This window comes from Schistocerca piceifrons, chromosome 7, assembly GCF_021461385.2.
Source record: "Schistocerca piceifrons isolate TAMUIC-IGC-003096 chromosome 7, iqSchPice1.1, whole genome shotgun sequence".
In the NCBI taxonomy this organism is placed as follows: domain Eukaryota; kingdom Metazoa; phylum Arthropoda; class Insecta; order Orthoptera; family Acrididae; genus Schistocerca; species Schistocerca piceifrons.
The window spans coordinates 252,097,165-252,385,522 of record NC_060144.1 but is presented as its reverse complement, the minus strand read 5'-3'; the positions used below and the strand labels follow the sequence as shown (position 1 = coordinate 252,385,522).

At 41.2% G+C, this 288,358-nt stretch overlaps 1 pseudogene; it reads left to right on the top strand.

Annotated features, from left to right (window-relative positions):
- Positions 1-70,255: 70,255 nt before the first annotated feature.
- On the top strand, positions 70,256-70,373 carry LOC124709204 (annotated as a pseudogene).
- Positions 70,374-288,358: the final 217,985 nt, after the last annotated feature.

The window sequence follows — 288,358 nt, the reverse complement described above, 5'->3', positions numbered from 1 at the left end:
AAATATTAGTTTTGTGCTTGGAATAACCTAGAGGGTAAGAATTTCCAGATTTCCTCCGGTTCAGATAAAGTGTAGTTAATGTTTATGGGGAACGAATACCATGAAGGATTACACTACTATGTTTTAAATCATAAGACACTGAATTTTTCTGCAGTAATCATGGAAATAGATTTTATTCGTGCGCTGTTGCTTATCCATTCTATGGAAGACTTTGGTCATATATCAAGCACATTCTGTGCTTCCGGTCCTATTGGATGAATTTCAGAACGAAATTTTCATTCTACAGTGGAGTATGAGATGATATGAAACTTCGTGTCAGATTAAAACTCGGGAGTTCGAGTCTCGGTCCGGCACACAGTTTTAATCTGCATGAAGCTTCGGATGAATTTCAAATTATACCCTGTGAGCACATACTCAAACGTTGACATGAACAAACAGTTCATATAGTGTGAATGTCAGATGCTATTCATGATTAGGTACTCAAAATATTAGCTCAGAAACGTTGTTGATTATGAAAGGTTTAACACAAAGAAAATACAGGACTTCAGATATTTTAATATACCACTAAATGTGCCATTTTGTTGACAATCTGGCTCATTAGAGAGCTGTCTACCGAAATCGTGGCAAATACTGCGAGCGAATCAACACATCTGCTCAGCGCGTGGACCGAGTTGCTAACATATTCCAAACATAGAATAGGAATATCTCCGTAATACATAGCACGCAACGCGTGCGGCCAATATCAAGCCGAAATACTCACGTAACTTACAAACAACGGCGTTACTTTACATTTTGAGCTAAGACTAAAATTTTAATACTGCTATTACCTGCCCCGTTTTTAAACATTTTTTATTTGTAACGTAAATTGTGAGAACTGTTGCTGCCAAGGACACAGATCAAAATAAAGCGAAAGAGATAAAGATAAACTTCATACGTAAGTATCGCATAGATATAATTCCAGTTATGATATGAGAAAATGGTACTGTATGTGCTGATTACTATCGAGGCACAGCGTAATAATGAGTTAATATCACAGAGATGATTTGTGTGGCTTAATGTCCATATATCTATGAGAAAAGTACTGAACAAATTCGGTAGTGGGTGAGTGCGCTGCCAGACAATGTGTTGAATGCGTGCAGATTACGAGCAATTGGCAGATCAATGGAGTATCAAATGCTGTTAAACAATACATCATAAGTTGTTGGGATTTCTGCTTTATGCAGTCACTTTTGTAGATTAATTTTGTTTCAGCTCCCTGTGAAAAGTAGAACATATAAAAATGAACTATAGAAATAAAACATTATGCGTAATGCTGGGAAATCCACTATTTACAAAAACATCATATAAGTAATAATTTGAAATACCCCATCCACTTCAGTCTGACCGTTCCATCTTTTCTAAATGTGTCGCACACTGAACAAACTTCTTGTTTCGAATAAGCATCAACATCATGCAGATCTTCGTTGTCATAAATTGGTCAAGTTCGTCTCTGATCCAGTCGAAAATTCAAGTTTTCTCTTACAAATTTTACTATGTTTTCTCTTTGCTGGAAGTTCTTTGTCGTTCTTAGTTTCTTTTGGTTCCCAATCTTTGCATTTTCTTTTACTTTCTGTTTCTCTTTCTCAATTTCCAAAACCGCTTAGCATAAGGTTACCATCAAAATTGTGGAATGTTTATTTTCTTTGTTTGTGTTTCTACATGTGTTGCTATTTTTGCAGCTGTATAGCTATATTTAAAATACACATTCTAAAACAAAAAAGGGAAGGACCCAAAAGATATTGGCCAATATCAATGTGCCTTCTTAAACGTGTACACCACCGTAGAATTGTAAATACTTAGAATAATTGTAATTCTGTCACAGGCAGAACGACCGTCAGATTTCGTTAGTGTTTTTCGTGTTTGGTGTCGTTACCAGACTTCGCAGGGTGTTCAACGATCATGAACAATCTCAGATGCTGAGCGATCACTGTGAAGGACACGGAGATACCGTCTACTCGTGTGAAACATCGTTATGAGAACGTACCATAATTTGAAATGGGCCTCATTGTTGGTTGGGCGGCTAGTCGAATCATGTACACTACTGGCCATTAAAATTGCTACACCAAGAAGAAACGCAGATGATAAACGGATATTCATTGGACAAATATATTATACCAGAACTGACATATGATTACATTTTCACGCAATGTAGGTGCATAGATAACGAGAAACCAGTACCCAGAACAACCAACTCTGGCGATAATAACGGCCTTGATACGCCTGGGCATTGAGTCAAACACAGGTTGGATGGCGTGTACAGGTACAGCTGCCCATGCAGCTTCAACACGATACCACAGTTCATCAAGAGTAGTGACTGGCGTATTGTGGCGAGCCAGTTGCTCGGCCACCATTGATCAGACGTTTTCAATTGGTTAGGGATCTGGAGAAGGTGCTGGCCAAGGCAGCAGTCGAACATTTTCTGTATCCAGAAAGTCCCGTCCAGGAACTGCAACATGCGGTCGTGCATTATCCCGCTGAAATGTAGGGTTTCGCAGGAATCGAACGAAGGGTAGAGCCACGGGTCGTAACACATCTGAAATGTAACGGCCACTGTTCAAAGTGCCGTCAATGCGAACAAGAGCTGACCGAGACGTGTAACCAATGGCACCCCATACCATCACGCCGGGTGATACGCCAGTATGGCGATGACGAATATACGCTTCCAATGTGCGTTCACCGCGATGTCGCCAAACACGGATGCGACCATCATGAAGCTGTAAACAGAACCTGGATTCATCCACTCGTGCAGCAGGTTCGTCGTTGAGTACACCATCACAGGCGCTTTTGTACGTGATGCAGCGTCAAGGGTAACTGCAGCCATGGTCTCCGAGCTGATAGTCCATACTGCTGCAAACGTCGTCCAACTGTTCGTACAGATGGTTGTTGTCTTGCAAACGTCCCCATCTGTTGAGTCAGGGATCGAGACGTGGCTGTAAGATCCGTTATAGCCATGAGGATAAGATGCCTGTCATCTCGACTGCTAGTGATACGAAGCCGTTGGGATCCAGCGTGGCGTTCCGTATTACCCTCCTGAACCCAACCGATTCCATATTCTACTAACAGTCACTGGATCTCGACCAACGCGAACAGCAATGTCGCGATACGATAAACCGCAATCGCGATAGTCTACAATCCGACGTTTATCAAAGTCGGAAACGTGATGGTACGCATTTCTCCTCCTTACACGAGGAATCACAACAACGTTTCACCAGGCAACACCGGTCATCTGCTGTTTGTGTATGAGAAATCGGTTGGAAACTTCCCTCATGTCAGCACGTTGTAGGTGTCACCACCGGCTTCAACCTTGTGTGAATGCTCTGAAAAGCTACTCATTTGCATATCACACCATCTTCTTCCTGTCGGTTACATTTCGCGTCTGTAGCACGTCACCTTCGTGGTGTATCGATTTTAATGGTCAGTAGTGTAATATCCAGACTTGTGTCGCATTCGGATCTGACAGTCACGCAATGGACTGCATGGGTACATAAGGGCAGACATACTCGTCGTCAACGTTCTGACCGGCCAGACCTCACGGCATGGCTGGTAGTGACTGAGGGCACACTGATGACGCAACGGTATGTCGCTGACATCCTGCGCCCTCATGTGTTACCTCACACACCACAGTACAGTGGTGCCAGTATGCAGTAGAACAATGCTCGTCTGTGGTCATCACGTGTCTCCATGAATTGTGCGTGTCATATTGAAGTACTCCCATGGCCAACATTGTCCAACATTTGTCCCTGACATAACACGTATGGCACCAGCTTTGACATCAATTCTGTCCCAGCACCAGCAGCCACGATATCAAGGACCAGTTACGACAGTTGTGAGCTAGCTTGCCTCAGGAGAAGAGACAAGAGCTTTATGACACCTGGCCACACCGAATCAACCAATGCATGCATCCAAACTAGAGAAGGTGCAAAGTCATACTGATAACGGGGCTCTGTGAATCAATATGTGAACACTAAGGAGTTACATTAAGGGCCCAGCTATTGATCATCAAATTGTTATAATGTGCGATAGTAGGCCATATAAGCTACAAAAATATGTATCAAATGCACTTTATCAAAAACCTCAAACGTAGAAACACATGTCTAGTTTTTCCTATTTTACATAAATGTAAGATTAAATTACACAGTATATGGCTTTTTCATCATAAAGAGTGACTTGTATCAACAACTACTGCAGTGAAGCATCACTGAGCAGCTTACTGACCTAGAAAATTACAGGACATTCCACGCCAAATCCCCCCTCACAACCTCTCCTACACTAACAGGAAGTAGGAAGATATATAAGAAAACTTTCTCGGTTATCAAAGTACGTTATTTCGAATCAAATTCTTTAACTTTTGACAATATGGGTATGTGTGCGTAACTACATCTGGAACCTGAAATGCCTACTTCTTTAACAAATCTTGTGGTTGAAGCTCCTTTTTTGTCCATGTTTGCTGTCAAGTATATATTTATGAATTATGCCTGTGCCTTGGGGATACACAATTTTAGTCTTTAAAAACCATACACGTTTCACTGTAATTTCTATATCTTCAGTGGGTTCCTTCTGTTTTCTTGATTTTATATGATGATGTTTGTGGTAAAAGAGTAGGATTTACGTTATTGGTAGTATCTTGTTGAGTTTATATTTTCTTGTAGTTTCCACGTGGTGATACCTGTTTGCAAACAGGGCTTTTTACTGTGTCAGTGTTTAGGAGACATTCGGAAGGTGCAATTTGCATTGTGATCTGAGATTATCGAAACAAAGGAAGACAAACTGGAACTAAAAATGACCCCTCAGTTACACAAGCATCAGTATGAGATATTAGGAAAATAAATTGGACATAGGGACGATGGATAACTTCCCCTAAACATCTATGATTGTCAAACAAGAAAATTATTTTTACACAAGGATGAACGCTGTTCCCATAACTAAATATTATTTCTCACAGTTTTACGTGTTTGAAGTGCAGGTATGGAATCATTCTGTCGATCCAAATGCATAATAATCTTTCTCGTGGGTTGTGGTAATTTAATGTTTACAGAGGACCTCCTTCTATCCTAATATGCTCCACTACATTGTTAGTAAATCTCTCCGCTTCTACTTCAGATTATATAGGTTGGTTAATAACTTTCATTAGATGCTATGATAGTTCGGAGTTAGCACTTTTTTATTAGCTATGTATACTTACTTCCTGAATGCTATAGCATTAGACTTTTCGGTTTCCAAGGTACTTTCAGCTTGTTGATGAAACATCGCTTCCTAATGTGGTTGGTTTGAAAATCGAGTTATGATTGATTACAGCAGCTGCTGCAGAAGATGTTCACACAGACAAGCATATTATTGGTTCGTGTGCAGTTTCTTCATTAATTATATTAGTTACTAGCATCAACTACTTCTGCTTATATGTTCAGTGAATTTTTGTAGTGAAATTTTCTTTCTTGAAACTTCCCAGCAGATTAAAACTACGTGCTAGACTGGGACATTGCCAAGTTCAGGTCCTTATCTGGTACACAGTTTTAATATGTTAGGAAGATTCCAATTAGTGCACACTCTGCTGCAAGATAAAATTTCATTCTCCTGTGTCTTGTTAATCCACTGCTGTTTATCCATGAGTAGCACTGTGTTTCCTTTATTTGCTTTTGTAATGTCTGTGTTGTGTTTATCTATCTTCTTTTTGAGTTTTGTCTCTGTTACGGAGCCTATTGTTTTGTTTCTCGGTGTTTTCTTTCACTTGTGGTATTATGTTGCCGTTTTAATTGCTTACTAGCTGTCTTATTAGGCTAAAGTTTGTCTCACGTTTTCTGTTTTACTGCATGGGAATGCTTTCTGATTCAAGTATTTGGTTTTCAAAGCATTTTTTCATACCTTGTGAACTGAAATTGTGCTTCAGACCTACTCTGAGCAGTTTCATTTCACTTGTATGTAATTTCTATCTGTTAATGGTAAACACCACTGACACCATCTCACATATAAAAGAAATACAAGTACTTGAATAAGGTCTGAAATACAATGTCAATAAACGAAAACTACGTTTTAAACCTCACAGCTCAGTCAGGAAGCATTATGATGAAAGGAAATAGCAACGAAACAACTGAGGTAAAAAGACTGGTCCACCAACACAGCAAGCAGGGGACAGAAGATTATCAGTGGTAGGGTGACCCTGGCGGAAACTGCCCTGGCATGTAGTCAGTAGGCCACATCACTCCAGTATGCAACACATCCGCCGACTGACCAAACATTCTAGCAGCTTACAAAGAACGTTGATGAGGCTGATGAGCCGGCAGCTATCCACATCAGGCAGGTTTTTACCGGATTTGAGCACAGGAATGATGGTGCTCTCCCGCCACTGCGTAGGAAAGACGCCATCGCACCAGATCCAGTTGACGATGACGAGGAGATGTCACTTGTAGTCGGACGAGAGATGTTTAACCATCTGACCATGGATCTGATATGGCCCAGGAGTGTGTCGCGGTAATCTGCAAGGGCGCTGCGGAGCTCCCACTCTGTATATGAGGCGTTATAGGGTTCACTGTGGTGTGCAGAGGTCCTTCCCCTCCAATCGCCGTTTGAGGGTGCGAAAGGTAATTCTCCGATGCAGAGGCTTGAGCATAGTTCTCAGCAAAGTGCCCGGCAATCGCGTTTGCGGCGGTAGATAACACGCCATTCATGTTAACGCCAGGGACACCTGTTGGGGATTGGTACCCAAAAACACGTCTGATTTTCGTCCAGACTTCGGAAGGTGACGTATGGCACCCAATGGTCGAGACGTACCTCTCCCAACACTCCTGTTTCCCCCTTTCTATAAGTTGGCGAACGCGGGCACAGAACCCATTAAAAACTATTAGGTGTTCCAGAGAAGGGTGCCACTTATGTCACTGTAGAGCCCGCCTACACTCTTTAATGGCCTCAGTAATTTCCGGTAATCATCAAGGTACTGTATTTCACCAGGGGCACCCTAAAGAACAAGGGATCGCATTTTCCGCCGCAGAGACGATCGTTCTAGTGACCCACTCAACCATCACATCGATGGTACCGTGTGGGGGAGATTCAGTGGCGACAGCAGAAGTGAAAGCTTCCCAGTCCGCCTTGTTTAAAGCCCATCTAAGTAGACGCCCAGGGGAATGGCGCCAGCGGAACGACAGGAAGGTAGGAAAGTAGTCGCTACCACACAAGTCATCATGAGCTCTCCAGTGAACAGATGGGAGAAGTCCTGGGCTGCAGGGGGATAAATCAATGGCCGAGTAAGTACCATGATCCACACTGAAATGTGTGGGAGCCCCAGTATTTAAGAGGCAGAGATCGAATTGAGACAGTAAATTTTCGACATCTCTACCATGGCCAGTAAGCACGGTGCCACCCCACAATGCGTTATGAGCGTTAAAATCTTCCACAAGTAGGAAAGATTTAGGGAGTTGATAAATCAGTGCAGCCAATACATTCAGGGATACTGCACCATCTGGAGTAATATATGCACTGCAGGCAGTTATTTCATGCGTCGTCCTTATCCTGACAGCCACAGCTTCACAACATGCTGAGATCAGGACATAAACGCAAACTCCACCCGGCACTCTATTATAGTCGCTACGGTTCTTGTAATAACCCCTATAGCCGCGAATGGTAGGGATCTGCATTGCCAGGAACCAATTTTCTTGGAGTGCAATGCAGAAAGCAGGTGTAAAGCTTAACAATTGACGTAGCTCAGCGAGGCGGTGGAGAAAACCGCAGAAGTTCCACTGGAGGATGACGTGATCGTGAGGCTGTGAAGGCATGAAGCCTCAAGGAGGCAGTTTACGCCTCAGGGTCACCTGCTGCCACCGACTTAGTACCTGAGTAGTCTATAATCATTGTGTCTGAGGGTCCGGCGAGATCTAGGTCCTCAGCGGATGTTAGAATCTCTACCTCATCCACAGACGTAGAGCTTATGGGTTGCGGTGGTGTGGGTGCCACCGCAAATTCCTTGTTCTTGTGGGTCTTCTTTTTGGATTTCTCTAGCTACCCCTTGGTTTTCTCTGGCGGGGAGGGCTATAATGATTCAATCCCTGGGACTCAGGAGGATCATGAAGCTATATGACCTGCTGCTTTTGGGCACTTTAGTCATTGGCAGGCGTCACCTTTCCCACTAGTAGAAACCTGGGAAGGGAAGGACCCAAGAGAACCCTATTCCTAGCGAGAGGAGCCGAAGGAGACTTACGCTTTTCCAGCTGAGAAGTTAGGACTGATGTCCCAAATTGTTATGGGGGTAGTGGTACGGAAGCAACAGAGAGGGAAGTGCCCCCCGCCATCAAGGGGGCAGGTGCAGTCTTACAGCTCTGAGAGCCGACTCGAATTGGCGGAACTGATGGGGCTATAACTGTTCTCGTAGCGGCGGTGGCGTAAGAAGATGTCATAGCCTCAGTGTAGGTCAGTCGGTCCAGCGTCTTGTATTCCATTATTTTCCGTCCTTTCTGGAGAATCCTGCAGTCCAGTGAGCATGGGGAATGGTGCTGCAGGTGACACAGCTGGGAGGCGGGGAACATGAAGTATTGCCGTCTGATGGACGTCCACAGTAGTGATACATGACGCTGGAAGTACAGCAAGAAGACATATGCCTGAAATTCCAGAACTTAAAGCACCGAATCGGGGGAGGAATGCCGGCCGCTGTGGCCGAGCGGTTATAGGCGCTTCAGTCCGGAACCGCGCTGCTGCAAGGGTCGCAGGTTACCTTGGGCATGGATGTGTGTGATGCCCTTAGATTAGTTACGTTTAATTAGTTCTAAGTCTAGGGGACTGATGACCTCAGGTTTTAAGTCCCATAGTGCTTAGAGCCATTTGAACCCTTTTTTTGGGGGAGGAATATATGGCTTGACAACACAGCGGTATGCCATTACCTTGACCTTCTCGGGTAATGTATCACCCTCGAATGCCAAGATCAAGGCACTGGTGGCTACTTGATCATCCTTTGGACCCCTATGTATGCGCCAGATGAAATGAACACCTCGTCGCTCTAAGTTGGCGCGCAGCTTGTCATCAGACTGCAAAAGAAGATCCCTGTGAATTATAATACGATGGACTATATTTAAGCTCTTATGGGGCATGAGGGAAACACAAACATCCCCCAGCTTGTCACAGGCGAATAATGCCTGTGACTCGGTAGAGGATGCCGTTCTTATCGAGACTGATCCAGATTGCATTTTGGACAATCCCTCTACCTCCCAAAACTTGCCCTCTAAAGGCTCCACCAAAAACTAAGGCATCATCGACATGAAGGATGGCCCATGAGCTATCGTACATAAGAGGTTTGGGGTGAATAAGATTCACTGCCATCCTTAGCCTGGCGTTCGTCCCATGGCGTGACCAACGAAGGGAACACTTTGGGGTCATACTTCTTAGCATTGTAGTTAGACCTCAACCGCTTAGACACTGCTGGCGTTGGGCCACCAGCAAGAGATGATGTATATGCTTCATTGCGGGTCATCCACCTGATGCCACCCACTCCGACCAGGGTCCTCCACACAGGCGCCACACAGCCACTGCAAAGGCCACCTGACAGAATGGCCATTGGCAGGACTCCCGATGCCAAAGGGTGACGGGCATCTACTCCTTGTTATATGTGTGTAGTTAATGGCGCAGGCATCAGCAGAACGATCCCTGTGTAGTCTGGGGGCTGCAACTAACAGGGTACATGGCGGCTCCACCACTAAGAACTGGCTACCAAGCTGGATATGAGGTGCAAGGAAGTCCATGGTCATCGTCGGCACAGAAAACGACACTGCATAGTGGATGGAGGAAAATGCACCCAGTAAGGTGTCCTCACCCAAGAGATGGAGAAAGAGCCGAACTGCAAAGCCACGATGATAAAGGATTCTGAAGTTTTCAGTGCACGATGGACACGATGCGCCCTTCCCCACTTTGCTCGCTCTTCGGGAAAATTTGGAAAAATGGAGGTCAGACCCTACGGGGAACTATCACATAAAGGTTAAACGTGTGAGACTCCTTTTAGTCACCTCTTAGGACAGGCAGGAATACCTCGGGCCTATTCTAACCACGGGACCCGCAGGGAAAGGGGATCTACAGTTTAACGCGAAATCGGAACAAAGTGTTGTTTCTGGTGTCCCCTCACAAAGCGAAGACTAAATTAAAAGGAAAATGAATAATCCGTGGTCCGATCTGGATTCGGTCCCGCGGCCTCTCGGTTTTTAGGAACATGATTGTAAAGCTTGACCACTAGGCTCAACCTGAACTTACGAGGATATCGTTCATCTTAGGTTTACATATGTGAGTTTACGAGTTGATAATTACGTGACACATATGGCCGTTCCTTTTGATTGCATTTACTTACAAGCTTCAGTTATTTACACCACCAGTAGACTGTAAGCCAACGGCCTTGCCACAGCGGTCACACCAGTTTCCACTAAATCACCGAAATTAAGTCCGCCGCTGGTACTGAGTGGTCAGCTCGACGGAATGTCATACCTAACGGCCCGGATTCCATTCCCGGCTTGGTCAGACATTTTCTCCGCTCAGGGACTGGGTGTTGTGTAATCCTTATCATCATCCTTTCATCCCCATCGACACGCAAGGCGCCGAAGTGGCGTCAACTCGAAAGACCTTCACCAGGCGAATGGTCTACCCGACGGGAGGCCCTAGCTACATGGCATTTCCATACCGAAATTAAGCGCTGTAGGGCTTGGCTAGCACTTGTATGGGTGACCTTCCGGTCCGCCGAGCGCTGCTGGCATGCGGGGTACACTCAGACACTGAGGAAAATTGAGGTGGTATTAGAATGAGAAGTAGCGGCTCCGATCACGAGCTGACCTCACGTCCCTCCATATCCGCATCCAGTGGCGCCTGTGGGCTGCGTATAACACGGCGGTCGGTCGGTACCGTTGGACCTCCCGAGACCTTTTCGAACGGAGTTTAGTGTTAATAGTCTGTAAACCTTAGTATTTGACATATATTTCAATCTGGTACTTCTACCCGTTCCTGAGAGAGAGGAGTCTTAACAGACAGTAAGACAGACAACAAATGGCAAAAATATATTTGCTTATGTGAGGTAATTACAGAGTGGCGGTGTTGGGGATTTTTTCTTTACTTGCAATGCGAAACCTTGCCTCTTATTAAATATCGTGATTCTAGGTCAGCGTGAAGTACCCTATAGGTTTTTCATGTGAGAATGCGAATACCGAAATATGTGACTTAAATGGCGCTATCTTTTGTTTATATTGACTTAGAAGCTTAAATTCTTCACACCACCCACAGACCTTACAACTTAGTACGCGACATTCATTTCATCTCGGTACCTCTACCAGTACCTGAAAAAGGGTCTTAATTGTCGGATAGACAGGCCTTCTATAACTGTTTCGTTTATATTGACTGAGGTATGGAAGGAGGACTCATTAGTGCACCTCGTGAATTTGTCACTACCACATATAAATGCACAAAATATAAAACCCACTGATGGCCCATGCGCATAATCATCTCGCTTATTAATCCTTCTTTTATTACGTGCTAATTTTAGGGTTACAGGTAGCGGGTGAGCAGAAGTCAATCAGTTACGTAAAATCAATGTATCTTCCTCACGTTTCAGTTTGGACGAGGGGACTCAATAGATTCATAATGAAACGATCTGTGCTGTTAACATGATTCAAATGAGCTATCACTGACTTCGAGAGCTGGTCGCTGGTGCCAGAATCTACCAGTTGTGTAAAGTTAATGTAACATCCCCAAAATTCAGTTTAGACAGACTTGCCAGGCTCATTAAATTCAGATAGAAAATAAGGTCAGTGCTATTATCATGTTTAAAAATTATTCGCATTAACTTAGAGAGCACGTGGTTGTGGGTGTCAGAAATCCATCAGTCCCTCAAAGAAAATTCCGATCGAATTTAGATGATACTAATAAATTAATTTGTAAATCCTATATACGAGGAAGGTAGAATTTTTCCACAAATAATGCCGTTGACTTCCCATCACGGATCCAGTCAAGGTCTCAGCGTCTGAGGTTCACTGTTCAGAACAAAGCATGCTACACAATGCACCTAAAATTCGGGCTATGTTAACACAAAAAAGGCTAATTATCTGTTCTATTCAGTATCTGAACTAAGCGAAATATATTGAGACGGCTTTCCTGAATACTTTGTTCGCGATCTAAGAGCAGAGCAAACGAATCTCATCCATTACTTACCGACCCAGGTCAGGCAGTGAGTGTCGGGTGGTGAAAAGCTTCGTCTTCAGCACAGAAGAAAGGCTGGCAGCTGGAGCAGAAACGAAAAAATTCCTACTGCCAATACCTGCACCATGCACCACGTCAAAGCATACATTTTCTGTCTCTGAGCTATGTCTCTGGCTCCTCCCAAGTAGTCGAAAAGTTAAGTTAATACTACAGCTCAGTGAGACTAGGATACTCTCAGACTACGGAGGAGCTTGCTTCAAAACATTCACTACATCACAGTTACACAGCCACACATAGGCATAGGTGGGCAACGAAGTGGAAACGAAATGCATCAAAGGTAAATACATAAAGAGACACACGTGCATTCTTCCTGACTAGAGGCTGGACGAATGAAGCTATCACAAAAGCAAATAGGGAGAAATTCTCATCTTTCAGTACCGATAACAGAAAAAATGAAAACTATAAAAGAAAATTCTTTGAGATGCAATTCACTTCCACACGGATTCCAGCTAAGAAGCAACCAAGCTGCTAGAGAAAGTAACAGAGCCACTTCCAGTTCTATAGTGAATTCAATTTACAAAGCGTAAGAATGCCAGTGCGATTCCAAGTGTTGGGGACCACAACAAACATGCTAGTGAACGATGTAGAACAGGCCACATTTAATAAAACAGGCACAACTTATTGTGCTGGATTAGATAAGGGTCGTCTCAAAAATAAATGATGTATTTGGAGTTACTATAATTAAAATTTATTTTTCTTTGAAAGAATCAACATAACAAATCATGCTGTTCGGTATATGTTGAAGTATAAACGTGAAACACAACATCGGGCATTGCCCCCCGCCCCCTCCATCCACTATCCTACACATGATCGCTCGATCCATGAAATTAGTCGTCACCTGGTCACACATTTCCCCATAAACTTTGTCGAGGATTTATCGAATTTCTTGTTTGAGTTCCAACAGATTACAAGGATTGTTCTGGTAAATACGTGACTTAGTATATCCAGCAGAGAAAGTCACAAGTTGTTACGTCACAAGATCGAGGTGGGAAAGTTTGGTCTTTACTTAAAGAGATTACTCTATGCCGAAACTTTTCACGCAACTGGGTGATTGTGCCTCTTGAAGTGTGGCAAGTCGCACAATCTTGTTGGTACTACAAATTCTCGATGTTCCTTTGATCCAAACAGAATCAAAGGAAAACAGCGAGCATCGTACGATAAAGAAACCCATTCACTGTACCAGCCCTTCCTTGTTCATCTTCAAACAAGTGGTTGAATGATTCAAATGGCTTTAAGCACTATGATACTTAATATTTGAGGTCATCAGCCCCCTAGACTTAGCACTACTTAAACCTAACTAAAGGACATCACATACATCTATGCCCGGGGCAGGATTCGAACCTGAGACCGTAACAGCTGCGTGGTTCCGGACTGAAGCGCCTAGAGCCGCTCGACCACAGCGGCCAGCTTCAAACAAGAAAGGAACGGTTAATCCTCCTCTCTCAATCGCACACCAAATCACAATCGATAAGGATGCATGTCATTTTCGTGAATTACTCTCGAGGTCTCTGATCCCCACACTCGGCAATATGCTTGTTCACAAATACATTAAAGTGGAAGCGAGCTTCATCTGAGAAAATGGTGGACATTGTTAAACCATGGCTCTCTCTTCCTTTTCCAGGATCTATAGCAAAAAATTGTCGCCTCTTTCATAATCCTCTGTTTTAAATTCCTGCGTTAACTGATCTCTGTATTTGTATAAGTGCAAATCTTTTGTTAAGATTCTACGCCTTGTTGATGCACACGTGCACGTTTCTTGAACACTGTTGCGGCATTATTTCCTTGACTCACGGTAACGGAATCACGCACAGCGGAAACATTTACCTCAGTCTGGCCACTTCTAGAGCATCCAGGGCTTTTGACCTACAACAGTGGGTTTATTTGGTACACTGTTGTGTCCAAGAACAGTACACAGTTTCCGAACAATAGTTTCCGCAGAGCTTTCGCCATTCACGTTTGCACAACCGAAACTCATAATTCCATGCTGTATCTTTTCATGTCGATACTTCACAAGCACAGACCTGGAAAACAGAAACACAGTATCAGAGCATAACTTCAATTATCACTGACAATGAAATGTACGAAAACAATGTTGCCAAAAAAATACATAAAAATAACGGGCTTCTCAAATTCGTCTTTCGTCTTAAGACACCCTTTATATGGGCAACACCATGTGTCCGACCGACAGACACAGACACCAATCAGTAAAATCGACAGACATAAATTCTTTTCACGATAAGCTAAATTCTGCAATAGAGAAAGATCAAAACAGACATTAGCGAAAAGATTCAAGAGAATGGGCACACATTCGGCATATAACAAAAGCCAGACAGACATCAAATCACATGAGCCCTCACAGCACTGAAGACACGTGCTCCACAGACTAAACCCAGTACCACACGACATAGATAACCGCCAAACCGAAATGAATACCATAGTGCAGTTATCCACAAAAAAATGGTTACAAATAAACCTCAATAATAAAGCTGAACAATAACATCAAGAAAGAGAAGAGACCAAACACCAGCTGTCACCAATAAAAGGATGGACTCCCACACAATCAAACATACAAGACACAGGAACAAGACAAATTGAGAAAAGAGCCAAAGATGGTACACAAGACACACAGTAACAAAGAAATACAAACACAGAGTATCTAATATATTCAGAAAATAAGGTATAAAATTAGCTCACCAACCCTACAGTTCAGTTCAAAAGTATTTCCCAAACATCATAAATGAGGAATATTCCAAATAATAAGTAATACACAATATAGGGTATACGTGATAATTGTTGAAAGCGTACCACACTGCTGTAGAGGTACTCGAGACGAAAACTTCTATATGGGACACTTGTAGTTCAAGTCGGGAAACTCCACGATATCGCCTACAAAACCAACTTAAGCACTCTGCGCGAGACTTTCAATATTCACTTGCTTCCTTTGCGCAAGCTATTGGTGTTAGAGGAAATGAATAGCACCTTTTTTGTAGGTCTCTTTTTTACTGTCGTAATGGGCTATTATACCTCTGGCTTAGTAGTCTATTTAGTTAACATTATTTATTTGAACTTTCTCGTGAGATTATTGAAAGAAAAAAGACTTTCGCAAACGTTATGAACAAACCAATTACCTTTAGATTTCGATTTCAACTTAACCCCTACAAGACCAGTAGTTTCGTAATAAGAAGGCCAGAAAAACAAAACGATTTAATTGTTCACTTTATGCTGCTAAAATTCACAGAACTATGAGGGAAAATTTACACAAAGTCAATTTTAAAATTTCTGTGTACAAAAGTAACTATGTGGTGTCACAATAGGCCAAATTATGTATTCCAAGAATGGTAGAATATGGAAAATAATTCTTGTAGTAGCAAAATTTTGTACAATGGTAGGTGCGAGTGTCATGAACAACATACTAAAATTGCTTAGCAATTGAAGATGAGTGTGGAGGTGGAGGTGAACCTGAAGGGCACTTTTGTTCGTTTTCTTGAATATCTTAGAAGTTGTGGGCTCTAGCGAAAATGCACCCGGTACAAAATTAAACAAAATTAAATATCCTATAAAAAAAGGTCGTACTCATTATTTCTCCATCACTAACAGTCTGCCTGCAGGGAGCGATGGAATGCTGAAAATCTTGCGCACTGTCCATTCGTTGTAGTTTAGATGGTAGTTTCCTGACTTGATTGACCATGAGTGTCCTATATCAAATAGTTCGTTCCGACTCCCTCTACACCACTGGGGTACGTCGTAAGCAATTATCGAATAAAACTTGTATCTATTAAAGAAGGAAAACATCGGGCACTTGATGGATAGAGCATGTAAGAACGTGAAAGTACAGGCGAACTATTCAGCTATCAACACTATCATAAAATTACCACCACAGACACATTTGTGGAAATCATAAGGATAAACAACTACAAAAACGTCTTCTCACCTAACAAGAAAACTGCCACATTCAGAAAACTACAACGGAACAGTAGCAACTAAAAAATGTTCAGACCAATGAGCCAGACTACCTCAGTATATTATTAAAGACAGACCTACGACCACAGATCCACAAATCTTGCCCCACTCTCTATGATCCCTACACCTACCCAGTTCCCATTCAGTAATAGCATTTCCTCCCAGTTGCTTTCTCTATTACCACAGCCGCCCCCCCCCCCCCCCCTCTCTCCCGCAAACCTTGAACCACTATGTTGTGCCCCTACTTCACTCACATACGCTCACATCCAACACATACTAATTTCACAAATTTACACTCCCTCACACACACATCAAAACACATACTGTACATATGAGCATGCATAGACGAATACAAGAAGAAAAGTGCTCACAGTTTGGCAGCATCCATAACCTACACAGAAAACAACTGAATAGATGGTTCAAATGGCTTTGAGCACTAGGGACTTAACTTCTGAGGTCATCAGTCCCCTAGAACTTAGAACATACTGAATTCCAACATTACCGATGGAGGGCGCCTAAGATTTCTAAGTCATTTTCAGTCAGGTGTCCGGATACTTTTGATCACATAGTGTATAAAATGCCTCGTATGAATATGACGTTTACAATTATACATTTATCGTACGTACCTTTGAAACGTAACTGGTCCTTCCTTCGCAGAGTTCTCCTTACATCCGCAACAACGACGGTTCTGGACCATAGCCATTACTAAATGGTAGATGGACAAGGAGATGGGCCGGCTGCAGGGAGAGAGTGTGTCCTGTGGCCGGCGAGTAAGGAGCTTTGATGGCGGACTTGTTGAGTAGGTGTGACTCATGATAGAAGATGACTTTTGAAATGATTTCGTTTTCGAAATACACTGATGAGCCGAAACATTATGACAACTGTTGAATGCCTCCTGGTGGTGTTGCGGGCAGCTGACGCAGTAAGGAAATAATGTAAGCGAAAGCGAGACGAATGAGAAGTCATCATAGCGAAGATACGGGCTGCAAATTCGGAAATCCACTGATATAAGCGGTTTTGGCGATGGGCACATTGTTATGGCACTGCGGGTGGAAACGAGAATATTTGAAACGGCGAAGCTCTTCGACTGTTGACGTACTACTGTGATGAACCTACGGAAAATTGTTGAAGGATGGCGAAATAACAAGTAGGCCGTATGGTATTGGACGACTTCGTCTCATCACAAAACGTGTAGATCGGAGGTTCCCCCACTGTGTAATTCAGGATAGGCAGCGATTTGTGGCAGATCTGACGTCAGAGTACAATGCTGGTGCAGGCACAAGTGTTTCGGACCACATCATTCAAAAACCATTGTTGAACATGGAGCTCCACATCACACGACCCCTTCCTGTTCTTATGTTGACCCAACTACATCGTCATTTGTGATTGCAGTGGGCACAGCATAACTCAGTTTTCAACATGGATCAATAGAAATGTGTCGCCTGTCGAATGAATTGCATTTCTTGTTACACCAGGCCGACTGTTGGGCCCTTAGATGCCGTCAGCTAGACGAATGGCGGAAGGAAACATTCACCGCGCCACAGATGGAGCCGGTGAGAACAGAATTATGTTACGGGGTACACTGAGTTGGGCTTCCATCGGATCTGTGGTGGTAATCGAACTACGTGAACATCATTGCGGATCACCTGCATCGCTTCATGTGATGACATCTTCCCTAAGGCGAAGACACCTTCCAGCAGGATAACTGTCTCTGTTGCAAGTTCAGAATCATGCTACAGTGGTTTGAGGGACGTTATAGTGAACTCACACTTATGTCTTGGCCAGAAGGTGTGCATGATCCGCACCCATTGCATCACATATCAGACGCCATGTATGTGCCCGTAAACCACCAACCCATAACTTGCCGGAATTGCTTGATCTGTGCGAAAACGTCTGGTGCCACATACTTCTGCAATCCTGTTCAGGACTTGTAGAATTCATGCCAAGCAGAATTTCTGTTGTACAGTGTTTGAAAAGTGGAACAACACGCTATTAAACAGATAAAAAATGTAAATGTCGTGTGACTGGGGCCTCCCGTCGGGTAGACCGTTCGCCGGGTGGAACCCTCTCGATTTGACGCCACTTCGGCGACTTGCGCTTCGATGGGGATGAAATGATAATGATTATGGCAGCAAAACATCCAGTCCCTGAACTGGGAAAAATCTACGACCCAGCTGGGAAAAAAACCTGTGCCTTGAAGAATGACAGTCTGTTGTGCAGACCATTCGGCTACCGGAGGCGGACATTGAGCCGGTGGTCATAATGTTTTGGTTCATCGTTGTAGATAACATGGACATAGTTCTTACTTGCTGCAAGGACTAGCTTCGTAATTGTTGAAATAAATATTTCATTTTGTTCAATAGTATCTACGTTTTATATCCAAGGCAAATTATCGATCATGTATTAATTGCTGTTGTTCACCCTCCTCTTTTACTTTGTTATAAGGAAAGTAAACAGTAAATTTGTGACAAATAATGTTTGTCTAAATCACTTCTCATTTGTATAACAATGCTATGGAAAGATCAGAGTTTCATGTTAATGCGATTCACTTCTATGTTATTAACAGGATACCAATACCACACTAGTTTAAATTAACCATTTCATTCATTTGCAAATATTTCACTAAATTTATGCTAACGGTTTGAATGCAGATCGAAATATTGCTGCATTGTCACACCTTGCACAACTGGGTGAACAATTAGCTGCATTATTGGAAGGATAACAGAGTTATCATTTAACAAAACAGCCTAAAGCAAATAATAAGGCAATTCGACGTGCAGTGATTCACTTCAGGATCATGCAGCGAATAATTTCATTTTGTTACCATTGAACAAGCTACAGCAGAGCTGATTTATCCGTTGTAGGTAAGAAACAAATATAGGCCTAAACGAACTTTGTGATACGGCTATAGGAAATGGATTCACTTGGAGAAATTTTATATAATTTTGTACATGCATTTTCTAACAGGGGTCAGCTTCTACACGTGGCAATTAGCTAGTGTGTTGTGATTGTTTGATAAGGAATCCGTTCTGCCTGTTATCGATAGCTATTATTTGTATTAAATTTAATTTACAGATAGCCAGATTCAGTTTAGAATACCTGTTGTCACAAATACCGGAAATAATTTAAAGTTCGTATTCAAAAGGACGGCAGTTAAGGCTGTTCACCATCAGAATAAATGAGAGCCTTGCTTTCACATTTCTAGCAATACATTGAAAGATTCTGTTTTTATAGAAACATAAAAGTTCATATTATTGCTAAAGTGCACAGACTCTACAGCAGTGGTAATAAGAAACACCCTTAAATAATAGGTTTTGTCACACAAATTTTCCAAGTTTCTGTGTACAACTATCATCTGTCGATCTTCCTGCTTGGGATACTATCTCACTGGTAGCTTCTGGTTCGGATGTTAGACGAAGATCTCTGGTCTGCAACTACATCTACGGCCAAAGGCCATTTATGCACTTTGATGTTTTACCTCTATTTCGTGTATTATTAATAACATAAGTGTTTTCGTGCTACTTAGCATTGTAAGTGAGAACGATTATCTTTTGTAACAGTATAGTATAAAAATAGTTTAGCTTATTTGACGTTTTCGACAAAGTGCAGTTTTTGAAGTTTTTTTTCCTCTGAACATTGCATTTGACCTATACTGTTACACAGTCAGGTAGTATGTTATGTTGGATGCTAAATTGAATGTTCATTCCTGTATTACCGACATACTATACAATTTACATCCACTTTTCTTGGAAGTTTATGTACTGACATAAAGTTACGGCTAGCGTATTTTGTACTTCCATTTATTTTAAGACCAGTTGCGGAGTTAACAGTCGTTTAAGCAATTATTTCTATATAGTAATTATCACTGATAGCGTGCGGTATTTGTGGTCCCCATTCATTGTTTTCTAGCTAGGGTGTCAGTTACCACTGATATTGACCTTCATGTTACTGGCTCTTGGATTAAGCGCCTTCTGCAGGAGGTACAGGTAATGTTACTGGAAAGACCAGAGCTTCAGATTGAAAGATAAGATGAAACTTTTAAAAGGCAGGAAGAGAGTAACAAAACACCTAAAGATGAATTTTGGAGGCAGGAACCCAGTGTGTTGAGAAAAGTAACTACCAGAAGTACTCTACAGGATAGTTAGTCTGATGCTGAAGTAAAACAGGTCTTACTTGAACAGATCATTATCAGTTACACAAGAGAAGTTGCTAGTAAAGGAATGATTAAGCAAAGTAATCTAAATAAAGGAGAGAGTGATAAAGGATAGGAAAATAAGTTTATTATCAGCAGAAAGAGTATATTGTTGTTAAAGAGATTAAAGACTGTAATGAGCAGAATAGGGAATAGGTAGATGAGGACTGTAATAGGTCTGATGTGCGTATTACGAAACAGGAGGTAATGAGTGGTGTCATGATATAGGACACAAACAACTTTACAACCACAATGAAGCGAAGTTTATTTTTCTTCCACACACAGTCGAACTATGGTTGAGAACATAGCACAAACATAGAAACAAACCAGGTACTGATACAAGCAGCCGCGCGGGATTAGTCAGGGGCTGTGCGGCTGGTCCCGACGGAGGTTCGAGTCCTCCCTCGGGCATAGGTGTGTGTGTTTTTATCCTTAGGATAATTTAGGTTAAGTAGTGTGTAAGCTTAGGGACTGATGACCTTAGCAGTTAAGTCCCATAAAATTTCACACACATTTGAACAGTTTTTTTGTACAAGCAGCTCCTGAAAATAAGTGTGAACAAAATAAGAGAGCGAGTGCCTGCTGCACTGAACTTAAAAGGGAGTGCTCTGGTAGACGACGCCGTGGATGCCGTGCCGCGAGTACAGGTCATCGCCCCCAACACACGCGGCCCCTGTCGTCCGCCTCGGCCGGTGCCGTTATCGGAATATTTGAAGTGTAATGCGCCAGCGGTCTGGGGCCGCGGCGAATAACCGAGCAGCGCGTACGGAGCTACAGCACTCCTTCGTTTTTGGGGAAATGGCGCTCTGCCGACGCTGGCTCAGGGGCAGCAGTTCAAACATCCATGGCCTCTGCAGCGGTCAACACGGCGATGACGATAGTAGCAGAAAGAGAGATTCATGGCCAGAAAGGCCCGGCCGTGGGCACGTTCAGTAGCCGCTCCCTCGCGAAGGACTATAAGAAGGGACCAGCAAGGGTGCTGGTTGCATTTTGACGTCCATTCCTTCACGTGGTATAGCTGCCGACGGGCTAGGCGCCATCCCAGCCAGCGGTGAAATCGCATGTGGCAGGAAAGCATCGCAAGAAGGCTCAGCATTGGTGGAGGACCAGGTCCTGGAGGAGAGACAGTAGGTGGTGACATTCACAAGAAGGATGGGCTGGTCTGCCCCTGCACCAGGGACACACCATGAGGCCGGAACAGGCACTGAGGAGGAAGTAGAGGTGGCGGCATCAGACCCTCAGACCTTGCAGTGGTGCGAGGGTCAGCTGGTCTTGCTTATGAGTCATCATTCTATCATTAGTGCTCACGATACGGAGGAAGAGCCCTCAGAAGCTGTGAACCAAGCTGGAACCCTCTTCGGTCGGTGGTCGAAACCCGAAACCAGACTGTGGAGCCACAAGCGAACTGAGACGAAGGCCACACCAGCGATTGTTGGTGGGCTGGCACAAGTAGATACAGGAGGGTGTATCTCGGCTATACTCCGATCACCCACCAGCATAAGCCTTTAAAGACTCAAGAAGGCTGTCAATGTGTCGTCCATGGAAGAGTCTGAAAAGTGCTTATCATCTGAAACTTGAACGTGCGGGTGAGACGTTCCGTCTCGCCGTTAGATTGGGTTTGAAAAGAAGGAGCAGTCACGTAGCGAACGCCTTGACAGGTGCATAAATCGTGGAAAGTCTGAGACACACGCTGCGGAGCGTTGTGTGTCACAAGCATATGAGGCAATCTTTCGATAGAAAGAAATGGATAGGGCATGAATCGTAGCTGCAGCTGATGCCGAAGGAACGCGGATAAGGTATGGAAATACAGAGAAAACTTTAACAACCAACAGCCAGTAATAATTTAGGAAGTGTTCCACAAACTCAGTATGGACGCGTTCCTACACACACAGTGGTGTACACGACACTGCTATCGGTTGCGTAGAAAGCCGCAGCGTGATGCCCTATATCACCGTCGATGCTGGCCAAAACACATGCCTGTGTTCCAGTTACGCGAGACACCGCCCCCCCCCCCCCCACCCCCCGACTCCAAATGTCTCTGATGTCGGAGCTGAACCACACCCCATTGTAGAGCAGCTGGGATCACAAACCTGGGCAACAGCCCATCTGTAGCTAAGACAACAGCATCATGAAATACCGAAATGTAGTGACAGAGGGCAAAAGACCAGAAGCCCTATCCAGAGACCTGTACTGTCAACCACATTGGAGATTTGTACAGCCTGAAGCATAATTGGATCGGAGGCAAGTGCAGCGGCAACCAAGGAGCCTGTAATAGGAAACTATTCCACTGCACGTTGTACCTCAACATCTAAGTGAAAGAAAGGAACGCATCCTGGTCAAAAGTAAGATGTGGCCCCTACAGAAGCCAGAACAGTGCATCGGCGTCGGCATGTTGCGTGGTAGGCCAAAAATGTATTTCATAGTTGTAGCGAGACAGAAACAAGGCCAACGCTACAGGCGATGTACTGCTTTATGGCGCAAAGAAGCATAAGGGTTAAACAAAGCAACCAGTGGAATGTAGTCAGTAATGAGGTGGTGTATAGAACCATACAGCATCACTTTTTTAGGGCGTAGATGATAGAAAGAGCTTCCTTTTGAACTCTGGAACAGTGCTGCATAGCGGAGTTGAGCGTTTTTGACGGATTAGCTATGGCAACTTCGAAACCATCCTCATATTAATGTGCAAGAATGGCCCTGAGTCCATATTGAGAAGCATCCATAGCCAAGACCAGGTGGTGGCCAAGATGTGAAGTAGCCAAACAAGGAGCAGTATGTAATATAGAGCGCCAGTTGGTATCCACTGAAAAAGAACGTTCCTGAGGTGCAGCTTGTGGAAGGAACGGCACAGCATCCGGAATGTTCCGAGTCTGAACCTCGCCACTGCCTAAATTTGAAACAAAATCATCAGTTGTCGGCCGAAGACTCCCAACATAAGCAGTCATCCTCAAACTGCCAACTGTGTTCTCAGAGAGGACATATTTGTGCATTGAGGTTCAGGGCACTCTCTTGCCTTGGGGTGGGAAACTGCCCCTAAAAGGTGGAACAGCAGCAGTAATCAAAGGCATGAGTATGCAGAAAGCAATGGAAGCCACTGCATTACAGACACATAGGTTCTATCCATAGGACGTGTGGCCTCCCGTCGACTAGACCGTTCGCCGGGTGCAAGTCTTTCGATTTGAAGCCACTTCGGCGACTTGCACGTCGATGGGGATGAAATGATGATGATTAGGACAACACAGCACCCAGTCCCTGAGCGGAGAAAATCTCCCACCCAGCTGGGAATCGAACCTGGGTCCGTAGGATAGACATTCTGTCGCGCTGACTACTCAGCTACCAGGGACAGATTATTATGTACTAACGAAAAGAGATTGAGCGCTTAAACGGCGAAAACGAAACACTACTCAGTAACAATAAAATTCAGTATACAGTAAGCCGTATTTTTCGGATGGGCAAAACTTCCGCTGTTCATATGCGCCATGCCGAAGTGATCATTTGGCAGGACTGCCTTCGCGCTCCCCGCCTCAACCCTCCCGTAGAAACTGTGCCACAACCTCAACGCTGTGCGACCTGGCGCAGGCGCGTGACGCGACCCAATTTGCGCGGTCCCATTTGAACCTGTGAAGTTCCAAAAATGGGCGCTGCGCTTCGCCGCACCATACGCACTATACACGTCTCAATTTGCGCCTAGTCTTAGGTAGTGGTGGTGATAGTGGTGGTGGCAGTGGTGGTGAGGCACAGTTGTTAACAAAGTAACTGACCAGCTTCGCTTCATACGTGGTATACAAATGAGCTGTAGTATGTTTACGAACAAAGTATTTTACTAAGTATTTCTAGACTTTTGCGTGTGCCATCCGTATCAAACTGAACGAATAAGGAACATGTATCGTATACAAAGAAAAATAGCATGAATGGTATGCAACATTGGTTCAATCGCAAGAGAGTGTAATTCAGGCCGAGTCCATTTTGCTTCATTAGTGACTATAAAAATAATATTAGGTAAAATTTCTGGCAAAACTGGAGAAACAGTTTCAAAACTCGATCTGCCACTAAGAATCGACGTAAGAAACAGAAACAGTAATACAACATTACAATTAAGACGCCATTACACTAAGTAGTAATATCTTAACACATCGATCAGACGTTGTACAAGCGGATCCAGGAAGAAAAAATTAAGCACCATCACTCAAACAATCATATAAGTACATATATTCACTAACTGCATTCACATACCCATTCGTACTCATTGATAACTATTACATGAAGACAATGAATGCAATTTGACTTTTATGCTAGTACTTAATGATTTACTCAGTGCACTGTAGTACGAATAAGTTTTTGTTTTTAAACAAACACCTGTAAATTCAATAACCGTGCTGACATTAGTGTTCATTAACCAAATTTCAACATTTTTCGAATTTTAACCATGAATAAGATAACAATCACAGGAAAGTACACCACAGGCATTATGGTTATGAATCGAGACATAATAAGAAAATCGCATTTATTCGAAGCATTTAATACGCATATAGTCTTTCAGACAAGCTTTGATTAGAGCCGGTCGGTGTAGCCGAGCGGTTCTAGGCGCTACGGTCTGGAACCGCTCGCCCGCTACGGTCGCAGGTTCTAATCTTGCCTCGGGCATGGAAGTGTGTGATGTCCTTAGGTTAGTTAGGTTTAAGTAGTTCTATGTTCTAGGGGACTGACGACCTAAGCAGTTAAGTCCCATAGTGCTCAGAGCCATTTCCTTTATTAGATTTACACAAGTAGTCAGGTTATTATTTTCAACAAAATCCTGGGCACCCTACTGACCAGAATACAAGGCACACTTTTGCCAAAATGTTTGGCAAAGGTAAGTTATGGTACAGCTTATCTGCAAGACCCTATATACACTGATAATGTTTATTATTATAGAACTTCAACTGTAGTGATCGTTACTTAGCGCGAAATCGAGCAACAATACCACGGGTGCTTGATATCGTCGTAAACAAGTCATTTAAAGGCTATCTGCGACTGTGCTAGTCTGGTTCGTAAGGAGACGATCAGGTACTCAGTTATTTGACAAGATTAAAAGGTCAACAGCGAGACTCATGTGAAAGTGGAGTTTCTTCATACTGTAAATTGTCTACAAATTCTGTCACCTAAGGGTTCTAAAAGCACTGCGTGTCCAATGTACAGGATCATTGTGGATACACGCCCACAGCCCTGGATCGTAGCGAGGACAACGTACTTCAGGAGTATGACACTAAAATTCTGACAGCGATGAAACGTATATCAATAGTAAAGTGAACAGTGATATTAATGAAGACCGTGTGTACAAGCCTCATAATTCTGTACAATTTATATACAGTACAACTTAGGGAATGTGATTAAAACAGTACGTATTGCGAAAAGTTTTGCAAACAGGTAATGTGACATAAGTTTCCTCCATTGGTTCTCTCTCTCTTCACCCTTTCAAAATTAAAGTAGCGTTTCATACTCAGGTGCGGCTCGTATTCGGGCTGATCCAGTAATAGCCACAAAACAGACACGTTACCGCATGCGATAATGCAGCTGCAGCTGGTATCCCTTGTTATCTTTCATGAACAAAACCGCACTTCCAGGTTACTCCATCATTATTCGTTTCCTGGAAAAATTTAGTATTCCATCAGTATTTAATATCTTTATTTTACTGAAATATTTTGTTGTGCCATTATGCAATGAATATATATATATATATATATATATATATATATATATATATATATATATATATATATATATATATATATTATTGATTTTACTGTCTTTTGCAGAATATTTTTTACCTCAACACTCATTCAATGTTTGAACTGTTTTTATGCTTTTAGATGTAAATCTATTGGGAACCTTAAAGTGCAGGATTGTAAAAGTTAACGTAGAATATTTGTCATCTCCTAAAACGAAAAATGTGTGATTTTCATGTTATTGATATGAGTTATTTGATAGGACTCGTTGTGGGTGTAGTTATTTGTTGATAATTTCGTAATTAAAATGTACACATAACGAAATTTGATGTGAAAGGTGATATACATCATTGTCTTTGGTTTCAATGGATAAAAATCCCGAAGTTACACCAAATGATAGTGCAGAGTGTTGTATATTCAGAGCATCTCCTCTAACCAGCTCAGTAATAGAAATTTAATATATTTTCTTATCCCATTGTTAAACGATGGCATTCAATTTTTATGTACTGCAGTCTTTTTCTGAAATTACAGAAATTACGCTAGCAAATAAGTTTCTTTTTCAGAAGTGAAAACATGTTCCAAGTTATAATATGGTCATGCACCGAGGAATAAATAGTATATTGATATTTACAAGCACCAAAACGGAGAAACTCTTGTCAGTCTTGTATTTAACAGTTCGTCTGTTACATTATTATTCTGTTACCCTCCGACCTAATCAGGAAATGAAAGTAAACTGAAAAGTGTTATCAAATCAAAAACATTTTGAAACAGAAGCTACTGGAAACTAACACAAATATTCGTTTTCAGTCCAGTTAAATTTGTTAAGACATTAAAGAAATTCAATCCATTTGAAAGTATCAAATGTTCTATGGTAAAACATTTTTTTCTGTTTCAAAGTACAAGACGGCGCACAAGCGTCGACGTATAGATTAAGTGCCAATATGTTGTTTAATAGTTCCTAAGAATATAGCATTTTACTATCGACAAAATTCTGTTCCTGAAGAAATAGTAATATATTACAAATAGCTTTAATATATACTTAGGTAACAAAAGTCGTGGGGTTGCGATATGGACACATGCAGATGGCGGTAATATCGCATACTCGTGGTACTAAAGGGCAGTGCATTGGAGGAGCTGTCATTTGTACTCAGGTGATTCATACGAAAAGGTGTCCGACATGATTATGGCCACAAGGCGGGAATTACAAGACTTTCAATGGGGGAAGTAGTTGGGGCTCCACTCAGGGGACATTTCATTTCGGAAATCGTTAGGAAATTCAACATTGCGCGATCCATAGCGTTAGGAGTGTGCCAAGAATACAAATTTTCAGGCGTTACCTCCCACCATAGACAACACGATATCCGACGGCCGTCACTTAACCACCGAGAGCAGCGGTGTTTGCATATAGTTGTCAGTGCTAACAGACAAGTAACACTGCGTGAAATAACTTCAGAGATTAAGACGAACGTTTCCGTTAGGACGAAATGCGGCGTTATTGGGCTCTGTCATCAGACGACCGACAAGAGTGCCTTTGATAAAAGTATGACATTGCCTGCAGCACCTATCCTGACGTCGTGACCACATCGGTTAGACTCTACAGTATAGGCCTGGAAAACGTCGGCATGGTCAGATGAGTCCCGATATCAGTTGGAAAGGGATGATGGTAGAGTTCGAGTGTGGCACAGACACCGCGAAGCCATGGACTCAAGTTGTCAACAAGACACTGTACAAAATGGTTGTGGCTCCATAACGGTTACGGCTGTGTTTACATTTAAAGGACTGGACCCTCTAGTCCAACCAAATCAATCATTGACCAATTTTTCATTCGTGACTTCATGTTCCTAATCAACGACGGAATTTTCATGGATGACAGTCTGCCATGTCAGCGGTCCAGAATTGTTCGAAATTGGTTTGTGGAGCGCTCTGGAGAATTTGGGCTAATGATTTGGCCACCCAAATCGCCCGTTACGAGACGTAATCGAAAGGTTAGTTCGTGCACGAAAGCCATCACCGGCAACACTTTCGTAATTATGAGCGGCTATTGAGGCAGCATGACTCAATATTTCTGTGGGGGACTTTCAACGACTTGTTCGGTCCATGCAACGTCGAGCTGCTGCACTATCCCAAGCAAAAGGAAGTTCACTACGATATTAGGAGGTATCCCATGACTTTTGTTACCTCCGTGTAGTATATAGGCCTCCAACGTGTAGAGTGCAAAATAATTACATACGCTGCACTAAATGCAGTCTCACCTCTAACAGCAACAAAAAGTGTAGCAAATGGCGAAAACGGATTATGGCTGTCTCTATTGCGTATTTTCCTACCTTTCATTCTAAAATCGGTCACTAGATTAAAGTACCGACCAAAATGCAACATATGTTCCTAGGTACAACTATGCTCATGTACAATACTGCCCCCTAATCTGTCTCTATGTAGAACGTTGTCCTCTACTCTGTCTCGATATATGTTCTCTCAAAACATTCTTCGCTCTTTTCTGTTTTCTTTGTTTTGCCCGAAAACATGTTTGCTTACGTATGCCATTTTTAAAACATTAATATTGACCCTTGTATCGAAATGATCTCACTGGTTTGTTCTTTTCTTAAAATGGAGTTCTTTATAACGATGTTAATAAATGATGTCGAATGCCTTAATTATTTTAGTTATTTTCATTTTTATAAATTCATCAAATCATATACTATACAGAAAAATTTTATATGATTATATAATGAACCCTAATTATTGAATTACGTGCTTTTAATTCGAACATGGCTCTAAACTGCTATTTTTGGACGTTAGCTGTCACAAAATTTCGCTTAACGGGATCTGTACCACAGATTCGACTTAGGCGTTTGTAGAACCTAGATACAATCCGGTATTAGAGGAGCCAGCATATTGCTCCGCTGTCACTGCGACGGCTGTGTCCACGTTAACCTGCTCTCTAAAATTTATTGATATTGGATATTGTTATGTTTCAAGAGGTACGTAAAATAAGTGAATGCTACTTTATCCACACACTACAACAAAAATTTTAAGTAAGCATCCAATTGCCACTCACAGTGACCAACATCGACACACTATTTATAAGAATAAAGGAAGTTACACACATTACATTTCACAAACAATGGCAAGAAAATGAGTAGCCTAGGGAGACAGGTAATATTCATTTACCCCACCCCCGCCACCTCTCAGTTCACTTCGCCCTAATACATTCTAAATGAGCAACTGGATCTAGCTAACAAACAATTTCTACATAATTTCCTTGAGCTGTTCACACAAAGCAAACCAACAGCCACCCCGAAAAGTTAGAAATCTTAACAATAATTGCTTCACGGCAACAGAAAACATCTGCTTTGCTTAACAACCTAACAGTTACTAGAGAAGGCAAGGAATACACCATAGACAACACACTAAATTAACACTCAGAGCAGCCTAATAAAAAATATTTTTAGTTACTAACATTTAAAAAAGTTATGTATGTATTTATATTTAAATAACTTGTTTAGGATCTTGTATTGCTCTAAACTGAATGATATAATGTGTCTACGAATACAGAATGTTTCTTTGAAGATATTACAAACTCCAGAGACAATGGAAAAGGGTAAATGTATCAATTTCAGCTAAGGGTCTCTGGTCTGGGAACGACCAATCTGAAAGCAATAAGTGAAAATCTTTCTGATACCTCTGACAGTGGAATATATATAACGGTTCTGTTGATGCTAATTTTGTACGGTAGGCAACTTTTAGAGGTGGTATTATGGAGCAAAACAAGAAAAAAATGTCTAATAAACATGGCCTCGAAAATAAATACCGTAAGAGCTATAGGCACTTGTTCACCTTCGATACTGTGAAACAAATCTTTTATAATGCTATTCTAATGCAGGCTCTTTGGTTTCCATACTCTTGGAGGAGGTAATGATAATCAAAAGATGTCAAATTAGTTTGAGCTCAAAAATACATAAAATACATACTTGAAGAGCTAAATTTGATGGCTTCATAGTGCTTTGTTAAAATTTCCAGTGCAGTTTGTTGAAAGAAAAAAAATCCTGAAAACAGTGTGTCCTATAATCATTCAATAATGACTTCATTCTTGGGATGTAAGCTTTTTTCTGTTAAAACGTATTACAAGCCCCACATATTTTCCTTCCTCAATAGGACATCACTGATGTATTTGCTTAATGAATGCTAATTCCATTGTAAACAAAAACATCGAATGAAAAGCGCATGTGTCAAGCTCAAACGGACATGAATAATAGCATAAGTGTTTGTGTAGTACCAGAAGAGTTTATTTAGAGTATGTCTGCTATTTACACTGCAAAAGTTTATACAGGATACTGAAAAACTGAGGACCATAACAAGCAAACATTCGTGCACTACAACAGATGTAATTTATACAACTGTTTCACTTTATACCTAATGCAGGCACGTTAACATGTATTCTCTATGGCAAAAACTTATGACTTGGCGCTAAATACTCAAATATCCGCTGACCAAGACGGCAGTGTTATCGGAAAAGTAAACCACCTGAAGATGGGAATGATGGCCTGAAACAGTTTATGACATTGAAACAATGCATTTTAAAATTATTTGTAGCTGGTTGATCTTTACACAAAACAATAACTGCATGCTTTTAAGATATCTATAATACTGCGAAGTCACACGTAAGTCCATGCGGCGATAAAGTACTCTGGAGTTGCGGGATTCGAAGGGCTTTCCAACCGTTGCCACTTTCGGATGTCCGCGCAGCAGGTGTGGTGGCTGCGGTGTCATAAACTTCTAAATGAGACATATTTGAGAACCACCACAGGTGCGACCGTGCAGGTGGCGGCGACACGGTGCGAAAAATAAACGAGCATCGCGGTGCCTGCGAGCACTTCTATTTTGTACCCTCTGCCTGCGACGTCACACCTCCTACCCTCTGTTATTAGCGCACACAGGAATACCTGCCTGGCTGCACCTGCAGATTCCGCGTTCACACCACGGCGTCTCTCTTTTGCGGCTCGTCGCTGCGCGCGGCGAAGTGGACTTTCATTTGCGCCCGTTTTTCATTTCTGTCTGCGCGTGCACGTGCAGGAACGCGGAAACCGGCAGATAAAAGCTTGATTCATTTCGGACGGCCGAACTACGCGGTTCCAGGCGTTCTGTGCCATTTGCGAAGTGAAACAGACGCTGTATCAGTAATTTTTCTCCCCTGCCGCTACCTCCCTCTCCCCCCCTCCCCCCCGTTTTACTCTCTCTCTCTCTCTCTCTCTCTCTCTCTCTCTCTCTCTCCATCGCCGGTAGCAAATGGCTAATATACGGCAGTTTTATAGTTTTTGGCTCATTTTTATACGTCTGTGGAGCATTCGGTAGCGTTTATTTGCAATAAATTGTCGTTACCTCTGGTGTAAAATGCCCCGCGTACTGCTTTGCCGCCGCGCCCCCACGGCGGCGCTAAACGATTTATCGGACAGATAAAGTATAAATTCTGATTGTTGCGGCCGTGCCCAGGAGCAAGTTACCCGTCATTTGTTCCGTTCTGTTTCCCTTTCGGTTTCATATTGGCTGGTCATTTCTTTGTGGTGCATTATAAGGTTATTTACGCTTAAGTTACGGACGGAATAGTGTTCTCAACCGCAGTATTTCTCTTGGAATTCTGTTTCTGGTTTTCGCGTGGTTTTACTCACTTCAGTCCTCGATATATGTGGCTCTGTCTTCCATACTCTTGTTTTATTCAGATATAGACTGAGTCGAATCTGTGAAGATTGAACCATTCGGAATAGAAGTCACTAAAACAACTAACATTGAGACTAAATAGTCAAGTTTCCTACAAGCATTATCTATTATTCTCATTGTCTAGAGATGATATGTGATTCCATTTTAATTTCTCCTTCAGCTTAAATTGGGTTTTGTGCCGTTCATTTTGCTGATACGTCAGCCCTGGCTTAGTATTGTCGTCTTCTGGTTATTCATCATTTTTAATTATTGAGGTTGTAAAACATATAAAGGGCTGTTCAACTGGCCCTACCGATCTCGTCTTATGCAACCCGCAGTTTTATAGCTAGGCGTCAAAAACTACGTGCGAGATTTTCATATTCTCTTGCTCGTTACCCGCAAGCCATTAGTCCTACAGAAAAATGAACTCGTCCTTTGGTAGGGAATTTAATGCAGTTAATTAGAGGAATATGGTTTCGCTAGAGGCCGTAGTTTTCGACTTATTGAACGAAATGTACAAAAGTGACCTTCAAACGCAACCCCACTCCCACATTCAGCCCCTACCGGTCAAGGTTTCTAGAATGTTGTTTGCGGCACTCGCTCCTACCACTGTACAAAAATTTGCCATTGCGCAAGTTATTTCGCAAATTCGTCCATTTTTCGTCTTCACTGACTGGCCACCGCCACAGTCGAGCACTTACAAACTGTAAATTTCACGTCTGTGTGACTATTGTCTAATAATTTTGTGAATTTTAACAGAATGAAGTAAAAACTTACGTTATATATCCGTCAGACCTTCTGACTACGAACTTCAGTACTTGTAAGTGTTTAGTTTGGATAGAATTGTGAACATAATTGATGTTTCAAGGAGTACTAATTATTAAGTTATTTTAGACTGACACTCTAATGTTACATTTTAACTGCCTTCTTAAGTTATCTTAGATAATCATTCGATAAATAAGTTCACTGTAGTTCTATCAATTACAGTTGGTATAACTCTATGATCTGCTCCAGACATTTCTGATCATTGACCAAAAAATAATCCAGGACGTTAGAGTAACGTTTACATAAGTTGCTTTCTTTCATTATCCTCACAGGCATATCTAAATTATTAATATTAATGGAATAGTCGACTATGTCGGTGGAGTAATAGGCCAATCAGTACTGAACAAAGTATGTCGAATATCGAGCCATATCAGTAGGGTAAAAAGCAGATCGAATATCGGGAAACGTTCGTGTAGATGGAAATTTTTGTGCAGTAGTAAGAGGGTATCCCATGAACAACGTGTTAGAATATTTTTTCTGTTAGCCTAATAGTTTGAGCGTAGCGCGCGAGAGAATATAAGAACGTCGCTCGCGGTCTATGAAAGCCCACAGTAACATTGCGGCCTACGTAAAACGAAAACGGTAAGGGCATCTAAGTCACCCTGTATATATGCCTGTGAGGTTGCATGACTACAAAATTTACGTTTTGCATAATAACTTTGAAAACATTAAAGGGATACTAAAGTGGTTTTCAGGTCAATGTTTTTACTGGTATGTTTTAAGTTTGTGACCACTTCTTTCAATGCACTTGAGAATTACCAAAGAATTACTCGGGAACTGCTATTGAGCAGATTGCCCTAAAACTTAGAAGTCTTTACTCACATTAATGTAAGTAGAATGAGCTGAATTTTATTATCTATGTGAACGATTAACTAATCGCTACCCCAGTACTGGGCCATATCTTGCGCGAGCTGCTGCTTGGAGGATGGGGAAGTCTGGACTCTGTGCTCAAGGCTAATTTGCCTTTCGGGAGCAGGCTGTCATAATCTATTCCTCGTAATACTTTTTCCCCTTGGCTGTGAAGGTAGCAATCAATCCTATCTGCCGGCCGGCGTGGCCGAGTGGTTCTAGGCGCTACAGTCTGGAACCGCCCGACCACTACGGTCGCAGGTCCGAATCCTACCTCGGGCGTGGGTGTGTGTGATGTCCTTAGGTTAGTTAGATTTAAGTAGTTCTAAATTCTAAGGGACTGATGACCTCAGATGTTAAGTCCCATAGTGCTCAGAACCATTTTTTTGAAACCTATGTACAAATACTTGGTGAGTCCTGAGCTGTTGTAACAATGTTACATCAAAATACACAACACATAAATAAATAATTTAGGATTTAGTCCGGTATCCTGTGTGTTGAGACATTTTCATTGGACTCAAGGCTATAGATGTAGCTGTATCTGATGCTGTAAAAAATTTACGAGATCGTAAGCGGATATCCAAATATGGTTCAAATGGCTCTGGGCACTATGGGACTTAACATCTGAGGTAATCAGTCCCCTAGAACTTAGAACTGCTTAAACCTAACTAACCTAAGGACATCACACACATCCATGCCCGACATCTGAGGTCATCAGTCCCCTAGAACTTAGAACTGCTTAAACCTAATTAACCTAAGGACATCACACACATCCATGCCCGAGGCAGCATTCGAATCAGTAGCGGTCGCGCGGTTCCAGACTAAAGCGCCTAGAACCGCTCGGCCACTCCGACCGGCAAGCGGATATCATTCGCGTAAACAGTCAGTTTACTGGGAGTGAATAAATGAGCAACGAGCAACAGCACAGAGAAAAAGGCAAGAAACGGTTAATAATGGCATAGAAAGGGCTCCAGAATATGTGTCAGGATGTACTACTTCACAAAAATCTCAGTATTTTAATAAGAGTTAATATTTAAAGATATTTTCAAAATCTCGGAACCCTTTTTCTCGGTATAACTAATCATGTTTCTCGTACATCACTTACAATCCTGAAAAATGTTTAAAATAATCTATCAATGAATTGAAATAATATTACGAAAACATACCATATAGTTTGGTTTGATGGTTACCCTATTTTGTATATTTTAGTAATAATATTTGGCGTCTGGCGAAAAACCATGACTCATCTGATACTAGCACTTTTGATGTAATGCCACTCAAGATATTTGAAAAAATACAGTAACTAATCATGGAACCAGGCTTGACAGCCATTAGTGTATTGGACACGATTCACTAGTGATCGCAAGAAACGAACACAAGAATAACGCTGAAACCAGAGGTGCGCCACGATTACGGTCTCACCTAAGACTGTGAAAGCTTATGCACTGTGCCCATGTCGTTGGCAAAATAATGAAAAATTATTTACCATTGGTAAAAGAAATTTTAAGTAAATTACGCTGTGGAAGCGATTGTGGAAGCGGATGGCGGTTTTGTCAAACGTGCAGGATTAATTTCGTTTACAGAACTGAATACAGAAAACCGTCAGATATCGCTCCTTCAGCTGGATTATGCTCCCGGTTGAATATTCATGCCTTCATGTCTTCTTCAGGCTTGGTTCAAACCTATTGTCACGATAGCTGAGGAGCTGACCGTTGGAGAATTTTCACTCATTGATGCTGACACATTTCTGCTGACATACGCTGCTCCAGCCTCTGCATCACCTGCAGCTCGTGAAAAACAAGGCTCAACAAGACAGTGGAAATGGTCCACGATAAATTCTGACAGCGGACATGAACAATAAATTCTGCCCCGAGGTACTGACGAAATTCGCCACACGACCATACAGAACCTCAATAGGTTCGAATAGCCATATATTGCGACATCTGCTGCGCGGAGGCCACAGCAGCCAGAGTAATTCTTGAGTTGGGCGTTGCACCAATGGTGGCATAGTGTTCTGCATTGCCGTGTTCTACTGTCGGTGGTGAACTATATCACTACATGAACACTACACGCTGTAGCGTAACTCAGAGTTTCTGTAACCGGCTACATGACGGAACCGTTGCCTTTGCCATAACTATGCAGCTAGAGCGAGTATGTACAGGATGATCAGGAAGAGTCTGTAAAGCTTGCAACTGTGTTGTGGGGTAGGTTCTGCTCAGAAATAATTATTGAGAAAATAATTCGTTACGTTGAGCCATTTCCGAGTTAATTTGTATTGATGTTTGCCAACCAGGCCGTTGCGCCAGAAAATTCAAGTGGCGCGCCAGATACTGAATTCTTATAATTAAATTTCAGCTACTCACAGAGGTCCAGTTTGTGCTATAATCTGTATTTATTATTTACTTCTTCATAATAATAAATGTGAGCTATCATTATCGTATAACTGCGAAACTTGGTAAATACTATAGTGCATTAATGAGGACCCGATTGACGGTGGAAAAAAGTAGTTTCAGTATTGGCCACCAGGTACAAATTTGGCTCTGTGAATGCGAAAAATATGTATGAAAATGTTTCAATATGTAATGTGTTATGTATGTGACGTGGACGAAAAGGTCGTATTATTGATTTTATTATTAACCGTTGTTCACACAATTTGTTCTGTGTGAACATCGGAGACATCGACGAGATACTGTATATCGTCAGATTTGCACTTGGTGGCCAAAATTAGAACTAATTTTGTTCCGGTGTAAATCGTTTCCGCATTAACGCATTACTAAGTTTCGCTGCCATCCGAAAATTCCACTGGATCTCCGTCAGTAGGTACGCTTTAATTATAACCAACCTGTAGAGTTAGGGTGAGTTGTTCTCATAGCGTAGATGATAGTGCACGATACTGTTCAGCCTTTGACTCGGGTTCAGTCGTTATTACAACGCCATATCCAATTTTTGTCTTACTCTCTTGTTCGATTTTAGGAAACCAAACGAAGTATGCGTTTGGCGACATCCTCTGGCAGGCCACTTGATTACGCGCCTGCAGTGGTCCGATTGGCTAACTTCAATGCTAATTAAATCGGAAACAGGGCAACGTATTGAATTTCTCAGCCCAGTCTACCCTGAAACACCCTTACAAGCCTTTCAGACTGTTTCTGACCACCGCCATTAGCAGCATTCCGTCGATGCCAATCATTTGACAGACGCAGTAACCACGCTAACCTTTGCTCAATGGTTAGGCCTAGTAGCTATAGCCGCATCAAACAGCGTCATAAACTATACGAAGCCGCCGCTCTAAGAGCCTTAAGGTAGCTCTTTTGATCCTGAGCTCCGAAATGGATCTGCCAAAGCGAGGTCATTTATTGGGAGCCATCGCCTGACATTCCACCAGTCCTGGAGGGTCCTGGGTTCGACTTGAGGCATGTGCAAGTTCGTGCGATCTGCCTTTGACGGCACGTAGTGTACGCCGACTCCGCTGTCTAACCACACTTGTTCCAGAGCCGAGTCCCGTCGAGGTCACCAGTTATGGAACCGTCACGTCAAGCTGTTACAACAGAATTTCGCTGCCCCAGTGTACTCACTCTGTCAGCTACCGATGGCCGGTTCGAGGGCCACGGTCATTTATCCCCTGTGTCGATGAGCTCCTGTATGGAAGTATCGATTAAACACGAATGTAGTTCTTCATTAAGTTTCGGGGGAATTCCTGAAGATTCACGAATGTAGTTGTTGAGTAAGCGTTCTCGCCGCGAATACTGGAGATCAACTCACACAGCTCTCTACACGTGCCATTTCGGGAAGAGCACTGTAACAATGGTGTGAGCACAGCGGCCATAGCACCATGCGACCACTACACCTCACCTGACTCTAGAGGAACTTCGAACACAAACATAGGTGGAAATATAACGAGCCAACAAAAAATGTTTTAGAGAAGACATTTTGGGCAAGCTACTGAGTTTGTAGCCAGTTGCAACAGGGAAGCAGCCAACGCGTACAGGGATAGTATAAAAATATGCAAACCCCCAAAACACAACATATTCCTGTTCCTAATACGCTTTAGGAAACCTGTTGACATCCAAAGTAGGTTTCTGTAGTCTCGGAATGGATAAATACAGGTCCTGTATGGTTCTCAAGAGAATCTCATACCATTCTTCCTGCAAAACTGCGAAAAAGTTCAGGTAACGATGATGGAGGTCGATAGCGATTAAGCACACTTCTCCTCAAAGTAGACCACAATACTGAGATCCGGGGGACTGTGGTTGCCAAGGAGATGCGACAACTCACCCTTGTGGTCACAAAACCAGTGCTGGACAATCTCTGTCTACAGAGGCCCTAAAGTCTTGGAACGCAGCATCAACATTGGGGAACAAACATTGTACCATGGAATGGACCTGACCAACAAGAGTGATCACATTATCCTTGGCAGTATGGCGACCTTCCTGAATAAATATGAGACCTGTGGAATACCACGACATGGCTGCCCAAAACATCACCGAACCCCTACCATGATTTTCTCTTGAGACCTAATCTCGGCCAGAAGTAGGAAACAGTGTGAAATATGACTCAACCGACTAAATGACTTTCTTCCATTGCTCTATAGTGCACGTTTTATAGCTTCGGCACCAAGTTTTCATGTTGCTGGCATTTGCATCACTGGGGAGAAGCTTTGGGTTTCCAGCACGCCCTGACACTCCCATTTCATGGGTTCCATGCGTGACATCCACTTCGTAGTGACTTTTGCAGCAGTTGGTTTCTTACTTTTCCTCGCAGTCCTCTTCAGATACTGTCCGTCACGATCACTCAACAGAAATATCGTCCGCTGTGTGACTTAGCTGATGATGTTTTTCTGCCTTTGCGGTATAACTCTTCGACATGGTCCTACTTGAAACACCAAATGCTATGAGTATTAACGTCATTTTGATTTGTGTATGTTGTCGATGTGCACGTTAAAGAGAGAGCAAGTTACTCTGCTGTTAAACATTCTTTGGTTTTGTCGTGGCACAGTCTTTACCTCTGTGCAGTCTGATACATTCTTAGTTGTGTGGTAGGTGATGGATATTCTGTAGAGATTTGTTGGCTTGTAATTGTGTGTGTTAGATGAAGAAAGATTTACTTTAAAGGACAGCAACGATGAAAATGACATATATATACAAGGGCTATCCACAAAGTACATTACGTTTTGGAATTAAAAATAAATAAAGTATTGGAATTATTTTTTATTATATACAGATGAAAGCCACACTTAAATACTACCTTTCTACATAGTTGCCATTTAAATTAAGGCACTTATAGTCGCGATGGACGAGCTTGGAAATTCCTTCGTCGTAAAATTCGGCCGCCTGCGCCTTCAACCTCTTCTTGAAGCTGTGAGTCGTCATCAAAACGCTGCATAGCCAACCACTTCTTCATTGCTGGGAATAAGTGGAAGTCGCTCGGTGCCAGGTCGGGACTGTACGGCGGATGAGGAAACAACTCCCACTTAAAAGATTCGAGAACATCACGAGTGGCATTTGCCGTGTGGACCCGGGCGTTGTCGTGAATCAGCAAGATCTTTGAGCCCAACTTTCACCTGGGCTTGTTTTGTATTGCTCTTCTGAAGTTGTGCAGAGTCTGGAAATACCTATGAGAGTTTATTGTAGTGCCTCTTTCCAGGAAATCCACAAAAATCACACCTTTTCTGTCCCAAAAGACAGTCGCCACGTGGTTGAAGGCGCAGGAGGCCGAATTTTGCGACGAAGGAATTTCCAAGCTCGTCCATCGCTACGATAAGTGCCTTAATTTAAATGGCAACTTTGTAGAAAAGTAGTATTTAAGAGTGGCTTTCATCTGTATATAATAAAAAAAATTTCCAATACTTTATTTAGTTTTAATTCCAAAACGACTTTGTGGATAGGCCTCATATATATATATATATATATATTTTAAGAGAATAAGTATGAGATAAGATTGCAGCACTGCGCACCTAATTTGTAGAAATGATTATTGTCAGCTAGTTTACTTCGTTCACTTGTTCAGAGCTGAGAGAAGGACCACCACACTTCCATCAATCTTGCACTAAGATATTAACTGATTAAGTTATTTGGTTTTTACAGAAATTCCCTGTTAACACTCAACCCTTTTCAAATCGTTGTTCACATTGTTAAGCATAGTATTGTGCAAATCAAAGTTATGTGTGAAGTTCACACGAAGTTTTACTCTGGCTTTTTGAATACATACATCAATTTAAAATTATTAACTTGAAATACCATTTCATAGGAATATTTACTCTGCCCATCCCACTGTTTATCATTACGCGTTACCACATTTCCCCATGTAGTAAGCAGCAGTTTGAATATACACTGCTGGCCATTAAAATTGCTACACCAAGAAAAAATGCAGATGATAAACGGGTATTCATTGGACAAATATATTATACTAGGACTGACTTCTGATTACATTTTTACGCAATTTGGGTGCATAGATCCTGAGAAATCAGTACCCAGAAAAACCAACTCTGGCCGTTGTTACGGCCTTGATATGCCTGGGCATTGAGTCAAACAGAGCTTGCAGCTGCAACACGATACCACAGTTCATCAAGAGTAGTGACTGGCGTATAGTGACGAGCCAGTTGCTCGGCCACCATTGACCAGACGTTTTCAGTTGGTGAGAGACATGGAGAATTTGCTGGCCAGGGCAGTAGTCTAACATTTTCTCTATCCAGAAAGGCCCGTACAGGACCTGCAACATGCGGTCGTGCATTATCCTGCTGAAATGTAGGGTTTCGCAGGGATCGAATGAAGGGTAGAGCCACGGGTCGTAATACATCTGAAATGTAACGTCCACTGTTCAAAGTGCCGTCAATGCGAACAAGAGGTGACCGAGAAGTGTAACCAATAGCACCCCATACCTACACGCCGGGTGATACGCCAGTATGGCGAAGACGAATACAAGCTTCCAATGTGCGTTCACCGCGATGTCGCCAAACACGGATGCGACCATCATGATGCTGTAAACAGAACCTGGATTCATCCGTAAAAACGACATTTTGCCATTCGTGCACCCAGGTTCGTCGTTGAGTACACCATCGCAGGCGCTCCTGTCTGTGATGCAGCGCCAAGGGTAACCGCAGCCATGGTCTCTGAGCTGATAGTCCATGCTGCTGCAAACGTCGTCGAACTGTTCGTGTAGATGGTTGCTGTCTTGCAAACGTCCAAATCAGTTGACTCAGGGATCGAGAAGTGGCTGCTCGATCCATTACAGCCATGTGGATAAGATGCCTGTCATCTCGACTGCTAATGATACGAGGCCGTTGGGATACAGCACGACGTTCCGTATTACTCTCCCGAACCCACCGATTCCATATTCTGCTAATAGTCATTGGATCTCGACCAACGCGAGCGGGAATGTCGCGATACGATAAACCGCAACCGCGATAGCCTACAATCCGACCTTTATCAAATTCGGAAACGTGATGGTACGCATTTCTCCTCCTTACACGAGGCAAAACAACAACGATTCACCAGGCAACGCCGGTCAACTGCTGTTTGTGTATGAGAAATCCTTTGAAAACTTTCCTCATGTCTGCACGTTGTAGGTGTCGCCACCGGCGCCAACCTTGTGTGAATGCTCTGAAAAGCTAATCGTTTGCATATCACAGCATCTTCTTCCTGTCGGTTAAATTTCGCGCCTGTAGCACGTCATCTTCGTGGTGTAGCAATTTTAATGGCCAGTAGTGTAGTTTGGGAGTTTTATTTAGAAATAGAAATCTAACGTAGCTGCTGCCCGCGCGATGTTTTGCTGTTGTGCTTCCGAGAAATCTGCAACGATGTTGTTGACTAGCTCCATTACGCAGGTGCTGTTCATGGTCAAATACAACAGCGCAACCTCCACCCTTGCCTAGCTCCGCAGTTATGTTCAAGCATGCATTTCCCGGTGTTTCCATATTTTTGACCATCACAAACAGCACCCACAAAACACAGTATACTGCGCGACCCATTTCATAATCAAATTCACCTTTCTGCCGATGTTACATAAAGAAGACGGTCCTGACTGCATCGTCGCTCTCCAAAAAATGTGGTGATTACATCCTTTCACTATAGCTTATACTGTCGCTGCATGACCCGCCAGCAGTCCTAATACCTGTTTAGAGAGTAATAGAGGTTTCGGCCTGTTTTCCCACGACTTGTGGTGGAACGTGTTTCCGTTGACACTAAACAGCTTCCCCTGAAAATATTTCCCTCTAATATCTCCCATATGGAACCATATTAATGAATGTGCGCACCCAGCTACTCGTATCCTGTGAATAATCCATAGCAACTGACTCCTTCATGGAGCGACAGTAGCAGAATTTTTTGATGGTGACCATGGAATTGCAGACATGGTAGGCCCACTATTCTCTCTCCTAGTGCGCTGTGGCTATTTTGCAGAAGAGTGTCCCACACCATGACAAAAATTACCAGCCATCTGGTAATGCATTGCTCTATGCCAAGTGAAGAGACTGCTCATATTCCATATCTTTATTGCAGATATAATACGTTGGTGAGGAGCGACCCTGGGACTATTATTAGGAAGGATAACTACTTCATTCTACAGTAACTTAACCCTTAACTCTTTAAATATGGCGAACGTAGTGCGTCTGCTACAGGAGTGTTCCGAGGTAAGCAATGATTAAAACATAAACTACCTTCTAATGCCAATCATTAATGGGAAATTATGAGGGGTGTTCAATAAGTAATGCAACACACTTTTCTAGGCTAATTTCGGTTGAAAGAAATGGTGAATATGTTTTGGGTCATCGTGCAACATTCAAACTTCATCCCCTACAGTTTCATGAATTTCCTATAGGTGGCAGCGCTATAGGTAGTCTTTAAAATAGTGTCAGTAACAGAGGAGCGTTTCAACTGGAGAAATGTTATTGAGTTTCTCTTGGCGGAAAACCAGAGCATCGCAGATATTAACAAGCGCTTGCAGAATGTGTATGGTGAACTGGCAGAGACAAAAGCACGGTGAGCTGTTGGTATAGGCGCCTATCATCATTGCAACAAAGTCGCGTAACGGTGAACTGGCTGTGAACAAAAGCACGGTGAGCCGTTGGCAAAGGCGTCTGTCATCATTGCAACAAAGTCGCGTCAATTTGTCCAATAACTCGCATACCGGCTGGCCATACACAGCTGCGACTCCTGCGATTTTGGAGAGTGCAGATTCTATCATTCGAGGTTACCGATGGATCCAATCAAAATTCCTCCCTGCTCAACTAGACGTCTCTGTTGGCAGTGCTGACATACTCGGCCACCAGTTGGGATTCTCAAAGGTGTTTGCCCACTGGGTTCCTTGCCGCGTAACAGAAAACCATAGAGAGCAACGAAGAACCACATGTGCCGAAATGCTTGCTCGTTACAAGTCAGATAGTGAAAATTTTTTGTCGAACATCGTCACAGCGGATGCAACATGGCTTCATCGCGTCGAACAGAAAACAAAGCAGCAATTCACAGAGTGGTGACACCACCTCTCCACCGGAGAAAAAGTTCAAAGCCACACCCTCAGCCGGCAATGTCATGGCGACGGTCTCCTGGGACTCTGAAGGGGTTCTTCCGTTTGATGTTGTCCCTCATGGTACCACGATTAACTCTGGTGCGTATTGTGCTAGCATCAAGAAATTAAAGAAACGACTTATCAGTTTCTTCGCCACAAAAATTCAAACGAACTTCTCCTTCTCCACAACAAAGCAAGGCCTCGCACAGGTCTGCGCACAAAACTTCACCGGACTGTTCTTTTTCATCCATCCTATAGCTCGGATTTCGCTGCAGTCATGGACTGTGTGGCTGGTCCCGGCGAAGGTTAGAGTCCTCCCTCGGGCAAGGATTTGTGTGTTTGTCCTTAGGATAATTTAGGTTAAGTAGTGTGCAAGCTTAGGGACTGATGATTGCTTCAAATGGATCTGAGCACTATGGGACGTAACATCTGTGGTCATCAGTCCCCTAGAACTTAGAACTACTTGAACCTAAATAACCTAAGGACATCACACACATCCATGCCCGAGGCAGGATTCAAACCTGCGACCGTAGCGGTCACGCGGTTCCAGACTGAAGCGCCTAGAACCGCACGGCCACACCGGCCGGCAGGGACTGATGACCTTAGCAGTTAAGTCCCATAAGATTTCATACACATTTGAACATTTTTTTCGGATTTCGCACCTTGCGACTTCTATCTGTTTGGCCCAGTGAAGGATGCACTCTGCAAGAAGCAACGCGTGGATAATGGGGAGTTTATTGATACAGCAAGACGTTCATCAGACGTCAATCAGGTATAGTGGTAACGTGCAGGCATACAGGTGCTCCCAGTAATGCACCGTATAGCCGTCGCATTGAACGGAGATAATGTTGAAAAACAGTGTTTCGCAGCCAAAAGAGTGGAGAATAATATGGTGTACTGGAATCTTGAATTAAATCAACATGCTTTCAAAAAAGAAGTGTTGCGTTATTTATTGAACGCCGCTCTGAAAATGAATTTTATCACAAAATGCATGCCGGCCGGTGTGGCCGAGCGGTTCTAGGCGCTTCAGTCTGGAACCGTGCGACCGTACGGTCACAGGTTCGAATCCTGCCTCGGGCATGAATGTGTGTGATGTCCTTAGGTTAGTTAGGTTTAAGTAGTTCTAAGTTCTATGGGACTGATGACCTCAGATGTTAAGTCCCATAGTGCTCAGAGCCATTTTAACCATTTTGTACAAAATGCGTTATCCGCAGTTTAACTAGTGAAGGTTCTAGTTTCAGGATTATTTATTTACTAGCGATAAGCCCAGTCTTCATACGGGTAGCTCTAAGTATTTACAGCTACATGCTGATCTGGTGTAGCGGTAACAGTTTATTTATAGAAACCTTCCTCTTGAATCAGTCTGTCTGTCAATGAGAACGAAATAAAAATTCCTACAGTACTTCGTGACGTGAGCCTTCACATACAGGCAGAAAAAAGCGAAAGGTTGCTTTAATCGTTACAGCACGGAAGCTCTGTAACAAATATGATTGAAGCGGACATGCGAAGGATCGCGGTTTCTGGCGTGGGTGATGGGAGGGGGGTGGCGGGGGTGGCGCTTGGTGAACAGTACCCGTTTGAGATATGAGCGTGGAATGAAGAGGTTTTTGTTAAGCCCGGACCAGAGACCATTTTATAGCTATTCGGACGTCTGTCATACCGTACCTATATTACAGTACAGTAAGCAAGGTTTGAACGACGAACCACAGCTGGCGCCAAGCGAAACTGTGAGAATCTATTAATTTCTGTTGCAAAATCCCTTAATTTGTCTGAGATCAATGCTCAGATAATGGTACAATTTGTGCGTGCACCGTTCTGGTTTTACACGGCAAAACACGCAAAAAACTCATTTTTCTGGGAGGTTTTTGAAACGCGCCACTTCTGTACCTTAAATTTGTACGAATCGGTTCAAACTTCGTAGCAATGTAGATCAGCGTATGAAATTGAAACCTACTTTTTCATCCAGTACTCTCTATCCGCTTTCGAGATACGAAGTCCTGAATTCAAACTAAATGTAATACCTAAAATTCCTTCTTACGTGACGTGAATGCATGGAAACTGTTTAAAGTAAATCAAATAAATAAAAAATGCAATTTCCCTATAAAATTTAAAACGCACTTTCAAGAATCTATCTTGTTTCAGATTTTACGGGAAACAAACACTTTTTTGTGAGCTTTTTACGTGCACCACTTCTATATTTCAAACTTCTGCTAATTGGTACAGACTTTATAAAAAGATAGACAAATGAAATTGATTAGTGATGGTTATGTTGTTTTTTGAAAGCTTCATCCGTTGCCAAGATATAAGCAACATGGTTCGGAATGCAATAAACAACCGGCCAGTGTGGCCGAGCGGTTCTAGGCGCTACAGTCTGGAACCGCGCGACAGCTACTGTCGCAGGTTCGAATCCTGCCTCGGGCATGGACGTGTGTGCTGTCCTCAGGTTAGTTAGGTTTAAGTAGTTCTAAGTTGTAGGGGACTGATGACCTCAGAAGTTAAATCCCATAGTGCTCAGAGCCATTTGAACCATTTTGCTATAAACAAATCTATATCGTACCAGTCGTCTTCCGAGTCAACAAAAATTTACAGCAGTTGCCAAGCTATGGGCTTCTTTTCGACTTATCCGGCAGTTTCAATATATTTAAGTCAAAACATCTTAAGATATTCGTAATTTTTACTAGTCACTTCAACTTTACCAGTGAACAGAAGTCTCTTAGCTGCAAGGTGTTGGCACATCTACATCTTGCGATTTACAGGCTAAAGTCCATTAACCTCTCCCCAAAATCCAGAAGATCCACCAGTCTTAGTAATGATTCGCAAATCATAGTAAACAATATATAATATCATGTTGGTGAAAAGAGTACATGTAATGACTACAAAACATTTTGTATGGGAATAAAATTTCTGTTGGAGGAATTGTACCCAGGGGGCCGTTGATTTCAGTTGGTGTGTTGACTTTTTCCCCCCGAGAGGACCATTTCTCCCCCAAACCCAACCCATGTAATGTGTATGGCGAGCGGTGTAAGAACATATAGAGACAAAATTTGCGTACGTCTAAAGAGAGCGCAGCATCTATAATAGGAAGTATCCGAGAGTGGGTGTGCATCCACAATACGAAGTATCTGAGACAGGGGATCTGTGCATGCTAAACTTCAGAGATACGTTTTGTCATAATGGAAGACATGTCAAATGCCATGTCTGATGACATGACGGCATGTATCATGTTATACGATATGACATCATGTATCGTGTTACTTTGCTTGACAAGGAGCATTATGTTATATGACAGTGTTACTAACACTAACAAGCAAAATGTGGGAATATGTCAATACGTTTTGATTTAAATGTCTCTGAAGTTGTCATAAGACGAAAAGACAGTTCCCTTCTTTTACACACCTAACTCTACCCAGGATATATTCACCTTTTTTGTCGTATTGTAGAAGCATCTTTCATTCTGGTTTATGCACATACTAGTCCAGCGTTGCCTGGGTATATATTTATTCCAGTTCTATTAGTAAATCTCGTCCTTGCCCCCCTCTCAGTCCACCTCCTCTGGCCCCCCTCCATCCACTCCTTTTGCCCCTGTTTATGTCCACTGCCACCACGCTCCACACTCTGTCTTTTTCCTCCTGCCCTCTTTCTGCCAATCTGCTATCGCACTGCTCTCTGTTCACCTCCTCGTCGCCCATGTCTGAGATCATCTCCTCCTTCCCCTTCTCTGTCTCCCCCCCCCTCCCAGTCCTTCTCCACGTTATCACCCCCACTCCAGAAGTAGGCTGGTGGTTGTCGCCATCACAGTGTTTCTTTCCAGGCAGTAAGTAGTATGAGGACCAAGTTTGGTACTTCACACATATCTGCACACTTATTTCACCTATATTTCTAGCAAATTTCGCCCTGCAGTTCGTTTTCAATCAGCTCATTGCTTTTGACGTAATATCTCCTGAACTATGTATAGTACAATGATACAATTTTGCAGATACACTGAGCGTCATATGTGGATACTGTCTGCGAAATCACGCATGATGTGGCACTTTTTCACGCATTTCAGAGTTTATGACGTAATATGTCCTAAGCCTTGTGTCGTATAGCGATATAATTTTTCTGGTACATTCAGTGGTGTGTGACAATACTGTCTTTAAAGAGTGTCGTGAATACAGCTACTAGGCAAGAACTAAAAATTTAAAACGTCATAACTGATGCGGCAGTTTTGCTGCATGAGTGGCGGAAGCGTAGTAACTGGCAAACCTTTTTCCTTTCATTATTTTGTGGGTTGTCGGAGATGAAAAGTTTCGTAAAGGTTTCAAATTTTGTGTAAAGTTTCGAGTCTTTGCAAACAGTAAGTGATATGTGTACGACGTTTGGGTGGAACCGGTCCAGTCGTTTAGGAGGAGATGGGGAACGTATAAATATATATACGTACATCCGTTCAAGCTTCGCTGAGGCGGCTGTTTACTGCATTTCGCTCCAGATACAGCCTCCTCTTCTGCTGACTGGCTCGTAACTCACATCATTTTCACGAGATGTCACTCCAGTCGTCAAGTACACATGGAGCTAATAACATACATCTCAGTCTCATAAATTATATATACAAACATTCCTTGTGAAGAGTTCCTACTAGTAAAAACAGTATCAAAATCGCTACAATTGTTCCTGAGATTAGCCATAATATACAGGCAGAACAACATGACGAGGGTATTTAATTTAGAATGGATGGATTTTTCAAACTCAGTTTTACACCTTTGAGATTTATATTTCAAAATACGCACCATATATTCATCCAGGAAACTTTGCACGTAAAAAGTATGAATAGAGAGCTTATTTCATCACTATATTTCTCTTATTATCTGTCATTTATAGTCTTACGCAGTTTACAATGCATCATTAATATATAAGTTTCACGCACTTTACAACGCGTCATTAATATATAAATTTGTATTTCAAGATTTTAGTTTCTTCTCTTCTAAAATACCATAGTCAAGAAGGTAAAGCTGCTTTCACTAAGAAGTACTCGTTTCTTTTCTAAAGACGTTGCTGTGAAAAGGGAACGACAGCCTACTCCGCAGCTTTCATAGAGCTCTTATCAGGATTCATTTTATATGAGCCGTTGCTAAAATTCCTCCTTCACTGGAAGAGGCGGACATGAAACTTTACGGCCGTGGACACAGAAGGGAGGAAGGGTCTTATTAGCGGTTCGCGCCATGCCATTATGGACACGCCATCACATCGTGGGAGGGCAGGTATTCCAGCTATGCGTGAGTGCCATACACAGGTCGAATATAGCGCCTTAAAGCGGATTTTTCTCAATCGTAAAGCAGTATGTCGAGGGTCAACACTGAGAATGCAAAACCGCTTAAGCTCTGCGCCAAAGAATACACTGTAAGTAGCAGAGACACTGAATCCAGTACTGGGTTAGGTACACAGCAAGAGTTAGCAAGTGCTATGGGCACAGCGCATCAGGGGACACCACGCCTTGTTGTACTAAAATCTGTCTAGTTAGATGTGAATGGTATTCTGCCTACCGTCCAGCGGAAAAACGGTGGTATCGAAATAATGAGTAGTAATAATTTTAGCTTATTTCTAAAAGTCAGCATTGGCTACATCATACACTATGTGTCGAAAGTTGACAGTACCTCAAAAAGTACAGGGAAAACCCGAGCTAATCATACTAACGCGATCGGCTAGAATGGGGATCGTATTTACTACCAATAAAAAAGTAATTAATGGATGCTGCATTTATTTTTGTAAGTCTATATTGCAGTTATTCATTCCTCCTATTAAATATTTACTTTTCTTACAGAATTTCTGATACGAGCCGTCTATAGCGAAGGCTGCTGCCTTGTTGGTGGACTGCTGTTGTATAACATGTTCTAGTTTCGCGCTCCCTGCGGTCCTTTCGTGCTGTTGTTTCTTTGGCGATCGCTGTGGACTGACAGGTTACAATAATACTGCATAACAACACTCTAAGATATTAAGGGAGTGACATACGGTTTCATCTAGTGATTGCGAAATCTGTCGACAGAAAAAGAGAAGCAATCAAGAAAAAAGCAAGCTTATTTGTTTTGATAACTTAAGCTGCCAACCTAAAAAAAGATGGGTATATAACAATAAAGGCATCAATTATCGGTGTTTGACCTGTAAATAAAATGCTATTTGTATAATTCACTGAGGTGCAGTAAAGTCATGGGATAGTAATATGCACATATACAGACGGCTGTAGCACCGCGTACACAACGTGTAAAAGGCGAAGCTGTCGTTTGTACTTATATGAGTCATGCGAAAAAATTTCCGACGTGATTATGGCCGCACCACGGGAATTAACAGATTTTGATCACCGAATGGTAGTTGGAGCTACACGCATGGGACATTCCATTTCAGTAATCGTTAGGGAACTCAATATTCCGAGATCCAAAGTGTCAAGGGTGTGCCGCGAATACCAGGTATCAGTCACTACCTCTCACCACGGAAAACGTAATGGCCGGCCGCCTTTACTTAACGGATTAGAACACCAGCGTTTGTGCAAAATTGTCGGAGCTAAAACGATATTTATCTTATAGGCTAGCCTCATGCATTACGGCAACACAAGCGAGAGACACTCGAACGCCGGTCCTACAACCGTGATCTCGCCCAGTGAGATTATCACGACTTTTGTCCCGTAAAAAAGGCCTTAAAGGGTCGGCGATTCCTGTCGTGCGGGGATGTGTACCAGGCAGTAACGGACTTCTTTACACAGTAGGACTCGGTGTTCTACGAAACAGGTATGTTCAACCTGGTGCCTCGATGGGATGGTTTCCTCGGTGCTTGCGGTGATTTTGTCTGATTGGCATGCCGATTACGGACTATACAGCTGTGGTGTCGCAAGGCTTAGGCCTGTCCCACCCCTCGTTAAGTCGACCAAGATGTGTACGAATAATTGTAAGAACAGTTATTATTATTATGTTCTTTAAGTTTGTTTTTGGGTTTTCAGAAATACTGTGGGAAGAAAGTTTATTTATGTTGCAGATAACGTGGAAGACGTTGCCCAACGATCACCACGAAAGTTCGACGTAGCGGAAAGTGGGCAGGGAATAAAACGAATGCTGCAAACTACCGCGAGCCATGGAAGAGCATGGGCCGCGAGGGCGTCGAGCTTCCTAGGTCTTTGTTGGACAACGTCGAAGGAAAAGATATTCTGTTTTCTCATTGTAAACAGATCGATCGAGTCTTGAAAGGTTCATGTAAAACGTATAGGCGGGTGACACATTAGGTGGGACGCGATGCCTGTAATACTTCCACAGTTATTAAACGGCAAAACCAATAGTTCCTCATTTATATAGATAAAAAGTAGTAAAGCTATAGGAAAGGAAGAGTTACGGCGTCAGAACGAAAAGTGATACATAGCTCAGCAACGAAGAAGGACGTAAACAGCGGGCGTTACGTGGTGAAAACAAATCAACTGATAAAATAGTAAGTCTGTAATTAAGCATAAAGCCACGTAACACGGCCAGCCTTTGAGCAGAAACTTTTTGATCGCATCTTATACGTAATATTATATATATTCGTGAATATAAGTGTGTATAGTACTTGTAGATACATAGATCTTCACTGGGTGTGTAAGTGAAAGTCATTGATTTATGTATATGAAGAAGTGTTGTTTCTATGTAGTCTTGATTACATTTCGATTAGAGTATGCGTGTAGCTTCGAGAATTTATTAGAAAGACAGAGTAAAATAACCTTGGGCTTAAAGGGAAGCATAAAGGACACCCAAGTGAAACTATAGGAATACATAGGTAATTACGGCACCATAATAATACGATACCATAATAAGACTATGAATTAAGAGTGAGCCGAGTGTGAAGCCACACTTGTATGTAAGCTGAAGATCTGCTTCCAGTTAAGGAGAGATTTTTGTGTAGATTATAAGCTTTTCAGTAGAATATTGAATGAAAAATTCATTAATGTTAATTACTTTGTTGCAACCATTATACTGAAGCTTTACTTGAGGTTCAAAGAAAGGTAAAGTTAGTGGTTGAATAATAAATAAACACACCTTTCGTGTACAAGCATTATTCTCATGAAGGACTTTGAAAAGTGGAAGTTGGCAGTTCCTACGAGGAGAGACGTTTACACATACACAAGCAGTGGTAACATTTCTGTGATACCATAATACCACTATAGGATAGACGTGGATTGTGCGATATAGTGTTTCGTTTTTCTCCGAACTTGTTACGTTAAACTAGTGTACTTGTCCGAGTTCGCCTCTGTTCTTACGTTTTCCGTTTGTAGTATTAATGTACAAGCCACTTGGAAGTGGAATGAACTTGATGCAAGTAGCCTTCTCATGAACAACAAGGAGCAAGGTTGCTAGAAGGATTTTCAGATTTTAATGTTATCCAAGAGGTCCATATAAGCTGAAAGTGTAAATCAACTGAAAGTATTTGGTAAAACAGTAACACTTTAGTAAACTGACATGAGACGGACGAAGGAAAGAAGCAATTCAAATGGCTCTGAGCACTATGGGACTCAACATCGGAGGTCATCAGTCTCCTAGAACTTAGAACTACTTAAACCTAACTAACCTAAGGACATCACACACATCCATGCGCGAGGCAGGATTCGAACCTGCGACCTTAGCGGTCGCGCGGTTCCAGGCTGAAGCGCCTAGAACCGCTCGGCCACACCAGCCGGCTTAAAGAAGCAATTGTAGTGTGCCAACGAGGCAATGAGTGAGTTGCAATTACTCTTTTACAGCATCATTAGACTGAACGAAGTAACTGCGACTTTATAATCTTGTGCATAGAGGCATCCCCTGGCAGGAACACAAAAATCCTGTGTCGGTCAAGGGAAAACAGATTGTCTTCTTGACGCGAGAGCGGCTGCCAGCGGAGTAAGACTTGAGCTGCGGTGGAGCCAGCGACATCACTGTCTCGCAGGCAGCGTTGTTGGCGATGTGGAATGCAAATCAGCTGATGAAATTTACGTTTACTGCAGAATATTAAGGACTGTCCTATGGCTGCAAAGACGCTCGAGAGTGCTTGCGGGCTAACTAAAACGAAAACAACTTGAAATGTGTGCTATATGGAGACACAAGAGAAAGGAGAATGGAAAACAGTTAAAGGAGAAACGTTCCTTATGGACCATTAATCTTTAATATCAACGTTTTCTGAACAAATGGCTCTGAGCACTATGGGACTCAACTGCTGAGGTCATTAGTCCCCTAGAACTTAGAGCTAGTTAAACCTAACTAACCTAAGGACATCACAAACATCCATGCCCGAGGCAGGATTCGAACCTGCGACCGTAGCGGTCTTGCGGTTCCAGACTGCACCGCCTTTAACCGCACGGCCACTTCGGCCGGCTTTTCTGAACATTAGGCTTGAATTTTTACTTTCAATGAAAGCAAGGAGAAATACCTCTATCTCCAGTACATATAGTGTCGAAGAAATGCTGCGACAAACTTCGAAGGGCTGCAGGGGGTGTCTTGAGAAACAAATCCGGGATAGGAACCCGTGTCCGGAAATGTCATCCAACGTCGCTGCAGACCGTCGAAGTAACATGCACCGGCGCCTGCCCCTAGACCACCTGTTCGGCAGCAAACGTGAGTTTATACGCTGACGGACGTGCAATGTTGTTCGTTATTTAGTGATCGCAAGTGAGGGGAACGATCGCCAGTAGAGAACACGGAGCTAGCTGCTGCTTAGAGAGGCCTTGTCTCCTCTGACTTCCACGGTGGAGGACGATTTCGGACACTGGTTTCCATCTGCAGTTATTGTTCCCGTGGAATCCTCTAAAATCTCCAATGTATGTCGGTATACAGGAGAAAAATACACTGCAGATGAAAGCCCGTGTCCGAAACCGTCATCTACCAAGACAACAGAGCATTGCATTCATGGAAGAGAAGGCGTTTCTATGCAGCAATCGTGGCAATCAGTCGCGATCACTTAACAACAAACATTGCGAGACGTACCGCCTGTGATCCGTCAGCATACAAGTCACGTTTTGTGCTGAAGGGGTTGTCTACTGGCAGGCGCAGGCGGCTATAACTTCGACGCTCTGTAGCTATGTCGAATGACGTTTGTGGACTGGGGTTCCTATTCTCGATTTATTCCCCCCGACACGCTCTGCAACACCTCACAGTCTGTCGCAACATTTCTGGGATAGCCTGTATAGTGATGGCCGCAGGAGCCTATAACTTCGACGCTCTCTAGCGACGTCGGATGACGTTTCTGGATAGGGGTTCCTATCCTGGATTTATCCCCCCTGACGCGCTCGGCAACACCTCGCAGTTTTGCAATTCTTACATACGGAGGTTTCAAATATTATTCCTTATTGATTCCATTTCGTTAGATTGTTTCATGTTCATGGCAATCTCACACATGTCGGCGAGACAAGCAGTCACTCTACTTCGCTGGACCATTATGATCATCCTACTCCAGACATTCTTGGCTAAACCAAGCACCACTAACTCCTCCATTCGATATCCTCAACCATCTGTTACTCAAGACTCCTGATAGTTCGTTTGTCTATTGAACCGATAATTCCGTAATAATTTATGATCTCAAAAATCTGATGCGTAATAATTTATGATCTCAAAAATCTGATGCAGTCATGAAACTGCTGATGTTATATCAAGCCTGTAAAAAAAGTCAACTACATACTCTATAACATAATAATGAAAATATCTTCTCCATTCAGTGGACTATTGTACTTTTCAAATGTACAGAAACTGTTGTAAGCAATGTGTAAGGATCTCAAAATATCTCTGCTAATCCCTGAAATTATCTGGAAAAAACTTCAGTTCATACAAGCTGAAGAAACTCATGACGTTTTGCAACCAAACTATGTACTACAAAGCAAATGATTCATGAGTCTGCAGGTCTTTTTCGTGTTTCTGCCAGGTATTCCACGAAACTGTGCCTGAATGGGGAGGCACATGTAAGTAATATATTTTATCCCCTATTAAAAACAACCAGCTACGTTTATAGCCAAAAAACAATACTGAGTGATGTATCAACTATAATTAAAATCAACAAGCAAAATTCAATATTCACGAACAATAAGTATATGGATAAATTACATACAGTAGGAAGGCCCGCCAATAGCAGCTGGCAGTCAGTAAGATCAATTCCCTTTTCAAGCGGCTACCAGAGAGTTACAGCTATACGGCGAGAATCTCTGTCTCGCAAGCTGCTCTGTTGCCGTACTCTACGGCTATGCAGTCTCATTCACAGAACAACTGAATTATTCATACCAGTGTCGATGTCATTTTCTTGTCGCAATAGAGCTGTGAATGTGTATCTGTAAATGTGTTATTGCCATTTACAAATAAATAGGTCAGATGACGTAATACAGTGAAGTGCTCCGCTAGTAGACGGTAGGAGAGGGAGGAGAGCGGCGAATTATTTACTGCACTTATAATGGACGGCAGAAGTGTACGGTGTCGCCAAAAGAACTGTGCAAAGAATTGTAAATGAAATTATCAGAGCTGTAGAAACGTCAGGGAAAGTTGGTTTTTGTGTCGCCTGGAAGGCATCGAAATCGCTGTAAAAGAAATGGATTATTTTGACAAGATGTCTTACACTGACGCGTGTTTGAAATTATGTAAATGGTGAATATCCGACGTCGCAAAAGTTTCTCACAAATATGCATGAGAAAAGTGGCTTCACAGGTAGCGCTTCAGCAGTTTTAAATGTAATGAAAGAAAGATTGTAATGGAAAGAGGTGACATAGCTGCAGCACAGTTCACGTTCCTTATAAAGATGCACGCTATAAGACAAGAACATAGTTCAGCAGTGTATTATCTTGATGAAACACGGGTGAATCAGAACAATTCCAGGAAATGCTACTGGAAAATGAGTGATTGTACTGCCGGTTTTAGAGTTCCCTTACGAGAAGGTTATAGCATAGTTATTCTGCAATCTGTCTCTTCCTTTAGTTTTGTTCCTGAGAGCAAACTTGTCTTTAGGTGTATGAGAAACAGCAATAACTACCGTGCGAAATGAAGGCTGTCACTCTCAAGAACTGGTTCGCTGAATAGTTCTTGCCATACTTTGGTCCGAAGTCCGTCATTCTAATGGTCAACGTCAGTAATCATTCAGCAGTAAGAGAGAAAACACTAAACGCAAACACCAAGAAAGTGGATGTTGTGCTCTCGCTTAAAACTAAAATTATTCTGCACAGTATAAACCAGAGTCGTGGCTCGTTTATTTATGCGCGTCACTCTAACAATCGCACAAACTTGACTTTCTTGCACTTCAATGTGGTCACACAATTTTGTGTTTGCCATCATAATAGTATAACTGGTTCGGATTAATTTGGCTACAAGTTAAGGGCTCGTAGGCCGAAAAGAACACAACGTGCCAGATAGGCGATGCTGAATCGCTTGTGTATGAAACGGTAGACATCATCTCCCCTTCAGCGTGGACAGACCGTGTGCACCACCCTTCATATGGGGTAAAAATGGATACTTGCGCCTACTATCAAAAATGTACAGGCAAATGATTCGGACACATTCTCAGATAGTAGTCGATGGCATCAAGATGGAGGCCTTTGGAACAAAGTGATGTAATATTTATTTTGATTTTAAAACTCATGGATCGAAAGTATGTTTTATTTGCCAACATATCAATTGCATAAATTATCGATGAGAACTCCCTAGCTTTTATTGACTGGGAATTGTTATATTCACTTGTTGTGAATTACTGAACTATAATTTTCAACCCCTTGCCCAAGGAGGAGCAACTGTCAAGTCTTAGATAGCTGTGTATTTTAAGCTTTTCTCAGGATGCAGACCCGCAATCAAGATTATTTTATTTTGGTGTGTGTGAGGGGGAAGGGGGGATCGGACAATATATCCTTAATTTCAAATTCTAACTTGTATGCTAATTTATAAAGCGTTACAGCGGAAATGCATCATAATGCGCACATATATTTCAATAGACATACTATTACTCCTTACTACATGGAAAGCCTCCGAGGAAACCCTCCGAGGAGCAACTTCACCATACGTTTCAAATACCTCATGAGCTCATAAGTGAATAGTGAGGCTCCCATGAACAGATAACAGTGCTAGGGCACGTATTCTGTTATTTCCAATGGTGATTAGCAAATAGTGCTTCAGCCTTCTTAATGTTGAGAATGTTGTCTCAGGTGTTGCCGTTGATACTAGAATACTAACCAAAACTTTTAGAATACGTTTTATATTATGGAAAAAGTCTTCATTGCAACGACCTGTTTAGCAAGAGTAATAGAAGGCGGATTTCAGACTACCTAACAGCTCAAAACGAAAATTTCTGTTCCAACACTGACAATGTTGAGTGTTTATGGAAAAAGTTCAAGGCAATCGTGAAATGCGTTTTATACAGGTACGAGCCGAGTAAAACTGTGAGGCACGGGAAAAACCCACCGTGGTACAACAACAAAGTTAGGAAACTACTGCGAAAGCAAAGAGAGCTTCACTCCAAGTTTAAACGCAGCCAAAACCTCTCAGACAAACAGAAGCTAAACGATGTCAATGTTAGCGTAAGGAGGGCTATGCGTGAAGCGTTCAGTGAATTCGAAAGTAAAATTCTATGTACCGACTTGACAGAAAATCCTAGGAAGTTCTGGTCTTACGTTAAATCAGTAAGTGGCTCGAAACAGCATATCCAGACACTCCGGGATGATGATGGCATTGAAACAGGGGATGACACGCGTAAAGCTGAAATACTAAACACCTATTTCCAAAGCTGTTTCACAGAGGAAGACCACACTGCAATTCCTTCTCTAAATCCTCGCACAAACGAAAAAATGGCTGACATCGAAATAAGTGTCCAAGGAATAGAAAAGCAACTGGAATCACTCAACAGAGGAAAGTCCACTGGACCTGACGGGATACCAATTCGATTCTACACAGAATACGCGAAAGAACTTGCCCCCCTTCTAACAGCCGTGTACCGCAAGTATCTAGAGGAACGGAAGGTTCCAAATGATTGGAAAAGAGCACAGGTAGTCCCAGTCTTCAAGAATGGTCGTCGAGCAGATGCGCAAAACTATAGACCTATATCTCTGACGTCGATCTGTTGTAGAATTTTAGAACATGTTTTTTGCTCGAGTATCATGTCGTTTTTGGAAACACAGAATCTACTATGTAGGAATCAACATGGATTCCGGAAACAGCGATCGTGTGAGACCCAACTCGCTTAATTTGTTCATGAGACCCAGAAAATATTAGATACAGGCTCCTAGGTAGATGCTATTTTTCTTGACTCCCGGGAGGCGTGCACTGTCGCCTGATAAACAAAGTAAGAGCCTACGGAATATCAGACCAGCTGTGTGGCTGGATTGAAGAGTTTTTAGCAAACAGAACACAGCATGTTGTTATCAATGGAGAGACGTCTACAGACAAAGTAACCTCTGGCGTGCCACAGGGGAGTGTTATGGGACCATTGCTTTTCACAATATATATAAATGACCTAGTAGATAGTGTCGGAAGTTCCATGCGGCTTTTCGCGGATGATGCTGTAGTATACAGAGAAGTTGCAGCATTAGAAAATTGTAGCGAAATGCAGGAAGATCTGCAGCGGATAGGCACTTGGTGCAGGGAGTGGCAACTGACCCTTAACATAGACAAATGTAATGTATTGCGAATACATAGAAAGAAGGATCCTTTATTGTATGATTATATGATAGCGGAACAAACACTGGTAGCAGTTACTTCTGTAAAATATCTGGGAGTATGCGTGCGGAACGATTTGAAGTGGAATGATCATCTAAAATTAATTGTTGGTAAGGCGGGTACCAGGTTGAGATTCATTGGGAGAGTCCTTAGAAAATGTAGTCCATCAACAAAGGAGGTGGCTTACAAAACACTCGTTCGACCTATACTTGAGTATTGCTCATCAGTGTGCGATCCGTACCAGATCGGGTTGACGGAGGAGATAGAGAAGATCCAAAGAGCTGCGCGTTTCGTCACAGGGTTATTTGGTAACCGTGATAGCGTTACGGAGATGTTTAACAAACTCAAGTGGCAGACTCTGCAAGAGAGGCGCTCTGCATCGCGGTGTAGCTTGCTCTCCAGGTTTCGAGAGGGTGCGTTTCTGGATGAGGTATCGAATATATTGCTTCCCCCTACTTATACCTCCCGAGGAGATCACGAATGTAAAATTAGAGAGATTAGAGCGCGCACGGAGGCTTTCCGACAGTCGTTCTTCCCGCGAACCATACGCGACTGGAACAGGAAAGGGAGGTAATGACAGTGGCACGTAAAGTGCGCTCCGCCACACACCGTTGGGTGGCTTGCGGAGTATAAAAGTAGATGTAGATGTAGACCTAAAGCAGTGAAAGCACAATCAGAGCGGTTAGCTTTTGGTATTTTATTCGATTTGCATTTTCACAGTTGCATTTCTAACTTAACGCTCTTCCATCAGTATGAAATGTGCGGAAAATTGGGGTCTAGTGAAGCAGGGGATACAACCCGTCGGCTTTGACCAATGACGTCATACATTACTCATAGATAGTAATGTCTTCACGTGGAGCCATAGATAGTAAAACAGTTCTGTGTTCAGGATAAGAACTATAATTGTACATTAAAATAATTGAATGTGATTTTAAAAGAGGTCGCTTCGTATTGCTGAAAATATTCTTCGTATGCATTTATTAAATTAATTGGTTGTTTCTAATTCATTCGGTACTTAATAACATCCTTAATTGTATTGAGGTAATCTGGACTATTAGTTTCTTATTTTAGAACAATTTTTAGTATATTTCCGTTCGTAGATATGGATTTATCTGTTCCGATGAACCTTGATGATTTACTAGAGGCTATGGGGGAAGACATGTTGGCCACGATTTGTTTTGCAAATGTATGGTGTCATTGCTGAGTATGTTCGATGTCATGAGTGCGGCGAAGATATGAGCCTCACAAGCGTATCTCGTCGCCGTGCGTGATTTTTGTTGATGTCTTTCTAGGTGAGTACTGTTCTTTTAGGAAGTTCCCGTCTAGTAAGTTCACTTTCTCATTTTATTCTTTTACTGCATTTGGCTATTTTGACGTATTTCATTGTTGTATTACACCAATACGCATATTTTCATGTTGTCCAGTACGTAATAGGAATTTCGCAGCTGTCGTTCTTCTTTCGTTTCCCAGCACTAGTATCAGCACGATTTTTTCGGATCTGTACTAGCAATATTGAAGGCGAAACTGGCGACACAACTGAAATTTGTATCCCGTCTTTCAGTTGACCTTTACACTGACACTACGTATTCGGAAAGAAAGACATATGTCACATTTATGAGTTTTTCCAACATATGTCAACTGGAGAGCAGGATAGAAATGTTGTGTAAGCTATATAGCTCACGTACAGAATGGGATACTATTAGCATCGAAGGCGGAAAAAAAACTGTACCCCATAGTGAAGTATGGGATGCAAATTGTATGTGTCGTCTTAATGCCTCTTCGAGTGGTTCAACTGAGGTACAGGTTGCAAATGTAACGTGCGCCCATCTGCGCGTTTTCGTTAGCAGTGAACAAATGTAGAGGTCAACGGAAGTATGGGATACAAATATTATGTACGTAGCTTGTTCTGCCATCGGTAGTACTAATATTAGTGAAGCAGGGGATACGCAGTTCAGCTGAACAACAGGACACTAAAGCTAGTGAAAACGAAGAAATCGACGTACGCCTAAATTGTATCCTGTACTGCACTTAAGCAATACAGTTCGAATGAGGTTCGAGATACAACTCATATATACGTGACGTGATGTAATCTATGCTACCAATATTTTCCATCCTATTTTTCCCTTTCATTTTCCAGAGAAATAACACGATACAAACACGCGATATCCTTAACGTGAAAATACTACTGGCCTTTATATATATCAACTATATTTTTCGTCTCTCGTATTCCTTTGTTTCTGAACATTCTTGTCAGCTCTTTCATCTGTGCAATAAATGCTCTCTGGCCAATTCTGACGTAACTGGTCAAAGCCTGCTTCACTAGACCCGACATTTGTAGCAATGGTTTATGTGTCAGCAACGCGTTCCTTGGTGCATTGTTTTGGCAAAACTGAAGTTAGTGTAGAAATCAATGACTTACCATTTAAAAATCTCTCACTAATCTCCACTGTTATGTTGTTTACTAACGGAATGTATAAATTTCTTCTGAAACTGCCCTATGAAGAAGTGGCACCACATTGTAACTTGTTCTTTGTTGTGAAGTGATGGAGTGATACGAGGGAGTAGTAGCTCGATTCTCGTTTTTTCTGCTACCACCTTTGTGTCAGAAAATAGTCCTTTGAATTTGCAGTCCGCATTTTCACGTGTGTCACACAAGACGCCACTAACATATTGTAAGTGTTCAGTTGCCAGTGAGAGATCACAGTCGACTTCTTGAAGTGCTAGGCTTATAGGCAAAGTTTATTAAAAAATTTAATCAAAGACGCCAACGGTCTTGGCTTAATGGTAGCACCGCTTCACTAACACCGCCTTACCTCAGATCACCGAAGTCAAGCGCTGTCGGACTTGGCTAGCTCTTGAACTAGGTGACCGTCCAGGTCTGCCGAGCGCTGATGACAAGCGGACTGCACTCGGCCCCTGTGAGGCAATTCCTGAGCCACCTGACTGAGCGGTAGCGGCTCCGGTCACGAAAACTGGCAACGTCCGGTAGAGCGGTGAGCGTACCACATGCCAATCCTTATCCGCATCCAGTGACCCCTCTAAGCTAGGATGGCACGGCGGCCCATCAGTACTGTTGGGCCTTACGAGACCTGTTCGGACGGGTATTAAATTAGTCTTTCATTTCTTTAAGAACAAAAAGTGAGACCATGAATTCATTCATCGCTTACGCACAGATAATCCGGCTTGCCTCGGCCAATGTATCCAAATTTTGGCTCTTTTTCTGTGCTTCTAGAGTACACAGGATTTGATTGTAACCATTTTTAAATCATATTAGTGAATCGTCTCTTTCAACCAATCTGATTTCACACACGGGCAAAAGAATGTCCGTTCTGATGTGTCATCACAAAACTCCGTAAATTTTTCTTTTTGAATATTTGTACGATGTAAAAAACCCGTAAAGATATTCACTATACCTAGGCAATTGCGAACTGGCTCAACAGAGCAAGCGTGAAACAGAGGCGGATTAAGACTGTGAGCACTGCAGTGTAAAGATTTAGCTTGAGGGGACTTTCCGAAATTCAACGGTTGTGCCCCTCGAAGATAACCACTCATTGCGGACGCCACGTCATAGCTCTGGCCACACAAATATGACATACCTAGTTTCATATCATTCAAGCTTGTCCACGATTACAATCGCTAACCCTCGACCTGTTAGGTCACGGACTGGGATAAAATCTGAGAAGTCTTTCCAATTACAATAGTTGTTAGATGATCTTTCAAAATAGTGTAGACACAGTTACATTTGCTGTGTCCCTGATATATCGCAGATTTCGTCTACCAAAATATTACTGATTATTATTTCTTGATATAAATATATAGAAACGGATATTATTTCATTCTGGGTGTTCGGACTTTTGTAAAGTGATATTTCATTGTAAAAATACAGCAACCAGCCACTTTTTAATGCGATTTATTTATGCCAATATGCATTTCGGGTTTGCACCCATCTTCAGCTGGCAAATTACATGGATCTTCAGTTACTACAGTAGTACAATCTCGACAGCAGTTTGGATGCTGCCGCAGGCCTGTGCAAAAGTAACGATTCTAATCATTTACTTCAATTTCGCGAGTTTAAAGTTATGCACTATCAGTTGTTCATTTTACTTACATTCTCCTCTCCTTGTTTTTTCTTGGCTTTTCTTCTTTCTTGCAACAGCACAAACACGTTTTACCACGTATTTTACACAGGCGCACTGCGTTATCCGCCATGTTGTCGACTGACAGTTTTTGTTTACATACAAACGGTTTATCTATGGACAGAGTTATATTTTTCGAAAGTGTTGAGGTTATAAGATAAGCTACTGTTTTCTAAACATTGACTTGGGTGACAGAAGTATTCTAAGTACAATGTATACAATCTTTTTTCCTTTTTTTTTTTTGTAGTATTGAAGATAATAAACTAACATAACACATTTATATAACGCAGTAATTCATACATTTGCAATATAACAAAGATAGAATTAAGATTTTTATGTTTTATACTATTATAAGCATTTGGTTAGGTTTATATTAGATTATGCTATTTCTTGATTGTGCTTAGTGAGTGGTTTGATAAGTAGAGTGTGGAAGTTTTTAAGAAATATTCGGTTTGGTAGCTCTGTTTGGTCGTTAAGTATGTCAGAAGGGGATGCATGTTTATGTGAATAAATTTCGATTTCTTCTAGGAGGTTCATTCTTTTTCCTTTGTTGGCTAGGTGGAGAACTTGTAGATTATGGGATATGTCTGTTACTTGATGTTCTTCTTCTGCTACATGTTGGGCGAATGTGGATTTATTTAAGTTTCTTAAACGAAGAGCATCCATGTGTTCTCGAAACCGTATGCTGAAGTTTCTCCCTGTTTGGCCTATGTATGTTTTTGGACATGAGTTGCAGTTAAGTTTGTATATTCCTGATTGATTGTACGGTTTGGTATTATTTTTAATGTTATGGATAGCTTTGTCCTTTATTTTGTTATTTGTATAGTAGCTGATTTTGATATCTGTTCCTCGGAACAGCTTTGCTATTTTATATGACAGCTTTCCTACAAATGGCAAGCTTACATATTTTTCTTTTGGCTGCGTTGTGGCATTCTTTAATGTTGTTTTGTTATTGTATTTGTTTATGTGGGGATTTATCTTAGAGTTTAGTTCATCTATTAATTTTGGATTGTAACCATTATTGTAAGCAATTGCTTTGATGGTGTTTAGTTCTTCTATTTGATCAGCTGCTTCTAGTGGTATTTTGTGCATTCTGTTTAGCATTGCTCTGTATGAAGCCGTCTTATGTTTATTCAGGTGGCAGGATGATTTATTAATTGTGTTATCTGTGTATGTTGGTTTCCTGTATACTTGAAATTTGTGTTTGTTGTTGGAGCTACTTATGCAGAGATCCAGAAAATTTAAACCTGCTTCTGTCTGGTGTTCTACAGTGAAGATGATGTTCTGATGCATTTTATTCATTTCTTTTGCAAGGTTATCAATTTCTTCTGCTGTGCCATCAAACAGGATTATTATATCATCAACATACCTTTTGTAATAAATTATCTTGTTTACTATCTGGGGGTTTTCTTTAAAAAATTTACATTCTAAGTTATTGATGAAAATATCTGCAAGCAAACTGGCAAGGCAGCTACCCATAGCCAGGCCCTCTTTCTGCTGGTACATTTTGTTATTAAAAGAAAAATAGTTGTGTGATAGTACTAGTGTTAATAGATCAATGAATTCATATATTTCTGGTAATGCCAAATTTTTATGTTTAAGTAAATTGTTTTTAATTATTTCTATTGTTTCTTTGACCGGTATGTTTGTGTAGAGGTTTGTGATGTCAAGTGATGCAAACCTAGCAGTATCAGGAATCTGAATTTCCTTTACACAATTAATAAGTTCATAACTGTTCTTTACTGAGTATGTCTCTTCAAATTTGGATGTGTTGCTAAGGATCTCATTCAGTTTCTTGCTGATTTTATAAGTTGGGCTGCTCCGAGAATTAACAATTGGGCGTATGGGACAGTTAACTTTATGGGTCTTGGGTTGTGCTCGTAGACGTGGTGCATAAGGGTTCATAACAGTGCATTCATGTATATCTTTTGCATTTAAGAGGAAATCACTTTTTTTCATCATATAAACATGCATCCCCTTCTGACATACTTAACGACCAAACAGAGCTACCAAACCGAATATTTCTTAAAAACTTCCACACTCTACTTATCAAACCACTCACTAAGCACAATCAAGAAATAGCATAATCTAATATAAACCTAACCAAATGCTTATAATAGTATAAAACATAAAAATCTTAATTCTATCTTTGTTATATTGCAAATGTATGAATTACTGCGTTATATAAATGTGTTATGTTAGTTTATTATCTTCAATACTACAAAAAAAAAGAAAAAGGAAAAAAGATTGTATACATTGTACTTAGAATACTTCTGTCACCCAAGTCAATGTTTAGAAAACAGTAGCTTATCTTATAACCTCAACACTTTCGAAAAATATAACTCTGTCCATAGATAAACCGTTTGTATGTAAACAAAAACTGTCAGTCGACATCATGGCGGATAACGCAGCGCGCCTGTGTAAAATACGTGGTAAAACGTGTTTGTGCTGTTGCAAGAAAGAAGAAAAGCCAAGAAAAAACAAGGAGAGGAGAATGTAAGTAAAATGAACAACTGATAGTGCGTAACTTTAAACTCGCGAAATTGAAGTAAATGATTAGAATCGTTACTTTTGCACAGGCCTGCTGCAGCATCCAAACTGCTGTCGAGATTGTACTACTGTAGTAACTGAAGATCCATGTAATTTGCCAGCTGAAGATGGGTGCAAACCCGAAATGCATATTGGCATAAATAAATCGCATTAAAAAGTGGCTGGTTGCTGTATTTTTACAATGAAATATCATTATCCACGGCCACGGAGCTCAACAGTCCAAATATAATGGACAAATTGTTTTTGTAAAGTGCATTTAATGGAACAGTTTCTACGTGCTTCCTAAGAGCTCCGAATCCACATTTCACACGCATTCCTAGTACCGCTCTGAAGCTGTCCTCATTGCAATCTGGTTTAGATCCTGATCATTTGTTCCATGAAGTGATATTTTCTGTCTTCCCAATAGAAGAACGGTTTCTGCCATGCACACCAATCTTCGCCTGGTGCCTTGTATTTTTATTTTAAGAGCGACGTTAATCTGAAGCATAACACATTCCTGTTTTCCACATTGTGAGTGAAGTAGGCAACAAAATTATCAGCTACCAAGGTATTAATTTTGTGGTAATGATTTTCATCGGGTTTCTAAACACTTCATGTGCATCTTTCCAATTTTTAAGTGCCTCGCATACAAGCGGACGAAGGTTTTGGTGGCTACCTTTTCAGCCTGTTCTTCGCCGAACACGATACAATACTTGCACAGGGCCCAGCCCCCCATTTAGTTTTAATACGTACAGCAACTAAGCTTATATTTTTAACCTTTGACACTGGGAAAGCAGCTTTCTTTTAGGTTCCGTGATATAAAAAGCAGAATCCTTAGGTTCACTAAAAAGCTTCACTGTCAGTTCATGGTAAACAGGTCTGTGAGCTATGCAAGCAGCAACATCGAACTAATTACAGATCAAATCAAGAGAGGTAGACGTATCTGGGACTTCACAGATTCTTCATTCCCCTGGACTTTGTAGCTTCTCTGCAGTCAAAACAGAAGTGGTAGCTTTCATACAATTAGCTGTTGATGTGATTGATTCATAAGTATTTTCTAGATGCGTATGCAAGGAAGTTCTGTAATGAGCTGTGTCCTCATATCTTTTTACAGCTTCGCTTTGCAAACACTTGCAACACCACGTCCAACTCAGTAGGCAGCCAACTGACTGTTGTCTACAAAACGGAGACAAAACATTCAGATTGGTCAGCAACAGTGAAGAACAACACGACAAAAGTGTTCGATTCCACGGAATAGGTTGGTGTTACCAACATAAACAACTATCGCTTAAGCAATGATCTTCATTAAGTTAAAAGATATTAAGCTTTCATACCAATGCATTTCCAAAATCATGCCGGCATGTCGGGATTACACTTACGTAATTTCACTTGTGGGAATAATAAACGACAAAAGTATAGAGAAAGTAATCGTCTTAATCGTCAGTTCATTCATACAGAACAGGCTATACCTGCACTATAAAAGTTTACTCGGATTCATAACTACGGAAGTCCGCTTAGATAATTTCACAGTGTGAAGGCAGAATCCTATTATTGTCTAAAGTAACACTTCCCAACAGTGAAAATGCTGCGGTCTCACAAATAACTTATTCTTATGTATTTCTGTTTCTACCTGTTGAATTAAAAAATAATCATAAAACAAATGGATTAACTCTTGCTTTGGAGATACAAGGATATGTTATTTTTCCCGATCCACATTTTTAGTTTGGGGGTGATCGTGTTTTTGGAGTTGTCACATCTGTTAACTGACAAAACACAACGTTCTCCATCTGCTTGTAGGTTACCAACGTTACTTCTGTTGCTGCACCTGTGAGTTTCATATTGTTTGTGCAGCAATTAGTGCCGAATTTATGGACTTTGAATGCTTTTGAAGTGTACATGTTGTTAAACGGAAACGCCACAAAAATGTGAAGATCCAGAGAAAATTATTATTACATTTTTGCTGAAATAACATTTTGGTGACTGAAATGTAATCTGATACAACTTGTGTAGACTGTTTGTTAGCGTTTTTTTGGTGTGAAGATAGGGGCCCATGATAAGTGAGGGAGTTCGATGTATCTTGCAACTCCAGTTTAATTATATGAGAATGCATGAAAATTTTTTAAAAAAGCAATCTACCGATTTTGCTGTGCCTTTGATTTGGTGGGTGCCTACAAACAATACAGATAAGTGCTTGTTCTGTTTAACTTAACATGTGAAGGCGGGATTATCAATGATGAAGAGAGGAACAGTGCAGTAGTGCAATCTTCCCGCTGCTATTGGATCTATTCCACGATCAAATACTTTAGTAGCAGTCGCTATTCCACCTCAAAATTATGAGCTTCAATTAGAATATCAAGACTGTATGGAAGAAGAAGAACACAACAAGCCTCCCACATACCATGTGTCTGATTTTGACGAAAAAGGTGATTACAACACAGATATCGTCAAGCAGAACTGAGTTATCTCATTGGAGACCTTGATTTGTCGAGGAAGAATGCAGAATTTCTAGGGCCAAGACGGCAATAACGGAATCTTCTCGAAAATGAAGTCAGGGTCTCAACTACAGTCCGGTGAACATTAATAAAACTGAAAAATTGCAGCAACGGGTTCCTGACTGGAAATGGTGGAAAAAAGGTGTTATGAAGATGTGCCCAGAAATGCATCGATCTATCAACTTTACCTGTCTCACTGCCTCTTTCCTCTTCGGCCATCCTTCCTATGACACCATTCATAATATCAATTCCCGTACCTTCACCCTACCGCAGGTGTGCCCCAGGGCTCCATCCTTTCTCCTCTCCTATATATCCAGTACACTGCTGATATGCCCAAACCACCTCCACCAATCGATCTCCTTCAATATGTTGATAACACTGGCTTCCTTGCCCTCTATCCTACAATTCAACGGTCCCAGTGCTCCCTACAAACCCCCTTAAACCTGTTTACCACTTGGTGCAACCAGTGGCTCCTTCAAATCAATCCTTCCAAAACCCAGGCAATCATTATAGCAGGTGCCACCACCTCATTCCAACAAAATAATTTCCACCTCACAATCTATGGCTGCCCTATCAAACCTACCCCTACCTTGAAATACCTTGGCCTCATCCCTGACCATCACTTCACCGAGACTCCCCATCTCCTTACCATCCAATGCAAAACCCACAGTAGACTCTGTCTCTTGATGATGATGATGATGATGATGATGATTGGTTTGTGGGGCTCTCAACTGAGCAGTTATTAGCGCCCGTACAAATCCTCGACCTTTGGTCAGTCCAATTTTGCCACTTTCATGAATGATGATGAAATGAGGAGGACAACACAAACACCCAGTCATCTCGAGGCAGGGGAAAAATCCCTGACTCCGCCGGTAGTGGAACCCGGGACCCCGTGCTTGGGAAGTGAGAACGTGACCGCGAGACCACGAGCTGTGGACTCTGCCTCTTGAGACTCCTGTCTGGCCAGACATGGGGATTGAACACTTCCACCATCCTTCATACCTACAAATCCTTGATCCATTCCATTCTTTGTTATGCCAGTGTTCCATGGATCTCTGCCACTCCTAAATTCCATATAGCCCTCCAAATCCTCGAACACCATGTGCTCTGCCTCGCTTTCCGCATTCGTCTACTGTCCCCCATGAGGATCCTCTATGACCTCGTCCTCTTCCCGTATCTCCTCCTTTTCCTTGAACACATCCATATCCTGTACACCAGCTACCGCCTCAGTTCCCCTCACCCCCTGGTGTCTCCATTTCTCCTCACTCCCTGCCTGCTTCTGCAATTTTACTGGTGTGGTTCCCTCCCCCCCCCCCTCTCCATCTCCACATCCTCCACCTCATCTTCCTTCAAACTCTGACCCTCCTCGTCCCCTCTCCTCCTCCCTTGGGTCCCCTATCCTTCCCCATCCCATGCTGTTTACTCTCTCCTCCCCTTTTCTTCTTACTTTTCCTTTCCCAGTCCTTGTGCTCCAGCCCCATCTCCTGGCCCTTGATGTGCTTCTGACTCCACCCCTTCACCCCTTCCTGCTCCCTCTCCTCCATCAATCCCCCATCTCGCATTCCTCTCTCCCTCCTCTCTGACCTCCCCTCCCTTGGCAGGACATTCAAATCTTATTGAAGTTACTTTGTCATGTTTTGGTGCTCGCCGTGTATGTAAAATCAATGCAGTGTGTGTTCTGTGTCGTCGTTCCATACTGTGAACAGCGTTTTTAAATGTGCTATTCGTGCCGCCAGTGTCTCCATCGAGTTCCATTTTAACTGAACGTGGCTTTTATGTAAATGTCCTCGTCCAGCTACCCCTTATTTATATATTTTAACTCCAGGAGATGGCGAGGGAGAGCAAGGACTGGGAAAGGAGAAGTAAGAAGTACAGGAGGAGGAGGGAGTAAACAGCAGAGGGGTAGGGAAGGATAGAAAACCTAAGGGAGGAAAGAGGGCAAGAGGAAGGTCAGAGTTGGAAGGAAGAAGAGGTGGATGATGTGGAGATGGAGAGTAAAGGCGCGGCAGCAGGCAGGGAGTGGAGAAAAACGGAGACACCAATTTAGTATTGGAGGGCAGCATGTAGGGTAAAGATCGAAGAGGGAGACTAAGAGATGAATACACTAAGCAGATTCAGAAGGATGTAGGTTGCAATATTTAGTTGGAGATGAAGAATCGTGCACAAGATAGAGTATCATGGAGGGCTGCATCAAACCAGTCTCTGGACTCAAGACCACAACAACAACAACTCCAATTGATTGCCCCTTTCTCAAGTGTTCATTTCCTCTTTTATCCGCATATTTATGTATACAATGTTCCATGTCATATTTTATGTAATCTCTTCGCTGAAGAGAGGCGAATTGTGCTACTGTCAGCTAACCCCTGCCCCATAAAGAAAAAAATGCATGGTAGGTGGTGCTGACGCGGCAACGAATGACAGTCCCTCTGAACACGTTCTGTGTGTTCCTCGTGTGTTGTGGAGGCTGTGTGAGTGGCGCAGCGTACTGCAAGCATCAGAATGAGCCGGTGTTCATGTCGGTAACAGGACGAGATGGTGTTGGTGTACGGCCAGGCACATGAAAATGGTCGAGAGACAGCACTGCTACACCGAAACCAGTACCCTCACACACACCAATCACGTTACACAACATTTCACCCCCTTTTTGGGCGCTTGTGTGATCATGGTTCCTTTCAGACAGACGAATCTACAAAGGAGGTAGCGGACTGTGCCTACATCAGATTTGGTGGACCGGGTTCTACAGGATATTGCGACAAACCCCAGTACAAGCTCCAGGGAAGTGGCCTGTCAACCTGGTGTAAGCCAAAGCACGATTATGTGTATCCCGCATGAGACACACTGCTATCCCTATCACCTGCAACACGCAAGGAACACACAATACGTGTTCAGAGAAACTGTCATTCGTCAGCGCCATCTACCGTGGCAACGACGATGCATTTCCGGACCCATGTTCATACGACTTTTTTCTTCCATTTCCAGTCAGGAATCCGTCCCTGCAGTTTTTCGGTTTTATTAATTTTCACTCTATATATATCTAGCTTCACGTTCCCTGCGACATTAGTGGCTAGATGAAGTATCTAAATATGGATCATCGTGCAGCCGACGGAAAGCTGTGACAGACTTCAGCAAGGTTATTTTGAAATCTATTTTGCTACAAAACCGTCAGTGTGAGTGTCTTTGTGCACTGGAACTCACTCACGAGAGGCAAACACAAAAGACAACGATCTCTTAAACCCACCATATGATTCTCTTTAGGCCCAGCCACCTGGCAGATACTCATCATCATTTCAGAATTCTTAGAATATAGCTGTCATTAAACAATGTGAAACGGACTTTTAATGTTGTGGACATCTGCAGTTAAATCGTATTGTCTTATCTTAACCTGGTATATCACAGAAGCTAGAGCTAATATAAATTTTCTTTGCCATATTCGTTTTACTAGAACCAAAACTAGTGACTCATGAAGTGAACAAAACGGTTTTTATTCTTGGGGAGTGTAATTAATGCCAACGGCCTTACCGCAGTGGAAACACCGGTTTCCGACAGATCACCGAAGTTAATCGCTGTCTGGCTGGGCTAGCAATTGGATGGGTGACCATCTGGTCTGCCGAGCGCTGTTGGCAAGAGGGGTGCATTCAGCCCTTGTGAGACATGGAGATACGACAAGCAAAATTCGTTCATGATTACTTTTTTGGGGGGGGGGGGCAATTGACGTCATTCATCTCTCTACCCCCCCCTCCCTCCCTCTAGCTGTGATCCGGCCGGCATGTAACGACGCCAAAACTCGCGAGACTGTAGCAAGTTAAACTCATTAGAAACTCCGATATTTCGACAGGTCGGTTCCAATATCTAGGCACGAACTAGAAAAGTCTTGAAATGACAGGGAGGGTTACCTGTTGAGGTATCGACTGGTGTTAAATTTGGTAAGACACAAAGAAATGAACGACATTTAGCTGCAACGTGACACTGATGTACACTCTTTGACATAAAACTTGACCGGCGGCCGGCCGCTTCAGAGGCTAAGTCCGCGCCGATCGCGACATGGGACAATAAAACTGGCCAACTCGCTAATTCTCTAAGTCCGGTCATCTGCACAATCTGGCAACACTGCAGACTGCGGCACTTCCTGGAGGAAAACTTGTCCCATGATGGAGAAACTATAGGCTGATTGCACCTGTGGTCTAGCGGTAGCGTGCGTTGTTTCTGTTCATAATGTCAGTGGATGGAGAGCAGCTGGCATAAAATATTTTTATAGCCTCTTCTGCCTGAATACTGAACACGTGAATGTAATAGTAGCGCAGATTCAATCTATTTCGCTTTCTGACACACCGATATCAAAATTTTGTCCAGTAACCATTTTGCGGCAGATTTCCTGCAGACTGTCCTCCTCTGGACGCCGTAATCGGCAAAGCTCCGGGATCCATTTGCTGGCTACTGGCAGCGACCGTGGCGACAGCAGCGGCGCTGCACTCCCCCGTTCTTTATCGAAAGCGCCTGCTACCGCTCATCGCTTTTGATGATTTAAAACGCTTTATTATTAAATGTTGCTCCACAGAAAATTTCTACGATTTCCATTCACGCTCAAAAGCAACGGAGACAGACGCCCTGATTAGTAGGCGGGTATTATATTACATTAATCGGCAAGAGCTGAGTATGGCCCGAAATTAATTTTATAGACTGGGACGAAATTAAATCACCTCACTACATTCGATGAATTTATAAATGCTTCATACCTCGTTTCTTTTCCTTTCAAACTCAATTATTTGTGCAACTTTTGGTCAATGTTTGGATGTTTTCGTCAAGCCAGAGTGAGCGTCTGTGGTGTAAAGTGTATTACAGATCTTGTTTCATTTCTTATGGTAAGTCTATGCGATAAACTGTGTGAATACCTTGCAATGCATGCTCTGTAGCAGTGCAGGAACACTGCACATTTGGAGTTCCATGTATGGGTTCATGAAGTATTTATTGTTGATCGGAAGTGATAGTTAAGGTCATCAGATTTAAACCAGAAAAATTTGTCGTTTTGAAGGTTTCAGAGAACGGAAAGGAATTGCTAACGCCGGTGTTAGAAAACGTCTACAGTTAAATGCTATTGCAAAAATTTAGAAGAAGGGAACTATATTAATGAAAATGTGCGCTTCGTAAACAACCTTCTGACATGTTAGACCTATATGACGAACAAAGCTCAAATTTATATCGTTGAAAGTCGGTTTGAATCTTTTCAGGACCTATTTTACAGTGAAGCACCTTGGAATTTGCAAAGCAGAAGTCCATGATATTAACTTAATTTACTAAGTCGAAATCGGACGAAGGTTCATGTTTAAAGGCATTCTTCAGATTTCGCATAAGAAATTTTTACTAGCAGTTTGCAACTCCATTAATTAAAATGGAAAGTAAAAGGTTGTAGTCAGCGGCTTCTACCGTGATTCGAACTGCTATGTCTTATAGTACAAGCACTGCAAAGCACAAGGGAACCTCTGAACTAACGACACACTGGCGGCCAGAGGCGGACTATAGTCACTGCGATGTTGCCTGAGCCTCAAAACGCAACCTTAAACACACAGAGGAGGTGGAGATTACTGTTTTAACGTCCCGTCGACAACGATGTCATTAGAGACGGAGCACAAGCTCGGATTAGGGAAGGATGGGGAAGGAAATCGGCCTTCCTAAGGAACCATCCCGGCATTTGCCTGAAGCGATTTAGGGAAATCATTGAAAACCTAAATCAGGATGGCCGGGTGCGGGATTGCACCATCGTCCTCCCGAATGCACACACAAACAGGTGTTACTTATGTGAAGAACGCCGTTCTTGGAGTCCAGAAATTAAATATACTTTCTAATTGTGTCATCTTGCAGTGGATTATATCGTACGAGTCTTCGATGTGGGAAACGAATGTCAAGTGAATTTAGCGAGGTAACGCCGACCTACACCCGGAAGTAAATGCACTATCAGAGTGTTGACAAATACTTGCTACGATGCTGCCATTTCTCGGCTCTCTGACGAGGCAGCTCTTCAGCGAAATGCTTGCCGTGATTCTCCGATACGGTTCTTCAGAGTGGAGACGCGCGCGCACGTTTGGTTTTTATGCGGCGTTCTCCCCTGATGGTTTCTGACGTCGCCTTGTGGGCTATGGATACATATGAGACACTCAATTATCATTAATCCAGAATGATACAAGTTTCAGCTTCCGGCGTGGAAGAAGGCTGTTGACGCCGACATTATATCATTTCAACGTAGGGAAAGCAAAACGGATCATTCACTGTTTCTCATTCAACATAAAGCATGTGAGATAAATTTCCGTAACGTTCATAATCATCTAAAAATACAAACGAAGTAAAAATACACCGGAAGCTTATTCGAATTGAATATAATGTAAGATACCACACGCTTTGCACCTCGATGTCGAATTTGTCCACTTGCAATCTTTTGCAGCATACACATAGAATGTCATGATTACCACGGGAATGAAGAAATATGTTGGTGAGGATGGAAGCAAGAAAGGACGCAGTCAACAAATATACCATTCCTCATGGCATACATTTCATTTGACACGTAAGAAGAGGTAAAGCGGGAATTTACTTTCGTTAACACGAAAGACATGCCGCACATATTGATAACGAGGAAGTCTGCGTCTTCATACGTTTCCTTAGCAAATATCAACTTTAAATTGCATAAAGCAAACATTTTTAAAAGACACGAATTCCTACCCAGCATCTATTGTCCCTGTTAACGAACGACGAGAGATGTTAAATATTGCTTCTTCACAAGTAACTTACTTGAAATGCCGTGAGGTAAAGCTGTGTGTTGGACACGGATTCGAACCCGGAACCTAATCGGATTGCTATCGAAGCACAGTCAAATGTGACATATCGGAATTTTGCGGCAGTAGCTAGATGTTTTAACTGAAATGACGAGACGAAACATTAATTTTTTCCTTCCCAGGACTCCAACCCGGCACCTATCACTGTTATATTCTAGAGAAAACGAACGTTAAATATGGGTTTGTTGCACCAGCAGTGACATGTGAGCATGTTTGAACTGAAATAATATGACGAAGAGTTCAGCGCTCACTGGGAATAGAGCCCCACACATATCGTTGTTGACTACACACAAAGAGAAGTCAGCTACCGAATTTTTCTCCACCAGCTGCTCAGAATAGCATCTTGAACTTACAGTCATCTCGCAAATAGTTCTGTGTCTCACTGGGAGTTAAAAACGTCAGATATCGTTAGTGTTGACAGCGAATGAAAATACATTACAAATCAAAATTATTATCCACCAGCAGATAGGTGTTCTCATGATAGAGCTTGATAATACATAATTAAATCTTTAGTGCCGGGCCAGTATTCGATCCCATTCACGCGTAATATGTGAAGGTGTTGAGGAATCAGCAGTTTTGGACAAACAACAAATTGTAGCCGAGCTGTATTGCCACGAAGGGATCAAATTCCGCGTTAAGGGCGGTCTGAGTTGCATTCCCAGTTCAGAACCAATTTTATCGACATACAGAAGCTCAAATAAAAGATGGAATAAGTGTCCTGTGAGCATACATAGCGTTTGTGTCGTCACTTGAAATAAATAACTAGTATAAGAAAGGTTACTGGTGATAGAGTTTCTACATGTCGCCACTCCAGACTTTATTGTGGTTCAACCTACCGTCTACTTGGTAAAGAAGGAATATCATCTTTAATGTGAATTTTCAGACCACGCAGCCATTATATCTCCTTCACTTGGTGTAGCCAGGAGAGAATGGAATCTGTCTCTCCCTATCTAAAATCATTGACAGAAGTGGGAATCGAACCCAGACCATAGGTATAACAACCTACCATCCGTCCAACAGACCACGAAATCCCCTTCTCTGCGAGTCATTTTTCTATCGTAACGCAGTTGCGCCACACTGGATGAGAATTCTGACACACAGGCTCCCTGTAGTAATTTGCAGCATGTTCAGTAAATTCATTTACCTGGTTAACCGAATCACCATGAACTACCTGCCTCGGCTACCCAGTGCATACATTCGACTATTTTGTAATCACAGAAATAAAATCACGTAACTGCCACCTACACACAACTGCCAACAGTGTAGGATGCAGAAGTTTAAATAGGAAGTGTTCCTTTCCACTTGAGCTATTCTATTGCGCTATTTGTTACTAGAAAACGTCACTCAGTCCAAAAGAAAAGCTGTAACTGTTTGTCTCTCAGAAGTCAAGACCTGGCCATATGCATAATCTCACAGTACTGTGGAATCAAAAAGTTCTGGAGGAATAGTTGCCGAGCTCTGGAGCTGTTGTAGCTACGTGTCAGCTTGTAGCATAGATAAGATGTCGCGAGTTCGAATACATTCAGTGCCACATTTAATAAAACGCAATTCTGCTCTCTGCTGAAGTTATCAATCTAATGGAACTTTGAACTTAATTCCCTTCACTTCTCAACCCAAAGTAGTCGCATGTGGAAAAAGGACTAACTACTGTGACATTTTGTTCTGTTCAGGTTTAATAGACAGCAGGCAGCAGATGCATCTCGAAGATGTGTAGGGAGAGCGCATCGTGCCATAATATGTCAGAAAAGTATTTTCTACATTAGCTGTCGTGTGGTAGTGATATTTTATTCTTCTTCAAACTTTGACAGCTTTAACTCAGAACAAGTTTTCTACATGCATGTAATCAATAAACTGCATGTGCATTGTCAGACTGTCATAGGTAACATCAGAGAATTCGCATATATCGTTGATGATTAATTTCTCTCTCATGTTTACTATTGTTTTAACAACACTAAAGGAAACCTTACGAAAATTGTGCACTGTATTATAAGAAATGAAATAAAACTAACCATGATAACCTTACGACGAAAGTATCTGTACACAAGCATGCCTCTATCGACACGAATTAGTAAAATACTACTCACTTAGATTTTGATTGGGTCTGTGTTTAATTGGTATGCTGTGTCATACTCAAGAGGTATGCAAATGTGGCATTTCATAAATATAGTTACGTATTCCTAGAAACCCAAAATTCGCTTGTCAGCAGCGGAAAGAGGCGTTACCTGTTGTGCAGCATTGTAAGTTTTTCAACATTGCACTATGAGCTGAAAGCGTTTTCTTGCGATTTCCTTATTGATGTTTGATCTGACTGCTTGTAGCTCTTTCACAGAAGGGATAAAAACGTTACAGTCAGTGAGACTGGAACTGCGAACCGTAACAGACGCTGTTTCACAGGTCAGCACGTTACCACAGAGCTGGCGAGGAGGTATGGGTCTCAGCTCCTATTTCGAGGGCAATAGTAACTAGAACTCGTAAACCGCTATTTAAAGGCCGAGATTAGTTGCGATTTCCACCTGCAACGACTTTCCTGGGCTGAAAACCGTAAATTTTCAATCTTTTGTTACCCTTCAAGCGATAATAACTCAGATTATTCAATGGAAATGACAGGTAAAATCAAGTGAACTTTGAGGCTTAATTCCGTGCACACCAGGAAGTAACTCGTCGATCACAGAGTTGCCAAACATACGTTGCCTTGTTGCCAAATCTCAGTTACACTACCAGCAGGAAGAAGACGAACCGATGTGATCCTACAGCGGTCTGGGAAGTGACCATAGCTGGTGTCTCCCAAGTCGCGGCTGCTACGGCCTGGAATACGTAATGCGTCTGATTCGCTTTCTGTAACTAGGTTTAGGGCCTGGAGCGTAGTTACTAATAATACTCAGAACTGACTGCAAACTGAGCATCATAAATCAGTAACTCTCATTGTTGTTTTTATATTTCTTTCGTAAGTGTACTCAAAACTAAGAAAGTCATTCACAGGCGTTTTCGTGCCTCGCCGATAGTCGAGCACAACAAACAAATAATAAAAAAAATGAATGTGTGTGTGTGTGTGTTTGTGTGTGTGTGTGTGTGTGTGTGTGTGTGTGTGTGTGGGAGAGAGAGAGAGAGAGAGAGAGAGAGAGAGAGAGAGAGAGAGAGAGGGAGGGAGGGAAATAAAAAGCAATGAGAGAGAGTGTAAAAAATTGTTGTAAAGAAATTGAATCATGGTATTTAAAGAACTTTTTCATTAAAATGACACGTTCCACATCATTACGAAATGTCGTATTCATGATCTATTGAACAAGAGGTAATCTAATGTAATCTAATCTAACCTAATCACATCATATTGATGATTAGCCATGAAGAGTCATGAATTACCGAAAGTTTTGCCAATACCAGTAACCAAATCTAAACTTGAAAATAAAAGACGACAATTTTTGTAATAAACCGTGACTCCTATCAAGACCCTTTCGTCCCTGTTATCTAATCACGAAAGATGTCTGGTATACCTCCATTCTGAAGTAACAAAGTGTGCATGCATTTAAAGATGAAGTGCATGATGTGAAGTTCTGTGACGGAGATACGAACCCAACACGTAATCCGATTGTTAACTAAGAAAAATCAAATGTTACGTATCGGCTTTTCTTACGAGCCGCTAGGTGTCTGAATCTAAAATAAGGATACAAACTTTTGTGCCTAAGCGACAATCGAACTGCACACCTATCGTGCATCCACGAATATAGCGTAAGTATCAGTTGCTTACTCATGAACAGTAAGATGTGTGCGTGTTTGACCAGAAATAACGACACCTGTTGCGATTGTTGGCAACACATGAACAGACATTGAAATTGCGCGTTAATTTTCACTAGCAGGTCGGTGTGCACTTGATAAAGCTAGAAATGAAATTATGAATATTTTTGTACTGGATCAGGTTTCAGACCCACATACTTACCTTTGGAGACCTAGAGAAGATTGCAGTCTTGGGAAAAGGAACGAAATGACTGAACTATACTGTTCCGAGAGATTCAGATCCTCGAAAGAGGAGATACGAATTCGAATCACAGTCCAGCACCAAATTTTTAAACGTCTCTAGTTCAATCAAGTACAAGTAAAATAAGAGCCCTGTCCCTTTAAATGGCTATCGGTTCATTAAATAAAATAAAATTTGCTAATGTAAGTAAGCTTACTGGCGACTGTATTTCTGTTTACCATGATTTCCGCTGTGTCATTTCCCAACGTAAACCGGCTCTGCCCAGTCGGTAATGAAGGAACGTGATGTTTAATGCGGATTCTGGATTATAACGTCTTTCTCTTGAGGTTACCAGAGGTAAAATAAATATGTTTGTGCCTCTTAAAAGTAAATGCCTGAACCCACTCATTGCACCTGTGATAGCTCGTTCCACCAGACCATTGTGGTCACATTACCCAGCCCCAGGAGTGTGCTGTAACGGATGATGTGCTTAGCTTACAAAATTAGTCACGGTGGAAAAAATGCGAGTCTATTAAATGGTCAAGTAGAAGCAAGCCTCTGACACAGAGATTATGCTATTCTCATGTCAGCAGGATGTAAAGACTCTTCTAGGCATCATAGGCAGGATGTGAAGCCATTTTGATTTTTCACAAATTCAGCAAATTTCTTAGTTCGCGAAAATCCACTGTGAAGTGTGAAGTTGCCGGATAATTCGATTATTACTGTTGTTATTAATATCATTTTAATTATACCGCTGCTGGAACTCAAGTGCTTGAACATCATTTAATGCCTTTTGGTCACTATAGAAGTAGTTTCCCATGAACAGTTTCTTTCCCTGTCTACGGAATCCTTTTCATGTTAATATCAAACACCAGCAATTAGTCGTAGGTTACATTGAAACTAAAGTAATTGACGAAGACGTTACGTGGTAACAAAATCGCACTGCCTTTCTTCATTTACTTTCGCCTAGAAATGGCTATCGAGTACTGACAAACCAAAAGGCAAGTGATCTTACTGCCTTCCGATATACGTTGCTGTTAGTTCTTCCACATGATGTGGTCGACATGACCTGTTTCAAGTAGTGTATGACAGACAGTGTTTTAGAAAATCTATTGTTTCCCTTTGCAATAAACAGAAGTATTTTCATTCTAAGCTGTCCAAGTACAAAATTTTCGCAATATTAGTTCAAATTTAATATTCGCTTCTATAATGTAGGAAAGTATTTCGCAGTCGCAAACTCGCATCCGAAACGTTGACCTTACACTTAGTCGCTGACCATAAAGTCTAGCTCAGAGTGACACCAGTTTAAATAATCTAATGTAGCGAAGACTGTTTGCCAGTGCTCTTTCTCACCGGAAAATACGCAATTCACTCATTTGGCTCCATAACTACACTGTAACAGTAATTTCTGTGTGAAATTTGTCAGTAAGCTTTCGCCTTCCAACCGGCAAAATACGGAAGAGTACGGCCGGTAAACAATTCACAAACCACGATTTAGTGCCGATAAGACGATTTCTTTAAACATTGTCGAAGCTGAGGGAATTTAGTTTCTGCTTAAATTGTCTTAAGCAGCAACGTTCACAGATATCTCAAATAGGAAAAAGCTGAATATCCAGGTACGAAAGTTGTAAAACAAACTTCCCACAGTTTGTGTCAGGTTGATCTTTTCGTCTGATAACACTGCTTAAGTATTCTGTCTAAGAGGTATCACAAGTAGTATCCCTGTAGCTGTGGGAACCATTGGTTGAAAACGAGTTTAACACCAATGGGGTACAGGGCTGCTAAATTTTCAAAATTATTATCAACCTAAGTCTGAGTCCATCCACAAACTGAGGCGTATTTATAATATTGAAGCTAGACTGTGTATCCTTGTCTTTCTTGAGTGGTCATTGGAAGGCGTTTACACAGACGTATACAATACTATGAATACTTCGAACGGTATGGTTAACGTTGCTCTCTTAAAAAATACATTTTGTTTTAAATTCTTCTGGGTCTTAAGCGTACAATATGTGTTGTAGATACAGTCTCAGACCAAAAAATTGACCGCCGAGTCGTTCACGTAAGGTGGACAATACAGTCATGCTCCTCTCAGAATTCTATGTCTGGCAATATGCTCGATCTGGCAACATGTAGACTGCGGCACTTCCCAGAGGAAGTCTTGACTCCAGTCTTAGTACATTACTCTTGACTACGACCGTAGTCGTGAGGTAAAACGCGAGACCAGCTAATATGATATTGTAGATTCGCTTGTATTACACTCATAGCTTCAGCACCGAGAGGAAAGGGACGATAAAAATTTTGTCGATATGTGCTTTCGGTCGCCAGACGTCATATTAGCTGGTCTCGCGTTTTACCTCAAGACTACGGTCGTGTTCCAGCAGCGGTATGAATAAAATGATATTAATAATAACAGTAATAATCGAATTATCCGGCAACTTCACACTTCACAGTGGATTTTCTAGAACTACGAAATTTGCTGAATTTGTGAAAAATCAAAATGGCTTCACATCCAGCCTATGATGCCTAGAAGAGTCTTTACATCCTGCTGACATGAGAATAGCATAATCTCTGCGTCAGAAGCTTGCTTCTACTTGACCATTTAATAGACTCGCATTTTTTCCACCGTGACTAATTTTGTAAGCTAAGCACATCATCCGTTACAGCACACTCCTGGGGCTGGGTAATGTGACCACAATGGTCTGGTGGAACGAGCTATCACAGGTGCAATGAGTGGGTTCAGGCATTTACTTTTAAGAGGCACAAACATATTTATTTTACCTCTGGTAACCTCAAGAGAAAGACGTTATAATCCAGAATCCGCATTAAACATCACGTTCCTTCATTACCGACTGGGCAGAGCCGGTTTACGTTGGGAAATGACACAGCGGAAATCATGGTAAACAGAAATACAGTCGCCAGTAAGCTTACTTACATTAGCAAATTTTATTTTATTTAATGAACCGATAGCCATTTAAAGGGACAGGGCTCTTATTTTACTTGTACTTGATTGAACTAGAGACGTTTAAAAATTTGGTGCTGGACTGTGATTCGAATTCGTATCTCCTCTTTCGAGGATCTGAATCTCTCGGAACAGTATAGTTCAGTCATTTCGTTCCTTTTCCCAAGACTGCAATCTCCTCTAGGTCTCCAAAGGTAAGTATGTGGGTCTGAAACCTGATCCAGTACAAAAATATTCATAATTTCATTTCTAGCTTTATCAAGTGCACACCGACCTGCTAGTGAAAATTAACGCGCAATTTCAATGTCTGTTCATGTGTTGCCAACAATCGCAACAGGTGTCGTTATTTCTGGTCAAACACGCACACATCTTACTGTTCATGAGTAAGCAACTGATACTTACGCTATATTCGTGGATGCACGATAGGTGTGCAGTTCGATTGTCGCTTAGGCACAAAAGTTTGTATCCTTATTTTAGATTCAGACACCTAGCGGTTCGTAAGAAAAGCCGATACGTAACATTTGATTTTTCTTAGTTAACAATCGGATTACGTGTTGGGTTCGTATCTCCGTCACAGAACTTCACATCATGCACTTCATCTTTAAATGCATGCACACTTTGTTACTTCAGAATGGAGGTATATCAGACATCTTTCGTGGCTAGATAACAGGGACGAAAGGGTCTTGATAGGAGTCACGGTTTATTACAAAAATTGTCGTCTTTTATTTTCAAGTTTAGATTTGGTTACTGGTATTGGCAAAACTTTCGGTAATTCATGACTCTTCATGGCCAATCATCAATATGATGTGATTAGATTAGATTAGATTACATTAGATTACCTCTTGTTCAATAGATCATGAATACGACATTTCGTAATGATGTGGAACGTGTCATTTTAATGAAAAATTTCTTTAAATAGAATGATTTTTATTTCCCCCCCCCCCCCCCCTCTCTCTCTCTCTCTCTCTCTCACACACACACACACACACACACACACACACACACACACACACACAATCTTTTTTTTTTTATTTGTTTGTTGTGCTCGACTATCGGCGAGGCACGAAAACGCCTGTGAATGACTTTCTTAGTTTTGAGTACACTTACGAAAGAAATATAAAAACAACAATGAGAGTTACTGATTTATGATGCTCAGTTTGCAGTCAGTTCTGAGTATTATTAGTAACTACGCTCCAGGCCCTAAACCTAGTTACAGAAAGCGAATCAGACGCATTACGTATTCCAGGCCGTAGCAGCCGCGACTTGGAGACACCAGCTATGGTCACTTCCCAGACCGCTGTAGGATCACATCGGTTCGTCTTCTTCCTGCTGGTACTGTAACTGAGATTTAGCAACAAGGCAACGTATGTTTGGCAGCTCTGTGATCGACGAGTTACTTCCTGGTGTGTACGGAATTAAGCCTCAAAGTTCGCTTGATTTTACCTGTCATTTCCATTGAATAATCTGAGTTATTATCGCTTGAAGGGTAACAAAAGATTGAAAATTTACGGTTTTCAGCCCAGGAAAATCGTTGAAGGTGGAAATCGCAACTGATCTCGACCTTTAAATAGCGGTTTACGAGTTCTAGTTACTATTGCCCTCGAAATAGGAAGCTGAGACCCATACCTCCTCGCCAGCTCTGTGGTAACGTGCTGACCTGTGAAACAGCGTCTGTTACGGTTCGCAGTTCCAGTCTCACTGACTGTAACGTTTTTATCCCTTCTGTGAAAGAGCTACAAGCAGTCAGATCAAACATCAATAAGGAAATCGCAAGAAAACGCTTTCAGCTCATAGTGCAATGTTGAAAAACTTACAATGCTGCACAACAGGTAACGCCTCTTTCCGCTGCTGACAAGCGAATTTTGGGTTTCTAGGAATACGTAACTATATTTATGAAATGCCACATTTGCATACCTCTTGAGTATGACACAGCATACCAATTAAACACAGACCCAATCAAAATCTAAGTGAGTAGTATTTTACTAATTCGTGTCGATAGAGGCATGCTTGTGTACAGATACTTTCGTCGTAAGGTTATCATGGTTAGTTTTATTTCATTTCTTATAATACAGTGCACAATTTTCGTAAGGTTTCCTTTAGTGTTGTTAAAACAATAGTAAACATGAGAGAGAAATTAATCATCAACGATATATGCGAATTCTCTGATGTTACCTATGACAGTCTGACAATGCACATGCAGTTTATTGATTACATGCATGTAGAAAACTTGTTCTGAGTTAAAGCTGTCAAAGTTTGAAGAAGAATAAAATATCACTACCACACGACAGCTAATGTAGAAAATACTTTTCTGACATATTATGGCACGATGCGCTCTCCCTACACATCTTCGAGATGCATCTGCTGCCTGCTGTCTATTAAACCTGAACAGAACAAAATGTCACAGTAGTTAGTCCTTTTTCCACATGCGACTACTTTGGGTTGAGAAGTGAAGGGAATTAAGTTCAAAGTTCCATTAGATTGATAACTTCAGCAGAGAGCAGAATTGCGTTTTATTAAATGTGGCACTGAATGTATTCGAACTCGCGACATCTTATCTATGCTACAAGCTGACACGTAGCTACAACAGCTCCAGAGCTCGGCAACTATTCCTCCAGAACTTTTTGATTCCACAGTACTGTGAGATTATGCATATGGCCAGGTCTTGACTTCTGAGAGACAAACAGTTACAGCTTTTCTTTTGGACTGAGCGACGTTTTCTAGTAACAAATAGCGCAATAGAATAGCTCAAGTGGAAAGGAACACTTCCTATTTAAACTTCTGCATCCTACACTGTTGGCAGTTGTGTGTAGGTGGCAGTTACGTGATTTTATTTCTGTGATTACAAAATAGTCGAATGTATGCACTGGGTAGCCGAGGCAGGTAGTTCATGGTGATTCGGTTAACCAGGTAAATGAATTTACTGAACATGCTGCAAATTACTACAGGGAGCCTGTGTGTCAGAATTCTCATCCAGTGTGGCGCAACTGCGTTACGATAGAAAAATGACTCGCAGAGAAGGGGATTTCGTGGTCTGTTGGACGGATGGTAGGTTGTTATACCTATGGTCTGGGTTCGATTCCCACTTCTGTCAATGATTTTAGATAGGGAGAGACAGATTCCATTCTCTCCTGGCTACACCAAGTGAAGGAGATATAATGGCTGCGTGGTCTGAAAATTCACATTAAAGATGATATTCCTTCTTTACCAAGTAGACGGTAGGTTGAACCACAATAAAGTCTGGAGTGGCGACATGTAGAAACTCTATCACCAGTAACCTTCCTTATACTAGTTATTTATTTCAAGTGACGACACAAACGCTATGTATGGTCACAGGACACTTATTCCATCTTTTATTTGAGCTTCTGTATGTCGATAAAATTGGTTCTGAACTGGGAATGCAACTCAGACCGCCCTTAACGCGGAATTTGATCCCTTCGTGGCAATACAGCTCGGCTACAATTTGTTGTTTGTCCAAAACTGCAGATTCCTCAACACCTTCACATATTACGTGTGAATGGGATCGAATACTGGCCCGGCACTAAAGATTTAATTATGTATTATCAAGCTCTATCATGAGAACACCTATCTGCTGGTGGATAATAATTTTGATTTGTAATGTATTTTCATTCGCTGTCAACACTAACGATATCTGACGTTTTTAACTCCCAGTGAGACACAGAACTATTTGCGAGATGACTGTAAGTTCAAGATGCTATTCTGAGCAGCTGGTGGAGAAAAATTCGGTAGCTGACTTCTCTTTGTGTGTAGTCAACAACGATATGTGTGGGGCTCTATTCCCAGTGAGCGCTGAACTCTTCGTCATATTATTTCAATTCAAACATGCTCACATGTCACTGCTGGTGCAACAAACCTATATTTAACGTTCGTTTTCTCTAGAATATAACAGCGATAGGTGCCGGGTTGGAGTCCTGGGAAGGAAAAAATTAATGTTTCGTCTCGTCATTTCAGTTAAAACATCTAGCTACTGCCGCAAAATTCCGATATGTCACATTTGACTGTGCTTCGATAGCAATCCGATTAGGTTCCGGGTTCGAATCCGTGTCCAACACACAGCTTTACCTCACGGCATTTCAAGTAAGTTACTTGTGAAGAAGCAATATTTAACATGTCTCGTCATTCGTTAACAGGGACAATAGATGCTGGGTAGAAATTCGTGTCTGTTAAAAATGTTTGCGTTATGCAATTTAAAGTTGATATTTGCTAACTGATACTGTCTAAAATCGAGGTATATCACTCTCTGTATGCCTAATCAGGAATGACTGTTAGTGTCCGTCAGTCACGAAATCTTTGCTTAGTCTGCATGAGCTGGGTTTGAATCCAAATGCAGAACAAGACGGTTCGTCGTGTCATTTAATGTTAATACATATTCTCAACTAGCTGCTTGTGAATAACTTAAATTTTTAATGTCATTTTGTGTTAAATAGTTCAAATGGTTCAAATGGCTCTGAGCACTATGGGACTTAACTTCTAAGGTCATCAGTCCCCTAGAACTTAGAACTACTTAAACCTAACTAACCTAAGGACATCACACAACACCCAGCCATCACGAGGCAGAGAAAATCCCTGACCCCGCCGGGAATCGAACCCGGGAACCCGGGCGCGGGTAGCGAGAACGCTACCGCACGACCACGAGCTGCGGGCACATCAATAATAACCTCGTGTATTGCTTCAGTGACTGTTACCGTCTTGTTTGACACCGAGATGATGAGGAATACTACTGTCGCAAATCCTGAGGGGTTTTCGAAACACATACGATACGGAGGGCTAAGAATAGTCTCTCAGTTTTGACCTTTAGAATAGTAGTTGCCGCGCGGTGTGGCCGCGCGGTCGAGTGCGACGTGTCACAGATTTCACGGCCGCTTCTGCCGGAGGTTCGGGTCCTCCCCCGGGCATGAATGTGTGTGTTGTCCTTCGAATAAGTTAAAGTTAGTGTAAGTAGTTTCTACGTCTAGGGACTGTTGACCCTAGCAGTTTGGTCCTTTAGTCATTAGAACTTAAAAAAGAGCACTAGCGGAAGGAATTGATAAGATCAAGCTTCTGCAGAACAACTGGAACTAATGAAAAAAAAAGCAGCTATGGTTACACAATTTGAGCACTTTACTGCAGCAGTGCCTTGTTCGCACAGTAGTAAATACTGCCCTTACCATAATCGTAGCTGACGTATACAGCTCCCAACGTGAAACATGAAGAGTACGACCACCTTTCGCATGAAGCGACCATTTTGAACTGAAATACGTTTCCTAACTCAAAACCACTCCTTCTGTGATAATTATTGACAATATTTGATCGAGATGACAAGAAAATATTAAATGGATGTAGCAGATACAATGTAGCCCCACAACCGCAAATCATTCTCATACTAACACAGTTGCCAACAAAGGTGTACGACGTTGTGAGTCCTTGACTACGTTAGTGGCAAGAAGATTCCGTTTCCTTAGCAGGAATTCTTCACGAACGGATGCGGATGCATTGCAGTCCGAATGACAGGTATGGCGGTATGCCTACATGTCTAAAAAGAGCAGAAAACCTAATTGTTAACCCTTTGAGTAATATTCCCACGTCTGTGACTCGTATCATGGTTAAAGCCCATGTATTACCACTGTTCGTGCTTACCTACATCATCAAATAACAGCAGAAACGGAGAGAAATACTTTCGGAGTATACGCCTTGATATTTGAATTCATTTTTGGATGTAGCAGATTTTATTTTTCAATAAAGCTATTGTTTCTATTTCCAGACAACATTTCATATCCTTCTTACTTCTGCGCAGCAGTTATTTTGCTGCCCACATGGGAAACCACGCCTACGACTACCACCGTCTCATTTCCTGACCTAATACATTCTGCATAGCCTTACGTAATTTTACTGCTGCTCATTACCCTTTTATTAAAGGCTATACATCAAGGAAAGAGAAATAACATCTACATGCAATGTTTACCGTGATGCAATCAAAAAATTGTGCTTATAAAAGTGCTCAGAACCGCTGAACGAGCCTTTCAATTTGCAGCACACTCCAGACCGAGTGAAACAAAATAATATTAAGAGGAGCAAGTTGACCATAGCGAGCGTCCGGAGGGTTTGATGTAGTGCCGTGAAGTTGGACCAGTTTCAATCGAATTTAGTTCCTGATAGAACAAAATGTGATCTTGATACAAAAGCATCAGTGTACTCATATGGGAGCTCCTTCCGACGTGTAATTGATAGAATACCTGGTCACGTTAGGTAACGTTTCGCTTGCGACCATCACTGATTTTAATTTCAGCCCATTCCTTGATGACGCACATTTTTTCATTGTTTCCGGCCTCAGATAATTCCTAAAGCGTTATATCGTGTGTTAGTCACACCGTAAGTTAGACACCCATAAAGCTCTGGCTTGCTTTAGAGCATCAAATTGAGCAGCGATTCGAAAATACAAAAGACCACTTCTGAAGAAGGGCCTGCTGGCAGCAGCACTGTGGGCAGTATCAATGCCCATGTTTTACGTCACAAGATACAGAAGTGATTTATATACATTTCGAAAAATTCATTTACTGAATGCTTTCGAGTCTGGTAGCGTATGGGAAGGGTGTTTTTGTCATGATGAAAAGTCGCGTAACGCAGATTTCACTAGTTTCGTTGGATTTGAGAATGGGAGTCAGTTTCTGGGTAGTCGAGTGATGTGATCATGGTCAAGACCGACTGCTATTTTCACACCACGGTGGCTGCAGCAGCGTTCCTGTTTCGTCAACACAAACACCACGTGTCTGGGCCCACTGCTCATGACGTCACATGCTGCGAGTGGCAGTGTCAAGAGGGCGCAGTGTTTTTTCAACATGTTACTCAAGTAATAAGTCAAATAGATTACATGGATATTATAAGTGGGACAGAAACCTTAATTTATCTTTCATTGCTTATTTGTGGGCTGACTTAAATGAACAACAGCATCGTTTAATATTTTGCCTAATGATTGTCAAGAATCACTGTTAAGAAAGAAACGACAAAGCATTTTAACGAAGTTTATATTTTTGTGTGTCAGATAACTGAAAAAAGATATTCTTTTATTTTGTCAGTCGTTGTTTCTCCACTGAATTGTAAATGGTTCTCTCTATAAAACGCATGGTAACGTCACAAGGGCGACAGTCGCAATGCAGTCGCAGTGGAATCGAGAGAGTAGGGTGCGCGTGGTTGCACTGATTGAGCATGGCAACTACTCGGCATCAGAAGCTGGAGAAAAGTGTGGAGTACCGGCAAGAACAGCTAGACGCTGGTGGAAAGACTACCAGGAAAGGGGCTATATAGGGCGGAAAAGAGGAAGTGGCCGGCGCCGTGTGTCTACTGCAGCAGATGATCATCGTGTTTTGGAGAATATACGTGCTAATCCATTCCTCAGTTGCCGTGGCCTGAAAGAGCTATCTCAGTTTCCCGGCAGCGGAAAGACTGTTGCGAGGAGACTGAAAGACGCCGGATTATATTGTCGGAGAGCTGCTGTAAAGCAGTCATTGACCGACTATCAGAGGATTGACCGCATGGCTTTTGCCGCACAACATATCGACTTTGACTGGAGCAGAGTCATCTTTTCAGATGAAAAAATGTTTTCTTCCTATAGCGACGCCCCTGTTCAGGTGAGACACGAAATTTTCTCTATAAAGTTATTAGTTTATGCTGTTAGTGACATTACATTTGTAGTAAGCACAAAATAATAAATATAAACAGTTCCCTATATCATGATTTTAGTAGTTCATCCCTCATCTGATAAGTAATTGTAACCCCTGAATTTGTGAATATTTGCATTAACACGCAAATGTTTTTTGCGTTAGGTATACCGCCCACGAGGACAACGCTTCCAGCCAATGTATATTAACGAAAGACAAAGAAGTGGACGGTTCTCTGTAGCTGTATGGGGCTATATTTCGGCTCATGGGGCAGGTCCTCTCTGGAGAATACAAGGAATTCTCAACGGAGAGGCCTACATTAACATACTGAATGCCATTATGAAGCCGAGTGCTGAAATGCTGTACCCAGGCGGTGAAATATATCTTCTGCAGGTGTGAACAGTGGACGTGTGGAACAATTAAGAGTATTTCCGGTTTCTCCTACGATTTATTCATTACTTTGATAGGCTCTACTTCTTATCGAAGCGACTAATCTACTTTGTCCGACGTATAATTTTGATATCTCCACCTTGCTTTGATATTGATGGCCGTGAAATATAGCTTTCCCGGGCATCATCTTAGTCTCTTTCTTAGTGCCTCGTTCGATAATTGTATGTGTAAGGAAGACGCCGTGTATAAAAAACTGATATACATAAATTTTCCTACTTACCTTTTCTCTTCTTAGGCTTCTCTCCACAGTTACTTCTTACACGACTCTGCGATTCGTTTCTATCTCCGTCTACCTTGTTTTGGTCATTTTCCACAACATTCAGTATCCTGTTACCTGTAGGCGGATTATACTTTATTTTTTCAGATTCAGTCTTTCACTTCCAAAGAAAAGAGTACTCCACATCGTCCATTTTGCAGTGTGTTTCTATGTTTCTATCACTTGTATGTTTACTTGAAAGAATATTATTCGTAAACATAAATGGTTTGCTAGCACTTTTATTCGCTTTACTTTTGTTAAGCATCTATTTCTCTCTCATTCTGGTCCTGGCGTGGCTGAAGTGCTATACTTTTAATGCCATCAGTTTTTATTGCTGTGTTCCTATGTTTATTACTTTTTCTCATTGCCATTACCATTGGTGGTTGTTCTTACATTCCAGTGTTATTATCTTCTCGATTTTCGGGTAATACCTGCAAAATGTTGTTCATTTTGTTTCTAAATCTGGAATGATTAGGAAATTGTTAACAAATGTGATGCAGCGTATCTTTTCACAATTGAATTTAACTTTTAATGTTAACTGTTCCGTTGTTTGTATTGCTTCTGTAATATATATACACGGTGTTAAGGAAAGTGGTTTTCCATACTTTGCGAGTCGGTAGTATGGACTAAAACAAGACAAACTGCATATCGTAAGAGCTACACGCACTTCTTCTGTACAAGAAAAGTGTTTTAAGTAGAAAGACAGATGTTTTTCACAGTGGTAAAGGTGAGGAAGTGCTCATTGCTCTTAAGATAATCATTTCAGACTCATTGCTCTTGTTTACTGAATATGTTTGTCTTATTTCTGTCCATCCTATCAGCTCTCGAAATATGGATTTCTTGTTTTTAATACCCTATATTCGAAGCAGATATGTAGACAAAGGACGTCCTCGCTTACTCATTTCCAGACGTCATATTCCCATTTTATTCCATTTGTATTGATTATTGAGCTAATCAACTCAATCCAGGCCAGTTTTTTATAATAGTAAAATTATACCTTCCATTTCGAACCATTCCTAAATCAATGAAGGCATTATTTCTTTATCGGTTCATTTCTTCTCTTTTAACTAGCAGCACATACGAACCTGTAACTGATTTGGTTGTTCTTACTTTGTTCCCGAATTGGCCTGCCCCAATAAACCGATCTATATTTCCTTTTATTAAAATACGTTTCTTGGAGGCATGCTGTACTTTTCACTGTTGACTGCCTTGACTGATTTTTCTCTTAAAGTTAAGCATGAGATAAAATATACTTTACAGTACTTTACTAACATTACAGTCATGATCTATAACATTTCCCCCAAGGTATACACTCTTTTTCTCCAAGTCACTTCTCGTAACTTAGAATATAACTGCGCAGTAAAGTCCACATGTAAAATTAAAATGTGTTCAACGTCTTCGTAAGTGCATTTCCTCACCTCCTGGCATGGGTGAATGATAACACATCTGTCAAACAGGAGAGACGAGGCCTGTATCACCAAATCCCAGGTCGTTCGCGCTGGTTTCTGCCAGCCACTTTGACATTGGAAGTGCGTGGTGACGGGGCTTGGAATCGGAGAGTGAACGTACTGGTGACGTAGTTTGAGGTTCCTTGTGTCTCAACCTAAAGCCGCTCACCCTAGTGTGCTTTCTGTCAGGAAATATCGTCCCCGAAAAGTGGACAGGATGGTTTTCTCATCCTTTGAAATTGTGTGATAGCCGGATCAGCACGTTTCCAGGATAGTACACAGTTGTTCATGGGTTCGAGATTTGTTTCTTGTATATCTTTTTCATTATTCATCCTTTACATTCAGTTTTGATATCAGCTGGCAACTGCCCGCATTGCCTTGATTAAAAATTATATGACAAAGAGACAAACTGTTTTCATGTTTAATATTCCGTAGGTGCATGCAAATATATGAATTGGGTTACGATTTGCAGATTTCTTGATCTTAGTCATAACAGCAACGTTGCATACACGAATTGTTCTTGAGCAATGAGCATTACATAAAGATACGTACTCGTAGTGATATTTAGTTTTCACTAATATGAAGGGAAGATTATTTTATTAACATTCCTGAAATCAGCCATTTACCTCAACTGCAGGCGTTTACTCCGAGCGCGGGGCCGCGTTGGCACGAGGTGTGAACAGGTGACGTCAGCGGCCACGGCCGCCTTCCGTAAATGCAACACATTGAGCGAACGAGCACGTGTAAAGTCCGTAGAGAATATCTCACTATAAAACAGATTTTTTTCTTCTATATATCTTTGACAGTGGATGTACAGAAGAAAGAATTCTATAGTGAAGGCAATCAATCGTTTTGAATAAGCGAAGCAGATTAGCTTTACAACCATGCAACGAGTCTAACAGTTCAACAGACTGCTGCACTGTATTGAACAACCTACACTCGACCTCATCATTACCAAAGCATAGGAGTGGTCTCGCGGTTCTAGGCGCTTCAGTCTGGAACCGCGCGACTGCTACGGTCGCAGGTTCGAATCCTGCCTCGGGCATGGATGTGTGTGGTGTCCTTAGGTTCGTTAGGTTTAAGTAGTTCTAAGTTCTAGGGGACTGATGACCTCAGATATTAAGTCCCATAGTGCTCAGAGCCATTTGAACCATATTCCGAAAGAAGGCCTACCTGTGTGTTATAACTGGCGCCTTAAACTGTATTACCATTCGCTCTGTATCCTGATCTCCATCCCAGCACCCTCCCCTTGTCAGCATAGGTTTTTGTCAACAGCTATCAGCAAAGTATTTTGGACTGTGGAATCCTCCGAATGATTTATAGACCTGTAGCTTAGACTACACAGCCATTGCAGTTGTCGAATTTTTTCACAGTATGGAAATTAAGTATTCATAGTATTAGAAGTACTGAATTTCGAAATTAATGGATGATCATTTCTTTACAGGATCATAGCCCGATTCATAATAGCCTAGCAGTCCAGAACTGGTTCCAAGATCAGCAGAGAATAAAACTTCTTCCTTTCGTGCCAAAATCACCAGACCTCAACCCCATTGAAAATATGTGGGCGGAGGTTACGAGGTCGTTACCACCTGGGTCAAGGAATTCGGAAACACTGTGGGAAAATATAGAGAATACATGGTGGGAGATCAACGATCATCTCAACCTCTCGAGGAATTTAGCCTTATCACTTCCCAGACGCCTTCGAGCAATTATAGAAAACGAGGGAGGATGGGTAGGGTACTGAAAGAAAAATAAAGGTCAAACCAGTTGCGTGGTCCTAAAGTGTTCCGGAAACCTACTAAAGCTAAATGGTCCCTGTGTATTCTCATTAAATGTGTCACTGCGTGATTCTTCCACATAGCAACTACTAATTAAATTCTTTACTCAAGGAAATAAATAAACAAATGTATGCACAACGGATAAATGTTTGATTTTGTAGTATTAACCCCAAATTTGGTACACTGTTAATCACCTGACGGTGTTTAAAGAAAAAGCGTAAGTAACCGGAATCGTAACTGGACCTGCATAACAACTCCTCCTCCGTTCTACAATCTATTTTGTTTCATTCTGTCTTACTTTCATCTCTCAAAACATAATAACGGTATTACCAGTAACATACAGGATTAAATTCCCTAACAGATGATCTTGTAACAGCTCATATAAAGATATTTCTACTTCCTATGGTTTCTTACGAGGATAACCATTGTCTCACCTACGGGAAGGAACGAAGGATAGCCCACAATGCTTGATTCATAATGTCACAGCCACACACTATCACTCTTATTACCATTGGACAAAGCAATGATCGTATCTCAACGCGGACTAGTTCTAGAAAAATTCTGTAACTTCTTCAATCACTGTCTCATCCCAAAAACACCTCTCACTTATCGATGTGCCTCGATGTTAACTAAGTCTCGCGTGGTTGGAAAGTTCGCGCGGTCGCGATTCTGAAATTTACGTTCCGCTCATATTAGTGCGCGGCACGTTATTCCAACTGAAAAAAAAAAACCTCCACAAGTTACTTAGACTGATTTCCTAATAATATCTCGAGACCATTAAATAATATACCATCCAAAACCTCCCTTCCAAAAGATACATAAATACACACACAGAACTTTTCACAATACTTACAGTTCGTGTATAGATTGCATAGCATGGCTACACGAATTACTGTTATGCTGGTTCCCCTTTATTTAATTCAGGAAACCGGTCTCACTGATTCCCACGTATCTTTCAAATCCTGTTGTTCTAAAAATCAGCTTCACACGTAAATTTCTACTGACTCATTTCACAAAACGTGACTTCTTATTCTTTCATATTAAATTAGCAACCTTTCCTTCATCCATGAATTTCAGAAACCCGTCAAAATACAAATTGAAACACATGCAAGCTACAAATGGCTTCTTTGAAAATTAATTTTTTCAGATCAAAATTAAGAACATTACTTTCTACCATGAATTTCTCGTAGCAGCTCGATTAGTTGAAGCCACGAGTTAATATGTTCCTGCAATTCCAGATCAGATTTTGATACAAACTAACCAAAATCATGAATTGAAATTGACCATTACTAAAAAATTATGGTAAATCAACACATTCCTACTTATAAACTAATGGTTCCGAGCACTCACAAATGGTTCAAATGGCTCTGAGCACTATGGGACGTAACTTCTCAGGTCACCAGTCCCCTAGAACCTAGAACTACTTACACCTAACTAACCTAAGGACATCACACACATCCATGCCCGAGGCAGGATTCGAACCTGCGACCGTAGCGGTCACGCGGTTCCAGACTGAAGCGCCTAGAACCGCACGGCCTCGCCGGCCGTCCTCTCAACCCAGTCGACGTATATTTAGGATACGATAAGTGGGAAAAGTGGGTTTTCATACATTATACCAAAATAATAAACTCATTCAGTTACTCTGATCAATTTCCTTAACACAGCAGGTTGATTCAATAAAAATTAACAGCTCAGATCGAGCGTCTGATAACACATACCTGATACCTGACGTAGCAAGGTATTCTAGCAATTACATGTGGATAGTAATTCCTGTGTGAATATGCTGATATTTTTGTAGTGACAGCGCCTTTGGGTTATCGGGAAGTAAATTCGGAGGAATATGGCCAAATTAAGGGCGCTGCGTTGACAGTGCCCACGCTCAGTATGAAGAGCCTGCTGCTCTTCCTGTTATTTTGTTTCTTTCGTTCTGAGGTGTACCACGAAATAAAGTTCTCATCCGCTAAGCGATTTTCGCTTCTATTCGAAAAGCTTCTTGAGTAACCCCGCAGTGAACATTACATAGAGATGATACTTATACTTTTTGAAATATGGACATATTTCTAAGGATAACGAACTGTAGTCGAAACTAAACCAGATGATGCTGAAGGAATTAGGGTATGACATGCGACAGTGAGAGTGATAACCATTGTTTGCTATGTGGGAAGCAAGACACCTGAGGCCTTCAGTTGTAACTTGTATGTCAAATGCAATAACAAGAAATCCTTTTTGATGGGGTAAGGATGCTAAAATGATATATGTCTGAGGTTCAGGAAACATTATCTGAAAGTATATGACAGGCTTCCTGCTATTATGTAATGTCGCTTGCTTTCAGTAAACATATAGATAACACATAGCAGGGCTTTCTCGTCATCCGAATCACATCAATGGGAATAGCCATCAGAGGGTTATTACTAAATTGTAGGCACATGGCCAAAAATTTGGAGAGCAGGATCTCTCGCGACAGATTGGATGTCTGGATCCTATCATGAAATATTCAGGCTACGAAAACACGTTCTTCTTGCTGTCAGCGTGGTCCTGACTGCAACGTTGTAGGCATCACTTGGCAATCCTGTAGGCATAACAATGATTTGCAGCTGTGGGACAGATTTATTCTGCTAAATTCGCCTGACGTTTTCTTGTCTTCTTTATGAAATATTCTGAATATTTTGTGAATACAAGGTCATTTCATGCAGAAGCTACCCCTTGTCTCATCTTTCATTTTGCGAGTTTATCAGTTATATACTGCAGCCGCGATTGTGGCAATGAGAGTGTTTATGCTGGAATTCCTTGGCAGCGTAGTTGTAGTGACTTTATAAAATGGTAGTTGCCTCCGAAAGCTGTTCCAGGTTTGCTGCAAACGATGTATCAATTCCTTTCAGTAAATTTTAAATCAGGTGATACCTGTCACATGTAAGTGTGTCCTAACATGTTCGCAGAGGTTGCCATGATCGTAGACCTAACTGATCTTAAGTCACATCAAAATTACTGACAAAATTACTGAACAGATTCGAAGCATCTGTAAGAGTCACGAATTTGTACTTTTTTTAATCAACTTGGTCTGAAACAAGAGGGAAAAAACTACAGGGACAATGACTAAGTTTGTCAGTATACATTATCTGTGGTAGATCTGGAGGTGAAAACGTACGAAAAAGTACAGCTGCGCTTTTGCGAACTGATTTTTTATTTTCGCATCAATAGTGTTGTGAACCCACCATCTGGTATCGATGCATTACATTAGCATCCATTATATATAATCATTTTGATAGTACACCGGATATTATAGATGAGTAGGACACAAGACGGGACGTATATAATGTCCGTTTGACGTCAACAGTGTGTAACATTTTACTTTTTTTGAATAGGACAATGTTGCTCTCCAATCATTTTAGATTAGTTACAATAAGCTTAAGCTGCAAGAGAATTCGCTTGTATTTTTCAATATGTGATCTGTTATCGGTTTGAAGGTCTTCCATTACATCGGCAACTTAGTGCAGCTCCTCCGAGGGCTCTCTGGAGTAGGGTGCAGATAGCAATGTGAAAGCCGCGAGCTTCATACTGTTAGTGCGATTGGGACTTGGTATACTCTTGACGACGTTTAGCACCTGTGCGGTCAGTAACCCAATTTCAAAATTCATGTTGATTAATCCTGCTCCATTCAAATAATATTGTCTTTTTATATTGATAAGTAATCTGGATAGTCGTCACGTTCATGTGCCATCTACATCGCAAATTTAATGTTACGATCCTAACAAGTAACCTGCAATACGTTTTGTATTTCATAATCGGAACTATCTGCATTAACCGTCATCAGAGCAGTGTCAGGGAACAGACTGCAGCACTGCCTTGGTAGCTACTTGGAGACCTGCTTGAGTCGTGTTCTAAGGTTCACATTATATTACACTAGCGAGAAATATCGACTTTTCCTTTTTTTCTGCAAACATCCAGAACTAAATTCAGTAACAAAATGCTAAGAAGATTTTGCATTGTGCCAACTCAATGATCAACCTATTTTTATAGATTTTTATTTTCACAGCCATTCTCGTTCTGCATTGCAATAAACTTCATTCATCATTTGCTTGTTCTTGTTACGATTATTATTGTCATTCTCTCACTCGCAAGAGTTTTCACATCCCTATTTGCTATCGATGCACATGAAGAGTGGCTATGAAAGAAGGGAATACTGAATGTTACGTTATGCAGAATACACTCATTTACTTCTACTTCTCGTGATCAACGCTACAGGAGAAAAGAGATACATAAAGTTGACAATGGAGGACAGATATGCTGGCACAACTCTGCAACTATTCCTGTTGTTTTAACACAGCGTTACCAGATAAACAGGTGCTGCGGAATCGAAAATGTAGTACGGACTTTGCCACAGTAGCAGAGAGCTGCTAATTTCGGACCATGACCGTGGATTACCCTTCGGTCAGCTGCTGGTTAGAGTGTTGCAACTTTAAATGGATGACTTTGTTTGATAGTCTTGTGCTGATGTTGTCTGAATAAATTATGCCATTGGATAAAAAACGGTTTAGTTTTGAGACCTAACCCTCGAGGGGAGAAGGCACAGTGGTCTGCTTCATGAATTCCAAGCAAAAAACACAAACAATACAGGAAGGGTTCAAACAACTACTTTCATGCAGAGACACGCATTTGGAACCTGTTCATCTTTAAGGGCCAAACAAGAGCGTAACATTACGGAAACAATAATCAAGCTACTTAGTATATAATAGAGCATACAGATTTCAAGGAGGAAACGTATGAAGACGCATACTTTCTCGTTATCCATATGTCTGGTATATCTTTCGCGTTAACGAAAGTAATATCTCGTTTTACCTCTTCTTACGTGTCAAATGAAATGAATGCCATGAGGAATCGAATATTTGTTGACTGAGTCTCTTCTTGCTTCCATCCCTACCAACATATTTCTTCATTGTCGTGGTAATCATGACATTCTATATGTTGCTGCAAAAGATTGCACGTGGATACATTCGACATCGAGGAGCAAAGCGTTTAATATCTTACATTATATTCCGTTCAAATACGCTTCCGATGTATTTTTACTTCGATTGAATTTTGAGGTGATTACGAACGTTACGGAAAATTATCTCACATGCTTTACGCTGAATGAGGAACACTGAACCATCCGTTTTGCTTTCCCAACGTTGAAATGATATGTCAGCGTCAACAGCCTTCTTCCACGCCGGAGGGTGAAGCGTGTATCATTCTGGATTAATGATGATTGAAAGCCTCAAATGTATACATAGCCCACAAGGCGACGTCAGAAACTGTCAGGGGAGAACGCCGCAGGAAAACCGAACGTGCACGAGCGTCTCCCCTCTGAAGAACCGTATCGGAGAATCACGGCAAGCATTTCGCTGAACAGCTGCCTCGTAAGAGAGGCGAGAATTGGCACCGTCGTAGCAAGTATTTGTCAACACTGTGATAGAGCATTTACTTCCGGGTGTAGCCCGGCATTACTTCGCTAAATTCACTTGACATTCGTTTTCCACATCGAAGACTCATACGATATAATTCACTGTAAGATGAGACACCTATAAAGTGTATTTAATTTCTGGACTCCAAGAACGGCGTTCTTCACATACATAACACCTGTTTGTGGGTTTAAGGTTGCGTTTTGAGGCTCAGGCAATATCGCAATGACTATCGTGGGCTTGTTGCCGGCAGTGTGTCGTTAGCTCAGTGGGGAAAAAAAAAAAAAAAATGGTTCCCTTGTGTGCTGCGATGCTTGGGCTATATGAGATTGCAGTTCCAATCTCGATGAAAGCTGCTGAGTACAACTTTTCGATTTTAATTAATGGAGTTGCAAACTGCTAGTAAAAATTCCTTATACGAAATCTGAACAGTGCCTTTACACATCAATCTTCGTGCAATTTCAACTTAGTAAATTATGTTAATATCATGGATGTCTGCTTTCCGAATGCCAAGATGCTTCACTGTAAAATGGTTCCTGAAAAGATTCAAATTGACTGTCAACGATACGAATTTGAGCTTTGTTCGTCATATATCACTTCCGATCAACGTTAAATAGTTCATGAAACCATATATGGAACACCAAATGTGCACTGTTCCTGCACTGCTACAGAGCATGCGTTGCAAGGTATTCACACAATTTATCACATAGACTTACCATAAGGAATGAAACAAGACTGTAATACACTTTACACCACAGACGCTCACTCTGGCTTGACGAAAACATCCGAATATTGGCCAAAAGTTGCACAAATAATTGACTTTGAAAGGAAAAGAAACGAGGTATGAAGCAGTTATTAATTGATCGAATGTAATGACGTGGTTTAATTTCGTCCCAGTCTATAAACTTAATTTCGGGCCATACTCCGCTCTCACCGATTAATGTAATATAATACCCGTTTACTAATCACGGCGTCTGTCTCCGTTCTTTTGAGTGTGAATGGAAATCGTAGAAATTATCTGTGGAGCAACATTTAATAATAAAGCGTTTTAAATCATCAGAAGCGATGAGCGGTAGCAGGCGCTTTCGATAAAGAACGGGGGAGTGCAACGCCGCTGCTGTCGCCACGGCCACTGCCGGTAGCCAGCAAGTGGATCCCGGAGCTTTGCCGATTACGGCGTCCAGAGGAGGACAGTCTGCAGGAAATCTGCCGCAAAATGGTTACTGGACAAAATTTTGATATCGGTGTGTCAGAAAGCGAAATAGATTGAATCTGCGCTACTATTACATTCACGTGTTCAGTATTCAGGCAGAAGAGGCTATAAAAATATTTTATGCCAGCTGCTCTCCATCCACTGACGTTATGAACAGAAACAACGCACGCTACCGCTAGACCACAGGTGCAATCAGCCTATAGTTTCTCCATCATGGGACAAGTTTTCCTCCAGGAAGTGCCGCAGTCTACAGTGTTGCCAGATTGTGCAGCTTACCGGACTTAGAGAAATAGCGAGGTGGCCAGTTTTATTGTCCCATGTCGCGATCGGCGCGGACTTAGCCTCTGAAGCGGCCGGCCGCCGGTCAAGTTTTATGTCAAAGAGTGTACATAAATGGAGAAAGTTGAAAATCTGTGCCAGACCAGGATCTGAACCTGGGTTTCTTGTTTACTAGGCGGATGCTCTGACCGTAAAGCCATTCGGACACGTTGCTCAGCGCTACTGCTCTAGCACGCCTCCCGTCAAACCAAAACTCTCAACTTACCCACACACTACTGACCTAGTGTCCCTGTCCATTATCCTCATTATTCGCGGCGTTTTACCGTTTCCCGTAAGAGTTCGAGCTTAGTGTGTATCTGGATTGAAGGAATCATTGGCCAGTCTCACCTTAATTTTATGTATCTATATCCGAAAAAAATGTCGCCACGTATATACAGAAGAGTAGCTGATACAGAACATGTGGAAACTATCGACGGGTGAAAACTCCAGAGGAAGAGACAAATTGGTAGATATACATATATTTTTGAGAACAATAGATGCTAGTGGTATGTAGAATTGAGAGAGTTGCCATAGGTTAAAGGAAAGAGACAAAGGATCGAATGGACCACTAGATTGACAAGGACGAAAACATGAAACGTGTACTTATTAACGCTGGAATAAGGTAATTTACGGGCGTGGACACTGGAAATCCGATACCCTCGAAGAAATCAGGTACTTCAGAGTGACATTTTAATTTAATAGAAAAAGTTGTCAGTTTCGGTAAAATTTTATTCCACGCTGAATCCAATTTTCCTAACGATAATAAATACTTTGAAACGTGAAATACCACTAGCCTAGACAGTGCAACATAAAATACCTGATCCACGTACTGTGGCATCATGCACATGTGAACTTCAGGAATTGGGTATCCGCTTCCCGGAAACAAAACGCAGAAAGTTCAGTACTGCGAAAGATGGACTTGTGGGTCATTGGAGAGCATAGATTTAGAATAGCTATATAATTCTCACAGCGCAGAGCTTTTAAGGCTTCATCTGGTATTACTAAACCTGTTTGGCATATCCGAGGCTATCTCTTTGTGCATGTACACCCTCCAGTTGCGAGCAACATGGTGGTCCCTTTCATTAATATCGTCCCTGATGCGCTACATTATTTCCGCCAAACCACAACAAAGACCTTTCATTAATGCGCCTTAACATGCTTCATTCAAAAGCGAGTCTGTGGCAACTGCTGTTCAGATAAACGACGCCACGCTACGGGTCTAACCGAAACGGGTTCATTGTTCTTCTTTTTTCTTTTTCTGTGCGTAACGGAGAACATCCTTCGGTATATTAAAATATTGGAGGGCAGATAACGGCTCCCGGCCTAGGAAAAAATGTGTGTCAAAGCCTTTTTCACAAGAGGGAGCAGTGCATAGCCAACGGCAAAATTTGCGCTTCAGTGAAGAGATTTTTACAGGCTTTCGAGGATCCTGTGTAGTTTAAATTGTAGATAAATAGAGAAAATCCATACTGTATTAACTCCCTGCGCATTTCGTGCGTTCTTCAAGTGCAGGGGTAGTCTACCTTTAAACCTAAGGACCATTTTTGTATCTCCGTTAGCAGTAAAATATGTATAAAGCATAGCTACAGCAAGTAAAAGTGTAACTATAAATATTAACCAATCATTTCGTGTTACAATTTTATGAAAACCTAAGGTAAACGTTTATAAAGTCCCTACCACCTGCCACCCAACATGATAGCTAGAATTCCCATTAGCTGGCGTACGAATCAGGCTGACAATCTAATCCTTATATTCTAACTCGTTGTTGTGATATTTAGTGAGAAGACTGGCTTGATTCAGCTCTCCATGCTGCTCTGTCCTGTGCGGTCTCTTTCCACGATCTCCTCACTCCCCCCCTCCCCCCCCCCCCCCCGTGTACCGGTCACTCCCTTCCAATACGCCCACACACTACCCGCCAATACTAAACTGGTGATCCCTTGGTGTTTCAGAATCTGTCCTATCAATCGATCCCTTCTTTTAGTCAAGCTGTTCCACAAATTTCTTGTCTCCTCAGTTCTACTCAGTACCTCCTCGTTAGTTACGCGATCTACCATCTAATCTTCAGCATTCTTCTGTAGCATCACATTTCAAACTCCTCTATTCACTTCTTTTATAAACCATTGGTCGTCCATGTTTCCCTTCCATTCATGACCACACTCCAAACACCTACCTTCAGAAAAAATTCCCAACACTTCTATTTATAATCGATGTTAAAAAAATTTCTTTTCTTCAGAAATGCTTTTCTCGGCATTGCCAATCTACATTTCATATCCCCTCTATTTCAGCCAAAAGAATATAAGTCATCTACTACTTCTAGTGTCCCGCTTCCTAATCTAGTTCCTCAGCATCACATGATTTAATTCGATTGCATTCCATTATCCTTGTTTTACTTTTGTTGATGTTCATCTTTTAACGTCCTATCAAGACATTTTCCTTTCCATTCAGCTGCCCTTCCAAGTCCTTTGCTGTCTCTGACAGAATTATTGTGTCCGCGGCAAACCTCAAAGTGTTTGCTTCTTGTTCCTGAACCTTAATTCCCACTCTCGTTTTTCTTTTGCTTGCTTTACCGCTTGATCAATGTATAGATTGTATAATATCTGGAATAGCCTAGAATCCTGTCTCACTTCCTTCTCAATCACTGCTTCCTTTTCATGCCTCTCGACTTTTATAGCTGCCATCTGCTTTCTGTACAAGATCTAAATAGCCGTTCACTCCCTGTACTTTACTCCCTGCCCCCATACCTTCAGAATTTCAAAGTCAACATTATCAAAAGTTTCTCTAAGTTCACAAATGCTATAAATGTAGGTTCACCCTTTCTTAACCTTCTTCTAAGATGGGTCGTAGTGTTAGTACTGCCACGCGAGTGCCAAGGCCACTATTGATAGAGAATGGCAAGAAATCTGATATGGGGCAGAAATGGCGATCTGAAACTACCCACATTTTCTTCGCGTAAAAGAAAGGTCAAGAATTTCATACCTGCTTCCGACCAAGGGACCAATAAATTCCAGATGAACTTTCAAACAGCACTGGAGCGTGAGCTGATTTGAAACTTCTTGGTAGACTACACTGTGATTTAGCCATGTTTTCGCAGTATCCTTCCTCCCAGGAGGACTTGTCCCTCAAGGTATGTTGGAGAACTTCTGCGAAGATTATAAGTAGGAGATAAGGTGCTAGTCCAAGTAAGTCTGTGAGGAAGGTTCGTGAGTCGCGATTGAATGAGTCAGTCAGCAAAGCACTTGAGTTCAAAATGCAAGGGTTCCAAGTTCGAGTCCGTATCCGACACACAGCTTTAATCAGCCAGGAAGATTCGAGCTGTTTACTGCCTATCTGGAATTGGTCCATATCCAAGTTATGTAATGAAAATACGCCAACGCACCGCAGACACCGTGCATGTGTAGTACCCGGAACACATCGCTTGGGCGTGTGCCATTAGATAAGATGTTTCAGACCAGGATGGGAACGTCTTTGGCGGTACACCAGTCTATAACATAAGGAATGAGGAGCTGTGGCACAAGCTGAATGTGATGACAGTCTAAATATCTGCTTACGAACTGCTAATCTGCAGGACATAGAGGGAACCAATATGAGGCCATATAACATAACAACGAGAGGCACCACGATCTAACATACAAGTACAACAACCGCCCGGAAGTAACGAGGAGATAAGCCTCGGGGAGGACAAAGAAGGATTTCCTAAGACAGTGACAGCCGTGTCCCAACTCCGCACCTTGTATGCCAATGCAATACAGGCTCTGTAAACCCTGAGTCTTCGCTCAGTGCAGCAGGAGATATATACTCAGACAACGAAGAGATTTAGTTTCGTTCTGATACCAAGAACAGTAGTTAGTGCGATGTAGTGTAGTGAGTGTAGTGTTGTGAACCACAATGTAGTCTAGAAATACAAATTATTTGTTTGTGATGCAACAATTTAGCATAGTAGAACAGGCCAACAGCATATGCCAAATGAATATACACACACGTGTATCTACGTCCGGTATGTTGAATCTATATTGATGAACGAGGTTCGTGTGGTCTTATTGCATGGCTTGAGATCTTCACTCTCAGTGTAGGCAACAATTAAAACCATTCACGATCTGTTGGCTGCGTTATGCCTTATAGTGTCAGGTAAGCCATTAGAAGGAAGTGAGTACTGGTTGGTTCAAATGGCTCTGAGGTCATCAGTCACCTAGAACTTAGAACTACTTAAAACTAACTAACCTAAGGACATCACACACATCCATCCCGGAGACATGATTCGAACCTGCGACCGTAGCGATCGCGTGGTTCCAGACTGAAGCGCCTAGAACCGCTCGGCCACCAGCGGCCCGCGAAGTGAGTACTAGTGTCATAGTATTTTCTAGAGGGGTACACAGACGGCTGTTGTCATTTCTCGAGATTTCCATCAAGGCCTTGCAATTCCACATCTTAGTGCAGTGCAAGTTGCACGGGCGGTCTGTTTGATCCAAGAAGGATCGACTTCTGGTTATGTTGCTGCAGATGCCAATGACTCTTCATGTGTCTCCGTAGGTTGTTGAGACCCTATAGGGAGACTGGTCAGTGCACTAGGCCAGTTAGACAGGACGGCGGTGCATTACAACACCCACTGCGTTGCGGCGTCGTACAGATACCGCCAGAGCACTGCAACACGTCTCAGAAGGGCCACTGGAGCCGCTGTGTCCTGTGATGAGCCGGTTGCGAGAAAGGGCGTTATGACACAGACGTGCTGTTCGAGTACACCACTTGACACGGTAACATCTCGCAGCTCACCTTCAGTTCTGCCAGTCCCATGTCAACTGCCAACTTCATCAGTGACGAACCTGCTATTCACAGACGAGTCCAGATATCCTCTGACGCAAGGTAACGGCCGTGTTCGTCTGTCGAAATCCATGGTGAGCGGTAGCTGCTAAATATTGTCCAGGAAAAGACCGACAGATTTCCAGCGTTCTGTGATGTTATGGAGAGGCTGTAATCTTGACAGCCATACGGATCTTATCGTTGTCCATGGACGTCTTTCATTAGGTAGTACACCGAACAGATCGGTCGCCCTGAATTGCTTCTAATGCCAGGGCCTATGTGACAGACGTCAGTAGGGATATCTTGCGAAACCTGGAAATTGAAATAATGGAATAGCCGGCTGTCGGCCCCGAAGTAAACACAGTCGTGGTGGGACATGATCGAAAGACGTGTTAGTGGTCGTCTTATTCGACGACAGTCTCTCCAAGGACTCGCATTCGCTCTAATTGAAGAATGGTAACGGATACCACCAAGTCACCTCTGCAGACTTATACGGAGCACGCCACGTAGTTTCCAGACATACACGGAGGGCATACACTTTACTGAAGCTCTAAAAGTCCAGTGAAAAGTATCCAGGATGACGGGGGGCGAATGATTGTTTCTACTCCGTTTTCGACAGCTGTCGGACATTTCAGTTCTTTTTATGTGAACCATAGAGGATGTAATGATGTTTTTTGTGTACTTAATTTGTGAAAGGTAAGGGTACAATTTGGTAATACACGTAGTACTTCATCATTGCTCAATGCAGTACGACAGATGCCCAAAGTCATGGTCCCCAACTCTTTTGAGCAGTGTACATCTGTTCACCAGATCGTAAACGGTGGTAAATATAAGTTACTTATATCATTTCTTAAAGTAGATATATTATGCAGACCTTTCTCCTTAAACACCATAATGCTTCAGAACTTCCAACATGCTGGAGTAGCTTGGGTCAGCAACATCTGTTAATCAGCAGAACGAAAAACCAGTCCAGAGTTGCAAATTTTTACTTTTTGTTCACTCGATGACAAGTTTCGGGCCGATACCCATTCCAAATAATCGTAACATAGTTGAAAATGCCATATTCGGAATTGCCAAAAATGTGCAATGAACAGTTACTGCAGTTATCCGTATGCATTGCAATTGTTTATTGCACATTTTTGACATCTCCGAAAATGCCATTTTCGTCTACGTTACGATGATTGCAAAATGGGCCTCGGCCCGAAACTCATCATCGAGTGAATAAAAAGTAAAAGTTTGCAGCTTTGGACTGGTTCTTCGTTCTACTGGCCAGAATGGTTAGTTCTACTATACATTTCAAATTATGTTACAATACTACGTGTCATAATAACATACACCAATTTATTTGAAACATTTGGCCTCTTGTTGTATCTAGATAGCAGACTAAAGGAAAATAGAAAAAAAATTGTTCGAATGGCTCTGAGCACTATGGGACCTAACATCTGAGGTCATCAGTCCCATAGAACTTAGAACTACTTAAACCTAACTAACCTAAGGACATCACACACATCCATGCCCGAGGCAGGATTCGAACCTGCGACCGTAGCGGCTGCGCAGATCCAGACTGAAGCGCCTAGAACCGCTCGGCAAAATAGAAAATAGAAAAAAAAGTAAAACTAGCCTTATGCCGACGTTTAAGTGGGACGGAGACATCGAAGGTGCACTTCCTGGTGTCGACCTTCATGACGCGCAGGCTGCTTGTGAGCGCTGTTGTGATACAGAAACACCTTGAGATACGCAAGCTTTAACTTACTTCATATGCTTGTCAACCATGAAGGCTCCGTTGTTGTATTTGACCATGAATGGCACTGTGCAACGTCAACAACACGTTGCAAGTGCCAGTTGTGGTGGAACAGTCTTCTGTGTAGACGCAGTTGCATTAGGTTGGAGATAAGTGAATTCTAACATAGGCAAAGTGTTGCTTTTCGTACAGCGGGTGCTTCCGTAACCAAAGTAGCCGAAATGTTTGGTGTTTAAAAAGGCACCGTGTCGAAAATTTATACCACACATAGGGAAAACGGAGAAACATCATCAGCTAAGTAACAACATGGAATAGTTTGTGTGTTGAGTGATCTTTATAGATGGTCATTGAAGAATATTATGAAGAAAAATAGTAGAACTACAGCTGCAAGAGTCACTGCAGAACTTGTTAAGTGGGCTGCCTCTGTGTTGGCAGTGCTATGTGGCGCTTTGCATTGGATCACTGACTGCGCTTTCTTTGTAAGAGACTCTGTGGCCGGTTGGAACCGTTGGTGGAAGTTAAGCGCCAGTAGTGTTGGGTAGTTCGAAATTAGTCGCCAGCAGTGATGATTGTTAGATGGGAGAAGTCAGTATTGATGGAGGGTAGAAATCTGAAGTGTTAGCGTAGGCTAACGATCTGTACATGTTCGACATGGAGACAATATTATTCATGATTATATACCGTTGTACTAGATGTCAGTGACGATTTATATTCGTGTCTGAACTGGATGTCACATTATTAAGGTACAAAAAAATACATTATTTGGTTTGCAATAAAATCTTTCCTTTGTTAACCACATGCCTATTAGTAGTTAGTGGCTTCAGTAGTTAGAATCTTTTATTTAGCTGGCAATACTGACGCTCTCTGTATTACAGTAGTTCGCGGAATGAAGATTTTTGTGAGGTAAGTGCTTAACGAAATGTAATGCTTATTGCTAGGATTTCTTTTTAGTCAGGACCATTCTTTTGAGTTAATTTGATAGCAGTGAGATGGCGTTACCGTTGTATATTGAGAGTAATTACTGAATACGAGAAGTTAGAGTTCTGTATGCCAGGACAAATTCAGTAGGTCAGTATTGTAAGGATAAAGACTAGCAAAGTGACACTTTTATTGAGTTTCACTCAGCAGCTTAAGCAAATATTTTATTAAGAAGTTTCAAACTGAAAGTCGAACTCGCGAACACCGTCAGCACCAAAACAACACGAGGGGAGCTCCACAAACAGGGAATGGGCGAGATGGGATTCCAAAACCACTCATCAGTGATGCAGATCTCTATAACAGGAAATTTGGGGTATGGAGCAATGCAGGAAAGTCATTTGGTCGGAAGATTCTTGTATCACGCCTCTTTACAGCATCTGGCAGACTTTTCGTCCCAAGAGTGAAACATGTTAGAGGTTCCGTTAGGATTAGGGTAGGCATTTCGTGGTAGTCCACAGACTACGTAGTTATTCTGCAAGGTCCCATTAGTACCAAGGATTGTGGCACCATTTTGGTTGATTAGATCTATCTCATGATACAGTATTTGTTCCCCAATCATGATTCTGTGTCCCAAGGCAACGGGGCTCCTGTGAATGCAGCTCGCATCGTCCACCACTGGTTTTCTGAGAACAAAGATTAATTGTCGCATGTCCACTGGACGCCATAGTCACCAGATCTCAGTATTATTTAGCCTTTGCGGTGCACTTTGGAGAGGAGAATGAGTGATCACTGTCCGCCTTCATCATCGTTAAATGAACTTTCCATATTCTGCAGGACGAAAACTACACAAGGCCTGCATTCATCCAGTCCCAGATGACTGCAAGCTGTTTTGAGTAGCAGCAGTTTTCTTAAACCGTATCAGTCTTGGTAAGGTGTTACTGGTGTTTCCACATTTTTGTCCATCGCCTGCACACCATTGCAAACAGGAAATTATGTTGGAACCCTTGTTGCTCATGCTGTAATCCCATATTCTGCTCCCAAGCAGTGTTAGTAGTCCTCATACCTTTCTCAAATGATGCAGTTATCTGTAACGAAGCACTGCCTGAAAAAATCTGCTCAAATTCAGTCAAATCTTGATAAGATTTCAATGTCTACATCTACATCTACATGATTTCTTCGCAGTTCACAGTTAAGTGCCTGGTAGATGGTTCATCGAACCACTTTCACGTTACATCTCTATCGTTCCACTCACGAACAGCACGTCGGAAAATAAACACAAATCTTTCCGTGCGAGCTCTTATTTATCTTATTTTAACATGATCACTCGTCCCTACGTAGGGCGTGCCAAAAAAAAATATTTTCAAGCTCTGGGGCCAAAGTTGGTGCTTGAAACTCCATGAGAAGATGCTGCCGAAACGAAAAACACCTTTCGTTTAATGAATGCCACCAGAGTCGCATAACATTTCTGTGGCACTCTATCCCCTGTTTCGCGATAATTCAAAACGAGCTGCACCTCTTTGAACTTGTCTGGTGTCTTCTGTCAGTCTCATCTGATGCGTATCCCACACCGCACAGCAGTACTCCAGAACAGGATGCACAAGCGTAGTGTAAGCAGTTCCTTTAATTGTTCTGACAATCAGTCTTTGGTTGGCTTCCGACACAACATTTTTATATGTTTCATATATATGGTTTCTGTTCTTTCGGGTATGTGCAGAAGAACAAACACCACATATATAATTAATTAGGGCTATGATACTCAATCCCCCCATGAACCATGGACCTTGCCGTTGGTGGGGAGGCTTGCGTGCCTCAGCGATACAGATAGCCGTACCGTAGGTGCAACCACAACGGAGGGGTATCTGTTGAGAGGCCAGACAAACGTGTGGTTCCTGTAGAGGGGCAGCAGCCTTTTCAGTAGTTGCAGGGGCAACAGCCTGGATGATTGACTGATCTGGCCTTGTGACATTAACCAAAACGGCCTTGCTGTGCTGGTACTGTGAACGGCTGAAAGCAAGGGGAAACTACAGCCGTAATTTTACCGGAGGACATGCAGCTTTACTGTATGATTACATCATGATGGCATCCTTTTGGGTAAAATATTCCGGAGGTAAAATAGTCCCCCATTCGGATCTCCGGGCGGGGACTACTCAAGAGGATGTCGTTATCAGGAGAAAGAAAACTGGCGTTCTACGGATCGGAGCGTGGAATGTCAGATCCCTTAATCGGGCAGGTAGGTTAGAAAATTTAAAAAGGGAAATGGATAGGTTAAAGTTAGATATAGTGGGAATTAGTGAAGTTCGGTGGCAGGAGGAACAAGACTTCTGGTCAGGTGACTACAGGGTTATAAACACAAAATCAAATAGGGGTAATGCAGGAGTAGGTTTAATAATGAATAGGAAAATAGGAATGCGGGTAAGCTACTACAAACAGCATAGTGAACGCATTATTGTGGCCAAGATAGATACGAAGTCCACGCCTACTACAGTAGTACAAGTTTATATGCCAACTAGCTCTGCAGATGACGAAGAAATTGAAGAAATGTATGATGAAATAAAAGAAATTATTCAGATTGTGAAGGGAGACGAAAATTTAACAGTCATGGGTGACTGGAATTCGAGTGTAGGAAAAGGGAGAGAAGGAAACATAGTAGGTGAATATGGATTGGGGGACAGGAATGAAAGAGGAAGCCGCCTGGTCGAATTTTGCACAGAGCACAACATAATCATAACTAACACTTGGTTTAAGAATCATGAAAGAAGGTTGTATACATGGAAGAACCCTGGAGATACTAAAAGGCATCAGATAGATTATATAATGGTAAGACAGAGATTTAGGAACCAGGTTTTAAATTGTAAGACATTTCCAGGGGCAGATGTGGACTCTGGCCACAATCTATTGGTTATGACCTGTAGATTAAAACTGAAGAAACTGCAAAAAGGTGGGAATTTAAGGAGATGGGACCTGGAAAAACTAAAAGAACCAGAGGTTGTACAGAGATTCAGGGAGAGCATAAGGGAGCAATTGACAGGAATGGGGGAAATAAATACAATAGAAGAAGAATGGGTAGCTTTGAGGGATGAAGTAGTGAAGGCAGCAGAGGATCAAGTAGGTAAAAAGACGAGGGCTAGTAGAAATCCTTGGGTGACAGAAGAAATATTGAATTTAATTGATGAAAGGAGAAAATATAAAAATGCAGTAAGTGAAACAGGCAAAAAGGAATACAAACGTCTCAAAAATGAGATCGACAGGAAGTGCAAAATGGCTAAGCAGGGATGGCTAGAGGACAAATGTAAGGATGTAGAGGCCTATCTCACTAGGGGTAAGATAGATACCGCCTACAGGAAAATTAAAGAGACCTTTGGAGGTAAGAGAACGACTTGTATGAATATCAAGAGCTCAGATGGAAACCCAATTCTAAGCAAAGAAGGGAAAGCAGAAAGGTGGAAGGAGTATATAGAGGGTCTATACAAGGGCGATGTACTTGAGGACAATATTATGGAAATGGAAGAGGATGTAGATGAAGATGAAATGGGAGATATGATACTGCGTGAAGAGTTTGACAGAGCACTGAAAGACCTGAGTCGAAACAAGACCCCCGGAGTAGACAATATTCCATTGGAACTACTGACGGCCGTGGGAGAGCCAGTCCTGACAAAACTCTACCATCTGGTGAGCAAGATGTATGAAACAGGCGAAAAACCCTCAGACTTCAAGAAGAATATAATAATTCCAATCCCAAATGAAGCACGTGTTGACAGATGTGAAAATTACCGAACAATCAGCTTAATAAGTCACAGCAGCAAAATACTAACACGAATTCTTTACAGACGAATGGAAAAACTAGTAGAAGCCAACCTCGGGGAAGATCAGTTTGGATTCCGTAGAAACACTGGAACACGTGAGGCAATACTGACCTTACGACTTATCTTAGAAGAAAGATTAAGGAAAGGCAAACCTACGTTTCTAGCATTTGTAGACTTAGAGAAAGCTTTTGACAATGTTGACTGGAATACTCTCTTTCAAATTCTAAAGGTGGCAGGGGTAAAATACAGGGAGCGAAAGGCTATTTACAATTTGTACAGATACCAGATGGCAGTTATAAGAGTCGAGGGACATGAAAGGGAAGCAGTGGTTGGGAAGGGAGTAAGACAAGGTTGTAGCCTCTCCCCGATGTTGTTCAATCTGTATATTGAGCAAGCAGTAAAGGAAACAAAAGAAAAATTCGGAGTAGGTATTAAAATTCATGGAGAAGAAATAAAAACTTTGAGGTTCGCCGATGACATTGTAATTCTGTCAGAGACAGCAAAGGACTTGGAAGAGCAGTTGAATGGAATGGACAGTGTCTTGAAAGGAGGATATAAGACGAACATCAACAAAAGCAAAACAAGGATAATGGAATGTAGTCTAATTAAGTCGGGTGATGCTGAGGGAATTAGATTAGGAAATGAGGCACTTAAAGTAGTAAAGGAGTTTTGCTATTTGGGGAGCAAAATAACTGATGATGGTCGAAGTAGAGAGGATATAAAATGTAGGCTGGCAATGGCAAGGAAAGCGTTTCTGAAGAAGAGAAATTTGTTAACATCCAGTATTGATTTAAGTGTCAGGAAGTCATTTCTGAAAGTATCGTATGGAGTGTAGCCATGTATGGAAGTGAAACATGGACGATAAATAGTTTGGACAAGAAGAGAATAGAAGCTTTTGAAATGTCTTGCTACAGAAGAATGCTGAAGATTAGATGGGTAGATCACATAACTAATGAGGAAGTATTGAATAGGATTGGGGAGAAGAGAAGTTTGTGGCACAACTTGACCAGAAGAAGGGGTCGGTTGGTAGGACATGTTCTGAGGCATCAAGGGATCACCAATTTAGTATTGGAGGGCAGCGTGGAGGGTAAAAATCGTAGAGGGAGACCAAGAGGTGAATACACTAAGCAGATTCAGAAGGATGTAGGTTGCAATAGGTACTGGGAGATGAAAAAGCTTGCACAGGATAGAGTAGCATGGAGAGCTGCATCAAACCAGTCTCAGGACTGAAGACCACAACAACAACAATGATACTCAATGATCCCTTCAGTGCATACGCACATCAATCGCGAATTCGTACGGGAATCGGCAAAATGCCGTGAGTAATGAGGCTAATGAGCTAGAGGACTACATCAGTAGTATGTGTTATACGTTGAGATTTTGGTCTGAAAGAAGGCGTGCTAGGATAGTTCAAGTGGCTGTGGTGACCACTGAGTACAGATGGCGTAGTGGTCACTGCATCTCCCTAGTAAGCAGGCGACCTGGTTTTGAATCCCGGCAGGATCAGTCAACTCACGCAAACTCATGCAACAATTTGTAGGTGTGTGAAATAGAGTAATCACACAAGCTAATTTGTAGTAAATCAGGTGGCAGACTTTGTTTCATTCATAGACTACTAGAGAAATACAATCAGTCGACAAAAGAGATTGCTTACAAAACGCTCGTGAGACCCATCCTACAACACCGATTTAATGTGTGGGATCTGTACCAAATAAAAAGAAGTAGGGTACTGAACACACAAATATTGAGAGCTAGAATGGTCATAGATGTGGAATACATACCAAAAAAAGACTAATATGGCATACTGAACACACAAAAAAGTTATGAGTACGAATGGTCACAGATTTGTCTGAGAGCGTCATGGAGATGCTGAACAATTTGAATAGGCACACACCTGAAGACAGACATAAGCTATGCGGAGAAAACCTACTTGTTAATCTCAAGAACAAACTTTAAGTAAGTAATTCAGGAGTGTACTACAACCAGGATAGGTGTGAGATCATTTTTCCTCAAAGCGACTTACCTTTGGAGCTCCCACCTCCCTTCGCCGTGTCCCCTCCATTTTTCCTTGTACACTTTTACCCGTGTCAGTTACGCTACTAATTATGATATTCACTGTGTACAAATCTTGCACTTCAGCGCCCCTGACCCCCTTTCAGCTTGGCGCCCCAAGTGGCCACTAATAATATAGCGGATGTCCAGTTAGAAATCTCACAGTTGTGTCTTCTCTGGCACCTCTCTCAGCTTGGTGCTCAAAGCCGCCACTGATGATACTGTGGTACATCTTGTATAGAAACCTCACAGTTTTGTCGCCTCTGGCGCCGCTAGTAGTGGCTTAGGTCACTTGGGTCGTAAACTACCCCTAACTGCAACCTGCGCCATATTGCAAAGACAAGAGTAGACTAATTACAGTACACACAAGGATGTCTGAAGTGTTTTTTCAGCATCCCATTTGCAAATGGAATGAGAAGCAGCGCTAGTACCTAATACAACAGGAGGCCCCAGGCCATACGTTGCCCATTGGTCTGCAGAGTATAGATGCAGCTCTAAAGGTAGATATAGAAAAAACACTCTTGTCATTAGTGTTTCGAAAGTCTGGGAACAATTTAGAAACTTTATTGTAGCTGAATGAGCAGCATTACAAAGTAACAGTATATATTAATTGAAAGAGTAAACTTCTAAATTTTTTTCAACAACATTCACTTCAGATACATCCCGTGTGCGAACCATGTGTGATCCTAGAACGCTCGACAGCATAACTGAACTCTTGCCACATATGGATCAACATATCTTCCGAGACTATGGCTCCTGCTTGCTTAATTCTCCTATTCAATTCCATAGCATCACCCGGAGGAAGAGGGACACACACAAGAACCTTTAAATAAGCCCATAAAAAAAAGAAAGAGGCCATTTTACCACACACTGATCCGCTGCTCCACCACAATCGATTCAACGATTTAGTTGCACTGTGTTCAGATGTGTCCTAACATCACGGTGAAATTGTGGGGGTGCACCATCTAACTGATGGACTAAGTTCTCTGATTCTGTTTGCAACAACTGTATTAACAAGTTCCGCAATATCTGAAAAAACGACTCTTCTGTAACAGTTTATTCTTCAAAGAAGAAAAGCCCATAAAGTTTCTGGTCAGACATGGCACAAAATATATTGACTTTCGGAGGATCTCGCTCGTGTTAAACAATGTTATGTGGGTTTTCTGCGCTCTAAATCCTACAATTGTACCTGTTAAATTTCCCACTTGTATCAAACAGTCCCTCGTCCCAAAAAATTATTAAATTTACAAAACTAATATCTTTGACCTGCAATGCACAGCAAAACTCGAATCACTGATCTTTGTCTTTAGGATATAAATTTTGCACTAACTGTAGCCTGTATGGTTTCACGTTTAATTTTTTATGCAAAAGACGCTGCACAGCAGTTGTTGACATTTCCAACTCACATGAAATTCTACAAAGAGAGGCGCGCGGGATAGCCGCACTATTTAGGCGCCTTCTCACGGTTCGCTCGGCTCCCGTCGTCGGAGGTTCGAGTTCTCCCTTGGGCTTGGGTGTGGTGTCCTTAGCGTAAGTTAGTTTAAGCTAGACTAAGTAGTGTGTAAGCATGGGGACCGATGATCTCAGCAATTTGGTCGCATAGGATCTTACCACAAATTTCCGCCGCTTTGAGTGGCCTTGCGGTTTGAGGCGCCATGTCGCGGATTGCGTGGCCCTCCCACCGGAGGTTCGAGTCCTCCGTCGGGCATGGGTGTGTGTGTTGTTCTTAGCATAAGTTAGTTTAATAGTGTGTAAGTCTAGGGACCGATGACCTCAGAAGATTGGTCCCTTAGGGATTCACACACATTTGAACATTTGAACACAAATTTCCAAAATTTCTACATACAGATTTAGCTGGATTGCTTGTGGAAACTTCTTTCACTCATTGAATGTCATTCGCATTCGCATCTGGCCAACCATTTCTCTTGTCGCAAAACACCCATTTTCAACGAACTTTACATGGCAACTGTAGACTGCCTTTCTGGTTGGCTCTGCTTTCTCATTGTTGTTGTTGTTGTGGTCTTCAGTCCTGAGACTGGTTTGATGCAGCTCTCCATGCTACTCTATCCTGTGCAAGCTTTTTCATCTCCCAGTACCTACTGCAACCTACATCCTTTTGAATCTGCTTAGTCTATTCATCTCTTGGTCTCCCTCTACGATTTTTACCCTCCACGCTGCCCTCCAATACTAAACTGGTGATCCCTTGATGCCTCAGAACATGTCCTACCAACCGATCCCTTCTTCTGGTCAAGTTGTGCCACAAACTTCTCTTCTCCCCAATCCTATTCAATACTTCCTCATTAGTTATGTGATCTACCCATTTAATCTTCAGCATTCTTCTGTAGCACCACATTTCGAAAGCTTCTATTCTCTTCTTGTCCAAACTATTTATCGTCCATGTTTCACTTCCATACATGGCTACACTCCATACGAATACTTTCAGAAATGACTTTCTGACACTTAAATCAATACTGGATGTTAACAAATTTCTCTTCTTCAGAAACGCTTTCCTTGCCATTGCCAGCCTACATTTTATATCCTCTCTACTTCGACCATCATCAGTTATTTTGCTCCCCAAATAGTAAAACTCCTTTACTACTTTAAGTGCCTCATTTCCTAATCTAATTCCCTCAACATCACCCGACTTAATTCGACTACATTCCATTATCCTTGTTTTGCTTTTGTTGATGTTCATCTTATATCCTCCTTTCAAGACACTGTCCATTCCATTCAACTGCTCTTCCAAGTCCTGCCTTCTCATACAACATCCTAAATTTTCGTTGGACATCCGTAGCAATCTATGTTTTTGTCAAATTCGAGCAAGCAGAAAGCTTTCTCAGCTCTGGAAAGTGCCATCTTGAGTATGATACCATCTAGCGAACATTTATGGAACTACACATCAAACTCGCAAAAACTTACAAGTTTATTTTTTCACATTATGTATGTTGTTACTTTGCAATGCTACTCATTCGGCTACAACAAATTTTTAAAGTACTGCCAGATCTTTGACACATGTTGTATTTAAAGAAAACTGTGTGGTGGTAAATGAGATAAAAACACTGTATGGATAAATTAGAGGCACAACAACAAATGTAAGAACTAATCTAATACTAGAATTATGGGGCTACAGCGCTCAACAAACAGCTTACACACTGTAACTAAAAACATTGTTAGGTCGTCAATCAGTACGGGAAAACTACTGTTACGTCTTAAAAATGGTACGGGGTTACTATAACACTGAAGTAGTGCAATTTGGTTACTGTACAAATGCGCTCAACCTCTTACGATATGGCATGCTTTTCTATAGAAATATAAGGTTTAGTAAAACCCAGAAACGAGCAATAAGAGTAACAAAAAGATTTATCAGTAAGGAATCTTGTGAGTACATTTTTAAGGAATATAAAAGTGGCTCTTCCAAGATTAAAAAGGTAAGCTCACAAACATGAGACTAAAAGTAAAGATGAGTTTCATAGTGTTGTACACTATTTTATCAAATGTACCTTGGCACCTCAGTGGAATGCGGAACTGTCCACTAATGTTATGAGAGACAGACTCGAAAGTATAATATTAGGTGCTGAGTATCATGTTGTCTATATGGAAGCAATGACCGCAGAATGGAGCAGTTAGGAGAGATCGGTGACTTCGAACGTGGATGTCACTACATGTTACCCGAGTAACAAATCAATCAGGGACATTCCTACCCTTCTAATTCTGTCCAGTCCGCCTGCTGGTGATGTGACTTTGAAGTCGAATCGTGAAGAAACAGCGACAGCTACACCAAGGCCAGGCAGGCTTCATATCACCACAGACAGGTTGAAAATACCGCTTCAGTTGTAAATTACTTTATTTTCACATGAGTGGTTTCGGACTGTTATAAGCCCATCCTCAGGTGTCGTAGCTGTGCTGTGGTCCCGAGCACCGTGTGTACCAGGCGCGGTGTGCTGCCTATGAGCGCAGAACTGTTCTGTGTTTCGGGATGCTGATGCTATAGTTTTATGTGATTATATCTAATAGCAGCGTACAATGAGCAGCTAGTAGTACTCGGATTTACTTTTAAACAAGGTGAAGCCAGCCATGAGAGAGAGACGTCATGGATCTCAGAGGACAGGCGTGATTCTCCAGCAAGACAACGCACATCCTCATATTACTCAACTACCCCGTGAAACCATCGACAATATGGGCTGGAAAGTACTGCCTCATGTCCCTTACGATCCTGATTTAGCACCTCCTGATTTCCATTTCTTTAATGCACTGAAGAAGGCATTACGTGTGAAAAGGTTCCAGGACGATGAGGACGTGAAAAAGTTTGGGGGAAATTGATTCAAACAGCAAGGTAAACAGTTCTTTGCAGCTGGAATAAAAAAGCTTGTAGCCTGTTGGAACAAGTGCACAAATGTTCAAGGGCATTATGTTGAAAAGAAGAAAAAGTATTGTTTTGTAAAAATAACCGCTTTTTCTTCCACGCCAATTTGTGTTCTGCAGATCAATTTGTCTCTTTAATTATTGAATGACCCTCATATTTAGCAAGGGATAAGACCAGTCTTCCACAAACTGATTAAATAAAGACTATGCAAATTGGATTGAAGAAATTATTGTGTCAATTGACATTGATTTGAATTTTGCGTTGCGAGTATCTTCCTCTCCAGCAGCACAGCGTGGACTGAGTCCCTGTCCTCCGATTTCCGGATGGTATAGGGAGGTGGGGGGGTGTGATGGAGGGGAGACGACAGGCGGCGGGATTTTCCAGGAGGAAGAGTTGTGTTTCTTTTCCTAGATGTTGGGGGAGGAGGGAGAGGGAGAGGGATGGGGATTTTCTCAGGAGGACAGATTATCACCAGGGGTCATAAATTAATCCCCAAGGCGGTCATAAACCAATTATCATAAAACTATTTTAAGAGGAGGGGTAGGAGGATAATTTGTCCCCAAATGTATGCTCGCTCTTGAAAGTATGCACCCTAGGTAGTGTTACAGGCCCTCTGTTATTCCAAATCTATACAAACGGTTTAGGAGACAATGTGAGCAGCTGCCTCAGTTTGCTTGCAGATGACACCGTCGTTTACGACAAGTTACCAGAAAATTAAAAAAACTTTAAAATGATTTTAAAAAGATATTTGTACGCCAGTAAAATTCTCACAGGTCATCCACATGAGTGTTAGAGGGGAATCCGTTAAATTTCGGTTCCACGATAAATCAATCGAATCTAAAGTCCATAAATTCGACTAAATAAATGCATAGGAATTACACTTACGAACAACTTTAATTGGAAAGAACACCTAGAAAATGTTGTGGGGAAGGCGAATGAATGACAGCGTTTTATTGGCAGAACACTTAGAAGACGCAACAGATCGACTACAGTGACTGCTTACACTTCCGTTGGCTGTCTCCTTTTGGAGTATTGCCGCGCGGTCTAGGATCCTTACCAGGTATTGTTAACGGAGTACATCGACAAAGTTCAAAGAATGGCGGCGCGTTTTGTAGTGTAGAGGAATAGGGAAGAGTGTGTCACAGACATGGTACAGGATTTGGGGCAGACATCATCAAAACGAAGACGTCTCTCGTTGCAGAGAGATCTTTTTACATTTCATCACCACTTTTCTCCTCCAAGTAGGAAAACGCATTGTTGACGCTCACCTACATATGATAAAAAATCATCATAATGAAATAAAGGAAATAAAAATAAAATAAAATAAAGGAAATCAGAGCTCGCACAGAAAGATAGAGATGTTCGTTTTTTCCTCGCGCCTTTCGAGGGTGCAATAACGGTGAATCATTGTGTAGGTGGTTCGACGAACTCTCTGCTAGCTACTTAAGTGTGATTTGCAGAGTATGCATGTAGCTATAGATGCAGATATACATTCTTATAATTAGTTTCATTTTGTTCTATCACGTTGGGATTTTCCACAAAATAAGATCGCTTATTTTACATATTGAAGTAATCGAAACACAAACACTGAAATCAAATTTTTGTGGTTCATCGTAATCCTGACGAGATGAAGAAATTTTGTTATACTGCAGGTGCTTTTAAAAATTTTTCTAAAAGTCACTGATTTCAGTTGCGCTCCCTAACAGAAGCTTACATCCTTTCTCACACCATTTCGTAATGCCTCAACTTGCTACGCAACAGAATTAACAAGTAATATAAACACCCACACACACACACAGAGAGAGAGAGAGAGAGAGAGAGAGAGAGAGGAAGAGCGGGAGAGAGAAAGAGACAGCGGGAATTAGGGAGGGAGGGAAGGAAGACTGCGTCTTTTGCAGACGTTTTTCGTTAGGTCAGATTGGAAAGGAATGGCATAAGGGCCCGTGTTTAGGCAACTCACATTAACTGTGTAGTTTACATATTTGCGTGATCATGAGGGGAGAGCTTTCAGTAACTGTCGGATTCAGATGGTCGTAGATGATGTAGTAGATCATTAACAGCTTTATTTGAACAATACATTATTATGTGCAGACACTAGCTACTGATTTATTATGGGATCCAATTATTTGGATACTATCGGTCGTAGAGGAAGGTCACATGTAATCATGAGACAAGTGCTCTTATAATTTACTAACACACTGCGATCAGAAAGTAATTTTTGGTCGCCTTGAGGGGTGAGTACACTGTTACCCTCAGGCTAACACGTCAACGTGATGTAACTTGTCGTGTGTTCCTATGTATAGGCCACGCTTTCTTCTGGGTTGAGTTTAAATCGTAAGAGGAAAGAGCTGGCTTAAACTCTCGCTACCTACACACACACACACACACACACACACACACACACACACACACACACACACACACGTGCGCACTTTCAGTAACTGATCGTTGCCTGATACGGCGGTGGCAGCCGAAAATGATGTGTTCGTTGTTCTCCTCCGTACTACATTCACACACGTGCCTTGGAGTCCATTGTAGATGACAGGGGTGCTGGATGAAGCTCCCTTATCATAGCGGAGTCGATAAAACTACGACAAAGAATTTTCTGTGATGTATCCCAAGGTGTACTACGGCTGTGCGGGGATTTTCTGCGCTATATCTGCATAAAAATTGTTCAAGTGGCTCTGAGCACTATGCGACCTAACTACGGAGGTCATCAGTCGCCTAGAACTTAGAACTAATTAAACCTAACTAACGTGAGGACATCACACATATCCATGCCCGAGGCAGGACTCGAACCTGCGACCGTAGCGGTCACGCAGTTCCAGTCGGAAGCGCCTAGAACCGCACGGCCACACCGGCCGGCTATATCTGCATAATTTCTTGTTTTGGTATCGTAGGTGCCATTTGTTATTCCATGTATCTGATTTACCGTCACATCTCTTTAATAAGGTCTGTTTATGGAACATGATCATACATCTTTGTCCCATAGTGAATAGTCCTCTAGCGAGAACGCCGACCTTTTAATTTCCTCTGATACTATAGTGTCCCATCGCCCATAGAACAACACTCTTGTCGTGGCCGTGTAATTCTGAAATCCGTTCTACTGTCTGGTATCACTGACCACACGACTGTGTGTGCACAGACACGCTGGCCGCGAGTGAAACAGTGAACTCCACTCTACGCAAAGAAAACTTCCAGAGCACGACAGAATTCCCTATCGTGGTGGGCTGTTCGTCGTCGAATGCGCTTTCAACCCCAGCTGAATTACGTGACCTAGAACTATAAAGGTGGCACTTGTTTATAGGCAACAACATCCAGCTTTGTATACTATTTAAGGGATACTTTCAAAAAAATGTTCAAATGGCTCTGAGCACTATGGGACTTAACATCTGTGGTCATCAGTCCCCTAGAACTTAGAACTACTTAAACCTAACTAACCTAAGGACATCACACACATCCATGCCCGAGGCAGGATTCGAACCTGCGACCGTAGCAGTCCCGCGCTTCCGGACTGAGCGCCTAGAACCGCTAGACCACCGCGGCCGGCGATACTTTCATGGCAGGACATTAATTAGTGACACAGAGTAATCAAAGTACATTAAAAATTCATTGCACTATATGGGGTACAAGATTTTATGAGACTGAAAAATCAGTTTTGCTTCTCTAGTATAAATCATGAGCCCATTCCTCTACCACTATTGCAGGCAGAACAAATACAGTTTCCATATTTTAGCTTAACGCATTTTTGTATAGGCCTTAGGTACCACCCTAAATAACTGTTTGTCCAGATGCAAATTACAAAATGTATCAAGCAAATGTTCTGTAGCCGCCAGGGGGACATCAATCAGCATGATTTTCTTCGTTGTAGCTTTGTTTTTTACAATGATATGAACAGCAGTATACTTTTTTAAAATAGCACCCTATATTTTTTTATTCGGCAGTCCATTTCCTCTCCTATAGACATATTCAAAAATGTATTGCAGTGTACCATTCACTGAAACACAGCGTTATTAATTACATAACACAACACTGACGTTGACGCTCCCAGCCCTTCGTGCAGGTACTCGCGCTAATGGAACACATCCACGTGCTGATGTCGACAGAGGACAAATGTAAACATAAGTAGAGTGCACACCCGTCATTCCGTCAGCCATCGTCAGTTGAAGAGTTGTGTGAGTAGAATGCACACCAACGAAGAGAAGGTAGAAAAGCTACTCACCTATGGGGAATGTAAGTTAGCGGAACAGTAATTTGCAATACCGTTTTCTTATGTATGGGCCATTTAGTACAGTAGTTAAGTCCTTTTAAATACTGTTGTGTAGAGTAGCCATATAGTAAAGGCTGTCCTTCCTACAACCTGCATCGACGTAACGTTCTTTTATTGTTGTTCATGAAGGTAGGAGAAATGCTGCGCAGGCAGCGGAACTGTACAGAGAGCGATATCCTGACAAGAACCCACCTTCCCGACGGAAGTGTTCTCGTCTTGTTGCGACGAAAGGGGAAGTTTCCACCCATGACAACGCAGTCGTCGTAGCACTCCCACAGACGAAGCTGACGAAATTGCTGTTCTCGCTCCCGTTGCTATGAATCCACGTGTGAGCACACGACAGCTTGAACACCAGATTGACATTCCTAAGACCAGTGTACATCGTATTCTCGCACGTCACCAGTTCCATCGTTAACATGCACACCTACATCAAGAATTGCATGGTTTTGTGGTATCAACACTATGGATGTCCAGCACATAATGCCTTGCGTGCACGTCGTGTTTTCAACCCATTGAATTACAGACCCATATCATTAACTTCAATTTGCAGTAGGATTTTGGAGCATACACTGTAATCGAACATTATGAATCACCTTGAAGAAAATCACTTATTGATACATAACCAACACGCATTCAGAAAATATCGTCCTTGCACAACACAGCTAGCTCTTTATTCCCATGAAGTAATGAATGCTGTCGACAAGGGATCTCAGATCGATTCCATATTCCCAGATTTCCGTTCCTCACAAGAGACTATTAATCAAATTGCGTTCAAATTGCGTACCGTCTCAGTTGTGTGACTGGATTCGTGATTTCCTCTCAGAGGGCCACAGTTCGTAGTGATGGACGGTAAATCGTCGAGTAGAACAGAAGTGATATCTGGCGTTCCGCAAGGTAGTGTCATAGGCCCTCTGCTCTTCCTGATTTACATAAATGATCTAGGTGATAATCTGAGCAGTCCCATTAGATTGTTTGCAGATGACGCTGTAATTTATCGTGTAGTAAAATCATCAGACGATCAATTCCAATTAGAAAATGATTTAGAGAGAGTTTCTGTATAGTGCGGAAAGTGGCAATTGGCACTAAACAAAGAAAAGTGCGACGTCATCCACATGGGTACTAAAAGAAATCCGATAAATTTTGGGTAAACGATAAATCGCACAAATCTAAGGGCTGTCAATTCGACTAAATACTTAGGAATTATAATTACGAGCAACTTAAACTGGAAAGACCACATAGATAATATTGTGGAGAAGGCGAAACAAAGAGTGCGCTTTGTTGGCAGAACACTTAGAAGATCCGACAAACTCACTAAAGAGACAGCCTCTTCTGGAATATTGCTGAGCGGTTTAGGATCCTTACCAGGTAGGATTGAAGGAGGACATCGAAAAAGTGCAAAGAAGGGCAGCTCGTTTCGCATTATCGCGCAATCGGGGTGAGAGTGTCACTGATATGATGCGCGAGTTGGGGTGGCAGCCACTGAAACAACGGCGGTTTTCTTTGAGGCGATATCTATTTAAGAAATTTCAATCACCAACTTTCTCTTCCGAGTGCGAAAATATTTTGTCGACACTCACCTACGTAGGGAGAAATGATCATCATCAGACGTTGTGTATCGCGATATTCCAACAACTCCAGAGGACATGCACGAACGTATCGTGCTTCCTTGTAATTCTCTTCAGCAGGCAACACTGGAAGCAATAAATAATTCTTTCATTCAACGTGCGTACCAGTGTATCTGTATCCAGCGTCACCACTCTGTGCACCCTGGAATGTTCTGCTCCTGCGCAGTGGTACAGGAGAGTCAGTGTCAGTTTTGTGTTATGTTTTTACTTGGTTTTCATTTCTGTTCTGTCAACTCCAACAAGTGGACGAGTTTGTGATCCCGGGCTTAAAGTCAGTGTTGTGTTATGTAATTAATAACGTTCTGTTTCAGTAAATGGTGTACTGTGATACATTTTTGAATAGGTCTGTAGGAGAGGAAATAAATTACCGAATAAAAAATACAGGGTGCGATTTAAAAAGTCGTACCGCTGTTCATATCTTTGTAAAAAAACAAAGCTACAACGAAGGCAATCAAGCTGATTGCTGTCCTCTTGACGGCTAAAGAACATTTGCTTGAAACATCTTGTAATTTGCCTCTGGAAAAATAGTTATTTAGGGTGATCAAGATAAATGGAACACCCTGTATAAGCTGAGAAGAAACAATTTTGAGTCTATGGTGAAAAGTACGTGCGTTTATAACTTCCAAATGTCTACCGCTACATCGGTCATAACAAAATCAGCTTGTAATGGCCTAAGCTATTAGTCGTCACGGAGTACTCTCGTGTCATCTGCAAACAGCTACGACGGCGCCACCTCTCTCGCTTTTGTGCTCCCTGCCAATTGTACGCGGTAGCTGTGTCGTCATCGTACTCAGATAAATCCGAGGTTCCAAAAAAAGGAGTTCACAAGAAAAACGTTACTGCAAGTTCTGGGAGCTAGTACGTGCTCAGATACGACAGCATACCTTCGTGTAGCTCGAAAACAGCATCGGCGACTCCACCTCCTCAACTCGGCTTTTGCACTTCCAGCAATTTGTACATGGCTTCAGAGTCGTCCAAAAATTTTCGTTTCTGCAGCATTCTGTTTGCTCGCATAGATCTGTCTCCGAAACTCTGCCTAAAGTTCTCAGCGTGTTTCCTTATATAGGAGTACGACAATGCTAAGCGTGGTTTCCGTGGAAATGTGCTCTGACGTCATTTCTTCCCCCATTGTCTATTACAATTGCACGTAAATGTGTCGGTACCAACAATCATTCGCGAAAGATTGACTCTATGTTGGATGTCTAGATACAAAACTTGTTTAGTTCAATTCCCTTGACAGCTTTAACGAAATTTGCATACAGTATTTTGTACAATGCGTTTTTAATCTCCTTACGCTATCTACAATAGCAACAATGAGTTCCTCGCTGTTAACAAGGATTCGTACAAGCGCTGTACTCAAGATTATGTACTTTTAGTATTAGAGACAGAGGCTGAACAGCTCTTCAGGCACCGCAATGATATTCGGATTATACTATGTTCAACTATCCATATAGTCATATGTGTATTCTTATCTAGTGGTTTCTTTTCACAGCTTATCACAACCGAATACCCCTCAACCCTCTTCCTGCGTATTATTCGCTTCTCGTGACTTTGTTAACAAAGACACATTAAATCCTAGGCTTCCGCTCATTAATTTTGACTGTATGTCACGAAGCTAGACTTCCGGTAAAAGACGCCATCTACATCCGCACAACAGCATTTTCAAAGAGAGCCGAGACGGTGAAAGAGTTCCAGGGAACTCTCTTGCTCTTGGGGTGGGAAACTATCCCTGAAAGGGAGGTCAATTAACAGTAATCAACGAAATGACGTTGCAGAAGGCATTAAAGTAGCACGATGTACATCTACAATAAAAGTGCCCTATTACTGAAGACGGGTCACATAAAACCTGTCAGAAAACTGATGACCCCTGCCCCCGGAATAAGATACTGGGTGTATCATAAAAAATCACCCAATTTTAAAAAAATCATAAATATTATGTTATTTGAGATATGTGCATGAACAACATACTGTTGGAAAAAGCCAACTGTCGAGTTTTACATGGTTCCTGCTAGGTAACAGCACTATGAGCCCAGTTGAGTTCTAGTAATAATGGTGTCGGGACAACAGAATTGTGTTGTACGTTTTGCGCAGTACGGGCCAGTAATAACTGTTTAGCGTGTCTTTCGTACTAAGTATGGTGTGGATCCTTCTACAGGACAGGGCATTAGACGATGGCATGAACAGTTCCGAGAAACAGGTTGTTTGTGTAAAGGCAAAGCGCCAGGCCGTCCCCGAGAGTCTGACACAGACGTCGAGCGCTTCCGCCATAGTTTCACAAGGAGTCGGCAGAAACCCGTTCGCCGTGCAGCTCGACAGTTCAACAGGCCCCCGATACCTGTCTGGCGTGTGTTGCGTCGACGTTTACACATGAAACCGTACAAAATTCACCTACTGCTAGCTCTTCATGAAGGTGACAAACAACATGTGGAGTTCTGTAATTTCGTTAATGGCAAGATGAAGGATGACCGTTTTCTGCCACGCTTAGTATTTAGGTGAACCGTCACAATGTGAGAATAAGTGGTACGGAACAGCCACATGAAGTTGTACAACACGAGAGACACTCTCCAAAATTTTATGTGTTTTGTGCAGTTTCACGGGAAAAGGTGAATGTCTCATTTTTCTTTGCTGAGAGCACTGTTACAGGAAGCACATACATCGATATGCATGAGAACTTTCTTTTCCCATAGTTTGAGACTGATTCGAAGGACTTAATTTACCAACAGGATGAGGCACCGCCACATTGCGATCTGAAAATGCGGGAATTTTTAAATCAAAGGATTATTGAGTGACGGATCGGTTTCACTAGACCAAATGTTTCAGCCTTTCATTACTGGCCTCCAAGGTCACCGGACCTGAGTGTATGTTATTATTTCTAGTGGAGGTTTAAAAATACGCTATTTATGTGCCTGTTTCACCAATAACAATGAATGAACTGAGACATCGCATAATAGCAGCAGTGGAAGCTGTAACTCAAGACATGCTCGCTGCAGTGTGGGAACATCTCAAGGGGGGCATATTGAACCCAAATGTGAAAAGCTATGAAAAAAATCTTATTGAGTTTTCCATTTATCAAAAAACAAAATTCATTGTACATATTTATTAGTTTCAGAAAAACAGACATGCCAAATCGGATGACTCTTTTTGATACAACCTGTATTTTGCATCATTTATAATCAATTTGTGAGACTCCTAAACGGAGATCTCTGGTTAGATCCTAGTTACTGGAAAAGCGTTAACACAAGCTGAAAGCTATGGAGCTACGTGGCGTCCCTGAGGTACTCACATCCAGAGAGTGCTTAAGCACAGAATGAGGCTGTGGTCGGTCGCTGTACCAATGTCCTATCGGACGATACAACTATAGATATCAGTTTATGAATATGTCAGTTCTTGTGTCGGTTTGCAGGTCTACCTCCTTACTCGAATGTCATTGTGAGCGAGAAGGAATTGATGTATGGCCTTCCGAACATATTTAATAAGAAGTATGCGAAGTACTGCCTGACAAAATAAGTAAAATGCCAAGGTGACATGGTCAGATATCAGTCTAACTTCGTGCAGGTGCGTACCTTCACTCGCTATGCAAGCGATTAGAGCTGCAATTCTCGGTGACAGGTACATAAGTATTCCTCGTGTTTAGTGATTTTACAGGCCTGGTAGGGTATATAAGTGGTGTGAATAGCGTCAGATGTTGAGCGACTACTACGAAGGCCATGGGGATGCCGTGCATTCCTGTGAAACAATGTTATTATCAACAATTTGAAAGTGGGTTCATTATCGGTCTCCATTTAGATGACTGTTCGAACTGTGCAATATCTTGACTTGTGGAGCATTCGGATGTGACAGTGCCTTGATGTTGGACTCCATGGGAAAGTGAGAGCAGGCATACCATTCGTTAGAGTTCCGGTCGACCCTGTACTCGCCTAAGCACCACAAGCGAAAATCAGCATATTATGCACCAAGCACATCACAACATCGTCACGTCTGTGCCAGCCATCAAAGAACAAGTAATGTGCACCCAGCAACATTCTGTGTAATCACACACCACTGACCGTAGACGAGGCAGCAGACAAACTAAAGAATTCTTGTCCCACGGGTAAAGTACTGTTAACGTCACATCACAAACTCCTGCGTTTGGATTAATGCTGTGACCTGGACGAATGAATCACTAATGAATGGTGTCGCATGGCGTTCAGCGATGAATCAGTGTTCTGCACTGCCCTAATGATCGTCATCGACACTTGTCGTGACGACCAGGGGAAAGTGTGCATTCTTCCAGTTTGTTGTAGATTCACACTGGTTTTACTCCTCATCTGCATCTGTATCTACATACATGCTAAGCAAGCTACCATGTGGTGCGTGGCAGCGGGTACCTTGGGCAGGAACCAGTGATTTCGTTTTCTGTTCTACTCGCAAACAAAGCAAAATGTAATTTGGCGGCAGAAGAATCATTTTACAGTCTGATGTAAAAGTCTGTTCTCTAAATTTCTTGAATAGTTCTTACATAATTAAACTTTCCTTGAGACATATGAGTCTCAACAATATCTACAATAATGATAGACGCTGAAGAAATTAATTGTGCCACAACCGGGAATTGAATGTTGCTCCCTTCTTACTAGGCAGATGTGTTAGCCATTGCACAGCCACAGCAATAAAGCTAGGGTCATATTCCAGTGCCGGGGAGCCTTGGGAAAACTGACAATTTAAGAAGTGTAAAATAGGCTGGAGGTGTGAACTGAAGTTTGTGTTGGGGGGGGGGGGGGGGACGTTGCACTATGGGAGTCCATGCATCTGTGTTACCTATACTGCATCTGTGATGTAATGTCTGATTCTTCTGCCTTGTAAGCAGGAGACCTGCGTTCAAGTCCTGGCCGTGGCACAAGTTTTGATTCGTTTTTCAGTTTCTACTAACCATGAACACAGTTTCGCGAGAAGATTGTTGCCTTCCCTTCAGGGTTCGAATTTGGGCTCACGCAGCATCTCTGGACACTTGTGTGCTGTTCGAACCTACCAGTAACATTTCTGGCAGCTCGCCCTTGAGTTGCTTTGATGCCTTCCATGCTGGGGAGCCCAAACTCTCGAGCAGCATTCAAATATGGTTCCCATGTGTTTCTACACGTGGTCTCCTTTGTAGGTGAGTTACACCTTCTTAAAATTCTCCCAGTATATCGAAGACAGCCACTTGCTTTCCTTCTTACCGACCCTACCAGCTTGTTCCATTCTATATCGCTTTGCAACGTTACACCTAGATAGTTAATCGACGTGACTGTGTCCAGCAAGACACTACTAATACTGTATTAGAATATTGCAGGAATGTTTTTCATACTCACCTACATTAATTTACCTTCTTAAACGCTTAGAGGAACGTGCCCTGCATCACACCAAACAGGAATTCTGTCTAAATTATCCTGTATCCTTCCTCTGCCACTCAACGATGACACTTTCCCGTATAATATAGTGTCATCAGTCGTAGTCCACACGTCAGATAATTCATGTATATAAGGAACCAGAGTGGCCCTACCACATTCCCATGCGACAATCCTGACGATACCCTTGTCTCTGAGGAACACTCGCCGTCCAGGCCAACGAACTGAGTTTTATTTTTAAGAAGTCTTCCAGCCACTCACATATGTGTGTGTGAAATCTTATGGGACTTAACTGCTAAGGTCATCAGTCCCTAAGCTTGCACACTACTTAACCTAAATTATCCTAAGGACAAACACACACACCCATGCCCGAAGGAGGATTCGAACCTCCGCCGGGACCAGCCGCACAGTCCATGACTGCAGCGCCTGAGACCGCTCGGCTAATCCCGCGCTACCACGAACATATCTGAGGATCTACCCCGTATGCTCAGTAGACTGTCATTAATAGCCTCTAGTGTGGCATGGTGTATAAAGCACTTCGGTAGTATGGGAATATGTTATCTTCCTGTAGCTCTTCATCCGTAGTTCGCAGGATATCGTGCGAGAGAAAGGCAAACTGAGTTCCGCATAAGTGATGTTTTCTAAATCCGCGCTGTTTTGTGGAGAAAAACCGTTCTATCTGAAGGAAAATTATCCATTCGAAGTTAGAATAAACACGATAATTCTGCAGCAAACCGATGTAAAGGATATTAATCTATAATGGGCCTCGTACTGGAAAGAGAGGGGCGGGGGAAGGGGGGGGAGGGGGCCTGAGATCGCCTAGCAGGTTGATGCGGTAAGCGTAATTACGACCGTAATGAAAATGAAATGCAGATGGGGACCAAATGTAGCCAGACAAATAGATGGCAGAGGCAGGAAGGAAGTTCTTTATTAGATTCCAGGCTATAAGGGAAGACCGAGACGATAATGCAAGGGAAGGCAGACGACATTAGAAAATACGCAGACGCAAGATGGATGCGTACAGCCAAAGGTTATAATGTTTTGGAAGATACAGAGGGAAAGAGGAGCTTTTACCCATGAAGATGAATTTGTTATGCTAACTCTATTGGGATCATTCAGTTCCAGCAAATTGTACACTCCCTGAGAAAAAGAACTGAACCACCCAAAAAGGAAAGAGGAAGCTTCATGGGTTGGGAAGGTATACGATATTTTTTCGGTGATTACAAAATCGAGTCAAATCTATAAATGATTTGGCGATATGAGCCCTCTTACCGATACGTCTTTGCACCCGCTTTGACCTGTATGCATGAACTTCTTCGGTCAGGACGAGCGTCATAAAGCCATTTTATCGTCTCCTAAGTCGTACTGACCCACTAGTGTTGTTTTTATTTATTCGAGTCAGAGGCCATACGAAACTACATTACACAAATTTTCAATAGTTCGCAATTTGCGTGGTTAACAGTATGAACTAAATTATCTTCGCCTGGAACTGAGCAACAGCAATTACACGGCCCTCAGCGTTCGTCAGTTCCTCATCACTGCATGACTCAGGACAGCATGGACAGTGGCACAGGTGACCCCTTGTCGGTTCTCCTCCTCATTCATATTGGATCTGTTCTTCGGAAAGGCCTCCTTTGACAAGGTTGTCCCTGGATTTACGTATACCTGATCATAGCTTGTTCAGTGATATCCAGGTGGATCAACCAATGGTTCTTCCACGGGTAGACAATCAGCAGGTTTCATCCGCATTTGAAGCTGGTTACATCTAGTTGTTCACAGTTGGCCTCTGGCATCATACTGAGACATAGTTATTGGTGACTCTGAACTAAGCACACTACCTCTGGTTTTCAACCTAGCTCTTGGTGGTTGGTGGGCATGGAGAGAGTCTTCCTCCTTTCAACAACTGCAGTTACATTACGACCTATTTTAATTCGGGCAATAGCTGTCAAGCGATTAACCCTGTCTGTAGGTGTAGGTTTCAAACATGCGGTACTCAATTTAATGTTATCCATATTTCGCAGCTTCAAACGTGACTGTATTCAATACACTGGACTTACGAATTAAAAAAGTCTTCAGTCAAAACATTTCGTGTTTTATTAAGTACACGATGCATTTCGGACCCTGTGGGTCCATCATTAGGTGTAATTCGTCTTAATACATGCCTACTTTTCCTCTTGAGTGAAGTGAAATGCATATTCCTGTCACGAAAAAGTGTGATGTTAGCTCATGAATCTTTCCTTTTGAGCTCTAATTTCTCTTATTTTATTATGACGATAATTTCTCCCTAAGTAGGTGGGTGTCAACAAAATATTTTCGCTTTCGAAAGAGGAAGTTGGTGATTGAAATTTCATAAATAGATCTCGCCGCAAAGAAAACCGCCATTGTTTCAGTAACTGCCACCCCAACTCGCGTATCATATCAGTGACACTCTCGCCCCTATTGCACGGTAACACGAAACGAGCTGCCTTTCTTTGCACTTTTTCGATGTCCTCCGTCAATCCTACCTGAAAGGATTTCACACCGCGCAGCAATATTCCAGAAGAGGACGGAAAAGTGTTATGTAGGCTGTCTCTTTAGTGGGTTTGTCGCCTCTTCTAAGTGTTTGCCAACGAAGTGCAGTCTTTGTTTCGCCTTCCCCACAATATTATCTAAGTGGTATTTCCAATTTAGGTTGCTCGTAATTCTAACTCCTAGGTATTTAGTCGAATTGACAGCCCTTAGATTTGTGCGATTTATCGTATGCTCAAAATTTATCGGATTTCTCTAAGTACTCATGTGGATGCCCTCGCACTTTTCTTTGTTTAGTGCCAATTGCCACTTTGCACACCACACAGAAATTCTCTTTAGATCATTTTGCAATTCGAAATGATCGTCTGATGATTTTACCAGTCGGTAAATTACAGCGTCATCTGCAAACAGTCTAAGGGGGCTGCTCAGATTATCACCTGGATCATTTACGTAAATCAGGAACAGCAGAGGGCCTATGACACTACCTTGCGGAACGCCAGATATCACTTCTGTTCTATTCGATGATTTACGCTCTATCACTACGAACTGTGACCTCTCTGAGAGGAAACCACGAATCCAATCACACAACTGAGACGATACTTCATACGCACGCAATTTGATTAATAGTCTCTTGTGAGGAACGAAAATCTAGGAATATGGAATCGATGTGAGATCCCTTGTCGACAGCACACATTACTTCATGGGAATAAAGAGCTAGCTGTGTTGCACAAGAAATATATTTACTGAATCCGTGTTGGTTGTGTATCAATAAGTCATTTTCTTCAAGGTGATTCATAATGTTCGAGTGCAGTATATGTTCCAAAATCCTACTGCAAATTGAGGTCAGTGATATGGGTCTATAATTCAATGGGTCAGGTGAATACAGGGATACAAATGGCAGTTTCGGCACCCTCACACCCTGATGGAGCAGGAGAGCACATGTTTCATATTCACTATGAGGCTAGAAACTGGAAAGAGTCAGGCAGTTCTGTTTTAGGAGCTGCAGAGAGATAATCGATGCCTGGTGCTCATGCAGAGTCGATGTCTGGACTTGGAGAGGAGCAGTCGATTTGCGAGGAAGTGCCACGCCAGGCCACTGCCCGCCTCCGCCTGCGACCTCGCCACGCATCGTCTCCCGCAATCGACCTAAGTTTCGTATCGAAATGGGGTAAGAAATTCGTACAGGATGATACGCGTGTTGTTTCTTATTAATTAATCACTCACTGTGCGGTGACCTCTCAGCCATGATTTCACTCTTTCCTCCTACTCGCTAAACGTCCAAAGCAATCATCGCTGTTAATTTAATTTGGCGATTAGTAGCCAGTTAACACGATTTCGTGTCCATTCAATCTTTTCTATGAGAACTTCTCCAGTCTTTTCCTTCCCCAATATCTATGATTATCACGTGTTCATACGAGTCTATATGCACTCATTTTCCCGTGACGAGTATTTGTTCTGGGGAGTCGTTTGAATTTACGACCAATAAATGTGCATTACCCCGATTTGATTTTGTATTTATAACCCTGTATTCACCTGACCAGAAGTCCCGCCCTTTTTAAAATAGCTAATGTACCTGCCAATTTATCGGATCTAACATGCCATTTCCCGACCTGTAGAACGCCAGCTTTTTTTCTCCCAACGACGACATTCTTCTGATTACTGCCAGCCAGATATCCAAATAGAGGACTACTTTACCTCCAAAATATTTTACCCAATAGGATGCCATCATCATCTAGCTATATAGTAGAGCTGCATGCCCTCGGGAAGAATTATAACTATAGTTTCTCCTTGCTTTCTTCCATTCGCAGCAAGGCTATTTTGGTTGATGCTGCAAGACTAGACTGATGCCGTTGTAACTATGAAAAGGCTGCTATCCCACTTCAGGATCCACACGTTTCTATGGCCTCTCAACATAACCCCTCAGTTGCGGTTGGACCCACGTTACAGCTATCTGTACCGCTGAGGCACGCAAGCTATCCCACAAACGACAAAGACCATGGTTGATGGGGTGACGTCTTTTTTACGTCCAAAGCTACAAAGCGCAAAGAAGTGAAAAAGATTTCAAGTTGGGTATGTATGTGGAGTGGTACAAAATGCAGCTCTCAATTAACTAGACAGAAAACAAAGGATTCTTATATTGTAGAAACTTATCTTTCCTACATAATTTCGGATTTTATTTCACTTTTATGTTTCAAGTTTTTCCAGTATTTATTATTAGTGGATGGTTATAGTTAAACTTTCGCTACTTGAGCCAATGTAGATGGAAAACTATTTACCACGGGTTATCCAACTTTATAGGAACGTTGTTCAGACTGTGAGCTGCAGGATTTGAGTTGTTAGTATTGCTAGTGTCGCGACTTTCCGCTAGGCAGTGGTGCTAATACGGCGACGTGGGTTCAAACAGAAGCATTAGTGTAATTTTAGATGTAGATAGTCAACATGGACAATGTGAGCAGGGGTTTATTCGTGAAGCTGTTTTTTTTTTCGAAACAACACCAATAGTGCTGCTGTTTTTCGCGAGCATCGACACTTTAAGGATAGACAGTGATGAACATGACTCGGTAGTTCGAATTAACTGGAGATTTGACATCTGTTCCTGGGAAATCCGACGTTCAATTGCATCACAAACGGTTGAAGAAGTTACTGCTGCCACGGCTGAGATGGCTCGACGCAGTGTGCTCTCTTAAGCAGTGCACGAGCTGTGTCGCTTCAGCTGAATACTCCATGGTCCACTGACAGAAAAGTGCTGCGAACATTTGTAGAACGGCATCTGTACAAATTTCCAGTCTGTCGTGTAAGCACTGGTCGTAAATTGAGCAACTTTTGTAACCTGGAACGTAAAAATGGTAAGCAATTAATATACTGGAATTAAAATGTGTTTCTTTAAAAGGTGTATTCGTTATTTCTCTTCTTCCTAGGATCACTCGTTTTACATGGGGGCCCTCTCAAGTAGCGAAAATTTAATTATAACTACACTATACATAGCTGATGTTGTGTTCATACCCACAAAGACACATATCAGAAACTACGCCAAATTCCACCTTCAGCTGCTCAATGATTGCTTGGTAATTACATCTAAGTGTCGATTACAGTTACATCCAAAAAGGAAAAGGCCGATGGAGCGAAGTTAGAAAAACATGGCGGCACTTTACTAGTAGTCAATCTTCCTATTACACAGTGAATCTTAATAGAAGCAAACATGTTGCAGCTTATCGGTATTATTCATCATTTCTAGTATAATTTCCATGCGTAAATTCGAATATAGATTTCTAAACACTGCCTAGTTACATCATTTAATGACATTTCACTCTAACCTGCTCGTTCCATCGGTCACCCATGTGGACCCTCCCTCATAATTTTTTTCTCCATGAACAGGTGTATTTTTCCGTTTATGGACTGCTGGTCCGCGAGTGTGGTCCTGCTAGTTCTTGGTATTAAAACCAGACCACATTATCTTGCAAAGAACGATTCATATGTTAGGTTACAGCTAATCGTAGGCAGAAAGGAGTTGTTCTACAAATCGAAACGGTATGTAAAAAATTATTTTGCTTAAATATCAGACTGAGAACTGTTTTTTTTTTTACTTAATATTCCGTAATTACTCTATATGTTGAGAATTAGTTCAGATTTGTATAAATTTTGCCGTATTACAAAATAAACCATTTTCTGGAGGACATCGTACGTGGACCTCAAATGATAAGCGTTTTTGCTGATTTTTAATTGATCATCGAGAGCGGTTGCTGATAGGTGAAGTTTGGACTTCCAGTCCACCTGTAATGAAGCTTACAACTGCCCATTCTCCACGTGTGAGCTGGATCCTGCATTGCCTGCGGCACGTGACACATCCTCTGGTCACGACAGGATCCATTACAGTATACTGCGGCGCCTTACAAGGCGCAACACAGATATCCTTCTCGCACTTTTTAATGTCACTTGGGCGTCAGGTCGCTTTCCTGACTCGTGGTGTGACGCAGTTTTAATTCCTCTTTTAAAACCTGGGAAAGACAGCACATAACCAAGTAGTTACAGTAGTGTTACCCTCACTAGTTGCATGGGAAAGACCTTGGAGCGGATGGTCAACCGCAGCCTTGTCTGGATCTTAAAATCCCGGCAACTTCTTAGTCACTCTCAGTGCGGGTTCAGGAGCTTTAGTTCCACCTTTGATAACCTTGCCCTCCTGGAGGCGGCTATACAACAAGCTTTCCTACCTCGTCATCCCCTTCTAGGTGTATTTTTTGACATCGAGAAGGCCTACAATGCTACTTGGAGTCGTGTCATCCTGGAGCAGCTTCACGAATGGGGTTTTCGTAGTTGTCTTCCCATTTTTATTCAGTCTTTCCTCCCACCACGATATTTTAGATACCGAGTTGGTGACGTCCTGTCTGATCGCTTTGAGCAGGAGAATGGTGACCCTCAAGGTAGCGTTTTAAGTGTGACTGCCTTTGCCATAGCCATTAATAGGATTACGGCATCAGTGCAAAGTCCTGTCCAGTCTTCTATGTTTGTGGATGACTTCTTTGTGTTTTTCTCCTCTTCCATCCTTGCCACGACAATACATCAGTTGCAACTCACTCTTCGACATTAGGATGAATGGGCGCAGAAGAGCGGTTTTTAGTTTTCCACCGAGAAGTCCGTGTGTGTTCTTTTCCACCGTTCTCATTCGATTTTAACCTCTCCTGAGCTGGATATGAAGCTCACTGCCCTTGCTTTTACAGACACAGCGAGATTTCTGGGACTCATTTTTTGCTCTGAGCTTATGTGGTTACCATCTTAGATACGTGAAACAATGGTCACTTAAGGTTTTAAGTATTTTAAAATATCTTAGCCACAGTACATGGGGAGCAGACAGGACTTGTCTACTCCAGTTTTACAGGGCATTTGTGCGATCTCGGCTCGATTATGGGTGCACGGTATATGGGTCTGCAAGACCTTCTTATTTAAAGATGTTGGGCGTTGTGCACCATGAAGTGATTAGGTTGTCCACTGAGGCACTCAGAACAAACCCCATAACAAGCCTCTTTGCAGAGACTGGTGAACCGCCCCTTCATGTGCGGCGACGGCGTGTAAAGCTATGTCCACACCATACACACCTGCATACCATTGTAAGTAGGCTGTTTAGGTTTTTATGTTGGTAACGCTACGTAGCGCTCTGCATAAAAATTAGTGACTGTGCTGTGTGCAGTCTGTGGCTGGTTGGCATTGTAGTAATATTCGCTATTGTAGTGTTGGGCAGTTGGCTGTGAACAGCGCGTAGCGTTGCACAGTTGGAGATGAGCCGCCAGCAGTGGTGGATGTGGGGAGAGAGATGGCGGAGTTTTGAGAGCGGATGATCTGGACGTGTGTCCATCAGACACAGTAAATTTGTAAGACTGGATGTCATGAACTGATATATATATACACTCCTGGAAATTGAAATAAGAATACCGTGAATTCATTGTCCCAGGAAGGGGAAACTTTATTGACACATTCCTGGGGTCAGATACATCACATGATCACACTGACAGAACCACAGGCACATAGACACAGGCAACAGAGCATGCACAATGTCGGCACTAGTTGTATATCCACCTTTCGCAGCAATGCAGGCTGCTATTCTCCCATGGAGACGATCGTAGAGATGCTGGATGTAGTCCTGTGAAACGGCTTGCCATGCCATTTCCACCTGGCGCCTCAGTTGGACCAGCGTTCGTGCTGGACGTGCACACCGCGTGAGATGACGCTTCATCCAGTCCCAAACATGCTCAATGGGGGACAGATCCGGAGATCTTGCTGGCCAGGGTAGTTGACTTACACCTTCTAGAGCACGTTGGGTGGCACGGGATACATGCGGACGTGCATTGTCATGTTGGAATAGCAAGTTCCCTTGCCGGTCTAGGAATGGTAGAACGATGGGTTCGATGACGGTTTGGATGTACCGCGCACTATTCAGTGTCCCCTCGACGACCACCAGTGGTGTACGGCCAGTGTAGGAGATCGCTCCCCACACCATGATGCCGGGTGTTGGCCCTGTGTGCCTCGGTCGTATGCGCCACAGCGCTCACCTGCACGGCGCCAAACACGCATACGACCATCATTGGCACCAAGACAGAAGCGACTCTCATCGCTGAAGACGACACGTCTCCATTCGTCCCTCCATTCACGCCTGTCGCGACACCACTGGAGGCGGGCTGCACGATGTTGGGGCGTGAGCGGAAGACGGCCTAACGGTGTGCGGGACCGTAGCCCAGCTCCATGGAGACGGTTGCGAATGGTCCTCGCCGATACCCCAGGAGCAACAGTGTCCCTAATTTGCTGGGAAGTGGCGGTGCGGTCCCCTACGGCACTGCGTAGGATCCTACGGTCTTGGCGTGCATCCGTACGTCGCTGCGGTCCGGTCCCAGGTCGACGGGCACGTGCACCTTCCGCCGACCACTGGCGACAACATCGATGTACTGTGGAGACCTCACGCCCCACGTGTTGAGCAATTCGGCGGTACGTCCACCCGGCCTCCCGCATGCCCACTATACACCCTCGCTCAAAGTCCGTCAACTGCACATACGGTTCACGTCCACGCTGTCGCGGCATGCTACCAGTGTTAAAGACTGCGATGGAGCTCCGTATGCCACGGCAAACTGGCTGACACTGACGGCGGCGGTGCACAAATGCTGCGCAGCTAGCGCCATTCGACGGCCAACACCGCGGTTCCTGGTGTGTCCGCTGTGCCGTGCGTGTGATCATTGCTTGTACAGCCCTTTCGCAGTGTCCGGAGCAAGTATGGTGGGTCTGACACACCGGTGTCAATGTGTTCTTTTTTCCATTTCCAGGAGTATATATATATATATATATATATATATAATGACTTTCGAACACTACTAAGATAACTCATTGTTCTCCGTCAAAATCTTTTATTTCCTAACTATCCCTATCAGTAGTTAGTGCCTTCGGTCGTTAGAATTTTTTAATGAGCTGGCAGTATTGGCGCTCGCTGTATTGCAGTAGCTCGAGTAACGAAGATTTTTGTGAGGTAAGTGATTCATGAAAGGTATAGGTTATTGTTAGTCAGGGCCATTCTTTTGTAGGGATTTTTGAAAGTCAGATTGCGTTGCGCTAAAAAATATTGTGTGTCAGTTTAAGCACAGTCATTTATAATTTTTTTAAGGGGACGTTTCACCATACCATTGCTCAGCTTCCTCTGGCACGGTTTTTTCATAATCGGCAACCAGCCCCTATGGAATTCGCGCACAGGATTGCCTTTCTCAAATGGATATGGCTGGTCTTCATGTTCTAGGTCGAGGTTGGAGCATATTTCCACCTTGCCTCCTCCAGAGACCCAGACTTATTTTAGATTTGACTAATTTTAAAAAAGATAGTACGCCAGATTTTACATTCCAGTCTCTGTTTTTTTAACATTTTAGATATACATCACGGTTTTACCGTCGTTTACACTGATGCCTCCAAACAAAGAAATTTCCTTGACTGTTCTGTAGTGTTTCCTGATCATGTCACCAGGATTCGCCTGCGTGTTGAATATACCGTTTTCGCAACGGAGCTCAACGCGATGCTGAAGGCACTGGAACAGATGAATCGTATTCGGAACAATCGGTTTCTCAAGTACTCCGATTCCCTTAGTGCGTTACAATCGTTGCAGAATCTGTACCCAGCTGAGGAGTTGGTCCAGCTGATATATGACCAACTGTACTTGCTCCATCGGCGGGGTAAGCATGTGTCATTCCGCTGGGTGCCTGGTCATGTCGGAATATGGGGCAATGAAAGGCCGATCGGGCTGCCAAGGAGGCCTGCAGAGATCAGGATGTGGCACAGTGTCCTGTTCCCTTGCAGTCTGTCACCTGTGCACTCCACAGGAAGTGCATGCAGTTGTGGGAGGAAGAATGGCTGGCAGTGACGGCCAATAAGCTGCGATTGGTGAAGTCAACAACTCGGCCGTGGCGTTCCTCCAGCTGGTTGCTCAGGCAGGATGAAGTAACCCTCACGCGTCTTCGGATTGGGCACTGTCCTCTTACACAGTTTTCTCTTACGGCGGGAGGATCCCCCGTTTTGTGATGCTTGTGGTGTGCAAATCTCTGTCCGCCACATATTTTATACCGTGATGCAAGGGTAGAAGAAAAAGTTGGTGGGGATCTGCCCTCTATTTTAACTGATGATGAGACGAGTGTAGCTAGGGTTTTAAGGTTTTGCGATGTGTCTGGACTCTGGCCTAAACTTTTAAGCAGGAGGTTTTAGTGTATTGCAGAGTGGCTGGCTCCTCCCTTTTTTTTCTTGCTGTCAGCCAGCCACTGCCATCTGCTATATTGCTTTAGCTCCTTCTATCACTTTCTACCTGCGTTGTCCATGTTTGACTGATTACGTCATGCTTCGTCCCATGCTTCGGTGTGGGTACACACATAGTTTTCCAACCTTTGTTACCTGTGTTTAACGTTCTGTTTTATCTTAATGTTCTGGGTATTTTCTTGATACCCGTCGTAATCAGTTTTTGCGCGGGCGCTGAAGACCTTGCCGTCGTGCGCCCATACAAACCTCTCCATCCATCCATCCATCCATCCAATGGAATACTGAAGTAACAGTTTGTTCTACGCTCTACAGCAATACTCTGAAATACTAACTGATGGGCAATTACAAACTCTTCTTAATGAAAGCATTGCCGAATTATCTGATTGGGAAGGTCACGAATTCTCATTTTCGACTGAATATTGTCCTGCTGAACGGAATGAAACTGACTCGTAAATAATAAGCGCGTCATGATGTCGTAACAATGGCTTGGAGAAGAGGACGTCCTTGTACAAGAAATTTTTCCGGCACTAAATTTGTAGGTGATGTAGAAAATGGGAATAAGAAGCCAAGAAGAACTGTGCTGCTACCGATTTCAGTAGTTATGTTTTACACTGTTGGCCAACTACCAAAATTTGTTGAGGCAAATGCCTGAAAATGTAGTAAACTTGGTGGCAATTCCAACATCAGGGACGTGCATCAAATTTTGAATATATTTATGTATTGTGAAAAGCCGTTGTTTCGAAGGTTATCATAAAAAGTGCCGTAAAGATTTATTTGCTGGCAGTAGCGAATTATTTCTTACCAGAAATCACTGTATGATTATGATTTTCTTGCATTTATAAATTGGTTTTAGAGCATCAACAAAAATGTATATTTGAAATCATATATTTCAGGAATGATAACACTAAGAATCCTATATTCTGTATGCATTAGGAGATACAGTTTACTTTTCAAATAAAATATGTATGTTGCTGGACACAATGTTTTCAGTGAAGAAGGGTGATCAACAACGCAAAGGTACGTTTAGACGAAAAGAGACACGTGAGGTTTACATTAGTGGACCTCTATCAATGCCTACGTGAATTATCAAAAAAGAAATTAATTTTGATTCTTGTCATGGTTTTTTGTAGTTTGCTGGAAAATATGAGAAGTTTCCTCAAATCTCGGAAATGAAGAGGTTAAACGTGCACGCCTGGTTCATGCAGCGCTTGTTCTCAAAACAAAATGTATTCAGTGTACCAAGAGGCAGAGTGTGATAGCATCATGCGATCACAGTAGTTGGTCTTCTTTTTCTACACTTTATGGTTTAGGAGCTTGTGCCTGTTTGCTTCTCACTGCTACTTCATTCTGGGTTTTCCAATGTCTCTTCCTCCTCGTAAGTGGTACACGATGGCCTGACGTGGGATTCTTTCTGTACTTAATCTTTATATGTGATGCATCAATAATGTTTTTTTCAGTCTTTTCGTTAGTGTTATAAATAACTTGTTGATATCTAGTATGCTCATTTCTTATATGGTCTTCGTTGACGACCCCTCTTCCTTTCCTAAGAGATATCTCTCATCCACTGTTGTATTAGGAGTAGTGAAATGAGTACGATACGCAGTATAAAAGTAAGTACATTGTTTATTGTGTACTTTAAAAGCAATCGCCGTAACTGTTAGTACATTTGCACCACTGTGAGAAAAAACTGTCAATACCTTCATGGAAAAATGTTTATGGTGGCCACCATGTTGCCATGTTTATTTCAAGTGCCCTGGAGTAGTTTCGCTGGTAGGCCACCACACACCCTCCATGCACTCCCGATCTCTCCCCACGTGGCTTCCATATTTTCGGAGCCATAAAGAAAGACATTAGTGGCCGTAGATGTGCTTCAGACGAAGAGGATTATGCCTGGGTACTATGATAGTTCCATAGTGTAATGCACCTCTTTCTTCGGGGCAAATATTAATCATTATCAGTAGTAGTATATTAAGCTACAAATTATCATTTTAAACCTGTGTGGTCTCCCTGGTGTGCCTAGTCGACCACAAGTCCCCATCACGCTGTTCACTCTAACAACAGAGAACATACAGGGTTGAAGACATGGAGAAAGAAAGGTATCACCACAATTTGAATTTAGAGTAATATAACTTTCTTACCTTTATTGGTCGTTGTTACACGCTCGTCGTCCAGTGATGAATCTCGCCATCCGCTGTTTGTTAAATCAATTTGAGGTTCAGGGTGGACATTCTGCTGCGTAAGAACTGACACATATTTAAACTTCCAACTTTTATTTTATAAATGCTGATCGTGACGATATTCAATCATTTTCAATGTAACAGCTTTTCCAATACATCATTTCGTTCCCTCTATCCTTGACCTTCTCAAAGCAAGCGTATTGCAAGACATCTCAACACAAACTGCCCATTGTCTCTACACCCGCCAACTACTGGCTCCTGTTCACAGAGCTTACAAACTGTGCAGTACTGCCAACCTTGGTTGTATATCGATATTTTACTCATCGCACGTATACATATATGAAAAATATAGTATGAAAAATTAAAAGTGTTTATAATATAGTTCTGTGGCAATATACCTCATGATTGTCCTCATATTAACAATTTTGTAACAAAATAATAGTATTTCAGATTATGTTTACATAGTTAAAGTTCACTTGCGCCTCCCAGTTGATTGACGGCACCGCACACCTCGCCAGCCTGTGGTATCGGTAGTTTCAGTAGTCCGTTACATTACAGACACCCCTGGAGATTTCATGCGAAAGAATCTTGCATGAGATCTCGACAGACATGCAATGCAACGAACCACTGACCCTACTACACAAATACTAACAATCTTTTTCAGATGTTCTCGCGTCCGTCGGCCGTCGTAATTTAATATATTGTTATTATTATTTTTGATTGTTGCCGACTTACGTGGTGGGTCTTAATAAAAATGATATTTCATTTAATTTTGATTTTACGATTAAATGCTTTCCTGAAGTTCTCCTTTTTAACAATATTAATCTCAAATTATTTGTTACGTTAATGAATGTTAGACTCGCAGAATCTTAACACATGAGCATATAAGTTGAACATTGGAATAAACCTTTCATACTAATTTCCATTGCCACGTAGTCGGAGTCCTGGCTCTGGCTGTCGGCTATGGTACTGAAAATAAGAATCTTAAGGCTACGTATTTCTGCAACTTCATGCAGCTGTGGAGAAAAATTAATATTATGTTAATAGCGGGCGAGTATTTCGCTTCCGCTAATTTCATAAGTTAATATCGCCACGTAATGGCGTCGTTGGCTGCATCGGCCGCTCCGATTGTTGAACTGTAAATTGTTTGAATGTAGGTTAATTCAAGGAAGGCGGACATGAAATTGGGATCATCTCTTACAAATTAAAAGTGCACAATAATATTAAATCAGTATATTATATGCTTAACTCATACAAATGTGCTTACATTTGCCAGCACTCGCAAGATGTCCGTCTGTACATCATCAAGACAAGTGAAGAAGTGAAATCGACTAAAGAAATTAACAAAAGAGCGTATCTTGTCGTCTCTTTAGATCATTTTGTCGTAAATTATTTCTTTGCATTGCATTTCCTTGCATTTCTCGACAGAGAAATTATTGTTTTACGGCTACATGATAAAAATATATTATTCAATTTTTAAATGTCTCTTCTTTATAAATACTGTTTTTTAAGTCTTTTCGTAATATAGCATTGGGGACGCTATATTGCCGCCCGAAATGTTTATGTAATAAAAAATGTTAGTGGTTTTTGACACAAATATTTCCTCTTTCATGTCCACAGTGTCCACACGCAGATTTTTCTTTCACAGGTTACATATGTCACATCGTATGTTGTAATTACTGAGGTGTGTTACACACAAAGTGTAATACAGATCAAGTTATTTACATAACAACATAATATACAGTTGGTTACGTATACAGCCATGTACAAAGGGACATAGAATACAATTAATTTCATTTTGGCTGCTTCTTTTTCGGTTTGCAACTTTTGCAGTGTTCAAAGGTATACAAGCACGAGTTAGTCCGGAATATTTGAAGTTCCAGGGGTTTCAACTGTTCGCTCCCCATATGGCGCGGCCGTAGGGAAACCTGAGGAAAACCTCGGCGGAGCGACAGACTAACTGCTTTGGTCACTTTCACTTAAATGTTTCTGGGATGTCATTGGAGTACAGGATGTGCATACATTACAAATATTTTTTTGTTGCACTATGCAAAGAAATGAGGTCATTATAACAATTGATTCCGGTGTCGTTGATGATCTACGCCGCGGCGTTTAGCTCGCGACGGCGTCGATTGGTGTGTTCGGTGCTCGGCGGTCGCGGCGGCTGCGGAGAGGTCAACGCCCGCTCGACGCCAGCGTGTCTCTCGTCGTCGCGGAACGTCAGAATCAGCTGATCGGCTGCACGGTTGGCGATGCGCTTCTGTCTCGCCCAGGCGTGGCGGAGTGGGATGATATTCGCCCCCCGCGCTTGTTGGCAGAAGTCAGCTCTGCTACGCATCTCCGACGTAGTACATCAAACATACACACAACCAACGTAATATTTGTTTCCCGCTGCAGATGGTTACGCTAGTGGGAAAGAAGCATTTATTAGTGCGGCAGTTGTTGTTAAGTTTTCGCCAGTTTCCGAGTGTCAAGCTAGCACTGTCTTGCAGAATACATGACATGGATCTTATCCCGTGAATGCAGTTTTGATGCAATACTGTTTCCATTACACGTCAGTTTTTGTCTTGACAAAATTATTTATGTTTTCGCCGCACTCGCAGGCACTGGTGAGTGTCCCAGTACGAGCTTAGCACAAACATTCGCCGTTTCTGCGGTCGCTGTTTTGCAACAGTCCACGCATTGCATTCCAATCTCGCATTGTTGTACTCACTGAAATTACAGTCAGCCCCAAAAATATTGACTGTGGGTTCACTTCACGTTAACAGTTTACATTTATAAGCAAACTTACAGTTTTTCGTGCGTAATATTGGCGTTTGGCGTTCTTACCGCTGTTGAACGTTCAATACTAGCAGTTCACTGTCCGTATCACAGTTTCACCTTCACAGTTTTTCACACTGTTTAAAGTAACTGTTTCGGTCAGTTCACAAACACTAACGTATTTCATTCAGTCTGAACTGGATTTTGGCTCGTGCTGGATTTTACCAGTCTCTCGTACTAATTATCTCTTTTCATTTTCCACTTAGAGTCGTACTTGCCTTCAGATTTTTTGACTATACAATTGTATTTCCGTCTCATCTGAGGTAAGTCCCCATGTCATGTCTGCCCACTCATTGCGTACTTGCCCTCCAAAGCCAGGCTCGACTTTACAAAACTTTGCCTCTCGCGTTATTGTAGACATTTTATAATCTAGGCCTAGCGTGCAAGTTCCTAGATTAATGTTAGATTTGTGACTTTTGTTTACACTACAAATTCGTGCAAATCTTTGCCGTAGCAGATGGCAATATATTTTAACAGTGCTTAGCGGTAGTCGCGTTTACTGATTTGCTTTGTACCTTGTCCACAACACATGAGGTACATTGGGTGATGTACATCCTGCACTGATATTGTTAAGTAAATTATGATTGAGCATATTTCAAGATCGGTATAGACATAAATACATGGAACAACATATACACTTTAATATTGAATTTCATAAGTTGCATTACTACTACAGTTCAAAAATATTCATGACACACTAATGAAAAATTCTTTCATCGTTACAGGCTGTTGAATTTTTTTTCTTTTTTTTTTAAGCATTTTTAAACATGAAATTTGTAAAATATTCTTAAACCTACGTTCATTTTTTTTCTTCAAAATGCAATTGCTTAAAAATACTATTAATCCTTAACAGCTACAAAATTGAATCGCACTAATCTTGTGCGCCTCATTGTCTTTAAATGCTACACTAAAAACTGAACATTTACACACAAAAAAATACATTATAAACTTAACCTAATACTCATATATGTAAACGTTGCTCTACTGAGCAAACTTCTTTAAGTCTTTGTATGTATTTTTCTTGTTTCTTTTGTAATTGCCTCCTTCTTTGAACACGGGATGGTAAAGTTTGCGTGACAGAAAGTATCGTGAGGTACCACTTTGATGTTATAGGTGTAGCCCTCGATAACATCGGGTTTTTCCGAAAACACATACTCATAATCTGTAAGTAGCTGAGTCAATTCGTTTTGTTGTGCTTCAGTCAAATGTTCTGACTCCCTGACTTTCACGGCTATTCTATCCCCGGGATGCAAGCAACACCTAATCCTTTAACTACTAGGAACGAGCTTTTCATTGCTTCATTTCCTACCGTAAACTCGACTTGCACCTGGTGCTTTATGATATGAGATTGTGCACCTATTGCACCTGTTACACGACAATTCTTCACTGGCAATACTGGTATTCTATTATTTTGACTCAAGTACTTGTAAAAATTTGCACTCATGACATTGGTTGACGCACCGGTATCGACTATTATCTGTATTGGTGCTCCGTACATATCTGCTTGCAGTATAGCCTGCACAACACTGTTGTCGGTTCGATTACATTTCTGCGGTATGTCTATAAGTTCCTTTTCAATTTTTATTCCCTCATTGTATCTCAGCATACAAAGTTTATGGCTGTCATCCGTGAATGTGCCCTCACTACACCATCCTGCAGCCAACAAAGGAGAGCGTATTGTGGCTGTCTTTAGTTTAACGGATGAGCATTAGTAGGTTGACAGTTGTCTGTCACTTCCACTAACCTCACATTGTGGTTCTGGTTGTTTTTGTTGCTACTGTTGGGTTGGCCGCCCTGCCTCGCCGATGGAGTATTTTGATACTGTGTATGGCTCTGGTTTTGCGGTGGTCGGTTGTAACTTCCTGACGTGTTCTGTGATGGACCTGGGTTTGCGTTCCATTGTGGCGCTGTGTTTTGTTGCCACTGTGGCGTCGACTCATTACAGCCACGCCACTGGTTTCGGTTGTTCCGCCATTGCGGAATGCCGTTACCATTATATCCATTACTCATGCGTCCATCATGATGTCTCTTTCGATTTTGACGATTATAACCATTGCCATTGTTTGTGCTTCGATTCTGTTGCCGGTGCTCTTGCCTATTCCCGTTACCATTTGGTACTAAGTTACTACCGTTACTGTGGCTGCCATTGTAATCGGCTTTTTGTTGATTACAGCCTGCATGGTTCCACTTGTTTTCATTTTCATATCTTCGATCAATAAGTCAACAGAATCCACTATTTCCATGAATTGTTCTATATCACATTCCGGCACATTGATGAAATATCTTTTAATTTCACTGGGCAACTTCATTTTTATTAATCTGATTATATCACGATCGGACATTGGCTCGTCCCAGTACCTGGTTTTGTTTATGTACTTTTCGAAATATTTGCGTAACGTTCCCATCTTAGGATTGTACATTTCTGGACTGTACAACTCCTTTCGAGGTCTTTCTTGGACGCTATCGGACCAGAATTTTTGCAAGAAAGCACCTTCAAACTGTTGCATCGTTAGACATTTCTCAGACACGTCGGTGGCCCACAGTGCCGCGTCACCTTGAATAAAGGAGACCACGAACTGTATTCTTTGTCTTTCCGTCCATGTCCTGTGAAACACATTCCTGAAGCTCTTAATAAATACAACAGGGTGGACATTTCGTTTTTCGCTATTGAAGGGTTGGAATGTCCTGTGTTTTATTACATTGTCCTCCTTTTTGCATATCTGATTGCTACATTCTGTGACATACATTACTTCGTGATGTGCGCTGCACGGTATTGCATGCTGTTCGTGCTCATAAGTCGTATTAGGTTGCGGTTGCGCACTCGCACCCTGCCTACCGTCAGCGTTATTATAGTAATCAGTACGCGGAGTCGGGTTCATGATCTGTCCGCCACTGTTTACATTGCTTTCCAACGCAGACAGTCTCCGCGCGACCGCCTGTTGCCAATTTGGCAACTGCGCTGTCACACGGGATTTGATCTGTGTTAATTCGGCACGTAGTGCGGTAGCGCTAGCGTCAATATTTACACTCGCGGCCGCAGTCGCTTGTTCTACAGCTGTTTTTACGTCGCTTTCAATCTTTGCAGATATCTCGCAATCCTTTATTTCTAGCCATTCATTCAATTAATTTTCTACTTTCTGAGCTTGCACTTCCAAATATGCGTCAATACTTTTCCGTGCCCCCCCATGAACCATGGACCTTGCCGTTGGTGGGGAGGCTTGCGTGCCTCAGTGATACAGATAGCCGTACCGTAGGTACAACCACAACGGAGGGGTATCTGTTGAGAGGCCGGACAAACGTGTGGTTCCTGAAGAGGGGCAGCAGCCTTTTCAGTAGTTGCAAGGGCAACAGTCTGGATGATCGACTGATCTGGCCTTGTAACAATAATCAAATCGGCCTTGCTGTGCTGGTACTGTGAACGGCTGAAAGCAAGGGGAAACTACGGCCGTAATTTTTCCCGAGGGCATGCAGCTTTACTGTATGATTAAATGATGATGGCGTCCTCTTGGGTAAAATATTCCGGAGGTAAAATAGTCCCCCATTCGGATCTCCGGGCGGGGACTACTCAAGAGGATGTCGTTATCAGGAGAAAGAAAACTGGCGTTCTACGGATCGGAGCGTGGAATGTCAGATCCCTTAATCGGGCAGGTAGGTTAGAAAATTTAAAAAGGGAAATGGATAGGTTAAAGTTAGATATAGTGGGAATTAGTGAAGTTCGGTGGCAGGAGAAACAAGACTTTTGGTCATGTGAATACAGGGTTATAAATACAAAGTCAAATAGGGGTAATGCAGGAGTAGGTTTAATAATGAATAGGAAAATAGGAATGCGGGTAAGCTACTACAAACAGCATAGTGAACGCATTATTGTGGCCAAGATAGATACGAAGCCCACACCTACTACAGTAGTACAAGTTTATATGCCAACTAGCTCTGCAGATGGCGAAGAAATTGAAGAAATGTATGATGAAATAAAAGAAATTATTCAGATAGTGAAGGGAGACGAAAATTTAACAGTCATGGGTGACTGGAATTCGAGTGTAGGAAAAGGGAGAGAAGGAAACGTACTAGGTGAATATGGATTGGGGCTAAGAAATGAAAGAGGAAGCCGCCTGATAGAATTTTGCACAGAGCACAACTTAATCATAGCTAACACTTGGTTTAAGAATCATGAAAGAAGGTTGTATACATGAAAGAACCCTGGAGATACTAAAAGGTATCAGATAGATTATATAATGATAAGACAGAGATTTAGGAACCAGGTTTTAAATTGTAAGACATTTCCAGGGGCAGATGTGGACTCTGACCACAATCTATTGGTTATGACCTGTAGATTAAAACTGAAGAAACTGCAAAAAGGTGGGAATTTAAGGAGATGGGACCTGGATAAACTGAAAGAATCAGAGGTTGTACAGAGTTTCAGGGAGAGCATAAGGGAACAATTGAAAGGAATGGGGGAAAGAAATACAGTAGAAGAAGAATGGGTAGCTCTGAGGGATGAAGTAGTGAAGGCAGCAGACGATCAAGTAGGTAAAAAGAAGAGGGTTAGCAGAAATCCTTGGGTAACAGAAGAAATATTGAATTTAATTTATGAAAGGAAATAAATGGAAATGTCGTGTGGCTAGGGCCTCCCGTCGGGTAGACCGTTCGCCTGGTGCAGGTCTTTCGATTTGACGCCACTTCGGCGACCTGCGTGTCGATGGGGATGAAATGATGATGATTAGGACAACACAACACCCAGTCCCTGAGCGGAGAGAAAATATAAAAATGCAGTAAATGAAGCAGGCAAAAAGGAATACAAACGTCTCAAAAATGAGATCGACAGGAAGTGCAAAATGGCTAAACAGGGATGGCTAGAGGACAAATGTAAGGATGTAGAGGCTTATCTCACTAGGGGTAAGATAGATACTGCCTACAGGAAAATTATAGAGACCTTTGGAGATAAGAGAACCACATGTATGAACATCAAGAGCTCAGATGGAAACCCAGTTCTAAGCAAAGAAGGGAAAGCAGAAAGGTGGAAGGAGTATATAGAGGGTCTGTACAAGGGCGATGCACTTGAGGACAATGTTATGGAAATGGAAGAGGATGTAGATGAAGATGAAGTGGGAGATACGATACTGCGTGAAGAGTTTGACAGAGCAGTGAAGGACCTGAGTCGAAACAAGGCCCCCGGAGTAGACAACATTCCATTGGAACTACTGACGGCCTTGGGAGAGCCAGTCCTGACAAAACTCTACCATCTGGTGAGCAAGATGTACGAAACAGGCGAAATACCCTCAGACTTCAAGAAGAATATAATAATTCCAATCCCAAATGAAGCACGTGTTGACAGATGTGAAAATTACCGAACAATCAGTTTAATAAGCCACAGCTGCAAAGTACTAACACGAATTCTTTACAGACGAATGGAAAAACTAGTAGAAGCTGACCTCGGGGAAGATCAGTTTGGATTCCGTAGAAATACTGGAACACGTGAGGCAATACTGACCTTACGACTTATCTTAGAAGAAAGATTAAGGAAAGGCAAACCTACGTTTCTAGCATTTGTAGACTTAGAGAAAGCTTTTGACAGTGTTGACTGGAATACCCTCTTTCAAATTCTAAATGTGGCAGGGGTAAAATACAGGGAGCGAAAGACTATTTACAACTTGTACAGAAACCAGATGGCAGTTATAAGAGTCGAGGGACATGAAAGGGAAGCAGTGGTTGGGAAGGGAGTAAGACAGGGTTGTAGCCTCTCCCCGATGTTATTCAATCTCTATATTGACCAAGCAGTAAAGGAAACAAAAGAAAAATTTGGAGTAGGTATTAAAATCCATGGAGAAGAAATAAAAACTTTGAGGTTCGCCGATGACATTGTAATTCTGTCAGAGACAGCAAAGGACTTGGAAGAGCAGTTGAACGGAATGGATGGTGTCTTGAAGGGAGGATATAAGATGAACATCAACAAAAGCAAAACGAGGATAATGGAATGTAGTCGAGTTAAGTCGGGTGATGCTGAGGGTATTAGATTAGGAAAGGAGACACTTAAAGTAGTTAAGGAGTTTTGCTATTTGGGGAACAAAATAACTGATAATGGACGAAGTAGAGAGGATATAAAATGTAGACTGGCAATGGCAAGGAAAGCGCTTCTGAAGAAGAGAAATTTGTTAACATCGAGTATAGATTTAAGTGTTAGGAAGTTATTTCTGAAAGTATTTGTATGGAATGTGGCCATGTATGGAAGTGAAACATGGACGGTAAATTGTTTGGACAGGAAGAGTATAGAAGCTTTTGAAATGTGGTGCTACAGAAGAATGCTGAAGATTAGATGGGTAGATCACATAACTAATGACGAGTTATTGAATAGGATTGGGGAGAAGAGAAGTTTGTGGCACAACTTGACCAGAAGAAGGGATCGGTTGGTAGGACATGTTCTGAGACATCAAGGGATCGCCAATTTAGTATTGGAGGGCAGCGTGGAGGGTAAAAATCATAGGGGGAGACCAAGAGATGAATACACTAAGCAGATTCAGAAGGATGTAGGTTGCAGTAGGTACTGGGAGATGAAGAAGCTTGCACAGGATAGAGTAGCATGGAGAGCTGCATCAAACCAGTCTCAGGACTGAAGACCACAACAACAACAACAACTTTTCCGTGCATCTATCTCCACATTATCCACGCGGTTGGTTAAAGTCTGGACATTATCTTCAAGCCTAGCCTCCGATATCTGTAATTTTTGCATCTCGCCGGCTAAGCTTTGCACAAGATCGGGGATCTCTCTGCACGCGTCTCGCATCTCAGCAAGTTCGCTTTGTATACGGTCTAGTTTCGCTTCACTGCGCTGCTCTTGCTCACTGAGCTTCTGCATTAATTTTTTCTCCTGCTAATGCAGCATCTGAGCCAGTTTTTCGTCTCTTCCCCTATCTCTTTCTTCGAGCCTACGCAGAAATTCAGCAAAAGGGTCTGCAATCGGTGAGCATACTGGTGCCCCGCTTAATTTAGCACTCGATTGCCCCCCCTGCCCAGGCAGTGGAGTTGTAACTCTATTCCCATTCTGCTGCGGAGCGTCATTCACCGTCCACAGATCCTCGCCCCCTCTCCGGAAATTATGTTATCCGAGGCGGTGGCTTGGGATTCGTTTGCGTATTGCAAATGACCCTCACTTTCCATATCAACAAAATTTTGTTCGTCTGGTACGGATGCTTCAGCTTGTCCTGTCTTACCCATAATAAATTCACTTTAAGCCACTGACGAATCTTTAACACTGATACACACACGATTAATTATCCCCTCCAAAAATAAACACATAAATACACAAAACGAATAATTATCCCCTCCAAAAATAAACACATAAATACACAAAACACCGAAGGTATCTCATGTACACATGGGTTCGATATTCCGCACAGAGCTACACAGGATGCTTGCACAATAGGCCTTACCTTACTTATTTTTCTTTCTCGCAATCCTTTTTCTTTTCTACACTTTTTCTTCTCCAGATCTCCTCAGGGTGTGGTTTTGTTGTTCTACATGTAAAAGAATTCATACAAGCATTAATATTTTACAACAATTAGACACATACATAATTACATTTATTACAATAGAGTCAGATTTAGTAAATTTCATATTTTCTCTGATCGGGCCCCACGTTGGGCGCCAATCTCGCGTCCGTCGGCCGTCGTAATTTAATATAGTGTTATTGTTATTATTATTTTTTGATTGTTGCCGACTTACGTGGTGGGCCTTAATAAAAATGATATTTCATTTAATTTTGATTATACGATTAAATGCTTTCCTGAAGTTCTCCTTTTTAACAATATTAATCTCAAATTATTTGTTACATTAATGACTGTTAGACTCGCAGAATCTTAACACATGAGCATGTAAGTTGGACATTGGAATAAACCTTTCATATTAATTTCCTCGGCTAGTCAGTTCACTTTAAAGCAAAAGATCTTTAGTTATTAATTACAATTGCGGCCCACACACGCGCGAGAGCATTTTTTCTTACCTCCGTTAACCATTGCCACGTAGTCAGAGTCCTGGCTCTGGCTGTCGGCTATAGTACTGAAAATAAGAATCTTAAAGCTACGTATTTCTGCAACTTCGTGCGGCTGTGGAGAAAAATTAATATTATGTTAATAGCGGGCGAGTATTTCGCTTCCGCTAATTTCATAAGTTAATATCGCCACGTAATGGCGTCGTTGGCTGCATCGGCCGCTCCGATTGTTGAACTGTAAATTGTTTGAATGTAGGTTAATTCAAGGAAGGCGGACATGAAATCGGGACCACCTCTTACAAATTAAAAGTGCACAATAATATTAAATCAGTATATTATATGCTTAACTCATACAAATATGCTTACATTTGCCAGCACTCGCAAGATGTCCGTCTGTACATCATCAAGACAAGTGAAGAAGTGAAATCGACTAAAAAAATTAACAAAAGAGCGTATCTTGTCGTCTCTTTAGATCATTTTGTCGTAAATTATTTCTTTGCATTGCATTTCTTTGCATTTCTCGACAGAGAAATTATTGTTTTACGGCTACATGATAAAAATATATTATTCAATTTTTAAATGTCTCTTCTTTATAAATACTGTTTTTTAAGTCTTTTCGTAATGTAGCACTGGGGACTCTATAATGTCCTCTTGTGCCCGCCAATCTTCTCCTTTTGAATTTATCTCCTCATCTGTCAGGTTTCTGACTTAGTACATTGGTAATTATCCTGTAATTATATAACACTCAATTAATGGCACATATTTATAATGGTATCTCACGCAGGGCGTTTGTTCTCTATCATTCTGAGTTCGATTACCAAATTTGACTTACATATTTACATAAACAAATATGCAAAGATTTCTACCAGATATTATTAAACATAAAATAAAAATGCAATAGTGTTACAATATGGACTTAAATCAACTTAATATGTGTATCATCCTCCTCACATCAACAAGTGTTTCAGCAAGTAATATAGAATAGATAACAGTGTGAATCGTGAAGTGACAGTGCAATGGGAGCAGTTTAACTCAGTCATCTTCAGTAGTAACATATTATCTTCATAGTTATATAATAATTCACATCAGAGGATGCAGTGCAGTGGGAACCTGTTAACGCACTCATCCTCAGTATTAACATATTTTCTCAAAGATATATAATAGTTCAAATCAGTGATGGCAGTGCAATGGGAACATGTTAACCCAACCATCTCCTGCAACTTGATTTGGTTTGCAGTAGTGGATCACAAGTGTTTAAACTTCAATAATTTTTATTAAATGTGAATCACACAAAATATAATTCCCTAACACATCATCATTCTACCCTAAATTATAATGCTTTAGAAACAACAAGAGTGAATCAAAGTTATCTAATCCTAACATGTGATTTCATATAGTATACAAAAAATTAAAGGAAATAAACTATATTATTGTCAATATTTTACAAACCTGTGTGTTTATAGTACTTTCTTGCACATTACCCTACAGCCTTTATCCATTCCATCCTGTAACGCTCATACCTTTCCCTCATATCAAACCATGTGTATAAACTAGCTGATTTCTTTCAATGTAGTTATAAGTACTTCTGTGGAGGTTCAAGTTTCCATCCACACAAACATGTCATTGTTTTCTCATAAGTGTAAAATAGAAGATAGCAATTGCTTGGTCAATTCAGTTTTTTATGATATGTAGCAAAATGGTAAATACCTCCCTAATCCTAAAAATGCATAGAAATGGTAATCAATCATATTTAAAACTTCCTTAAACCTATGGCATAGGTAATATGTAATGTCATGTAATGTGTAGTTATGTACAGTGTGTAGCATCCTTCTTCATTTAAGGTCCATGTTTCTCAAACAATAAAAGTATAGAATAACCAAGTAAACTGTCGAGCCTTCTCCTCTCTGCCACCAGCACACAGCCGTAAACCGTTCCATGACTTATTGACAGAACCCGAGATACCATAGTGAGCAAAAGTCCAACCGATACCAATGTCCACAAGGTCTATCTGTCTTTGCCGATGCTGGTTTAGCATCACCATAAATGTGTATGAACACTGGTTCATAAGTCTCCAAAGCCTCATACTTCCTTTCACACAGTTTGCAGTATGAGCAGATTACACCAGTCACCTCCTCCAACAGTCACATAATATGTCATAGCACAAAAGTCACAACAAGAGTTCACCTCACAAGTGAGAAAACATTTTTAGTGTGTATGAGTCACCTGTGCCACAAGTATCATACATTGTCCAACTACTCTGAGCTGACCATGCAATTCCATTACTACACCTTCTCTCCTCAACCTTCTTGGCAGTTCCAGAGAATGATCTCTGTATTAAAATTGTTTCACAAGAATGACAACTGATACAGCAAGTATCACATTTCCAGTGTCTTTGTATAAAGTATCATCAGCAAAGTTACACTGTTACGACCTCAGCCTGAACATTTCTTACAGTTTCTCACATAGTAATAGGTATTTGAATTGTGTCTTCATACTGTACAAGAATAAGTTGAACATGATGTTCATATGCTACACTTTCTGTCTCTTCCGAATGTTAATCATGGCATGTAAAATCTTGACAAAACATAGTTATTCACATGTGACTACAGGATTTCAATTGTTTCAAAATTTTGTTCAAAGGCAATACAATTTTTCAGCGTCACTCTAATATCATGTGTAAGACTACAGATCATTATATATGTATGCAGATGATTGGTATTTTCGTATTTATAACTTCACAGTTATTGTTAAGTATGTGTTGATTTCAGATTCTTGAGTGTCAAGTGTACATTTCTTTCTTATATATTTTGTTTCCATTGATAGTCAGTATCATATAAATGTTTGCATATTACAGATACAATATCAGAAACGATGTAAGTTTGAATGAAATGTCTCAGTGGTACAGCAAAACCATCACAACTCCAGAAATTTTGAATATAAAGTACCATAAAGCTTATAGAAAGTTAATTAAAATGTAAAATTGGTTCACTAATGAAAAGGCTTACCACTGAAAAATCTCATCTACTGTTATACCTATCTAATACAAATGCAGTACTTCTCTGTACGTTATGGCTCAACAAGAAACTACATAATGAGCATAATGTATGTTTGTAGTCTAAAAGCATAGTTCAAGTATGTTTATCATGCAAATTATATTTATATCCCTGGTTCAGAAGTGTACACCTGAGCAGATATATACCTAGGTGCACAGAACACATGTTGTCAAACAAAATATGACTAGTGATCAGTTAGAACGCCACATGGCTGAATAGTGTGTTTCAAAATTCTACAGTTAACTGTATAAGGCAAACTTGTGAAATACTAACCAATACAAAGGTTAAGAGTTCATAAGCAAAAGCAATTGTGCAAATTCGACACAATACTGGACTACACAGTAAACATATAAACTTTCTGCCCAAACACAGATACATAGCACAAGGATGAATAGGTCAGTAAATTAATAAACCTGGTCAAATGAGCTCCAGAAACCAAATACTGCAATAAGTGCATATTAACATAATTATCTATATTACAATTAAAATGATATTTTCAAAAGGCATGAGCATGAATAAATTTTCCAAGTTAGCATTCATTATGTAAGACAAGAGCATAAGATATTCATTCTGTAAACCATTAATATATATACAATACTGCAAACTGACTGGCAAAATTCCAGATAGAAACTGTAACCTAAGCTCTGACAGATATGACACTGTAAATATTAACATGGACTTTTATAGTATTTCAACTCAGTGATGTTTCGTAGACCGAAAAGTTTCCTAGATTCTGGATAGATCAACCTAAAGGCATTTGGATGAGGATTCTCAGATATTACAAAAGGTCCTATATATATGTCAAAGAATTTCTTAAATTCCCCACATAATGATTTTGACTTCTCTACTGTTTTCACAAGGACTGGATCACCAACTTTAAACTCGCTCATCCTTCCTCTCTTGTCATGTCTAGCTTTTCTAATTTCCTCTTGCTTTTTCATATTCCTCCTTACTATGTCGTCTCTTTCCTGTTTTGTCAGACTGGTACATGTTGGAAACTCAACCAATTCACTAACAAAATTTGGTGGTTTTTGTCAAAAAGCATCTCATAAGGCGAGAACCCAGTTGAACTGTGCTGAAAGCTGTTCATCACATCTTCAAGTTTGATATGTTCTATCCAGGTGTTATGGTCAGTACGACAGTAAGTTCTGAATAATGTCCCAATTTCTCCCATGTATCTTGCTGTTGGGTTGCTCGAAGGGTGATAAGCCGAAATGAGAATATGGTTAATTTCCTCTCTATACACCAATGATTCCCAAGTTTTGGATGTGAATTGTGATCCACTGAGAATTGCCTTGGGTGCTCCCACACATTTAAAATAGTCTCGGGTAAAACATTAAATAATATTCTTGCTGGTAGCATTTCTCAATGGGTATAACCTAATAAACTTAGAAAACAGGTCCACAACTACAAAGACACACATAAACCCTCCTCTAGAAGTTGGCAGTCTTCGATACAAGTCAATTGCTACAATGTCAAGCTGCTGTTTAGGATTTATATTTTGCATCTGACCCCTACTCGTCTGATTGGTCACCTTAATTCCCTGACACAGATCACAAGTAGACAGGATTTTCCCAACCGTCCTCGCCATATTGTAAAAGTAAACATTTTCCTGGATTTTCTGAATACATTTGAGCGCTCCATAATGACCGTAACTTTCATGGGTATATTTTACAAGTAAGTTAACAAATTCATGTGGCAAACACAATTTTCATACCTCACTATCTTCCTTCATTCTCCTAAATGCTGTTCCTCTATGAACTTTGTAATATTGCCCTACTTTTTCCTTCCCTTTTTTTCAATATAACTTTTCACCAACTTCCACTCTGAATCATGGTTCTGAAGTCATCGGGTAACATTGCAAATTTTCATGACCTCTTTCTCTTCACTTATTCCTTTTAGATACATGATTCTAAATTCATTCCCCTCTTCATCACCATTGTCACCAGTTGATTCTCTCAAAGGATAACTGAAAGTGCTTCTGCTATGCAATTTTCTTTATCTTTTATGTATCTGATGGTGTAGTGAAACTGCTGAAGAAAGAGTGCCAATCTTGTGATTCTACTATGGTATAACTTACATTTTTGAAAATAAGAAAGTGCTTCATGATCAGAAAAGACTATTACCTCATGATGCACTAAATAATTTTTAAACCTCTGAAAAGGCCCACTGTACAGCTAACAATTCCTTTTCTGTAATGGTGTACTGTCTCTCATGTTTCTGCAATGTCCTGCTGGCAAAAGCAATCGATTTATGTTCTTCTGCCCCATTCTCTATCTTCACTTGGAAAAGATGTGCCACCAAACCATAGTTGCTACTATCAGTCATCAGACAGAATGGTAATTCAAAATCTGGCCTAAATAAGATTTTACTATTTATCAATTGATATTTGATCTCTTCAAAAGCAGTCTGATAATCTTTGTCCCAACCCATATGTTATTTTTCTTAAGCAAATTCCGCAAACATGGTGCATTAAGCGTCTGAGTAGCACAGAACTTCCTATAAAATCTACACATTCCAAGGAATGACTTCAGCTGTTTCTTATTTCTAGGAGGTGGAAACTTTGCAATAGCTTCGATTTTCTCATCGTCTGGCGTTATTCCATTCTCCGATATAATGTGCCCCAAGAATTTCAATTGTTTTACACCAAATTTACATTTTGGTAGCTTGAGAGACTTGCCTCCTTTCCTAAACTCATCACAAAATCTCTTAAGCAGGCCATTGTGTTCATCCCAACTTTTTCCCGAAACCAAAATGTCATCCACATATATAGTTAGTTTACTCAACAATTCTTTTCGCTAAACATAATCCAAGGCTCTAATAAACTCTGCAACAGAAACTTTAAGTCCAAAAGGTGCTACAATAAATGTGTATCATTTTCCATTGTATAGAAATGCTGTGTATTTCTGAGATTCCTTTGCTAATTGTATCTGATGAAATCCTGAGATGAAATTCAAACTTGACGTAAATTTTACATGTTCAAACTTGTGTAGTAATTCATCAATGTTTTCAGGATGATCAGTTTCCTTACAGAATAATCTATTGAGACATCTGGAATCAAGGACAAGTCTTACACTGTTATCTTTCTTGGCAATAGCTATAATTGGATTGTTATATTCACTATTGCATCTTTGAATGACCCCCCAAGTCTCCATCTTCCCCACCTCTTTCTCTACTGCTTTCCTCCTGCTTATTGAAATACCATAAAGTTTCATGAAAATGGGTTAATGGGGCTTAAGTACAAGTTTACATTCATAACCTCTTACTCTGCCTGGTATGTCACTGAATACATCAGAACAATCCCATAAAAATTCCTTAAGGTCAAATTGCTTTTCGTGGGTTAAATTCCCTGCTTCTGCAATTCTGTTTTTTTCCTAAGTTTTGATAATCCACATCATTCCTGTTGTCCAAAACAATCTAAATATCCCCCACCATCAGAACAATCTACCCCCTGATCTCATTATGACTATTGCTGCACTTCTCAATGAAATTCACTTTACAAAATGGTTCAGATGGCTCTGAGCACTATGCGACTTAACTTCTGAGGTCGTCAGTCGCCTAGAACTTAGAACTAATTAAACCTAACTAACCTAAGGACATCACACACATCCATGCCCGAGGCAGGATTCGAACCTGCGCCCAGAATCGCACAGCCACTCCAGCCGGCAAATTCACTTTACACCTCCTATCTTTATCCGTGGGATGAATAAGTATAACAATTTTGCTTCCCCAGTCAAAGCCCATCTCCACTTTCACTATCCAATCCATGCCCAAAATTATATCTTTACGCAGCTCCAGAATGACAAGAGAACCCTGCTCATAGATCACATCTCCAACTTTGAAAGATAAAAGTATCTGACTTTTTACTGTTTTACTGAATCTTCCTGTTGCCCCCTGATTTTAACCCCTACTACTGAAAATTCTGCAAACTCACGGTTTTTATTTATCTTATCACTTAACGTTTCACTGATTTCTGATATGGGGCTCATTGTGTCAACCAGACAACAACCTGTCCAATCATTAATACAAATTTGTATATAAGGGCTACCTATAATTTCACTCTCTTGCTCATCAACATGTTCATGCAATAAATCATGTTCCACACTTTTAAAATTTAGATCATCATTTTGTTTAACGTAAGCTAAGGTATTTTCAGTCTGCACATTGTGCACAAGACAATCAGGTTTCTCCTCACAAACATAATTAGACACATTATTGATATCATTCTCCATAAGCAATTCTTTACATATTACAGCCACTTTTGCTTGCTCCCACCAAACTGGATAAACCTTCTTGCAAATTTCCAATAATTGCCTCCAAAACGTAGCTTATCCCACAACCTACAACTAAACCTCTGTTCCTTGTTTTCTATGTTAATGATTACCTCCTCCTCATTCTCAGCATCTATCCTGTTGATTACTAATGATGTATTGACCAACATGACTGCTTCCTGATCCTCCTGTACTGAACAATTACTCTCATTACTAATACCCTCCTCCTTAATACCCACATCTGCATCATCCTTAACCACAACAAAAACTTTTACCTCCTTCCATATTCCATAGCATTTCTATCAACAATAGCCTCTTCTTCAGAACCCTTCAATACCTCAACACATGATTCGACTTCCCTAACATTAACCACTTCAATATTATCCCTCTCATTAATGTCACACCCTTCTTCCTTCAGTTCTACAACTCTATTGTTCAGAACTTGAGTCTCATCCCCACTCACAGAAGTCTCCACATCATTCAGATCACCATTTACTACAAGTTCATCGGAATACATTAATGCATTAATTCCGTAAGAATCATAGCTATTATTAGTGTTGTTATCATAGGAACAATCCTCCCACATCACCTCTCACAACATTTTCTTCCTCCATGAACAAATTCTTCATTACATTTCCACTGATTTCTGAATCATCATGACTAATGTGTCTACAATGAGTTTTGCTAGCCCCCCCTATCACTTATTTGCTGCCAAAATTGTTTATCAAAAGGTCTCTTAACATTTACAGGTGTCCTTCTTGTATTAATAATCTGTCTTTTTCTGTAATTGTTCTGTCTATGCCTACTTTGGTTTCTCATAGCCTGATTTCTAAAGTTAAATCTGTTCATCCCAAACTGACAGGCCCTCATCGGGACGGCTCGTAGCTTAACCGGCCTTGTCCATTCCCATCTTGTCTTCTATCAGAATTTTCGCATTGTCTGTTCCTGTTCCCGCTATGATTGTTGCTTTCCCTGTTCTTATTTCGTCCCCAGTTCCCATTCTCTTGCCTATTGGGGTTTCCCTGATAAATCTCATTTCGATTTTGCTGATAATTTTGATGATTCCCATTATAATTATTTCGATAATTACCATTGTCTCTCCTTGGATTATTCCCACTATTAAAATTTTGGTTCTACCCCTCATGGTTTTGTTCATAGTGGTGTCCACTAAACCTTTTGTTTCTCTCCAATGCACGATCTAATTTTTCCACATAATTCAAAAATTGTTCAATAGAGTCATCTGGTCCATAAACCAAGTCCTATTGAAATCTGTTTGGTAATCTTCGTCTTAATGCGTCTATTTGCGTTAATTCGTCAAAAGGTCTGTCCGAATGTGCCAATTTTCGTAACTGTTTCTCACAAAATTCCCTCATTGTGCCATCACATTCTTTATAGTTAGGTCCATTAAGGAAATCACTTTTAATTTTAGCCTCAACTGATTCTGAGAGAAATTTGTTCAAACTGACTGTATGTTAAATTAGAAGTGGTGGACAAATTCGCCCACGTCAAAGCATCACTATCAAAGAAATTTTTAACAAATTGAATCTTTACAGTGTCACTCATTTCGAACGAAAAATTATCACCACAATTCATGATAAAGTCAACCGGGTGTAATTTTCCGTCCCCTGGAAAATTACGCATGTTAAAACCTGCCCAAAATCCATTAAATGAAGTCGCCACTGATTTCATGGCTAAATTATCCCGAATCTCAGTTAATTGTTTCTGTACTCGTGCTACCTCATGCTCATTGCCTTTATTTACAGTGTTACAACAACCTACATTACGCTCAGCAGTCTTTACGTTTTCCAGAACGTTGTTTTCAAGCATTGACAATTTGCCATCGAAATTTTTCGAATGCAAGTCAAGTCTGGTAATCATTTCCCCCCTCTTTAATTTTTCTTTCATTTGCAAATACTTCGAAATATTTCGTGATTTCTTCCGCTTCCCGTTTGATTGCTAGTTTGACTTACTTCTACATTCCCCACTCTATCCTTAATGTTATTTGCACGTTCTTCTAAATTGTTTTTCATTAATTCCATCTCAGATCTAATACCTTCGCTTACTTTAAAGAATTTCTGAGCCAATTGGCTATTTTCTTTCAAAAGTTTTTCTTCTACATGTTTTGAATTTTTCTTACAATTCGGTTTTTAAATCAGACGCTTTATTTTCAATTACGTTCTTCAATTCAGAATTTTGTTTTAATAGTAATAGCAACATCGTGGATGTATCTAATTCCTCAACGTAATTTTTTGATAATGTATTCACCATTACTGTATTGGTACTAACTTCGCCACTTGCATTCGATTTTGCCTCCCCCCCTTGATTGTTTGCAAGATCCTCTGTTATCGTCATTTTAAAGCAAGAAATTTTGAAACTTATTAACCCACAAAATACGTCTCAAATGGTCAACAATAAGAACAAATCAATATATATGCACTTATCTTGTTTTCCGCGTGGTCTCGCGTCCGCCGTAAAGTGCAGGCCTAATTTTGTTGTTGTGTAATTGCTTCCGTCCTTTAATAAATGTTATTTGCCTTCTTCATTGGAATCATTTTCCTCTTTGTCTTTGCAGTTAATTTACTGTTGCCTGACGTATTGTTACGTTTGAGCATACAACAAGTATCAGTTCAAACAATGCAATTGAGATCCCGGACAAAGAGACCCCATATGTAATGCATCTCTTTCTCCGAGGGACAAATATTAATTATTATCAGTAGTAGTATATTAAGCTACAAATTATCATTTTAAACCTGTGTGGTCTCCCCGGTGTGCCTAGTCGACCACAAGTCCCCGTCACGCAGTTCACTCTAACAACAGAGAACATACAGGGTTGAAGACATGGAGAAAGAAAGGTATCATCACAATTTGAATTTAGAGTAATATAACTTTCTTATCTTTATTGGTCGTTGTTACACGCTCGTCGTTCAGTGATGAATCTCGCCATCCGCTGTTGGTTAAATCAATTTGAGGTCCAGGGTGTGCATTCTGCTGCGTAAGAACTGACACATATTTAAACTTCCAACTTTCATTTTGTAAATGCTGATCGTGACGATATTAAATAATTTTCAATGTAACAGCTTTTCCAATACATCATTTCGTTCCCTCTATCCTTGGCCTTCTCAAAGCAAGCGTATTGTAAGACGTCTCAACACCTATTGCCCATTGTCTCTACACCCGCCAACAACTGACTCCTGTTCACAGAGCTTACAAACTGTGCAGTACTGCCAACCTTGGTTGTATATCGATATTTTACACATCTCACGTATACATACATGAAAAACATAGTATGAAAAATTAAAAGTGTTTATAACATAGTTCTGTGGCAATATACCTCATGATTGTTCTCATATTAACAGTTTTGTAACAAAATAATATTATTTCAGATTATGTTTACGTAGGTAAAGTTCACTTGCTCCTTCAAGTTGATTGACGGCACCGTACACCTCGCCAGCCGGTGGTATCGGTAGTTTCAGCAGTCCGTTACATTACAATAGGCAACCCAAAACATTTTTCCATAAAGGCATGGACAGTCTTGTCTCGCAGAGGAATAAATGTATTACATTTATGGCCATTACTTTTGAAATAATGAACAGTTTACTTACCACGTTCCAGCTGCCTCGATTTCTTTTGACTGTCCCTTATAATTCGAAAAGCTAAAAGCTACCCACGCTTTTTTATATATCTGTATTCTGGCAATTGAATTCGTTTCTCTCAATGTGAGACGAGCTTTTGCGATACAACATGAAACTGGTGCAGCCTGTCTACTTTCTGACTCGGGCAGGCAGTCCTTCTCATTTTCTAGTTCCTCTATGTGCCAAGCCGTCAGAAGGCATACAAAGATTTAATTTTAATATAGCCCGATATTTGATTATGAAAATTTGCAACAAATTACTTATCCTAGACCTCAGAATGACCAGTAAGGCAACGAAGTTCCAAATATTTTCTTGTAGATTTCATATTCCTAAATGCTATCGCCTCGTTGCGTCGTTGATAAGAAGAGTGGCTGGAAGTGACACACGTTAAGCTGCGTCTTGTTAAGTCGACAACGCGGCCGTGTTGTACCTCCTTCCGGCCACGCAGGTGGGATGAGGTCCTTCTCACTCACACCCGCCTAGGACACAGCCCTATAACGTATTTCTTCTTGCTCAAACGAGAGGACCCCCCCATGTGTGATGCTTGTGGCGTGCGAACCACGGTGCATCGCGTTTTATTAGATTATATTTGTACGCAGACAAGAGAACAATAGCTTACGTGTCAACCAATCAGGCCTCTGTTTTAAATGACAAAGAAACGTCTGTGGTACGTCTTTCTGAGTTACCGGCGATGTCCGCCTTGTTTGCTAAATTTTAGGTGGACAATTTTAATAATTTACCAGAATGGCTACCTCATCAGTCTTACTTTTCTAAACGATCAGCCAACCACAACTATGATGGTATTTCAGTGTTCCTTCTGTCTTACTCGTGTTTTAATTTACAGTTTTAGAGCATCTGATCCTTTTTATGGCTCTCTTGCATCATCTGAGCCAGTCTGATTGAGAGGATGATCATGAGTTTAATTCGGAGAGAGAAGTGCGATTTTATCCCAAATTTACATGCGCTGTATTCGCAGTTGCGAATACTGAGTCCATCTGCTGTATAATGTAATGATGACAATGAAGATTTGTGCCGGAGCGGGACTTCCCGAATTTCCCGCTTTAGGCAAGCGGTCGCCTTAATCGCTTCGGCTATCCGTGCATGGCCCGCGGCCAGACGCTGACTTCCACATGCGTGACAATCTGCACGCATGTCCGAAGGACCAAGCTCTGCGGCGACTACAGTCATTATGAAATACACGAAATATTTTTGCACTTGCGAATACGGACAACCGTCAGCTGTATAATGGAATAGCGACAGTGAAAATTTGTCCCGGACAGAGATTCGAACCCAGATTACCCGCTTATCGTGAGCGGTCGCCTTACCATTTCGCTATCCGAGCACGTTTCGCAGGCAGGCCAGACCCAAACTTCCATCTGTGTCTACAAACTCGTACATCAATGTGTACTTCCATACGCTTGCCCGGAATCGGCATATCTGAAGAAATATGGCACTGTACTTCTGAACAACGCAGAGTGGCGAAAAAAGCGCTGTACCGTTTGAGAGATACAGAGGCAAGAGAGTGTGCTGCGACTTACCCCAGTTCACTGCTAGAAGCACCACACCACCATAACGCGACTGTGCGTAGCACACAGGTACTGCCCCATAATTAACAATAAAATTAAAGTTACGTTTTCAAACTTTGTTACCATTTGCTTTGGTGTAATAATGTTTAAACTATCAAGTATCATACTAAGATGGTATCTGTCCTTTCGGACATGTCCGAAAGAACAGATACCATCGGTGACCATGCAGCTCGTTAGGATGAAATTAACACCCTTAGCTGCTTACAGGCGTTGACGTACGTCAAGGGGACAGATGAAAATGTGTGCCCCGACCGGGATCTCCTGCTTACATGGCAGTCGCTCTATCCATCTGAGCCACCGAGAACACACAGGACACCGCGACTGCAGGTATTTATCTCTGACACGCCTCCCGCGAAACCCACATTCTCAACGTATTGTCCCGCACCGCATTCGTAGTGCCCTGCGAGTAAAGATTGTAATGGGCAGGGGCACTACGAATGCTATGTATTTCATGTATTTCCTAATGGCTGTAGTCGCCACAGTGTGTGCGCCTTCGGACATGCATGCTAGTCTGATTGAAGATTGCATCGTATTTCTGAACAGTGCAGACACAGCAGTATCAGAAACTGATTTTTATCCAGCAACTCTGTAAACTGCATGTTCTGAAGACCTCCAAAATACATTTCCATGTGCACTATAACGTTACCTAACATCTCATATTGAGGGACTAAAAGTCACGCTCATCAGAACTTTTATCGTTGTGAAACTTCTTGTTACAGCTTTCAGCAAATGAACTTACAGTTTTTTTGACCTCATGTCCTTTAACAAAATGATTGTCTCCTTGATTTCAGCATTGCACATAATAACCTGACATGCCAGTTTGTGTTGCAGAAGTGCACAGAAATGGTCAACACATTCAAATATTTCTTTGTTAAGGCAGAGTGGAGTAAAGAGTTGAATTTCATTCAGAATACTAAACAAGTTAGAAGCACTGTTGAAAGATTCTACATCCCAGTTTTCACCATCTGTGGCGATATTTTGAAAAATGTCTTTCAGCTCATGGTATTTAAGATATACACAGGATGAGTCACCTGACATTACCGCTGGATATATTTCGTAAACCACATCAAATACTGACGAATCGATTCCACAGACCGAACGTGAGGAGAGGGGCTAGTGTAATTGGTTAATACGTACAAACCATTAAAAAATGCACGGAAGTATGTTTTTTAACACAAACCTAGGTTTTTTTTAAATAGAACCCCGTTAGTTTTGTTAGCACATCTGAACATATAAACAAATACGTCATCAGTGCCGTTTGTCGCATTGTAAAATGTTAATTAGATCCGGAGATATTGTAACCTAAAGTTGACGCTTGAGTACCACTCCTCCGCTGTTCGATTGTGTGTATCGGAGAGCACCGAATTACGTAGGGATCCAAAGGGAACGATGATGGACCTTAGGTACAGAAGAGACTGGAACAGCACATTACGTCCACATGCTAACACCTTTTTATTGGTCTTTTTCACTGACGCACATGTACATTACCATGAGGGGTGAGGTACACGTACACACGTGGTTTCCGTTTTCAATTACTGAGTGGAATAGAGTGTGTCCCGACATGTTAGGCCAATAGATGTTCAATGTGGTGGCCATCATTTGCTGCATACAATTGCAATCTATGGCGTAATGAATGTCGTACACGCCGCAGTATATCTGGTGTAATGTCGCCGCAGGCTGCTACAATACGTTGTTTCATATCCTCTGGGGCTATAGGCACATCACGGTACACATTCTCCTTTAACGTACCCCACAGAAAGACGTCCAGAGGTATAAGATCAGGAGAACGGGCTGGCCAATTTATGCGTCCTCCACATCCTATGAAACGCCCGTCGAACATCCTGTCAGGGGTCAGCCTAGTGTTAATTGCGGAATGTGCAGGTGCACCATCATGCTGATACCACATACGTCGACGCGTTTCCAGTGGGACATTTTCGAGCAACGTCGGCAGATCATACTGTAGAAACGCGATGTATGTTGAAGCTGTTTGGGCCCCTGAAATTAAGTGAGGATCAATGAGGTGGTCGCCAATGATTCCGCACCATACATTTACAGTCCATGGTCGCTGTCGCTCTACCTGTCTGAGCCAGCGAGGATTGTCCACGGACGAGTAATGCATGTTCCGTTTATTCACTGCCCCGTGGTTTGTGAAACCCGCTTCATCGGTAAACAGGTAGAACTGCAACGCATTCTCTGTTAATGCCCATTGACAGAATTGCAATCGATGATTAAAGTCATCACCATGTAATTGCTGATGTAGCGACTCATGAAAGGGGTGAAAGCGGTGACGATGCAGTATGCGCATGACACTACTTTGACTCAGTCCACCGGCTCTCGTAATGTCCCGTGTACTAATGTGTGGGTTCATGGCAACAGCAGCTAACACACCAGCTGCACCCGCTTCTCCTGTGAAGGGCCTGTTACGGACCCGTTTGCGTGCTACGACCATACCTGTTGCATACAGTTGGCGGTAGATGTTTTGCAATGTGCGGCACATTGGATGCTCTCTGTCCGGGTACCGCTCTGCATACACCCTGTAGGCTTCAGCTGCGTTTCGTCGACACACGCCATAGATGAGTATCATCTCCGCCTTTTCAGAGTTCGAATACACCATGGTCACAGTTCCTACAACACTACACTATCACAGACGTCTGATAACGCGGTGTACTAGGGTTGGTCTGCGTGCGGAGACGAATGCAGAATAACAATAGCAGCAAGCGCTACATGTGGTCACTGTGACAGCTAGACCAAACCACTACAGTGCACTACAGCCACACTCGTAAACACGGTCGTCATCGTAAACATGTCCCTGCAGATGCTGCTCGCCGACCGTGGCCCGTGTTTGTTACAACACCCAACTGAACGTCGGAGGTTTCAAGCGTCAACTTTAGGTTACAATATCTCTGGATGTAATTAACATTTCACAATGCAACAAACGGCACTGATTACGAATTTGTTTATATATTCAGATGTGCTAACAAAACTAACGTGGGTCCATTTAAAAAAACGTAGGTTTGTGTGAAGAAACATACTTCCGTGCATTTTTGTATGGTTTGTATTAAACAGTTACACTAGCCCCTCTCCTCACGTTCGGTCTGTGGAATCGGTTCGTCAGTATTTGATGTGGTTTACGAAATATATCCAGCGGTAACGTTAGGTGACTCACCCTGTATATTTTCTGAACACCCCGTGAACTGTAATTACAGTGTGTAGTACATGTTCGAGGCAATGTGAATCGTTTACTTTCTAAGAGTCTTTTCTCTTTGACGACTTGCTAAAAAATGAATGGAATGCTACAATATTACAAATCGGAAGTCTAACTGCTTTGATATCTTTAGAACCCTGTAACAGCACTAGATTGAGTTTATGAGCATCGCAGTGCCAAACTGTAGCTTACAGATTTTTTGTTTAGCAAAATTTTATACACCTCTATGTTAACTTGCCATTACTGAGGCTTCATCATATGTTTCGCTCACTAGTTTACAACTCACCAAACTTCAAGAGCATTCAGCATAATTTCTGGTAAATTCTGAGCAGATTCGGCACTAGAAACGTTGCGAAAACCAAAAAAATTTTCTATGTTTCCGTCATGCGTGGAAAACCTGAGAGCAATACACGTTTGTGACTTACAAGAAACACCCAGAGTTTCATCAGCTTGCACTCCAACAATCTCACATGACAGTAACTCTTTTTTAATGTGATAATCAATGAAATTTGTAACCGACTCATTTAGTTTGTTTGGAATTACGCTGTTTGTCGAAACTTTCATCTTTCTAGTGTTCTTTGAATGCAAGCTCTTGCTTGCCCTATAAACAAGCATCATCAATAAGTATCTCCATTATGAATATATTTTGTTTCACAATCGAATTATATTTTATAACTACAAGTTCGGCTCCTGCAGAAACTGAATGTTAAGTTCGTCCATGACCCAACTACTGAAAACTCTCTTGATTCTAAAGGTGCCTTGAATTCCGGTGTTTCTCGGCTTTTCTGTCAAAATTTTTCGTCACATATACTCTGAAAGAAGTTGACGTCCATTATTTTTCAATACCAGATCCACCAAACAAAATACATGTGTTACAACACGAGATATTTGTTATAAAACAAGCTGTGAGTCAGGAATGCTTTTTATTCAAAGGAAATTTAAATTTTCTGTTTTGTTTCCTGTTGACTATACTAATGTCTAAGTGTGGTGTGAATCGCTTATCTTCATAACGCACATGGTTTTGTAAGTTCGGCATGGAAATTTCTTGTCATCTAATTCGCGAAATAACACAAGTCGTAACATAACCATTTAATCACGTGCATTCATGAATTACACTACGAAAACAAATTTTCTTAAATTGGGACTGAACAACACGCTAAACAACACAGCTGAGGAAAGCCTTATTGCCGCGCTATTACGACACACGTGACCGTCTTGTGCCTTGCCAGCTTCCGCCTAGAAACAAGACGCTATTTCTAGAAGTTTCCAGTGCACTATTGAAATGGATAGCACACATAACACAGTGGACTCTCAGCTCCTGGATGGACCAAACGAAACTGTAGTACCGTTCAAAAGAAGCTTACAATGTGTGCAATGCATTTTTATATCGTAACTCTAATTGTAAGTTTTCTTCCAATTTTTGGTTAGACTAAGCCCAAAAGCCTCTGAAACGCCACACCGCTGGATATTTGCGGGTGTGGACGAAGTTTGATAAAAAAATGGACTAATATTTCAAAGAAACACTGTGCAACTAACCTAAAACAATTCGAGAAGTTAATGTCTTTTATTTTGATTGTTATGGGTTCCAATGCATTTATTGAACGTGTATGTTCTCTTAAGATGAATAAGTGGACAAGTAGAAGAAAGAGATGTTCAGCTTCCCTGATTAAGAGAGACATTGTGATTAGCTTTAATAAAAATACTAGTTGAGCCATAAAATAATTTGCACTCTGACCTGATTAGTCACTGATAGGTGATATACTTGTAATAATGGAGAAATAAGTAAATGCAAGTATTTATTAGTAACATGTTAAATTTTGAATTGTAATAATAAATATTAGTCTCAGTGTAAAAATCCGTACTGGGTACACAGTGGGCTACGCATTTTATGTACTTAAGCAACTGTGCAGAAGGATTATGTGTAGCAATCAAGCTTGCAATGTAACCATTCCTTCCTGTAACAGGTTGCATTTGCTTCATTGTCTATACGATGTTGTAATGCAGCATCAAAATGTATGCTGAAAAGGGCAGGGTAAATTGAAGCAACTCCAACCGTATGCTACACCTGCTCCTGTATTTTTAAACCAATAGGTAATATAGTTGTACTAATGGAGAAGTAAGTGAATGCAAGTATTTATTAATAAAATATGTAAAATTTTGAATATTAGTAGCAAATTTTAGTCACACTGTAGAAATCCGTATCGTGTACAATGTGAGTTACAATTGTTATGTATTTTACCAACCGAGCATAAGGATTATGTGTATCAAGCACGCTTGCAATGTAACTATTTTTCTCCTACAACAGTTTCTATTGGCTTTATTCTACATACGAAGCTGTAATGGAGTATTAGAATCTATGATAAGTCTAGAGTAGGTTTGAGCAACTCCTACCATATGATACGCGTGCCCCTTACTTTAAAAAAAAAGTGGACCACTACCAAAAATGTTAACTGAGTAAAATAGAACTGCATCAAATGCCAGAGCATTGTTAAATTGTCTAATATTTTCGAGGTAGTTCTTAGTGTAGTTATTATCCTACTCTGTGGTTTTGAAGCTCTTCAGCTATTTTAATGGGATCGAAATTACCTTTCGCTTGTGGCAACACATGATAGCTGAACTGTCACGGAGCTTATCTGCAAACAAACTCGCAGAGCAACGTAGCATGTTTGGTCCATATTACCAAAACTGTGATTGCATTTAACTGTCTTTAGGGAAAAGATGGTATTAACAATATATTTTACGAAGTTCATGTAATTGTCTTCTTGCACTGATGTTTTGATGGAGGTGAAGTAGGTAAGGTGCTGACACAAAGTCGTTGTCTTGTACTTGAGCATTGAATCGATCTTGTCTGCGATTGCGCTGACCTTTTCTAGCTTGTTGAAGTCGGAAGTTGACTTTGTTCGTCACTTTATCTGTCATTTATTCTTCTACGATCTTGAAACGTTCCACTGCTGTAGCACACGCTCTTGTTGCAGGTGTCCTTGTCGGTCTGCAAGTTGTGGCCCGTGGCATGGTGGACACCCGAAATACAGAAGAAAACCTTAAACAGAGTTCTACTGTCTGTGGTTTTTGTACTTACTTATTTGTCAAGAAAATTGACAAGAAGTAAATAATCCTGGCAGCAAATGTTTGTCTTACCTTTCCTGACGATGCAGACTAATTGTACTGAGGCTACGAGAAGTGTAATGTAACGTTGCAAACACTGTAATGACAAACTAGAAGTTAAAAAAAGTGATAAATTAGGATATAAAAGTGAACGGTGCTTAATAAATGAAAAACACCAGTTTGCTTTTGTTCTACAATATTACTTTTATGTGTTAACCGGTTTTCGGCTTACCCATTTACCCATTCACCCATTTACTGGGCATTGTCACCAAAGAAGCTACAATGTTTGCAAACAACAATGGAAGAGAAGTAACACGTCTAGACTGAAGCAGAAACATGCAGTAAGTAACATATTTGACAGTGTGATGGTAATGCAATGAAAAAGTAAAAAAATGAATAGTAAATAAATAACAATGGAGTAGACAGGAAAACTTTTAACCCATAACAGGAACAGCATGGCTTCGTGACAGTTTCAATTAATAAACAAAACTAATAAAATAAAATAAAATTAGTTCTAGACAAGGCTACATCGGGAGATATGAAACACGGAGAGTGATACACAAACCAATTAAAAGAAGAAACAATTATCAATATAACTACAGAAATACAATAAACAAAGTAAATACATAATACAACAATTAAATACATAATGCAAAACAGTAATATTGTAGAACAAAAGCAATCTGGTGCTTTTCATTTATTGTAATGTTGTTCTACCAGGAACCGACGAAAGATTCTGTTAACACAAACGGTGCTTATCTCTGATGATGAAGGTTGATATAATTCATTTGATTTACGCAGTACACAACTCTTGCTTGAAGAAAGTAAACAACTCCATTTGCTGTGGTGAACAATAGTAAAATTAGATTGTCAGAAGATGACGTATTCTAAATCCTTTACACTGACTTGTATGACAGACCACACTTGCTAAAGGAATCGAAAGAGATGCAACAGCTGTCGTGCATGTTAGTTAAATAGATTGTCAACACATGGCACCTGCTGCATTTTCCTCATGAAAATCTATTCAAAATAAAGTTTTGTAACGGAAACGTTAACTTTAAACTATGTGTGTTTGTTTCTCGTCATTAGTGGTGAACTCTTTGGCAGTTTCATTAAGCACGAATACGAGTTAATGTCACGGACGAAACTGCATACTATAAGTGGTATCGGAACGATGTCTTCAATATGGACCTTAGAGTAACGAAAAAACCATCAGGAACCCATAAAGATAAGGGAGAATATTGTTATGCAGCGCTAGTGGCTCAAACAGACCGTTACTACCTTTAAATACAGCCGTTGTCCTCAATGCCTGCGATAACCTTAAGTAATGGATCTCCCGCGTAAAGGTATAATAACGGGCAATATATACAGCGTCCAGCAGCTATTCCCGACTGTAAATAGCTTTCGTAATATCGGTCTGCGGCTAGAAATTAATGGCAGATAACGTTATAGCCAAATGAATGTCGCTGTTGGAACTTTACAGATCCCATGCCTTAATAAGCAGGTGAGCAGAGTGCCGTTTTAGACAATGAGATAAACGAACAAAAACGAACAAACAAAACGATGTTTCTCTCTCTCTCTCTTCCTCTTTCTCTTTCTCTCTCTCTGTCTCTCCCTCCCAGGTACGCAGCTGTTGCATTCGGAATATTGACGTTTGCTGTGGTTTTATACATAGCGATTCATGAGAACGGTATTTTGTTTTTTCCATGGAAAGTTAGAATTTCATAGTTATGAACAGACCAGTGAATTATGGTAGATCACGCAATCGCTAGTTGTTTTTCATTAATTATACGATTGAGAGAGCGGGGAATCCTTATCATTATTTGTAGATTATTATCCCTAATACGAAACAAGGGACACGGTATATCTGAACACATTGTTGTAAACTGATAAGTGATAATCAAAAGTAATGCATGTAGATAAATCAATTACTGTTACTATGCATACATTAAATTGGTACAAGCGGTTTGGAATTTTTAATAGTGAAACAGTTTATGTATAAATGATACAAAATAATACATGTTTGAAAACTATACTGTCATTGAAAGTAGTTTAGATCTGGGGAGTATAGTCGCAAGGAGAGTACAGTAAACTTATCCTGCTGCTCTTCTAACCATGCATGTACACTACGAGCTGTGTGGAACCTTGCATTTTCCAGCTAGTAGATACCGTCGTACCGATGAAAAACAAACGGCATGTAGAAATGTTCAAATGTGTGTGTATTGCTAAGGGACCAAACTGCTGAGGTCATCGGTCCCTAGACTTACACACTATTTAAACTAACTTAAACTAAATTATGCTAAGAACAACACACTATAACGGTACTTTGCGGACAGGCGTGTCAATTAGCATTATATTAATTAAAATCGGGGATAAATACACTTTATTTTGGAAGAATTGAAAAGGGGAAAAAAATACGTAACTTTAATAACTGCACAGTATTACTAAGAAGGAATATAATGAAAAGTAATAAAAAGCAAAGTAGCAAAGACCAAGCGGGACAGAAAGATATAAGGTCGCGTTTGTTTTTTAATACATATGAAAGAACATGTAACACATTATTGAGCTCTCTACCTTCAGTTATCGCGATCGGGCTAGTCGATGAAAAAGTGGTACGCGACTGCGAAATTCGTTAAGGAGATTATTTAAAGACTCTTCAAGCACGTTTCAAATACATTACGTGTGACGAAGTGATCAGAGACGTTTATTGTCGGGTGAATTTAAAATGATTCCGACTACGTAATTCGAACTTTGTCTTAGCTGGGAAAAATACTCTTGGGAAACTATTATGGTTGTGGAACGCACGAAAGTTGTAAGCAACGAAAAGCTATAGTTTACGTAATTCTGCATTTTATAAAATTGTGAAACGCATGTGCGCGGAACATTAAGAGAATCTTATCCTTGGGCTGTTGCTGGGGTAACTGATACAAACAAGGCGCCCGCATTAAAATAGTTCGCTTATTAACTACCAGATATTAATTAACGGGGGCCTAAAATACTAAAAACAGAGCATACACCGTTAAATTGAACCCTTTGTGTGAAAGACAATCACATCGAACATTTCGAGAGCGAAGGATAGCCATTTAAGTGGCGAATTGAGAGCCTGGGTCGTGTCGATATTTGAACATTATATGACACGCGTTATTCAGAACACGATATCGACCATTCTAATACTGAAAAGAAAGATAGGATCATCACCTCCAATCCCGATTCATATTTCATATTTAGTTAGTGAAAAGAAAAGTGTTAATAAACAAACTACATTTCAGTTTTATCCACGATTTTCGCTTCATTACGTAGTCTTGACTACACGATAAACAATATCTGTGGAAGTTGTATACAGCGTATCGCCACAACATTTAGCCAACCAATATTGTGGGACACCAAAAATGTAAATGCATGAAATTGTTCTTACAGCGGATGTATAATGTGTGAGTGCGACGAACTGTATTGAGAAACTGAACACCCATTACGTACTTGCATGTTTATCTGCGGAAATGGTCCTTGTCGGTACATCAGCATAGAGTTCGAATAGAATCTCTGGAACATTGCAAATCATTCAGATTAATCGAAAATCTAAATACGCATAATGCTGGTATCACCAGGATGTGTTCTGTCTCCTCACCCCCGTGGCAGTCATTGAATTAAGAGACAGCCGTGAATAACATTTAAATCAATTGACGACCATTGAGCTAGCGTCACGAATTTTCAAACGTCCACTGCCATGTATGAAGGTGAGTGACACCACGAGTGCTAACGTCGATCGAGGGGTGTCGTCGTGATCGTATTGAATGACATTGAGCGGTCACAACACGCAGCCATGCCCGAAGGAGGACTCGAACCTCCGGTGGGAGGGGCCTCGCAATCCGTGACGTGACGCTTCAAACCACGCGGCCACACCGCGCGACAAACGGCATATCGAGCCGGAATTGGTCCCCAAGGATAGATGCATACTCCTGGTGACCCACTATGGCTTCCAAAATGACGAGATCACCCAGGGAATGGCCTGCAGCCTGGATCCTTCCGGCGATTGTTGCAGAGTGTTTGCTTTCAGACGTTTCACTGCGCGGATGCCAAGAGCCATCTGTTCGAGAGAGCATAAAGCGTGATTCAGCTGGAAAGGCCGCTTGTCGCCACTCAGAGGGTGTCCTCTCTCGTGGTGTTGGCGAGCAAATTCGAGACGTCATCGCCAATGAACATCAGTCAGCAGGGGTTCATGAAGCAAGCGTCTGCTGTGGAGGCTCATACGCAGCAAAGTTCACTGGACGTTGACACTTTTGGTAGACCCTTGGTTCATCTGGGTCATCAGCTGCTCATCAGCTACACGCCTATTCACCCGTATACATCTCCGCAGCCGTCATTCACTCCTGTCATTTATGATCTGTGGTTCGCCACAGTTGCCTTGGCGACAGTTTTGGATAGCCATGCCATGCACGGTATGCTTTAACAACGGTAGCACACACACAGCCAACACATTTACCAGTTTCGGAAATGCTTCCAGTCTTGACCCAAAAGCAAATGATCATGACCTTCTGTAAGTTAAATCAGCTTCCGCATTAAGACAACTACTGCACTGACGTCAGTATCTGCCGATACACTCTGTATCCACCCGTCCCTCCTCCCACTGCTAGTGTTGCGACCTGCAGGCTGTGAGTGTCTATTTCACGTAGACGTCGGACACAGACGATGGTCGCGATAACGTGTAGCACCTAATGTCTAGGACGAACGCCAAAGAAAGCGAATTTGGCAACATGGTAATCACATGACCGCCAAGAATTTTCTTTCAAAAAATTCATACATGTGGCCCATTTACGACAGTGGCCTGAATTTTGCGTCAGAATACTCAAGTTTGTGAACTCTATTCTAGGTCCAAGTATATATATATTTTTTTTTTTTTTTGATTTGCCCGATAATGTGGTAGCATATGCTGTTTATTAGACAATGTGTATCCAACAAATAATTATTGCTTAAAGATGTCAGAAATGTTAATCAAGAGTAATAATCGGTTAAAAATAATAACACGCAAATAATCACACAACTTATCAATGTGGAGATGTTAAACATACTTAATACATTCAGTAAGAACGACCAGTTATAATATTTTAAATTCACTATCAGTGACAGCCTGTCCTTCACAAAATATTCAGTGTCTTCGAAACAGATGCTCGAATCGACCTCAATGCATCTGGATTATGTTTCAATAAATTCTTCGCTTAAAGGTAGAATAATAAAAATGAATGTGCTCTAATCTCCATTTTACATCTAAGCTATTGGATATCTTTTGCAGAGGAGCTGCTGTAATTGTTGTACAACAATTAAGAAGCTAGATTTCATATCATGGATTTCAAAATTTGGAAATTAAAAATATGACACATAGATCAAAACTTTACTAACAGTACTAACTGGGCATCACAAGTTAAAATGCTTATTTGTTATCAAATTCCGAAACACTGTTCTCTCTCACTTTTGTAAGGTGGTGGTATAATTTTGTCCCTTAACATACTGTTTTAAGTACAGAAACGTAATCTACTCATCAAGCTGAGGAGTTTGATACCACACATTCCCTACTTCAAGTAAAGTGATACTAATTTGCATAGTAGAGGGAGTAATCATTCATACGTGGCAGACGAAGAAACATTCCCTACTTTGCATATTAATAGTCATGTAGTATCACAATGACTTTGAACTGAAGTGGACATATTGAGTTCCCAGCCGTCAAGAGAAGTAGAACATGGAACACATTTCAAGTGGGGCGTTAGAAGCCGAGCCCTTGCAGCAGGGAGGCAGGCACCATTAACTAACAATAAGCCATCAAGAGAGCCTCTCTGACTCACACCTGCATAGAACGGAAAGAAACATCTTAGCATAGCAGGGATCCAGGTCCACGTGGCCGCACTTAATAGACCAATACATGGAATTCGCATTTACAAAAAATGTTGAGTCGTACAAAATAAAGTTAACAGCCCAGCAGAGACAACGAGGCAGAACACATATAAAAAGACCACATCTGTTGCCTGGGAATGATTCTGGGAAAGGTATGCTTTCAGAATCACAACGGGAGATATTTGACAAGCACAAGAAATATTGTCAGTATGTTTCGGTTTTTTTTTCTCAAATCAGAAAATAGGGCACAGTGGAAAGCACCACTATTATTAACAAATACTCGCATATCACGTCATGAAGAAGTGAGAAGTGGAGAACACGAGGATGCACGTGGACAGTTCATGTATGGGCAGAGTCTGAGAGTCACGGAGTAGGAGCGAAACATGAATGCTATAGGCCAGAAGTAAAATAGTTTCCACCCGAACATGCTTCCAAATCTTCATTGGACCAAGAAACGTTGCAAGTTGTACCACCATCGGCATTGGCCGCTATGGACTGTGGTAGGGATGAACACAAGGTACATTGGGGCGAACAAAAATGATATACAGACTGCAATCATGAGGGAAATGGAGAGCTCTCTTCAGACCAGGGCCATGTGTAGACAGAACACTTCCTGTTCTGTAGGCCTAGAAAAGCGTTTTAGTGAACCCTTGCATTCACAGAGTTCGAAAATTTAATAACATCTCCAGAGTGGAGATCAGGGATTTCGACCCAAGTTAGTTACATTCTGCGGAACAGTCACAGAGGGAAGAGGTGTACATGTTGCTAAGCCAGAGCAGGTGGATGTTGCTAATAGTTTAGCTAGGAAGAAACACAGTTTTTTGTCTCACGAAAATTCGGGGCAATTTCCAACTGCCCATATGGTCAAAGCCAGAATAGTATTGAGGTTTACACATCCATATATCATCGACACGCCACTTTCATCATGTTCCACTGCCAACCACAGCAGCCACCAACAAAGCACCGTAAATATAGCACTTGATCAGGCGCCCTATAAGGGAGTCACTAGCTTGTGTGTGTGCACTTCAGTTCGACGGCAGATTGGAGTTGTGTTACGTATTTTCTTCTCATTCTCTCGTGTTCATGCTACCCACGTATCGCCTGTGTGTACATAGGACTTAAAATTCGAGAGAGGTATTGGTAAATACACATTACTGTCCAGCTAAAAACGTATAGACAATAGGGCATACTGAAGTGTTGTGAGTGTAATATTTTGGAGGGTGAATTATTTTGTGTTCATTGTGCTATATGTTACCTTAGGGGATCTTTTCTCATGTAGAAACGCTTTTGAAAGGTTCTTATGTGTTCATGTTTGTTGTTGTTGTGGTCTTCAGTCCAGAGACTCGTTTGATGCAGTTCTCCATGCTACTTTATCCTGTGCAAGCTTCTTCATCTTCCAGTACCTACTGCAACCTACATCCTTCCGAATCTGCTTAGTGTATTCATCTCTTGGTCTCCTTCTATTATTTTTAATCTCCACGGTGCCCTCCAATACTAAAATTGTAATCCCTTGATGTGTCAGAAGATGTCCTGCCAACCGACCCCTTCTTCTAGTCAAGTTGTGCCACAAATTTCTATTCTCCCTAATTCTATTCAATACCTACTCATTAGTTATGTGATCTACATATCTAATCTTCAGCATTCTTATGTAGCACCACATTTAGACAGCTTCTATTCTCTTCTTGTCCAAACTATTTATCGTCCATGTTTCACTTCCATACATGGCTACACTCCATACAAATACTTTCAGAAATAACTTCCTGGCAAATCTATACTCTAAGTTAACAAATTTATCTTCTTCAGAAACGCTTTCCTTGCCATTGCCAGCCTACATTTTATATCCTCTCTACTTCGACCACCATCAGTTATTTTGCTCCCCAAATAGCAAAACTCATTTACTACTTTAAGCGTCTCATTTCCTAATCTAATTCCCTCAGCATCACCCGATTTAATTCGACTGCATTCCATTATCCTCGTTTTGCTTTTGTTGATGTTCATCTTATATCCTCTTTTCAAGACAGTGCCCATTCCGTTAAACTGCTCTTCCAGGTCCTCTCCTGTCTCTGATAGAATTACAATGTCATCGGCGAACCTCAAAATTTTTATTTCTTCTCCACGGATTTTAATTCTTACTCCGAATTTTTCTTTTGTTTCCTTTACTGCTTGCTCAATATACAGATTAAATAACATTGGGGATAGGCTACAACCCTGTCTCATTCCCTTCCCAACCACTGCTACCCTTTCATGCCCCTCGACTCTTATAAGTGCCATCTGGTTTCTGTACATATTGTAAATAGTCTTTCGCTCCCTGTATTTCACCCCTGCCACCTTCAGAATTTGAAAGAGAGTGTTCCAGTCAACATTGTCAAAACCTTTCTCTAAGTCTACAAATGCTAGAAACGTAGGTTTGCCTTTCCTTAATCTATCTTCTAAGATAAGTCGTAGGGTCAGTATTGCCTCACAGGCTCTAACATTTCTACGAAATCAAAACTTCCCCGAGGTCGGCTTCTATCAGTTTTTCCATTCGTCTGTAAAGAATTCGCGTTAGTATTTTGCAGTCGTGACTTATTAAACTGATAGTTCAGTAATTTTCACATCTGTCAACACCTGCTTTCTTTGGTATTGGAATTATTACATTCTTCTTGAATTCTGAGGGTATTTCGCCTGTCTCATACATCTTGCTCATCAGATGCTCCTTACATTTGTCCTCTAGCCTTCCCTGTTTAGCCATTTTGCACTTCCTGTCGATTTCATTTTTGGGACTTTGTATTCTTTTTTGCCTGCGTCATTGCGAATGGTTCAAATGGTTCTGAGCACTATGCGACTTAACTTCTGAGGTCATCAGTCGCCTAGAACTTAGAACTAATTAAACGTAACTAACCTAAGGACAGCACACACATCCATGCCCGGGGCAGGATTCGAACCAGCGACCGTAGCGGTCGCTCGGCTCCAGACTGTAGCGCCTAGAACCGCACGGCCACTCCGGCCGGCCCTGCTTCATTTACTGCACTTTTATATTTTCCTCTTTCATAAATTAAATTCAATATATCTTCTGTTACCAAAGGATTTCTACTAGCCCTCGTCTTTTTACCTACTTGATCCTCTGCTGCCTTCACTATTTCATCCCTCAAAGCTACTTATACTTCTTCTACTGTATTTCTTTCCCCCATTCCCGTCAATCGTTCACTAATGCTCTCCCTGAAACTCTCTACAACCTCTGATTCTGTGAGTTTATCCAGGTTCCCCCTCCTTAAATTCCCAGCTTTTTGCAGTTTCCTCAGTTTTAATCTACAGTTCATAGCCAATAGATGGTGGTCAGATTCCACATCTGCAACTAGAAATGTCTTACAATTTCAAACCTGGTTCCTAAATCTCTGTCTCACCATTATATAATCTATCTGAAACCTTCCAGTATCTCCAAGCCTCTTCTACAGGGTGTTTCAAAAATGACCGGTATATTTGAAACGGCAATAAAAACTAAACGAGCAGCGATAGAAATACACCGTTTGTTGCAATATGCTTGGGACAACAGTACGTTTTCAGGCGGACAAACTTTCGAAATTACAGCGGTTACAATTTTCAACAACAGATGGCGCTGCAAGTGATGTGAAAGATATAGAAGACAACGCATTCTGTGGGTGTGCCATTCTGTATGTTGTCTTTCTGCTGTAAGCGTGTGCTGTTCACAACGTGCAAGTGTGCTGTAGACAACATGGTTTATTCCTTAGAACAGAGGATTTTTCTGGTGTTGGAATTCCACCGCCTAGAACACAGTGTTGTTGCAACAAGATGAAGTTTTCAACGGAGGTTTAATGTAACCAAAGGACCGAAAAGCGATACAATAAAGGATCTGTTTGAAAAATTTCAACGGACTGGGAACGTGACGGATGAACGTGCTGGAAAGGTAGGGCGACCGCGTACGGCAACCACAGAGGGCAACGCACAGCTAGTGCAGCAGGTGATCCAACAGCGGCCTCGGGTTTCCGTTCGCCGTGTTGCAGCTGCAGTCCAAATGACGCCAACGTCCACATATCATCTCATGCCCCAGAGTTTACACCTCTATCCATACAAAATTCAAATGCAGCAACCCCTCAGCGCCGCTACCATTGCTGCACGAGAGACATTCGCTAGCGATATAGTGCACAGGATTGATGACGGCGATATGCATGTGGGCAGCATTTGGTTTACTGACGAAGCTTATTTTTACCTGGACGGCTTCGTCAATAAACAGAACTGGCGCATATGGGGAACCGAAAAGCCCCATGTTGCAGTCCCATCGTCCCTGCATCCTCAAAAAGTACTGGTCTGGGCCGCCATTTCTTCCAAAGGAATCATTGGCCCATTTTGCAGATCCGAAACGATTACTGCATCACGCTATCTGGACATTCTTCGTGAATTTGTGGCGGTACAAACTGCCTTAGACGACACTGCGAACACCTCGTGGTTTATGCAAGATGGTGTCCGGCCACATCGCACGGCCGACGTCTTTAATTTCCTGAATGAATATTTCGATGATCGTGTGATTGCTTTGGGCTATCCGAAACATACAGGAGGCGGCGTGGATTGGCCTCCCTATTCGCCAGACATGAACCCCTGTGACTTCTTTCTGTGGGGACACTTGAAAGACCAGGTGTACCGCCAGAATCCAGAAACAATTGAACAGCTGAAGCAGTACATCTCATCTGCATGTGAAGCCATTCCGCCAGACACGTTGTCAAAGGTTTCGGGTAATTTCATTCAGAGACTACGCCATATTATTGCTACGCATGGTGGATATGTGGAAAATATCGTACTATAGAGTTTCCCAGACCGCAGCGCCATCTGTTGTTGAAAATTGTAACTACTGTAATTTCGAAAGTTTGTCTGCCTGAAAATGTACTGTTGTCCCAAGCATATTGCAACAAACGGTGTATTTCTATCGCTGCTCGTTTAGTTTTTATTGCCGTTTCAAATATACCGGTCATTTTTGAAACACCCTCTATGTATACAACCTTCTTTCATAATGAGATTTTACTCTTCAGCGGAGTGTGCGCTAATAAGAAACTTCCTGGCAAATTAAAACTGTGTGCCGGACAGAGACTCTAACTCGGGACCGTTGTCATTCGCAGGCAGATGCTCTACCACCTGAGCTTCTGTGAAGTTTGGACAGTAGGAGACAAGGTACTGGCGGAAGTAGAGCTGTGAGGAGGGGGCGTGAGTCGTGCTTCATGATTTGTGCATAAGGTGTGTTATCTTGTTGAAGTTTAAACTTGTAAAAGTTTGTTAGCGCATTTCAGCGTTACTAATAGTAAGATTATGTTAATAAATGTCAGAAAATGAGTATAATAGCAGCACTTAGTGGGTGTGGCATTATCTTGTTGGAAGCTAAATGTTGAGGAGCTGCAAAATTTGTTAGTTCTGTAAGTGCAATTTAGTGTTAAAAGTGTGACTTCTTTTGTAATTAGATTAACTTTGAAAAAAGTTTTTAATTCAATTGAAGTCAGTAGTATTTTGTCTTTGTCTGGCGCACAGGTTTTGTCACATCGTTGTTGGTGTGTTTGATTCCGTTCCAAACATCGTTGAAAAAGTTCTTGTATTAAACTGAGAGAAAGTGTGCACTGTAAACTGGAATTCGCGCAGGACTATGTTTGTTGTTTTGAAAGCGTGTTAGATCGCACGATCGCGTGTTAACGCGCACTCACGCGCGGAAACAACGTGAAGCTCAGAGTGCGCCAGAAATATCGGAAATGACGGAAGAACATAGGACAGATCAAAGCCATGTGGTAGACAAGTTGGAAGGGATGGAGCGTGTGTCACAGGCAGAACAATTGCATGAACAGCATGACGTAGCAGCCGCAATGTCACGTCATGATCGTCACAAAGTTGGGAGTAGTTCAAGGCACTCACACCAAGGAATCGATTATGAAAACGGGGCAGAGGCAGATCAAGACATAGACGTAATTTCAGATGATGCTAGGTTGGACTATCACGAACCGAGTGTAGTTGTAAGAGACTAATTGTCAAGTGATAGAACAGAAAGAATGAGTTGCAGTGCAGTGGTAGGCGCGGCACCCTCATATTCCGTGGTACGTCACTGTCGACGGCACTGCTGGTTCAAAAATGGTTCAAATGGCTCTGAGCACTATGGGACTTAACTGCTGAGGTCATCAGTCCCCTAGAACTTTGAACTACTTAAACCTAACTAACCTAAGGACATCACTCACATCCATGCCCGAGGCAGGATTCGAACCTGCGGCCGTAGCAGTCGCGCGGTTCCAGACTGCAGCGCCTAGAACCTAGGGTTTAATCAGGCGGTTCGACTGTAGATATGACAGCGGCTCCAGAAAGAAACGGACAGTGCGACGCGACTGGCGCGGTTGTTTCACGTACGTCAGGCGATTCAAACCGTGTGGCTCTGTTCCTTCCGACCGCGTTATGTATTTCCATCACGTCGAAGTCATCAATAACGTTGCGTATTTGCGCTATACTAGGAAGTAGTGTTGCTAAACCGAGTTATCCAGATAGCGCACAACATTTATTTTTTATGACCAAGGAATGAGTAACTACTGCAAACGCAAAGAACTTATCACTGAACATAAATACTTCGAACGTTGTCTACTGTTACTACAATCTTCACTGCAACGCCCTGTCACTACAACTAAATTGAAACTGTACTGCAAGATACTACTATTGCGTACGTAGTCGTGTATGTCAAGTGTAGCCGGCCGCTGTGAACGAGCGGTTCTAGGTGCTTCAGTCCGGAACCGCGCTGCTGCTACGGTCGCAGTTTCGAATCCTGCCTCGGGCATGGATGTCTGTGATATCCTTAGGTTAGTTAGGTTTAGGTAGTTCTAACTCTACGGGACTGATAACCTCAGATGTTAAGTCCCATAGTGCTTAGAGCCATTTGAACCATTTTGTCAAGTGTAATCATTGATTAATATATTGATGCGATGTGACATTTGAATTGATTTCCATAGTTATTACATTACAGAGAACTAGATTATAGTAATGTGTTATTTTATACGTTTGTTTTGAGACAACAAAATTTCTTCAGTCGAGTTAAACGTCGATGCAAATATTCGTCTGAAAACGAAATTCTGCGTTTGACTGTAACTCTTAAATACTCTTTGTTGGTCCTGTTGTACAACTAAACACAAAACAAATCATTTTGAATTAAAAAATATTATTTGGAAATTCCATTTGTTACAAACAAAGATCACACCCTTCAAACAGAACAATAAATATCTAGACAAAGAAGAAAAAATTACGGAACTGAAGGTTGTGTACGTAAACATATCCCTATATCATCATCCCCCCTCCGCCGACCATATAAATCAATTACTTGTACATTAGGGAGAATTTCACCACTCGACCAAAGCGGGTAACTTTCTTCAGTGAGTGTCTTGCAAGTGTGGGTAATTTACTCACAGGTGAAGTACTCTGCAGATTACCCTGTAGAACATGTAACCTAGTTTCAGTCTGTAACGTGAGATGTTAGTTGCCAAATACTTAATTTTAAATGTGAAATATTCTGTTTTTCGCACCACAGGGGCCTTTGTAGTGAAGCACTAATTTAGTTTTAACTTTGTGATTCCTCACAAATAAATGAGACGTGTTCGCAGATCTTTTCTAACGAATGGTGCTTCCTTTACATTGTATTAATTCTGGTAGCTCTCATTCTTCTTTTTTTCCCGAACTTACAACGAAATCACCAGACAATGTCCGAATTGTGCTTTACAACATCTCAGCAGCTGTTGAGTTACTTTCTTCTCTTACACAGCAACACAGACCTAAGAGGAGTGCAGGAACGATGACACTCCATTTTTTTATCGTGTGCTCTGATGGCTACCTTGAGTTTTCAATGGAATCTCTCTAACTTCCCATTTGAGTGAATGATATGCCAAGTTTTGTGTTAATCTAGAACACAAATATGAGCTAATTCAGGGAACAGCTCTGACGGCACCTGTGCTTCGCAGTCATTGTTTCGTCAGTGCTCCAAATCTGGTCATCCAGGTGTTATGAACTGTTTGTGCCACTGTTTCTGCGAACTTCAGGTAGTGCAATGACTTTTGTCCAGTTACTGAACCGATCGATGCACGTTAAACAGTATATGAATTCATCTGAGGGAGCCACTGGGCCGAACATGTCGACTTGTACACCTCAAATCGTTCATCTAGATTTTGTCCGCCCCAGTAGCTGAGTGGTCAGCGTGACGGATTGCCGTCCTCTGGGCCCGGGTTCGATTCCCGGCTGGGTCGGAGATTTTCTCCGCTCAGGGACTGGGTGTTGTGTTGTGTTCATCATCATTTCATCCCCATCCGGCGTGCAGGTCGCCCAATGTGGCGCCGAATGTAATAAGACCTGCGATATGGCGGCCGGACCTGCCCCGCGAGGGGCCTCCCGGCCAATGACGCCAAACGCTCATTTCCATTTCCATCTAGATTTTGAAACTGAGCAATAGCAGATTAGTATGTCCAGTCACTTTGTTATTTTCGCATGCTATTAATGATTTCGCCCATTTCTGGATATCTTGTTTACGTGGGCCTTCCGTGTCCGGTGGAATCTCTCTATTTCCCATTTGACTGTGGATTATGCAGTAGCTTGTGTTAATCCAGAACCACGACATTGAGTTAATCCACGTAACGGCTTGGATTCGACGTGTTAGACACTGTTTGGTTAGGTGACTCAGATATAGTGATCCATGAGCTATAAAAAGCTCATGTCACAGTTTCTGTTCAAATATCAAGTAGTAGAATGCCTTCCGTCAGTTATTGAACCAATCTGTGCACGTTAAACAGACATGAATAATTCTTTTAAGAGAGGCAGCGGGCCGTTGATATCGATGTGCATCAACTTAAACAGTCGATCTGTGCTTGTAAAGTGGTCAATAGCATATTTAGTATGTCTAGTCAATTTGTTCTTTAGGCATGCTATGCATAATTTCTCCCGTTACTCAATTGTTTTACGTGTGACCAGCTAAGTCAACACATGAGTAATTTCACAGAAGACTTAATACCAGGATGTTTAATACTGTGATAATGCTCAGAAATTTATATCTAAATTGCTGAGGGATATAAGATTAAATGTTGCTTCTTGATACGTCACACCACAATAATCTTCTACCAGGGGTTACGCGCAGTTCCAACTTCAATGAGGTATGAGGACTTGAGCGTAGTTTCTCGAGTTATTCATCAGTCGCTTGAGCATCTGCTATCTTCTGCCAGTCTGAATACGTTGTCATCCACAGTATTTTATTTTCCAGAAATGTCTGTGATACATCGTATATAGTGATATGAATTGCAGGTGACGCAATTGTATGGAGATTGCCTTACCGTTTCATTGTTTAAAAGCAAGTGTCAAAAGAGCATGGTCAGTATACTTTGCAAACGGACGTCATTCAAGGCGGTATTTAAAATACCTTATTGTCATGTCCATGATGAGAAGTTCCCTATCGTATATTTCTTCTTGGAAGGCGAGAACTTTTTGGAGTACAAGCCAGTTGGTTTCCATATTCCTTATTCCTTCTGTTGCAGCACTGCACCAGGCGCAAAAGCCCAAAAGTCTACAAATAATTCAAATTCGTTGTTTAATTCAGAAATCTTAAAAGGGCTGAATTTTTAAGGCCTATTTTGCATTTTACAAATTGGATTACTACATCACCTGTTCGCTGAACGCTTCTTTGTCGTTTTCCTTGTTATCTTCAAGTAATCAATAAGAATGTCTTGATGTGAAGCAGCATACTCAAAATTCTTCAGATAAAAATTACGTACACCAAGGAATCGACGTAAATCTGAGACAGTTCCTGGAAGTTTGAAATTAATTATCACTTTCACTTGCTTTCTGTCTGGTTTAGTACCTTCTGGAGTAATCACATTGCAAACCGTCACTTGCTTTAATCATAAATATATACCTGAATGATGCTACATGGTATTATCTTTAGATAAAGAAAAAATTATCTTCTCAATAACCTTCAAACCATGAGCTACAACCTCAATTTTTATGTATGAAATTAGTGAATTTACTCATGGCACTTTTGTTGCTTGTGCCTGAGGTCAGTTTCAAAACTCAAATTAATAATCAAACAATTTAATTTAATAATATTGAGCGTTAAATTGCTGATGTGCCCATGTACCGCCACAATAAAATAAAAACAGTGAATTGTTGAGGGATTATGATTGAGACCAGTGGCGTATTTAAGTTTACAAAATAATGACGAGATTAATTAATCCTTTTGTTACTACAACTAGCTGATAATCTTACACAAAAATAAAAAAAAATAAAAACACAAATCAGAAGAGGAATGGTGTTTGACTGGCAAAGCATACGCTGTGGTGGAAGCTGTATAAATTTTCCCCTGGACTAACCCCTTTTACAACGCAATCTGCCTTTGTTTACATGAATCCACTATGAGGGATAACTCTATTCAAGTAGAATCAATTGTGACTAAATATACCTCAAGCTATTGTTCAACTGAGAACAGGGAGAAGTGAATATCGTTAAACAACCCTACGCTGGTGCAGCAATACCTCATCCTTCCACCTTGATTCAGATGGCAGCAGAAAACGGCTCTCTGTGGACGAGGATCGGTGTGCTGCAGAAGTTGTAATGTTCTGATGCATTCACGATAATTTGAAAAACCATGTGATCAGGCGTTCTTATTATAAGAACGCGGAAAGGTTCTCTATCAGAGCCCTTAAATCCCAGCAGAGTTGAATCTGAGATGCACTCATTCACTAGTCTAGCCACACCAGTCTGACTCCTAGGCATGGCGATGCTTGCTGGAATTGTCAGACATCAGACACTGACTCAGGACGAAAAAGTTCGCTCTCATGACACACCAAGCCTCATTACGGGAGCCGAATTAGCGAAAACGTCACTACCGTCAAAACGCTCAAACCAATAGAACTATCCTCTACTCATAGAACCTCCCCTCTCGCCCTCTCGACCCCAAATATTTCTTTCCTAAAAAAAAAAAAAAAAAAAAAAAAAAATCATGGACATGTTTCGCCAAGAAAAATCTACCTAGATAGGACCACAGCCCCTCATTTACAGAGAGATCTCATCTTTCCAGGCTGACCACTCCCAATTTCTGGAAGAAGGCTGTTAGGTTCCCTAGACATTTTTTGAGAGATGGAGACCCTCCACGCCCACACTGGTATAATGGTCAACTCAAAAGGTCTACTGCCATCTCTGCATAAGGCTTAGTTTTCACTAAGGTGAGGCGTCACAGGATGTGGGTACTGCGATGTTCTGCATACGTCTGGTTAAGGTTAACCATTAATACGCACTCATCTGGAGATAAATTGGGTCGAAAATCGGATGAAGGGTTGTCAGTGTGTGGGTGTTAAGTTGACAAGTTGCACAACGGACTGATCTGACAAGTAAATATTGGCTCCTGCAAGAAGCAATTTCCACCCCACACTACTGCAGAGGTCCGACAGACGCTCCTAATGTACCAAAATAAAATGCCTGAAAAACTTTCAGCAATGAATATCTTCTGGAGTCGTCCACTGTAAGGAAAAGACATAAAAATATTCTATTTCCTTACGTAACTAGTGGGTTACTTGGGTACTAGAGTATTGCTAGTTAGTGTAAGAAAAACATAAAACGAACGGAAAATACAATTTATTGCAAAATTTAAGAAAATCAAGTGAAACTTTTATTTATGAAGTGATACGCAAATTTCCAGGTTCTTTTCGGAATAGGAGGTTACCTCATGGATAGGAATCCTGTTAATGGCATTTATATACAAAGTGTGGGAAAGCTCTTTTATCCCTATTCTTTAAGAATGTTATTTACTCGGCAGAATGGCTGAGAGCCGCGCCTACTCAGCTTGAGTAATTATCCGATTGAATTTTTCTAAGTACGGTCGAGGCTGTCGCGTGAGAAATGTAATGGAGTGACTTGAATGAAGTATGTTGTTTCTAATGGAGGAAAGATTGAGCTTGGCTACGCAGTAGCGCACAATACCGTGAGCTGCGACGACTGCTGCCTGCGTCGTTCGCCGCTGAAAAATGACAAAAGTATCTCTTTCTATCTGGATTGACCTTCGCCAATCGAACTCTCACTACGCCTTGATGAAGTCAAGGACTTCAATGTACCCCTAGTCTAACTACTGGCGTGATACACCGCTCAGATAACCAGTCCACCGCAATGCCACTCCATGTTCGCTCGCAGGTGCTAACTAATACTCTGTCTGTGTTCACACCGCACATGAAGTGTCGTGGCCAACACAGTGAACAAACGCTTAATCGTGGGCGACTGAATATAGAGTATCACTCCGATTCGCTAGTGACAGAGATGCTCTCTCAGTGCAGTACTGAGCAGTGACATTGTTCCTCACTCTCTGCGTACACGCACGAGCACACTCGCTCCCGCTACGTGTTCCTGCTACAAGAGCATCACCGGAATGACTTCCCTCCAAGCAAAAAGTGAAAGGGTATATCATCTGTTGTCTTTCCCTCACGCCTCTGGCTCATTGCGTCAGAAATAGTTAACCAATCAGTGTTACTCTTACAAGCGGGAGAATGGCTAAGCAGACCAGTCCGGAGATATATAGCATCTGCATTAGGCGTTTACTGTCCACTTGTGAGAACTCTGAAACTGCACACTATATCTGTCAAAAAATGCATATGCTGGAGCTCTCCCAAACAATACAGTAAGTTTTGCTTTTAAGGTGAAGACGCAGGACATTATCCCTTTTCTGTGGCAAAAACTGTTTTAGTCCATGGGCGGTCGGCCGGCTGGCACAGCTGCGTTCTAACTCACCCTCCTATGGACTTTCCAGAGGGCTGGTTGCCTCTGCCAAACAAAAACTGCTGGAGCCGTCGTATCTTGAATGTTTGTGTACGCTAGCCTCGACTTTTTAATCTCAGTGCGACCTTGCGATTTATTTATTAGATTTGCATATCGATTAAATGGAAATATGTAAAACTGACTCTACCCCATCGAGTTTGGGCTCGAATGAAACGTCTTGATATGGAGAATACGATGGTGAGGTCGGAATATGTGAGAAATGAAGGTCAGGAGACCACGCCACCTCACAGGGTAGCGGTTTGAAGGGCAGAGGAAAAAAAGTGCCAGAACCAAGGGAAAAAAAATTCTGCGACAATTAGGTCGGGTAGTAAGAGCAGTAGCGGATGTCTTGCTGCCTGCAACAGGTCATGCAAGGGTAGGCTTTGTTAGTAGTGGGTAACATGCGTGTTGATACCTTTGACGTTCTGCGGTGCTGTTACTTGGCAGCTGCTGCTGGGTGCCGGTGTTGATCTCTCGGTCAGCATCAGCATACCTGTAACAGTTAGGTTCATCATAGTTTTGTGTCCGACAGGTCATATATCAGATGCACTGTGTAGGGTGATGTTGGCGATTTGTTTGTGCGTCAGTGTGCCAGCTCGTCGGTTTCCCTGCTGTAGCCTGTTGGTCGGCTTTAATAGCACCTGGCATATCCACTCAACATTGCTGATATGCAGGGGCTTGCTGACGTTTGTCGCTTGTTGGTGTATGTTACCTTTCCATAGGTGGTTATGCCCTAGCTAGTAGTATTTCCCAGACAGTTGTGCCCATGAAATATATATGTTTTATGCCACTCACTAAAAGAACCTAGTGACTTCCAGGTGTCAGGGGAGTTACAGTGTTGCCCCCACTAACATGTGCACAAGTTGCTCTGCCTGTATCGTCCTCATGTTCTAACATGGGAATGCATGGAGTTTTATCACCTTCCCAACATTTGCACAAAGGCTCAATTTACAGCAGTCTGTCTTAAAGGGCTCGCTCCAACCACTTTCCACTAACTGGCCACCTTTGCAATGGGCTGCTGTTTGCCCAGTTAAAATATTTTGCAATCCTCCTGTCTGACCCTAAGTGGAAGGAGGAGAGTGCTACAGCCAGAAGTCCCTCCGAGGGTATGGTCCACTAAGTGCTGCTTCCCAGATTTACTCACACAGCCTGGTCATTGCACTCAAAAGTTATGGCCCCCAATTCACCTCTCTCCCTGTTCTCTGTTGCCCCTCACGTAAAAGTTCTCTATAGTTTTTACAAGCAGTTATAAGAACATTCTGCCCACAACTTCCTCATGTAAAAATGTCATAAACCATACATACCAAATATAGAATGTTAATTTGACTGACAATGTTGTAAAATGAGAGAGTGGCATGCCATCTCTTAGCATGACCTAAAAATTTAATTTGCTGAATCGCAAACAGATGTTCCAAAATTAATCCTTACATAAAAATTATTCAGTCATTCAAACAAGGTAGTTAAACATTGAATGTGTGCTTATGAGAGCTAGAAGATATCAGTACGTCATCTACATAAACAAAACAGAAACTTAAATCTTTAAAAACTTCATTAATAAAGATCTGAAGGGTACTGGGTGCATTCTTCAGGCCAAAACCTATGAAACTGAATTCGTAAAGTCTAAAGGATGTGATCACAACACTCATTTCCTTAACACTTTCAGCTGGTGGGATTTGGTAGTATGAATTGAGGAAATCGAATTAGAGAATTTTTGTTGCCCACAAGAATGGAATTTACATCATTTATCTGAGGAATCTGATAGCAGTCATGAAGGGTAAGATCAATAAGATACTGGTAATTTCCACAAATGCGCCACTGAAAATATATCTTTTCTGTCATTTGCAGAGGACTAGTCCAAAGGGATCTGGAGGGGCGCATTTTAATATGTTTCATACGAATTGGAATTCTTGTTTAGTGAAATTTAGTTAAGAGAACTTTTGAGTACACTAGCGAACCATTCTGGCTGCAATACAAAGTTTCACATCACACTTAATTTCTCCCGGTATAAGGTGGATTTTGTCTGTTAAGGAAAGTTTTTAAATAATTCAGGGTATTTACCATTAGTGTGAAGTGAACTACCAGAATCAGAAAAACCAATTATATACTAGAGTAGAGTCACAAGTAACTGAATATTATTGTCAACCAATAATTCTCTTTTGAGAATTATTAACAAGCAAAACTGATAAAGGAAGTCTGCATCGATTATACCTTTTGACCTTTTGTTGTGTCGGCCTCAATGAAATTCCTGCATTTTACACCTAAATCAAGTATCACTAACTTTGATCTATAAGTTTAACTCTCAGATCGACTTCCATAAAATTTGTATTCTGCCTCTATAACCTTATCACTAGTTATAATTTACCAGCAGTGGAGTGTCTAGGGTTATTTTTATGTTCGTAACCAACAGCTCTCTAAGTAGTTCTTCTTTGTCTAAACATCAACTGTTTTCTTTGAAGTGTGTGCGCCTTGTCTTTGTCAGAAATGGAAGCTTTCAAACAATATTATTTTAATTTAAAATTCTGTGTTATATGTTCAGTCGTCAGACAAGATCAGCGTATGGTGACACCAACAGGATCTAAACGAGAAACAAATATACTGAAAGATAAAGGGGAGAATAATATCCCAAATAGTGAAACTAAGATAGAAGTTGGCAAAGTTAGTGTGAAGTTTCTTCCATTCTTGAATGAAAAACCTGATACATTGTTTTGACAGCCCAAAGCACAATTCACAATCCCGTAAATTCAGACAGAAGTAATCAAATTCAGTTTCTTGTTAGCACAATTAGAGCATCGGTTGTCGAAAATATATAGGCTCTTGTAGAGAATGACAAAAACAACAAACATTCGTTAGCTAAAGGAAGACTGTTAATGATTTGTAAGAAAGTGATGACCGTCAAATTAAGAAACTAGCTAGCAAATTAGTAACTGAGGATTGGAAAAACAGTCAACCGCTTCGAAAAATGAAAGGTTCTGGAGGAACTAACGTTTCAGATAAATTTTTAAATACTGACCGGCAAGACAAACTTCCTGGTAACATCCGAAATATCTTAATAATTTCAAAATAAAATGTGATCAAACTAGCGCAAACTGCTGACTGGATAATGGCAGTACTCTAGTGTACAGTTAGTGTTTCTGATTCTGATAGTTCACTCCACACTAATGGTAAATACCCTGAACTACTTAAAAACCTTCCTTAACTGAAAAAATCCATCAAAAAATGCGGTCAAACTAGAGCAAACTGCTGACTGGATGATAGACATGCGAAGCTCCCAGGACATTCAGTCAACTTTACTGGAAGTGTCTCCTGTGGCTTTCGAAAACCATGCTGATTCGTCAACATAAGCTTCTCAGTATCAAGAAAGTTTATTCTATTTGAACTGAGAATATGTGTAAGGATTCTGCAGCAAACAGAAGTTCAGGAAATTGTTCCGTAATTTTGCGGGGCCGTTCTTTTACCCTTCTTATATACTGGGGTCAATTGCACTTTCTTCCAGTCACTTAGGACTTTGTGCTGGGCGAGAGATACGTGATAAATGCAAGCCAGGTAGGGAGCCAATGCGGTACTCTTTTTTAAATCGAACTGGGACTCCATCCGGACCTGGTGATTTATTTGCTTTCAAATCTTTCAGTTGTTTCTGTACGCCAGGGACGCTTATTTCTATGTCGTCCATACGGGAGTCTGTCCGATCGTCAAATGACGGTATGATTGCATAAGTCTCCTGTGCGAACGGTTTCTCGAATGTGAAATTTAAAACTTTGGCTTTCGTTTTGCTGTCTTCAGCTGGCACACCAGACTGGACTGAATAGAAGCCTTAGACCCGCTTAGCGATATTACGTAAGACCAGAATTTTCTTTCTCTGCCAGATCTTTTGCTAAGTTGTGACGGTGGTAGTTGTTGTGTGCTTCGCGCATAGATCTTTTTACAGACACACGAATCTCTACTAACCCTGGCTTGTCGTCATTTGTGCGTTCCCTTTTGAATCGAGAGTGCAACAGCCTCTGCTTCCTCAGCATCCTCCGAATTTCGTCATTAATCTCAGCCCTTCCTGACATGTGGTCCCGTGATTAGTCTTCCAAGCGAAGTTACTACTCATAACTCGACTAACGGTCCAGTCTTACCCGTTACATACTATGTTCACATCTGTTACATAGTACATAGCAATGCTTGTAAGTGACATAACTGTTTTCCATCACACATGAATTGTTACAAGAACAGAAACATAACTTTATTTTGCCTTTGAAAACTTATAAATAAACGTGTAAAAGTCCCAGGTATATGCAAAACATAAAAACTAAGCAAATAAACACAAATTTGTCGTGGAGTAATGAATTGGAAACACACGATATAGACACAAACATTTTATAAAACTGAATCTTGACCTTTTATAACTGCCCATGTTTTTGTGGCCGAGCTGTATCTATTAGAACAGCAACATAAAAGCAGAAAATTTAATAAAATTTTGAGTTTTGTATGTGTGTGTGTGTGTGTGTGTGTGTGTGTGTGTGTGTGTGTGTGTCTGCACGTTTGTGTGTGTAAACTTATTTTTAATGCTACCTCATAAGATACCCAGATTATTTGCTGATAGTACTTCCATTCACGTGTATTAATATTTGGGTGGTCTAGCATATCTTATAATTATGACAGAAAGAACAATATAAATTAGGTGTTCAATTAAGGAGCAAAATATTCAGGAAAAATAAGACTCTGCTGAAAGAGAAATGCACACAAAACACTAAATGTGAATCTGACCTTAGAGTGCAGACTCGACATTGTCGCATGAGATACTTGGGGTGTTCAATGTGTCACATGAGAAATGGGAGTTCACTCAGGAGAGGGGGTTTCTTCATGGTTGCTAACGTTCCAAAGACTGTTGTTGATCACTGCTGGTGGCTTGTTGGAGGTAGTGGCTCGAGGGCTGGGACTGTGTGAAAGGCAAGCCCAATATGAGCTGGCTACACCAGGTAGGTCACTTTCCACTTTCACCAGTCATCTTCTGGAACAGGATGACATTTGAAGCGTTATCGGAATGGCAATGCGTACACAAAAGATGGCTTGTCTGAGACATCCTTCTCCTTCACACTATTACAACAAAAATTTTAAAAAAGATCCCCATCAAAATATCATTACAGTTCAAACACACCCATACTAATTTCTTAATAAATTCCGTCCAACTGCTACTTTGACGAGGTTCACAATGCAACCAACTTAGAGCCAACAGAACAAATCATGAAATACCAAAACCATTTGTCATGTGCCACTGTGCAGTCTCTCTACATAACAGTCAACCTGATACGAAGGACATTACTACCTTTTCAATTTAAACTCTACCTTATTGCATTACAATATTCATTACTTGCTGACATCGGGTTCATTTATACATTTAGCAAATGTCGGTGCATCCCAGTGCTCAAATATCTTCTACACAACTGTAGATTTCTCTCCACTTACAGGAACATCGGCATTCTCAGTGTTGGCTCCGTTCTTCTTCTATCTCAGTAATTCTCATCCATGACAATGTACTGCTCCTAATGCACGGAGAACCTAGCGTAATCGTACACCTCTGAACAACGCTATGCTCTGTAGCTCGTTCACTTTCTCTTTTTCCACTCTCCATTTCCGTCTGAACAACGTCTTCGTTTGCGTTCACTGCCCTTCCTATATCTGAAATATCTAATAAGGGTCTGATTTGCCTAATGTGGTGTACACCAACCTATTTCTTTGGCATAACTGTTTCTAGCTCGAACGCATTTTCCTGAATCCTGGTGTGAATTTCATAAATTTGGATGTAAGTTTTATCACAGAGAACCCATAGCAGAGCCTGAGACGTGCAATGAGGAGTGATGCCATTATGTCAGTTACGCAGAGGTTCCTCAGTTTCTTATGCGCAACTATGTGCAAAGACGCCTGAGTCACTCTGTTCTATAGCTTGCAAGCAGAGAGAACCTTCCTAAGCAGTCTTTGCATGTTACTGAAATGACAAAGTTTTTTAATTCGAGGAAGCACTTCCTTGGTTCGAAATGAACGTAACTGTTGTGAGTATACCTCAACTTGATTTACTAATTCCTCAGGTAAACAAAGAACCCACAGCGAATCGACCACACTTCTTATATAGAATAGAATTACTTTTCTGAGTAAACAGAATTGTCTGCTGGCTGTCTGACTTTCATCTTTCCATTTTGTTTCTTAGTTGCAAAAGTTCTGGATCCTTATTTCGCTCTTTTGCTATCTGTCTCAGCGAGGTGGTGATATAATTTTCAAATGCTATCTTTCTTAGGTACAGTAAGCTGAGATGATTTCCGTACATGTCTACATTCCCTTCATCTACTAACCCTATTGGTGATCACAACAAGGCATCCACTAGAATGTTTCTTTCCCATGGTGTATAAGTGATTGATGAATCAAATTCCTGCATGTATAATATGCGTCTCGTTAGTCTTTTGTACCCAAACAGGAAGTATCTGAATTTCTTGAAGCCCCTTAGGTCTGCTAGTGGGTCCAACTCAGTAACTGAGTCAGGACATAAATGCCAAATGCAGTGTTCTTGTGTTCACATATTCCATCTTTTTTACAATTCCTGAAAGATCAATTATGGGCCTGATCTTCGCCCTATCACAGGCCATACAGAAGATTCTTGTTTAATCAGCCTGCAGTAGAAGTGGTGCTCTCATGTGTGCTGTCTTTAATGCTTGGAAATCTATCTCAGCTGTTTCATCTCACACCCTGGGCACCTTCTGATCCTTAGTGATGGAAAGCCAGAGATGAGATATTCAGTTCGAATGGAAAGTGTGGAACTGTAACATTGCTCCGTACAAGGAAAGCTACATATTTTCTAGTTGAACTTGCCAAAAACTCAATCTCAGATCTATTGAGGAAAAAACTGTGACTTCATCAAACCTTTGCAACAACTCGTCTAGCTTCTCAGGCCTGTCTGTTCCTGGAGAAATCATAGTATTCATTTGCAAAGAATGCAGAACGAGGCACAGTGATTTTTCTTTCTTATCAACCACTTTCAATCGACTATTATATGTTGAAACAACATATTCAGTGAGTTACATCATCTTTCAACGTTTTTCGAGTGTCCATATAAACTTTGCACCTATAGACAAGTGGGATGGTGTATGGAGGTACAAAATAATTTTTGTGCTCTTTTACATTAAATGCATATTGGAAATTTTTAATCATTACTGTTTTGGCGAACAAACTTCATCATTAGCAAGTAAGATCATATATAATTTCTCCCTTATTTCTAAACTAGAATTTTCCATCTGTTCCGCCCATTTGCCAGTTTTCTGATGGATTTTCGTCCTGATTACTTCTTTCATGTGTTGCCATTGTCTATTGGTCACAGTTCTTAGTTTCGTTTTCTTCTGTACACTGCCCTTGAGTGTAGCACAGTTTCAAACAGTTAGCTGCTAAGTGCTCTCAAATAGGCTGCTCTTCTAAACAGACGTTTACTTTGTTTGCTTCCTCTTCTGCCAAGATCTAATACTTCCTGGCTACTGTTCTAGAAAACCATCCTGATAATTAGGGTGATGGCCAACATAGGTAGCACCAAAAAAATTCTGGTTGACATGTGACCTTGACATACAAATTTTATCACATCTGATGATTTATTTCTGTTAAATTGCCCTTTCGTTCTTGGTTTCTTTTATGACATCACTAACTACTGAAAACTCACAATACTGTTTGAAATGCCATCGACTATCTGTGTCTTTTGTACATCTCCTATAGTGAACTTAATTACTGGATGCATATAGTGTGTCATGACTACTTTCTGCTCCTCCGGTAGCACCTCTGATATATCACTGTAATTGATAAAATTTACATGGCTGATTTCGAACTGTTCTGTGGGTGTCATCAGAGCCTCCATAGTATTAAGTGTAGTCAGTGTTGTGATGATCTGCTACCTGATTGTCACTCCAGCGATTTGCTGACATGATATCTATGATTTCTGCTCATTCTCCCTCTCATCATGGAGTGAGTTGACACTGCTCTGGCCATTGTTATGACTATGATAGTTGCTCCAACCTCCTGTCTATGATGGATGACTTCGAAAATGATTTCCTCCTCCCCACAGTCTGTAGAATTAATTTCGTCCTTTAGGTGCTCCATTCTTCTTATTATTATAGCATTGTGGAGCTCTGTTGAAGTTATTTTCGTGCTCTGTCCTTCATTCCCTAGCGTTGTGCTTGTGAAAACCGAAATCCAGTTCACAGTGTGTTCTTAAATGCTTCTTTATCTCCACTGTATTTTTCTACTAGTGATTGGTGATAATTAGTGGGCCGCTTTTTGTAGCAGTACCGAATAATCTCTCCTGGTATGCAAGGAATGTCTAACTATTAATTCTAGCTTCAAAAAACTTCACTGGACTCTTACAAACTGAGGCCACACATTGATTAGCAAAACTGTGAGACTTCAAAAGTTTGACAGTTACCATTGTGCATTCCTTAAACAAATACTCTCGTTCTTATACCAAGTCAATTTATGTAGGAGTATTTCACTGTAAGAAACCTGGCTCTACAGTGCTAGTGAGTTAAAAACGAAGGCCTACACACCATGACGTGATTATCAGGATGCCTTAGAGGAGTCTAGGACTATAGGATTGTAGTAGACTTGTAAATACCGGGAAGAAATCGAAAACGATCCAATTAGGAAAATTTCTACAGTCAGACGTTTTAAAACATTAAACAAACGCAAATACTTGATGCCATAGAGTTATCAGAACAGTGGATTTATAAAAAATGGTGGGTAATTAAATAAAGTCCACTTGCCTTAACTATAAAATAATGGAAAACCCTCTGGTGCACCCTACATAGTACTTCCTTGCCAATTTTCTTTCTGTATTCCAAATAACCACTTCCAATGAATTTTTCAAGATCGTCATCCATAGACACACGTAGAGTTCTGTAACACTTCCAGTATTTAATAATCATCACACGGTCACTACCACTCCCACGTGCTGAATAGGTTCTGAGCACACAGAAAATTTAGTACCATGCCAGAGTGCTGCATATCTTCACCTCACACCTCACTGGATAGGGCCACGCGCCTGCTGATATCCATCAGCAGTCCCTGCTACTCTTGGCGAACTCACAGCGCTGTGCCGTACCAGGCAATTGGATAAGCAGTTATGCGGGGTTGAATGGATAGCACTCTGTCTTTAATCAACATCCCACCCCACTAGCAGCCTATGACCGGAACTACAAGGCAGTATGTAGCTTTGTCACTCATCAGCTACCAGTATAGAGCACACACTAATTTTATAACTAATATTTCCAAGAGTTAGACGTTACCATTAACATTCAGTTACCCTGATGTACAACTCCAGAAGAGAGCCCACATACAAACACATTAGTCGCAAACAAATGGTTGGTTGGTTGGTTGATTTGGGGGAGGGGACCGAACAACGAGGTCATCGTTCGCATCGGATTAGGGATGAAGTGGGCAGGAAATCGGCCGTGCCCTTTCAAAAGAATCATCCCTGCATTTGCCTGAAGCAATTTAGGGAAATCACAGAAAACCTAAATCAGGATGGCCGGACGCGAGTCTGAACCGTCGTCCTCCCGAAAGCTAGTCCATTGTGCTAACCACTGCGCCTCCTCACTCGATCGCAAACAAAAGACAGTAATTCTGCACAGTAACAAAATAGTAACTGTAATGATCTTGGTGGTCATGGGTCTCCTATAGAGAAGTTATCTCGGCATTCCCCCACTGAGTAAACATACCTTTATTACCCAACCATGAATAGTTTTCTAAAGAAGTATATTACCTCGATTTTGTTCTGAAGATAGAGTGTCTCCTACCATCGCGAATGACGTGTGGATAGAACGTCTTTTCAGAAACCTCCTTATTAGCTTCTATTTCTTGTTGCAGTCATTTCTCGAGATGTATGTTGCAGGAAGTAATATGTTGCCATAATTTTTTTCAACAGTAAACTCTTATTGATGCAGAACATTTCTTTTCTAGTATCTAGCACTGCAAATCATTTAGCATCTAAACTATCGCTTGACAAAATGCATCACTCTTCGTTGGATCTTGTCTACAGATTCCATTAACGTTACTGGTAAGGATACAAGGCAGAAGAGCAGTACTTAAAAATTAGGTGGACAAGTGTTTTGTGAGCCATCTCCTTTATGGATGGTTAACACTGCTTTAATATTCCTCCAATGCACCTTAGAATGGCATTTACTTTTCCTTCTACTTGTTGCACTCATTACACTTTAGATTCCTCTAAGTCGTTACTTCCAAATATTTTACGTCATCAAACAGACTGAGAGAGAACTGGATGAACGAACAATCTCCGTGCTGTCGAAAGGACTGAACTTTGCTCCAGTTCCTAGAACGCTAAAAAAAACGTGACATCTTCGAGTATGACGTACGTGGGCTCCCTTCGTAGGCAGCTGAAGAAGTGAGGAGGGAGAGTTGCACAATACTCGAGAAAGTAAGATTTCCAAAGAACAACATTTTGGCAGCAGAACGCAAGGCGCTACTGGCCCTCCGCGACGACAAGAAAGCCTGCAATCTCATTTATTTTATGACTGCGGCTGTTTCTAGTGATCTGTTGGAAATTGTGAAATAGAACAGTAGCACGTCTCTTCGTCTTTTTGTATGCAGTATTTTACATTTATTTATTTTCAGCTCCAGCTCTCATTCTCTGCACTAATTGTCAATTCTCTGCAAGTCTTCCTGTAAATCGCTACATCCTAATTATGTTACAACCCTTCTACAGAGAACAACATCGTCTGTAAACAGCCTACGTATAAACATACACCTTCACGTCACTGTTCCGTGCATGGTTGAGAGTAAATCGTCATAGTATTGTAGATTTTCGTTCCTATTCCACACATGTACTGATCGACGAAAAAATATCTATGTGCCTCCGTAAGTACTCTAACTTCTTTTATCCTGTACTTGTTATTGCTATGCCAGATACAGGATGATGGTGGCTAGAGCTTCCAGCACAATCCACTGGATTACTTCTACTCATGTGATCAGCCACTACCAGTCAAGTGACACTACTTTTTCTGTAACAGTGTTCGTGCATCATTTACATTTCATTAAGATTGCTCTCGGAGAAGCATCCAGTCCTGCTTTATGCAACCATTTCACTTAAGGTACTTTACGGTAGTTGCTGTTACCAGTAGTAGTGTAATAGGACAGTACTGGATTTCTTCCGCTACGTAAGCCTAATATGTTGAGACCTGTAGAATAAAACTATTTGTTAGGGCTGTAAAACTTCAGTTCTTTTCTGCTGTAGATCTATGCAATAACAAGACGTACAATATCCAGTCCATAACATAGTCTCTGACATAGTTGTTTGGTGATAGGCCTCCCAACATTTTATTTTAACAGCTGGTATGATAAATTAAATTCGCGGAGACTATACTTTCAATGATGTATGTGTTGATGGCGAGAAGATTGGCAAAAGTTGATTAACAGTTCTCGGTCAATGGTTAAAAAGGTCTTGCTACTGCACGTCTGATTATACATTGCTTACCAGAACTGCCATGTTGTTTTTGCAATAGCAGTTTACATTCTTTCGTTATGGTTCTTGTATTCACCATAGACTATGCTTCAGCTTTCGTTCACTACTCTATTTTTAGTTTTATTTTTCGTATTCTAAACATGTAACAACGTTTAACATTCTTTAGAAGGAAACAGTCTACGTCGATTTGACACATTTCTCCTAAGGCCTGTGGAGTGCTATTGTTCGTGGGAATCAAACATAATTCGGTAATATTTACATTTTCGTAGAGAGGTTAGTCAGTTGCCTGTTCCATCTTCCAAATTCGATCCACCTTATACAGTGTCCGCCTACCATTTTTTAATGCGCTTGGTGAAGTAATTACTCGGATGTTCATAGTGCAAGCATACTGCACAGAGCTTTGGGTTCACAGATCCGTATTCCAGACTATGCAGTACGAGTTTAAAGTGTGTTCTGTAGAATTTATTTTCCATACTAGTTATAGGAAGCGAAGTAATCCAGTTCTAGTTTTATTGATTATAGAGCATTTCCTCCCACCCGCTGATTCCTTTGCTTATAAAAGTAGTAATGGTCCAGTTTTATGAGATAACGAGGGTGACAATTCTTTTTATCACAGATTCATCATTGTGATGTACACGTCATACAACATACAGTAATTCAGCTGTAATTTGCAGTGGGAGTATTATTGTACAATATGTCCTTCATGTTTTTGTCGAAAGATTTTACTGCTAGCTGCTAGCCACAATTTTGCTGTAACGTCGTGATGTAAGCAGAAAACTGTCACAATTCTATTTGCCTACGTATAACTGAGGATACTGTCGGAAATGCTAAAATACTCTGTTTTACGTGTCGGTTTTGTCACAGATATGAAGGAAAGTTTTTTTAACGATGTATACCTGTTAAAGTATAGATAGGCATCTGGCATATCTACACTTTAATATAACTATAAAAAATACATTTTATTAGTACAAAATATGACTGGCACTAACATGGAGCTATAAATGGTAGATTAATACCATGTTCTTTCGTCAGGAATAGGTATATCCGGGATTTTCATAAGATCGATAACACATGGAGTGTACATATCTATTTTGTACGTGTAGTATCACACTATACCTAAAAACACCGAGTTTCAAATGAAATTTAGCGGCATATTTTTACCATACAACTATGCCGGAAAAAAATAGTACACCTGGAAAAACTACGTCGATTGTGATCTGATGACGACATACTTTTATGCCTCCTATGGCAAAGTAGATGTAATGATAATGGTTTCAATGTCGTTCACCAACAGAAAGCGTAGCGGCCTAGCTACCACAGCGCCATCTGTGTCTACCATTTAATAGGCAATGTTCACAGCCAGAATCCTCAGTGTGGTGCAAACATGTGAAGAAAGCAGGTATCCATGTCACGGAGACGTACTCGTGCTTGCTACAGCCAACTGAGCGAGTTTCAAATGGGTAACATTGTGACCATCTGAGAGGAGGGATGGTCCCTTGAGAGGACTGCCCCACAAGTTGGACGTGCTAAGTTGGTTGTGCAATGGTGTTGGTATGAGTGTACACGTGAAACTTCTCACATCTCTAGATGGGGTTCTGGACTTCCACGCAGCACAGACGCCCACCAGGATCGTTGTATAGTAAAGGCAGCAGTGGCAGATCGTACAGCTACCATTGCACAAATAAGAGGGCTTGTGAGCTCAGATGCATCAACGCAAAATGTTACCAACCGATTGTTAGCAGCGAGACTACGACGACGTGCACCTCTAGTCCCTCTTCCACTAACGCCACAGCATTGGTAAGCACGGCTCGAATGGCGCCGTCAGGGGATTACTTGAAAGATGGAATGCTGTGCCATTGTCTTCAGCAATAAATGCAGATTCTGGCTATACGCAAGTGATGGTTGTTAGCACGTACGAGGTAGACACGGCGAGCGCTGCATCGTAGAGTGTATTCGAAAAAAATGGTTCAATTGGCAAGGAGCACTATAGGACTTAATATCTGAGGTCATCAGTCCCCAAGAACTTAGAAACACTTAAACATAACTAACCTAAGGACATCACACACATCCACGCCGGAAGCAGGATTCGAACCTGCAACTGTAGCGGTCTCGCGAGAGTGCATTTGTCCAAGGCACACTGGTCCCAACCCATGCGTTAAGGTTTCAGGTGCGATAAGCTGCAATTCTCGTTCACCGTTGGTTTTTTCTGAAGGGGTTGATAACCAGCACTTGGTATGTCCAGAATGTTGTTAGACCCGTTCTTTTGTAGTTCTTGCAACTGGAATAGGATGTGTTGTTCAAACACATGTGTGTGAAACTCAATGCGCTTCGCAAGATGTGCTGCAGCGTCCCTGGCCAGCATTATCTTCTCCGTACTTGTCTCTAATCGAGCTGTACGGGATATAATGGGACAAGAAGTGACGTGCACGATTCGACAACCAACCACTCTTACAGAACTACATGAGCAGGTGGAGCAAGCGTGGTATAACGTAATCAGCGATAGTATTTGCACTCGGTACGATCGACTGGAGGCCTTATTTTGTACCTGCATTGGCGCCTGTGAAGGCTACACAACGTACTAATGTGAGAGTGGCAGTATTAGTTGATACTTGGTATCTCAGAACCAGTTGTGCTAGTTATCAATAAATGTAAACATTTCAAGCATGCCATATACACTGTTACAACAATAAATCTTGAGTGAACTAGAAACCTCTAATGCGAGATATCACTACTAATCAGACACCACATCTCACCCAGGAAAACGTATACAATAACTAATGTAAAAAAAAATAAGTGCCTGCCAACTGCTAACGTCGGAAGTTACCCTGCAGTGTGTGGGTACTACTGTATAACATTTGTACGACGTTGATACAGATTTTAGCAGAACTATGGTGAGGTTTTCGACAAACAAAACAGCCATTTAGTTGTGGAAATGACAGTGATTATTCTGGTACTAAGATCAAATGAATTTTGTGTGAGTGCTTATAATTCTGCAATCATGCTTAAGTATTAGAATAAGCTGCCTGATACCAGTAGCACCACTACAAAGTAATAAATCACAGTTTAATAGCATGTTCATTCTTCAGAAACAAATACATCTGAGTACTTTATAAGATGGTTACTTAATCCTAAGTCTCCATGCTTGTCTAGAGAATCATGAAAACCATTGTGTATTGGTATATTGTACAGCAGGACCATAGTATGCTTGGGGCCACCAACTATCCCAGTAGAGGCTATATATAAGCCTTTTGTCATTTTTCTACAGCTATAGAGCAATTAAATGCAAGAGTAGTGACACATGTTTGTGGTTTATACACGAAGTGCTTATTAAGGAATAGTTGGAGAGTTGATAGTTTCGTCAAGACATCATGTGTCTAGAATGTATCATCGTCTTTTTTTCCATTTATGTATAAATATATCATGGCATTTGTCTCCTTTATGTAGTGCTCACAGCTTCTTACACAAATTCCGATTACTTATATTGTAAAAATTGTTTTTCTACGTATATCTGTACAGTCACAGTAATATTGGTAAATGATTCTGACACATGGATGTATAAAACAAATTATAATTGTAAACAACAGAGTGCGATGCTCCCTGTGGTATACATCCCACTGTAGCCTCAAGTCAAAACTAAATTAGCGAAGTGTAAAAGTTACCTCTATATTGCTATTCCCACATCGCAAAGCACTCTTAATGGATGACACACAACTGTATTGTACAGACCCGACATACAGGAATGGACAACGAGTTATAGTTGTTATGTAACGGAGTAATAAAAGGACGTTTTTAACGTTATAGAAGACTGCTAACCTCTACAAACGGTGGTATTGTCTGTCAGTTCTACCTTTTGACATTAAAATAACGATTCTTTGATTGTGTTCAGCATTACACAACGAAGTGTTTAAGTTCATGGAGTAATCATATCCACCATATTATGATCTGTCTCGACCTGTAGCAACAAAGCAGTACAGTAGCACAATTGGGCTATGTGCTTACAATTGGATGAAGATGATTCATTGAGCTTTATTTGCTTGTATTACATAGATTTTGTTCCTTTAGAGTACATATGGAGCTGTGACAGTACCACTTGCTCAGTATTATATGTTATTAACACACGAGAGTGTGAGACTAGGTGTCACCTATTTTATAATTAAATTCTTTTATCTTGGCGGTTCACGCATGCCCACCCAGACGCGGGAGATTGCTGTGTTGCCAGTTGTACACACCAAGAGAAGCAGCGCCATAGTATAGTTCGAAAACTTACGCTTAGGGGGGAGCGCGCAGTTTATGAAGTAAAGCCACCACGGCCGTATTAACCCTTTCGCTGCTACAGAGACGTGCTCCCTGAATTTCGCGCTGTGCGCGATTTTGTCATCGCTGCACTGCTCGCCTGTGCAGACACATGGTGTTTCGACTGCTTTGACATACTTAATCATTCGATTTCACAAAAACTATTTGGCCCAAAAATTTGATTTTTACACATCTTCTTGACTGATACTTTCCCCCCATAAATGACTTAATTTTGTTTCGATGTTCAACGCAGTTATTGTGCAGCATTGGATGTAGTAAACCATTGCACGAAATTTTGAAGAATTTGCAGAGGTAAAAGTCCATAGCGTATACTTTCCGTATGGTCAATTTGATATTAGCACTAGAAATTTAAAAAAATTACATTCAACCGAATAAAATTCGATATTGTTTCTAAATAAAGAAAATATTAAGCACCGAACAAGATTTGAACTCAGAACCTTCCGCTCAGCAGCCACACACTTTAACCATTACGCTAACGCAGCTCGTTATTCAATAGCTCTACAAGAGGACTTTAAACTTCCACGCAAAATACCGACAAACACTGTTGATACGACTATGAATTACTCACGTTTCGTCGAAGAACAATAGGAAATAAACGATTACCGCTGTTCTTTATTCCAAAAAATCTGTTAGTGAGAATGATACAAACATGTTTCCTTGCTATCGCCTGAATTAGAGGGCTTATTGCTTGTTTGGTTCAATTAATTAATAGAATATGAAGCAATTGGTGTAAAGAATGCTTTTCCCAAACTTTCTATAAAAGAAAGTCTGCTATCAAGGCATTGCTTTTGTTCAATTACTTTATTTATGACTGAACGTTTCTAAAACTGTAGACACTCTTCCGTGCTGTGCACTGCAGTCAAGCTCTGGCAATGTCGTTCTCTGTTCATTGGCTGACTGTGTTTTGTGACGTCAGATGCGCAGAACGAACTTAAACTCGGCCGCCGTCGTAAATGACGCGCTCTTTAGTGGGTCATGGAGCGACATATTGTAAGAATCATTATAAATGAAGCTGCATTTAAGGCAGCTAACTCTTGTCTCAGTTTGTCTCGTCCTGCGTTAATCGTTAAAGGTTAAAAGTCATACTTACAGTGAGCTACATGTGTCTTTCGATGACGATATTGAAAAGTAGTTGAAACTAGTTATTTGGAATACAGAGAGAAAATCGGCAAGGAAGCACAGTTTGATAGTAACATCATAATGTGTTGACCATTGTTCTTAAGTTAAAAAAGTGTAACTGATATACAGGAATTCACCTGATAAAACGACAAAATATATTTAAAAATTCTATAACATAATTTTATAAATTTACATTTTGTTTAAATAATTTAATGTAAATTTTCAACTAATTTACAACTGTTCTATACTACGGTTACGTTAACAAAAACTCTCAAAAGATATGTCAAAGAGAAGGACATTTCAAAGATATATAATGTCACCCTTCTGGATGTCCATTATAATGTGTCTGTGACGGGGTAGTACTAGTGACGTGAAAGGAACCAAACCGAAGCGCACACCCCACGGTGTGCACGGGAGCAAAGACACAGTCTGCATTACGGCTCCACTTGAGTAACATCTTGTTTGAGCGGCCGAGTTCTAAATTCAGTACTGTGAGTAATTAGCAATGTGAACGCAATAAATATAATCTGCATGGATACATTAAAAGACTTAACTATGCTCTGTGATGTCTAACTGCGCATACATTGTAATTTGAGAGTGACAGTTACGTGTTGTGCCAGTCGTGAAAAAGTGGCTTATCTGCAGCACAAAGCAAGCTGAATACCAGAGCAGAGGCTCTGTGGAGGTTTTTTCTGTTTTAAATCCTAATTATCAGCCTCCAGCGAATGGTTTTTTTCACGTACCACAAGAGCAGTATGAAGGCTCAAGTTAATACTTGAAGAGGATCATTGGCTTAGTCATACATGATTGTATTAAATAGAGCCAAAGAAAAAAGCAGCTATTATTCGAGCACACAGCTCGTCAGCCCCCACCACCGCCAGGCAGGATGTATAAAACTTTATTTGTTCCATGTAAACTACAGGACGAAATTAACTACTTGTTCATGTGAAATAAGACGAAAATTTAAAAATCGTGTGTTTGTCATTTAATAAACAATTTCCTGTAAATCTTTCAACTCAAGCAACTCTAAATTGGTATGTAAGCAACTTTGTTTTCTAACATTATGATGTTAAGTTTTAGTACTGCTTCATAGTACTGTATAACAGTGCGTCTATCATTAAGTGTATTATTATGTTGGCATGGTATTTCTAATGGTCCTTATACCAAAACCTTTCAGCATTCAACAAAATAACATTTGTTAAGAAATATCCAAATAAGACACAATTAATTTGAGTTCCTTGCTGTACATTTACACCACAATTAAAGTAAGAAATGTTTTACTGTAATTATCTGGTAAGAGTAGTGTTCCAGTTTACATCAATGCTGCCACGCTATAAGTAATCAGTATGCAGTTAACTTCTCACGCAAGTAAGGCCAATGTGTCCTTCATTAATGAACAGTACTGATGTTTACGATTCTGTTTTTATTGTGAGAGAGTATGCTGTAGAAAAAGAATGAAGTGGTTGTTAGCTACTAATTGAAACTAAACAATTAATATGCCTCCACACTTTACAGCCAATGTACATATCCAGATAGCTAACTCTGGACAAGCTGTTTTTGTCAGTTAGTTAGTCTCTGGAGTTCAACATTTTGGTAGTTTTACATTCTTTGCATTGTCAATACATACTTTCATGCTGAAAATTATTGCAAAGTACATATACCACTTCCACAGGTATAGAATAGGATTTCATACAGACAACAGTGACACTGTTTTCTTATGTTTTAAGACATCATCATAATTCTTCGAAGTAGTCAGTGTTTATGGTTCTTTGCACAGTATTAGCTTTAATTTTCACAATTATATTTAACTTCTGCTACCAGATTCTATCACATTTAAGCATTTTAAACCAAAGAGGCTCTTCAAGATCATTAGAATCATTAAACCTTAAGGTGGAATGGTTAATGGTAAGTACGAGCTTCTGTCTTAGCTGCGTGACTATCGCACTGCCACAAACTGCAGTGCAGGAGAAGAAAGAAAAGCAGGTAGCATATGGTGTAATTCATTAACAGACAATTTCCAGTATATTCATTGTCATTGGTTACTGATTGCGTGAGTGTTATCCGGGTGGCAATCTAGATACTTAGTTATTGTGTCCACGAAAGAACCGATTTCAACTCTTTATTTGTTTCGTTATCAATACTCTTTAACTGAATTACCTTTTCATCGTTAACGAAGTTACCTTGTAAAGACGACTGTATGTTTAACTTTAGCACAAAAAATATTAATTCGTTAACTGCAAGCAGTAACGGAGCATTTTAAGGCTGTCAGACTAGCTTTCATAACAAGGCATCTTAAAAATTACATAAAATCTATTAGTCGTAAAATCTGTATTGTGGGATGTTCATTTGACAGAATAGTAGAATAGTGATAGGGCTGTTAGATATGGTATAGTCCAGAGAACTATGTAGGTTGCACCAGAGAGCTTCCCATCATTTTAAACTCTGTGTAAGTGGATTTTCTTAAAATTTGCTACGATTTCTGAACGCCACTGCTTCGGTGACTCTGTGGTGCAATGTTTTTGACGTTTGCTTAATGATGTAACCAGTCAAATTAATCATACTTCTCTGCGGAAACGTTCTTCTTGGAGTCTTTTTATATCCAGCCATGATTTTACAAGTTGACTATTATCTTACAGTGCCACACTTCTCTAAGGTTGCCTCATAGTGTCGTCACAGTGTGTAGGCCATTATTTCCAATGCAACCTAATAGCGCAGGGTATTATACCTTAGAGTGGAAAGCACCTACGTAAATAGCCTCGGTCTCTAGCTAGAGTGTATTTGTTTAAATAATGCACTGTGGTGATTATTAAACATTTAAAATATCATATTTATGATAACCTATGTGTGGATCTGGATAAAGATTTGAAAAGTGGGTATCAGAAATGCTAGGAGAAAATCAGTAAGATTGTAGCAAATTTAAATAAATTATGAGAGCTCAGGTACACATTTTGTTTATATTAGGATCATAAATTATACTTGCATAAATATAACAGAGATATAATTGTTTACTCTAGGAAGGGCACAGGTGAGCTTCTTGGATTGGCGGATGGTGGGAGGAGGAAAGCGCCGACTTGAAAGACCACAGTGGACATGCGAGTGCAGGCATTCTCGGTGAATTTCATATATGAAGTCTTCACGGGTTAACAGCTGAGTAGCATCGTCGTCTCGCAGCAACGTTTCGATGGAATGCGTCTCCATCATCTTCAGGCGAAGTGTTGGGATATCGTCGGTCGCGGACTTATATACAGCGGTCCAGCAGAGATATAAGCCCGCGACCGACGCTAGCCCGACACTTCGCCTGAAGATGATGGAGACGCATTCCATTGAAACGTTGCTACCAGATGACGATGCTACTTGGTTGACAACCCGTGAAGAATTCATATACCACAGTGGACACTTTGATTACATTAGAATCACTAATTCCACGTGTGTAAACATAATTTAAGAGCACACATAGGTGATTTGATTATACAAGGGCCAAGGCCAAATGACGTCAGTTTTATGTAAGGAGAAGAGTGGGCTTTTAGATCATTCTCTCCCAGATCCGCTACTAGCGTGCAGATAGTTCACTTCCGTGCATTGAGTTAAACAGAACTCAGTTTAGACATAATTGTTAGTTTAATGAGAAGTCTGAGTACACTATGTTTCTGTTAGTTAAGGTCGTTAAAATGATCATATTAAGTTCAGATCTCATTCATGTATTCCGGATGAAATTTTCTCTCCACAGCGGAGTGGGTGATAGTATGAAACTTTCTGGTAGATTAAAACTGTGCGCCCGACCGAGGCTCGAACTCGATACCTTTGCCATTTACAGGAATTTGCTCCGCCGACTATTTTTCACTTTATGCTTATGACATCGCGCCATTACTAGATTTTTTAAATCCTGTTTCTTGTTCCTAACTCACTTTCCTGATTATAAGGAACCTGCAAAAAAGGGGTGTATTTTCCACTGCTACTTTGACCATAAAGAAATATCTGCACCATCTTGGGCACCGGCCCCTATCTGCGCCTATAGTAATAGATCTAAATTAAGAAAGGAGGAAGGAGAAGGGTATCAAATGTAGGTAAACAAAGAATATTTTTTTTTCGAAGCTATAGATAGAAGTCCAGCCGTAGCCGTAAAGAAATTCTTCCACCTCTTCTCGAGATAAAGGGGTTCATAGTATCAAAAAATAGTGCATCACATCAACTGCTCGTTGCACGGACAGTCCAACTACACGGCGGGTCCTAGAAAGCACTCCAAGGGGGGCCTGAAAAGTATTTTCTATATTTCGGATTACGGACAATGACGCAACTTCCAAAAATCGAGAATACTCTTCTCGCAGGTGCAAAAAAATATCGAATTGCAAGCCACGGAACCAATGCACAGAGCGAGTAGTACACGGCATCCGGGAACAACATCATGTGCGTTGTTGTTTAGTCAGGAGTGGGACGTGTGATGGAGGCCAAATTTCGCTGGACCAAGCGCGAGACCTCTACTACAGGGCTACAAACAAAGCGATGATCACCCGTGTCCGGCGCACAAAGAGCAAAGCTAGAAGTCGGTAAGGTGAACTTGGTGGAGACGAAACGATTTGGTAACCGACTGAGCTACCCTAGTTCGACCTACCCACTGTCCTCACAGCTTTACTTCCGCCAATACCTCGTCTCCTACCCACCACACTTCATAGAAATTCTCCTGTGAAAGTTGCAGAACTAGCACTCTTGGAAGAAAGTATATTGTGTAGACGTCATCTTAGCTGGGAAGACGCGCCGTACGACTTTCTTCGATAGAAAAATTTCGGTGGAGCACGTACCGTGAAAGGCAAAGATATCGAATTTGAGTCTCTCTCCAGCACACAGTTTTAATCTACCAGGAACTCTCGTCAGTGTGGGTATTCACACTTTCAATACAGTTGGGCCTGTCACTGAAATAGTGATGAGTTAGTTATGCTGCTATTAATCATACAACCTCCCGTTCTTAAGCAGCTCCACTCTTCATTAAAAAAATTATTACTTATATGCGCTCCCCCTCAACTAAATTCTGTATAAATAAATCAATGCTTCCTTAAAGACTTACCACTTGACCGAGCATTTCATCGACCTACTCCAAAAATTATTAACTTATTCACAGCATTGTAGACCGTCTCGACATTGCCCAAAACCAAATAAGCGTGCAACAGTGATACCTGTATTTCTTGAATGCATAGACATGCCAACCAAAGAATATTTAGGTAACAGACACTGATGTCTTACAATGCTCTGTGCTGATTTGCTCCCGCGGTCAGCTGTGAAAATATCTTAAAGGGAGGAGTGTTTCACCCAGCAAGGGGTTTATTCCTATTTAACCTCACGACGAATACCATTTAAGGCCGCTTTGTGTTCTTAGTTTGTGCGTCTTTTGTAGTTCTCAGGTTTCGCTGGTATCCGATTTATTGTGTTCTCGATATAGGGCTGATACTTAATCATGTGTCATGTTACTTTGCTTGACCTCATAGATTATATTACAGACATGGGTACTAATACTAACACGTAAAATGGCGCGCATATGTCAAGATGTTTTAAGTTAAATATCTTTGAAGTTGGCAGGTAGGTCGAAAAATTAATTCTCATCTTCTACACCCCTAACTCTGTCCAGCTCGTACTCGCCTCTTTGTACTACGATAGGAGCAGTTTCAGCTCTGTTAATACGCACACCAAAAAATGTCTTGCATCACCTCGAATCCGGGAGTTCCGGAACCTGTACAGAAAATTTGAATATAGATCAACATAAATATCATTTCCGCCCTCTTCATTGCTCATGAAAACGACGCATTGCATGTTTGCACCACCATACAGCAACAACTTCAAAAGTGTTGGTCCAGATTGCTGTACACACCGGTACCTCCAATACCCAGTGTAAGTAGGCTGTTTAGGTTCTTATATTGGTAACGCCACGTAGCGCTCTGTATGAAAATCACTGGCTGTGCTGTGTGCAGTCTGTGGCTGGATGGCATTGTTGGAATTTGCTATTGTAGTGTTGGGCAGCTGGATGTTAACAGCGCATAGCGTTGCGCAGTTGGAGGTGAGCCGCTAGCGGTGGTGGATGTGGGGAGAGGGATGGCGGAGTTTTAAGAGCGGATGATCTGGACGTGTGTACATCAGACACAGTAAATTTGTAAGCCTGTATGTCATGAACTGATATATATATATATATATATATATATATATATATATATATATTGAAACGTCCCCTTAGAACAATTATACATGACTGTGCTTAAACTGACACACAATATTTTTAGCGCAATGCAGTCTGACTATCAAAAATCCCTACAAAAGAATGGCCCTGACTAACATTAACCTATACCTTTCACAAATCACTTACCTCACCAAAAATCTTCGTTACTCGAACTACTGCGATACAGCGACCGCCACTACTGCCAGCTAAATAAAAGATTCAAACTACTGAAGGCCTTAACTACTAATAGGCATAGTTAGCAAATGAAAGATTTTGATAGAGAACAAACAATGTATTTACCTTACTAGTGTTCAAAAGTCATAATATATATAGCAGTTCACGACATCCAGTCTTACAAATTTCAAAATTCCGTCATCTCTCTCCCCACATCCACCACTGCTGGCAGCTCACCTCCAACTGCGCAACGCTACGTGCTGTTAACATCCAGCAGCCCAACACTACAATGGCAGACAACAATGTAAACTAGCCACAGACTGCACACAGCACAGCCAGTGATTTTTCATACAGAGCGCTACGTGGCGTTACCAATAAGAAAACCTAAATAGCCTACTTACATGGCCCCATGCTCCCCACAAAAAATTTTACAAATTGGTTTGGGCACTGGCCAATACAGATTTGAAAATTTTTTTCATAATTACAGTAAGAAAGATATCAAATGCACACACTTATTAATACAATGTTGGTCAAAAGCTAAAATTTTCTCACAGTCCATAAAGACAGTCCTGATCATTCATCACAGTAAAACTGCCGTTTCTTTTCTCAAAGTCTGAGCAGTGAAAGGCAATGCACACAGAAGTAGTGGATTTCCATGCAGTCTTGAAGAAGTAGTGTTGTCTTTCCAACGGAAAGACAGTGCTGACTCTTGACATGCACACAGGTAATGGGTCACAACAGAGCAAACCCACAGCAGAGTCAGGCGAAGTTTTGAAGAATATCGGGAGGTAGGTCATCACAGAGCAGACCCACTGTAGTCCTGGTAGAGAGTATGGTACTGGTGGGCCATCAAAGGTGCAGACCCACTGCAGTCCTTGTAGAGATGGCCAGGAGCAATCTGCTGTGACTGTGCAGGTGCACAATCACCATCGAAGAGTCTTGTGGACAATATAGCAAGTCCATGAACCACCACTTGTGCACTCACAAATTTTTTTTTAAAATGTCCTTAGAACCAGCAATGCTGTTATCCAGTCCCTTGCTGAATTATTAACACACGTGCAAACACTGACAGTCCCAACTTCTCACATATTGTGCATTACTATCACCAACAGAAACGTGTGCAGTGAAATGTAACTTAATTTGAGGAACTGGTGTCTATATTATTATAAATTTACAACATAAGAATACAGTTACAAAGGTACAAAAACATCATTAAAGAACATAATAATACAGATAACATTTGTGGTAATAAAGACTTTACAAAAGAATAGAAATAGACATATACATCAGTGTTACAGGAATTATGACATAAGTAAATAAATAAAATAATGAGAATAGTTCTTGAAACAATAATTTCACACATGATCATTAAAACAAAACAGAATAAATAATGTCTAAACATCTTTACAAAGAAAATATCATAGTATTTGAAAAATTCTACAACATAACTCTTATTAGCTAAACACATTAAGACAGGAAAAACACAAATTCACATGGTGTAATAACACAAAAATACAGGACAGGGTTTGTTTTCAGTGTAACATTTGTTACTGCAGTCCAACCCAAAACTTCATTCCATAGATCTTTCGTCTTATTTCAACATTTGTTTCCACCACAAAAATCCTATCCAAGCATGCTTTCTGTATTTATATGTTCACATATTTCTTACCTCATTATTTATTTTCTATTATCTTACCTCATCACTTATTTCCAAGAAAATCCTACCTATACCTGCTTTCTGTACTTTTTTCGTATAACTTCTCAATGCATTTCTTCCAATACATCGCAACTCATTCTCATATATATCTACCCCCTCTTAAGCTAACTTAAATCTACTGATCTCAGATGCTAAACTAAGGGACAAGGCAATACAGCAGCACAAAACAATTAACACAAACAGCAATGACAAAAAAATGGAAATTGGTAAAGGAAGCAGCATAAATGCAATAACTTATATCTAAACATGACAAAGCTCAAGCAGAAAAAATATTACAGTAAAAATGGCCATGTTTAATACCTATGTCACATCTTAACACTAGAGTGATGCATCACAAAAACTTACTCTGCAAGAAAGTTACAAAGTCATTAAAAAAATTACTTATGCAATTCCTGTGAAGGGAAATGTCTATTTGTGCTCTCTTTTCTAAGAAAGTATAACATAAACATATTCTTTACTGGGTCTGTAGACAGAAAATAGTGATATTAGTACATCTATTAAATTTTATAATAACCAATCCTGCAGTGCAGCTAGAAACTAGATATTAAAGAAAATGAGCAAATATGTACAAAGGAAGGCATGAAACATCATTCATTAGCCATATGGCATTTCATAAGGTAGTAAAAAAAAATCTCTCAACTAGAAAGGCAGTAGTCATAATCAGGTGTATAGACATAAAAATATTTCTCGTCATTTCATTAGGCATTTCAGTAAATATCATAAATTAAGAGCTCCACAGTGTTATCATATGTTTTCAAGTTTGAGTATGTCGTATTTGTGATGCTTTCTACAAAGGAATGTCAATAGCATGGATAATGGCCCCTTTTTTTTCTCCACCTGTGCCTCTGAAAGGCACACACTAATGGCTTTTTTCCAGGCGACTGTCGCGCAGCTGGGTGCCCACGACTCATTACGTGAAGGTGGTCACTTAACTTTCTTACTGAAATCTTTTCGACACCAGTTTGCATTACAGTGACAGTCTCATATAAAAAATTTCACAGGTCGAGAATTTGCGTTCCAAATGTTTAGAAACAAAATCCTATGAATATAACAGTGTGCAACAAATTTTCGCCTGCATTGTGATACATTCACGCATTTACACACATTTCATAACTCTTAAAGTATGATTCTCGGTTTCCAACATCCTTTTTCACAAACCGGAGTCCCTAACCACTACTCATTATTCCTAGCTTTATTACACATATACATATTCGTAGACACTTCTTCAATATTTCATCATAATAAATACATAGCATAATCAAATTCCTCATATAGCATCAGCTTATTGATCATAAACATACCGCAACAGCGTAATACACATCGTCATCATAACATCATAAAACCTCAGCCAAATCTCAAAATCGTCGTAGCTTCCTTCAATAATTTCAAAACCTAAAATAATTCTCTGCTCATGTCAAAAGTGTCATCTACCTCAAACGTACTTTAAAAATCATGATCCCATACCAAATACATCATTCAAAGCTCTCATAGCATCACAATGGTTCCAAAAAATATATGAACAGTTCACAAAGTACAGACAAAATACAGTTTCATAAGTGTGAAGTTATTCAACTGTGTAATTACGTAAACAAGTGTCACTGATGTAGTAAAATAAATGTTTGTCTCTTCCAGTTAAATGATCAGATAGCTGTGTAATTTATGTGTTAGAGAAATATGGTACCGATGTGTAAAGTTGTATAAGCCAATACCATATTAGCTAGGGCTCCTTGTGCTTGCCAAATACATGGTACACAAAGTAGGCGTGTACCCCCTTGAGGATTAATGTAATTATACCCTCAGGTGTTACAGAGTACAGCAATGGAATGAAATGTATCACGGAAAACCTTTGTATCATTGTACTTCAAACTTCTTTAAAAATAAATGTTTTAAGTACAAAATTAATCACTCAAATACGTGTACTGTAGTGCTAAACTGTGCGTCTTGTTGTAAGATAATCTCTGTGGAAGTGTCGTAGTTATCGTCCTCCGAAAGCTAAGTTCTGCAGAAGTCAATGTACTTACCTCATGATAAACAAAAGTGAAATGCTTTGCGTAAAGATATCGTAGTTATTACGTACCTTACGGTGATCAAGAAAGTACTATAATGTAATGTATTGTTGTGCTACGGAAAAGGCTGTCTCATTGTAGCTATACCACAAAAGCTACTACTAAGACATGTTTTACTTTCCAGAATAATACATAAAAACTGTGCAGATATAAAATAGATACACCGCAAAAGCAACAATGTAAATTTTGTCACATATTAGTAGTGTCGTGATATAATCGTGTAGCTATCAAATAAACTAACCACTGTGTCATCTGGTATCTCTCAGAAAGTACTTTAAATCCAGAATGTATTTTCAAGTAAACCAAAATGTTGCATTAAAATCTCATTAGCAGTACCTGTATATGTTCTAAGTATGTAAGCCCTATAGTCGTTATGTAATCGTGCAACTAATAAGCAAGAATGTACACACAGTAACACTGTGTCGTCTGTTCACTATAACAATGCATTTGTAATTTCTGTTTAAATAAGTTCTCTTGGTTCTTGACTGGATATTTAACTTCAAACATTGTTGCATGTTAACAGATTCTAAGTCTGACAAAGCATGCTAGTAATGTAAAGTGAAAAATTTTGTAGCAAAAATTAAGTTAAAAAAACAGATTATCTCTCAATAAACAGTTTTACACGTGAAAAGTGGTGCAATCCTTTACCCTTCCTAGTACGCAGAGTTTCAACTTGAATGCAATTATCATGCGGTATATGTCGGTAAGGAATACTAAATTTTTCTCAAGGTTAGCGTCTGCGTTATTTTTCACTGAACCAGCCGGCGCACGTGGCTGCTTCCAGTGGGGTCATTGTCTGTCTCTTTGTTGGCGCGCATCGTGAGGATTAGGAGACCTAACTTCTACAATTCATCTTGTCGAGAGTGTCCCGCTCTGTTTGAATCCCGCCAGTTCTGATGCAATTCAGGTCTGTCGTTACGATTATATCGTCTGTCGGCATGTTGGTAGATTCCATAATTTCTTTCTTGTCGGTCACGTGGTGGAGAATTTCTCCCTGAATCGTAACTGCGCGATGAACTGTTGCGTCTGAAGTCATTCTGTCTCCCTTGATAATAATTGTTTTGGTTCCCATATTGTCAGTTTCTATGTTTATCTCTGTCATATTCGTGACTACGGAAATGCGACCTTTCACTGTAACTACTATTCTGCCAGCGGTTGGCATATGGGTGGTGTCAGTTTTGGTCACGATTTGCGTTGTAAGAATAGCCTTGTCGTGTCCAGTTATTATTACTTTCATCGCGGAATTGCGACGGATGTGACGTGTAATTGTTGTGTACCTGTTTTCGCGTTCTGCGATTGTCAGTGTCAATTTCTAATTCTTGTAACAGTCCCTGAAAAGCTTCAATGTCGTCTTTGCAACGTCCTGCTAAAATAATATGTCGTAAATGTTCAAGCAATTTGATTAAACAAATGTGGATGAGTTCTGAGGGGCTGTATGGGTTTGAAAGATACTGATTCTTATGCAACATGTCTTCAAAATATTTCATAAGACTGGAAAATTCAGATTGTTCGAAACGTTTCATCATTATGCTGCTATGTTTTACTCGGTCTTGTGTAGCTTGAGACCAATACGCTGAGAGGAAGTCATAATAAAATTCTCCTTCATTCTGACAATCGTGAATGACCGATCGCATTCTTACAGCTGGTTCATTCTCCAAGTAGCCACACATAAATTCTAACCTGTGCTCCAATGACCAGTTGGGAGGAAAACAATGAGAGAATTGATGAAGCCATGCTTGTGGGTGAATGTCGTTGTCAGAATTCTTAAATGGTTTGAATTTACGTGTAGTAATGAACAGCTTATAGTCAAAATCATCGTGTCGGCGAGTCGCACATCGCTCATTGTTACTTCGTTTCGGTCGTTCCATCTCAAAATCCAATGTGCCTTGCGAATTTCTTTCATAATTTCCGAAGTGCCCTGTGTTATTATTTTGTGGTTGTTCCGTATTTCTATGTCCCTCTTCCCGTGCTGGAGCGCGAGTATCCGCTGAAATACGTAATTCTTGTGTTACTTGTACCAACTGATCTTGTACTTCCCGGATTTCTCTTTTGTACTGTGTATTGATTTGATTTTGATTTTGATTGAATTTTCTAATTTGTTCATACTCTTCAGTGTCAGTGAAGGCTACAGGTCTTGTGTCATTCAGATCATCATCTACCTTTGTAGATAAGTTAGTGAACTGATCTGAAAGTTCGGCTACTTTACCCGATAGTGAAATTATTTCCTCTGTGTGTTTTTCTGAACCAAGTTTCAGAGTGTCCATTTGTGTTGAAATCGTATCTACTGTGTCCGTTAAGTTTTCCTAAGTTTTTGAAAGTTGCGTAACCGAATCGGTAGATGCAACTGAGTCAATTTTAGCTTGCAAGGTGTCGTGATTTTCATGAACAATAGTTTGCAGTTCTTTTATGGCTGCTTCGTGATTCTGTAATGCATTTTCATGACACGAAAAAATAGGTTGGAAATGCTCACAAATTTGTGTTTTTACGACATTACAGACTTTTTGACATTTCGATTCAATGTTATGTAACTCAGTAGTTAAATCTTCATGTGTTTGTTCAAGCGTGGTATCTAACTTCCGAAGATTTTGTTCCATTGTGTCTAACTGTTGCTGTGTTTGTCTCTGGTGTTGTTCCATTGTGTCTAACTTTTGAAGATTTTGTTCCATTGTGTCTAACTTTTGTAGCATTTGTCCGATTTGTTGCATTAACTGTAATAACAGTGCACTGGTGTCTGAAACATGTTCCTCAGTGCTGTTCGGCAGTGCATTTGAACCGGCAATATTCGCATTTTGAAAAACAGAAAATGTGTCTTGATTTATTTGAGAAAACGGCGAGGACGCAAAACCTGAATCTACAGTGTTTGCGAGATTGTGTCCTGTCATTTCGGAATCCTGAGGCGAGCTGTTGCCGACCGATCGATCGATAATGCTTCCCTGTTCACTAATTGTTTCACTGCCTACACCATTATTTGCAGCCCGCTCCATTTTCCTATGCACAATTACCAAATCACTACTTTGAACATTAGTTAACTCATTACATGGTGGCGCCAACACACACCTTTCGTCTTCACTGCCATTTCTCAGTTTACTTTGGAGCCTAGTATTACGTATTTCGCACGCCATTATTGTCACAATATTTCACACTACAACACAGAAAAACACAATTTGAAGAGCAAAAGTAAGAGAACACATTAACATAGAACTGAAATTAATACCTAGTTAATTGCAAGCGCAGCTGCAAAATACTTGATGCAAATTTACATGCGTGTCACACCTGTTTTACTGTACAACAATGAAAGACTGCAACTACAAAGGAGATTCTCTCTACAATTACGCGCTAGCAATAAACAAAATCTACAGTAATTACACAAACTACAAGAAAAAATCAGAAGATTCCAGTGAGGTATCCTCGGTCAAGGGTCGACATATGAAACGTCCCCTTAGAACAATTATACATGACTGTGCTTAAACTGACACACAATATTTTTAGCGCAACGCAATCTGACTTTCAAAAATCCCTACAAAAGAATGGCCCTGACCAACATTAACCTATACCTTTCACAAAAATCTTCGTTACTCGAACTACTGCAATACAGCCAGCGCCACTACTGCCAGCTAAATAAAAGATCAAACTACTGAAGGCACTAACTACTAATAGGCATAGTTAGCAAATGAAAGATTTTGATAGAGAACAAACAATGTATTTACCTTACTAGTGTTCAAAAGTCATAATATATATAGCAGTTCATGACATCCAGTCTTACAAATTTCAAAACTCCGCCATCTCTCTCCCCACATCCACCACTGCTGGCAGCTCACCTCCAACTGCGCAACGCTACGTGCTGTTAACATCCAGCAGCCCAACACTACAATGGCAGACAACAATGTAAACTAGCCACAGACTGCACACAGCACAGCCAGTGATTTTTCATACAGAGCGCTACGTGGCGTTACCAATAAGAAAACCTAAATAGCCTACTTACAATATTATGACTTTTGAGCAATATTAAGGTAAATACATTGTTTGTTCTTTATCATAATCTTTCATTTGCTAACTATGCCTATCAGTAGTTAGTGACTTCAGTAGTTAGAATCTTTTATTTAGCTGGCAGTATTGGCGCTCGCTGTATTTCAGTAGTTCGAGTAATGAAGACTTTTGTGAGGTAAGTAATTCATGAAAGGTATAGGTTATTGTTAGTCAGGGCCATTCTTTTGTAGGGATTATTGAAAGTCAGATTGAGTTGTGCTAAAAATATTGTGTGTCAGTTCAGTGTAGATCAGAATAGGTAAAGAGAGAAATGTCTGAGTACTTTCAGTTCTGCTCAGCTGTTTGAAAATCAAATTACGTAAGGGGTTTATCAGCACAGGCATTCATTAATTTTTCTAAGGGGACGTTTCACCAGTAGCACGTCCTCTTGCATTGATGCGTGCCTGTATTCGTCGTGGCATGCTATCCACAAGTTCATCAAGTCACTGTTGGCCCAGATTGTCCCACTCCTCAACGGCGATTCGGCGTAGATCCCTCATAGTGGTTGGTGGGTCACGTCGTCCACGAACAGCCCTTTTCAGTCTATTCCCGAAATGTTCGATAGGGTTCTTGTCTGAAGACCATGCTAGCAACTCTAGTCGAGAGATGTCGTTATGCTGAAGGAAATCATTCACAAGATGTGCACGATGGTGGTGCAAATTGTCGTCAATGAATACGAATGCTTCGCCAATATGCCGCCGATATGGTTGCACTATCGGTCGGAGGATGGCACTCACGTATCGTACAGCCGTTACGGCTCCTTCCATGACCACCAGCGATCTATATCGTCCCCACATAATGTCACCCCAAAACAGCAGGGAACCTCCACCTTGCTGCACTCGCTGGACAGTGTGTCTAAGGCGTTCAGCCAGACCAGATTGCCTCCAAACACGTCTCCGTCGGTTGTCTGGTTGAAAGCATATGCGTCACTCATCGGTGAAGAGAATGCGGATGCCAATTCTGAATGTCCCATTCGGCAGGTTGTTGGGGCCGACTGTACCGCGCTGCATGGTGTCGTGGTTGCAAAGAAGGACCTCGCCATGGAAGTCGGGAGTGAAGATGCGCATCATGCAGCATATTGCGCACAGCTTGAGTCGCCACATCACGTCCTGTGGATGCACAAAAAGCATTTTTCAACGTGTTGGCTTTGCCGTCAGGGTTCCTCCGAGCCATTATCTGTAGGTAATGGTCATCCTCTCCAGTAGTAGCCCTTGGGCGGCCTGGAGCGAGGCATTTCATCGACAGTTCCTGTCTCTGTATATCTCCTCAATGTTCGAACAACATTGCTTTGGTTCACTCCGAGACGCCTGGACACTTCCCTTGTTGGAGCCCTTGCTGTCACAAAGTAACAATGCGAACGCGATCGAACTGCGTATTTTCCGTGTAGGCACGGTTGAACTACAGACAACACTAGCCGTGTACTTCCTTCCTGGTGGAATGACTGGAACTGGTCGGCTGTCGGATCCAATGCGCTTCATAGGCACTGCTCATGCGTGGTTGTTTACATCTTTGGGCGGGTTTAGTGACATCTTTGAACAGTGAAAGGGACTGTGTCTGTGGTACAATATTCAGAGGAAATGTTTATCTTCAGGAGATATGGGAACCGAAGTGGTACAAAACTTTTTTTTATGTATATGTGTGTGTGTGTGTGTGTGTGTGTGTGTGTGTGTGTGTGTGTGCGTGTGTGTGTGTGACACATTAACGAAATATATAACAAGTTAAAACAATGGCTCCGGGATGAAAATGAAGAATAAACTTTGGTTACATATTTCAAGGATGTGACTGAACAAAATAATCTTATATTAAATACTCCCAGTATTACATATACATAGATATACAAATGAGATTAAGCAAGTAAGTGAAGCAGCTGTGATCGATCTAACACCTCAACGCCTGCTCTATTCCATTTTTCGCATAAGGCACACTGAATAAGGCCGAAAACCTTAAATCCACGAACTTCAAAAAATTATTTTATGTGTACTACACTACTGGACACTTTTCCACCAGTGGTAAAGACAGTAGTTGAGCTCTGGAAAAGAGCAAGTCCTGTATAGGTCAGTATGACAGGACAACACGCACCTGCTTGAAGAAACACTATAGAAGCTGGAAAAAGAAAAGGGGACCCCGCCTTTGCAAACTGCCTCTTCAAGTAGGCTCTAATTACAACTGTGACATCTAGTCTCACATCGCATCCATAGAGGAACGAAGATAAACTACATTGAAATAATGGAAACTAATAAATATATGTCCATTTTCTCAAGCTTAGTACCGAATAATCTAACACAGTTGCCTTACTCATAACTTCTACCTTAAGGTACTACGCATAATCCCATCCTGACCAAGTTGCAAATTACTCCTCCTTCTCACCCCGTTTTTTTTCATTTATTTCAGTTATTGTAGTTTCACTTGTAAGAAATTTTTTACTTTGTAATATCGTAGCTGCTTCACTTACTTACTTAGTTTCACTTATACATCTCACATATTTGTAATATTGGACGTGTTGAATACAAGATTCTTTTTTTCACTCCCTTGGCACATGCCACCAGAGACACTATTCTCCAGTTTATTTTCGTTCCAGAAAAATTGTTATGCAGTTCATTATTTAATGTGTCGTGTATTTTATCCCAGCTCAAAAATTTCACATCGCGTATTCACTGAAACAATTCTTCTTGTTTTAGTCCTAAATCAAAGATTAACTTTTGTTTTCTTCGGAAACCAAGTGAAATACCGTGTAGATGCACTAGCTTTAAATCTTTCAGCGTGCAAAAATTTCACAGCATCACAGTTTATCTTTATACCTGATGATGATATAGTAGCCTGAAATTGGTTTGTAAAATAAACAACCACTATTGTAGAATATTGCACAAGTGTCGTGTGTGTTTTTCTTCATAATTATTTTTTTTTCGAACGCTGTCATGAATAAAATGAGGATACAAGTGAAATCACTTTTGTCTCATTAGTTCTGGATGAAACAATTTCTTCAATTTTACGCCACATCACAGCTTAAGTCCATGAAATATTTTTAAAATTCGTGAACAACTCTGATGACACAAAAACCCATGTACTATAGCATTTGTGCTACAATTGATGCGTAACTATGAGTGCAATGAGGAACTATTTGTTCAGAGTAACAATGGGACCTACGTTTTGTTGGTAATTTAAAGAAATGCAATCTGAAGGGAACAATATGTTTCCTCTCATAATATTCGTTCACTATTTCGCTCAGAGACTGAGTTCAGTGCTCTCACAGTCCACGTTGTGTATTTTCTCCCAAAAAATGAAAACTAATCGGCAGCTGGTGGTGTTCCCAATACAGAATTATGGATTTGTTCGCATATAATAAGCCTTGTCTTAACTGAAATAAGTGATGAATAGCTAACTGAAATCTTTGTTTTCAGAGTGATTAAAATATGTCGTTGCTACACCTCCCCCCTCCTCCTATAGGAATGGTGATAAGCACATTGTCAATGACTAAAGACCTGTTACACTAATGACATCATTTTTCAAAAAGTTTTGAGAAGATGATATATTCTAGAATAGTATCCCACCTGACCAACAACAATATTCACAGTAAATCGAAGTTGGGATTTCAGAATAGTAGCCTTACTGATAATGCCATTTACACGTTCAGTCACCAAATTTTTCAGGCATTAAGTAACATAATAGCCCCAGCTGGTATTTTCTGCGACGTATCTAAGGTATTTGACTGTTAGAGTCACAGTATTCACCGAGGTAAACTGAGGTATTTATGAGATTGATTACATAGCCAACCAGTGGATGATGTCATATCTAACCGAAAGAATTCAGTAAGTTTTGTTTAGTAACTCAACAACGTAATCGAAGGAGACTATCCTGACTGTGGAGCAATCAAGCATGGGATTCCTCAAAGCTCAGTCTTAGACTCCCTATTGTTCAACCTATATGTAAGTGATCTTGTATCTAATATATAACAATCGTAGTTCCGGATGACGCTAATGTTGCAATCAGTCCTAGCATATATACAGTAAAAGAAGAAATGTTAAACAATTTTCTCAAAGGTATCATTGATAGGTTTCCTAAGAATGCTCTCACAGTCAAAAGGCCCTACATCCACAGTACCGGTACCGAAAAATACCTCTTCATATTTATGTTAATTAGAACGGTGTTGTGAATTAATACCAATGCAAAACCTGTCATTAAACTTTCAAACAACCATACCAAAGGGGTCAAGAAATATTCTAACTTAATGAATTAAATCATAAGGACTAAATTCAGTAAAATAAGTAATATTGAGTGATGCTCATATCTAACCCGCACTTAGAGTGAAGCTCTCCTGTAAGAATCGAAATATAGTAAGTCTTCTACACCTTGAAAGATCTGAACAAGAAGTGCTTAAAATCACACGACTAATGATTGATTTTAAACTGACAAAGCAAGAGCTCAAATAGAAATCTGTCCACTCTGCTGAATGCTAAGGCAGAGGTCATTCCGTAATTACATAGTACCAATCAGACGTTGTCCATGACCACACAACAAGGCCGAAGCTTTCCTGCAATCAGATATGGGCAATTAGATGACTGATCTGTGAGTTCAAAAAGAGAACATCCATACCAGACTGGTGTTAGTAGAGTGAAGCATGTGTCTGTCAGTGGAAATCACGAAATCTGATACCCTCTTAATATTTCTATCTTTTCGCTTGTCTTTTCCAACACAGGTCTGAGCAACGCAAGAGTCTCCTAAAAACAAAAAGAAAGAGAGACTTAGCCTATCAAATGGTTAGTTTAATTAGTGCAAGGGTGGGACACGACAGCCACTCCTCTGATGTCATAAAGTCTTTGCCAATATAAAATGTGCTCTCTGAAAGCTAGAGTATTCCACGCTCCGTCTTGGAGCCAAAAGACAAAACCAACTCAGAAGTGGGTAGTGGATAGTATTTTGGCATCCCGTTTCTGTATTTTTAAGATCCTAACCTGCCACACTTTTGTCTTTGTGGAGAGAGAGAACACTTCTGTATCACAGTAAAACGAAACTTAAAAGCATGTTTTCCCTTTCGCAGGCTTTGTAGGCAGTTGTTAGTTACGGAACAAACAGCTGTGCCAGCCATTCTCTGTGGCATGGGGAGACAGATAGCTACTTCCTATCACCCGTCTAGACAGGTAGCGGCGACAGCCCAGCACTGCTAAAACAGGACCTTGGCCGGCCGCAGAACACACCCTGTCACAAACTCATTTCTTTGAAGCCATCTGATCAGTATTATAGACTCGTTCTGTCCATTGTAAAGACTGCGTGCCTTGTTTCTTCCCTATTCACCTCTGACAAGAATCTTCTACGCTTATAACCCCAAGCACATCTCGATGCAAGCTGAAAATGTAATAAGAATTAAAATGGAAGTTACTTTCATAAAAAAGGGAGAAACACACGGTGTTCGAAAATTCCCATCACAAACTTCTATGATTTGCAGTGAGGAGTGAGTATGTACTATTTCCAACAGAGTTTCTGTTCTATGACGGTTTCAATTCAGATTGTAAGGTGTCAGGCAAATCCAACACCTTCCATGAAAACCCTGACATGATAAGCAAATCCAGTAGTATGTCACATAGCCCCGAATAAATCGTGACATTAAATTAACCAAAGTAATACGAGTAACGAGTGAGCAAATGCATTACGACAGACTAACACAAGAATGCCTAAATGCATGTCATACCTTCCCACCGTGAGACAGACGCAGTTCTGAGGGGAGAAACGAGAACAGAAGCCGAGAGCAGAAACGTGTTAAGCTAGAAGGCCCTACCATAAGGGACGGACACCCACGTCGCCAGCTAACTACCAGGACCACCCTCCCAGCCCAGGTTAAAAGCTAGAGCCCTCCAGAAGAACAGTATAGATCTTACGATAACATTAAAGGTCACACCAGCTGCAAGTTTTAGCGTGAGACTTTTTCGCGTCTCTGTTACGTTGCAAACTTTAAAAGCATTGCCCCACAGCGAAAAGTATAACGTTTCTCATTGGATGGACAGAATTTTTGTAGGCGGAGCTTAAGGTTAACATTGGGACCCTGATTGGTCAGATGAAAACACAGCCAGATAGTTCTTTTTTTAAACCAACTTCGGTAAATTGTAGTAAGGAGAAGTTACGAGAGAGTTGCTTCCGAGACGGCGAGCTGTATGGAGCTGTGCCGGCCGCTGCCCCCTGACGAACACCGACAAGGTAATAAACGCACGCGATGCCGCATTTTTGAGCGCATAAGGCTTCACTCAGAACTGCAGAAGCCTCATCTGTTACATCCCCTTTTTACGTAGTACTAGTGTTGATCGTCAATTAAATATCATGGTATTCACATTTGCTACATAAGTTAAAATCTGAAACGCGATGATTTCTCTGTTATATAATTATTGAGAAGCCACATCAGCCACTGTAATCTACGACAAGTTAGATAAGTAATTAAAGATAACTGAGGGTCACTGTAGATCATTTTGATAGTTCTCTCTTTTGTGAAACTTAATTTAAACCTAGATTATAGATGTGATATGGCATAGGTCATCCTTCGATCCATTGTAGAAATTGGAAACCCATTCAGGGAATACTCGTTCACATTTTTCTTCATCGCAATTGGTTTTTATTATCCTGTATTAATACATTTCCTTTTATCAATAGTGCAATTTATAAACAATGTTTTGTGAGTAGAATAAAATATCCAATGCTTTTTCGACGTTTTTTACCAGCTAACTAAATATAGGAAAGCCTTGACCCCTTCCACTAAATTTAGTTTGTATTAAGATTCTTTTACAGGGAGTGCAGTGGAGCTGACGCTGAAATCATTAAGTATTTGGTTATATCATCGCTAGTCTCACTGAACTCTTCTGAACTCTACATGTCATGTGTGGTCTGGCGTCTTCTTATCAGCAATAGGTCCCAGGTTCAAACTAGTCAATTCCCTAAAAAACACGCTCAGAGCGTCATTACGTGAAAGTGGTAGGGAGAACAACAGACACCACGCAGAATGTTAGAGAATGGCGACACTGCCAGGATGGCATAATACCATGATTGAAGGTCGACCACATGCCTAGCTGGGTTATAAACATATACTGTCGAAAAATTTTCGTAGTAAAAAATTTTTTCCTAAAGTTATAAGTAGTCGAAAACAGTAGCTGCAGCGATAGTAAGAAAGTATTCAATAGCAAGTGAGACATTCTAGCAGAGACAATAGTATAATTAAGTTATAAATTTTAATATTGTTAAAATTAAGTTTTCTCTCCAATGCAAGCGCACAGGTGGCGGATACATCGTTGACAAGTTGGTTCTGACCCAACAAGTAAGTGAATGGATTGTCGTGTGCGCAAAAAGTTTATGAAACGCGTGAGATCGTATGAGCGCATGTTGACGCGAAGTAGGGCGCGTGAATTGCTTTTAAAACAGAAAATAAGGGATTTGGAAAGATTAGCAATGGCAGATCGAGACCTTGACCGAATTGAGGTAGAGACCCAGCATGAAGACGGACAGAGAATAGAGGACAGTACAACAGACGATGCAGTATCGCGAGAAATAGGACAGATAACGCACCACGACGAGGATAATGTACGTCAAGGCATGGAAACATGGGTCAGCAGTCGACAGAGGAGCAGGAAAGTAGTGGGACATCCGATGAGGATTCTAACTTGCGACCCGAATAAGTAAAACCCGTAGTACAAGTAATCAGAGCTCCCTCACCACGGAGTACAAGGAATGCGAGCAGAAACGTGTCACCGCACAGTTCAATGCAATCGGTTGCAAACCAACAGTTGGGCGAAAACACTGAGCGTAGGACGTCGGAAGAAAACGCAATAGGACCCACTAATCTGGCAGAATTATTACAATTAATGACGGAAACCATGACAAGACAAAATAAAGAAATTGCGAACCAAATTAAAATTCAGAATGCAGAAACCACGAGACAAATGCGTGAGATTAAAGAACTAAACAAAAAAATTCCGTTACACCTAACTTGTATTGAAGACGAGGCAAAAGAATCTCGAGAAGTGGTAGGAAACTTAATGACAGGTCAAAATCAATTGAAAATAGACTTACGTAACAACACCCAGGGAGATTCTTGATGAGCAAACGGCACCACAAACACATGCAGAACAACAAATGTATGTTTCAAGACAGTTTGGATCGTGCAATGAAGCGGCAAGGTTCGCCAGACAAGATACCGAACCAATACCTGACAATGGAAAGCCATGTCGAGAAGAGTACAGTGCAATGCATTCAGCCACACGTTCACAACCGATGGAAGAAAATTATTGCGTACCACACCAACGATACTACGCAAGGGTACGCGAAAGTTGCAGTGGACAATATCCAATGGATCTACCACAACCGGAAAGAACGACGGGAGAAATGATCAGAAACAAAAGTGGCGAAGAATCACAAATTTCATATGGAACTATGACTAAGTACGACAACAATCATTTCCTCACAGTCAGAAAATTTCAACACTTTCGAGAAGGAAACTCATTACATCCACGAACTTTTATTGATCAATTCCGAGTAGGATTAACAGAACACTGGACGCTAGCACACAAATTAGACTTTATATGTGCACACATGTCAGGAACAGTCGCAGAAACCATGCAAAATGTTGCAGCGACATGCCGATCGTACGAAGATTTCAGAGTGAAGTTTCTCTCACGAACAGAGTGAAGTACGAATTATTAAAGAACCCATATTTTGAAAATTCAGGAGAGAAGAGTCCCGTGAAATTTTTCGAAGTAATGGCAAACAAAAATCAATGCTTAGATGTACCATACAGTGACGGAGAGTTGATTAAATTATGCGCGATGAAGTTACCATTGAAATACCAGCACGCTGCAGTCTGGAGCCGAGCGACCGCTACGGTCGCAGGTTCGAATCCTGCATCGGGCATGGATGTGTGTGATGTCCTTATGTTAGTTAGGTTTAATTAGTTCTAAGTTCTAGGCGACTGATGACCTCAGTAGTTAAGTCTCATAGTGCTCACAGCCATTTGAAATACCAGCAATCATTAATAGGTCGCGGAGGCAATGACGTCGAAGCATTTAAAGGTATTCTAAGGAAACTAGAGTTCATATTTTCGGAAGATGACTCAAGAAAAAGTCGACGCGCACGTGAAAACGAAAGCAAAAAGCAGTGGAATCCACAAGACACAGTACGAAAAAACAATAATTTCGAACCACGTGATAACTTCGCACCAAGAAACGACAATAGATTTCAACAAAGAACCGGTTATGGATTTAGAAGAGAATATGGCAATGACTATAATTCACCTAGTAACGGCAACAACTATTACAGAGGGAATGACGGCAACCGGAACGGGTACTGGAGTACCAGTAGACCGACAAATTATCAACAAAGAAAACACTGTCAACAAGCTGAACAAGAAAAGAGAATACAGATAGAAGGGGTGGAGGTAAGACCACCAAACGCCGATAAACGTTCGAATTGACAGCTAAGCGCCCATGTCAGAGAGAACGACGCACCGACCCAGGACAATTGCAGCACCTTGAACAGAGAAGTAAATACCCCATCACGAGAAGAGAAGAAGGAAGAAACAAATCCGCAGGGACCAGATGAAAACGAAGACAGGAAAATAACAATATCGTGTTGGGACGAAGTTAATTCGGAGAATACTGACGAGGAAGATGAATTACCAGTGGCATGCACAACGAATGTAGGAGGAAAGGACGAAGTAATGAGTATTGCAGAGCTATTGGAGATGGAAACCAGGGAAAGCGAATTCAATGAGGATAATGCGCAGTCGACAGAAGTTGAAAATAAGTTACTAGTGGGCACGCAACCCAACGTATATAATGAAGGAAGTTATGAAGCGATAATTAGAGCATTTAGATGCGGTTATGTGGAAGTAGCGACGAAGAAGGAGAAGATAGACGAGGATGAGGAAAAAGTAGAGGATATTGAAGAAAGCGTAAATGAAGGAAGAAATAGAGAAGAGGAAATAAAAGAGAGAGAAGTAGCAGTCGAAGCTTATCCTACAGAAAGTTCGAATTCACAAGAGAAATTCCTGAAAAGACTCATGTATGATTCAGTGGAGGATTCGTTTATGCAAGAAGAAGAAGAAGAACAGAACCAACCCTTTCAAATTCAACCAATTGTGAAGGCCATGGTAAAGCATATCCCAGTCAATATTGTAATTGATAGCGGAAGTGAACTGACTGCGATCTCAGAAAATTTATTCATGCAGTGTAATGCCAATGAGGAATTGCCAGTTCTGAAAACACGTAAGATTAAAGTAAGAGGTCCTATTAGAAACAATGCTGCGGAAGTTACGAGACAAACAAGGTTAACTCTTTCGTGTCAAGGTCAAAAGATCGAAGCCAACTTCGTGATTATACCTAAACTAACTGTAGATTTTTTAAATGAGAGACGAGCGATAATAATGGGGAAAGGTAGCGTAATATTCGGAAATGTCACACTTCTCTTTCAGCAAAAGCTAAAATCAGAAGAAATACCAATTATAAACAAACAATTAAGAATGAAGCGAGATAAAGAGGATGAAGAATTAGAATGGTATGCACAAAAGGGGGAATCGCCTAAACTCATGTTAGAAGTCCATAAAGAAATCGACGAAAAATTGCAAGAAGTTCAAGGTATTTCGGAACACAGTAAAAGAGAATTAGAGGGTATTTTACGAGATAAAGCAGAGGTATTTTTAATTAAGACTGGCAGTATTAAATACTTTCAGTACAAGTTTGAAGTAAAACAGCACAAACCATATAGAGTGCCACCCTATACAATCCCATTAAGCTACAGGAATAAAGTATTCCAGGAGATATCTAAAATGTTAGGTGATGATATTATTGAACCATCTACCTCCACATATAACAGCCCGCTCCATATTGTACAAAAATGAGATGGGAGCATCAGGTTAGTGCTTGATTCCAGACAGATCAACACAATCATAATCACTGAGACAGATCGCCCAGAAAAATTAGAGGAATTGATGCAAAACTTCCACAGTGCTAAGATATTTTCATCAATTGATTTACGGAGTAGTTTCTGGCAAATAGAATTGGCCCCAGAATGTAGAAAATTTACAGCATCTATCGTATTCGGTAGATGTTACCAGTTTAAACGATTGCCATTTGGTTTAAACATATCATAAGCAGCGTTTATTAGGAGATTTAATCATATTCTCAGTCCTGAAATTTTACAAAAAATTACTTGTTATGTTGATGATGTGATTATAGCAGAACCCTCTTGGGAACATCACAACGACACATTAAATCAGTTTTTACAGATCATGAAAGAGCATGGGGTCACAGTAAATATAACAAAATACAAATCTGGAAGGCGAGAGGTCAAATTTCTAGGACACATAATTTCAGAGAAAGGGGTATTTCCCGACCCAGAAAAACTAACAGCAATCAAAGAATTCTGTACTCCATATAATAAGAAAACTCTCAGAGTATTTCCAGGTCTCACCGGTTTCTATAAAAAATTTATTTCGATCGACTCTCTCGCAACACCACGCCTATGTGCATTGACTGTGAAAAACACGCCATGGGTATGGGATCAACAAGCCAATGAAGAATTTTTAAAAGTGAAAAACGCACTAACAACAGCACCGATTTTAGCACATCCTGATCTAAGACAAAATTTTTGTATGGCCACTGATAGCGCGAAAACAGGTTTGGGAGTTGTTTTATTCCAAGAATACGAACAGGCAGTGCTAAGATCATATAGAACAATTGCATTTGCCAGTCGGGTACTCACAAAAAGCGAGAAAAACTATTCACTCACGGAGCTGGAAGCATTGGCCATTGTGTGGGGCTTCCAACATTTTCGATACTTCCTATTCGGAAGAAAAACAAAAGTATACACTGACCACAAAGCATTAGAATTTCTATTATCCACCAAACCAACTCATGGGAGGTTAAACAGATGGATGTTAATACTACAAGAATTTGACTTCACTATTACATACATACCAGGACCAGCGAATGTAGTAGCAGATGCTTTATCACGATGTCCACAGGGTGCATCCAGTAACATAGGTTTGGAAGCAGCACAAGATCAGTTTACAATGTACCATATGAAACAAGTACCTTTCGAAAACTGCATTACGGCAGCATTGAAAAACATAGGCAAAGAACAGGACAAGAATCTCAAAATACTAGGAATCAAACACAAGTGGAGAAGTAAGGATTTTCCAGCCATTCGACAGCACTATCTCGTAAAAAACAATGTTTTATTTTTTAGACGAAATGTTGCAACGAATGAATGGTTAATTTATATCTCAGATGAACTAATTGATAAGTATATATGGTATACACATTTAAGTAATGGCCACTTTGCACCAAAGAAATGCTTTTTAAAAATAAAACAAACAAGCCATTTTCCTAATATGGAAAGACGAATTAGAACAGTATTAGTCAAATTCAAAAAATGTGTGAGGGCTAAACACGTCACTTTCCAAACCAAACCACCTATGTTTCCAGTAATCCCTAAAAAATTAAAACAAATAGTTGCAACTGATCTGATGTGGCCCCTCCCACGCAAAAAAAAGTATATATTTTCATATTTGTCATTTTGGAACTTACTTCTAAATATGTTACCTTGACACCATTAAAATTGGCAACAGGTCTTACTAAAAGTAAAGCATTTAGACAAGGTTTTCTCAGACAAGTAGGTCGAGTGGAACGAATAATTTCGGATAATGGTCCACAATACAAATCAGTGCAATGGCAGAACATGTTAAAATAACACAAAATAAAACCCATCTACATATCTAAGTACAAACTTAGTGTAAATCCAGCAAAACGATCTATGAAGGACATAGGCACTTTATACCGATTATATGCAGGCAAAAGACACAACACTTGGGATATATACCTTAAAGATTTTCGAGAAGTAATAAATGAAATTCCACATAGGACTACTCTACTACATCCAGTTACTGTACTTAAAAATATTGAACCCCCAAACATAACCAGAGAAAATGTTAGATTTCCTATTGTACCACGTAGACAGCACAAATAAGTCATAGCAACAGCACTCTCCAACATCAGAAAGGTAGCCATTAAAAGAAAAGAAAGAGGAGATAGAACAGCAATTAAAAGAACATTCTCAGTAGGCCAGAAAGTATTTGTAAAAACACACCATCTCTCCAGAAAACAGAAACACAAAATACATAAGTTTTACACTGCATACAAAGGACCTGTCATAATTAGCCGAATTGCTCATGAAAATGCTGTGGAACTAATGAACCCAAAAACAAGCAAAACCTTAGTACTTCACCATGTGAGCAATATCAAAAAGTTCGAAGATTAATTTTATTACTCGTAAATAATCAGCACAATATTTCAAGATTATGTTGCAGATAAGATCGTCAGGAGAAAGAAGAATGAAGAGAGAGGAAGGTGGGAAAAAGAAAGTAGTTTCAATAAAAACAAAAACAAAAATAACACCAATAGTACCATAGATTAAGGTGAAGGGATAAAGCATAGATAGTCTAACAGCATGAAATACTAAAATGCTATACACCACGACACTACACAAAAATAAAAAACGAATTTGAGGATTCTTGTAGAAGTTAAGACTCAAAATATTTTAGAATTGTAACATGGAAAGGGCACCGAAATTTGTAAAGCTTTTTAGGAAGGCGTAAAACAATGTAGGTACTAGACATATGTTAGATGATTATAAGTAAAACTTTTTGTAAGAGCCATTGTAAAAACTCCAGCAAAGACCAGATGCAACGACCCACAAGTTGCAATGCGAGAAGTATCAAGAAAGAAAAGGACGTAATTAGCAAGACACGATTCCTACAAGGCAGAAGCATCAAGAGAAGGGAAAGGACAGCGAGACCAACAGAGGACCCCTGTGGCCAAAGTGGGCAGTAAATCTGCTGAACAACAGGGTGGTGGAACCCTGCTGGGACAGAACATGGAACCACAGAGTGGCAGAACAAGGAAGGCCAAGAGGGTCTTGGAACGCCCCGACTCAGTGGAGTGAGCAAAAACCGGCCCGACGAGAAGACAGCTTGGGCAAGCCACCACTGGCAAAAAAATATGTGTAAAATTCACACTACTGCTATTAAACAGCACGCTGATGCACAAAATTGAAGAAAACTTCCACAAAGTAAAAATGACACACCTAAACAATTTATCAAACTGTTACTAAGAGGAGAACTTCAAAGCGACTAGTTATCAATAAATATTTCCATATCCTGCCCAGAGAAGAACCAAGAAGCAAGTAAGAAGCAGAGAAAAAGCAGGAAGAACAGAAGTTGAAGATTCGCAAGATTGAGACCAAGAAAGAAGATGGGTGAAGAATAGACAACATACCTTCCCAAATCCCTATCCTATTGTAAACTAGTCGTCTGTGAAGTATTACGACGAAAAACGACCGCTTTCACCGACACATAACGATGACTTTCACACATACAAAGCCAGTAAACCGTGAGATTCTGCACTCACAGCTCCATTCCATTATGGGACCTCCACAACAGCAACACACACTTGCAAAGCCAACAAGGAACGACGAACGAAGCTGTACATCAAATACTTGCCCACATACATCTTGTTCAAGTCCATCACCTTGGTGCAAAAACATTCGCCAACCTCATGCTTAAACATTCATAGGATTGTATGAATGTGTGAAATCAAATTATGTGATGTAGGTATTGTGCAAAAGAAATGTGTGAAAAACTAAAGAAGTTAAGCACACCAGACAGCTAATAAACTACAATATAACACTCTTTGACTACGGACTTAAGTAAAAAATAGACTATCGATAAAAATAAGTCATTAGTTCTGAAATGGACAATATATAAAGAACAAAAGTAAGGCATAATAAACACTAAAACTATATCCCACTTATTTTCTCCTCATAAAAATAAAAGAATAACTATATTTTACTTATTTTCTCCTTATAAAAACAAAGAATAAAAAATTATGTTGTTGGAAGTTTTCCCTTTTTTTAACATTTGTACCATTTGTTAGGATATCATCTCAATACTTGTGTATGTATATTTCTTTGTCAAAGCAATTCTTGGAAATAATTCTTATTTGTTAGTGTAACAATGTTGAAATGAGTGTCGAGAAACAAAAACATTTTTCTTGTACATGATATTTAGAAAATGTGTTAGGAATAGATTTTACTTAATTACTACATTTATAAAAAAAAACAATATTTCTAAGAAAATCGATGTGAAAGACTCCTCACTTTCGATAACAAACTTCTTAAAAAACAAACTTTACACTTAAATAAAGAAAGAAAATAATTAAAAAATAATAATTATAATAGAATAAAAATATTCTTCTCTTGTCAATATAAACATATTTTTGAGAATAATGTGGAAGAATATAAAAATATAAATTAGTGATACAAACTAGCATAGAACCAGAATAACGTGGCTGAACAGTAGGCAACAAAATTTAGATAAAGGAATAATTTTTCACTGAGTTAGACAACGATTCAATCATTGCCTAACTTCAGTGCAAAAATTAAGTTCGAATGGTGTGATATGTAAGGTGTCAGGCAAATCCAACACCTTCCATTAAAACCCTGACATGATAAGCAAATCCAGTAGTATGTCATACAGCTCCGAATAAATCGTGACATTAAATTAACCAAAGTAATACGAGTAATCAGTGAGCAAATGGAATACCACAGACTAACACAAGAATGCCTAAATGCATGTCATACCTTCCCACCGTGAGACAGACGCAGTTCCGAGGGGAGAAACCAGAGCAGAAGTCAAGAACAGAACTGTGTTAAGCTAGAAGGCCCTACAATAAGGGACAGACACCCACATCGCCAGCTAACCGCCAGGACCACCCCCCGAGCCCATGTTAAAAGATAGAGCCCTCCAGAAGAACAGTATAGATCTTACGATAACACTAAAAGGGCCACACCAGCTGCAAGTTTTAGCGTGAGACTTTTTCGCGTCTCTGTTACGTTGCAAACTGTAAAAACATTGCCACACCACGAAAAGTATAACGTTTCTCATTGGATAGTCAGAATTTTTGTAGGCAGAGCTTAAGGTTAACATTGAGACCCTGATTGGTCAGATGAAAAAACAGCCAGATAGTTTTTTTGAAACCAACTTCCGTAAATTGTAGGAAGGAGAAGTTACGAGAGAGTTGCTTCCGAGACGGCGAGCAGTATGGGGCTGCACCGGCCGCTGCCCCATGACGAACACCGACAAGGTAATGAACGCACGCGATGCCGCATTTTTTAGTGCATAAGGCTTCACTCAGAACTGCAGAAGTCTAATCTGTTACATCCCCTTTTTATGTAGTACTAGTGTCGATCGTCAATTAAATCTCATGGTACTCACATTTGCTACGTAAGTTAAAATCTGAAACGTGATGATTTCTCTGTTATATAATTATTGAGAAGCCACATCAGCCACTGTAATTTACGACAGGTCAGATAAGTAATTAAAGATAATTGAGGGTCAATGTAGACCATTTTGATAGTTCTCTCTTTTGTGAAACTTAATTTAAACCTAGATTATAGATGTGATATGACATAGGTCATCCTTCGATCCATTGTAGAACTTGGAAACCCATTCAGGCAATATTCGTTCAGATTTTTGTTGAACGCAGTTGGTTTTTATTATCCTTTATTAAAACAATTCCTTTTATCAATAGTGCAATTTATAAACAATGTTTTGTGAGTAGAATAAAATTTCCAGTGGTAAACGTAACTGCTTTTTCAGCGTTATTTTACTAGCTAACTAAAAATAGGAAACCCTTGAGCCCCTTCCACTAAATTTAGTTGGTATTAAGGTTATTTTACAGGGAGTGCAGTGGAGCTGACACTGAAATCATTAAGTATTTGTTTATATCATCGCTAGTCTCACTGAACTCTTCTGAACTCTACATGTCATGTGTGGTCTGGCGTCTACTTACCAGCAACAGGTCCCAGGTTCAAACTGGTCAATTCCCTAAAAAACACGCTCAGAGCATCGTTGCGCGAAAGTGGTATGGAGACACGACATAGAACAACAGACACCATGCAGAATGTTAGAAGATATTTAACTCATCCACTTCTGCTTGAGGAATTGAAGCAGGCATGACGCAGTAGAATTGTTACGAAGGTAACAATTTGAAAAGAAACATAACGAAATATCCATTTATCACTTAAGCACATTTATTTCTATTAAGGCTGAAACAGTACACGTTTACGTTATTCCAGAACAAGAAGAGATCCATCGTATTGTACGTACAGAACGGTAATCACGGATTACAACAGCCGCTCGATGTGGCGACCACCTTCTTTGTAAAGAACCTTGTACCTACGAAGCTTGTTCTGGTACACACTCACCACCTCATGTGGTGTCTCTTCAGTTTCTAGTACAGTAGACAGATCTCATTCTAAGAGATCTTCCTCCGTTTCTACAGGCGTCTCGCAAATAGAACTTTGTGTACATCTTGATAAGTAGTAGTAAATAGGAGTTAAATCTGGTGATCGCCCTATCCATTTTTCACCATAACATCTGTTCAGACGTCTCCGAGCTGCACATGGAAATTTAGGCGGGGCACCATCATGCTGAAACCTTATTTTCTGGTGGACATTCAGTAGCACAGCTTCCTAGAACGGGTATGGATTTTTCGTTTTGTTTCCTTTAGAATTGTTACCTAACAACTGCACTGCATCATGCCTGTTTCAATACCTCATGCAACTGTGGATGACTTCAACATCTGACTTTATGGCACGTTTCTGGACATGGGTCCATATTCAAAGTATTATGTACTGACTCCTCTCAACAAGTCCTAGAAATTGGAAACGAGAATTTCTGAGCACCGTGTATATGCACACCCACTTCTTAGATATTGATGAGTCACTTAAAATCTGCATATCACATCTTCTGTATGACCTAATAGGCTATAAAAAGGTAATTAAAATGAACTAAACTTTAGAAATATTATGTTAAATCCGTGATGTTTTTCATTAGCCTCCTGTTACAACAAATTCTGTTTAAAGAGATGGCCCGCTTCAGAATGTGTTAGTTGCGAGGTATTTTGTGGGATTGTAGGAAATATTATATATATATATATATATATATATATATATATATATATATATATATACTGCAATATTAGTGACAAACATAGACCAAAGAAGCAAGTAAAGTCGGATGAGCAGGCCGACGCAGAAAAGGCATCAGACCCTCAAATAGGTCAACCTTCGCGCACTTCAGTGCGAGTACTTGAGAATGTAAATATTGATGATGACAATTTATTGCCTAATATTCCAAGCGAAAATGAAACTGAGGAGTTGACAACACAAACGGACATTCTTGCAGTTAAACCTTTAGATGTGAATGATACTATTTCTGCTGGGCAGGGAGCAGAAATTAGCAACTTTCAAGCTATGCCAGCACTGGATATGCTAGTATTATTATTTGAAAAGTTCAGTACCACGGAACAGCAACGCGAGCGAAGGGAACAGAAGTGCGAACAGGAACGTAATCGCAGGGAACAGTAACGTGAAAAGGAAAAGGAAAAGGAAAAGCGTAGATAAGAAAAGACTATAAAAGAACAGCAACAAGAGATCAGGAAGAACAAGATAAGGAAATCGTCCAGAGAATTAATCAGGTATTAGTCGATCGCGATAAAGCAATTACGCCTCTTTTTAACAAAGAAATCAGTGCAATAAATACTAGTATTGGACCATTGGCAAACACACCCACTCAAGTGAATAATCTTCAAACCGAAGTAGATAAATTAGAAACCCAGTTCAAAACTTTAGCTGCTACTGTGGGGTTAATAGAGAATGACATCCCCACAGAAATACAGAAACAAGTCTGAACGGAAGAAAACAAGATATTGAACATGGAAAACCACAATTCTGAAACAATGTCAGCACACAGCAGCAACGCGGACGTTGGTACTGACAGGCAAAGAAACAATGAAAATTTGCTGACGACCTCTACTGCAGCGCATGAAAGACCAAGTTTCAGTAATCAACCATCATTTTGTTTCACTAAGAAACCCGAATTATGAAGCACAGTGTATTTGTAATGAAGTCAGTACACTGCCTGCTAATTACAACAACTCCATGCACGTAAGTACCTTAATACATGAAGAGAGCTTAATTAAACACCGTCAATTCCAAGTAGACAACGAGGGTGGTAAAAAGAATATTCATAACGTAGCTTTTATTAGAAACTTAAGAAGTAGTCTTCCAAAGTCTTGGACGGAGGAACAGAAAAACCAGTTTGTGGTTTCACACATTTCCTGCGACGCATCGCTCTGGGCGTTGAACGCAACAGAAACATGCAAAACATTTAACGAATTTGTGAAGGCGTTTCTCGACCAGTTCTAGTCGGCGTCGACTCAAACGACTAAGAAAGACGGTATATAACGCAGAAATATATAACCCGAAGACAGACTCTTTGAGAAAATACTTTGAAATATACATTAGTATGACACGGTACTGGGATGAACCAGTAACCACACGGGACTTGTTACGAGTATTGAAGGCTAGATTGCCGATACATATTAGGGAGAAACTGTTTAATGTCACAGATACTGATCTTAAGGAATGTTTATCTGTGACAGATTCGTTAGACTTAGAACAAGAAGACGCCAGAAAAAATTCTGAAGCGACATGAAGTACCAACTGTTCTAACGGAAAAGATTCCTGGAACTAAAGTAATGGAAATAGGGGCGAAGGCAGACCCAAGAGAAACAAAAACAAAACTCATCGCAATGGAAAGTGTAGCAATGGTAAAAATCTTTACAAACAAAAATATAATTTTGACTCTTCAAGCTTTCCCAGCGGATGTATTGTAAATAGTCTACACAGGTTTGCCGCCGGATCACGTTGTGCAAAATATGATTGCTTCTTCAATAATAATAATAATAACCAGGAAACCAACGACTACCAGCATCCAAATGGTAATCAATGGCAATATATTAGTGAAAATGCTAACAATAATAATAATAATAATCGTAAAAGACGAAATGAAAATAAATCGGACAGTCCGTACAAGGATAAACCAAAAAACATGCGTGGTGACAATGAATATGGTGACAACCAGGGTCAAGCCATTGGCAGCCACAACAAAATTTTATGAATCCGGGTCAGCCAGTAAATTACGTGCAGGCTATATCTATGTCGAATAACCAGTATCCATAATGGTGGGACCCGAGTAGACCACCTCCGACTGTATAATCACAAAATGTGAAAATAGTGGAGGTATCCTCGGAGCAGAAACAAAATATACCAAAGTCAACAAACTATTCTCGGTGCCTGTACCCTTCGCCAGGAGGCCGAGACTAAGATTGAAGGCAATAGGTCTGTGCAAGAGAATGTTAATATGATTCGCTATCAGGATGGTAAGAAAATCAGTGATGAACTTTATCAAGAAACTGCCGTCGCAGATAGGGAAGAAAAAGAAAGAATTCAGTGGAACCATCAATGGTGTAGCAACCATTATCCTCCTCGACAAAGGTGCGAGTGTATCGGTGATGAACGCACAGTTTTTAAGAAGATAACGCAAATAAAAAGACTGCCGATTTTGTCTGTTACGAACTGCAAAGTTATAGGAGCGCTGGGAAAGAAGGCACAAATTACACTCCTGGAAATTGAAATAAGAACACCGTGAATTCATTGTTCCAGGAAGGGGAAACTTTATTGACACATTCCTGGGGTCAGATACATCACATGATCACACTGACAGAACCACAGGCACATAGACACAGGCAACAGAGCATGCACAATGTCGGCACTAGTACAGTGTATATCCACCTTTCGCAGCAATGCAGGCTGCTATTCTCCCATGGAGACGATCGTAGAGATGCTGGATGTAGTCCTGTGGAACGGCTTGCCATGCCATTTCCACCTGACGCCTCAGTTGGACCAGCGTTCGTGCTGGACGTGCAGACCGCGTGAGACGACGCTTCATCCAGTCCCAAACATGCTCAATGGGGGACAGATCCGGAGATCTTGCTGGCCAGGGTAGTTGACTTACACCTTCTAGAGCACGTTGGGTGGTACGGGATACATGCGGACGTGCATTGTCCTGTTGGAACAGCAAGTTCCCTTGCCGGTCTAGGAATGGTAGAACGATGGGTTCGATGACGGTTTGGATGTACTCTGCACTATTCAGTGTCCCCTCGACGATCACCAGTGGTGTACGGCCAGTGTAGGAGATCGCTCCCCACACCATGATGCCGGGTGTTGGCCCTGTGTGCCTCGGTCGTATGCAGTCCTGATTGTGGCGCTCACCTGCACGGCGCCAAACACGCATACGACCATCATTGGCACCAAGGCAGAAGCGACTCTCATCGCTGAAGACGACACGTCTCCATTCGTCCCTCCATTCACGCCTGTCGCGACACCACTGGAGGCGGGCTGCACGATGTTGGGGCGTGAGCGGAAGACGGCCTAACGGTGTGCGGGACCGTAGCCCAGCTTCATGGAGACGGTTGCGAATGGTCCTCGCCGATACCCCAGGAGCAACAGTGTCCCTAATTTGCTGGGAAGTGGCGGTGCGGTCCCCTACGGCACTGCGTAGGATCCTACGGTCTTGGCGTGCATCCGCGCGTCGCTGCGGTCCGGTCCCAGGTCGACGGGCACGTGCACCTTCCGCCGACCACTGGCGACAACATCGATGTACTGTGGAGACCTCACGCCCCACGTGTTGAGCAATTCGGCGGTACGTCCACCCGGCCTCCCGCATGCCCACTATACGCCCTCGCTCAAAGTCCGTCAACTGCGCATACGGTTCACGTCCACGCTGTCGCGGCATGCTACCAGTGTTAAAGACTGCGATGGAGCTCCGTATGCCACGGCAAACTGGCTGACACTGACGGCGGCGGTGCACAAATGCTGCGCAGCTAGCGCCATTCGACGGCCAACACCGCGGCTCCTGGTGTGTCCGCTGTGCCGTGCGTGTGATCATTGCTTGTACAGCCCTCTCGCAGTGTCCGGAGCAAGTATGGTAGGTCTGACACACCGGTGTCAATGTGTTCTTTTTTCCATTTCCAGGAGTGTATAAAGTACCAGACACAAGTTAAAATTTCCTTTGGAAATGATAGCTTTATATGCACGTTCCTATTAATGGAAAACTTATCAATACCGGTGTTACTGGGCCATGAGTTTTTATGGGACTGAGAGGCTGTAATAGATCTCGCCCGGGGAACACGTGTACATAAGTTCGCGACCATTAATGTTGAAGCTAAATCGGGGGTTCGGTGCGAGCCTTCGACTGACGTGAGGATTAGACGTATCTGTCGGCAAACAAAAATTGTAGGTGTTACGTATGATCACCTACAAAAGTATCATATTAACAGAAACAATGGTGCACCCAATATCAAGAGTGACATCGGTGCAACAATAGAGGAGAAAGTGAAAGAGGCAACTTGCATTGACGCTTCACTGGCTGGACAATTAATAACATTGTTATGCAGATACCATGAAGTATTTATTGATCGACCAAGTATCATAAAATATCATGTTTATGATATGAAAGTCTATCCCCGTAAGTTCTATTGTATAAGGCGCTGAAGTCATGGACTGAGCGGCTGGTCCCAGCGGAGGTTCGAGTCCTCCCTCGGGCATGGGTGTGTGCGTTTGTCCTTAGGATAATTTAGGTTAAGTAGTGTGTAAGCTTAGGGACTGATGACATTGGCCGTTAAGTCCCATAAGATTTCACACACATTTGAACAAGATCTATTGCAGAGCATAATACTCGGTCCCCTGGACAAAAGAAATGGCAATTATTATACAAAGGACCATTTAAATTAATCTCTATCTCACATGACGGATGTCATGTACTAGAAGATATCAGTACAGGGAACCTAAAAGGACTGTACTGTCATAGCGACATTAAGAAATATTTGCATAACGAATCCACTTTTATGCCTATACAAAGAAAATAATATGTCTAGTGCTAATGCACAGTATCACAATTGTAAATATGGAAATAGTAATTATAGTGAAAATGTTATCGCCGGCCGATGTGGCCGAGCGGTTCTTGGCGCTTCAGTCTGGAACAGCGCGACCGCTACGGTCGCAGGTTCGAATCCTGCCTCGGGCATGGATGTGTGTGATGTTCTTAGGTTAGACAGGCTTAACTAGATCTAAGTTCTAGGGGACTGATGACCTCAGATGTTAAGTCCCATAGTGCTCAGAGCCATTTGAACCATTTGAAAATGTTATCATAAGTAATTTCATGAATTTACATGTACTAGTCTGTAAGCTTACATGCCAGTAGTTACACTATAGTATTCATGAAGTATAAATCCCATAAGGAGAAAAATTTTTTACGATACAAAATTTTAATTATTCTGAAAAGGTCATTTACTCGATACAAGTTACTGAAAGTCCTATCTCAGTAAACGTAAATTTTTTATCTTTTCTATGTAGGTTATGTAAATTCCCATTATAAATAAGTATATGGGTGGATAATATGTTTATTCATGTACGAGGGTAAATGAGTTAAGAATGTTTCTATGAACCTCACTTATGTATACGCACACACGTAACGAATGTTAATTGTGTGTGAGTTGCGTGTCTGTCTGTATCCGCATTCACTATTCATGGAATGTTTTCTGTTGTGTATCGTTTTGGGTACATTTTCTCTTTGTGTGGTCGTATTTACCGTTTGCTCTTATGATCCATTTTCCTGTTAGGTGAATCGAACCTGGACAACTGTCCCATAATCTGGTAATAATCCTAACAAAAATATGAATGAATGAGTATAAATGAACAGTTCAAAGATGATGCTATGGTCAGAACAATGTAGAAATTCTAGCAGTCATCTTGTCTCATATTTTTTTGGCAGTGTATGATCTTTGTTATCATGTTATTATAATGTGGAACAATGTGCACATGAACAAAACTCCATTATTTTATAAAATGCCATTTGTACAGATGACAGTCTGTTGTGTGATACATAAAACACTAGCAGCAATCAGGTCAGTGAAGCGTGTCTCACAAGAACTATGAAAGTCTAATGGGCGCATGAAAAAACGTTTTTTCTTTTAAGAAAAGTGATGAACAGTGATTATAACTGTGATTATAGAACATATGAACGTTCATAGAGTGTTAATGTTAGCAGCAACGACACAGCCGTTAAAAATCTGTTGACAGTATAAAAACGACGCAGAAGTGTAGGCCTCAAATAAAGGTGTTACGAGTCATCTTCGCGTGCCAAATGTCATGAGACACAGACTGTACAACCAGCCGCACGGCCACAATATAATACAACGCCTCGCGGAAATGTTTGCTTACCGCAGGAAATAAACAAAGCACGCGATGAACACCAGAATGAAAAACGGTGCAGTGTCGTACATGTGCATAGTTAATTAAAGTTGACTAAGAATCACTACATTCAAATGAACAGTGTCACGATTCAGTATCCGCGTGAATGAAAGTGAATTTGACATTAAAACTTCTTCCACAGGATAAATATAATAATTATCTTGTTACTGATACCATTTTTTTCGACATTTCATGTACCCATCTTGTATGAGACGCAGCAGACAAGGTAAGCATATCTGCACAGAACACTGAAAGAGTTTATTGTACTGTACTGTAATGTAATGTATAGTTCGAAATGGATACGACAGATTAGTTACACAACCACATATATCTGCAGATGATGATGATGATGATGATGATAACGATGATGAACTTTGATCGAAGAGACATGCCTGTTTGTGACTTTTTTTTTTTTTTTTTTGTCATCAGTCTACCGACTGGTTTGATGCGGCCCGCCACAAATTCCTTTCCTGTGCTAACCTCTTCGTCTCAGAGTAGCACTTGCAACCTACGCCCTCAATTATTTGCTTGACGTATTCCAATCTCTGTCTTCCTCTACAGTTTTAGCCCTCTACAGCTCCCTCTAGTACCATGGAAGTCATTCCCTCATGTCTTAGCAGATGACCTATCATCCTGTCCCTTCTCCTTATCAGTCTTTTCCACATATTCCTTTCCTCTCCGATTCTGCGTAGAACCTCCTCATTCCTTACCTTATTAGTCCACCTAATTTTCAACATTCGTCTTTAGCACCACATCTCAGATGCTTCGATTCTCTTCTGTTCCGGTTTTCCCACAGTCCATGTTTCACTACCATACAATGCTGTACTCCAGACGTACATCCTCAGAAATTTCTTCCTCAATTTAAGCCCGGTATTTGATATTAGTAGACTTCTCTTGGCCAGAAATGCCGTTTTTGCCATAGCGAGTCTGCTTTTGATGTCCTTCTTGCTCTGTCCGTCATTGGTTATTTTACTGCCTAGGTAGCAGAATTCCGTAACTTCACTGACTTTGTGACCATCAATCCTGATGTTAAGTTTCTCGCTGTTCTCATTTCTACTACTTCTCATTACCTTTGTCTTTCTCCGATTTACTCTCAAACCATAGTGTGTACTCATTAGACTGTTCATTCCGTTCAGCAGATAATTTAATTCTTCTTCAGTTTCATTCAGGATAGCAATGTCATCAGCGAATCGTACCATTGATATCCTTTCACCTTGTATTTTAATTCCACTCCTGAACCTTTCTTTTATTTCCATCATTGCTTCCTCGATGTACAGATTGAAGAGTAGGGGCGAAAGGCTACAGCCTTGTCTTACACTCTTCTTAATACGAGCACTTCGTTCTTGATCGTCCTTTCTTATTATTCCCTCTTGGTTGTTGTACATATTGTATATGACCCGTCTCTCCCTATAGCTTACCCCTACTTTTTTCAGAATCTCGAACAGCTTGCATCATTTTATATTGTCGAACGCTTTTTCCAGGTCGACAAATCGTATGAAAGTTGTTACATCCTAGCCAGTAATGCCACCCGAGCCCGCTGCCAAAAGGTTGGCAGCATCAAAATCCGGACGCCGTCCGCATAAGCAGCGCCAGCGAGACAGGAAATCGCCGCAAGTCTGCGCGCGCCACCGCTGGCTTCTGGTTCTTAAGCGCTGGAGTCGCGAGCGCTAGGACAGTTCTGTATTCGCCGCTCAGTTGTATACTCGCCACCGAATTGTGTACTTGCTAGTCAGTTGTGTGTTCATCGCAGCAGAGTTGTTGTTTGTCGTCAGCCGACGCTGACCTAGCCGCTCCGACTCGAACTAGACAGATTTGTGTAGACACGGAGTTCACTACTGTGTTACTGTATCTTCGTTAATAAAGATAAGTACCGACTTTTATTTAATCAGAGTGTTTGGGTTTTCATCTTTCTGTTTACTGTTCCAGCGGACCGGTCGGTCCGCTATTAAAAGTGTGGCGGTGACTTCGTAAGCCGTTTCTACAGCGAATTGTTTGTCGCTACGAACGCCGCCACAAAAAAAGTGTCTTGATTTTTCTTTAGCCTTGCTTCCATTAGTAGCCGTAACGTCAGAATTGCCTCTCTCGTCCCTTTACTTTTCCTAAAGCCAAACTGATCGTCACCTAACACATTCTCAATTTTCTTTTCCATTCTTCTGTATATTATTCTTGTAAGCAGTTTCGATGCATAAGCTGTTAAGCTGATTGTGCGATAATTCTCGCACTTATCAGCTCTTGCCGTCTTCGGAATTGTGTGGATGATGCTTTTCCGAAAGTCAGATGGTATATCGCCAGACTCATATATTCTACACACCAACGTGAATAGTCGTTTTGTTGCCACTTCCCCCAATGATTCTAGAAATTCTGATGGAATGTTATCTATCCCTTCTGTCTTATTTGACCGTAAGTCCGCCAAAGCTCTTTTAAATTCCGATACTAATACTGGATCCCCTATCTCCTCTAAATCGACTCCTGTTTCTTCTTCTATCACATCAGACAAATCTTCACCCTCATAGAGGCTTTCAATGTATTCTTTCCACCTATCTGCTCTCTCCTCTGCATTTAACAGTGAAATTCCCGTTGCACTCTTAATGTTACCACCGTTGCTTTTAATGTCACCAAAGTTTGTTTAGACTTTCCTGTATGCTGAGTCTGTCCTTCCGACAATCATATCTTTTTCGATGTCTTCACATTTTTCCTGCAGCCATTTCGTCTTAGCTTCCCTGCACTTCCTATTTATTTCATTCCTCAGCGACTTGTATTTCTGTATTCCTGATTTTCCCGGAACATGTTTGTACTTCCTCCTTTCATCAATCAACTGAAGTATTTCTTCAGTTACCCATGGTTTCTTCGCAGCTACCTTCTTTGTACCTACGTTTTCCTTCCCAACTTCTGTTATGGCCCTTTTTAGAGATGTCCATTCCTCGTCAACTGTACTGCCTACTGCGCCGTTCCTTATTGCTGTATCTATAGCGTTAGAGAACTTCAAATATATCTCGTCATACCTTAGTACTTCCGTATCCCACTTGTTTGCGTACTGATTCTTCTTGACTAATGTCTTGAACTTGAGCCTACTCTTCATCACTACTATATTGTGACTATAGCTCCACAACAGGTCGTCTCTTACCTAGGGTTACTTGGCAAAGATTTCCAGTTCGATACCTGCTACAATCTCTGGCCTTATTACCACGTTGTTATCCTAGCTCCCATATAACACCGGGATAACGTCATCACTGCTACGATATTCGCAGCAAATGTGGTGTGAATGGCAGTGAGAGCCTGTTGCTGTGCCAGCTGGCCAACCTTCTGGCTACATCCATCATCCCAGCTCCACAACCGCCACCCTCCCCACTGACTCCCAGCGGCTGCAAGTGATGAACGGCCAACGCCCGACGCCACCAGAAGCTCTCTCGCAGGCGGTCTCGATAAAACCAGTCGTCCTGCTGCTATAGCTGGCACGCGAAAATCTATAGCAGTCGAACGTGCCGCTAAACGTCACCGTCTCTGAGAATCATTTCGGTTATCTTCACCTATTACCCGTTTAAGGCATCAGTCTAATACTTCAGTTACTTATCTGTTTCACAGACTATTTGCAGAATATACTGAAAGTAGAACGAGTCAGTTCACAACTTATACATTTATTTCTTTTTTATTTTCGATTATATGACCACTTCCTTAACACGTTCTAGACGGGCCTATAACAGCCTCTGGTGGGGAGGGAGGGGTGGTGGGAGGTGGGGCTTAGAGAGGAAGTTGGGATGTAGATTTGAAAGTACAGTTCGAATAGCCTAGTTTTGTAACTGGAACGCAATGAACCAGAACTAGATGCTACGCTAATGTTCAGACTGTGCCTACTTACACATAAAATGCTTTTAAGATGTTTCGTAAGTAAAAGTCTTAACAAATACAAGGGTCACTCCAAAAGAAATGCTCACTATTTTTTTTAAATCCGTCTTTTATTCTACATGTTTGATAGTTTTACAGTGTTTAGATACATCCTTTAGGAACAATATTTTCATTTCTCCACATAATTTCCATCCCTCTCAACTGCCTTAAGCCATATTGGAACCAGCGGCTGTATACCCACACGGTAAAATTCTGGACCAACCTGTTGGAGCCACTGTTTGGCAGTGTGCACAAGGGAGTCATCATCTTCAAACATTGTTCCATGAAGAGAGTCTTTCAGTTTCTCAAAGAGATGATAGTCACATTGAGCCAGGTCAGGACTGTAAGGCGGGTATTTCAGTGTTGTCTATCCGAGTTTTGTGATCGCTTCCATGTTTTCTTGACTGACATGTGGCCGTGCATTGTCGTGCAACAGCAAAACATCCTGCTTTTGCCAATGTGGCCGAACACGACTCAGTCGGGTTTGAAGTTTCTTAAGTGTCATCACACACGCGTCTGTCAGCTGTCACCAATTCGTTAACTCTCTGCACATTGTCTAGAGTGTGTGCAGTACGAGGTGCCGCTGCGAGGACAATCCTCAATATTGCCGTGCTCGCTTTCATCACGTAACCTGCTTGCCCACCGACTAACTGTATTGCGATCGACAGCAGCAGCTTCATACATCTTTTTCAACCTCTTGTGGATGTTTCCCACTGTATCGTTTTCACAGCACAGGAATAGTATGACAGCACGTTGCTTCTGACGAACGCCAAGCGTAGCAGCCATCTTGAAGACATGCTGTGACGGCGCCACAGGTTGAACTATGTTTGAAAACAAGTGGGAAGGATGTATCTACACACTGTAAAACTCTCACACACGCAGAATGAAAACTGTATTTTTAAAAAAATAGTGTGCATTTCTTTTGGAGTGACCCTCGTATTTTTTATGATTCATATTTTTATTCTGAAGGAAGAACGCAGAGTTTGTTTTATTCCAGTATGTCCTGTTACACTCAGTCGCGTAAAGGCCAACTTTTCAATTAAAAAAAAATCTTATGGGTGTGAGTTTTTGGTATCTCATTATATTATCGTGAATCTTGAAATATACTATATTGGAATCAGAAGCTTCACAATCAGGATCTTCAGCCTCATTAGGTGTTCTATTTGGGGCTATCTGACACCGTTGCTGTTTCCAGCTGATACCGATCCAGGCCAGCCGCTTCTTTTTCGTTTCACTTCATCCAGTACTTTTCTTTTTCTCCTTTCTGTTTATTTCTGTCGATCCACCGCACCTTTCCTTTCTGTTGTCAGAATTTATTTTCCTTGCAGTATGCATCCCACCTAGTCAGCTTTCTTTTTCCTAAGGGGCTTACGAGAGTCCCTTGTTCCTTTACACTTTCCAATACTGCACTGTTATTCATTTCATCCGCTCATTTGATTTTCTCCATTCCTCTCCAACCTCACCTCACGAATGCTTCAATTTTATCTCTTTCTCTGTTCTTCAATGTCCAGCTTTCCCAGCTGTACATAAATACATTTTTGATCTCCTTTCTTTTTCACTCGTCCACTTGACACCTAACTTGCTCCTCAAATACGTTTACAGTACAACCTGTTCAATTTGACCTTGTGTTCTTTTCACATTCCTATCTCCTTTGTCACATACTCACATCATTTGCATTTTATTTGTGATGATTATCAGTCCACACTCTTGCAGTCTTTTTTGAAGTCTGAAGAATGTTCTTTGAAAAGATATTGTTTTATCTGCAAGGAATGCCATGTCATTAACAAATCTGATGCAAATGATCTTCTGGTCTCCTATGCTTATTCATTTCTTCTCCACTTCTGTCATCCTCTTTGTTAACTATTCGATATATGTGATAAACAAGGTTGATGAAACACAGTAATCATGTCTTGCGCCTCATCCTATTATAAATCAGTTTTTCATACGATTTCTTAGCTTCGTGATTGCTTTTTGCTTTATGTATGTTTAATTAGTCTCCTGTACTCCAAGTGCAGCTTCTTCAATTTTAGAATTCCGTTACCTTGTCCCATTTCACTCTGTCAGAGCATGCTTCTAGATCTATGAAGCACAAACGCATTCCTTTTCCTCTTTCTGTACATCTTTTACCAATCTTTGTTAGTCTAAAAGCATTTCTTGTAACTCTTTCTTTTCAGGAACCAAACTGCTCTTCCCCTACTTTCTTCTCCATTATACGTACCAATCTACGATTCAATGCGCTCAACCTCATTTTCGCAGCATGAGATATTATACTTATGTTTGAATTCCGTGCACTTCTTGGTATCTGATTTTTTTTTAGGGAATGGAAATATCACAGTCTTGACAAAGTCTTCTGGCTTTGTATTACTTCCGTATATGGCACCCCACAAAGTTGTCATTTCCGCAATGCCCATTGCATCCCTACCCTGCAATAACTGTGTATAAAGACCATCAATCCCGACAGTTCTACTTCACTTCCTTTATCGCTTTTCTTGCTTATGAGGTCGGACTTGAAGCGCTGTTTAAGACTTCCACATTACTTTTCTACCTCTTTCTTCTTTTTTTTCATGTACAGTAACTTACCATTTTCGTCCTTAATTTCTCTTCTTCTAGAATTCATTGTTCATTTACCCCAAGCAATTCTCCATCATTTCTCATAAAGCAGGTCGTATTGCTTTTTTTCCAAGTCTTCTACATCATCACAGTGTCCTTTTAACCACTGTTTCCCAACTTTTTCTCTCTCCTCAATTGATTATTTAGTCTTTTGTAAACTAACTATTCCTGCCTCATCTGTTTTTATATTTTCTTCTTTCTCCTGTGCTATTTATCGTCTCTGTTGTTAACCGTGGTTTCTTTGCTGTTTACTTGGAATTATCCTATTTCTTCTGCTACTGCTTTGATTATAGCACTTTTGATTTTCCTCCCTCTTCCTTCTATTTCTCCCTTTCTTCAGCACAGAAGGTATCACGATCACCAGACCACTAAGCAACCCTATATGTAATAGACAAATTGTTCTCATCTGACAGTCTGTCAAGTACTTCCACTATCTGTGACGCACACATGTTGGCTGTTGAAATCGTTAACACAGACTGGTGTGCTGACGTGGACGTAACCACTTAAAATCCTGATAGTGTTTGAAATTTTGATCACTAGTAAAGGAATGGCAAGGGACAGAAAAGTAGCGGCGTACAATTCCTGATCATAAGACTTCCCGCTAATGTCCTGCATTAAATTCCAAACCTCTCCACTGAGTCACAAGGACTGATGGCTTGTGTCACTATTGTTGGCGATCCGTTTGTCAGACGGGGACGTTAAGCTCTGCCGGCTTCCTGATGCTGTTCGGCAAGAGTTATCCTCGAACTCGCACTGAATCAATCTGAGTGAAATAATGTTGAGCATTAGTCGAGTAATTTCGAAACTAAAGCTATTAAAACCGAGGATTCCACCATCTTTGGAACGGTCCGGTTCAGACCCGTCTTATTTTCCTTGAAGATGATCGCTGCAAAGGTGGACGAAACTGTGGTGTCACCGCCAGACACCACACTTGCTAGGTGGTAGCCTTTAAATCGGCTGCGGTCCGTTAGTATACGTCGGACCCACGTGTCGCCACTGTCAGTGATTGCAGACCGAGCGCCACCACACGGCAGGTCTAGAGACTTACTAGCACTCGCCCCAGTTGTACAGCCGACTTTGCTAGCGAAGCTACACTGACAAATACGCTCTCATTTGCCGAGACGATAGTTAGCATAGCCTTCAGCTACGTCATTTGCTACGACCTAGCAAGGCGCCATAGCATTTGATAATTATCTTAAAACATGTACAGTCAAGAGAGATGTCCTACAATTATGGATTAAAGTTAAGTATTACAACCACTGCGTCCGTTTTTCTAAGTTCTCATTTCCTTGTAATGTTCCAGACCTCACGCCAGCCTACGTGAGCTTAAACGCGTGCCTTTCGGCTTCCTCCAAACCCCGTGAATTGGCTCCTGCCAATACACAACAGAAACGTTATTTCAATAGCTGTTTTAGTGACAAATTGACGCAGGCTTACGTGATTAAGGATTTTATTTCAAATGCGCCTGGTATTTACATCACAGTGAATCAGACTGACAGGATGTTGAGTTTTATAACCACTATTAAACAGGAAAACGAAGAAAGACAGCGATCAACACGAAAATTTCATCTCCAGAACTAATAGCGATGACATCAATGAACGACGTTAAAGAGCATTGTACAGTACGCTTCACACAGGTAAGTGACGATCAAAGTTGTTGAGGTACGGAAAAGACCGTCATGGTGCGACAGCCATGTTGGAAAACTGCTACGAAAGCAAAGAGAGCGCCACTGCAGGTTTAAACGTAGCATAAGCCTCACACACAAACAATAATCAACCGAAGCCAAAACAGAGTAATGAGAGCGGTGCGTGAAGCGTTCAACAAATTTGGAAGTAAATTTCTGTGTACCGGGTTGACAGAAAGCTCTGAGAAGTTTTCGTCTTATGTTAAATTAGTAAACGGATCTGTCCAGACACTCTCTGATTATAATGGCATTGAAATGGAGGATAACACACGAAAGGCTGAAATTCTAAACTTTTTCAGTAGTGTTTCACAGAGGAAGTTTGTACTGTAGTACCTTCTTTAAATCGTCGCACGAACGACGAAGTGACTGATATCGACATACGTGGCCATGGCATAGGAAGGCAACTGAAACTTCTCAACAGACGGGAGGCCACTGGACCTGACCAGATTTCTGGGCAATGGTCCTACGCTCACATGCATTTGCTTGACGTGTGTGCGACCCACCATGTCTGACCGGTCCGACCGTCACACATTTATGTTCACCTAATTATTTGGCGGCATCTAAAGATCAAGCTTTTTGCTTCGAAACCGGTCGTGAAATAAAATAACAAATTACTGGAAACTGAAGGGGATTTTTATTCTGTAAATATGACACTTGAGTACGGGAAAGAACTTGCCCCTCTTCTAGCAGATCTTTGGAGGGGTGAGCTGTTCCTGATAATTGGAAAAGAAATAGACGAACAAACCTATACGTCTGCATCTGTGACGTCTGTCAGTTGTGGAATTTTCGAACACATCCTATACTTGTGAATTATGAGTTTTCTGGAGATCACAAATTTCCTCTGTAGCATTGAACACAGGTTCCGCAAACAACGAACGTGTGAAACCAGCTCGCTCTCTACGTGAGCGAGACCCAGGATGCGCCCAGATAGATGCCACGTTCCTTGACATCCGTAATGCTTTCCGTACTGCCACGTAACGAACGATCTACAGGCGTATGGAATATCAGACCAACTGCGCAACTGAATTTAAGAGTTCCTAGCAAACAGAACACAACATGTCATTCTCAATGCAGGGAAGTCTTCAGAAGTGGAAGTGACTTCAGGCGTACTACAGATTTTCACATTATTTATATATGAGATTGTAAATGACCGAGTAGACTGCATTGAAAGTTCCATGAGGCTTTTCGCGGATGAAAGAGTGAAAGGTGGCTACACCGAGCCACAGCGCCAGAAATTGCGCCAAAGAGCATTATTCAGCTGCCTCCACTGGCAGTGCTTATTGAGAAGTAGCAGTAGGCAGTGCTTGTTGAGATGTAACAGTGGTGAGTCGTTGTTGAGAAGTTCCCATGGAGAGTGCTTGTTCAGATGTTGTCATATTGTTTTGATGGGCTAGACACCAGATATTGTTGGATTGGGGATGCTGTAATGATCAGAGTGTGCTTTTCGTCAATATATATGAAGGTAAAAAATTCCTTTTTTTATTATTTCAATGTCTTAAACAATAATGCCTCTTGATCACAGGTTCAGTCAACAAAGCATCTGGCTCGTGTTCTTTTATTAGACTGTATTTCTGGTTTCTATGTGCAATTATAGTATTTCTGGTTTTTTTTAATTACTTCAGTATAAATGGTGTTTAAAATATCTGGTCTTATTGAGGAAGAACCGTGCCAGATGTGTACGTTGAATGAAACTTCCACACACAGAACACCTACACTTGTGTTTTGTTGTTTCCTAGGTTTTATAGTTGCTGGGGACTTAATTAATTAATTGTGTTAACGGAAATTTTCTTTCATTCTTCGTTGTTATTCTATGCAGTCAGATTGCGTACTAAAACTAGTCAGGGCCAACCGTTTACGAGACTTCGTAATCGGACAGACAGCGACTAAAAATTAAAAAATATTTGCATTCTATATAATTAAGCCCCCATGCACGTGGCGACCGCTGCTTCGGATCGTCCCTTGGAATCTTCTGATAGTAAAAGTAGCAGACAGTAGTATTGTTGTAGTAATTTGTAGTAATAGAATATTGCATGTGTAGATTTGGAAATGAACATTTGTAGTTGTCTTGTCTTTCTTCTAATGGTATTTTTGCAGAATTTAATTTTTGATGTCTTATATACGCGTTTGACAGTTTTGTACAATTGTGAAGGTTTTAATTGTTCGTTAGGCATGTTTGTCGGGAAACATTTCGTGTGAATGGTATTGTTGGAGATAAAGTCTCATTGTGCGTAATTTTCGTATAGTGACGAGTTTTGTATGTTTTGTAAATGATTACGCGATCGATGAAAAAGGCAAAAATGATGAATAGTGAGAATGACGGAATTGTTAACATGGCGAACTCGCCAACACAGAAGAACAGGATGATGAATAATGAAGTTGAAAACAATTTAATAAGTCGGGAAAATAGTCCGCGACCAATTCAAAATTTTTCACAATCAAAAAATTTTCAGAATACGAGATTAACGACAGAGGATTCTGGAATAGTATCGAACACAGATAGCTTTACGGCTATGACGAAGGAAGTTAGTTTTATGGGAAATGTTAGGGGCGAAAAGAATTTTGAACCAGTTAATATGAAGCAGTTGATGAGTGCAATATTAAATTTGGGATCACAAATAGGAACAATTACAACTGGTATGGGAACAATGGAAACACGGTTAGACTCACTGGGATCACAGTTACGATCTGAATTAAAAACAGAGATGGGAACTTTGGCAACACGCTTAGAAACCGAGATGGAAACAATGGAAACACAGTCAGGCTCACGAATAGGGACATGTTTCAAAAACATGAAATATGAATCAAAGAAAGAAATTAGAGAAGAAGTACAACCGATTTTGAATGCTCACAATAATAGTTTAATTTCAATAGAAATCAGACAAAAGGAACAGGATAGAGAACAGGGAGAAAGAGATCGCGTGATAGTACAAAAATTTTCAGAGTTAAATTTACAACGTGCACACGATAAGGAAGAAATATTTGAGAGAATCGAGGAATCCGTACCAAATGACAGAATAAATAACCTAACACAACAGTATGAACAGTTAACTACTAAATGTGTCAATACTGAAACTCGAGTCGCGGAAGATGTAAATAAACAGAAAAAACAAATAGGTGACTTATCGGAAAGAGCTGAGGAGATTTCAGATAAATTGACAAATCTTAGTTTAAATGAGGACAGAGATTTAGATGATACAACTCCATTGCCATTTGCAGAAACCAAAGAGTACCAGAACGTAAATAAACATGTTGAAAATCAGGGAAAATTTAATGAAATTCAGTATAAAGCTATAGTGACTTGATAAATTATGTTATTAACGTTCAGTATTTTTCAGGGTACGGTTGTATAAAATATTTAAGACCTTCAGGTAAATTCTGTGTGTGTCCCACGTTAAGAGGACTTGCTATCGAGAAATTTTCAGGAAGAATGTAATTTCAAAGAGGAAACTAATAAACTAAAAAGGTAACTATTAATTGAGTTTATTTTTCAGGTAACATATTTACACTTAGGTACGTACATTAGACGTAATTTGCTGCTCCCGATTACGTGATTCATACTTTGTGCCAAATTTCATGTTCTATGAATTTACTTGTGAAGCGACGTGCTTGCGTACATTAACTGGTTTTGACAATGATTGATTAATGAACACGGTTGTTACTTGTGTATATTATGCATCGCTTGGCTGCTATGCTTTTTCACTGATGTCACATTTTTTTTAATTATGTGCCTGCTGTGCTTATTTATTTAAATTTTAATTGTCACCTGATTAGTTGTGCTGATATGGTTATGTATGTAAGTTATACTTTGTGATTTATCTGCTTGCGCCTTCATGTTTACTTATTAAGATTACGTATGAACATTTATTTGCCTATGCTGATATGATGCTAATGACCTGTTTATTATGTAAGATATATATTTGCTGCTTTGCGTATGGACTGCATATTTACACATTTCTGTTTTGTTGTCATAACTAATCTTTAATTTGGTATATAGAAATGCTGATATACGGTGTACAAACATGGAGTTTAGGTCACACTATGGAATTAATTATAGATTGTTCGCTTGGCAGAGCCTCGTTGTAGGGATTGTGCTGCATCCACTTGTTGACATTCTGTTCTCTACTGGTATATTTACTCGCTATTGCATGTTTTGCTTACGCTCAGTGCCTTATATTTTAAGATAAGAAAATGAACTGCTATAATGCTACGAACGACATTGGTACAAGAAACTTCATTGAACTCACATGAGCTGGAGGTTTTATGGAAGCTGTATAAATGTATGCTAATAGGAAGGAAGCTAACGACATGACATACCAACACTAGGTTTAGACCATTGACAGTTATTACACTGCATTCTTCGTGAACAATTGAAATAGCAAGTGACACTTGACACAAGAAATTACTCCACATGTTTGCTTCTGTTTTGCCATGATTGTTGAAGTAGTGTACACACTGTGAAATATTACAATTTATTCACTCAAAGTCTTATGTGATCTTTCATACTATGCACTCGCACCTACTTACTGAAAGTTATTCGAACTAAAGGCTGTTAGAGGTCATATATGCATTTCTTTTATTTAATGATGGACAAGGTAACCAAAATGTATTTTATGATTCATAATGAGTGGAAGATTTGGGTCAGACGGATTACACAGAGGTTGTGTGTGGACATTGTGTCTTCGGATTGTATGGGATGATGAATTGAAGTTTGCACTAGGATTTTATCTGTACTTGTTCGAGGAGACTGACTAGAGGAAAGAGTTGTTATGGAAGTGAAATGATATTGGCGATAAGGTTTATATGTATCGACGTATTGAACAGGTATTACTGAGGTATTGAGATTGTGTGAAGTTGATGATTATTGGAGTTTTGGTAGACAAGAGGTAAGGTAAATGATATTGATGGTAAGGTTTATATGTATCGATATAAGAGGTATTATTGAAGTATTAAGATTATGTGATTATTGGAGTTTTGGTGGATAAGAGGTAAAGTAAGTGAGGAGCATATTTTTTTGTTGGTTTATATGGAACAAGGAGGATGAAGATGGCAGACTAGAACACTCAAGTGGAAGGAAGATTGTCTACACACACACTTTGTTAAATCACTAAGCAGTATATACTTTTTTTGGGAGAGAGAAAGCATTTGCATATCTTGGCACACTGACAGTTGTTCAGAAACCGTACATTTTGATTTGGCTTGCCAAACATTGGTCTTGACATGATGACTACGACGTTGACTAACTATTATTGACTGTTATACATTGCTGCCACTACTACTTGATACACAAGTTGAACATAAAATCTTGGACAGAATTGCATTTACACAGTTAACACTATTCAATTACACAGCAGTACTTAATGTGGATGAAGGATGAGTGAGTGTGTTTTGTGTGTTTTCCTTTCCTAATCCCAAATAATTGGCACCGACCTACCTCCTAAATATTATTTTACTTGTTTGTTGTGACTTGCACTGACACCCATAAATATTATAGGTTTACTGATATTTGTGTATTTGTAATATTTAATATGACAATTATCTGATATCATTTGTGTGTTTATTACAATTTGTATGTTTAGTGTAAGAGCATTATTAATAATAATTTTGTAAAAGCACTTGTGTGTGCATTCAAACTGTTGTTCATACATGCACTTGTTCAACATTGATGTGTGCTACTTAGAAATGTTTAATTTATGCTAAGCAACTGTCTAATGAGTGATAGTGAATATTATGGACTGTTACCTGCAATTGTTTAACATTGGTGGGTGCCACTTGGAAATGTTTAATTTGTGCTAATGAAATCTGTTTTAACTGTCTGATTAGTGATAGTGAATATTATGGACTGTTACCTACACCTGTCAACATTACTGGATGCCACTGTCGGAACTGTTCAATTAGTGATGAGATGTCACTTGCTGTCTGCACCTGTCAACATTACTGGGTGCCACTAATGGAACTGCTTCTACTGAAATGGTGTTACTTGTTGCTGTCTGCACCTGCTCAACATTGCTGGGTGCCACTGTTGGAAATGCTCAACCAGTGATGAGATGTCACTTATTGCTGTCTGCACCTGCTCAACATTGCTGGGTGCCATTGATGGAACTGCTTCTACTGAAATGATGTCACTTGTTGGTGTCTACACCTATTCAACATTGCTAGGTGCCACTGATGGACTGTTTCTACTGAAATGATGTCATTTGTTGGTGTCTGCACCTGTTCAACATTGCTGGGTGCCACTGATGGAACTGCTTCTACTGAAATAATGTCACTTGTTGGTGTCTGCACCTTTTCAACATTGCTGGATGCCACTGATGGAACTGCTTCTAAAGAAATGATGTCACTTGTTGCTGTCTGCACCTGCTCAACATTGCTGGGCACCACTGATGGAACTGTTTCTACTGACATGATGTCATTTGTTGGTGTCTGCACCTGTTCAACATTGCTGGGTGCCACTGATGGAACTGCTTCTACTGAAATAATGTCACTTGTTGGTGTCTGCACCTTTTCAACATTGCTGGATGCCACTGATGGAACTGCTTCTAAAGAAATGATGTCACTTGTTGCTGTCTGCACCTGCTCAACATTGCTGGGCACCACTGATGGAACTGTTTCTACTGACATGATGTCACTTGTTGGTGTCTGCACCTGTTCAACATTGCTGGGTGCCACTGATGGAACTGCTTCTACTGAAATGATGTCACTTGTTGGTGTCTGCACCTGTTCAACATTGCTGGATGTCACTGATGGAACTGCTTCTATTGAAATGATGTCACTTGTTGGTGTCTGCACCTGCTCAACATTGCTGGGCACCACTGATGGAACTGCTTATACTGAAATGATGTCACTTGTTGGTGTCTGCACCTGTTCCACAATGCTAGGTGCCACTGATGGACTGCTTCTACTGAAATGATGTCACTTGTTGGTGTCTGCACCTGCTCAACATTGCGGGGTGCCACTGTTGGAACTGCTTATACTGAAATGATGTCACTTGTTGGTGTCTGCAATTGCTCAACATTGCTGGGTGCCACTGTTGGAACCGCTTCTATTGAAATAATGTCACTTGTTGGTGTCTGCATCTGCTCAACATTGCTGGGTACCACTGATGGAACTGCTTCTACTGAAATAATGTCACTTGTTGGTGTCTGCACCTGCTCAACATTACTGGGTGCCATTGACTGAATAATACTTATGTAAACTATTATGTAAAATCATATGTATGAAAACATTTGTATTCCTTACTGTATTTTATATATTAGGATATGAAACGGTCAGTGCAAAGCCAAAATTTTATCTAATTATGTGATATTTAATTATTAATATTATCTTTTATTTTTGTTTGTGTTTTTGGGACGAATTTGGTGGTATTTTCACCACCAATGCTGGCAAACCATCAAATTCTGGCCTGTGGAGGAGGGGCATATGAAAGGTGGCTACACTGAGCCACAGCGCCAGAGATTGCGCCAAAGAGTATTATTCAGCCGCCTCCACTGGCAGTTCTTATCGAGAAGTCGTAGTGGTGAGTTCTTGTTGAGATGTAGCAGTGGTGAGTCGTTGCTGAGAAGTTCCCATGGAGAGTGCTTGTTCAGACGTTGCCATATTGTTTTGATGGGCTAGACAGCAGATATTGTTGGATTGGGGATGCTGTAATGATCAGAGTGTGCTTTTCGTCAATATATATGAAGGTAAAAAATTCCTTTTTTTAATTATTTCAATGTCTTAAACAATAATGCCTCTTGATCACAGGTTCAGTCAACAAAGTATCTGGCTCGTGTTCTTGTATTAGACTGTATTTCTGGTTTCTATGTGCAATTATAGTATTTCTGATTTTTTTTAATTACTTCAGTATAAATGGTGTTTAAAATATCTGGTCTTATTGAGGAAGAACCGTGCCAGATGTGTACGTTGAATGACACTTCCACACACAGAACACCTTCACTTGCGTTTTGTTGTTTCCTAGGTTTTATAGTTGCTGGGGACTTAATTAATTAATTGTGTTAACGGAAATTTTCTTTCATTCTTTGTTGTTATTCTGTGCAGTCACATTGCGTACTAAAACTAGTCAGGGCCAACCGTTTACAAGACTTCGTAATCGGACAGACAGCGACTAAAAATTAAAAAATATTTGCATTCTATATAATTAAGCCCCCATGCAACAGTTGTAGACAGAGAAGTCGCAACGCTAGAAAATTGTAGCGAAATGCAGGAAAACCTGAGCACGACCCATGCCCGGTACAGGGAATGGCGACTGACCCTCGGCATCTACATCGGCACAGACACCCTTTATTGTACACGACCACTGAACAATCACTGGAGGCTGTTACTTCTATAAAATATCTAGGAGTAGGCGTTCGGGGCGATTTAAAATGGACGGACACATAAAACTGATCGAAGGTAAAACAGATGCCACAGAGATTAATTACAAGAATCCTCAGGAAATGTAGTCCATCGACAAAGGAGGTAACTTGCAAACTCTCTTTCGACCGTTACTTGAATATTTCTCGTCAGTATTTGATCGGTATGAGATGGGACTGATAGAGGAAACAGATATCATCCAAAGAAGAGCAACGCGTTTTTCTACAGGTTCATTTAGCAAGCACTAAAGCGTCACAGAGATGATCAACCGACTCTAGTGGCAGACGCTGCAAGAGAGGTGTACTGCATCACGCTGTGGTTTACCGTTAAACTTACAAGTGTGTGCGTTTCTAGGAGAGCCAATATAAATAATGATCCCTCCTACGTTTATCTCACGGAAAGACCATGATGATGAAATTAGAGAGATTCTAGCCTACCAGCAATCGTTGTTCCCGCGAATTATTCGTAACTGGAACAGAAAAGGGGGGAAGTGACAGTGGCACATAAAATACCCTCCACCGCACACAGCAAGGTGGCTTGCGGACTGTAGATATAGATGTAAATATAAATTCTTATCCTACATAAACCAAATTGTGACTGTACGGTAAAACTGTGATCTTAAATGCAGTTTATGTTGTGGTTAAAGGTAGCTTTCTGTCTTTTATAAATTATATTTGGTTCTTAGTTAACGAAGTTCCACTCAGCTACTTTACGCAGCTTCTTAGGCCTACAACAGAACTGTGAGTTATAGCTATTAAAGAGTGATTCAGCTAAGATGTTCGCCTCAGATATTTCCTGAACTTTTTAATATATCGTAATTCTTTCACCCAAAAGAATTCTGAAAAAGTCCTAACTAAATAACGTACCGTCCTTTTTCCATTTTACAGGGACATGATATCAACATGGTGTTATTTTCTTTTTTTCTTGTTTCAAATGGGACAACGGTAAATTCAGACTGTTAGTATCATAGTTATAACGAAGACAAATTCAACATCTTTTCACTGTACAAAATCCGAGTTGTAGGTTCAGAGAAATTATTATTTTTAGAACTTAAGATTTGCTTGAAACTTCCTGGCAGATTAAAACTGTGTGCCCGACCGAGATTCGAACTCGGGACCTTTGCCTTTCGTGGGCAAGTGCTCTACCATCTGAGCTACCGAAGCACGACTCACGCCCGCTACTCACAGCTTTACTTCTGCCAGTATCTCGTCTCCTACCTTCCAAACTTTACAGAAGCTCTCCTGCGGACATTGCAGAACAAGCACTCCTGAAAGAAAGGATACTGCGGAGACATGGCTTAGCCACAGCCTGGGTGAGGTTTCCAGAATGAGATTTTCACTCTGCAGCGGAGTGTGCGCTGATATGAAACTTCCTGGCAGATTAAAACTGTGTGCCCGACCGAGACTCGAACTTGGGACCTTTGCTTTTCTCATTCTGGTTAGGATTTGCTTGTTTTGAACATGAAATCTATTGCTGTCTCATTCGGAAGTTCCTGATTTCATACCAAAACAAGAAAATACATGGTCCAGTAATATTAATGTGACCACTATCTACGAGGTTCGACGTCAACGTGCAGTAACCACTCACAGCACTAATATATGTATAGCGTGGAAAACTGCGCAGTCGTTAATACAATGCTGAAACGGAGCGATCTTCTGACGTAGAGCAAGGCATAATCATTTCCTTTAGAGCCAATGGTGAAAGCACATCCAAAGCGTCTAAGATTGTAAACTGTTCGCTTGCCACCCTGTTGAAGTTATACCGTGAATGGCGAAGTAGCGTTATCCAAGAGCAGTGCTGAGGCAGTTGTACTGCATCACTGACTGTAGAGTACATGGGTGACCGATAGCTGTGGAGTTGTTTATGGGTGAATACGAGTGTAACTACTGTGCAACCGACCACCCAGATGAACCAAGGGCCTACCAACAGTGTCTCCTCAACGACCCTTCAGCGAACGTTGTTGTCTGTGTGTCTCCACAGCAAGCATCTTCTTCATGCACCCACGCAAAGCGCTCTTCATCGGCAATGAAGGCCGGAATTTGCAATACCACATCTGGACGTTCACTAAATGGCGACAGGTGACCTCTTCATATGAATCACATTTTATGCTCCATCGGACAGTTGGCCGTTGGCGTGTACGGCATGAAAGCAAACTCCCTACAACCATGGCATCTACCACCATCACAGTAAAACGTGTAACACAGTCCTCAGTGCACATGCGTGGTTCTAAGAGGACCTGAATGTGTTTAAAATACTCCTCTGGCCACCAAACTCTCCAATACAGAACATGCGGGGCCACCTCGATCGAGCTGTTCGCGCCATGGATACTGAATGGATACTGATCCGAGAAACCTGACGCAGCTGGACACGGCACTGGAGTCAGGATGGTTCTGCCAAGACATCCCGCAGCTATTCACGATGCAAAGGATGCTTAGTCAGGCTTTTGGCAGGTGGTCTAATATGGACAGTGTACCCACATCAGGACAGTGTACGCACGTCACATAAGGAGGAAACAAAACGTTGCATTACAGCGATACCGATACAAAAGGACCACGGGGGAAATGTAGCTTTCAGTCTTTCTATATCTTTGACGTTTGTTGAGTGCTGATTACTGTGAAAAATACACCGAAGAGCCAAAGAAACTGGTACACCTGCCTAATATCGTGTAAGGCCCCCGTGAGCATACATGGACTCGACTAATGTCTGAAGTAGTGCTGGAGGAAAATGACACCATAAATTCTGCAGGACTGTCCATAAATCGGTAAGAGTACGAGGGGATGGAGATCTCTTCTGAGCAGCACGTTGCAAGGCATCCCAAGTATACTCAATAATGCACATGTCTGGGGAGTTTGGTGGCCAGCGGAAGTGTTTAAACTCAGAAGAGTGCTCATGGAGTCACTCTTTAGCAATTCTGGACGTGTGGGTTGTCGCATTGTCCTTCTGGTATTGTCCTAGTCTTCAGAATGTACAATGTACATGAATGGATGCAGGTGATCAGACAGGATCCTTATAAACGTGTCACCCATCACAGTCGTATCTAGGCGTATCAGGGGATCCATATCACTCAAACTGCACACGCCCCACACCATTACAGAGCCTCCACCAGCTTCATAGTCCCCTGCTGGCATGCAGGGTCCATAGATTCACGAGGTTGTCTCTATATTCGTACACGTCCACCCACTCGATACAATTTCAAACGAGACTCGTCCGACCAGGCAATATGTTTCCAGTCATCAACAGTCCAATGACGGTGTTGAAGGGCCCACGTGAGGCGTAAAGCTTTGTGTTGTGCAGTCATCAGGGGTTCTCGAGTGGACCTTCGGCTCGGAAAGCCCATATCGCTGATGTTCCTTTGAATTTTTCGCACCCTGACACTTGTTGATGGCCTGGCACTGAAATCTGCAGCAATTTGCGGAAGGATTGCACCTCTGTCACTTGAACGATTCTCTTCAGTCATCGTTGGTCCCGTTCTTGCAGGATCTTTTTCCGGTCGCAGCAGTGTCGGAGATTTGATGTTTTACCGGATTCCTGATATTCACGGTACACTCGTAAAATGCTCGTACGGGAGAATCCGCACTTTATCGCTACCTCGGAGATGCTGGGTCCCATCGCTCGTGCGCCGACTGTTACACCACATTCAAACCCACTTAAACGTTGATAACCTGCCATTGTAACAGCAGTAAGTGATCTAACAAATGCGCCAGACACTCATTGTCTCATATAGGCGTTGCCGACCGCAGCGCCGTATTCTGCCTGCTACCATATCTCTGTATTTGAATACGCTTGACTATATCAGTTCCTTTGACGCTCCGGTGTAAGTGCCTTCCATGATCCAAGAGAATCTACATGTGATATTTCTTTACAGAGACTGCAGAAAAGTTGACTTGTACGCACAAAGGTATCCCAGTAGACGGTGTCCAACAAGAATGACAGATCAGCGAACGTGCAAAAATTAAAAATTATTATTGGAAGGACAATGGATTTCTGCACAAAGTGTGAATACATAAAAGCGTTATTGATCTTACCTTCGTGGCGGATCTCAGTCATATAGTATTTCGTTAAATAAATTTCCGCCATTTGGCGTATAAGCACTCCGTCTTCAGGCGACAAGTGGCCCATCGATACCATCCGACCGCCGTGTCATCCTCGGATAAAAACGCAGATAGGAGGGGCGTGTGGTCAGCACTCCGCTCTCCCGGTCGTTATGATGGTTTTCTGTGATCAGAGCCGCTGCTATTCGGTCGAGTAGCTCCTCAATTGGCATCACGAGGATGAGTGCACCCCGAAAAATGGCAACAGTTCATGGTGGCCCAGATGGTCACCCATCAAAGTGGCGGCCGCGCCCGCCAGCGCTTAACGTCGGTGATCTGACGGGAACCGGTGCATCCACTGCGACAAGGCCGTTGCCCATTTAGCGGTTAGGTGTCCATTTATTTCACACAATCATGATTTCGGCTTCATAGAAATTCTCAGCTGTATGGTGAAATGTTAAAATGTAGCTGGCCTGTCTGTGACATGTGATCGTCGCAAAAACACATTTCTGTTCTTACTCTTCTCTCTCTCTCTCTCTCTCTCTCTCTCTATCTATCTATCTATCTATCTCTCTCTCTACGACGCCTGGTGCTGCGGACACGTGAAACAGTAAGAAAGGCGTAAAAACAGAGGAAAGACGAACGGACAATCATGGCATCGTCGACGACAGGTGGCATACGGGGAAATCCACTGGCATAAATGGCTTTGATAAAGGGCGGAGTGTCATGGACAGGCGCCTGGACTGGCGAAGCTGGTCTGCTCTTCTTCTCTTATTGTCGTGAGAATTTATGGAGTCTGACAAGCGCGGTGAAACAACGAGTAGCTGACAGATGTAGGACGCCCACGCCTCATCTCAGAAAGCGGAGGTCGGAAGCTTGCCCGCTTGGTAGAGCAGGGTAACCGGCCATGCTTCGCATTACAATATTCTGATGCAGGCGCAAGTGTTTGGCAGCAAACCATTCAGCGCACATTGTTGAACATGGGTCTCCACATCAGACGACCCTTGCCGTTCCTGTGGTACCCAAACGGAACCACCAGTTACGATTGCAGTGGGTACACCATCATCGAGATTGGACGGTGAATCAATGGAAACGTGTCGCCTGATCAGATGAATAGCGTTTCTTGTTACATCGTGTCGATGGTGGTGTCAGGATTCGGCACCATCCAGGTGAACGGCTGTTCGAAATATTCAGCATGCCACGCACACAGGCCGGTGGTTGTCGTTTCATGCTGTTCACCCAGGCTTCTATAGGACCTATCGCAGTAATGATGGCACCACGATAGCTGTGGATTACCTCAGCTTTATTGCTGACCACCTGCATCGCTGCGTGCTTGACGTCTTTCCTGACGGCGACGACATCTTCGTGCAGAATAACCGTCCATGTCACGAGACCAGTTTTGTTCTACAGTGGTTTGAAGGGTACGATAATGAACTCACTTTGATGTCTTGTCCACCAAAATCGCTTGATCTGTACCTGGTGAAACACATCGGGCCTCAGTTCTGCCCCCACAAATCACCAGCCCATGGTGCGTGACTTGTGCTTAGACATTTACTGCCACAACCCTTCTGAATGTAACCAAGGGGTTATATCACGCCAAATCGCTGTTATATTGCGTTCCAAAGGTGGACCAAAACGCTATCCAGTAGGAGTTCATAAAGTTTTAACCACAAGTGTAGTAACAGAAGCAATAATAGTATTAGATTTATTCTTCCTTAGATCACTTTTACTGTTCGACATGTCTTGGTGTTACAATTGAAGAACAGAAAAAACTATGGAAATCATGTACAATATGAAACGGGTAAGTGCAAATACTTCTGTTGGTGACTAAGGACAGTGTGCTGGTCAAGATTACATCAGCATTTACTTAATCAGCACACTAACGGTCATAGCTACGAAGAGTCGATGTTTTAGGTTGGTGAATACCTTCAGTACATGCAGCAAGAGCAAGCTTTTAACGCTTATTTTCCCCTGCACAGCAGGTCAGGAGTTGAAGTTTATTGTATGGACGCAAAGCGGTTATTCGGCACTGACAGATGTAGTCCACTTGGCGATGCAGTTACGGTCGTAAAGTTTGTGACGTGTTTGTGAAAGATTGTGTGACACAGAGGAAAAACAACCAACATACCAATGTGTGTACAGGGGATCGACAAAATAATGTGGACGTCTGTACATATTTTTGAATGGTCTATTAATAAGGGGCTGGACCCCAATTTGCCCGTAATACAGAAGAGGTTCTTCTTGGAATACTGGCATATAATAATTGTATTGTCTCTAGTGGAATGTTACGCCACTCTTCGATCAAAATCCCTTCTAACTCCCGTAGTGACGAGGAAGGCGGAAATCTGGTCCGGAGTCTGCGCTCCAATACCACCCACAAGGGTTCGATGATCGTCAAGTCTGGCGACTGTACTGCCCAGGGAAGACGCTGCAGTTAAGTTGCATGCTGCTCATACTATGACTGCACTGTCCCGGCAGTGCGAATGGGTGCATTATCGTCCCGAAATATGGCATCATTGTTGGGGAACAACATTTGAATAATGGGGTGCACCGGATCACCTAAAACGTTCACCTAATCATTGGCTGTAACACTGCCTTTGAGAGTAATAATGGGACAAGCAGAATACCATGATATGGCTGCCCACACCATCACACTTCCACCTCCATGCTTAACCGTTAGAATCAAGCAATCAGGGTTGTCAGTACAACACAAATCATTTCACATATCACTTTCACACTATTTTTTTCCTTTATTTCTTCTGGAATGTAACGTGTAATACTAGCATCTTATTCTCTTTGTGCCTCATGTGTTAGTTTCACCCATTGCGGAGGTGGAAATAAAGAAAACATTGACTCGTCGGACCATATGACGTATTTCCACTGAGCAGCCGGCCAGGATTTATGTTCCTCTCGCCATGTTTTACGCTTCTTTGCGTTGGTTGTCATCATTAATGGAATCGGGATAGCAGCTCGTCCATAAATATTCGCTTTACGGAGTTTTCGGCCATCAGTGTCGATAGATGTGGCGTCTCGAAGATGGCTATTCAGCTCTGCAGTCATTTCAGTTTTGTGTTGTTTTGACACAATTCGAGTTAGCTACGACGATCTCAGTCATTTAGTTTTGATTTGCGCCCATTATTACGTTTATACGATGTCTTTCCACGTTTCGTGTAGGCTGTCATGAGTGTTGAAACAGTTGCTCTTGAAACATTCAATAAGTTGGATGTCTTGGTTACTGATGCTCTAACAGGGCCCCCAAAATCTGCTATCTTTGGGAATCTGTTAGGTCTTTCACTGCACGTCGACCTCGGCCTCTGAACGCAAATACGAAGTGTGTACTACTCGTAAGCAGCGCGGGATTAGCCGAGCGGTCTTAGGCACTGCAGTCATGGACTGTGCGGCTGGTCCCGGCGGAGGTTCGAGTCCTCCCTCGGGCATGACTGTGTGTGTTTGTCCTTAAGATAATTTAGGTTAAGTACTGTGTCAGCTTAGGGACGGATGACCTTAGCAGTTAAGTTCCATAAGATTTCACACACATTTTACTACTCGTAAACAACCTGCACTGATGCCTAGTCCGTACTGAAACGCACAGTCCAGCGCAACATGTGCCTTACCTGCGTTGTTGACTGTCAAACACAACCATCCAATTACTACCACTGTTCACATTATTTTGCCTATCCCTATACATATTACGGGAGCACATATAAATTATTTACACTTATAGTCGTTATACACTGTATGCAGGCATTTGCGTGCTTACATGTTTAGTTTGACATGTGGAGGTAGTCAGCCGTGACCTTATAGTGGGAACCAACCCAGAATTTTCCTGAAGTAATTTAGGGAAACAACGGAAAACCTAAATGTGGATGGCCAAACGAAGACAGGAGCCTCCACCCTTTCAAATATAAGACCAGCCTGTTTAAAACAGTATTACCCCTTCCAGTTCATCCCTGCTGTTCAATACTGTTTTACAAATAAGTTACTTAATAATATAAAAGGCTAGTACTGCAGTGCCAGTCTCTGTGCGCATTAAACACACTATATGCACATTGTTTTCGCATATAACACTATACACTGCATCAACTGAAAAAACTGTAATAGCGATTATGTGTGTTTCGATTTTGTGTACTGCAACTTCGCATTTGCTAGCCTAAAGAAACTGAGTCAGCATACCTCCATAATGGGTGAAACTCATACATGAATCAGAAAGAGAATAAGGTGCTATATTATATATTGCATTCCAGAAGAAAGAAAGGAAAAGAACAGTGTGAAAGTGATATGTGAAATGATATACGTTTTATTATCGTTATTATATTTATGTGTTAAATTTTTAACCAAATCTTTAGTCTATGTTATCTAAGTAATCCTTCAATGTATAAAATTTATTGCTTAACAAACATTCCTTAACTTCCTTTCTAATTAAGTTTATTTTAAATATCTCTTTAATCTCCTTAGGCAATATATTGTACGGTTTAGTGAAAAAAATTGCTGTTCTATGTATATTCTTTCTTGGTAAATGTAAGTTAAGTCTGGATCTTGGTCGACAGAGCCCTTGATGTAGTAATTATCAACGTTCTTCTTCACATGTACATCTAACAGGCAAACGTAGTCAAATGGTGCAGTTAAAATACCAGGTATTTTGAATAGCTCTTTCAAATGAGCTAGACTGATATTTTTGGTAATTATTCTTATGGCTACTTTCTGCAGTTTGAAAATTGTGTTAATTTTTGGGCATTTGTCCCACAGAATAGAATGTCATATATGAGTGTACATATGAACAGTATATAACTAAATGACATTGGCTGTTGCACAGTCATGAAGGAATTCTAAGTGCAAAACATGATGATGTCATTCTGTCTGCAAGTGCCTTTGTTTGTTCAAACCTCTTCAACTGAGAATCAATATTTATTTCTAGAAATTTTTGTGTTTGTTGCGCATTTTATAGATGTGTCCTCTGCATTTAATTTAACAGTATCATTTTCCTTCTTGAAATTGAAATTCATGGCATTTGTTTTTCTTATATTCGGAGTACTTTATTGCACATTGACCAGTTTTCAACATCTGTGAGAGTTTAATTTGTTTTTTTTCTGAAAGAAGTTCTCTTTTTTGCTCACTGAACAAAACATTGCTGTCGTCGGAAAAGTAGTTGCTGTATAATAGGGACAGTACTGGTCGTAATATTCAATCCTGAGGAACTTCTGTATTAACGTATTCTGGTCCTGATATTTGTTTCATTCGAGGCATATGTTATATCTAAATGTATATGTTCTACATGTACAGGTTATCTATGTATGTCCGTTGGTTATGTACCGAAACCACAAAACTCGAAAACAAATAATAGCATTGAGAAAAAAAAGCGTCAGGGTGTTTCCAGGAGAATTTCGTTCATATGAACGCCAACTTTCCCAGGTCACGTATTCAATACATCTGGCACGCCACGGAGCGAGATGTGCGGAGCTTGCATCAAGTTCTTACACCCTCCGTGAACTCTGGCGGTGATAGTGACGTCTTGGATCGCTATGGCTCTCCATATTTCTAGATGCCTCGCGGCGGCTATGTTGCACTAAATACCGTAGCCTACATCACTGCTAAACAGCACGCACCCGACTATTGCGAAATTTTACCGACTCAGTTGCTCAGAACTGTGTAACTGTTGTTTCACCTTCTAACGTTGCAAACACTATGAATGTTGAAATATCGAGAGTTCTTGATCTTGCTTGGCTAAGACTAAATTTTGTGGATATCGTGAAGGAGAACCGAAGGAAATCTCTGCACCCAAGGAACATAGTTGCAGCCCTATTTATAAACCGTGTCCTCTTAATTAATTTTCTGCCAGAAAGAGTAGCACAAGTTGAAATCAGTGTGGGCGTGTTTAAAGTAGGTTACTTGAAGAAACAACAGCAGTGAGCATCGAGACAGGCTCTTCGTTTGCGGAACGTTATTTTACAACGCGCAGTGGTTCCGTCCTTTTCACGTAAAATGAAGCAGAACCTTACATTTCATGCTTAACGTGTTGAAGCATACCCAGAAGAAAGTTAGCTGGAGATACGTAAACTTTTCGTTTTGCTCAGCCATCAGCGGCAGCAGAGCTAACACTCACACAGTCGTCTTAGCCCTGTGTCTGCTGCCCCCGCTGCTTCCAAAAATATTTGCACAAACGGGATTGCTGTGTTATTTCGCCGGAATAACTTTGCAGTCATGTTTATCTTGGCTTCATTCATCTCGGTATTAACACAGCAACAAAATGGATGCAGCCAGAGCCCATTCCCGCTTCGCGGGAGGCTTTATAAACACACATCACTGTAAAAATACGTGTTTCAGCCAAGAATGGGAAAATTATTTTCTTAAAAAATTTGGTTTTTGACCGAAGCTCGTTTCCCTATTGGCAGTGAAAGGTAATCGGTTTATAGTGAGTTACATGTAAAGCGAGATGGCCAAGCCGCAATGCTTTGAGATCACATGAAACGTTATTTATGTGAAATGTGCATTGAGAACAGATTTTACGTCGATTGCAAATTGGAGAAAGTTCACGATCAGTCAAAATCTTAGATTTACGTTACAAAAAATTTGTCTCTCGAACTTTTACGCTTTGTAATACATCGTATGTACAGCGAAAAACTTTTGAACATTATTTAAAAACAAAAAAAATAAGAACAACGGAGAACCTGAGGTCTGTTTTCACGTCATGCGCTTTTGGAATCCTCTGTTTGTTAGTTTTAGGGAATATGGAGATCAGTATTTTATGAAGCTACACGCTTCTAAACCCTTCTGGAGAGTTTTTCAATCTAGTGGTTGGAATCAGCACACAATTTCTTTCCGAGGGTAGTGATAATGCAGAGGTAAACATACGTTGAAGAACACAGGTAGTTATAGTAAGGGAAAGTCATTAGTACCAGTATAAGCTTCAGCTTGAATAAAAAAAAACTGGTTAGAATACCAGTTTTTATAACACAAGTTGAAATGAAATGATCGTATGGCATTGTTGGTCGGGAGGCCCCATGCGGGGGAGTTCGGCCGCCGTATTTCAAGTCCTTAGGTAACGCCACTTCGGCGACTTGCGGGTCAATGATGATGAAAATGATGGTGAAGGACACACAACAACCAGTCCTCTGCCGGGAATCGAACCCGGGCCCCTTTTGTGGTAGGAGGAAACGCTACCGCTACGCTACAGAGGGCTACTTTAACAAATATTATTATGAAGAAAATAAAAACTTAAGTCAAAGTACTCAACGTAGGCAGAGGATGGTGGTCTAAAATGAGATGAGTTTGCAGAAAGACACAGTTATCAAAAGTCAAATGACTCTAAGCACTGTGGGACTTAACATCTGAGGTCATCAGTCCTTTAGACTTAGAACTACTTAAACCTAACTAACCTAAGGACATCACACACATCCATGCCCGAGGCAGGGTTCGAATCTGCGACCGTAGCAGCAGCGCGGTCCCGGACTGAAGCACCTAGAACCGCTCGGCCACAGCGGCCGGTCATAGTTACGAATTTTTAAGTGTGGTGGTTGCTAGATGACAGTGTGAAGTTTACCTGAATGCTTGTAGTGGGTAAACACTCGCCCAACAGTCATTCATCTTTTCCTGGTTCCGCTGAGAAGAGTAAAAAACTTGAAAGCATTTTCGGAAAAAAAGAAACAGATATCTCTCTTCGGAAACATTTAACACAGTGCAGCGTTAATGGTTTCCATGGGAGGTTTATTACTGCGTAGTGATGATACAAATGTCTACCAACCAACATGGTGCAGTGGTTATGACATTTGACTCGCATTCGGGTGGACGACAGTTCAGACCCCTGTACGGCTTTCCAAATTTGTGTTATCCGTGTAATCCCTAAACCGGTCTAAGTAAATTCAAGGATGGCTGCTTTGAAAACAGCAATGCTGATTTTATTCCCCATCTTTCCGTAATCCGACACTGTGCTCCGTTTATAATGACCATGCTGTCGACAGTACACTAAATTTTCATCTTCCTGACTTCCTTTACATGTTACGAATGCATCTGTTGCAATAATTTGACTCTTCTTCTTAATGTCTGAACATTACATTCACACTGCAAAAATGATACTATCGTTTTGCCCTGCTCAAACACACGGCCTGTCGATTGTTCAGATACAGTGTTGCTGTTTATAATGAGCCATTTACAAATTAAAACAGTATAGTCTAAGAATTTTTTTCGAATAAGAATGAATAGATAAGTAATCGACAAAAAAGTAAAGCTTCCAAAATAGGAGCAGAAAGCGACGTGAAACTTCGTCGCATCAGCGGGTATGTGGTGTTAGTTCAGTGATTACAAAATCGAGTCAGATTGACAAAGACTTGCACCCACTCTGGCCAGGATGCATGCAATGAATCGATTGAGAACTGGGTCATAAAGGTGTTGTACATTCCCCTGAAGCAAGAAGTACTGTTGTAACCGATCCATAATATCCTGGATACTCGCAATGGAACGTAAGTGACTGAACTGGCCTCACAGATCTAATCTCGGGAACAGATATGAGAATCTTGTTCGCCACAGGAGTAACTCAACATCAGGCAGATAGTTCATAGAGACATGTGTCAGGTGTGAATGAGCATAGTCCAATTCAAAAGTGGGCCCACAATGTTGTCGGATGAGAGTTAACACATGAAGACGGAGGATGTCCGTGCCTTCTGGGATCTCTGGATCATTACCAGGCGTGATCTGAAGTCATATCCGATACCTACCCACACCACGATATCAGAAGTAACACCTCTGTGCCTCTCTCAGAACACTGGGAGACTGGGATCTCACCCAAGGTCACAGACCTACTCACGAAAATGGTCAGCTGAGGTAGTGCGGAACTGTTATTCATAGCTGAACACAACGTGAGACCATTCATCAGCAGTCCATGGTTCTCAGATATGGCGAAACAGCAGGAACCCCCGTAGGATATTAACCTTACTAGAAAAGACCATGTTCAAGTAACAAAAATGGATGAAACGTGATGCGTGCCCAATGGCTCATGTACGTAAGTTTGGAGACAACTGAAACCTAAACTATCTAACTTTTCTCTTGGTTAATAGAATACAGCGCCCCTGTTGACTGAAATAATTACAGATCCTTACCACACCCGTGAGCAAGGCCTTACTCTGGCTCCGAACACTTTAAAACAATATTTGCATAAAAGTATATCATTATGCATCTACATACAATAAAAACTCTCCCACTACCTAAGTACCTATACTTCACCAGTGGGAAAACACAGAATATTATAATAACGCTCGCCAGGCACTATTATAAAAGGAAGACTACTTGCAGAGTAGCAATAACTGAGTTTTATTTCCGGCTCCGAGTATTCAGTGCGACAATTACTCCCGTCTCATCTGGTGGCAACGGGTACTGGATAAGCTTTCTAATTATTGCAGGCTTTAATGTGAACGTTGAGATTTGGTATGTTCCACAGGTTCATCAATCGCAAAGTAAAAACTAGTCTGAAAACAGCCTTTGAAATTCTAGCCTGCCGCCTGCCATACAAGATCACAAAACTTACACCTACAGTATCTGATCAAAAGTATCCGGACACCTGACTGAAAATGACTTACTAGTTCGTGGCACCCTCCATCGGAAATGCTGGAATTCAACGTAGTGTTGGCTCATCCTTAGCCTTGATGACAGCTTCCACTCTCGCAGGCATATATTCAATCAGGTGCTGGAAGGTTTCTTGGGGAATGGCAGCCCATTGTTCACGGAGTACTGCACAGAGGAGAGATATCGATGTCGGTCGGTGAGGCCTGGCACGAAGTCGGCGTTCCAAAACATCCCAAAGGTGTTCTATAGGATTCAGGTCAGTTCTCTGTGCAAGCCAGTACATTACAGGGATGTTACTGTCGTGTAAACACTCCGCTACAGTCCGTGCATTATTAACAGGTGCTCGATCGTGTTGAGAGATGAAATCGCCGTCCCCAAAACATCAATGTAGGCCTGTGCTGTGATAGTGCCACGAAAAACAACAAGGGGTGCAATCCCTCACCATGAAAAACACGACCATACAATAACACCATCGGCTCCGAATTTTACTGTGGCACTACACACGCTGGCAGATAACGTTCACCGGGAATGCACCACACCCACACCCTGCCATCGGATCGCCACATTGTGTACCGTGACTCGTCACCCCACACAACGTTTTTCCACAGTTCAATCGTCTAACGTTTACGCTCCTTACACCACGCGAGTCGTCGTTTGGCATTTACCGGCGTGATGTGTGGCTTATGAGCAGCCGCCCGACCATGAAATCGAAGTTTTCTCACCTCCCACCTAACAGTCATAGTACTTGCGATGGATCCTGATGGAGTTAGGAATTCCTGTGTGATGGCCTTGGCAGATGTCTGCCTATTACACATTACGACCCTCTTCAACTGTCAGCGGTCTCTGTCTGTCAACAGACGTGGTTGGCTGTACGCTTTTGTGCTGTACGCGTCCCTTCGCGTTTCCTCTTCACTATCACATCGGAAACAGTGGACCTGGGGATGTTTAGGAGTGTGGAAATCTGGCGTACAGACGTATGACACAAGTGAAAGCCAATCAGCTGACCACGTTCGAAGTCAGTGAGCTCCGCGGAGCGCCCCGTTCCGCTCTACCACCATGTGTAAAGCTAGCTCGCCTCCACGTGGTGCACCCCGGGTAACGCTAAATGAGCTAGCACATAATGGCAGTCAGACAAACCGTGAAAGGTTCTCCTGACTATGCAAGTAGACACAAAAAACGTCCTCCTAAGGATATGCCAACAAGGAAACTTGGACCTACGGTCCGAATCTGCCATCTCAACATAGAGAGCATAAGCTATTCTAAGTGCCAATACTTATCAAAACTACTGAAGAAAGACAACATTGATCTGATCGCCATTCAGGAAACACATTGTAGTACTGAAATACAACTGCGGAAAAGGGGCAAAATACCCGGATTTGAATTACTTGGTGCCACTTACCACCATACCCATGGTGTTGCAACCTACATCAGACATGATATAGAAAATGCCTCCCATATCTCCACGTCGTCAGGTGATGGAATCCATAATGTCACAGTAAAAATTGGGAGCGTAACCGTTACAAATATTTATAAACCTCCAACCACTCCATGGCCAAGATCAATAATTCAGGCTCAACCTCACCCAGCAATCTATCTGGGAGACTTCAATAGCCACCACGAACAGTGGAAATATAAAGAGTGTGATGCTAATGGTGAAACCTTGGTGAAATGGGCTGAAAATGAAAATCTTAACCTTATCTTTGATGCGAAAGACCGTTACACATTCAGATCAGCTGCCTGGGAGCAGGAATACAACCCGGATCTATGCTTCACCTCAACTGACGGAAATAACCAACCACTACCAGCTACCCGTAAAGTCCTGAGCGACTTTCCTCATAGCCAGCACCGACCAGTCATTATTGAAATTGGCAGCCAAATCCCACTGGTGACTTCCATGCCTTGCCCCAGATGGAATTTCAAGAACGCAAATTGGGAAAAGTACTCTCGAGACCTTGATAAATGTCTAGGATGGATACCTCCTACCCATAAAAACTATAGAAGATTCATCGGAGCAGTAATAAGCACTGCCAAGAAGCACATCCCTAGGGGATACCGACGAGAGTATGTCCCAGGGTGGTCCAAAAACAGTGACGAGCTCTACCAGCGCTTCCTCAAGACGGGCGACAAAGAACTGGCCGATGACCTTCTCCACAGTCTTGATACTGCAAGACAACGTAAATGGACAGAAGCAATGGAGAGCCTCAATTTCCAGACTTCAAGCCGACAAGCATGGACCCTGTTAAGGAAATTAGGAAGTGGAGCACCTATTCAAAGACAGACAGCAAACGTCTCCCCAAACACCATGGCATCTCATATAGTGGCCACGTCCAGAGCCCCTAGTGACAGAGCACACACGATCAAGATAAAACGAGAACTCAGGAATCTGAGGAATAAGGCGACAGAAACTGAATACGCTCTCCCTTTCTCACTCGAAGAAATAGAAACAGCACTCAAAGAGGTCAAGCCAGGGAAAGCACCAGGACTCGACAGCATTAACCCAGAACTCCTGATACACTGCGGTAAATACACAAAACTCTGGCTGGCGAGATTCTTCACCGACATCTTCCAAACCGGTAATGTGCCTAGTGACCTCAAAAGATCGAAAATAATAGTCATCTTAAAACCAGGGAAACCAACAAACTCACCGAAGAGCTACAGGCCCATAGCACTACTGTCAGTAATATATAAATTGTTAGAAAGGCTCATCTACAATAGAATCTGCCAGAAAATACTCAATGCTATACCAATCGAACAAGCAGGTTTTAGACCAAACCGCAGCTGTGTCGATCAAGTTCTCTCACTCACGACGTACATTGAAGCTGGGTTCCAAAGAAAGCTTAAAACCTCTGCAGCATTCATAGACCTGTCAGCTGCCTACGACACAGTCTGGAGAGAAGGCATGATTTATAAGTTCCTCCGCATAATCCCATGTAAACTAACAGCTCGCCTACTAAACAACATGCTGAATGACAGAACGATCCAAGTCACCATGGGTTCAGATATTAGTTCACCGAGGAAATTAAAAAATGGCCTACCTCAAGGATCGGTGCTTGCACCACTCCTCTTCAATCTCTACATTGCAGACATACCGGAAACAAGATCAAAGAAGTTTGGCTACGCCGATGACTGGGTCCTTGCAACGAGAAGTCAGTCATTTGAAGGGGCAGAGGAGACCCTAACAGCTGACTTGGAGAAGATGGGAGAATATTTCCGAAAATGGCACCTGCAACCTAACGCCAACAAAACAGAAGTATCATGTTTTCACCTAAACAATAAAGCGGCTAAGAGGGAGCTCAGAATAAAATTCGAGACCACATGGCTTACCCACAATAAAACCCCAAAGTACCTAGGTGTGACCCTCATAGAACACTCTCTTTCAAAGGTCACCTAATGAAAACAGCAGAGAAACTAAAAACGAGGAATAACATTATACAGAAGCTCTGTGGAACGACATGGGGAGCGGCAGCTACTACGTTACGGACATCAGCCTTAAGTCTCGTCTTCTCAGCTGCCGAATATTGTGCGCCGGTATGGCTAAACAGCCCCCACACCCATAGAATCGATGCACAGCTCAATAACACAATGAGAATGATCGCTGGTGTAATAAAGACTACACCCGTGGAATGGCTCCCAGTACTAAGCCACATACCACCCCCTAACCTACGCCGCACAAACGCTCTTATAAGAGAGTACAAAAAGATAATGAGAAATCGGAATCTACCCATCCATGAGAATTTTGAAGATGCCACCCAAAGCCGCCTCCGCTCCAGAAGGTCACCCATCAGAACCGCAATAGTCACATCTGCAACAGAGGAAGAATTCAACATAACCAGCGCCTGGCACCAAGAATGGTCCTTAAAGAACATCAGCAAACTTCCATGTATCTCCCAGAAGCCTCCAGGTTTTGACTTATCACGCAAAACCTGGGCAACTTTAAACAGAATTAGAACTAAACATGGCAGATGCGCCTATTCCCTCTACCAGTGGGGCATGACAGAATCGCCGCTATGTCAATGTGGAGAAAATCAAACTATCCAGCACATAATAGAAGACTGCCCCAGGACAGCCTATGATGGGACTCCAGAAGATTTCCTGATGGCGACTCCAGAATCAATTGCTTATATTAACTCATTAGATGTTTGTTTGTAATTACTTCCAAACTACTATAACTTTGTATAACTACTGTAACATGTGTATTATGTGTAATTTTGTATAATTTTGTATAATTCTGTATAAATATTGTAATAACTGTAAGAATATCTAATGCCAAATTATTACAATTTTGCATATTGATTGTAATAACAATTGTGTCTAAATGCCATACGCTAAATAAATAACCATGTCTAATGACTACTGAGGTCGGTGATATGGAGTACCTGGCAGTAGGTGGCAGCACAATGCACCTAATATGAAAAATATGTTTTGGGGGGTGACCGGATACTTTTGATCACATAGTGTATACTTTGAATTAATCACGGTTGATTTACCAGTAGTATTTCTGAAGTACTTCAGTGATAAGAATCGGTAAATAATTTACAGGTATAAATAAGCTCACACTATGGAAATATTTTATTGATTTCACACAGACATTTTCTTACAATGCACTCCACATAACTATCCTCACAGTGAGTGGTTGAGCATTTATCATTATATAATTCCCAATACTTATACTCATTAATTGACTCTATAAGCGGTAAAGCTGTAGTGAAACCTATGCAAGCTCTAGCGCAATAGTGGGCTACAGCAGAGCTGGATTTCATAATGTGAGCTTTCTGTGTTTCATAATATTTTAAGCCAGCAAATAGAACGAAAATGGGCACCGCGGTGCTCGAACTATGTGCGCAAGCGCCTTTGGAATCTAATCTGGTCGATAGTCCATGATATGAAAACAGCGAAAGAAAAAAGACTCGTAATAAAATGATACGTTTTACAGCCCCTAATGGTAGCAACTTTATTTACCGAGTAAACAAGTTTGTTGCTATTTTAGTTTCATTTCCGTTTCACTGTATTTTGTGGCATTTTTATTAATTCCATTTTCATACGATCATGGTATTACTTTGAGACTTATATTTTAATTAGCAGGTGTGATGCTATCTTTGTTTTTCTAGATGTGTGCTATTTTTGGTTCACATTCGTTTTCATGATATTCTGTACATACATTTGGGGTTAGCCTGCAGTAAAGTTAATACGCTCCTGTGTTACATTATACTGTTCCACGACATCGGATAACAAGATATACCTACTGATTTTGTAACATTTCACACTATACCGATTGACTGTCTACACTTTATTTTGACACTAGATACATCAGCCTAATAGCTGCCATTTCTCTGTTGCTATGAGGTTGGGTTTTAGTTGTACCTGGGATAAAATGTATTATTTCGTCCCCCGTATTCAGGTATATTCCACGGAAAACCTAAGAAAAGCAAAGAAAACCGGGTCGGGGTCTTCAGCCTCCAAAAATATTAATTATTAATCGTACAAGTTTACGATTCATAGAAGTTGACAGTTCTTACCACGTATAGTTTTTAAACACAAAATCAAATGGCTCTGAGCACTATGGGACTCAACATCTGAGGTAATCAGTCCCCTAGAACTTAGAACTACTAAAATCTAACTAACCTAAGGACATCACACACATCCATGCCCGAGGCAGGATTCGAACCTGCGACCGTGGCGGTCGCGCGGTTCCAGACTGAAGCGCCTAGAACCGCACGGCCACACCGGCCGGCTTTAAAACACTATTTGATCTTTTTATATAGTTCGATACACAATAGTTCTCTGTTGAAACATACAATACTGGTGACCTTTACGATGTTTCTTTCTTGTCATTTTGTAGTTGCTGCAGAAGTTCGCTTATGCAACGGTACAGTGTTGATATGTATTTGGTTTAAAAAGGTGATCAATCCATGCAGTTGGTGGAGAAGGTCGGCTATACGAAGGTGTTGTGCTGATATGTAGTTATGCGGATGGCAGATGGTTTGTCAGTGGAGCAGGTGCCACCCCAACTAGGGATGCAACTCATGTATGAGAAATCGGACTCTCAACACGATTGGGTGTGCAGCTTTTAGAATCGCCATCCAATATGGGATGGAAGACGGACATCAAACAATCGTACAGAAGTCTCAGAAATACATGAAATGATCAATTAAACAATTGCAGACATTTGAAGGAAGGCAATATTTCAGCCAAGATCGCATTTGTAAAACCATTATTTACGATGACCGGTTTCAGTAAAGACAGTTAACATCGTCTGATCTGTCAGTAGTGTACATAAGGTGTAAAGCATATTATGCTATAGAAAATATCGTACACTGTCTAAACACAATACAAAGAATGAATTATAATTACACATGCATCTGTGAAGGTTAATACAAGTGCCCGACTAGAACTAGTATAAATGTACTCCATATCTTACGTAGTCGGATAGTTGACGTAAGATGCATTGGCATGTGAAAGTTAAAACCAGTATTTATAATACGCTTCCCCAAGGGCAGCCGTCCCCTGTTACATATCACAGGGGACATCCCTGTACGGGATCGTTGCTGAACTGAGAAGCGGAGACAGTTACTGGAGAATATGCTGACATTTAGTACCGCTAGAGGTCGCTTGTGTATTCATGTTATTTTCAATTGCAAATACACATATGTAATTTTAATAAAGTTGTGGCAAAAATTTTTGTAGTAGGTAGGATTTCATACCTGTATACCATACGACCTGCAGTACTTACGGATGTCCGAAGGACCAGGCACTGCGACGACTACAGCCGTTATGAAATGTTTTCGCAGTCGTGAATATGAACAACCATCAGCTGTATAAGGGAACGACTACATTGAAAATTTATGCTGGGCTTGGACTCAAAGATGGATTTCTCGCTTTTCGCGCTTAAAGCAGATCGCTGAATAACAGCTCTGTAGCTATTTGCGTAGTATGTCTTTGTTTTTATTTATTTTAAAACGTCTGTAAAGTCGCTGCAGTATTGTTTTTATTCACTTTCAAACGTCTGTAAAAATAGCTGCAGTATATGTGTCGCCATGTTACTTCACTGTATACATGTTGAATATGACTACATTTAGATACTCATTATATCTGACGTGCTGTTGAAATGCTTCATTCTAATGTCAAGGCCTGTCTACATAAGTATTCAAATTACGTAAGTTGTGGTGTAGAGCGTTTAGTAAACTTACATTAGCTATACTCTTCATAGAAAATTGCTTACATTGAGTAAACTTCTCTATTACTCTGTAAAAATTTTAATTGGTCATACATTAGACCTGAGTGTCACTTCAGTTCGTTGCGTGAGATGTCACTGCCACCTAGAATAACTCCGAAAGTATGATAGTAGTTGAAAAGTTTGTCGGAAAAATGTTGCATGGGACAACGGGAGCCATAATATGACGTTTGTTTTTTGTTGGTAGGTGGGGACGCGTTAGCGGCTATCGAGACGAATCCAAGAATGTGTAATGTAAGGTCTCTGAAGGTCAACGAAAGTCAAAAATGTGGCATGAATGTCCATTTACGGAAGGTATTCGAAGTGATGACCTTTGGTATCAATGCAGTGCTGCAATCTTCTTATCACAGATTAGGTGGTATTCCTTATCACCGTAGCACTTACCGAAACACATGATCTGACAATTCTCTCTCGTATATCGTGCAAATAGTAAATATTCGCCGAATTCCATCTCACGTGCCATTGACATGTAAACACCTTTCGACGGTTTCGTAATACATCACTAATAGGAACGGTAAGACTAGTACCATCAAATCAAGCGAGTCTGAGTGATGTATTCCTTCGAAAAACAAGTCGATATGCTTCTCATTTACGGAGAATGTCAACGAAATTCAGTGAAGGCTAGAGATTTATACACTGAAAGGTATTCTCACATACTCATCCTACACGTCGTACATTTAAATGTGTGTGTAATTAACTGAGAGCAACTGGATCTTTAACGCATCGGATACATATCCGGCAAAGGAAAGTTACTAACGAGGAAACGGAAATTGCTACTATTGCCACTGTGGCTAGACATCCTTGTTAGTTCGCGTCAAATTGCAAGGGAATCTGGCATAAGTCAGAGAAGTGTTGGTCGTATTCTGCATCGCCATAAATATCACCCTTACCATTTCAGTCTCCACCAAAACTGGTACGGATTGTATGCGTCGCATTGAATTCTGCCGATGGGCTCCACTTTATATTCAGAGGAATGACACATTTATTAATTTGATTTTATTTACCGATGAGGTTACATTCACGAACCATAGAAATGTTAATTTCCTTAACATGCATTGTTAGGCAACTGAAAATCCATTTTGGATGGGGCAAGTTGCACACCAAAAACCGTGGTCGGTGAATTTATGATGTGGGATTCTGGAGGACAGAGTTATAGGCCCCCACTTCATCGAAGGATATCTTAATGGTAGGAAGCACACCACATTCCTGCAAGAAAGTGTGTTATTGGAAGAAATACCTTCAGGAACAAGGAACAGAATATGGTATCAACACGACGGGTGTCCGGCACATTTCTCGCTGATGGCTAGAAATGAGATGCAGAGACAATTCCCAAATCGTTGGATTGGACGCGGAGGAGATGCGTCGTGGTCGGCTCGTTCGCCAGACTTGACACCTCTGGATTTCTTCGTGTGGGGATTCGTAAAAGACATTGTTTCTAAAGACGTTCCAACGACGCCTGAAGATATGTGAGAGAATTGTCAGAGCATGTGCTTCGATAAGTGCCGCAGTGATAAGGAATACCACTCAATCCATGATAAGAAGATTGCAACATTGCATTGATACCAATGGTCATCACTTCCAACACCTTCTGTAAATGGACGTTCATACCACCTTTGTGACTTTCGTTGACCTTCAAAGACCTTACTGTTACACATCATTGGATTCGTCTCGATAGCCGCTACCAGGAAATAAGTACCAAGCTATAGCTTCCCATTTAAAAAAAAAACTAAGTTGACCTTCATATTTCTGAAGCGACCGTACCTAGCAACAAAAAACAAACGTCATATTAGGGCTTCCGTTGTCCCACGCAACTTTTGTCCCACCAACTTTTTAGTTCGTATCATACTTTCGGAGTTATTCTTGGAGACTCACCCTATATATTATACTCAGATATGTCGGTTAGGCATGCATTTTATTTACCTATACAGCTCATTCCTTTAAAGTTACTGTACGAGAGCAGCAGTGCACTTGTGGTATGCGGTTGTAGCTTGTTTCAGACTAGCGTCTACGTGCGTATGTAAGTCGTTAGTTTTACGCATTTATTTCTGTCGTCGCAACTATGTTTCTAAACGGATAAGTGGCTTCTCTATGCATCAAACAGACTATCTGTTATGACTATCACATTGACTTACCGTAGCATACGACTCACGGCTTGTATAATCACAAAATACTAGTCATTATCGATGTATGAATACTTCTTTGACTATCTTTTGATTTGCCACTAAACAGTGGTAAACTGTGCAGTCGGTTCTATGTGATATGCATCCGTTCACAGCGTTAACGATGATTGCTGGCACAGTTTATATATGGTCGAATCACATTTATGTGACCACTTCCTATATTCGACGTCATTGCCCAATAATCAGTCGCAGACCGTAGGTGTAGCAATAGCAGTGGAGGGTATAGAAAGCGCGTCTGCGGGGCGAGGAAGCAATGCAGTCGTTTTCTAAACGAGGAAAAGGATCGATTTATCTGATGTCCAAAGGGGCAGGGTCGCTGGCCTTCGTGCCAAGGGCAGAAGCAGCTGCGAAACGGCTACGTTTGTCAACGGTTCGCGTTCCGCCGAGGTTAACGTATAGGTGTACTGTGCGTGGCAAAATTACGCTATCCAAAACTGGAGCCAAGGCAACTGTGGTACACCAAGGGCCGTAGATGACATGAGTGAACAATCGCTGCCAAGATGTGCACCGGCGAATAGACTTGCAACGATTGAGCGATTGAAATGATTCAAATGGCTCTGAGCACTATGGGACTTAACATCTATGGTCATCAGTCCCCTAGAACTTAGAACTACTTAAACCTAACTAACCTAAGGACATCACACAACACCCAGTCATCACGAGGTAGACAAATGAGCAATTGATTTCCCATATAACCAAGGGTCTTCCAACAGCGTCTCCTCAATAACTTTTCAGCGAATATTACCGTGTGTGTATTGGCACCCGCAGTATGCTGACTGCTGTTCGTCGGCGACAAAAGCTCAAATTTGTATGCCAATACCGCAACTGGACGTCTACTGACTGACTAGTGGCTTTTTCAGATTTTATGCTGCAGGTGGCCGTTGGCGTGTAAGGCGTGAAACGTCTGGAGGCAAATATCCTGCAACAATCGTCGGAGCGATCCACGCCGGAGGAGGGAGTGTTATGGTCTGCGAAATGTTTTCGTGGCATTCCCCGGCTGAAAAAAAAAAAAGAGTTGTTATATTAACTTAAGTATGTTGTTAAATTAACCTAATTATGTCATGTATTGGAAAATTCGACTCGTTCCACATCATTACGAAATATCGTATTCATGATCCATGGAACTAGTATTAATCTAATCTAATCTACTTGAAGACACAATGGATCAACACAAGTATGCATCTATCCTTGTTGGTCATGTCCTCCCCTACATGCAGTTTGTTTTTTCTCGGCACGGTGGCATCTACCAACAGGACAATGTAACTTTCACCCAGGTGGCAATGTAGGTGCGTGCTTCGAAGAGCACAAGGCCACCAGAGTCCCCGGATTTAAACCCAATCGGGAATCTGTGTGACCACCTCGATCGGGCTGTTTGCACCATGTATCCTCAGCCGAGAAACCTAGCGCAGTTGCCTACTGTGCTAGAGTCGTGGCTCGACCACCTCTTCCGGTACCTTCCAGAATCTCATTAACTCTCTTCCTGGAAGTATCGTAACAGCGCACGCTGCAAAAGGTTGTTATTCAAGTTTCTGGCAAGTGGTCACGATAATGTGACAGGACAGTGTACATGGACTATATAATTTATACAGGGTGGTCCATTGATAGTGAGCGGGCCAAATATATCACGAACTAAGCATCAAACGAAAAAACTACAAAGAACGAAACTCTTCTAGCTTGAAGGGGGAAACCAGATGGCGCTATGGTTGGCCCGCTAGATGGTGTTGACATAGGTCAAACGGATATCAACTGCGTTTTTTTTTTAAATAGGAACCGCCATTTTTATTAAATATTTGTGTAGTACGTAAAGAAATATGAATGTTTCAGTTGGACCACTTCTTTCGCTTTGTGATAGATGGCGCTGTAATAGTCACAAACGTATAAGTACGTGGTATTACGTAACATTCCGCCAGTGCGGATGGCATTTGCTTCGTGATACATTACCCGTCTTAAAATGGACCGTTTAACAATTGCGGAAAAGGTCGATATCGTCTGGATGTATGGCTATTGTCATCAAAATGCCCAACGGGCGTGTGCTATGTAAGCTGCTCGGTATCCTGGACATCATCCAAGTGTCCGGACCGTTCGCCAGATAGTTACGTTATTTAAGTAAACAGGAAGTGATCAGCAACATGTAAAACGTCAACCACGACCTGCAACAAATGATGATGCCCAAGTAGGTGTTTTAGCTGCTGTCGCGGCTAATCCGCACATCAGTAGCAGACAAACTGCGCGAGAATCGGGAATCTCAGAAACGTCGGTGTTGAGAATGCTACATCAACATCGATTGCACCCGTACCATATTTCTATGCACCAGGAATTGCTTGGCGACGACTTTCAACGTCGTGTACAGTTCTGCCACTAGGCACAAGAGAAATTACGGGACGATGACACATTTTTTGCACGCGTTCTATTTAGCGACGAAGCGTCATTCACCAACAGCAGTAACGTAAACCGGCATAATATGCACTACTGGGCAACAGAAAATCCACGATGGCTGCGAAAAGTGGAACTTCAGCGACCTCTGCGGGTTAATGTATGGTGCGGCATTATGGGAGGAACGATAATTGGCCGCCATTTTATCGACGGCAATCTAAATGGTGCAATGTATGCTGATTTCCTACGTAATGTTCTACCGATGTTACTACAAGATGTTTCACTCCATGACAGAATGGCGATGTTCTCCCAACATGCTGGATGTCCGGCACATAGCTCGTGTGCGGTTGAAGCGGTATTGAATAGCATATTTCATGACAGGTGGATTGATCGTCGAAGCACGTTCACCGGATCTGACGTCCCTGGATTTCTTCCTTAAATAAAATGCTGTAAATGGTTTTAAGTGAATATGTGCCGTCGTTGACATTTACATCCGTACAGATTTGTCACACGCTACTATTGAAATGCTTCTTATGTATTATTTTCACTTCATATTCAGGAATCTAATGATAGTCAGGCCACCCAAACTGGTTTTTTAAATAAAAATTTTATCAATAACTCAAGGCAGTAATCATGACATTTTGTAGTAGCTATGATCTGTGGGGTACAGCCCCGCGAAACAGGTCACAATATTTGTCAGAAAATCTTGATTGTAGTCCATTACGTCAAGTAATGTTGTGGATATGTGCGCCTACTCTTTTCACCTCCTGGCCGTAACAGATGAGCCCCATGCAGCTTATGAAGATATTGAGCTTCACAGTATTCTTCAAAGACGAGAGAGGGATCTGTAGTGTTCTGCAATGGTGAAACATGCAGTTTAGGGCTTCGCTGCAGAGCTGCACGAAGTCGTCGGATGTTTGCCGGAATTCGAACTATCATCTCAGGTCCCACATTGCGTATAGAAACTCGTCTCATGCCATGTTTTTCCACTTGAATACTGTCCTTGTGCAACACAGAAGGGACGGTCTCTTCCATAACGCATTGCGCGCTGGACAATCGCGACCTGCACACGATAGAACTCCACAACATCAAAACTCACCTGCAACGGCCAATGCTCAGTACTGAACTGAATGGCATACTGTGACCAACTGAAAATGTACTTCTTTACAAGACCCACCCTGTAATAATACGGATAGAGATCTTTTGGACGCGCCACTATAGACACTGTGCCCATCTTTACTCGCTGCTCAAAGCTGCCCATAATGAACAGTAAATGAGAACACGCTTTCGGTAAACTGTTCATACGCCGCATAATAAAACACAGTACCATGTGCCTTGTACGTTTGCGGGCACTTGTTCGTGATTGACAAAGTCGACACAGTGAAATCATTATTCCGAGATACAATTCCAGATACAAAACTTCCGTTCATTAACACAGTTCAGCACCACTCTCAAATATTCACGTGTATTTATCTAATTGCTTCATTACTTCTCAGCACAGTTTTCCACTTCCGGTGGTGTGTAACTGCTGATACACGTAACCACTTCAACATCAGTCTAAAATCAGATGGCTGCCCACCCAGTACAGTTAACACTGTTGACATGTTTTGAAATATGTAGCAGTGCTAATACGGACACTATTAAAAAAATGGAAGTCAGAGAGACTCTGGTCACGTTTTTTTTTTCTTTTTTTTCCTTATTTTTGAGTCACCGGTCTTCTGTCTCTCCTGAAGCGACCTGTGACGAATTCCTCTCCTGTGCCAACCACTTCATCTCAGATTAGCACTTTCAAGCGACGTTCTCAATTATTTGCTGGAAGTATTCCAGTCTATGTCTTCCTCTACAGTTTTTGACCTATACAGCTCCCTCTAGTATACCGCGATATCTTAATAGATGTCCAACCA